Source organism: Argiope bruennichi, chromosome 2 (genome assembly GCF_947563725.1).
Source record: "Argiope bruennichi chromosome 2, qqArgBrue1.1, whole genome shotgun sequence".
Classification (NCBI taxonomy): domain Eukaryota; kingdom Metazoa; phylum Arthropoda; class Arachnida; order Araneae; family Araneidae; genus Argiope; species Argiope bruennichi.
In genome coordinates this window covers 5,263,652-5,507,444 of record NC_079152.1, presented here as the reverse complement: position 1 = coordinate 5,507,444, position 243,793 = coordinate 5,263,652, and the positions used below count along the sequence as shown (strand labels likewise).

The window sequence follows — 243,793 nt, the reverse complement described above, 5'->3', positions numbered from 1 at the left end:
CTTTAATACTGATATACAAAGAATTGTTCCTTAAACTCCGGGGGGGGGGAATTACTCAGCGAAATATATTTCGCAAATATATTCCATCAGTTTTCAGCCTGAACACTTCACTCGAGTTCAACATAAATATTACATTTTAGTATAAGCCGTCATGCTAAATTTTTCAAGCTGAATTTCTGATTTTAAAATGTTGTTTTAAGTTTTCTATAATATTATCAAGACAAGATCTTATTAAAATGAAATGTTGAAAGAAAGTCACATGTAAAGTTTTCACAAATTTACGCATGGGTGAATTACGCGTAAATTTTTAGTAAATCATTTTTCGATCGTTGAAATAAAAGTTGGGAGAAATATCTACACAAAAAATATCCTTATATTTCAACTTATTTTTATTAAACTTTTAAAATGTTATTAAAAAATCATTACTCAAGAGTAGATAATATGCCATATATTACTGCTTAATTTTTTTGTACATTAGTATAATTCAGAAAATAGACGAGATGATTTTAAAACTTCATTTTACAATGAAATAAGAAAAATAAATGAAATTTGAAAAAATGTTTCAAACGATCATCTAAAACATCTTTTTTTTTTTTTTTTTTTACCAATCATTATCTTGGCTGGGCAGATAACAGACGCTTTCATCCATAGGGTAAAATTGTTTTAATTTCTTCACCAGTGGATTGAAGTTTACTTTTACTCATAATGAAGAAATAATAAAAGTTTAAATAAAAAATATTATCCTGATAATACAAAATCCGATTCACAGTACTTAAAATAAAGAATGCCGGAGTCCTGGCACAGAGGTAGCGCGTCTTCCCAGTGATGTGGGTGTCTTGGGTTCGAGACCCAGTTTGGGTATGTTTGTTCTTCATCTGTTCTATCTGTGAGATGTGTGAATGTACCCCCCCCCCCTGTAAAAAGGGGCTGTGCAATCTAATGTGATGCTTGAGTAGCTAAGACATGCTCTTGGTCCTAGTTGGCGCCACTAAAAAACAAGAGACGCACTCTCGGCTTAAAATCGTTGACTTCGTCAGCGAGCTTGTTCATAGCAAGTGCCATTAGAAACAACAAAATAAAGAGTAGAAATTCACAATGAAAGAGAAATTTTCAGAATAGCATTCGTACAAAGAACTCGGTATTCATATAACTTATCTCACTCTCTAAAGGGGAAAAAAAAAGAAAACTCCCAAAATTTTGGGGGTCTCTTAGTGCTATTTGAAAGCCTTATTTTGTACACGACATCAAAAATTCCGATGGTCCTTTGATGATAGAATAAGATGCTGGGGATATAAAACCACTTCCCTTCACAGTAACAAGAGTTGCTACCCATTTTCTGAGAAAATTGCAATGTGAATAGGCCGCAGTATCAGTGCAATAGTTTATCTTTATATCATTACAATGGTCTTAATACTGAAAAGAGCCTCTCATGCTTATCCGAAAAATAAACAGCATGTCGGTAGCCTTATATATCATTTATCGTTAACAGAAAACTTCAGTGGAAAATATCTTTTATAAATAATTATAAAATCTTTCCAGTTTTGCGAACAACAAGTGGTAATAAAAACTACAAATCAAAACACTAGAAATAGAAATAGAAACTACAAAACAAAATCAAAACACAAAATATGTGCAAAAAACCTATTTAGTGAATCCCTCCCCAACTCTACCACCTTAGGCACAGAGGAATCTTCTGTGAAAAAGCTGCGATCGTCAGAGACAACACGGACTTCCTGTAGTGCTTAAAACAGTAGTCGATTTTAATACCCACCTCCCATGTAACAGAATCAGACGCCCGAAACCGACCCACTTCCCGAAGTGCCCCAAACCGCCCCGCTGGAAGTGCTAGGATTAAAACTTGAATTGGATTGTCGGTTTATAAATCTTAGAATCCTCAGTCGCTGCCGGGATACGTGGCTTCACGGCTAGATTGGCAGGGTGTTTTTGGAGGTCGTTCGGTTCGGGACTCAAAACCGGCATATGGTTATAAATATACAGTATTATTCCCAATATTTATCCTGAAGTTACTATGAATTATTCTAAATCATTAATTAAAAAATAAAATTTTTCGTCAAAATATTTCAATATTTAATTGAAATTTTAGATGTCGAAATCATGCACATGGGCAAAATTCATTCCTATTCTTATCATTGTGCTTTTAGACTAGACTCCCCCCGTGTTTAAAACTTGAATTGGATAGTCGCATCATGAATCTTTGAACCCTCAGCCGCTGTCGGGTTAAAAAGCTTCATTGCTAGATCGGCTGGTTCTTTCACTGATTTTTGGAGGTCTTCAAAACTCGAAACCGACTTATGGTTTTATATATTTTACTTATTTAAAATTTATTTTGAGTATTATTCCCAATATTGATCCTAAAGTTACTATTAATTGTTTTAAATCATTAATTAAAAAATAAAATTTTACGCCATAATATCGCCTTAATTGAGAATGAAATTATATAATTTCTTTTCTGGAAACGATTAATTTTGTTCAACATGTGTTATACCTCAAGCCTATAAAAGGCATTAATATTGTTTTTATCTGGATGAATTTATAATTGGCAACCGAAGTCAGGACATGACGTTTTTGTTTGGCAACAATTTCCGGGTGGTGCGTGTTTCGCGATCTAAGATGGAAGTGTTTATGTTAACTTTACAATATTAGTATCTTTTATTTAATTTAATTTGATACCAATTTCGTTAAATGCTAAAGTATTATTAGAATCTGAACCTGTTGAAAGTTACTTACTGTATAATTTAGTTACACATACCATCTATTCTTTTGATTTGATTGTCCACACTATGTAAAAGACTTCTCGCAATTATCATTTACCAGTCATGGAGGAAGTTTGGTATGTTTACTTATGATAATTTATGCTTTAAAATGAATTTTATTTCAGTTTTGAAGGGAATTTTCATATTAAGAAATAATCGGTCTGACTTAAATTGTGGGATTCATTAGGGTTAGAGAACGTGTTTGGCAGCACGTTTTCTGTAAATATAGGTTGCATTCTTTGTAGTGTCTCTATGCTTATTTTTAAATACAGAAAGTTTAATAAAGTAGAATTTCTATAGTATGTGACCTCATATTTCTGCATAATAAACTACTTATGAATATTTAGATCAGATGGCAGGATAGCATTTCTCTATTCATTTCCCATATAGTTCGTTTCATAAGCAGAGTAATATTTTTTATCTATTGGTATTCCTAAATATGTGAATCGTGGGAATTTCTAGTATTTCAAACTGCAATTTATATAAAAATTATCAATTTGAGTTATTAGAAATTCATTGTTATTATTATTTTGGTCTTGGTTAATTAACTTCCACATTAAACATTTGCATTCCCCTTTCCTAAATTTTATACTCATAAGTTTCATTATGATAAACTGAGATACTGTTTTAACTAGGATACTATTTTTAAATCTGTTGTTTTAACTGTGATTGGGTAATAATATGCAATTAATATTAAATACATGTCTCATTTTATGCTTGTGCTGTATGCTTATGTTTATGCTTCTAAAAGAAAATATTAATATAGGCGTTATTCTGGGCGATTTTCTATTGTGGAATAAACTATCAGCGCCAGAACATATCTATATAGGTCTTAAAGGCTTTATGAGATACACCATAGGGATATGCATGGCACAAGATATTGATCCTTATTCTGATGCAAAAATGAATCGTAATTCATTGTAGAGTACATTTTCTGTGCCAGAAAATTTGCTTAAATTTTTATCAATATAGTGTAATTTTATATAGGATTATAACATAATTATAGGGTTTATAATGTATTCTAAATTTATGATTTCTTATTATTAATAATGTGTTATTATTTATTATCCTCCTTTTGTTTTTTTAATTTTAGTGAAAAATCTAGAGAAATATTTTACTCCCCCTCCCCCCTTAAATTGCTATTATTGTTCTTCCACTTGAGATTTAACACTCCCACTGATCAGTCATTTTAAACTTTTGCTTTAAAATGCTTTAAAGTTTTAAAACATAAAAACATTTTATCCATAAAATGTTTAGAAAGTATTCTAGAGACATTTTTGAGTTATTTATGGAAAGCAGGAAAAGCCATTATTACTGCTTAAAGAGTTAAAATGAATGTGTAGCTTCTTGTCATAAAATTTTATTTTACATGCCATATGTTATCAAATTTGTTACTTCAGTGTATGTACAGATGCAAATTACTATGATGCCTAGAAGAGTATGAAAATGGAGTATACATACTCCATACTAAAGATGCAGTTTCTTATTTTTCATTGTAAAATTTTGCACATTTTATTTTTTGAAATTCAATCATTACTTTTTTTTTTCATTTTGATGTTTATTTTAAATTAATACCAATATTGTTAAATTAAATTAATACCATATTATACTGCCCATATGTTGAGATGCTGTGTTAAATAAGATTTCATTTCAAGTAAGGGATTAGTTATTATTTCATTTGACAGAAATCTCATGAAAGAATTGATAAATGACATGACACAATTGGATTAAAAAAAGTATAAATATTTTTTGACAAAGTTATCAAATTTGTAATGTTTTATGAGCATAATGTATCTTTACAATTATCATTTTCAGTCATGATGGTAATAAAAAAGTAAATATAAGGCATGTTTCTAACTTGAATCTGAATTACACTTGAAATGAATAGAAATAATGTGTGGCATATTAAAATTGATTACAATGAAGCAGGCTCATTTGTCATATTCACTAATAAAGGACTCGACTATAAATGTCTGTTGATGTTCTATAGTATAGTCTATAAAATACCCTATAATAAAGTTAAACAAAATTTTGACATATTTCAGAATAATTGCTGAAATTATAATATCACAAAACTAAATTTAACACTATTTTAAAATTAAAAAAAATATATTTTAAAAATAGATTTTATTGTTCCAATGACATTCAGAATGTTTTACATTGTTTAATCATGTATTTTCTTTCTGAATTGAAAGTTTAGAAAGAAGCATTTAATTTATTATCCATACAGATTATTTGAGGATTTAAGAAAGTGAAATCAGCTGGAGTATTACAAAAGACAAATATTTATATGCTATAAAATAGATTACTTGAAAAGTTAAATTTTTAATGGCACTATGATGTCATGGAATTTGACTCCATTATTATAGTTTATTGTACATAATAAGCAATGGCTATTAAGATAAAATGCTTCTGTTTTCAATCGCAATTTTGTACTTAACGAAGTTTTGCTGAAGGAATAATAAATATCACATTAAGTGATTTGATTGAAATGAATTCCAACAGCATTTACAGTGAATCAGCTGGTCATCTAAGGAGGAGAATCGATATTAAATTTTAATATATACATTTTATGTTTACTATAATATATAAATAGTACATATATATTTTGTTGTTATATAAAATATACAAATATTTAAAATTTTATTATTAAAACATACAAATATTTATGACGTAATTTAAAAAAAAACGTAATTAAACGTAATTTAAAAAGTTTATTCTTTGATTGTAAACACTTGATCTAGAATGTATTCTTTCTTAATTGTTAAATTGAAAAACCCCTCACTTTATTTTTTCATATTTACTTTCTTTTAATTATGAAATTTATTTGCCTAATTTGGTCAGTTAGTTTGTGATAAATCTATTAAGATAAAATACTTTTCAAATAATCATAGAATTAATTTTGTGCTAAATTGGTTCCTCTGTATAAATTTTTACTTGTTCAAGTAAGCATTTTGTTTACCTTTGTTTTCAAATGGTTATATTTTATGCCTAAGTGACTATTGGAAATCTTAAAATAAGATGTCACCTTCAGATGGTCTTTTTTAAAATCATGAAAATAAAAAGGCAATTTTTTTTGTGCATTTGTTTTTATTTTAATGTTACAAAATGTTATAATTAAATAAAAATTTGTAAACCATAGGCCCAGTCAGAAACATCGCCCAGATTATTAGTTTCAAACACATTCTGCATAAATGGGTAATTAAAAGAAAAGAAGATATTTTTCGGTGTTGGGTGAGAAAGCTGTTATTTTCATATAACATACTGTATGTAACAATATATATACATTATCCTAATTATATTAATATCCTTGTTTGAAATTTCATTAAGGTTGTTACATTCTCCTTAATCTTGGAAGATTTTGCTCCTATATTCTCTCCCCCACACAGACAGAGATAATCTATTTCAGATAATTGAATAATTTATTTATTTATATATATATATATATATATGAAAGTCCCTGAATGCCTTCTGTTTTTAGATTTCACAAGTATAAAATATGTTTACATAGCAAGAAAAGAATCATGGCAAAAAGAAAAAATAAAAAAAAAAAAAATGCTGTACTGAATTTTTAAAAAATGATTCGATAATTATAAATCTTATTATGTGAATGATTTAAAGTATAAAATATTTAACACATTAGAATTTTAACAACATTAAGATAGTGTTTAAAATTTAATTAACACGAGTTTCAACTTAATCAACTGTAACCTTTATTTAGCATTATAATAAATTAATATCAAAATAAATGTTTTCAGTATATCTTTTAGATTATTATTCTAACAATGCATGAATTCATTTAATCTCTTTGATGATATTGTTCATTGTAATTTTAATTTATGTAAAATTCCATGCTGATACCCTTTTTAGATGTGAAGGTGAAAAATGGCTCATGAGATTTCTGAATCCTAGGTTTTGTATATATTGTAATGGAATGTGAAAAACTTTTATTGTATCTGGAGATGCACAAATGAAAATAAGATATATGTCACACCCCACTTTAGAGTCTACTGATAACCATACAAGAATACAAATTAAGTAGCAGTTTTTAATATAAAATTGTTTGATGATTTAAAAGTAATTTTTTGAGTATTTTATTTTTCTAAATTAAAGGAAAAAAAGTGTAATATTATATTTTATTATTTTCTACTTTTTAATTTTTTTATTCATTCTGATAAAAATAAAGGAAACTTGCAAACATTTTTTTTTGTCAATTATCAAGTAGCACCACTTATATGGAATGAAAATTTAATAAAAATATCAGTTAATGGTATTTAGTTCTAAAAATATTGAAATGTAGAAATGCTATTTAAAGTGCATGAGTGCAGAATTTCAAAAACCCAAGAAATTTAGGAAGAGAATGAAAAATTGTTCACAAAATTCCTTCTATATAGATTTTTAAAAAAAGAAATAATCAAGTTTTAATTAAATATTTTTGAAAAATAGTCTGTTCACTGAAAACACGTGTGTACAAAATTAACATTAGAAAGTGAAGGGGAATTAATTACAGAATTTTTTCTTTATGAGCTTGTATCAAATCAAGTTAAATAAAAGCATGTAAAAAAATGCCAGCTAAATTTTGCATATTTATTTAAATTTCAGAGTATATTTTCTATTGCAGTAAGGTTTTGAAAACATTTTAGTGAATATAATTTGAAATTAAGTGTTTCAAGAGATTCTTTAAGTAATACTTTGAAAAATACATCAGAATTAAAGTTAAAATGCAAAGGAAAATATGGGATGTTCTTATTTTACTAAAAAAGCATTCTTGTTTAAATAAACCATTGCTGTTATATCAAAATGTTATATATGAAAAATTACACATTATAAAATATATGTTTTGTTATAATGGCTGGAACCACAAACAATATACAACATTCTGTGGCAGCAATCACAATAATTTGGGAGTAGATGTTGCTAACTTATGTGTTAACAGTAATAAAATATGTTGACAACTTTGATATAATTGTTACTATACAACTTCTTGTGGATGTCAGCTGTATGTTAAATAAAAGAGGAAAAAATTATTACTTATTTCTATTTTCTTATATCTGAACTGTTGACAAAAAAGTTTGTTAAGATTTGATCTCCAAATTTCAAATCGAACTGAATCCTAAAAATACCTTTTTGTAATTAAGCTGATCTATCTGCGGATAGGACATGGATACACATTAAACTAGAAAGATGAAATCTGATGTGTGAATGCAGTACAATGAAATTGTAGATTTCTGTTTAATAATGCAAAAGATCCATTGCTGTGAAATTTACTTGTTTGATTAACTTTAAATGGTATTATGATAAATCAAAAGTACAAGCTAGAAAAATGAAATTTGATCTATGGCCTTGCTATCAAATTTGAATATTTGTGTCAAATTTTATATGTAGTGAGTCAACAGGAGCAAGTTCAAAATGCATAAATTCTATTTATTATGTTATTGAATTCAGAGTAGATGACTTCACACTGTGCAAGTATATGAAGGTATTAAGAATTAACCACCCTTCATTCAAAAGTTTTATATATCTATACTTATATATAAAGCTCAATGTGTGTGTGTGTTGGCGCTCTACAGAAAAGACCATTTGACCTACAGCTACCAAATTTGGTACGTGTATACCTTGGAGGTCGGGAATGTGCACCTGGGGTCCCTTTTTTTGAAATTTTAATTACTAATTAAAAACTGACTTTCCCGCCAAAAAAAATCTTTTCATTTTCCCCACCGCCAAATGAGTAATGCTTCAGTTTTTTTTTTTTTTTTTTTTTTCCCCAACAGCAATGAGACTAGGGCTAACATTTTTTGGCCGATTATTTCAAACGATTCTGTTTATTTTCTTAATGTTTTATGCATTTAAAATTAAACATTGTTAATTAATCGATCTTTCAGATTAATTTTGAAGTACTTTTGAATTAAAAAAAACAGAATAAAGAAATTAAAAATTTCTAATCTGCATAGCGTTACCCCAACTGGCGTAGAAAAATTCACGCATGCGCATTGTATTCTGATTGTTTACATTTCAACGGAAGCGGACTCGATTTAAATTATTTTTAGGTTAGTTGTATGCTTTTATAATTAGATTGTATTTATGTTAGTTTAAGTTCATTGTTTTTTAAGTAATTTTTTAACCTGTTTTCGACCGATTATTTTAAACGATTCTCCTTATTTTCTTAGTGTTTGATGCATTTAAAATTAAGCATTGTTAATTAATATACCTGCTGAAGATGAATCTGAAAAAATTTTGTTGACAAATTCTTGAGATATTACATAAATTAAGAAAGATAATCTTTAGTGCCCATAAGGTTTAAATGCTCAGTGACTCTGTTTTCAGTAATCATATTACAAAAAAAAAAAAAAAAAAAAAAAATGCTTTGTTTCAGTAAAAAATATTATTATATTAATTGTAGATTCATTCTTTCCACTTTAATTTAAAGCATAAATTTTACGGGAGCTAACAGAAAATTGGAGCGATACAGATTACGTTATGACTGAAGGCCTTTATAATATTCTGAGTGAATTGAAATTTGAAGTTTTAAAATATTTTAATAAAGAAGCTATTAAAGTAGGAATTACATAAAATAGTTAATTATTAAAATTTTAACAAGCATTAAGATTGGCGAATCGGCTGGTCGCCAAAGGCGGCTAGTATATATATAAATGGTATCTTGTGAAGATAACTAGAGTAATTTTATTTGGCTTGGAATATGTTGCAAGAAATAAAATCTCGGACGAGTTCGTAAATGGCCCATCTGGCTTAAAGGGGGTGGAAATAGTGGCGGGGTTAAAATTTTCATTTCGCTATAACTTTCTTAATATTTAAGATAGAAAAATAAACTCAATTAGCCAAATTAGCATCTCATTAAGACGAAGAAGAACTTTTGTATTTAAAGTTTTTCGATAACTGCAATATCGTAGGAGCTGAAAAATGATTTTCTCGCGCTCATTTTGCCCGTTTCGAACTTTAACATTTTATGTGACTCAGATGTAAAGAAATCTCTGTCTTCCAGCCAGCCGTGAGTTTTTTTTTTTTTTTTTTTCCATTTGTAGTAGTTGATGATATTATTATGTTGCTGAAAATGAACCTCTGCTAATATATTTTATGTTTTGCCCATTCTTTTTCTGCAGTTTGAGCAAATTAAAAAATAATAATAAAATAGATCAGATAGAATAGAAAAAATAAAATAGATCCGGTTGACCGAAAATAAATCAGTCAAATATGGCATATTTGACTGATTTATTTTGGGATATTCTGCTGAGGTTCTTATTTTATACTTCATTTAAAGCATTCATTGCACAAATTAAAATTTATTGGATAAAGAATTCGTTTTAACCCTCCATAACACACTCCTATTTTTACAGCATTAACTAACTTTTCGGATTATTTTGACCCCAATTCTAGACAGTTACCCCTAATTTTATAGATTCTTCAAACAAAAAGAAGTTGCATTTTTTGTATGAATATTTTTAATTTCATATAAATTGTATTTCGGATACAAATTTGATTTTATAAATTTATTAAATCAATTAATCTATTCGCGACCTTTGCAAATCAGTCTGTGGATTCACCTGCAAAAACACCCCTCAATCTTTGCTCCTCGCATTTGTGCTTTGTCGCAGTCTAAACCACCCCCAAGGATTTGGAGCACATCAGACCCCAATATCTTCCTAAAATATGATCTCAACAGAAATGAATTATTTGACTTTTTAAACATACCGGATTTATTTCCGTACAATTTTCTCTTCTAATTTTAATAAATTTTCAATTTAATTTTATATAAAATCCCTAAGTATGTTTTTATTGTTGTGATGAAACTCATATTTATTTCATTGCTCCATCAAAACATCCAGTCGCTTGCTTTTGCAAATTTAATTTTAAAAATACATCTCTGTTATATATATGAATTAACTCTTCGAAGTAGGATTTTCACTTCCGGTTTTTACTGTTTTAAATTCGCACGCACAATAATTTGTGTTTGAATGATTCTTTTAAACTCATATTTTTCAATCTTATCAAATAACAAGGTGAAATTTAAAAAAAAAAAAATGGATTTCGAATAGTGTTTTTGATTTTTATAGTTTATTATGATTGTAATAGTTCATCTAGCAGGAAAGACAGTATTTCTGGTGGGAGATTTATATTTCTATAACCTTCATTGTAATTTCGTTATCTTATCAATTTTTTTTTCAAGTGAACACTGGAACATTTCGAATTTAAAACAAGAGTATTTGAAATACAGGGTGGTCAAAAAAAACTTCCCCTATATATGAAACCCTAGCGGCCTATCCGCTCAACCAATCGAACCAAAATTTCAGACATGGTTGTTTGAAGGTATGCGCTGGAGATTGTGATGATTACAAACAACGTAGAGCTCACTGTTACGGTTACAGTGAGAGAATTTCGAAATTTTCGAATGGCAACACCCACTTTTTCCGTGCGCAAATTGATCAGCGTATTGAAAAACCACAAATGGCGTTGGAACGATTAGCGTGTGACAAAAATTTCTGCCATAAAGCATTTGCAAAGAAGAGCATTATAAAGGCACAGAGAGGAAAGAGAAAAAAAAGCTTTTATTGGAATGGAAAGTTATAATTACAGGTTTTCAACGTGTTCACTTTCGCAGGCGACAACGCATTCGGGAGATCGTGGATAACAATGCCGAACGTAACATGAAAGGAGGAATCTGCATAACTTCACGTGTTATGGCATCTTGCAATTCTGTCACATCTCGTGGACAAGGCGTGTACACCTTAGATTTCAGATAACCCCAGAACCAGAAATCCATAGGAGTGAGTCGGGAGATCTCGATGGTCACGAAACTGCAAAGTTACTAGAGATGACTCTTTTCACAAAGTGTTGTTGCAGCACTGGTCGAACACATTGGACGACGTGTGGAGGAGCCCTATCTTGCATCCATACAATGTCCCTAATGACATTTCGTTGCTGCAATTCAGGAATAACGGAATTCTGCAACTATGTCAGAATTGCAAGATGCCATAACACGCGAAGTTATGCAGATTCCTCGTTTCATGTTATGTTCGGCAATGTTGTCCATAATCTCCTGAATGCAATGAGCCTGTAATTGAAAACCTGTAATTATAACTTTCCATTCCAATAAAAGCTTTTTTTCGCTTTCCTCTCTGTGTTGTCATTGGTCCTTTATAATGCTCTTCTTTGCAAATGCTTTATGGCGGCAATTTTCGTCACACTCTAATCGTTCCAACGCCATTTGTGGTTTGTCAATACGCTGATCAATTTGCGCAAGAAAAAAGTGAGTGTTGCCATTCGAAAATTTCAAATTTCTCTCACTGTAACCGTAACCCTGAGATCTGCGTTGTCTATAATCGTCACAATCTCTAGCGCATACCTTTAAACAACCATGTCTGAAATTTTGGTTCGATTGGTTGAGCGGATAGGCCGCTAGGGTTTCATATATAGGGGAAGTTTTTTTTTTTTTTTTTTGACCACCTTCTATTTTCCATAGATTTTTATTATCATGTGAGAGCATGATGTTGTTTCGTTTGAGGTTTTTGAAGCCTCAAAATACGTAGGCAACAAATTGGCGATTTATCGCTTTTGAGGCATCTATTTTTCGCTTTTAGGATTATTAGAAAATAATGTAGAAGGTTGTCACAATTGGCGATTTATCGCGAACTGATTTCCAAATTATTCATTCTCTGAATTCTTACGAATTGCATTAATTAATTTAAGTCATTAACCAGTTTAACCCGGTTTGAAACAATCACAAGACTATCAGATTACGCATCCGTCAATATTTAGAAAAATGATGTTTATTTTTCCATTTTTCCCATCTCAAAATCGGCCGAGCTCCAAAACTTTGTTTGCCTGCTAGAAAAATTTAAAATGAAAGTTAAAAATTTTATATATATATATATATATATATATATATATATGTCCAAAATTAAGGTCACAAAAATGTTTTTCAAAGTAATTCTAAATAGCTACCAGTAAAATTTAAACAAATTATATTTTGTATATTGTGAAGGACCGGTAACACGATATTAACCTTTGTTGTGGGAAAAAATGTTGTTTAGCGTTATTTTTTGAGGAACTATTGAAATTAGACCGTTTAAGCATCTGGGAGTTTTGCCTGCAATTTTGTGAATATTGCATTAAAACAAAAAATGTAACCTGTTTCCAGTGAGAATGAGTTCTCATAATCGTTTAGACGATTTCTTGAGATGGAGAGCCGTTGGCTGGCTTGAAGCAGGGCAGTCTCAGGTGGAGTTGGCTAGATGGTTACAAGTGGCACCCAAAGTGGTATTCATGTTGTGGAATCAATTCCAAAGAAGTGGTACTGTAACTAGGAAAGCCGGCCAAAGCTGTCACAGAGCAACGACGCCTGCACAGGATCGCTATCTGGCACTAAGCGCACGGCGGCATAGGCTGACAACGGCTCCTCAACTTGCTCGTGACCTTGCTGCTGCGTCTGGAATAAGAATTTCCAGACAAACAGTATACAGACGTCTAGCAGAGAGGGCCCTTTATGCCCGGCGACCCGTTGCGTCCCTTTGACTGCATCCAACAGAAAGGCCCGGTTCTTCTGGTGCAGAACACATCAGTCTTGGGCACAGCAAGAATGGGGGCGTGTTCTTTTCAGTGAAGAGTCGAGATTTACCACACAGAGTGACACTCGTCGAATCTTCATCTGGAGAGAGCGAGGAGCTCGCTATCATCCCTCCTACGTAAAAGAAATCGACAGATTTGATGGCAGAGGAATCCTTGTCTAGAGTGGCATAATGTTGGGCAGTCGTACACAACTGCACGTCTTCGATGCGGGTACTGTCAATGCACAACTCTATAGAGATGAGATCCTTGAAGCCTCTGTGAGGTTGTTCCGGGGTGTTTTTGGCCCAGACTTCATGTTTATGGACTATAACGCGCGTCCTCACAAAGCCCAGATCGTTGATGATTTTCTTGAGGAAGAGGATATTCGACGTATGGACTGGCAATCGAGGTCACTGGATCCCAATCCTATTGAACATGTTTGGGATGGTCTCGGAAGAGCCATTGCACAGCATAACCCCCCTCTCAATACCCTCCAAGAGTTAAAAGCCGCGCTTTTGGAAGAATGAGCTTGTTGCCCCAAGTATTTATTGACACCCTCATAAACAGTATGAAAGCTCCTTGTGAAACCTGTATAGCAGTGCACGGTGGTCATACTCCATATGAGGCAGGCTTTCCCCGAGATAAATGCTTTATCTATGATTCATAATGTAACACTTTTTGATATAACCTGCTTTTTAATCCCCAATTAAAATATTTTCCATGTTGTTATGTGTCTATGTTCTTTCTTCCATTGTAGTGTATCTCTGTGCCAAATTTCGTGGAAACAGAGTGAATAGTTTTTCATTTTTCGCAGATTTTATGTTTGTGACCTTAATTTTGGACATCAGTGTATATATAATCTAAAGTTAGCAATATTTTGAAAATGAAACTAAACAGTTTCGGAATCGCAACTAAAAATTATTTCTGATTCAAACAAAAACCGAAAAAAGAATATGAAAAGCACCATAGTATTTAGAGAGCGCAAACGCAGCTATTTCTAAAACACAGATGAATTGAGACAAAGGTAAAAAAAAAAAAAAAAAAACCAAGTTCATAGGGAAAAGTCAAAATTAAACCAAATAAAAAAAGAATCCGGCTTGAAGACTTTTTCAAGGGGCACCCTTAGGCAGTGATTCTAAAAAAGGGATTTTTTTCTGTGAAGGAATGCAGACTAAACAGTCTAATAATGATTCCTCCTGACCCGAAAATCCCCTAAAATGAGGCCTGAGAGATATACCATTTTAACAGAAGGAAAATACAAAACAATAAATTAGAAGAATGCATCCACTCATAAGCAATAATACAACAACAAAAATAAGACAAAACCATATAAAAACACTCAACTAGTAATGAAACAGAAAGGAAAGAACATACAGGTAAGGAAATTTTAAGCTAACGTTTGTGTTCCCGCTCTTAACACCTCCAAGCTAACGCATTCAAGGTAAAAAACAATTGGAAGATCTCAGCGCCTTTATATATATATAGGGATAGAGACCGATAGAGAAGTCTCGCCATTGTTTGGTTAATGACTTAAATTAATGCAGACAGATAATAACTTAAAAAATAATAACGTTCTCACATGATAACTTAAATGTGCGATCGTAGATTTCACTTTTATTTTTAATTGTTAAAAGGGTGAAATCAAATATTTTCTGATATGCGATGCATGTTCATTCTTTCTGAATTATTATTGTGTTATGGTGGCACTTGTCTTTCGATCTGGAATGGGCGAGTTGCCAAATGGCAATGAATGTTCTAAGCATCTTGGTAATTATTTTTAGTCATTTAAATTCTATTGACACCGCTTTTGATAAGCTTTTTACTTTCTCGCATTCGAGGAGAAATTCGAACGAGAGAGTGTGTCTCATTTCAGACCCCCCCGAGTCAGAAAAACACACGTGTCCGTCTCCCCGTGAACGCAGTCATTCAAAAATGCTTTGAGGATAAAAGTGGGTCTTTGCAACACATTTGTAGATTTCTATCCTATTTTGAACGAAATGTATTCCGAGGAAGTGTGTGTGTTCGAATATAAATGAAACTGCGAGAGTCAGATAGATGAAGCAACATTGAATGCACCGAGTTCGCATTTGAAGTGTAGATCCTTATTCCATTTCGAAGCAAATCCGACCAGGGCTTGTATTAAGAAGTATGTAAAACGCGATAGCTGAAAAGAGCAATGACATAAATGTGTAAGATTTAGAATATCATTTTGTGATAGATTTTAGTTTTAATGAGGTGAAAAAAATATCGTTCTAAGTCATTCATTTGGTTTTCTTTGTACCCCAACGATTCATCACCAGAAAAAATCTCCATAGATCTCATTCTTAATAGACTCTATCATAACTCTTATCCGCCGTTTGCATACGGTTTATAATACACAAGTACTTTTATTATAGAATATCTAAGAAAATTTCTGGAAAACCACGTCGCTGGTTGATTTTATTTTCTTCCTCCCATTTTGGAAAATAGGGTTTTGTTTTCAGATATTCATTCTGATTTTTACCAACTTCAGATACGCGCACTATGTTGTCGGTATAAAAAAGAAATACGCCCGTTCCATACTTTTGGTTTCACTTTATTTTATGTTATCCTGGTTTTGCTTTTGGTATTATTGAAGTAGAACCTGTTTCGATGTATGTTCAGCTTTCGATAAAGAGGAATGGTCATAAAATAAAATTAAAAATAACATACAGGAATGCAACTGCTTGCCATTCTTTCATAGATTATTTTAAACCTCTGAACGTCATATTTTCACATATCCATTTCTAGTTCCATAAATGATTGCCTCCTTTTGATTTCCAAGTATTTAAATTTTTTTACAGGCATTTTAAAGCTCGAATATGACCTCTCAAATGCTTACCTTCCTTAACCTTCAGACGTTTAGTTTTTGCAGATGACCTCTGGGCAGCTTCGGAGGTTCATTGCAAATTTTTATCACATTTAAGTCATTTAGTTTTTATCCATCATTTAAATCCTCGAGGACGGATTACAATGCAGCCAGAAAATTCAGCTGTTTTAACAGTAGCGGAAGAACAGAGTAAGAAAACTCTTGGGTCGTTTTCGCTCGAAAGATGCTCTTGCGTCGAAAGGTATGCGATTTGTGTAGGTATGGTGGAAGTGTCTTGACGTAAGCGGCCGTTGCCATGGTGACTGTATTTAGACTTCGTTCGCGGAAATCCTGCGGGCACGTGCAATGTGCAAAACTTTTCGGAGACGTCGTACGCGGCGTCTTCAGTTGTTGTTCCTAATTAAATCCGGAGTGATATGAATGCGCGACTCGTCGGTGCGACCTGTACGAAGCGCAGTAACAGTCGGGGAGTTCTTCCTCGAAGAAACTTCGCACTCACCTTTTGAACACCGAATACCAGGAATGTAACAAGCTAGGTGGGAGAAATTTGGCTCGTGCATTTTGCACTGCAATCGTAGAATTTCTATCAAATTTTGGACGCCTGCTTGAACTGCATGCTTATCAGCTGCTTACATTTGAAGGTGGAACGCAGGTGGATAGATAAATTAAGGTATATATTTTTACTCTCTCCCATTTGAAGTATAGAGAAAGTATCGTAATTGACAAAAAATTCGAATTCAAGACTTTGATGTAACTCAATATTTTTCTGATCACCCTGAGTTCGAAAAACACATTTTTTGGAAAAAGTCCGTCTGTGACGAAGATCACTCAAAAATACACTTTGAGCCAAACGGATGAATTTTGGTACATTGCATTTACACCAAATTTGTAGATTTCTTTAAAATTTTGAACAATATCTATTGTCAAATCTAGATGGATACAGGTTTAGCATTTACATCGCAGAGCACGTAATCAGATGTTGAACGAAATCCAACCAGGAATCAAACGTGTGACGATCTTTTTCTTCCAAAAGTATGAAAACGCGATAACTCAAATGTGGTACGTGATCTTGTGGTTGCAATTGTAATTCTGTATCAAATTTCATTTCCAATTGGCTAGGAAAAAACGTGTCTAAAAAACAAATTCATCTTTATTTGAGAGTAGGCGAGAAAATTTTGGAAGACCACTCCTGCGAGTTATTTCCAGAAATGGAGATATGCTTTAAATTTTGGTCAATATGTGTGCCATTTTTGATCGTCTGTTTATATGTATGTTAACACGATGACTCGAAAACCAAGCAAACGAGGTCGGTGAAATTTGTTAACAGGACCTGATATGAAAGCTTTGGAGCTATTTCGACCGAGATGGTGCAGATTTATGATCTGAATTTCTACTGGGTGCTCTTCAACATGCTACGAAACTTAACATGACATGCGATAAAGTCGAGGGGTGATGAATCACTGGAATAGGGTTACTAGTAACAGAAAATTAAATTCGTTTATTTAAACGTGTTTCTCTCTACCGATTGAAATCAAAATTTGACGTAGAATTACAATTGCAATGGCAAAATCATATGCCGAATTTCGCATATTTGAACTATTTCCTGAGCTATCTCGTTTACATGCTTCTGAAGATGCAGACGGCTCAACCCTTTGCTGGATTTGGCTCAATTTTATAGGTGTCCACTGTAGAGATGTATTGAATTTTATCTCTTTTTGTTTTATAATTATCGTGTTAACTTATTATATTCGTAGCCATCAGAGATTTGGTCAGGGGAGGAAGAAATAATAAGTGAAATAGAGCTGCACTTTCTAGTGAATGAAGGGAAATGCTGAAGCGGTTAAGAACTATCTCCTGATAAAGCAGTTCTGTTCATTCATTTAGCGAGAATCTCATTTAAAAGCACAGCCAAAGATATATGTGTTTAGACTACTTTCTTGTTAAAACACACACATTATTACATCGCTTTAAATTTTGTGTTCATTTTTTTCGAACGCATTGTCCCATTTTATATGGATTTTTACGTGTCACACGGATTTCTGCCGAAGAGCATTGTTTCGCGGTACGAGTAAAACAAGCTGTACTCACTGAGCGGGCTTCCACCGCTTTTAAAGCCGATGCACAATCGTAAAGAATTATTTATTCTCTCCCCACTGAAATTCATTTCTGGGATCGGTGCCTCTCGACGACTTGCTGAGTATCGCTTGTTTTTTATTTATTGACAACCACATCGATATGTTATCTGCTGCTTTCCCCTCTCACTTTTACTTCAGCCAGAGCATTCTGTATCTGTTTATTTAAACAGTATCACCAGATAAATTATTTTTAAAGGCTGCTTCTTTGTTGCGTTGCGCATTATCTTTTTCCAGTTCGGGGGAAAATGAATTGTAATTTATTATACTCTTTTGTTTAACTGAGTTTTCGAGTTTGTCAAAATCTAATTTTATAATTGCTTTTCTTGGATGTGCTGCAGAAGGTTTTCCAAACCGATACTCGAGTCAAGATCTCGGAAGTATTTGGATATTTCCACAGTTAGCAAAACTGCGCTAATGGTAGAAAAAAAAGTGATATATATTATATGTGTGTGTGTTTGAAATGTTTATCAATTAAATATAATTTTAAAAAATAATGTTGGATAATAAATGTTTTTTCTTCATTTTTGATCCCTAAAACCTTTTTCGGATTGCTGGATGAAAAGGTTGCAATGATTGGAAATCCCCGTTTTGTGATGACCTGTTATTTTATTTTTTTTTTAACGGATTGGAACTGAAATTTGACGCATAACTACCATTTTAGTAACAAAATCAATACTAGATTTCATTTATTTGCTTTTTCGAGTTACCGCGTGTACGTTTGTGCAGACGGACAGAAATCAACAGATTTAAATAATAATAATAAAAAAAAATTATAATTTTTTTTCTTGAAGCTAAAACTGCATAATAGTCTGCGTTTATATGCATATGCCGGTGTAGACTGATAGGCGGTTTTGGTTCAAATTTGATAGGGTTCAATATTTTAGATATTAAATCTGTTATCTAAAAATTCTGTGTATCTAACTCTTTACATTTTGCTGCTATCATATTCACCGGATAAACGCGCAGTCTTCGTGGGAATGGATGTCCTTCAAAGTTTGTTAGAAATATACAAATTTGATGCAGACCTCCTACCAAATTTCATCCGTCTTGCTCAAAGCGCTTTCGAGTTATTGTGTTCATAAACTGACAAGGCGAAGACGTGTCTTTCGCACGCGGCGAGGTTTGAAACTTGAAAATCATTAAAAATCTCGAATTGTTTTTTTTTTTTTTTTTTTTTTTTTTTCGATTATAATATTTTCTATATACTTACAAGAAAGTATCTTTTTAAAAATATATTCAGAATTTAGTTATCAATTAATTTAATTTAGTTCCGATTCCTTACCAGTTGGTGGTGATTCATAGAAAAATTCATTCAGTTGATTCTTGTATTCATAGTAACGAATTAAAAATTAAAATGAAGTCGTTTATAATAATTTAAAAACCATTTTGCTTTTTAAAATTATTTTTTTATTTAAACCTTTTTCATGAAATTGCGTGTCGAAAATAAGCTGTGGTATTGTACTTTTCGAAGTGTATAGGCATTTGCCTATCTGTAATGAAATTTCATGTCAATTAGCTGTTCTGGGTGAATATTAAGGGACAAACTTTCTCCATTAAGAAAATGTCAAAAAATTCGATCCCGAGATTTAGTGTTGTTGATCTCCCCGTTTGAAACTTCCCGAATTCAGTTGGTATGCAAATACGATAACTGAGGAGGGCGAAATATTTGCGCAGATTCCAACTTATTGAAATCGAATTTTATTATTTATGCGATCAGTTAATTTATTATGTGATAATTTGGCAATATTTTTAATATCACAAGCATTTTTTTGTTTAAATTTATTCATTTTGTTCTACAATTAATCATATTTTACTTCTGATGGCACATTTCATTATTTTATCGTTCTAAGAAGGTGTCATGTCTATATAATAGATGATCTTTTCAAAAATATGCAGCATTCGATTTGATTTTTGAACGAAATCCTGGTGTAGGAAGTCTGTGAGTCCATCCGTCGATAGAATTTAATAAATTGCTAAATAGCCAGATGCTTAAGATGACCCTATTCATTCATCATTAAAATGTGTTATGTTTATCAAAGTTTTAATCAGTCCGTCAGAGGGTTAACCGTCTTTCGGTGTGTCAGTTTCTTAGTACGTGAAAACAATAATTTACTAACTCTGTGTGGTCTTCCAAAACATTCTCGCATACTTTCTAATTGGGTTGTAATGCCAGAGACTATTTGTATGGCTTACAATAGTTACGAAGTATTAGACTTGGATGTGAATTTGGCATTTTCGCTAATCCGTCGTGTGATCCTTGGCGAGTGTTTTTGTTATGAATCCCATTCTTGCGGTTAATGATATCCGAAAATAAAATGTGTGGTAAACACTTTTTTTTCTTCAATTGAATGAAATCAGAATTTGATATAAAACTGCACATGTCTTTACAAAATCCCGTATTAAATTTGATATATTTAAGTCATTGCGTCTTTAAATTATAACATTTACATGTTTCTTAAAGTACATATTGTACTCCTTGTTGGATTTGATAAGCGTCTACACTTCAAATTTGTTTTTAACCGTCTCTCTTTGTTTTGTAATTATCGTGTTAACTTACATTTGAACAGATAGCTTCTGAATAGATTTTGCTCGCAATTAAAAAAAATCTGCATATTTAGTGTAACGATCATATATCGTATATCTTTTCAGTCTAACAAAGCGTTTCCAACTGTCTTTGCCACAGATAGACATTTTCCGAAAAATGCGCTTTTCGGACCTATTGACGCGGAGATTCGTCCATTCGAATTTTTTGATGATTACAATATTTTCTCTGTATTTCGTATAGGAGAGAGTAGACGCCACGGCTTGGATAAACAAAATATGATATGTGGTCTGATCGCCAACATTTAATCATTGTTTCTTATGTTGGATGAATTGCATTCAGTATATCCAATCCCCCCCCCATATTATTATATTATTATATGAGAACATCGAGGGGATAACACTTTCTCTTGTTTCGTATGCAAATTTAAAATGGATTAAATTTACAATTGCTGAGACTTACTGAGCTGATTGTTGCCGCATCTACTCCTACTTGTCATTTCTCGGATCTCTGTACAAAAGTTTTTTCAGCTGCTATAATATGCAATAATGCCCGAAGTCTTGCCACAACCGCAGACTGCAAAAGCCGTAACCATAGGCCATTATCGAGGCTGAGGATCTCGTTTTTTTAAATTCCTTTTTGTAATTAGTTTAAATATACAGAAGTATCCTCTGAGGCTTCTTAAAGTAGGATGAACGCTTGATGCCACCACCTTGCATAAAATTGGTTATTTTTTCTAATTCCTTATCTTGAAATTATCTCCAAGATTCGTAATGCGCTTTCAAGTAAGTCGAGACCTGTTGAATCTTGTGAATGTCATTTGATGGTTTCGGCTGTTGGCGTACCAATTTATTTATCCATCTTTGTAAGTTCACCGACTCTTAGCTCTTTGTTTTACAAGTCCGACAACTCATTAGCATCAAAGCTCAAATGCATTTTATTACGGGGTAAGAATCGCACTTCGCTCCATTCGAGAGGCGACTTAAGCCTGTTTCTAACGTAGCTTCATCTTAAAATTTGAAAAAAGAAAGGCATCTATGTAATGGTATCTCTTAATCTAATTTAAATCTTAATTAATTTCCTTTTTTTTAAATCTTAAATTTGAGCATATTAAAAAAAAAAAAAAAAAAAAATCTGATCCAAATTCCATTTTTTTATTTAATTATTTCTAATACGCGCTCTAAACAGTGGCTGGCGTTTTAGTTATCATTTTACAAGCGAAGGCATAAAAGTCCTTAACAGTTACGCATTCCTTTCAATGATAAACACGTGTCAAAAAAAAAAAAAAAATCCCTAAAAGCACTTTGGGAGAAACTTCACTTATCTTCTGATTGCGTCACGATGTGAAAGAAGTTTTTCACTGGTCATCCCATTGTACGAATCATACCTTCACATGGAAAAAAAATAAATTCAAATTTTTGCAAGTGCTGTTTCTTTCTATGCGCCTGATTGCTCTAAAATGAATTATATAATATGAAATAATTAAAGAAAACCCAAGAACCAATCTCCCAGTCTATCAAATGGTTCGATTTCAACAATTTTTATTTCATGTGAAAGTTCATGAACCCTAAATATGTCATTACTGGTCGCCTACACCTCCTGCATTTTCGAGAGAAATCATATCCACTAAGTATATTGTGTCCAGTGGTATGCTAAGACACAGTTCAGAAGATACTAGATTTCTCAAGGGTCAGTCAAGGGAAAGTCAGTGTTTCTTAGCTACCACCGTTGTGCCAATTTCGTCAATGTTTAATTCATATAAAAATAAGTTCTTATAAATATAAGATACTTCATCAATAGCCTTTTGGTCTCAACCACATTCTGATTTTAGGAGAAGTTTCCAAAACACTATTTTATTATACAATCTATGAGAAAAATCATTGATTGGAGTCCCCCAGCCAAAATCACAGTATCAACCCCTCCTGTTTATATTCTGTAAACAAGTTCCTGGTCCCTAGATGTATCATCAGTGACTGCTTTTCCACCATCATTTATCAGTTTTATTATATCTATATTAAATTTCGGCGGAGCTCCCAATCTCAAAAAATGGAGCAATTTCGCCTTTCTGCGTGCATAGCTCACCAATCAGAATACTCTATATTTACTGTGCAAGTATCATTTAAAACTAACAGGATTTACCAGAATTTTCTCGCGTATTCTCTACTAAGAATGTCATCCTAGAGAACGCTTTGTATGGCGCGTACAATAGTTACCAAATTTTAACCTTTGGCTTGAATTTGGCATTTCTACTGAATCTCTCATGTGATCTTTGACGAGATTTTTGGTGATTCATCCCTAGCGTGCGATTCATAGCATCTGAAAATCGCATTTGTATTTTAGACGCGATTTCTCAATCAACTGAAATAAAATTTTGGCATGAAACTACACTTGTAGTCACAAAATCAGTATCAAATTTGATATATTTAAATCATTACGTTTTCGAGCTCTCGTTCTGAAAGTGCAGACCGGTAGAGGGTCCATCTCTTATTGGTTTTAGGCATGAAATTTGATGCCTACACATAGATATTAATTTTGTCTACCGAATCAGTATCTTGTTCTCTTCGTTTTGTAGTTGTTGTGTTAACAGCTGGGCAGGCAGTTAACACAGTAAAATTTGAATTTCCTCTTTGTATAAAATGTGGTGTTGAGATCATACACCAAATTTCACCCGTCTATCTCGGACTGTTTTTGAGCAACCTTTATTACATGCAGATATTTTCCAGTCATAAGTTTTTCTAACTCAGGGAGGTCTCGAGTTGGAATACGAGAAAGTAATAATGATTACTTTTGGCGTGACGGGATCAGAGTTGGTTGTCGTGATTCAATTGTTCGCATCAACAGACGGCGACTGAATGCATAGTTTGGCGATTTTTTTTTTATCTCCCAGTTTTGCAATTTGGAAAATATTTGTAGTTTAGACTGAATATAAGCTACTGTGTTCATTTGGAAATCACGTAAATGGGAGCAGCATCAATGCGGAGTTATTATTTTGCTGAACACTCCGCAGTTTCCGATCTTTGAAGTGTTCCAAAATCAGCGAAGTAAAAGTTCCTCGATTTAATCCCATAACCTAGGCAGCACTACATATTTAGGAAATTGTACAATATTGATCATATTATACGATTATTTGGATATTGCCCACTACCATACAATATCATTGTTCTACTGGGATGATATGTCTTTTTTTTATTATTTATTTATTTTCCGAAGATTGCATACCAATTTTTGATCGAATCTTCACAGATTTTGTGGAATGTTCTAGATGAAAGATAATAAACTTCTAAATAAGAAATAAAAAAAAGTTTTTATTTAACACTTAAACAAAAAATGGTGTCCAGTACGAAAAAAAAAAAAAAAAAAAAGGTGTTATAAAAGTTGGTGCTTTTTTTTTTTTTTTTTTTCTAGAAGAGTACATGATTTCCACCAATTGTTGATCGAACCCTTAAGTCCTATGGACTGTTTCGATTTGAAATAAAGAACATGCTCAATTTAACATAATTTTTTGATTAAGAAAAAGGATGCCCATTATCAAAAATATTTGTTAATATCTTCGTATCTCTTGAGCTAAGGATGTTTTTTTTTTTTTTTTTTTTGCATAATGCATATGAATTTCGCCAATTTTCAATCGAATCTCTCATGTTCTGGCAAATGTTCACTTTCGAAATAAAAAAACAAATCCGTTTTACATGAATAAGGCTGTTCATAACCAAAAAAATAGCTTACAGTATCTGTAATATTAGACGTGTCTTTTTTTTCCCTCCCCCACCGATGAATACAAGTCTCCCGCCAATTGTTGATCGAACCCCCACAGGTCCTGCGGAATGTTCGATTCGAAATAAAAGAACGTTTCCTACTTAACATTAAAAAAAAGAAAAAGGATGAGGCTGTTTAATCTTCCCAAAATAGCGGGCCGTAATTTGTGTGTGGGGGGAGGGCAATCATTGCGAAAAAGCGCCATCTCGACCTTTGTTGGACTTTCGGAGCCAGCATTGAGCTCACCTCCGTTGCCATGGAGATATGACGCATCTCGGGCCCTCATCTGTGGAGAGAGTAGTTGTCGTCGATGAAGAAAATCGCATCCAGAAGTGAAGCCACGTGAAACACGCTACTCCCTGGAATTTCCGCCTCACGTGAGTACCCTACCATTTGAACACCTCATTCATTTTTCTAATACATTCTTCATCATTTCGAATGGAGTCGTAGAAGAAAGTAGAGCGAGAAAAAAAATGTCTTTGCCCGAACGATTTGTGCATGAGTTTCCATTATTTACGAAATCATCTGCGGTTTTTTCTGTCAAGTTTCAAGGAAGATGTGTTTCTCTTAGGGACAAAAAAATGTGGTCCGAGTATCTTTTTTACTCATGCAGGTATCTATAAGTGCGTGTACTTGTTTGCTTTAGTGAATTATTTGGTGCTTTTATCGGATCTCCGATCGCGCAGAGGCTGCTCTCGTTGCCATGGTGACGAGTGGGATGTGCATCTCGAAAAGGGTTGGTGATTTGGCCCATTGATTAAAACCGTTACTTATGCATTCACCCTTATAGTTAAGCAAGCCTGATTTTTTTAAGTGTTACTGTACCTGATTTTCTCGCACCCGCTTTTTTGTTGTTGTTGTATTGTCCGTCGTTTTTTTAATAGGGAATTATTACTTTTCTTTGACTTCTTATAAATAATAACTTTCGCAACTCTGGTTTTTTTTAAAAAGAATGAAAGCTTGAATATATATAAAGAAATTGAGCACAAGCCTTCATTTATTTTTTAAAAAAAATATTAGATGGTTATATCCAGCATTGTAGTCTTCTACAGTTGAATATTTGCAATTTTGTTCGGTCTTAATTATTTTGTTAATAAATAAGTGAATGAGTATTCTATGCAATTTGAATGAAAGCATTCAAACAATAATGTTTAAATGAAAGAAGAAAAAAATTCTCTCATTCGGACTTTCTTGTAGATGCTCTTCTGTGTGCAATAGAGAAGGGATTTCATGTGCCAGATTTCGAGTATCGAAACTCGCAAATATTTGTAACATTCAGGATGAAATTTATTCATTTTTCGCTGAATTCCATCTTAACAACGCGTGGATTTCGATTATGTACCATTTGCACATGAATAGATACTCAGGAAGAATCACGATGATAGGACTGTGTGGACAAAACTGCCCTTGTAAAAATTTTATATCTTTCCTGAATTGGGAGGTGTGGGGGGGGGCACGTTAGCGTTATGCGACTAATCGGCCCTCTTGGTAGATGCTGCGGTTTCTTTTATAGTAATTATGTATAATTAGGAGTTTTAAAAACTAAGCTGCAAAATTTTTACCATCTTTTATATTTGCTGATTCGCAAATTCAAGATTCGAATTTATTTTATTTTGTTCTATAATAATAAAAGTTAATATTGGCGCTCTTCTTGTAGGCCATTTCACCTAGAGCTACCAAATTTAGTATTTGGTTGCTGCCATTTTTTACTTATATACCAATCATAGAAAAAATATTGTAATTATATATATATATATATATATATATATATATATATATATATATATATATATATATATACAAAAGTATTAGAATCAAGTTAATAGGAAAAACAAAAACCAAATAAAAATTAAACCAAAAAAATTATTAAAAATTATTAAAAAAGAATCCGGCCTGAAGACTTTTTCAAGGGTCACCCTCAGGCAGGGATTCAAATAAAGGGATTTTTTCTGTGAGGACATACAGACATTAAGTCTAATAATGATTCCTCGTGACCCGAAAATCCCCCGAAATTATGCTCAAGAGATATACCATTTTAACAGAAAGGAAATACAAAATAACAAATTAGAAAAAAACCACAAAGTAAAAATACAATAAAAACAATAACAATAAAAACAAAAACAGCATTAAAATTAAAATTAAAATTAAAAACGAAAAGGCCAAGACATACCATCCAACAGTGAACGAAACTTTAAACAATCGATTGTGATTTCCTGTTTTTGAAAGTTAACGGTAAATTATGTAAACAGAGGTAGGCACCCAGCGCCATCTATTGAGTGATCCAATATGCAAGTAAATTTCTATTTTTATTTAAGCCAAAAGATTAATCCCAAACCATACCTTGTTTAATTAAAAAATTGACATTACAGTAATTTCTAGGAAAATCATTTTTAATTAAATTTTTAAGGAGGATATTTGATGCTTCAATATAAGAATTTTTATTATTGCAAACCCTTTTGATCCTGTTAACTTGTGAGAAAATAAGATTTTTGAAAATTTTAGAGTTTAGATTGGAATGGTAGTTACATAGTTTTGTTATTTTAAAGTTGAAATCATCCCTTTTATCGTATATACCAACTATTGTTTTATCATTAGCAATTTCGATTTTTAAATCTAGAAAGGTAGCCTCAAGTTGATTTATATTTGTATCTTTTAGAATTAAATCTTTTGGATAGCAATTAGTAATAATATTAGTATTGTCGAAGTTAATCAAAAGTAGGTCATCAATATATCTCCACCCGTTTATTAAATTATATTTAATTATTTTTTTCTCATAGTAATGCAGGAAAATATTAGCTAAAGCACTTGAGAAAGCTGTCCCCATTGGAATGCCCTTGACTTGTTTATAAAAATTAATACCATTAAACACGTAATTTTCAGTAATATTAAAATTACATAACTCAAGCCAGTTATTTTTAGGAATGATATTTTCATTTAAATATTCGTCATAAATAAAAGTGCAGACCTTTATTAATTTTTCATGAGGTAGATTAGTGTATAAATTTTCGAAATCAAAAGTATTAAGTTTATTAATGTTGTTATCTTTAAGAAAATCCAATACTTCTTTGTTACTAGAAATAATAAAGTTGTCTTCATTTTTTAGTAACAAAGAAGTATTGGATTTTCTTAAAGATAACAACATTAATAAACTTAATACTTTTGATTTCGAAAATTTATACACTAATCTACCTCATGAAAAATTAATAAAGGTCTGCACTTTTATTTATGACGAATATTTAAATGAAAATATCATTCCTAAAAATAACTGGCTTGAGTTATGTAATTTTAATATTACTGAAAATTACGTGTTTAATGGTATTAATTTTTATAAACAAGTCAAGGGCATTCCAATGGGGACAGCTTTCTCAAGTGCTTTAGCTAATATTTTCCTGCATTACTATGAGAAAAAAATAATTAAATATAATTTAATAAACGGGTGGAGATATATTGATGACCTACTTTTGATTAACTTCGACAATACTAATATTATTACTAATTGCTATCCAAAAGATTTAATTCTAAAAGATACAAATATAAATCAACTTGAGGCTACCTTTCTAGATTTAAAAATCGAAATTGCTAATGATAAAACAATAGTTGGTATATACGATAAAAGGGATGATTTCAACTTTAAAATAACAAAACTATGTAACTACCATTCCAATCTAAACTCTAAAATTTTCAAAAATCTTATTTTCTCACAAGTTAACAGGATCAAAAGGGTTTGCAATAATAAAAATTCTTATATTGAAGCATCAAATATCCTCCTTAAAAATTTAATTAAAAATGATTTTCCTAGAAATTACTGTAATGTCAATTTTTTAATTAAACAAGGTATGGTTTGGGATTAATCTTTTGGCTTAAATAAAAATAGAAATTTACTTGCATATTGGATCACTCAATAGATGGCGCTGGGTGCCTACCTCTGTTTACATAATTTACCGTTAACTTTCAAAAACAGGAAATCACAATCGATTGTTTAAAGTTTCGTTCACTGTTGGATGGTATGTCTTGGCCTTTTCGTTTTTAATTTTAATTTTAATTTTAATGCTGTTTTTGTTTTTATTGTTATTGTTTTTATTGTATTTTTACTTTGTGGTTTTTTTCTAATTTGTTATTTTGTATTTCCTTTCTGTTAAAATGGTATATCTCTTGAGCATAATTTCGGGGGATTTTCGGGTCACGAGGAATCATTATTAGACTTAATGTCTGTATGTCCTCACAGAAAAAATCCCTTTATTTGAATCCCTGCCTGAGGGTGACCCTTGAAAAAGTCTTCAGGCCGGATTCTTTTTTAATAATTTTTAATAATTTTTTTGGTTTAATTTTTATTTGGTTTTTGTTTTTCCTATTAACTTGATTCTAATACTTTTGTATCAATTCATCTGTGTTTTAGAAGTAGCTGCAATTGCGCTCTCTAAATACTATGAAGTTCCTTTTTGGTTTTAGTTTAAATAGGTAATAAATTTTAGTTGCGATTTCGAAACTGTTTTGTTTCGTTTGCATTTTAGTTTCGTTTTCAAACTTTTTCTTACTTTAGATTGGTTATATATATATATATATATATATATATATATATATATATATATATATATATATATATAATATAAAGGATTGAAACTCGGAAATTTGAAGATTCCTCACGTTTTAGACCTTCCAGAGTTCAGGAAACACAATTTTTTCATTATGTCCATCTGTCTGCGACAAAGATAAAATAAAAACGCTTTTAGCTTGTTGCATCAAATTTGTAGATTTTATGAAATTTTGAGCAAAATCCAATCAGAGAAATTCTGTCTGTCAGACTATTCGAATATAAGTTAACACTATAACTACAAAACTCAGAAAGCTAGATAGGTGAAATTTGTTACTGAGATTTAACGTCTAAAGTGCCGACAACTGTCAAATTTCAAGGGAAATCCAACAGTCGGATGACAGTCTGTCGGTCTGTACTTTCAGAAGCGTGTAAATGCGAGAACTCAAAAATGAGTGACTTATTACAATTTAATTCTGTATGAAATTTTGGTATCAGTCGGTTTGGAAAAACGCATCTAAACACGAAATTGATTTTCGGATAATTCACAAAAAAAAAAAAAAAAAAACCTTTCTATAGATAATATGATAGATAAAGTAAAAATTGCCAAATTCAAGCCAAAAGTTAGTATTTCGTCACTATTGTACGCCAGTGCTCTGCAAGGCATTCTCCGGGATTAAAGAGAAAGTTTTGGAGAGACCCTCTCCGCTGGTTTAAATTATACGAACATTCGTTTTGGCATTTTCCCTTGATCACCTTGGGAAAATATTATTATACAGTAATGGTTTTTATTTTGTTTTAATTTCTTATACATGGCAATTTTCATATTCCTCAGAAATTCAAATTGTTTTCATTCTTTCATGAAATATTTAATTGTGTAACTCTCTTACATTCTTGAATGCAAAGGGAAAAGATACTTCCTTTAATATCCACGTAATTTACGTAAGAAATAGGAAAGTATTATGAAAGATGGACGGCATATGAACCTGATGATCACGCAAGGCACTATGCAGTAGAGTGACACCTCCATGGCGTCACGAAATGCATTACAAAATTCATTTACACAAAAGCAGCGTAAGGTTGTTAAAATGACACGATTTTAATGTCCATCTCTATTCAGTTTTTGCGAATATTTTGCTGAGGGCCACCATTAAACTGACATTAAACACAGCCAGAATTCCGGAGGAACCAGTTGATCGCTGAAAGCGATTTGTATCTGTATTAATAATAAAAATGAATGTGCGCTACGTATTGTCGCCCTACAGCACAGACCGTTTCACCTATATCTACTATATTTGGAACATATATGCCTTGAAGGATAGGAATGTGCACACCGGAGCGATTTTTTTTTTTGCAATTATAATCATAATTTTAATTAATTAAAAATTAAGTTGAATGTTGGCTTTTTTTGCGATAATTTCCGAAAATATAATCGCACAATAATGAATTTTGCATCGTTTCAAAATTTAAAAATTTGTTTTTAATGATACCCATTTGATAGCTGTGCGAATTTCTTGCTGCATTTTGGGAATTTTTTAAAAATATTTTTTCCCCGATTTTCAGTAGTAGATTACATTGTTGTCTTGAAATTTTAAACCGTTTTCATTGTTGCACCCATTACTAAATTGCTTATTTTCTTCCATTGTTGACATTTAAAGGATTCTGTTTAGTATCTGTTATATATTTACAAGACAAATAAAGTGAACCTGCAATGCCGTGAAATTTAAAGGATAAATGAATCACACATTCGCGTATTTCATAACGCTTTGATGCCATGGGTCTGATCTCCATTAGACAGGTTCATGTGCACAATGAATTGAACCTATGTAAGAAGTTAAAGTAATATGTTCATGTGCCAATGACAACTAGTTAATAATTTTTCTTTCAAATAACTTACAGTAAAGCGTGTCTCTTTATTATTGTTTTCATGCAGCACAGCACTGTGCAAAAGATTATCCAGAGAATTTGCGTTCTTGCATGAAATGTAGAAGGCAGATGAATCGGACATTCACGTTTTGAAGAACGCCGTGATGTTGCGGGTCTATCTCCATTGAAAAGGCCCGTGTACGCGAAAAGCAAAACTTAACTAAAAGAATTAAAATAACACGGCTTCAATGTCTGTCAGTTTGTCGGAGTGATGAAGTAATGAAAAACGATTTATCTGAAATCGGATGTTACCAGTATATATTTACAAGCCAGCTGATTGTCTCAGGCGAATCAGCTGGTCGCCTGAGGCGACTAGTGTCATCGAATCTGAGCACCGTGTCAAGCTCACTGACATCGATATGTGAAGACTCCATTTTGAATCATTCGCTCTTTTGAAAATGCAGGACTATTAAAGTTATTATCAAAAAGTTACTATCAAATTATGTATGTTCAGTAACTGCTTTGTGTGTATTCATCTGTATTCTCAAGACCACATATCAAATTTTATTTCAATAGCTTTTTTTTAGGGGGGGGGTATCAGATTCGTATTTTGATGCATGCGACCCAGCAGATAGTGAATCCGATAATTGATACTCCAGATTGTGATACATTTTTACAAGTCTTGGAATGAAATAATGTACTTAAATTCGCCCATCTCATTCTTTGCGGTTTTGAGCAATCATATCCGCATGGAAATGTCTTATTAGTTGGACATTTCCCGATGACGTACTCCCCCCCCCACTTTATTTTTTATTTTTGATCACATGCAGATGTAACGCTAAAATTGGTTTTTAGGAGGCCTTATCAAATACTTTATTGCAGATTCATTAGTATTAATGAATCTGTATAGTATATAAAATTAATCTATTTTCTGCCTGAAAAGCATCTTATTTAGTTGTTTAGCTATTTCCTGAATGAGAAATGATTCAATGATGGTTTCCGACCCATTTCTTCTCACATTTTTTTATAACCTTTTGTTGAAAAATAAATCGAGTCTATAATTAATTAGCCGCCTACAGCGACCCAATGGTTCGTCGGGAATATTTGCTGTGCTTCATTTCAAATGATCGTTTATGCATCATTTGATGTTCATAAGTCCTCCAGAAAGCTATATTGAAGCCTTTAAAGGTGGCTCATGTTAAAGATGTGTCATTTTAATAACCTTGCACCTTGCAATAACCTTATTGTGAATAGAAACCTTCCTCATGGAGTCAAATCACATGACGCCACAGCGTCATTACTATTTCTATTATCTATTTCATATTGAACGGTTTCTCTTCTTTCATATTGCAATGCAAATTTATATTCTGATTCATCTTGCGAACTGTGCTATTTACTTTAAAGTTCTTTCATTGGAAGAAAATCGAGATATGAAATATTTGATGATAACTTCATTCGACTGGGATTTCATTTCAGCATTGAAAAGCATAACTGAATATGCTGCATAAAGGAAAGGAAAGAAAAAAAAAAATTACTGAAATACCAAAAAAATGTACTTGACATTTGATCTAATTAAAAGGACAAATATTAAAACGACCTTTCGATAATTACTTCTGAAAACGCTAACATTTCACCTCATTTTTAATTAGTTTTTTAATTTAAGTTTAAAAAAAAAAGTCGCTCAAAGCATCACCACATTTTTATTGGCCAAAGTATATCTTTGTCGAATTTGGTAGATCTGCTTCAGACAGTTCTTACATGCGGAGCGCAACACATTCACAATATTTATTATTCGTAGGGATAAAAATTAGAGTTACGATGATTAAAAGTACATTAAGCTATAAATGTCACTTTAATGAACGTCTCATCGTAGCATACAATAGATACACAAAAGGACCACATCTTCGCAATCCCCAATAGACTTATCCGGTCCTGCCAATAACTTTCGCATCGCTTTCGATATATGTGGTTTTTACTTCTTCATGTACAAAGACAAGATTAAAATCAGCGTAAGAAACACTCTCATACCGAGTGACTCGTTTAACGAACAAACAAAATCTAAAGTGACTCACTTAACGAACGATGTTTCGCAAAATGAGTGGCGAGGAGACACATAACATCACATGCTGAATTGGCCTGTACCAGTCTGTGTTGAGCGCTTGTTTACTGAAAACCCTTGTTCGATAGATGGAAGAAGTTTTCACCGGATCAAACGCGACTCCAAAGGCTTAAGCAAGTCTTGTGGAACCCTAATCTGTCCACAATTGTGGAGCTAGAAAAGAAGCAGCAGCGATATCAATGAGCTTTCGCATTGTCCTGCTTTACATAGTTCCTATGTGCGTATTGGCGGCGGGGGGGGGGACTGTTTCTGTACAAACTGAGTGTTTAGCATGACGAATAAGATTCAGGAACGAATGAAGCGAGATTCCATTGCATTACAATCGATATGAAATTGGGTTCCATTTATAAAATGTCTCTGTAAACTCGGTAATACGAAAAGTACTCCATAAGAAGAATGACATTCGATGCGCAGTCTGAGTGCTAGAGTCAATGGAATGATTCGGTTATTATTGACTCCTGAACTGCCTGCATTTTCCATTGTATAATGAGAGGACATTTCGGAAATGTGCTATTCATTAAGAATACATCAGATAGTGCCGAATGACTGATTTAATTTAAGTTTATAACTTTGGAAACGATACCTATATAGTGCACAGATATGCCATGTGAAGGTTTAATAACAATCGGTAATAATGGATCAGTACGATAAATCGTTTCTACCGACTGTTTTTAATCATTGATGAATCACATTCATTGTATATTTCTATCAAACTTTCAATGTATTCTGCTTTAGCTTGCCTTCCGATTGCATGCTGTCGGTATTCATGCGAATGGGCTACCTCGAAATGGTATATGGATTGACATATCATTTTATCATCAGAATTATAAATAGGTATCAAATTTTGGACCCAAGTCGTGAATGGGTTAATCATTGATTAGTCTGTGTATTCGTTTTATGTGAATCCGATGATGGAATGACTTTAACATCTAGAAGAATGAAATTTGGTATGTGGTCTTGTTATCCATATTGTTGATCTGTTACGAATGCAGTTAAGAGAAGGATATCCATCCATATGTCATGACGCATGCTCCTTTTTATTCATTGCTCTACGAATCACAATTGTGTCATATCGTGTTAACATATGAGAAATCTGAGGATCCTTGCCCGCTCATTAAGGAAGCGTGCTTAAATAAATTGCCTGTTTAAGGTATAACGTCGGGGGTATGAAATGAATCCTTTATATTCTGTGAAGAGAAGAACTTTATTTGTAAAACATTTAAAAGAACGTATTAATATTGCTAAAGCCTTTCATTCTACTTGTTTGCTCATTAAAAGTTTTTATTAAATTGCTAGCTACAAGATTGAACGGCAGAATTCACAAAATTTGAGTTTTCTCCAGGCTAAAACTCTGATTAAACTCAGTTAATATGGCTACGATCATATTAATGAGAGAAAGGCGAACTTAGCGATAGGACATAATAATGTGTGCTTAAGTCTGTTTTGTAATTCTTTTTATTTCATTTTATTTTATTGGTTTTAAGTTATGTTTCATTATGACCCATTTTAATTGTAATTATTTTTCTTACAGGTCTCAAAAAGCCCCTGAATAATTAGATTTTATTAAATGATGCTTTTTGTAAAACTTAAGTAATTGGTAAGTTAATCATTTATTTTCTGTTTTTTAAATATAAACTTGCAGCCTGTGGCGGCAGACTGTTCGTTCGACCACTATATTATTAATATTAGTTTCATTATGTCGACCAGCCTTTATTTAACTTCATTTTATCACTGCAAAAGAAAATTTTATCTTATATTATACTTCCATAATAAAGATAGAGTACTCTGATTGGTTTGCAGAAGCCGTGCCGTTTTTGTTGTTGAGGGTAGTTGCTGTATTAGAATTTTATTTTGATATATCTCTCGAAACTGAAGAGGGCGGGAATTTCTAGGGATCATAAATTTTCAGATGAAATAAAAATTGACTTAATCGGTACTTTATCGGTGGTTTATGGATTCAGTACCGCCTCCCCACCCCCCATACGAGATGTAAAATTGGTAAGTAGAATTTTCGAAAAACGATGAAGATGGCAAGAGGCAGGTGATCATTGAAAACAAACAGTCACTCAAAAAAGTATTGGGACACTTGGCTTGCAAAACTACAAAGCTGTTTATAAAATATTTATCAAATTAAAATAAGAACAAAAAGAACCAAGAAATATTTTAACATTTGGTGTACAGTTTGTGAGGAAAATGTTATTGCTATTTCAGAATTATAATTTAATCTAGCTTTTTAAATGCAATTCAAAGGCAAACAAGAGTCAAAATGTATTGGAACACTTTTGAAATGAGAAAATCATCAAATAGATAGCTCATCAATGGAATGGAATTTACCACCACATTTTTAAACAATCATTTTAAACATAAATTTTTCAATAATATGATTAGTTATAGAAAAAATGGCGAGAAACAAAAATACATTGGTTGATGTGCGAAATCTTGTAATAAGTCATAGGAACAATGGAAAATCAGTTCGCTGTATAGGACATATCTCGGAATTGATTAAATCTACTGTTTTTAACATTATTAGCAGGTCCAAGAAAACAAATGATGTTCAAACCAAGCAAAGATCAGGCCGTCCAAGGACATTGAATGAATGTGAAAAAAGGTGGATTGTGAAATAAGTTAATTTTAATCCAAAAAACTAGAGGAGTAAATTGACTCTGCAGTGTAAAAGTAAGTTCGGAAAATCTGTAAATCCTGAAACTGTTAAAAATGTTTTAAGAAAATATAAATGTCATGGCAGACTACCTCAAAGAAAGCCCTACATCAGCAAAGCAAATGGACAAGCTAGGCTGGCGTTTGCTAAAATGTCTGAAAAGCAGCCAAAAGAATTTTAGGAAAATGTAATTTTTGTTGAAAAAGCATATATAACATTTTCGGGTCGGATGGCAAGCAAAACTTTGATGGAAACCAAATACAGCTATGCATGTCAAAAATTTACGGCCTACTGTCAAATATGGAGGTGGCAATCAAATAGTATTGATTGTACCGGTGTCGGGAACTTTCATTTTATTGGTTGTACGATGAATAAACATGCCTGTCTTTATTTTTTCAAGCGAAATTTAAAAAGCAAAGTGCGAGCAAGCTGGGAATCTCAAGACATTTTAAATTGTACCAAGATAAATACCCGAAACATAGAGGATCCTTTACTGATATTTGCAAGTAATCATCCTCTACCACTGTTTTAGAGTTATTAAGACTCTTGTATAAACCCATTGAGCATATGTGAGAATGTGGTGAAGCCTTTATAAGTCAGATAACAGCTCCTGGACAGGAGTGATCACTTTTATCTAGTGGTCATGTTACTCGGCTACGAACCATAAGGTGGATTGTGAAATAAGTTAATTTTAATCCAAAAAACTAGAGGAGTAAATTGACTCTGCAGTGTAAAAGTAAGTTCGGAAAATCTGTAAATCCTGAAACTGTTCGATCCTCGCTATAACCAAGTAGCAACACTGGTGACCCGGACGCATTAAAAAGTATATAAACATCAAATTTCTAACAAGTAGGATTTAAGAAAACGTTTGGTCGAAGTGAGGGACGAAAGCGTTGAATAATTTTACAAAAAATTGGTCCGAATAGAGTTTTGGCTTTCCTTCCTTTTGTACATTTAAATGAAATATTATGTTAAAAGTCTATAAACTTGTGATGTGTATAATACAATATAATATAATTTTTTGACAGACTGTATTCTCGAAGTCACGAATTTTCATATAAAACAAAAATTGGTGAAATCGAGTAACTGGTTATTAGGTTTTAATAATTATTTTAACACTGTGCACTCTTGCGCGATTTTCCACGTTTTTGTACGTATGTTAAAATATAATTTCAACTAATTGAAAATCTAGAGTAAAATATAGATAGAGCAGCTTGATGACATGTTTTCACTAAAATCAATTTAGAGAAGTGGATTTAAGATTTATATTTTTGTGTAGCCTCATCAAATTTCAGGCGACAGTATTTTTTTTAATTAAAAATATTTTTATCTTCCTTATTCATTTAGATAACTTATAGCAACCAGCGGGACGGCCTCCCAAATTGTGGCATTGGCGTACTATAGTTTTGGCGATTAATCTAATCCCTGGCTTGCGATTAATAATACCTGAAAATCGGATTTGTGCTTTAGACGCGTTTTTCCTCCGCTGATTTGACACAGAACTACAGTGGCAGTCACAAAATCACATACCAAATTTGGTATACTTAAGTCATTGCGTTTTTGAGTTATCGCTATTACACGCTTCTGTAATTACAGACCGATAGATGGCCAACCTCTTGTTGGATTTAGCTGGAAATTTATTGAGTGGCTGCACAATAGATGTTAAATCTGTGTACCAAATTTCATATATCCATCTCTCTTCGTTTTGTAGTTTTTGTGTTAATTTATATTCGAACAGCTAGACAGACAGACTTTGCTCAAAATTTGATAGAAATCTACAAATTTCATATAAAGATATGCCACATTTCATCCGACTAGCTCAAAGCGTTTTTGAGTTATTTTTGTCGCAGACAGACATTTTCCCAAAGTGTGTTGTTTTTCGAAGTCAGGGAGGTACAAAATGCGGAGATTCGTCAAAATCTCGTGTTCGAATTTTTGGCGATTGCTGTACTTTCTCTGCATTTTGTAAGCAAGAAAGTGAAATGACATGATTAAACAGGCTCAAAGTTATTGTGACAGCTTGACGTCTCGAGACTCAAACAGGGCGAAGAACATATTTTATTACACAATGAAGACATTCCAATGGAGAATGCTTATTTGGCCTTCCCATATTTCGAAACAAATGCACTGAACGAGTGCGCTTTTTCGTTTATCGTCATCGATACAAAAATGTAAATTGTATGTTTCATTTCGCCTCCTCTTCTGAAGCAATTTTTTGGAGCTTGAGAATCATTACCCCTTGAGCAAAATTTTCATCTTGGGAAAAATTCGTTAGAGGAGCAGCCATGGAAATACGCTGGGAATTTCGCAATGTGACACTTGGACAAATAATTTGTCAACTGCAGGACCTATGAGTTGGCGCATTAGTGTGCTTGAGCACCTACAGTTTGGTCTTCGTGACTCTGGGAGCTTCTGAATGCCCACGAATACACACAAGCGCTGTACGTATTTGAACAAGATTAAATTTTTTTCCGATTAGGCTGCAACATTCGCTAATTCTGCAGGATATTTCATAATTCATTTGCATCGAGAAAATACTCAAATGTTTTTGAATGAGATTGCGGATTAGAAATGATCCACACTCTCATTCCTTGATGTTCTTGTATATTTACTTGATGTGGTTTGTTTTAAGCTTTGAAGTACCTTGAAGAAAACTACGGTTCTTGAATGCCCCTCCACCGATTGTGTCCACCCTTTTCCAGATATGTAGATCGAAAAACAATTATTGTTATATGATTGGGTCCGGAACTAGATATAGATCTACAGTTTTATTGAAACAAAAATTATTTAGAAATTGTTGTGATGAGACAGTTGTCAAAGACACTCTAAGGATATAATGTATGTTTCCTTTCTTGTTTTTTTTTTTTTTTTTTTTTGCATTTATGCTTTAACTGATTACCTGTGTCTATACATTCTTGTCAAGAATATTTCTGTATTATTATTATATATCACAAGTATTAATACCTTGTATATCATTAGATATTGGACTATTTGCCTTTCTTGATGTAACATTTTTGTTTTTGTTGAATTGCTTACTAACCATTCAATTGTTTTTGGATTCAACAAATTTGGTGAATTACTTGTTGAAAAAGAATTCATGTTTGTGGGCAGTACCGTTTTCTGGAGAGTGCCCAACTTTGTAACCGCTCACTGATCCTTTCTTAAATTTTTCATTTTCAGAGAACAAAGTTTTTTGTGTACTTTCATGGCTGTTGAAGAACATTCTGATGAAGAAAAAGCCATTTTTGCCATGACCACAAACTTCAAACATGGCCAGAATGGATCCCTTGCTGTAAGGACAACTTCATCATCACCAACAGTGTTTTTCACCGCCAATCCTGAAAAAGAGTCCACTGGTGTGGATGATGACGAACTCACCAGCCTCGCCTGGCTACAAGACACCAATTTGCTCAAGAACTTCCAAATGGGCTCCTACGGAATCGAAGGTGAGGAAGTGCTTAGTGACAGTCCGTCAAGCGACTACTTGGATGAAACAGCAGAACATGTCACAGTGGCCGGGGACGAAGGGGAGCAGAACGTGGAACCTCTGCCTGCCCATTCTCCCTACAACCCGACTTTGCACGCCAATTCGAAACCCCCCTTTTCTTTCAGCTGTCTCATCTTCATGGCAATCGAGGACTCTATCAACAAAGCATTGCCCGTGAAAGATATTTATAATTGGATTTTAACTCATTTCCCGTATTTCCAAAATGCGCCGACTGGATGGAAAAACTCTGTTCGGCACAATTTGTCTCTCAGCAAGTGCTTTCGTAAAGTGGAAAAGGAAAAAGGGCAGGTAATGAATAGTTAAATATTCTTGAAATATTGTGTGTAATATTTTATTTACTTTATTCTTTTATTATTATTATTATTCTCCACTCACCTCAGCTTAAGAGAGGATTGATCCTCGGTTTTCTTCTTCTTCTTTTTTTTTTTTTAATTTCTCGTATTTTCTTGTTTTTATAACATTAAAAAAACTGCAATTTTCATACGATTGGAATTTTCTTCCATGCAGAAAAAGTAGATATTCTTCTTTTCTTGCTGCATGTCATTTCACACCCTATCTAGCAAAGCTATTAAATTGCTGAGAAATAGGGTTTGAGGGTTTTTCAAGCATGGTTTTTAAAAAGAAAACGGTTTTTAAAGTAAATTTGTCACATATGAAAACCGGTATTTTTAAATTGAGAAAACTGGTTTTCCGAAATACCAAGATATTCTTCAAAAAAAAAAAAAAAAAAAAAAGAGAGAGAGAGAGAGACAGAATGTTTCCAATTTTATCTGTTGGAATTGATTCGTCTAACAGCTGAAGGCTTAGGGAGATGAGATGCCAATTTATTAACAAGTGAAGGTATATTTGAATTTCTGTTAAATGAACTAAAAAATTTAAACACTGAAATAAGTTCAAATTTATTATATACTTTAGCAGAACGAATTCAAGAAAGAATACAAGTAGTATTACCTAACTCTTTTGCTGTATTTGCAAAATCCACAAAATATTTCTAGTTCAGTGAAGAAATATAGTGTACTTTCTAGTGTCTAGAATATTTCCAAATTCTTATGTAGAAACCAATTCTGATGAAGAGCAAATTGACGAAACTACTCATCAAAGTAATGCTTTTTTAAAAGAAGCCATGGAAAAATCAATTCATAAGTTTCTTGAAGACCCTGAAGTAAAACTTACAAATCCAAACATGTTGAAATTTCATTATATCACACATTTTTCACACATCTGAATTTTCATTATTTGAAGCAATGAATAAAAGAACAAAAAATATTTGTTATTTGATGCTAGAAAACCAAGCTCAGAAGCTAGTGAACGAGTATTTTTAATTTTAGGCAATATTTTGTCCAAAATAAGAACAAGACTTAGCCACTGTTCAACGGATATTTTAGGATTTCTTAGGAGAAATTAAAATTATTGAAAATAATATAAATATTATTTGAAATTTTTGTGTGAGTTTTATCATTTTGTGCAAGTAATATGTGTATGTAATCTTTATTTTTTTTTTATATTTTGTCTTTGACATTGATTTTGTTTTATTTTATATAGATTAAATATCTTTCCCTGTTCTATTTTTTTTTTCAAAGAAATTCACAAACCAGTTTTTTGGAAACATTGAATTCAAAAATCTGTTTTTCAGAAAGTTAGGCTTTGTATAAACCTACTGAAAAATATTAAGCAAAAAAGATGAAGTCTCAGGTGATAAACATTTATTTCGCATCCGAATCTTGTACACAAAATGAAGCAGCTTTTCATACCAGTGTGACTGGCACTCTAAAGTGATCTTCTAAACGCCAATTGAAAAACTTGTAAGAACAAACAAAAATGATATATCTCAACTATGCTGCAGAGGTCCATTGACCATTAAAGAAATTTTTACAAAAACATGCTTGCGTGATATATTACTATCTTTCCCCTTACATTTATTTTCCTATATATATATACATTTAAATTTGTCCTGACAATATACTTCTTAAAATGTCTTTGAGAAAATCATAAGCTCTTGATTTCATATTTTTATAAATATTTTTTAAATCCATATAAAAGCCTATTGGGCTTTTGTTTTGATAATGTTTCGTGTAATTATTTAATTGATCCCCTTCTTCTTCTTTGTGCATTGTTGTGCGCCCTATTTTTTGTTTCCTCTTTTTTGCCTTTTGGTCAATCAAATTCTTGTGTAATGCTTGAGTGAGATGCTCATGTAACATAGGAATCAGCGAGTAAACTCAGCTGTTAAATCTGTGGTAAATATTTGTTCACATAAAATACAGGGATGTTATTTATAGTTTACTTGTATGGATTCGTCACATTCAGGGATATGAATGCATATAAAGTCTCAGATCTTAGTGTCTGCTGGATGAACGTCTTGTCAAAACCAGGGACAGTTAGTCACAACATTAGCTAGAAAGAATCTGAAAACATCTTAGAATTCTCTCCCAAATTTCTTTATTGATTGTAAGAGTCCAGTTTCATATCTGGTAGAGATTTGTAAACTCTTGAGAAAATAATCAACTTCTTTTTCCTATCTGAGAGAAACTGAATTGAAATACTGATATGAATTGGTGGACAAAAATTCAGATGACGTGTACTACACTCAGTTTGTGCAGAAATAAAAATAAAAAATAAAATAAAATGTATAAATTTAATACATTTTAATTTTATATTAGTAATATTTATAACAACAAACTTAAATATATATTAAATAACTAAGCATATCTGATAAATAAATAAACAAAATTTTTAAATCTTTTGTTCCTCATATAACTGAGATGAGGTACTGGAGGTACATACAAAAATAGAAGGGGTGGGGGGAAAAAGGGCTTTAATGCATTATAGAAAATAAATAGGGGGAGACAAGAATATCAATAAAGTAGTTTAGAAAAGAGGAGAAAAAAAAATTAGTTGTGCTATCATTGGTAACAGTATTCTTTGGTGATATCAAGAAGTACTCATTAGTGGATTTCAGCCAAGTGGATTCTTTAATATATGATCTTCTGTGCTTTCAATGACAAGTACACAACACTCATTATTGGCTAAATAGCAGTTGCATTTTAAATGCCGAGATTAAACAAATTATAATAATTTTCTGAAAATAGTATTTTTCATTATCAGTTGCAGCAACATTTTTTTAAAATCAAGTAATCATAAGATTGCACCAAAGGATTTTTAAAAATTGCTAATACATCATTTTCTCCATAAGTTAACAATTTTTAAAGAATAAAATTTAATTAAACATTGAGAGTAGCAATTCAGAGCCAAATGAATAAAATGACTCTTATTATTTCTAAATCTTCATTTAAAAGGAATGACAACTTTAGGTAAAATAATCTTTTCAATTTGTGAAAACGTATTTAAAAAAAAATGAAAAACAACTACATAATTCATTGAATTATTGGAGATTTGTATAGTATGTAAATTATTTATGCATGTCTCTCATTTATTTGTACAGTGTATTTACATTTCAGCCGGTTTGCAAATCAACTTTTTTTTATAAGTATTTTTAATACTTTTCATCTTTTTTCTTTTTTTTCCTGTTAAGCATATTTCCAATGCATACATTTAAAATGTAATAATACAGCAAAATTATCTAAGCTGATGATTAGTGATACAGCACACAGTTCATTGTTTACTTCAATCATATGTAATTTAGAATCCTAAAATACATTCATTATATTTATTTTAGAAATCTTTGTTATACTCCGAAATATCTATAAGAAGTTATTAAATGCTCTTTGAATTGATTAGATTTTTATAATATAAAAACTGTTGTATGAATATCTCTTTTATTCACAAGATAGTGTTCCTTTGAAGTAATGTCTGAAATTTAAAATTCATCTGCTTGATAACAGTGTACTTTATAATATGCTTGAATAATGGTTGTTTTCTCCCTTCCAGAATGTGGGGAAAGGATCATTGTGGTGTATTGATCCAGAGTTCCGTCCCAATCTTTTACAAGCCTTACAGAAAGCTCCAAGTATGGCAAACTTAGAGTTCAGTCACTTTTCTTATTTGTCTCCAGCCTACTGCCAAAATGGGAGGACAGAAAGGTTTGTGTATTCACGGTTTTCTCATAGCTACTTTATCATTCTAGACGATAAGTTCTAAATTTACAACTTTGAATTAAACTTAAAAATGCCATTAAATTAACAAATTTGATTTTTTTTCAAGACCATTTCCATTGAAATCTTATAGCATTTGCATCGAATAAATGCTAATTTTAATAAATGAAAAATGACAGCTTATTGTTGGACATTTTCATATTATTGGAAGTGATACCAAATATTTTTATTTTATTCTCTGCCTTGTTATTCCATTGAAAGTGACATCTAGTGAGTTTCACTAGATGTCACTTTCAATGGAGTTCAAGAGTAGTGAATAATTTAAAACGTTCAAATAATGTAGCAAATAATTTAAATGTAAACAACCATGGTACTAGACTTTATTCACCATTTCTTATTTTTGTACAGTGATTTTTAACCAACATTGATATGTTTATTTTTCTACAAATATATAGTCTTTAAAAATTAAAAACTGGCATGAAACACTTAGAATGCACATTATTGCTGAGAAATATCCGAATTATCATTGGCCACCTTATTAAACGGTGATGGGGTTTCTACCTACCTTATATGAAATAGTTCATAAACATCTATATGAGGGAGCCATGTGACCATATTAGGCTCAAGAATATTCATTTCAACTATATGAAAATAAGCTTTCGAATCTATGTGACTTGCCATGTTTTATACTTGTTTTTTTTTTTTGTTGTTGTTGTTGTTGCTCGCAACTATACTACACTTATTGGATTTTTGTGTAGTCAGTTGCTTTATTCAATTATTTATAATGCCTATTTTTAAAGACTAATCATATCATTTATTAAATAATGAAGCAAAATAGTAAGTTAGATGTACATATCATAATTTAAGCTATATGGTATATTTTTTCATTTCTAAAACATTTAGCTGTTGGCATTCTCCAATAATAATAAATAAATCACAATAATGCTTTTATCAACCACAGATAAAATATGGTTATATGCTGTTATGTTTCTCTGAAGATTCTCATATTGAAAATCTTTTGTGTTTTACTCATTCTGTGTAAGTACATTTTCTTCCCTCTAAACCTAGCAGATGACCTTATTTCCCTATTCTATTCATTCACCTCATGCAAGACACTATGACCTATGAGCTGAAACTGAAATAATTTTTGATTCTTTGTCGATTGTTTCCTATTTTTTTATTGAAAAGAATGAAATGGATATTTCCAAAGTCTACAGAGGAATTTTTTAATGGATTAATTTAATTGCATAATCTAGTCAAAAATTGTCTGGTACAGATTGAAGTATTGTTTTTTTAATGCTTAAAAATAAATCAGTTAAAGCATTTTAGAGGATAAGGCTCTTTTCAAATTCACTTGAAAGTTGATTTGTGGAAGTGTTCCTGTCTTCTGCAATTTGTTTTTATATCAGTCATCTCCCTTGTTTTAAAGAGGATCTTTGCTTCAAATTTTTCTTTGAAATCATCTTGACAAAAACTTCAAATTTTCTTATAAGTTTTTTGTGCAATTGCTTGAGAAGGCTTAGGTAGAATTTTAAATGTTTCCAGTTCCATAAAATTGTGTTGCATTTTCACCACATATACAGTTCAATTTTTAATTCTACAGACACAATCTCTGGTTAGATATGATAGTTCAGGAGACATTCTGAGCTTACTGAATTATTCTCTGCATTTTTTTTTAGTCCCATTGATGAATTTTGTTAAAATCTACTGTTTATTGTCAAGGCCATATGTCAAACTTAATCCATTTAGATTTGTGTAATTATGCTACATACAAATAAACATAATTGTAAAAAATTTTCTCCGATTTTGAAAGGTCCAAAACATAGAGACTGATACAAATATAATTACAATACTTTTTCTTTGTCTACTTAATATATAAGAAAGTAAACAGAGGGAAATTGATGTTAAAGGTTTATTTCTTTTTATTTTATTTATTATTATTATTTATGGTTTTGCCTTTTTTTCATTGAAGGCAATCATTATGAGACTCTATAATGCTATTTCATTTTAAAATTGTGGGTATTCCTATTCTAAGATCTGACACACTGTAAACACAAGTGGATTTTATTTTTTGCTACTTTCCTTACAGTGAAGTGAAGCCCTGTCTTTTAGTGTCTTCTCAAGAAGCAATACAGATTCCTTCTCCTGGTAAATATCGCATTTTACGTCCTTGATTTTGTTTTTGTATTTTTATATGCCTTCTTTTTTTTAAATAGCAAATTTAATTTAGTTCCATTTGTTTCTTGTTTGTAAATATGTAATTTCGTGATCGATTTTCCACTTGCTTTGTTCTTTGCTAACTCTCAATAATAGTATATTTTATTTATAGTTTTAAAACTTTTATTATTATTTAATGAATTAAATATAATTGAAATTTGATTCTGTTGAGTGTCACTACCTTATAGTGAATTAAAAAAGTTATCAAGAAAACGCATTCTTTACAATGATTAATAAATTAATAATTAAAAAGCAAAAATTATTATAAATTAAAACTTTTTTAAAAACTACAATTTTGCTCTTTAATTAAAGTATGACTTCATAAAATTAATAGCTTTTCTTAATTTTTTTTTTTTTTTGTCCGTAACTCATGTTCTTTAACTTGCTTCCCTTCCCATCTCATATTTTGCTAGTATGAAAAAGAAAATCTAAATCTTTATCATAAACTAAAACAGCTGATATATAAGAAAATTCATATAGAAACAAAGGATACGAAAAATAATATGGTATTTTACAGTGTGCAACACATACACATTTAACCTTTCATTGTGTTGACTAAAAGTATTTTTAATTTGAGGGAGGCATTTCTTTTCAGATTGTTTGGAGACAAATGGCCTTTATTTAATTTTTGATTAGTGGCTTATTTACATAGAAAAATCTCAGCTTTAGAATAGCATGGGATATATCTCCTGATAAGCATGATGTTCTTTTCATGGCTTTTTTTTAAAATCTCATTTTCATGTGTTTTTTATTATATATTATGCTATTTATTATACATTTCCTAATCAAATTAACTATTTTTGTATTGATACAATGAATATTACAAATATTATTCCAAGGGGGGGGGGATACTTTCATTTTTCAGAAATTAGTTTCACCCTCTAAAGTCTTATGTTAGAACAATTCTTTTTGTGTAAAAATCCTTACATTATGTCAGATTTTTCTCCTCTGACTAAATATTTTGCTTAAATTCCGCTGCTATTAATAAGTTTGTTTTCTTACCTGTATGAATTTTAACAACCATATTCTGAAGTCACTTATTGTTTAGTAACTTGAATACTAACAATTTTTATTATTTATTTTGATTAATGTGTTTCATATAACATGTTTTGTATTTCATTTTTAATTGAATGCTGAAGTTACTTACACAATTTTATCATTTTTTAAATTTATCGTTCTAATAACAATTGTCTGTTATAATAAATGTTTTTCCCCCATCCTATTACTCATTTTTGGTTTGTGTGTTGTGTTTTTAGAGCTTTTTCCATTTCTGTCCCGTCGTCTTGCAAGCAGTATGAAAGGTACATCCTCTTTATTATTCTTTTATTGATTATCATGATTTTCTTGATTTATTATGGCTTTATTTATTTTAACTTCTTGGTTATTTTCTTATCTCGTAAAAGTATAGTTTATCTTAAATGTTGTCAAAAGCTCAGAGGAATTGTGCTGAATGAATTAGAATGATTGTTCTGATTTAAGATGGTTTATGGTCAACACTTGCTGTATTTATTTGTAATATGCATAATTTAAGATGAAATGTGAAATGCAAGAAACGCTGATGTTCAAAATTCTCTTGCATGGTTACATGACTATCATCAAAGTATCATTTGTTCAAAACCTTTGTAACATCTCTCTTTCAGTGCAGGCATGATGTCCATGTTTTCATATTAGTAATGGCCACAAAATGTGAAGACACATATGTAAGATCTTTTAGATGTAGTAGTTTTATACTTCTATCATCTCTTATACTAATTGATCTGTGTACACTGGCATTCATAAATTAAGGGCTACAACATTTTGCATGAAAAATTATAGCAAATATATAATATGAAAAATAATAGATTTGTAAAAATATACAGGGGATACATATATAAATAAATCCATACTTATTTATGGTTTTGAAGATAGATGAGCAAGATGATACATAAATATTTTGATTATAGTTTCTTTTATGAAAGTTAAGTATTTGTCCATCTGTCATATATAGTATTAATTGTTTTGACAAATTACCTTGCAGAGATTAGAAGAAACAGGAGGTAAATTCTACCATGAAAAGGTCTTTTTTCAAACATGACAAATTGTGTTTTGCTATATATTTTCTAAGTGTTCTTACACAAGTTCTAAGAAATTAAGTCCAAGTTGGTATACAAGCCACCCCAAAGTCATGCAATGACAGTAGACATTATCATCCATGAGAAAGAACAATTTCCAGTAACTGAACAAAAATATACATACTTGATGCTTCATGTTATTGTGGCAATGATTATTTACATCCTTAGTGCTCTTTTCCGAAACATAAATGTTATACATGCCTATTCAGTATTATTTGATATTATGATTAATAGTTTTACTATATTCAGTAGGATCATAACACGATTGCCTTAGTAATGATCAATTTCTATAATGTTGATGGGTGAATATGCATTTCCAAATTCACACCAAATGCACTGGCATCTTGAATCAGATATTAAATCTTTCATCTCTGAATGGTACATTTCTACTATATTAATCAGGCTCATTAACATGTTTATGACTGCACTTATCTACACCTCCTTTTTGTAAAAATATTCAATATAACAAATCTATTGAATTCAAGAGCTAACAGATCAATATAGTTTAATCTTCTGATCACTTTCTAACATGATATTTAAATGATTGGGCTTCTTTGCATCTCTTGTACCAATTTGACAACAGCTTTTTTTTTAATATAATCTTTTTATAATCATTTTCGTTTACAGATTTTTTCTTTAATTGATCACAACTGCAGCATCTAGTAACTGCTAACTGAACTTTGTGAAATATTTTCTATAGTGCTTTCAGTGTTTTGTAACATTTTTCAGCAATTCCCAACTCAAAAGCAACAAACCAGATTTTTTTTTTTTTTCTTCCTAATTTAACTTCAATTTCTCCCCAGGAAAAATAATTTATGTATATTATTTGATTATAATCAGTTTCTAGAGATAAAAGTAGGAATCATGTGCAGAATGCATAAACCCTTCCTTTTCTCATATTGCCAGAATTGTATATTATCTTCTTGTGTGACTTAAATGCCTGTCATGTTGCTGAGATTCAGTGCATTTACATAATCTTCGACCAGTTATGAATGTGCCAATTTTTGAAAAGGCAATAATACATCAGCTGTTAAATTTTGGTTTTTGTTGTATCACAAATGTTTTGTTACAATTATATTAGTTCAATCTAAAAGGGTGCAATAAGTATAGCAAAAGCTGTGGAAAATATAGATTAACATATTAAAATATAATATAATTAAGCAATAGGTTAATGATTTGAAATGAAAATAATGAATACTAATATATTCATGAGAAGATGTTGTTTTTTTAAATTTTAAATGATTGTAAATATCTGGAAACCCTTATTATAATTTGTTTAAAATATACTAGTGAATATGTGTTATATATGGATAATGATAGTATTTCTGATGTGCATAAAAATTATCAATAAACTCAATATTATATCATTTATATTAGATGGTAATTGCTGATTCTCAACCTTTCATGTTTTTTTTTGTCTTTATTTTTTCATTTTTGAATTCAATCTTCATAATTTCAACATTAACTATTATTATTATTTTTTAATGTTTTTGAACTATTCTCACTTCTCTCTTTTGTTTTTATTGATTACAAAAATATATTTACTATTACAGAAAGATTTGTATAAAAATTTTCTTGAATTGCTGTCTTTTTACTATATATGCCTAATCAAAGGGGGGAAAGGGCCAATGTTGAAATGCTACAAATATTCTTTACTTAAAATATTTCTTAATATTTTTCTTTTTCTGATCTAATATAAGCTATGAAATTATATAAATATCTCCTTGCAATCAGCTTTCAGTTTTGCATGAAACAGATGAGATGAATCTTTTTTTAAATATAATTCTAGAATAAAATAGAAAAATTATAATAAAATAGCTTAATTCCTTTCATTTTAGATCCTGAGGTAGATGCTGCTGCCACCATGCTCACTTTAAAAAATGGCCCTAACCTTTCACTACACAGTAAGTTCTCTGAAAAAAAATTTCAATATAAACTACAATAAAAGTATTATCAAATGAATATAAATTATAAATATCCAGTATCAACTATTCAGAGCATATTTTCTTTATTCTGTATTTGTCATATTTTACTATACCGACACATATTTAATGAATTAATTTATTAAGACCCATCTTGGGTTTCAGTAAAATTCTTTTAAATTATATTAAAACCACCAAGGATAATATAATGGGACACTGAATTTTTTAAAAAAGAAAATGCAGTAGGAAATAATTATTTTTTGTAAATAGAAGTAGTAGATTATAAAAGTAGAAGGTTATTTTTGAATTTCTTACTTAACTTTGTAAACAAATTGCGGGGTAAAGACAAATAATGTCAAAATGTTGATTCTTTGATTTCGGAATCTGACTGTTGGGTGGTTATATACCTGGGGAAACCTTTTCAGGGGTTTCAAAATATATAGTAACTTGTTAAGCAGTTTACAAGAGTGGAAGTTGCTATGTATTTAGTTTAGTAATGAATATAAAATGTAAGTGTTCTGTGAATAGAAGAAACAAGTGAAATGAGAAAAAAAAGAAAAGAAAAATCCCCAATTTCTGTTTCGATTTCTAAACCCTTAGCATATATATATATATATAAACAAATGAGTAAGAATATTAAGCTAATATAAGCATATAATGGCTTATATTAACTTAATATTCTTACTAATTTGGTTAAGTTCATCTGTGTTTTAGTAGTAGCAGCATTAGTGCTCTCTAAATACAACTATATCTTTTTTAGTTTGATTCAGAATTAATTTTTAGTTTATTTTGTTCTTCAAAAATAAATTTTAATTGGTATGTCATAATGTCTGTATTTTTGATTTTATATATATATATATATATATATATATATATATATATATATATATATATATATATATATATATATATATATATATATAATATAAAAGAAAATCAAAAATATATGCATTGTGAAATTTCAATTAAAATTAAAAGCTTTTTCTGAAAAAAAAAATTAAAAATTATTTTTTTATCAAACTAAAAAAGATATAGTTGTATTTAGAGAGCACTAATGCTGCTACTACTAAAACACAGATGAATTAACCAAGTTAGTAAAAAGGTCAAATTAATATTAGAAAAAAGAATAAATATAGAATCAAAAAAGGAAGAAATTAAGGATGCGGCCTGATGACTTTCTCAAGGCTCACCCTCAGACAGGTATTCAAACAGGGATTTTTTCTGTGAGGGGTTTGACTTTTGTCCAACAATATTGACCCCTCTTGACCCCAAAATCCTCTGAAATTAAGACCTTAAACCATTTTTTACAGAAATAAAACAATGAATTACAATCTCCAATTTAAGCAAAAATTATAACATAATATAAAGTATAACAGAACACTCATAACCAATTAGAGAAACAAAAAGGAAAGAAAATACCAGTAGCATGTAAAATCTCTTCAAAAAAGGCTTTTATCACATTTCTGGTGTCCCTACTGCATAGAAACGCCTCGTCATTCAAAGCAGTAAGCAATTGGAGGATCTCTACGCCATCTATTGAGTTAGTTGACATGTAACCGAAAATCTATTTTTAGCCATGCCCAAAGATTAGCAAGATGTAAATGCTTCTCTTATTTGAACTTCAATATTGCAATAGTTTCTGGGAAATTCATTAGTAGTTAAGTTTTTAATGAGATATAAGAATTGCTTCAATATAAAAAATTTTGTTATTACAAAATAATTTAATGCTATTAAATTATAAGAGAATTAAATTTTTGAAAATTTTAGAATTTAGATTAGAATGGTAATTACCAAGCTTAATAATTTTAAAGTTGAATTCATCCCTTTTATCGTAGATACCAACTAATGTTTTACCATTAGAAATTTTGATTTTTAAATCCAGATAGGTAGCTTCAAGTTGATTTTTGTTTATTTCAGTTAGCACTATATTTTTTGGATAACAATTTGTAACAATATTAGTATTATCTAAGTTCAATAATAGCAAGCCATCAATATATGTCCAACTGTTTATGAAATTGCGTTTAATTATTTTTGTCTTATAGTAATGTTGGAAAATATTGGCTAATGTACTTGAGAAAGCTGTTCCCATTGGAATGCCCTTTACTTGTTTATAAAAATTAATTCCATTGAAAATGTAATTTTTGGTAATATTAAATATACATAATTCTAGCCAGTTATTTTTTGTAATAATATCTTCATTTAAATATTCGTCATATATAAAAATACAGACATTTATTATTTTTTTTAATTTAATTTATGAGGCAGATTAGTGTATAAATTTTCAATATCATAAGCATTATGTTTATTAATGTTGTTATCTTTTAGAAAATTCCTAACTTCTTTGTTACTATTAATTATAAAGTTATCTTCATCTTTAATTTTATTCAGGATAATTTTCAAGTATTTAAAGAAATGTTTTCCTGTATAGTAATTATAACTGCCAATGCTGCAAGTCACGAATCTAAATTTTATGAAATTTTCTTGTTGGGAACAAATAAGGATAGTTTAACAAGCAAGTCTTAATTTTAGTTTTTTTTTTTTTTTTTTTTTGCAAAATCTAGCATTCTTTTATCTAATTCCTATTTTCCCGTTATTAGTTGCATTAGAGTTATATTCATTAATTAATAGTTCTTTATTAATAATATTTACACATTAAACAGAAATTATTTGCTGATTTATCTATTACTCTAATAACAAATTTCTCTTTTAAATTTAAATTTTTTTTTTTTTTTTAATATTTTGCTAAAGTAAATCCCTTGCTCTTTAGCTCTGCCTATATCTACATTCATTTTTGTCTTAATTTCCTCTAAAATTCTCACTTTCCATTCTTCAAAACCTTCCGGAGGCCAATAGTATTTTCTAGAAATTTTAGAAATAAAAATATCCAAATCTTGTCCGATAGAAATTAAGATTTTTTTATTGTTTATTTTTCTCTTGATCTAAATTTGGTTCCCTTTATTTTATCTAAGGGGAATATCCTTTATTCTATCCCTTTATTTTATAAATTTTTGCTATAGTAGTAATAAATACAAATTGTTTTCCTTAAAGTTGATGTATAATTAAACACTATTGAAACAATTGCTTTATCCTTTAAAGGAAAAAAATACTTTACTGTTATGCACAATTTTTGGTAATTTTAGGTTTTCAAAATTAATATCCAGAAATCTTACCACATAAATTTCTAAATTATTTTTATTATTAAATAATAAATAGGGTTTTTTTTCCAATATTAAGCTTAAATTAATTAGATCAAGAATTATGAATTTAGTGAAAGAATTTTTAAGCTTTAGATCTCCAAATCTATTATTCATTAAACATTTAATTTTATTTTTTCTAAGACTAAAGAAATATTTCCTAATTTTGGGAATGTTTTCACTATTATGATCCAGAATGCAATAATTCTGAAATTCCTCAAATTTAGTATGATAATTGCCGCCTGTACCTTTACCTCTTTTAAATCTTCTACTGTAGTTTTCCTTTTTTAGAAAATCTTTAAAAATGTTACATTTGTTATAAATGCAGACATTATTTAAATCCCTGTAACCCTCCCCATTTAACTTACTATTAAGTCCATAAGGAAACAAAGTTCTTAAGTTACAAATATAAATATTTTTTATGTCTAATCTTTTGTTTAAGTCAATAATATTATCTTCCAGATCTCACTTTTATGTCAGTTTTTAATTGCTGATCTATGGTTATTAATTCTTAAATTAAGTTCGGTGCTCGTTTTACCTATATAATTTAAATTACATTCTATACAATTTATGTGATAAATAAGACTTTTTTTTACAGAATATTTGTGAGCTTGAAATTTTATTATTAGTTTGTTTTTTACCAGCTAATGGACAGGTCTTACACTTTTTGTTTCTGCATACTGGATATTTTTTAGAATTTTTAAGATTTTCCGAACAGAACAACTGTGGCAGTAACTTTTTATCCGTGGATGCTCCTGGCACAAAACTATCCACAGTGCCCCTTGGTAAAGTGCATGGTGGGCCGTGTGTTGTGATACATTCTTTATTAGACCCTTGCATAATTAATTTTATTTATTACAATAAAGAAATATCTCCTTAACCTCAAAAACCCAGAATCTCTGGCTCAAATAAAAAAAGAAAATTCAAAAAGTTAATTCCAAAAATATTTTTTAAAGTTTGCAAATAGTGGAAAGCGCAAATGCAGCTTAATCCCAGCCAAAATCAGGAATAAGAAAATCAAAAATATATGTATTATGAAATTTTAATTAAAATTAAAAACTATTTCTGAAAACAAGCTAAAAAAAAATTATTTCTGAATCAAACTAAAGAAGATACAATTATATTTAGAGAGTGCAAATGCTGCTACTAGTATGTATGTATATATATATATATATAGTGGTGGCCAAAATTGTGGACACTTTTGGAAATCGTTATGTTTCCCAATTTTGTATGCTTATAGAAAATGTTAAGTTTCACAAAATGCAAATTCTTACATATCATTTTAAAGAGAATTTAATGCTGATTTCAATACAAAAAGCAAAATTCAAATATTTGTAATACAAAAAAGTTATTATTACTTTAATCTGAATAACAAAGACAGTGATGAAGTGGATTGTAATTTCTAACTTTCTTGACCAATCATTGTTCTTATTCTGGGTACCAATAAAATGTTAATAACTACCAGAAGAAGATGACATCGTGTTTAAAGTTTTAACAGGTCATTATTATGCTTTTTTCTCTAGAAGGAAGACTTTTTTTTTTATGTAATCAAATCACAAGTAAGAAATTTTGTTAAGCTTTTTAATATTTAGTAGGAATTGTTGCGAATATTTCTAATATTTAGTCATAAAGAAATGCAATCAAATAAAAGAATAGATTGGACACTTAGAAAGAGAACTAAGATTATTGTGTTACATAAATGGTCTTTCCAATGCTGAAATTGCAAAACAGGTAGATGGTTCAGTAACTACATATGGCGTCCGAAAGTTTTGTTTACGATACTAGGAGACAAATTTTTAAAAAAACAAAGCAGGAAATGGCTGAAAAAGGTACACCACATTTGTCCATGACAGAAGAATAAAAAGGCTATGTCTCCATGATTGTAGAATGTCATCAGCAGCCACCAGAAGTGAATTGAATGATGCCAGCATTTATGTCAGATCAAGAACAATCAGGAGAAGATTATTAGATGTTAGACCTAGAGGTAGAATTCAACGAAAAAATTTACAGCAGTGTATAAAAAGATTACAGTGGATAAAAGAACGCATTAATTGGCCAGGTGATCAGTGGTTACAAGTTATAATGAGTGATGAACAAAGATATTGTTATTTGGTAGCAATGGCGAAAATATGTAAGACATAGAATAGGCGTAGAGCTACATTCTGACTGCATTCAGGTAGATATGAAGAACTCAGTTTGTGTAATGATTTGGTCATGTATGTCAGCAGACGGTATTGGTCTCTTTCATGTTATCGATGGGACATTAAATGTAAGAAACTACATTGACACTATTCTAGAGCCAAAACTTACACCTATATACACCTAAACTTACACCAAAAAACTGACACCTTACACCAAAACTTACACCTTAATATTCTATTTTTATTTGTATAATTTATCATTATAAACATTAAAGAAAATTGTATTGGGTAAAGCAGTAAAAAAATAATAAAATAGTATGTAAAAGTATGTAATAATTTTACCTTGTAAATAATGGTGCTATAAAAATGATAATTATATTAGGGATAAAATAAATGTGTGAATTCTAAAATTGGAGTAAATGAGAAAAGACCTTCACTTTTTCTTTTGAAAAAAAGAAGAAATAAAAACTTAAATAGTTGTAGAGAATAAGTGCAAGTGCTTAAAAGACATTATCTAAAGAACGAATTAGCTTAAAGGGGAGCAAATAGGAAATATCTATAAAAAATATAAATATGGTATCTATAAAAAGAATATTTATTAAAAAAGGAAAAACCAATTACAAAAAAATTATAAGTGAAATCATGATCACAATTTAGCTATCAAACATTGAGCAGTTTCATATTCAGGAACTGTTCTTGTTATAAAAGCCCCTCCCCCTTTCAAAAAATTTCTTTTTAATTTTCTAACACCAATTTTCTGCTAAAATTCTCTGCTTAGATCAAAGATTTAAAAGATTCCGAATAGAGATAGGGAGTCAAACAGGCTTTTTTTTAGTAATGTTGGATATAACTAGGAGTCATATTGACGGAACATTCTTTACTAATAAAGAATCCAATAACCTGTGGAATTGGAGGCATCAGAATAATTGAGGTACAGCACTTGACCATCAACTGTCTCAAGGTCTGTAGGTAGTTAAAGAAAAAGAATTAATTCTTAATGGAAGTCTTAGTTTGAGTATGTGAAGAAATGAAAACTACCCTACATTGTTCTTCCAGGGTTATTGCTGGAAGAACAATCACCAAATTGTGGAATAAATCATATTACAATCATTATGATTTATTCAACTATTTGGTGATTCAGTCTACTGCAAAGGATTGTAATATTTTTTAAAAAGACAGCAGAGAATTATCACTTTACAAATATATTTAGACAATAGTTGCTCATATGTTTTAATTATGTTATACTAATTTAAAACTTTTATCATTTTTAGAATGGCAGGAAATGTGCAATATGTAATTCCGAACTAACTGTAGTTGTTTCAAATCTGTCTTGATTAGTATGTTTTTGAAACAAGTATGTATAAGAGCTTCGGATTGTCATTATATTAAAGGATTATCTCTCTCAACATGCCAGTTATTTTGATTTGTTGCCTTTGAGTGATAAAAAAGAACATTTTTAAAGTAGGCGTATTGGACATTTTTATATACAGAGTAGTTTAAAAGTATCTTGATGCTTAAAAGAATTGAGAAAGAATCATACAATGATATGCAATTATCGTTTCTATTTTGGTTAAGATTATAACAAAGATGCCCCTCCCCCCTTCCAAAATTCTCACAAAGCACCAATGTGCTTGCAGTTAGTTCAAAACCTTGAAACTTGCAAGGGAAGCTAGGTTTCAGTTTTGTTAAAACTCTACCACTGATCATAGATATGCTTCACAACTTTGTTGTTGAAGATTTTGATTGATTTCAGCTCCAAATTTTGTGCTGTGCCTATCTTGCAAATTTAATTACATAAAATTGATTGCAATATTTCCTGAAGAGCCATATTGAAACAAGGATGACTATATCAATGAGTTAGTGGCATTCAGTGTCCATATGATTGAAGAAAAATATATTTTACTTATTAAATTAATAAATTATAATTGTATGCCCTAGCAAGATTTTTTATAAATTTTAAAAACATAAATATAATTCTTGAACATCCTGTACAATCAAATAATAATTTGGGGACTATTGCTTTGAAATAGAGCAGATGTTGAGTCAATATTTATAAAAGTAAAATTTTATTTTGATTCAGAATATTTTGCAAAAGTGTAAATACAGTTACCGCTATTATGACTGGAGGTGCAGCACTTTGCATATAATACTTTCTCATACTACTGGTGAGATGGGTGGTTATTTATCATGAGATCCTTTAATAGATAAGCAGTTATTAGATAGATACTTATATTTAGACATATGACTATTACTGAGTTGGGTAGTTAAAGACCACCACTTTAGATATCAGTTTAATGAGCATTATAATCTATGTATTTTCTGTAGGCGGTTCAAGGTCATATTTTCTACCTCGTTATTGGTTGTCTGATACCAGTACCACGGTAGAAAATGTGACCTTGAACCACCACATACTATAGTATAAGCCTAATTTTTATTAGTATAAACCAGTTGAGAGAAACCTGCTTGACATTAAGGTACTTTTTGTAATAATTTTTTTGCTTCATTTTAAATGGGGCCTTGTGTGCATCAGTCAAAATGAAAAGGAGGGAAGGAAGAGACAAATTACCTCTTGGAAAATTAGAAAAGAGCAAAAATACAAATAACTAAAGTTCCCCCATTAAAAATTTTTTTAAAAAAAGCTGTGATATGTGTTATTGATGTTTGAGATTCTTATTGATGTTTGAGATGTATTGAACTTGCAGAATGCATAGGAAATATTTAATACTAGTTGTTTTGTGGTGACCAGCTGGTTCACTGGAGATATTGTTTATATTTAACTCCAGTTAATTCTTTTCACATATAATTTCATGTTTGGGATTCTGTTAAATTTTCAGATATTAAAACCTTGTTTTTTTTTTTTTTGTTTTTTTTTTTCTAATTCTCTTGCACATGTTCTGTTCATCATGTAACCTTCAAATGGGGGGGGGGGGATCCCATAACATCAAATTCAATTAAAAATAGAAATTCCCAATTCAGCAGTCTTATAAATAGCATGGGATTATAACTTCACCTTTTTATTAATTTTGCAAGCTGTGTGGATATTAGAGTCCTTTTGCTATAGTTTCCAATAAATGAAGAAAATCATATTATCAGATTTTTGTTGGAACAGTGGAAACTGTTTGAATTTTAGGGCAACAATTAGCAATAAAATATTTTTTTAACATTAGGAAATTCATTTTTGTATGATAATATTTTCAAAAGTTATCATGGAAAAATGCCAAGATTTTGCTTAATTTGTAATTAATCAAAATTCTAATTCAAATTTTAAAAAAATTGCTATAACATGCATATTTTTGTCTTTCAGCGTATATATGTGTCTTTTTTGGCAACTATAAGTCAAATGATCTGGCATGTAGAATGCCAACAGACATATATGCATTCATTTTTATTATAGAGTAATAGAGATGTACTTTAATTAAATTTGTTATATTCAACAAAATGCACTTTATATGTGACCACTGCTTTTGACTTTGAATGCTTGCACATTTTCTAAATTGCTAAATATTAATATACAGATTCTGAATATTGTATTAATTTTAATTTATAATGTTTTCAGATATGAGTGATGAATCTGAAAATGATTCCATTCAATGCTCTCAATGGTTCCCAAGAAAAAGATTGCGCCTGAAGTAAATTCTTGTTTTTGATAATTATTCAATTTTTATAAATTATTATTATTATATGATTTAAAATATCCTTACTCAATTGTTGTTATTCAATAAATATAATAAATGTTATTGAAAAAGAATATAATTGAAATGGTTATAATTAAAATCTTACAAGATTCTTTTTATGATATAATGAGTGAAAGATGATTATCATTATTTAATTTTATTTATCTTTATACATTGTTTTATCCATTTTTCAATTCATATTAATAATATATATTTTCTTTTTGCTATATTAATTATTTACAATTGTAGTGTCTTTTCAACCCAATGGCAGAACATTGAATAATCAATAATTACTTAATATTGAATTGAAATAAATTTATGGAATCTAATGATTTATGTAAAGTGAAGGATATGAAGGAAGGGAAGGTCAGTAAAATTCAATGAATAATTTAGAGATGCATCCAGATATAGATGTCTGTCTGTCTGTGAACACAATAATTCAAAAATACATTGAGTTAGATTGAAGAAATTTGATAAGTGGTCTTTAAAACAAATTTGTTGATTTTTATCAAATTTTGCAAAATGCTTATTCAATCAATTCATTCTACTGTGAATCATAAAACACATAATATTGTATCAGTATGCATGAATACTGTTTATGAAATTAATGACACAAATCCAGGAATCAATAACCATATTATGATAGAAACAGACGTTTTTAAGGGCTAAAAGGAATTCTTAAATTAGAATTTTTGTACTAAATGACAAAAATCAATATATATTAAGATTCTGATTCGACCGCTTATTTTGTATGACTGTGAATATTAGACACTGACAAAGCAAAAGCCAGCAAATATCTATATATATCCTGCTATTATGTGAAAGGAAAATTTTAAGAAAAATATATGTTTCCTTAATTTCAAACATTGTGTGGTGAATACTTTACAGCCATAAATTATACAAAAATTTCAAAAAGCTCAACATCATTAAAGCTTTTTGTATTGGATGATTTGAACACTTCCAAAAATTTGTAGGAGTCCAACCCAGCAAAAATGCTGACATTTAGCAAGCCCGCATGGAAAGGAAAATGAGCCCCATGAGTCAGGAAAAGAGGTCGACCATTCTTTATGTCTTTTGAAAATATTTAAAAAAAAAAAAAAAAAAAAAAATCCACCTGCTGAGTGTCAGAAACTGGACATGTGTGATGCTTAATAGGCAGCAATAACATAAACTGACTAGGATGGTCATGCCTATTCAAGGTTGTAGTGCCAAAGAATAAGGTGCATAAACATTCTCTCATATGTATCCTTCTTCCTTACCCCTGTCTCCAATTTGGAGAACAGTATAAGTCTTAGTACTTGCAACCTTGCCTGAGATCCTCAGTTTTTGTGTAAGTGCATGAGACATTTCAGTTTGATAAATACCACTTCCACTTGTTTGAATTAAGTTTTGATGCAAGTTACATTACGCAAGTTTAAGTTTTTACAGCAACCAAATCTTCTAATCGTAAGTCTAGTTTACAATTGAGAACTCTGCCATCTGAAAGTATGTTACCATGTATAATATAATAAAATATACTAAATAGACTAATGTGCAATGAAAAGAGGGATTTAAACACTTGAAAAGCAAATTTTCTGTTTCTTTTTAAATGAAAATATCAGTCAGTTCAGTCTCTATTTAATGAATTTTGTTCTATTCTTTAAAAACTACATTATAAAAAAAATCATATTATAGAAATTTGTAATTTAAACTAAGAAGGGAAAAAATAGACTTTAACTTACTTATCTACATTTTTTAATTTAACACATATTTTAAATTGGAAAAATCAGTAATCTTGCATTGTGTGGTTTCAGTACAATGAATGCAATTTTCATTAAAATTTTATAAGGATGAAATATATTTTCTTTAAATTATAGTAAACATTTTTTTCATATAAACAGTTTTTAATAATCTTTTCATTGTCATCTTCATCATACATTATACTATCTTTATTACTTTTAAAATTAGATTTCAAATGAACGAAAATAAATTTGAATTGTTTATGATGTTTTCACATGTAAGTAGAAAATTAAAAAGATTTGAAAAATGAAATACAAGTGTATTTGAAAGTAAAAGTTTAAAGAATTTCATTATATTTAAAATGTAATAATGATGGATTGTGTGTGTGTGGGGGGGGGGGGGGGCTTTTTTAGATTCAGACAGACAAAATTAATCCAAATGATTTTTAATGTAGTGCAAAAAGTGAATTATACATTTTGGATGCCTCCTTTTAACCAATTTGAACCAAAATTTTATATAGATGTGTAATTTTAGTGACAAGACAGTATCACATTTCATTTCAGATTTTCAGATATTGTATTTTTAAATTATTCTAATTACATGTATGTGAATATATAGTTTTAATGGTTAGTTTAGATTTGGACAAATGTTTATACCAACCCACAATTCCTATGTTGAATGATTCACTAATTTCAACCATATTCTAAAATCCATGGACAGAACACTAGAATTCTAATGCTAAAACAGTTTCATCCATCAAGCTTCATGCGTTTTTCAATTATTCGATGGTTTAGATTCATTTTATATGGATATGAACAGATTAATTTTTGCCCTTAAATTTGGTAGAAAACATCTTCATATAGTTTGTTGAACTCAAGAATTATTACATCTGGAGACTAGCAAATCTTTTTTCTTCTTTGACTCAGAAAAGTTTAAGAGAAAATTCTTTGATGATTCTTTTTGTATATGATAAAAGAAAGAAATTTAAAAAAAAAAAAAAAAAAAGCAAAATCTGTATTGATCTGTATTGATCACTGTTATTGTTTGAACAGGCCAACATCTCATGGGGCAAAAAAGCCTAAGGTAAAGCCCATTATCATAACCAGCCCTAGCGAAGACCACACCTACAGTGCCTCTTTGGATCTGCCTGTCTCCAGCCCAAAAGCGTGCAATACAGTGAACAAGGATGAAGTGCATTGGTCAAACGAGAAGAGCACTCATGAGGGGAACATCTCAGCTAATGGAAATCATGCTCCAAAATCAATCTCTGTTCTGAGGAAGAATGCCGAGGAGGAAGGGGCACATGCCCTCATGAATTTGGCTGAAATTGCCTCCAAAAGGCTGTTGAAGAAAACAAATAGCAAAACCTCCTGAATAAGAATTATGTTGCTTGAACATATATAACACAATGCTACAATCATACATAAGATATTTTTACTCCTTACTTTTGAATTCTGATTGAAGAATTGTGTTTCTTTTGCTTATATTTTTCAGTTTAATGTTTAGTGCTTGTGTTTTCTTTTGAATCAATTACTCTCAGCTCTAGTTGACCACTGCACTGGGTGATCTGAAATGTCAGATATTAATGTTGTATGAGAAATGGTTGTCAAAATTGATGGCATTTTTTAGGCCAACCATTCACAACTTTCCATGCTGTCAAATGACACAGTTCTGGTATGTTTTACGCCATTTTATAGCTTAGTTATTAACAAGGATACTAATGACCATACCATTCTTTCTGAACCTCTTACAAAAAGTCTACAGCCCCCTTTCCCCACATACCTATTTGCCATGAGATTTTCGCATTTATGGAAAACCTGACAACATCTACTACAAATGAAGGACACTGGTAAAATATTTGGCAAACCATCCCATATATTGCCAGTCATATCTGGTTTCCAGTACTGTGGCATTTGCATGGCATAGAGTGATCATTAATGGCTGGCTTTTTTCCACATTGGTGTAATTTTTTTGTGGAGACTTTATGGCTGACCCATTTTTCTGTTGATGTGAAAGAAAAGAAAAGTGAAATTGTAAACTTTCAGTTTGTGCAAATTCATTTCTTAGCTTTTTGTTTGCTATGTAACATTGTTTGTTAATGAACAGTATATAAACTTATTTGCTAAATTAACAATTTACAATCGAGACTATTCTGATTTTATAATTTTATTCATTTTCAGCAACTGAATAAGCATAACTTTTATGAATGTCATCAATTTTGGCAATGATGGTTGTTTTCTTAACCATGTTAAAAAGTATTTTATGTGCATAAACATTATGCTTTTGCAATCAGAGTGCTTTGCTCATTTTTTAAGAAAAAGGCTCAAACCATAAAGAGGAATTGAAAAGAGTTTGGTCTGACAGATTCCATTGTACTTAGTTTGAGTTGTGACAGTACATCATGTGTATACATTTGACTATACATCAAATAGTGCCTGTTTTCTCCTATAAACTTCATGTAATATACTGTTGGATACTGATGTTGACTTTGTGAGATGGTTATTTCATTTAGCCTATTGAGAATTGATATGACTTTTTCATCCTTTATTTCTTTAGAAAGTATTGTAGATTTATGTCTAGTGTTTATATCTTATTTTAATGTGTACAAAAAATCATTTATTTCCTTGTGTCTTGTTTAAGATTTGATTGATAGTTATAGAAAATATTTAATGGCAAGTCTCTTTTTTTTTTCTATTAATTATATGTTTTATAATATAGCATTTAAAAATACAAAACTGGTTATAATGCCTTAAATGAGAAGTTTATTATTTGCTGGTTGAAAATCAGTTTGTTATTTGTTAAAGAAATGCCCAGTTGGGAAAGTGTGATGCAAATTGTATGTGTGAAAGTAACAGAATATATGTATGTGGAAAAAAATCATCAAACTTGTGCCAAATTTCTGAGAGGTTTATGAAGTATATGCAATAGTTATCACTTATTATTTTGAATGAAAAAATTTTCTGCAGTAGAAATTTAGTTGTTTAAGATCTTACATTATAACAGCATCTTCTTTGCAAGTGCTGGAACAGAAAATTTTGTCCTATAAAATTGACGCCTTATTCTTTTTTAAAAATCTGTTTTGTAAAGTTATTAGTTATTGTCATAATATGTTTATCTGTTTCTTGATTGTTAGCATGGTCATATTTATTTACTCTGCACCAAATTAAATTAATGAAATGAATTTTGCTTCATTGATAGTCATTACTTGGCTTTCTATATGGGCATTCTTAATTATGTTATATGAAATTATCTCTGTAAATGAATTTTGTTGTATTGACAGTCATTTACTTTATATTAAAATTAGCTCTTTAATGATATGAAAACAATCAAAAAATGTTTTGATAATCATTTTTTGAATGTCATCTTCAGCATTGTTAATTTATTGTATATTAAAATTAACTCTAAAAATGAATTTTACATTGATAACCATTGTTTATCTGTCAGTATAGATATTGTTTATTTATTCTATGTTTGACTTCTCTGTGCATGAATTTTCTTGTTGCTTATGATGATTAATTCTTTGTCGGGATAACAAAACTATCAAAAGATAAATAGTTTAATTTTGAAATTTCATCATTCTTAAGAAAAATACAATTCAGAAATCAGCATGAAAGAAAATAAGTCTAACAGTACTTTCATCATTCTCATCAATACCTTTAAAAGAACTTACTACAGCTCTAAAGCTTATTTCTCATTAAAAATTGTTCAGGATTCTTCATGCTTATCTATAATGTTCTTCATGCTTATCTATAGTTTGTAATTAAAATCATTGACTTGGAAGGAGTAAAAAAATAGTCATATGTATATAGAATTATTATAATTACAGAATAAATAATTCTTAGATAATTGCTCATTCATTTTATTCTTCCCCAAGTAATACAAAATTATCCAACAATGGTGTACATTTTATGATACTTGAGTTTTAACTATGATAGTTGAGTTTAAAAGGATACTGAATTTCACTGCAGAAAATCTTTCTTGAATGAATGCACTTGTACAGCACATTTCAAACAACTATTTTTTAATGGACTATTCCTTTAGAATTAAAAGTGCCCTTGCCCTGTGTAAAGTATTACTTATTTCATAATAGGTATATTACAGTTTTAGACAGAAATGAGTTTCAAATATCCAGTTTTGTATTTTTTTTTTTTTAAATGTGCACTGATTATTTAATACACTTATCATTTTTCATTCCTTATATAATGTTAATGTTGTACATTGAAAAATTGTATAGTAAATGTAATTCAATTACTGCTCAAAATTTATAGGATTGAAATCTATTAGAATCTCACCTTTTCTCAATCAGATTTTTAACAGTCAAGTATTTTTATTTATTTTTCGTTAAGTTTTTCATATTTCTGCTGTCTTCCATGAGAAATTGTGCTTTCCTATTATTATAGAATATATTTACTATAAATTGTATAAATGTTGTGTTAAGAATATTTCCATATAGTTTTATTTTACTCATATCCTTTGTATTTTGTCTTTTTTTTTTTTTTAACTGGCAGAAAATTTAGTGCTTTGATGAATTCACTACTATTTACAACTGATACATTGAACTATTTTTAATTCTAGTAAAAATAAATTTTGACTGTTTGTTTTTTTCCAACAAATTTATGTAACTACTTATTAAATTTTTCAAAAGGGCAGCTTTTTACTAAAAAAAATATATTTCATAGTTTGTTTTTATTGCTAAAGAATAATTTTCATTCTGCTCTATTTTTATATTTGATATTTTCTGCAATGAATGCTTATGTGAAATTTTATTTTCATCTTTTACACAAAAAAAAAAAATGTAATCTTCTATGACTTATTTTACATTTATAACATGATTTCAGATAAAATATGTTATCAATACTTTTAAATTCATTTGCATTTTGCTTGTGAAAGTACAAAGTAGTTAATAATTAGCACTGAATAGTGCTAAGTACTGAAATCGCTTTTTAATTTATTTACTGGGAAAAAAATTATTCAAAATATGTTACAAGACTTTTTTTTTATTTTTCTTTTTCTTTTGGAATTGTAAGGCGTTTTATACCAGTTTCATTTTAAAGGAATCTAATTGTATTTCTCAAGCAAAACAAATAGATTGGAAAAGAATTTACATGTTGCTTTAGAAAATTATATATTTGAGGAATATATTTTTAATGTAATTTATGAGTTATTAAAAAATTATAATATTCATAAACTTTAAATGTTAACTTTTCTTGATTACAGTACTAGTACAGTAAAATATTTGGGCTTTAAGTTTCTGTATAAACTATAACTTTGTTTTGTTCTTTCCTTAAATTTTATAAGCTACTGCAAAACAAAAATTTTTTTTAATTTACTGTGATTCTTTCTAGTTTAGCATTCTTCAATTAAACTAGAATGTAAATTATCAAGAAGCTTTAATTTTCTGATGAACTGAAATGTTGTAAAAAATATATTGATAGAACTTTTTTCTAGAATTCATAAGCTGAAGTGTTCTTAACATGGAAAAATAATTTTTAATTATTAGAATATTTTGCAGAAAGTAAGGCGTTTTTATTTTAAAATCATGTATAAAAAAAATAAAATTCTTATCAGTTCTTTAACCTCCTTTTATGTAGCCTTAACATCGTGCTTTGTAAGAAATTACATGACTTGCATTTTTAATTCTTATGTTAGTGAATATGCCATGATTCAGATTTGTGATTTGGAAATTTTATGGACAATTTTGCTTCAAAATTAGAACAAAACTATTCATGAACTTTTATATTCAACAAGAAAGAAAGAAAATCTGTAGTAAACCAAGGAATTTTGTTTCTGAAACAATAGAAAAACTTTTTAAGCAATCAAATTCCATTCAAGAATTTAGTTGAACAGTAGAATTGTTCTTCAAAATGTTCAACGATCTTGCCAAAATAATAATAATTTTGAATCTTGATATGTACTGTTTATCAACACTATTGCAAATTCAGAAATTCCATAGAGTTTTAGATATTCTTATTTGAATTTATTTATTCATTATTATGTTGCATTACTTTGAATTAACAATTATTTTGCAAATAAAAATTGTGAAGTATTCTCTTGTGAAAGCTGAGAAAATTTCATTTAATTTACTAGGAGTCTCATTTAATAGGAAATTTTCTTTGTTCAGGAAATGTTGTTTATGAATTTATGTCTCTAGATGGTACCATTCATATTTATAGTTTAATTTGCCAACTTTGATAGAATTTATTAATTTATGGAATGTTATATAAATATTAGTATTTTTCACGGGAAGCTGTCAAAATGCTCTCTAAATTTTTCCAAATGCAATATTTAATAAGCTTCATTTGACACATGAGGGCATTTTTTTGAAATATAGAGCAACTGCCTTTCGTGTGTTTTAGTTCAGTAGTAGAAGAGAAGGTGTTGTGATTTGAAATATCAGAGTTGTATCTGTGATATTCTTTAATGAGGTACTCAGTACTGAAAACTATGCAATGAACCCATTTCTTTGTCTTTGAAAGAAAATTACCTTATAATTTTATTTTGCAGATTTAAGTTAAATTTTATTGCTAAAGAATAGAAACCTTCTTTAAAGTTTTAGGTTAATTCGTTAGTCATAATTTGATGAAATTTGTATTTTGATATGAAATGGTAAAATATTCTTTTTCCTTAAAATTATAGCATATATTTTTGAAGAATTTTTTATGGTTTAGGACAAATTGCATTGTTTCTTTATTTTTTTAAATAATTAATTTTCTTTATCTGGGACCTGAGAATTTAAGTAATATTTTCAATGAATCATCTTTGGTCACAGTAATTTTCTATATGTGTGCATTATCATCTATTCCCTTTCTCTGTTTACAAAGCAATTTATTGACTAGTGCTGGATTGTGATTTATTTTAATGTATTATTATCCAATAGGAAATTTCGCTGGAAAATAGAATTTTTGTTATTTATATATATGCTTAAGTAAAATTGCATGCATTAACATTTTAAGGATGCACATGTATATGTTTTTTCTCCCAAATTAAAGTTATTTTCAGTTTTTAAAAGAATCAAAATCTGCTATATAAAAGTTTAGAAGAATAAATTCAATTTATTTTGTTGTACTGAATTGTTGCTTATATAAAATAAGGTAATAATTTTTTTAATCATTTTATCATGTAAAAAAAAGTAAAATGAATGCCTCCAAAGAGTTTAAAAAATAAAATAACTAGAAAAAAAAGCGAAAATTTTACTTTTCTTTGCCTTAGTGTGGTAATTGTGATTAGAGTGAATTTAATATGAATGGAATTAATAAAAATTGACATGACACATATAAACTTTGTTTGTACTCCATTGCTTCATTAATACCAAAATGTCGGGTTAATATTTTTATTATGTTAACCTATCTTTATCTAATATAATTCTAAACTTAACATTTATTTTAAAGGGTTCTGTAATGGCTAAATATTTATAATTTTGATAAAATCATAGTTTATGGATTACAATCATCTCTTAGTTTTTCATTCAGCACTAGTTTAATGTCATGTTATTTTAGCCATAAGTTTTGGATAATTTCATTGTTGCAGTTATCGATCCAAATATTTTTTCAGTAATAATTAAGATGCAGAATGTTCTGCATTAGTAGTCAAATTTAAATAATTTATGTTTAAAATGTGTTTATGTTTAATGATATTTTATTCTTATGTAATTAATTTTTTGCTTTATTGTTTGCAATTTTAAATCAGCTTGGCAATGTCATAAAATGATACTTGTTATTCCTTTTGTGACCCCCCCCCCTCCTGTTTTCTTTTAAACTGGCATATATGTGTACCATGACTGTATTTTTATAACTTTTTAAAGTGTTACCTGGAAGAGAATGTGACATATTTATACTATCAATCTCATTTTTTAGAATATCAAAATAAGAATTGTTTTCGGTATCTTAATGATTTTTATAACTAAAATAATTAAATGCAAGTGACAGTAAAAAAAACTATTTATACAATTTCGGATTTTTCTGCATGTTTGGAAATTCAGTTGAAATTAGAAATAACTCATTTATATTTTCTATAGCTGTATTAAAGAAAAGCATAAATGTTTGATTGTGTATATATATTGTATAATAAATGAAAGGCACAAAACTGTACATAGGATGAAGAATCAAGAGATAAGAACACAGTTTTCTCTTCTTTTAGTGACTCATTGTTGTTGTTAAAGTTGTTTGTTTAATGATAAGAAGAAGAAAAAAAATTCCTCCTGGAAACTATGCTACTGGAGTTTAATGCTGAGCAATACATAATTACAGGAATTTAGTTTTTAGAGAAAGGTTTTCTTTAATACAATTTGGAAAAGTAATTTCTTTGTCTTATATGTTTGTTTTCTATTAATATGCAACTCACCTTTATATTTAGAAACCAAGTTAATCAAGAACATAATGTATCCTACGCACAACTTAGTATAATTATAGATTACCGTTCAAAAAAAAATTTTTTTTTAGAATGTTAACAGATACCCTTTACTATCTGCGAGCTTCAATCCTATAAAGACAATTGGACTGGTTTCTAAAGATCAGATTCTTATCATTTTATGGTGAGAATATCCGTTTCGTTCTGAAATTTAAAAAAAAAAAAAAATTCTACTCTAATGGATAAAAATGGATGTGTTTTATAAACTCGCTTTCTGTTCATGGTTGAGCACAATATGATCTTGACCGTAACTTTTAATTGCAATGCATATTGAAAATTGTGAATTTTATCATCAGGAAATTTATATAATTTTTTGTATTGGCTTTTCTTGTTATATGTCATTTGGTGTAAAGCTTTAAACATTATAGCCTGGCTCAGACGAGTTGGTCAGTGTGCCGAGAGGATTATGTGATATCAGACGAGTCGTGTTTTGATAAGTTAGATGACGAACATGAATTAAGTCTTGTCAAATCTGGCTGTATTTCCCTCCTTCGGCTGAAGGTTATCAATAATAAGAAGTAGGCGCGATGGTTATATGTATTATAACTTTACTGCGTCCCCTCATCATTTCATACTTTTCTCTCTCCCAGAAAATATACTCGTTTGTCAGATCAAAGGTCGGTCGCCAACTCGTCGGGGCCACGTTATCTTATAATCCCGTGGCATTTGAATAACAACGAACATGTGATGACTCAAGCAATAATTTTATTGAGATTATATGCAAGAATTGTTGTGAAGTTTGGGGTAAGAAAATTGTATTGTCGTATTCACTTAAGCTATGTATATTGTATCATTATAATGCAGTTTTTTTGCATTGAATGTTATGTGTTCAGATATGAATTTATTATTATTCGTAGTACAATGTAACATTTGTTTATGGCATGACAGAAATTCGAATCGGAGGTTCTGGTCTATAGAGAGAAATTGTTGGGCCTCGGTGCTGTTTGTATTTACTTCAGTTCAGTTCTGAACCTAACAATGGTGAATGTTGAATGGAGTTTCGTTCAGTTCATCAAAATATGTTTAGTTTTTAATGTATTTCTTAGTTAGAAGAGCACTGTTGCTTAATTGTGAATTTAGAACAATCAAACATTAAATTTTTTTAAAGAAACGGGACAATCAAAACATTATATTTGTTTTTATTCCATATTTGTTAGATTGCATACTGGCAACAGATTATTAAACATATGAGCATTTGCTTTTACTAACGAGCTTGGATTCTGGAATTTTCAAAAGAATAGAGCGTTTCAAAATTTCAGAGTAACTCAAAATTAGTAAATGAAGATAGAGCAGTGGTTGCATTTAAAGAATCAAAACTGAAAACAATTTTTTTTAAAAATCCAAACAAAATTTTAAAGTAAATTCCTGTCGCTATCATGTTAGCTTTATTAACCAGACGGTGTTTTTGCTATATATATATATATATATATATATATATATATATATATATATATATATATATAGGGCCTACACTCTAATCATGACCCTAATATCTAAACATTTAGAGATATTTCAAGTTTTATAATAATATTAATTATAATTTATATTGGAATTCAATTTGGCCTTTCCCCAGTTCCATTAATTATATTTAGTGAAATATTTTTGGCACATTATCATTATAAAAAAGAAGAAAATTATGTGTCTATTCTATAAACACATAAAAGGCGGCCCTTTGAAAAGTGGATACTTCTCGAAGTGACCATATTATATATTATTATCGGTTTTCATAAATGTAATGATAATCGCATCATTGCTATATATATTATCACTTAGAAAAAAAAGACTGCTTTTTGTCTGTGCGTGGGAAACTTCAATCTATTCCTTCAAATATGTGTTGTTACAACTTCAGTTTCAGTATTCATAGACTGAATTTTTAAATTGTTATTATTGCCAACAATTTTTGAAAGAACTGCATGGTTTTTCTGAAATAATTTTAGTGAAATTTAATTTTGTGTTTTCATTTCTCGTGTACTCAGATTTATCCAAATTAATTTTTTTGAACGTTTAAACACACTATTTTTAATTTTTTTTTCATATCGCTAGATCGTCTATTCAACAATCCTGACAACCTTTGTATTAAGGGAAGTAGACTTTGTTTTAAAAAGTTCTTTTTATTATTATTTGTTTCTTCTGGAAATTATTTCCATTTAAAGAATTCCTTAGCATCCTTTTTTTTTTTTTTTTTTCATTGAAAAAGTTATTTTGAAAGCAATTTTCAATTAAATATTTTAGTTTAGTTTTTCATTGATAAATTGAAAGCAATATAACTTTGGAAGTTGTGAAGGGGGAAAAGGGCCCCTCGAAAACCTGCATTGCCTTAACGTTTTTCAGTTGTAAGCAAACGCTTCCTCTCTAAAAATCCTTTCTTCGTAATGCCGTAGTTTTATTTCAAGTGATCACTATGTTGTCTGCCTGCTATAATCTGTCCATATTTTGACTAGCATTGCTACAAAAATCATTTTGATGAACTAAACTGAAACTTCAACGTTATCTTTTTTGCATTGTTGAGAACATCATAGGGTCAGAGTTACCATTCACATGGTATTAATTTTTTAGCAATGATGTTAATTATTCCTAACTGTGTGCCAAGACACTGGTTCATACTACACGCCATTTTATTATGCAACAGATGTGGCCATTTGGAAGCTATTATGTTTCCTAATATTGCAGTTGCTGCAAGATGGCATTGAAAGCGATATATAAATGCTTTGTATCATTTTCTGTTATTAAGGGTGGTTTAAATTTACTCACCTCTTCAAGTCGCCAAAATTAAAATGGTTGACTAAATAAGCAATACTGTGCATAGGTTTCTGGTGGGTTAACCAAATTGGCGACGAACTCAAGAGGTGCATTAAAGTAGATTTCAACCACATAATGATTTAAAACAATTGGTCGTTTGCTATCTCATCCTGTTTGTTTTCACAAATGGCCACATTCCCAAAGAGATCCTGTCTTCCACACTGAACAACAACAAAAAAAAAAACGAAATCCTGTGCCAAATTATTGAAGAAAATTGGTCAACTTCCCTTCTCTGTCAAAGTGATTGATCTCTCTACATACAGATTGCTTCCACTTGTGTATTTCTGGCCTTGTAATGTTTAACAGATTGCACCCAGATATTTTTTCATGTACATATCAATGAGATATTAATAAAAGTTTTGGTGTTATATATCAAGTGGTGTATTCATTCTACTAAAAAGACATAATAAAACTATTAGCATCTTAAACATTTAAGAATTAACAAAATGCTCCTTATCTGTATGTGGTGTCCTGACAAATTTGATGTACTGAATCGTGAAAATTGGTTCATAAATAGTCGTAATGTTATACAAAACAAAATTCTCAGTTTTTAAATAATTTTTTCACGTATTTACTGCTATTGTATGGGGGGGGGGGGATTCTGTGCATCAGCGAAGAGTTTGTTTTGTTCTTGTAATGTTATTTATTGAATTTCAAACAAATTATTAAGAATTAGAAATGTTGTTAGGGTAAATGTTATTTTTAACTCTTTCCAAATATTTTAGGTGATTATTCGAGCACTTCTTTCCCAATACTTTATTTAGCGATAACAATACTTTTATTTATTGATGTTTTTTCTGCTGAGTTTATATTTTCTATGTTGATTCACAACTGAAGTTTTACTTCCTGAGATTTGGTAATCAGTCATTGGCACTGTTTAAAAGACAGCTAATTTGTGAATTGAAATATAATTTAAATTATGTTAAAATTTCATGATAACATTATCAAATCATAGCATTCTGATTTCCATGTCTTTCATTTTAGAGCATCTTCATTTAGTCTATAATTCATTTAATATGAAAAAAAAATAAGTATAAGTTCTCTATTTTCTAGCTTTATTTTGATTTCACTGAAATTTTTCATGTTGTAAGCAATAAATTATCTTTCCTCTTTAGTAAAACGCTTAAAAGAATTTATGAATAAAATCAAGATTAAAAATTCAAGACGCAAATAGAATGAGGTAAATAAATTGGAAATGTAATCACGTTCATAAAGTGTTTTTGTATAATATTTAGGAACTGTTTGTTTCATATGATACTAGTTTGGCTGTATTTGAGCTAAAAATGTTCATTTTTAATACCAATAAAAGAATTTTTTTATTTCATTTTTTATATATTAGGGAATAAAAATTAATATCTGTCAGTTTAGCTTTTAGGTGGCCCCCACATCTATAAAAATCTCTAAAATTATTAAAATTTTGTATAGTTTTCAGGAATTAATAAATATATAAAACATCAGTATTAGTATATCTTAAAGTGATTTGAAAATCAATTTCAAAATCCCATCATTAGATGTTAAATAAAAGTTTTTAAAGATAGTTTCAATAATGTCCAAAAAGTAGAATTTCTTTATTTAAGATATTTTCTACTATTAAATGTTGGAACTAAATTTTACAGAAAATTGATATTAATACCTCTTCCTGACACCATTAATCCAACGATTCACTGTTTAGAAAGTAAAACATTAGGTATAGCAAAAACTTGATATAAAAATTTCATCTTCGCAAACATGAAATATATCAAATTAAATGTAAAATATTCAGTTCAGAATATTTGCTAAAATAAAATCTTCAATAGCAGAAATAATTTTTATGGTATAAGCAAGAATGGGAGATTCCAAACAGTATTTTATTTTGTCATAGAAAAAGTACAATTAAAGTGTAAGAAATGTTCGTATACACTTAATATATTGCAATCAACATAGTGCACTATAAATAAATAATAAAATTTCAAATAGAAATTTTAATACATTAAATGCATGTTCAAATTTTTCAGAAGTAATTTCACAACATACATGTACACTTGGATACACATTGTTTGGGTTTAGGCCTTTTAATATTTTAAATGTAAAAAAGAAAAATTATCTACTATAGTTTTAAATTTCAGAAAGTAATCATTTTAGATTATAAAGAGAAAAAAAATAGAGCATTCTAATACTGAATTTAAATATCACATCAACAGCTTAGTTTTAACTAATTGCTGAAATGGCAGCCACATTCAAGTATAACTCAACACTGCAAGTTTATAAAAAAATAATTATGCACTGTTTTATAAATCAATACTTATGTCCATTCTAATCAGGAAATGTACAAAATTCTTCTCTATTTTAATCAAAGCAAATAAGATACAAATCTTTCACATGAAATTGAAAAAGAAGTAATTTTTTTAATGAAATCATGTTTTCTAAAATTAATGCAAGCAAAATAACCTTAATACTTGTGTTGCACTGTCTTAAAAATATCATAACAATTTGGTTCAGCAACTAAAGAAGAAAGTTTCCTTTAAAAACTATATTTATGTTGGACTTCAAAAAAATTCATTTTTATTGTTGATATGAAAAATATATCTATTTTGAGATTTTACTAGCTAATCAATGAATATAATAAACAATATTTTGGAAAAATATGAAAGTATATCATACCATCAGAAGTTTGGCTATTTGACATTTTTAATGATCAAATTACCAAATTGAAAATCTGTGATGTAAGAATCCCTTTTTTGTTGTTGTTGTTGTCATCTGTCAAATATACTCGTATATAAGTAATTCAACTTTTAAGTACTACTTGATAATAAACCTCTAAATAATAAAAGTAACTATTTGTTATTTTTTTATTTTTAAGTTTAAATATTAACTTAAATTTATAATGCAAAAAGCATTCAAATTTTGATTGAAAGGATAAAAATTAATAGAAAAGGAATGTTTAAGAAGCAGTGGTTGACCCAGAAGATAAAATCAAAAACAGGTCTATTCTATTAACAAAACTTCATACTTCAGAGAAAACTCGTCCAATTTGAGCAATGAATGTTGTCACCAATGGAATAATATCAAAATCCAAGTTAAACATGTCTGACATCCATTAATGGAATCAAATACAAAAGTGCATATACCAAGGCCTTTTTTTTTTTTCCCCTTCTTTTTGTTCTAAGTTTTATTTGCATCCACACATTATAATGACATTTGATAAAGAATTTTTTAAAAAATGTCAAATTAAGCTAGTTACCATTTATTACACAACTGTATTCCATAAATAAACTTATTTTTCAACAAGCATTTACTGAAACAGGTGCTTTTTGTTCCTTGGTTCATTTTGTCATCAAATATCTAAATCAGAGTAACATTTTAGCACAATTTAAGTAGAATAAAGAAATCAGTAGGGGAAAGATAATAAAATAATTTATTTGCTAAATTTTAAGTTTTGTTTATGGGTTCTAAAGTTGAATTATGATAATAATCAGACATTCAGCAATGATAGTCACATTAAAAATTGAAAGAAAAAAAAAATTAAATGCCAAAATTGACCACACACGATGGAAGGTCTTTTTTTGTTGTTGTTGCATATTATGAAGCTAACAAAATTTCAGAATAAATATTTTCTAATTTTGAATAACTTACAAAGCTGCTTTAGAATCAAGCAGTTACATACATATATATTCATGTGTAAGTATGAATATATATATAAACACATTTCGAAATATTGTCAGTTTTTCTGAGAAGATAAAGCTTCCGTCTGGATGCAGAAGACTCTGGGCACTTCTGATGCACATGAACAAATGAATATGTGTTGAGTTTTGTGCTTAATTAATCTCGATGAATGAGTACGAACAAGCCAAGGCAACCCAGAACTGCATACTAGAAAAAAGATTAAGGCATTTGAATGGAAATCATATTTAAATCAAAATAATCTGCTTAAGAAAATAATTTATTTCAATTAAATTAATAAAATTCCTCCAATGGAAATGTGAAATTTATTTTACTTGTTAACATAATTTTATACACATTTGAATGCAAATATCAGTTCCAATATTCCTTCTGCTAGCACAAAATGGCCATCAAAGATTTCAAAATGCAGAAAGGAATTTCTAGATAAGTAGATTTGTTGTCAGACTGAATTCATCAAGAAATTCTTTATCGTCAGTGCTACTCAGTAAAATGTTTGTACATTTTAAATGTATGCAATTATTCATACATCATATTTATATAATTTAGAAGAAATTTTATTATCTTATTGTGTTCATTTTATGACCATATAAGACAGAAAATTAAATCCTAATGAAAATTTGTAAAACTTTGACATAAATTACACAATACCTATAAATTTGGAAATAATTTTTTCTATCACCCAACTATCTTGTTAGTAATTTCAACACACACTTTCCTAATTGTATGACATTGCTTACATGCACCAATAATTTTACAATTAATATCCACAAAAATTGTGAAAACTTACAAAAATCAGTAATTAAAATTTACATTTTTGTACAACAAATGGTGAAATTGAAGGAGAATTTTGTTATTTTTTATACTTATTGCTTTCTGCCATTTACAGTTAAATTAATTAATGAAAAAGTGATTGATAGACCTATTCCAAAATTCTAATTGGATCATTTAGAATTTTTGAATATCTAAACATAAAGATGAAAATGGAATATCCAAATGTCAGATTTTAAAAACTATTCAGTTTTATTTAATGGAACAAGAGATAAAATAAAAGGGGAAAACTTTTATCAAGGATTTAAAACAGTTTGATACCAGTTAAATTTGACTAGTATTAATAATGGAAAAGCAACATATGTAGATTTTTTTTGCAAGTGTTCAATGGTACACAAATTCTTCCTATACATTGATCTGCATTTCTGGAATTATTAATCAAACATGCACATGACAAATTCTCTCATACCTTCAATATTTCCTTCAGATAATTCTAAACATTCTCCTATACAAAGATATTCAGTGCTCTCAAACTGATGATATATCTACAGATGTCATAATCACTAAAGACAGATCACAATCAAATAATACAGAATATATATTCAACTGCTAAATAACAAGAGAAAGTTCACTATTCAAAAGTCACAATTACTGCTATTAGAAATTTCAAACAGAAAAGAGTTTGAACATGTATACAACTAAAAAGGGTTTTGATTTTTTTTAGTCCAGCAATGAATCATTACAGAATATCTTCTTTGAGAAGTTGAATAAAAATTTAAAAACCTTGATATTCAAATTCAAACATTCATTAGAATGAAAATGAATAGGGAAAAGACTGATGAACTGATTCGAATTAAGAAAATAAAGATATAATTGCTAAATTTTTCTATGTATACAGTATTGATTATATGCAAGTTTCATAGAAATAACTCAAAATGACCTACCTTAAATTTTGGATAATCATTCATGAGTATAGTGACAATCCCAACATATGGCACAAATCTGCACAAATAAAAAAAAAATCACTTAAAAGAAGCAAAGTATGGTTTTAAAAATTTCTGATAACAGATAGGCTAAAAAGAGAGAATAGTAGAATATTGATATGTAAAAGTTTCAGTTTTATCTTCTTTTAATTTAAAAATTAATGCTCCTATATTTTTGTCCATACAGCTATCTTCTGTTCTAAAGGAAGGCATGCAGCTATTCATTCATTTAATTTTTTTTTTATTTAAATTAATTTCATTTTTTAGTCATTAATATATAATTCATAATTATAATAAGTTAATGAATCAAATTCAATACCAGATGGAGTTACATGTGTTGAATTGAAATTAAATCCATTATTTAACAGACAAATGAATTCTAAAAATACTGAACAGTCTAATGTCATAAAAAATATAAAGGTAAGTGTAGAAAATTTAAGAATTCTAGAACACAAAATGAATGGAAATTAAAAATAAAATTATATCTTTGCAAGCATGAAATAAACTAACAGATAGTAAAAAAGCATAAAAAATTACCCTCGAGCCCTCCCAACTATATCTTTCTTTTCCAACCACAGCTGGCCTGGTGCATAAAGTCCTCGGTCATCCACAGAATTGTTATCACCCTTGGTAAGAATTTTCACTGTACCATTATCCCTGAAATAAATATATACAATTAAACTTCTTCCAAACAGTATTGATTATAAAATGAGCAAATACAAATATTAAAATACAAATCGATAAAAAATGAAGACTTATAATTAAAACAACTTTTGAACTGAACATTCTAATTTTGTCATTTTTTTTAAAGCTATAATTGGTATATTTCTTATTGATTTCCAACAACAGCAGATAAATTAACCAATTTTATAAGTTATTTTTTGGATGAGTTCAAAGATTTTAGCTTATTTGCAGTTAAAAAATGAGGATCAGCAAGAAGAGAATAATTTTTTGCCTTGCAAAGGAGCTTAATAAGAATCAATATTCTGAGAATTATGAATTTTTTAAACAATATAAATTTTAGCAGCATCATATCCAGCAAACTTTTTTATTATGTTGCCTCTTTTTTTAGCATGAATTTATTCCCATTTATTTATTTTGATTTTTATTATCTATAATTCACCAGACAATATCATTGTCACAAAGAAAAATAACTATGAAAAATTAACCCTTATTGTGGCAATATTGCTTTTTTGAAAAAAAGCAAAAAAAAAAAAAAAAAATGTATATAGGTAACTTTTTTACGCAATAAAAAAATTTTTTTTTAATATAATGTCTATAAATAAACGTCTAGAAATGTGTTTAATAAAACTAAGTTAAAAATTATTTTATAGTGGTAGTATATTTTTATAAAGTTGTACGCATGGTATACTATACAAAATGAACATAAGGGTTAATATATATACCGGGTGTCCCATAAATTTGTAAATACTTTAAAAATTCATAAAAATTGAAGGAATGAGTATATTTTAATGCGGTTTGCGCAACTGTTATTCTCATGAAAGGGGATTTTCTTTCATACAAAAAAAAAAAAAAAAAAAAATAGTTGAAACATTTGTCGATAGAGGGCGCTAAACACAAGCAAAACATACAATTCTGCGGGAAAAATACTTTTATTTGCATGCAAGCAATTGTTTACATGCGTATTACACCAGTTCTACAGAACTTGTTCTATGTGTCCGCCATCACCACAAATAACAGTTTGGAAGCGGGAGACAACATTGGTAACTGCATCATACAGTGTATCCGGATGAATGCATGAGATTTCGTGGCGAATGGCTTCCTTTAGCTGCACTAACGAAGTTGGCCTATGGTGGTACACCTGAGACTTAAGGTAACCCCATAGCCAAAAATCAAGGGGTGTTAAATCTGGTGAGCGTGGGGGCCATTCATGTGTAAAGTGACGGCTGATTATCCGTTCTTCAGTAAAAGTTCTTCTCTAAAATGCCTTAACTTCAGTGTCGATGTGAGGAGGTGCACCGTCTTGCATGAATGTCACTGTGTCAAGGACATCTTGTTCCAATAAGGACGTATCACTTCCTTCTGTAACATTTCCAAGTAACTTGCTCCATTAACTGAACATGTCTTCCATCCTGCTTTTTTACAGGGCTTTTCAAAGAAAAAAGAGCCTATATTAATGGATGCAGTGAAACCACACCAAACAGTAACCCGTGGTGAATGCAGGGGCTTCTCAGTGTAAGCATGTGGATTCTCATGAGCCCATATTCTACAGTCATGGGTATTAACTGCTCCATGCAAAGCAAAATGAGCCTCATCTGTCCACAATATTTTCAGCAGCCATCGCGGAACATCTTCAATTTTCGACAAAGCCCAATTTGAGAATTATAATCTCTTAGCTGTATCATTTGGTAAGAGCTGATGTAGCGATTGCAATTTGTATGGGTAAAATTGCAATACACCATGAAGGATACGGTACACTGTTCCCTTAGCGTGTCCATTTGCGAAGAGACATCGGGGGTACAGACTGTTGTTAAACGAGGTGCACCACTGCGTGGCTGATGACACAAACTTCCAGTTTCTTCGAAACGACGTACTAGGGAAACAAGTCCAGCAGGAGTGATCGGACCTGAACCTTTCTTCAATCTTTTCTGGGTCCTAAACTTTCATAAGGCTTCAGCCGCCCATTCGTTGCTGACATTAAACAACTTGACCAATAGTGCTTTATCCACCAGTGTCAACATCTTAATACAAACCTTTAGAAATGATGTGTCAATCACTCACTCTGCCTTTCATAAGACTTTAATTTGCATATTCCCACCGATTTGCTTGTGTACAGCACCCTCTATTGACAAATTTTTGAATTATTATTATTATTTTTATTTATTTTTTTGTATCAAAAAATAAATCCCCCTTCATGAGAATAATGGTTTCGCAAACCGCACTCAAATATACCCAGTCCTTCAATTTTTATGAATTTTTAAAGTATTTACAAATTTATGGGACACCCGGTATATATATATATATTTTAGCTTTTATTTTCACAACTTTAATTTGAATTATTTTAATTTTGATTTCAAAGATACTTAACATGTCATGGACAATGCCATGTGAGTACTGCTAGCTACTTAATTAAATCTCATTCACAGTAAAAAGTAAATAATCAAAATATATTGTAAAGAAATGGATCAGAATATGAAAAAAAAAATGCAACATTCAATATTTATTTTGAATGATTATTATAAAAATGCTATAAGAAAAAATGATAAAATTTGATAAATTTTAATAATATTTCATATCAAAACAAAGATAATGTAGAGTTCACACATCTGGACTAAACATTTAATATACAACAGTTACTTAAAATACTGGACCCCTGCAATCTCGCAACAGAAGTTCCCAAAACTTGCAGGCAAGTGGCAAATCAAACCATGTGCAGATGTCAAAAAGAGTAAGATCACTTAAATTCAACACTCCTTTCTGATATTAAGGCCAATTTCAAAGCATCGGAAAAATAAATAATTAAACAAAAACTACATTAAAAAAATCAATGCATATCAAACAGTGAAGAAAAAACTTCAAAAATGTATTTAGACATCAAAAACATTTTTGACAAACACATATATTAATAGTCAATTAGTTTAACTTTTAAATTAAATTCTTGACCAGTTCAAGTCCATCACACAAATTCACAAACAGAGAAGTCCATTCTGGGCAAGTTTTATGGCAGTTTGGTTGTCAACAAAATAGAGTGGGAGTGCCATCCTATTAGATCAAATCCTTAAAGAGACCACCAAACAATCGAATCTTGGTGCAATCAAGACCACCAAGTTATTGATGCATCTGAGTTAATTGAAGCCTTACCAGATGTTGAGCACCTGGTCTTTTCATCACCCCTATGATCAGTATGACTGAAAATGAAAAATCCCATCAATCCATGCGACTTGCATAGAAGACCAATGTTGCTAGTGGCATGTAAATACCAATTTTTATATGTTTCCAGTCATCTTTTGAAGTTTTGTGCATAGCTCTTGATGCTGTGGCTATACTGTAAACAATCTACAGTCTCTCTGCAGGGAACATCAACCAAGGTTGGATCTCTTTCATGAAATTTAGCCACATTAAATGGTGTAGAAAGAGCCCTAATTTTTTAACTTGAATTTTTTCAATATCTTTTCAGAATATAAAGATTGGAATATAAAAGTGTCACAATTTTCCTTTTAGTTAATTTGTACTCCTAAAAATGAACTAAGGGGACCATCAGTAATTTTAAACTCTTCTTTTAGATTACAAATTAGTTTTTCTATTTCCAAAACACTTGACCCAGATGCAAGGTCATCATCTACATACAAGGCCACAATGAGTAAAGATTAATCCTTTCCCCATGTAAATAAGCACAGATCTGCATTTGATAGTTGAAATTTCAATTTTTGAATTGCTTGAACAAAATGTCGATTCCACCATTGTGGAGATTCTTCAAAAGAAAAATGGAGTGAAATAATTTACATATATGACTGGAAGCATCATCAAAGCTCTTTAGCTATTTCATGTAGATCTCCTTGTAAGAAAAACTGCCTTGACATTAATTGATATAGGTATAGTTTTTGAGAGGAAGCAACACTGAGTATAGAGCACAAGGAGTCAAATCTGGCTACTGGTGCAAACAAATATTCATAGTCATAACCAGCTTTTTTAGAAAAACCTCTTGCTACAAACCAAGCTTTGCTTCTAATAAGCAGAAGCAGCAGTATTTGTTTTTATTCTATGCAGCCATTTATTATCAAATATATGCTGATTTTCTGGAAGTTCTGAAAGTTCCATTTTCTTCATAAGACTGTAATTCTTCTATCCTGGCTACTTGGATTCAGGTGACCTCATTGCTTCATTGTAACAAGCAGGATCTCAATGCAGTAATTACTCACAAAAAGTACATAATTTTCTGATAGAAACTGTGGCTTCTTATGCTTTTGTTCAGGGTAGTGCATTGCAGGAACAGGTTCTTCTTTGCAGGTAATTCCTTTAGGAGAACCATAGCTCTAGCAGCTTCAACAATGGTGTGGTTCTCCCTTTCAGTGGTTCCATTCTGTTCCAGTGTTTCAACCATTGCTAGAATTTGTTCAGGATTCGACCACACAGTATGGCCAGCAGTCTTTACCTCATTAAGGAAAGTTTTTATGCAATTTGGTATTCCACTTTTTGCTTTAAAAAAATACAAAACAAAATTCTGTATAATCATCTTTGAGAGCTAATATGAAACATGAACCATGTGCAGATGTCAAAAAGAGCAAGATTGCCAAACACAACCAGAATTGATAAAATATTACTTAAACTCAACAGAATTGAACACAAAAGTTTTTGAACAGATCAGAAAAGAGAAATTCCATTTTTTCATATCTTAAATACTTTTAAAAATAAAAATTCCACAATCAAGTTTTCGGAGTTACATAAGATTTTCTACAATGCAAATTATATATTATAAATTATAAGTTCTGTAAATCTTAAAATTCAATCTAAACAATATATAATTCATTATAAGACAAGTAATTTATTAATTGACAAACATATAATCATAAAATAAAAAAAACAAAATTATTAATAATCTGCTTATTATCCTTACTTTTCATGTATCTTGAGAACCCTGTGAACAATAGGTATATCACGTCCTTCAACTTTAAAAACAACAATGTCACCCACACGAACAGGATCTTCTTTGTGGTTCGTTAAAAACAGCAGATCCCCTCTGTGAAAAGCAGGCTCCATGCTACCACTAGAAAGGGGGGGGGGATTATATTGTTTAATATTTCCTTACAAAAAGAACTAATAAGGAGCTGTTAAATTTTCAATTTTCACCACATAAGATAAGAAACTCAAAATAAATCATATTACATTAGAATAAAACTTGATTTAATGAAACACTTTTAAATTCAACTTATTAGTAACTTTATTCCTCACTAATCTATATTCTTTGATTTTTAGTTTGATTTATTCTTCTTTCTGCTAGTTATAATTTCTTATTAATGATAAAATATTGTCTATAATATTAACCTATTTGCTTCATCTAAAATCAAAATTAAACACTGTGAATCTTTATAAAAAAGTTAAATACATCTGGACTATGTTTTCTCAGAGATCATAAGTATATAATTTTTAAGGCCCTAAATTCTCTTGAAAATTGTTTTAAAACAGATACAAGGAAATCACTGTAAATCTCGGCTATAATAACAAACATAATCAAATGTATGCTCGTACTTCTATTAATCAAAGAGTTCTGATTGGAAACTCGTAGTTAAAAATCATATATCACTTTTATAGCTGTGATAATATTTGCAATAAAATTAAACTTAAAAACAGCAAGTGTTCAATTAACAACACTATTGCTATAGTTGACCCTTCCTTATATCTTCATATTAAATTCACGGGTAAAAATGAATTTTGCTAGATTGCTCAAAGTTATTGTTAAAAATTGCTATTAGTATTGCAGACTGTTTTTTTAAATAATCCAGAATGATACAGATACAAAAATATTGAAACCTGTAAAATAGTAAAATTAAATTTCTTAACATCCTCCCACCTGATTTAAATAATAAACGAAATGTAAATAGCGTTTTAAACTTAATAAAGAATTTCTACAATAAGTAAACAAGATTACAAATGAGAAAAAATTTAAAAATACTTTAAAAAATTAGTTTACAAGCTAAATCTTTTTAGAATTTTAATTTTACTCTTCTTTCTATAAATCTTCTGTTCTTAGTCTCAATACTATTTTCACCACTCTCATTTAATCCACTGGGCTTCATCATAAGTCACAGAAACTTCTTCTCTCTCTCCTTTAAAGCAAATCAAGTTCTTGGTGCGAGATTCACACTATAAGGTTTTACAGTAGGCTTCATCTGAATCAACTGGGCAATGCAATCTAAAGGCAGGTTTATTTTTTTGCTGTTATTCATTCCTAGAAGAACCCCAACAGTAATAATTCAGGTAAGATATTTTTAGTCCTTTCAGACTAGTTGTTTCTTCATAATCCAGACATGCTTGTATTAAAACTTCAGATCTTTCAAATTTCTGATATCTCTCCTAGAAACTTCTTGATTAAGCAGTAGTTAAGGGGAAAGATTTCATTCCATTGAGTTTTAATTCAATTCAGTTCTATTTAGTTATTTCAGAAGTTGATGTTAAAAAATGAAAATTAATTATTTTTACCTTTTGAAATTTACGGCAGCATAATGGATGAATAGCAGCAAAAATAGTGCTTAACATGTAGCCAATCAAAGTTTTTAAAAGTTATCTCACTCCAATAAAAGAAAATAAATCTTGTATACTGATAAATGATCAAATTTACTGTTTATTCAATTTTTTATAGCATATTTCAATTCAGTTGACATTCTCCAATAATTCACAAAATCTATACAACAACAATTGCATTTGGGAAAAAAAATGCATATTTTAAATAAGCAGTCATAAATTGAAATTACAGTATTGTGTAAAGCAATACACGATTAGATGTTACATAACACAAGTTTTTTCATGAAATTTATTTGATTCAATCACATTAAGAAGATTCATGCAGAAAATAATCAGTGTAGGGCTATTAAGATACTTTTTTTTATTATCTTAGCTCAAGTTAAAAGTAATTTTACTGAGAGAAGCATTATGAACAATCAAAATTAAAGACATCTATTAATTCTGAAGAACAAATTGGTTGTCAAAAATTAAATAAAAAAAAATATTAATATAATAAATTATATGCAAGTGCTAATGCAATATATCAGCAATAATGAAGATTTTTTAAAGAATTTAATATATTTTGACTACATAAACCAATTAACAATTTTAAAAATTTATGTCTGAAAAACATGCAAATATAAAAATAAATCTACATCATAGCATTTTATTATAAACTAGAAGGGGGAAAAAAAGGCAGAATAATAGGTACCTTAAAACTACAACAATTGGACTCTCACTTCCTGTGACTACCATTAATCCTTTCCATATCATTAAAGCTGATGAAACTATCATACCAAAATTTAGAAACTGGTACAAAAGCTATAAAAAAATCAATGTATTAAATTGCTTTATTTTCTTTTAATAATACCAGATGTGTGGCACTTCATATGTATATAGACACACACATTTTAAACATATGAATAGCAGTCACTTAACAACATTATCTTACTTTAAAGCATTGTATTAGGTAAATGTCTTTTAAATTATGATAAAAACACCAAGATAATGTCAAAATCAAATTAAATATCAAAAGCTTTTTTTTTTTTTTTTTTTTGTAGATATATATATTACAAAATTTTTGAAATACAGCACAACACCAAAAGATCTTCTTTTCCATTACCTAAAAAAGACGACAAAGGAAGGTGGGAAACAACCCTTTGATTTAAAATCTGGCAAACAGGTGATTGTTATAAAAAATTTTGAGAAATTAAATTAACTGGTAAAAAAAAAAGTTATTGCTGAAGAATTTTATGACAAGTCAATATTGGCTAAGCTGTTCAGAGAACTGTAAAAATACATACCAATTTTTAAAAAAAGAAAACAATGGATTATGCCCAACTATAGTACACAGAAGAAAAACTGTTAAACTGTCTTCTAAATAAAATGCTGGATGTTAACGAGTTATACCGTCATGTAAAACAAATTTAAGTTTGCAAACTTGTTTAAAGAAATCGCTTTTCATATTATTTCAAAAAGCTTCAAGTGAAAGAAATTATTTTCTCAATTATTTTGAATTTAATTTTATTGTAGATAATGAGAATTTATTGTAATCATCAGAAATTCAATTTCAAGATCAATATAAAAAGCATATTTCATATCTTGCTGAATCTGAAAAAATAATTTTGAGAATTATCACTATCTGTAAATTTTATAAATTAGGATAGCAAAGTGAATTAATTTGCACATGGTCCGCATAATTTATACACAATTCACACAACTGTAGATTTTATTTTCGATTGAAATACATCAATGAAAAGACTTAAAGGAGTTAACTCAAAAGCACAAAGATCTATAAGAATGAAATTAAGCATATGTTTTTATCATTAGAATACACATACACACAAAAAAAAAGGAAATAACGTAATTTCTAAATATAAGTTTTATTTGTAATGCTATATAGCACCAAAGTAGTTTATAATCTTTTCATGCATAAAATTTCTGGTACTAATGTATATTAACCATATGCCACTAACCAACATAAAAAGATGTTAGTTATGAAAGAACACATTAAACAGCAATCTATAGCATTTTTTTTTTTTTTTGCTGTTAACTACTGGCAAGAGATTAATATATAAGAATTAAATTTATATTATTTAACACTTTATCATCTTTACAATGATTTAAAATACAATGGCTCCAAAACAAATCAGCAGTATTCTATTGTACAGTTTTGAATTATTGAATGTCAGCGAGTCATCATTAAACTTTTTTTTATTTTAAACACACACACAAAGATGACACTTGGAAGTATGAACGTGAAAATACTGACACATAAAATACAACAAGAAAGGACCTGCTACATCCCTCCAAGTTCACTGTCCTTTCTCTCTCCTCCCCTTCTCACCAGAAGGTGCAGTTTGTTATACTGTATATGTATAAATAAGTTATTTATAAATGAGCATTTCAATAATAATGAACTAAATTTCACAATGGTTTAAGCAAGTGCTTAATCATAACTCAATATGAAATAAAGAGATTAACTGAAACCCATTCTAATGGCAAATGAGCAAAATAGTTAAAAATTGCCCAAAATCCATGGTAAACTTATTCCTGCATGCTTAGTTAGGCAATTTATATATCTGTACAAATTTTTTTTGTCGAAAACAATCCTTCATAACTAAGTGTATTTTAATCAAGAATATCTCATAAACATGCAATATAATTTGTAGTGCAGAGATTCATAGTATGATAAAATAAATCAAGTAAACAAATTGTACTTTTTTCCTTTGACTGATAAATTCAGGATTTAAGTTTTCAATTTCAGTATCAAGGCCACATACAAAATTTCATTTATCTAGCTGGCTGTATAAGTAAACTATAATATTCATAGACAAACGATGTTAAAACAATCAACATAATACTAAATTTCATTGTTCAACTCATGATTTTCGAATAATATTCATGAGCAGACAAATATAATTCTAAAACTTTTTCACATTTCAAAAAAAGCATGGAGATTCATGTGGTTGAATGTTTTCGACAATTACAATCCTTTCCGCAACAGAATTAAATAATAATAGACAGTAAAATGAGTATGATATAAACAATATGAAGCATTTCGTTAAAATCTGCTTCAAACTGCTTTTTTTATAACTATCTACAGTAGAGGATCAAATTTTCAAATAAATAAAATAAAATCAGGATCAAATAAATTAAACTTTCTTATTCCCAGAATAATTATGTGAAAGTTTCCAATAAATTATTCATTGTAAAAATATTGACATCATGGTAATAAAATTTGTTTATGCATTTTAACTGGTAAAAAAGATATATTAAACATAAACATTTAAATATCTATTTTTTTAATTGATTGGTGATTTTAAATATTTTTCTAGTATGAACTGATTTATAAAAAAATGAAGGCGAATTGAAATTTTAATATTACTGAGATTAAAGCATATATTTTCAAAATTACATTTGATCCATATGTAGCTTTCCATACTATCTTTTTATAATTTTACACGATACTGTCGTTAACATCGAGTTGAATATATTTATAAGACTAATTTATGTTTTACCTGGCGCTTATTCATGCGCTTTAAATCTTCAACACAATCCAACATTTTAAAAATTGATTAGTAAACCACACTCCAAAAAATATCCAAAACCTTCAACACATAATTCGCCGCAAAACTCAAGCACACGTCAACTGGATGAAGTTGAGCTGAAATGTCCTGTTTATTGTATTCAATATTTTATTTCACAAATAATATTGCCTCGATTATGCACTAAAAAATTGGAAAAATATTCAATCAAAACATATCAAAAATTGTGCAACTATTTATTTATCTAAAATGTAAAATCATTGCTGATATTGTTAAATGAGATGCTAAGAGGAACAATGAATGAACACAAATTGTTGGCTTCCAAAATGCATAACTTTCACGTGGCTTCCTGGTCATTCAAATATCGCTGAAACAACAGATATATAACAAAGTTGCAAAAGATACTCCACTCGCTGAATGGGTCTCTTGAGAAGACAATATCTCGAAATTCACTGTCCATACAGTACACTGCACTCCAAAGTGTCCCCCGCCATTATACAGGCGAGTAAAGGATGCTTTCTCTTTCTTTGGAGATCTAAAAACCAACAAAGTACGTTCAAAGACAAGGAGTGTACAATGTTCGCTATTAAATGTGCTTAATTACGACTTGAAAATTTCCTTCTTGAGAGATGGGGGATATCTTTCAGATAGTTCGAAAGGGTAGGTTCAGGTCGTAGAAAGCAGTCTCATTTACATTTTGAGGGACCATTTTACAGGATAAGAAGATGATTTAACCAAAATGTTCTCAAGAAATGTCTTTTTCCTACGGAAAATGAAAATTTCCTCAGTAGTTATTTCAATTTTTTATCTACGTTTTTCAAAATAATAATAGAAAAACTTTAATTTCTTTATTAACGCGTGCGTTTGTCTTACTTAAAAAATATTTTCTTGGTAAATATAACTATTTATATATGTGATAATCTTATTTTAAGGAAAAAAAAATGGCTTTCCTGATAGTAAATTTTTTTAAACATAAAAATTAATTTCAAGCTATACAGATGCGAGTATAAAATGACAGTATTAAAAATCCATTTATAGGATTCAAAATAAGCGTTGAACTCAAATATCCCTTTACAGTTTCAGAATATATCGGGGGGTGAAAACAAAAAAATATCATGTATTTTATATCTATATGAAAAGTTAATATGAATAGTTTTATATATTTTTCTTCTATTTTTACTTTTTATGAATATTATTCTCCATATGCAGTTAATATGAAACTATTTAACGTAAAATTTTATTTTTTGAATAATAAGATTTGGGATAATTAGGAGTAACTGTAGAATTAATACCTATAATAAAATTAAAAATAAATAAAAAGGAGAAGTAAATATATAAAAATATTACCCGTTTTCAAGACTCGAACTGTAGATCTACACAAATCCATGAAATACTTCGTCGCTCTGTCCGCAAAGCCACATATCCCTTGAATGGCAGTGAGGTCTAAGTTCACGTTCTAATTTCAATAAGAATCTGGTCTAACAGCACAATGCTCAGAATAGGAATTAATTCTGGCCATGGGCATGATTTTAACACTTAAAATTGCATCTTTTTACGCATCTAATTAGATCTGCATCTTTTAAGGCCTCCATCAGATAAGCATCTAATTAGATCTGAATTTAATTGGATCTGCATCTTTTTAAGCCTGCATCAGAAAAGCCTCTTATTAGATCTGCATCTAATATGACATGCATCGTTTTAGGCCTGCATCAGATTTGCTTCTAATTAGAATTGCGTCTTTTTTGGCCTGGTGTCAGATTTACATCTAATCAAATCTGCATCTTTTTAGGCCATCAGATAAGCATCTAATTAGATCATCATCTAATTGGATCTGCATCTTTTTATGCCTGCATCAGATTTGCATCTAATTGGAATTGTATCTTTTTACGCCTGCGTCTAATTGGAACTGCATCTTTTTAGGCCTCCGTCAGATTTGCATCTAACTGGAGCTGCATGTTTTTAGGCCTGCGTCAGATAAGCATATAATTGGATCAGCATCTTTTTTGGCCTGCATTAGATTTGCATCTAATTGATTCTGCATCTAATAAGATCTAAATCGGATCTGCATTGAAATTAGAATTATTTGGAGCTGTATCGGATCTGAGTCTAATAAGATCTTCATCTAATTAGATGTGCATTTAATTTGATCTGCACCTAGTTAGATCTGCATCAAATCAGCGTCTAATTAGATTTGCATCCTATTAAGCCTGCTTCAGATATGCATGTAATTAGATCTTTATCTAATAAGATCCGTATTTATTTAGATCTGCGTCTAATTATTCTGCATCAGACTTGCATCTAATTATAGCTACATCTAATCAGATGTTCATCTCATAATAGCTGCATCTAATCAGATCTGCCTTTAATTATACCTGCATTTAATCAGATTTGTATGAAATATGCATCTAATTAGATTAGCATGTATTTAGAACTGCATCAAATCTTCGTCTATTTTAATTTGCAATAAATCTGCATTTATAGGATTTGTATCTATTAAGTTCCGCATAAAATGTGCGTAGTATTAGACATCTGAAGTTTATCTAATCTGATCTGTATCGAAAGGGCATCTAATTAGATTTGAATTTGTTTCGCATCTAATTTATCTGCATCTGTACTGCATCTAATAAGATCTGCATCAGATATATATCGAATGAGTTCTGCATATAATTAGGCATGCATCAGATCGGCATCTAATCTGATCTGCAGATGAATATAATTTAAGGTGTGTAGCTTTTAAATGTAGGCTAATGTATTTCGTTACTATTATTCTGTCGATCGTAATTATGTATTTCCTTGTGATAAAACTTATTTAATGGAATAAATTGAAACTGGTGGTTTTCTTCTAACATCTTCTTTCACGTGATGATTGGTCAGATTAACTCTATTATTTGACCTACTCTTCGAGAAAGTGCAAACTCTTGCCGACTTACTTCCTTTCCTTCTTACTTCCTTTCAGAGACACAAATTTCAGATAAATTCGAGGTAAAAAGGTCGTTATATTAGATGAAAAATGGAGAGTTTTTAAATGAAGATAAATACACTCAAGCTGAAACATTTTTTCACGCAGGCTATGAAATTAGTGCTTTTGAACTGATTTTGGCAATCTGTTTTACATTCATTACGTTATATAATTTGAAATATCATGTTATATATTAGAAGAAAAAATATATATATTGTTGAAAATTCAAATAATATGGTGAATGTCCAGGAGACGGAGAAATATTACTTATAATAGCTCCATAAAAATGAAATATAAATAAATTCATGCGCAGTATATTATAATTTGTTACATAATTTAAAAGAGTATGGTACATTTATAGCATTGAAAAATATTTTTTACAAAATTATGAATTTTGTCAAAATATTCATGAAATGTAGAGATTTTAATTGTAAATATTCAAAAAAATTATTATATGATCCGATTCAGTTGCACAAAATTATAATTTGTTTTTACAGTTGAAAGTTTGCGAATTCGGTGCAATTCCATATCGCTTACTGGGTTTGTGAAAAATCTAACCATGTTTTCATTGATTTAGACAGATGAGTTTCTTTATTCGCCGAAATAGATGACACAACGTCATTAGGACATTTATTAAAATATAACTCCACAAAAAAAATTAGTGACTATTTGAAAACCATAGCTAAAAAGTTTTATAATTTAAATCAAATGCTATACTGGAGGGGTGTTAAAATTAAAATTAAATTTATTGATATTTTGATGTCAAATTTTATTTCTGGAAGTATGAAATTTGGTGGAATTCGTAGTAACCACATAATTAGTATTTAGAATAATAATAAAAATATATGAAAAAATATTCATCGGTTTCCAAATTCGAATTCAGAACCAGAAAAAGCAGCGTAAAGCACCAAGTCGTTCTATCCACCAGGCGACACATCCCTTTATTATCGAAAGGATATATGATTCTTAATACGATTAACCATATCACGTTTCAAATGCGATGGAAATCTCATCTGGAAGCAGAATGTTAAGAATACAGACGGTGTCTGCGTTTGTTCAAGATTTCGGCACTTAAAATTGCAATTAAATTTATAGATATTTTGAAGTCAAATTTTATTTTAAGAGGTATGAAATTTCGTCGAATTCGCAGTAACTGTAGAATTATTATTTAGAATGCCTTGATACGATTAACAAATTAAAATTTCAAATGCGACGGAAATCTCATCTGGAAGCAAAGCGCCAAACCTACGGATGATCTCTGAGCATGGGCAGGATCACAAAACTTAAAATTGCAATTAAATGTATAGATATTTTGGAGTCAAATTTTATTTTAGGAGATATGAAATTTTGTCGAATTCGCAGTAACTGTAGAATTATTATTTAGAATACCTTGAGTAATGCAGTGTCTATGATTCTTAATACGATTAAAAAATTAAAATTTCAAATGCGATGGAAATCCCATCTGAAAGCATAATGATAAGAATACGGATGATCACTGCGCATGTCCAAGATCTCGACTTTTAAAATTTTAATTAAATTTATAGATGTTTCAACGTCAAATTTTCTTTTATGAAGTAAGAATATTGTTCGAATTCGTAGTAACTGTGAAATTAGTATTTAAATAATAGTGACAAAAATAAAAGAAACAAAAATATATAAAAATTATTCATCATCTTCCAGTCTAGAACTGGCCAGCAACAAAAGGCTGCATACAGCACCATGTCCTTCTATCTACCAGGCCACACATACATACTGCAGCACTACGGTCTCAGATTCCTAACACGATTAACCACTTCAAGTTTGAAATGCGATGGAAATCTCGTCTGAAAGCACAATGCTATGAAATGGATGATCTCTGCTGTGCAAGATCTCGACGTTTACAATTTCAATTAAATGTATAGATAGTTTGACGTCAAATTTTATTTTATGAATTATGAAATTCGGTCTAATTCTTATTAACTGTAGAATTAATATATGGAATAATAATAAAAATTATTCTTCCTTTTCCAGATTCTAACTCAATACCAGCAAAAAGCAGGGGAAAGCCCCACGTTGTTCTATCCACCAGGCCAAACATCCCTTATGAAAATCAGTGTCTACGATTCTTAAAATATAAATTTGATCTTTGGATACTATTAAAGAATGTGAGGGATTCATCGCCAAATAATTCATTAAAATTTACAGATTACTATTATAGGTCAATGTCATGTAAAGCGGTCTCTGGTAGGACAAGTTTATTAAATATTATACGAGAAAGTTTTGGGGGGACTACTCCCGCTGGTTTGTAATATATTTGTAATGGAATCTGTTTGTTTGTCTTATCGAAAATACGTTGTCATGCTCTCTCTAGATTTTGAAATCAAAGGAGCAAGTTCGGATACTCTCTTTCGCCAAGAATGAGCCAAATGTGTGCTGAAATGTTCGTTGCAGTCAATATATATTATTGTTACAATCATTCGTTAAGTTTTTTATTCATTAGGAATATTTTCTTTGAAAAGCTTGGGAATTTTTGAAGAATGAAAAACAATTCGTTGCCAAGTGAAAAACATAAATATCGTTATAAACACAATTTATTCCGCATTAAACTCAAAGTACCACTTTCATAAAACTGCTAAACATATCTCATCAATAAATGACATATATCAAAAATACAAAAAAAAAAAAAAAAAAAAAAGAAGTTGCACTTTTGGGATGACAATGAATGCTAACAGCGCAAGTCTGATGACCTTTACTGCCTTAGCAACAGAATTTAGGAGAATAGTGTAGAAACCTTCTCTAAATCTACCTTCGCCTTCACTCATTCTGGAGTTTCGTGTTCCGAGAACTGCAAAGTTTGGCTTTAGTTTCATTGCAAATATTTCTTTCCGAATCGGGAGGATAAATGTGGACATTTATGAAATTGTAAATCGTAACTAACTGAACTTCTTGCAGGATTTTAAGAGTAGAATAGGGTTATTAACGTTAAAAGAGTTTCATCTGCTTAAAGATGGATTTCACAATTTTTTTTTACCTTTGCCGTTACAGAATTGATGAGGATTTTAGCGAATGAGATACAGTTTTAAATCTTCTTGCATTTTTTAAAAGAATATCCATATTGATGAGAATTATTTTACGAAATGCTCAAGCTGGATTTGATGAATATCAAAAGAAATGTATTGTTAATGTTGCCAGTCACAATAAAAATATTTTATTTTATACTTTTCATTTTATCAGATTTTTTTGGAAGAGATTATTTTACTATTTGCTTTCTTTTTTTATGGATATTTTTAATTTGCTATTGAAGCTTCAAAAAGTGGCCAATGCATAAAACTCGCCATTATCGGCATGGAATAAATTTTGTAAGCGCTTGTATTTCAGACGGAGTGAACGGCAATATCTTGAAGCAAAAATAACATTTATAATACAGCATTCTCTGACTTATCTTACCAAGTCTACGCATGTTCCATTCAGCTATTTTTAGAAGATTCGGTAGTGCTTAGAGGATCCAGTAGAAGTGCTGAATGAACTGCAGCACTTATGAAACCCGATAGCTGTATGGAATCATAACACTCTGAAACAATGAGTATTCGTTGAATACTCATCTGCCATCCGGAATCCAATTCAACCATACAACTGTCCAATTGAAGTTTTAAACGCGGCGGGAATCTGGTCGAAAAGCACAATGCTGAGAATAGGAACGAATTCTGAGCGTGATCTTTTCACTCTAAAGTTCAATGAAATATAGAAATATTTTGAAGTAAAATTCTATTTTTGACGTATATGATTTGGATGAATTCACAGGATTAGCATGCAGAATGATATTCAAGATAAAAAGAAAAATATATATGTATATATATATGAAACCATTTCGCGGTTTCGAGACTCGAACCTGCAAAGATCAGTGAAACACCCTGCCGATCAAGCCACCCAACCACGTGTCCCGGCAACGAAAAAAGAATGTAAGATGCTTGATACGACTATCCAATTCAGGTGTTAAACATGGTGGAAATCTGATCTAAAATCAAAATGCTAAAAATAGGAATGAACTCTGCGAATGTACAGGATATTGGCATTCTAAATTTCAATTAAATACAGAAATATTTCAACGTAAAATTCCATTTTTGTTGTATATGATTTGGAATAATTCGTAGTAACTATAGAATTAGTATGCAGAATAAAATTCAACGTAAATAAAAAAAAAAGGAAAAACTTAACTATCAAAAAATAAAACTATTTGTCGATTTCTAGACTCGATCTAAAGACCTGCAAAAGCAAATAAGCCACGTCTCCTGACCATGGTTGAAGGGGTCTAAGATTCATAATACGACTATCCAATTGGAGTTACAAACACGGTGGGAATCTGGTCTCAAAGCACTACGCTAAGAATAGAAATGAATTCTGCGCATGTGCTTTATTTTGTCACTCTAAATCTCAGTTAAATATAAAAATATTTTGACGCAACATTTGATTTTTGTAGAATATGATTCGGAATAATTCATATAATTAATTCGTAGAACTATAGAATGAGTACGCAGAATAACATTCAGCAGAAATAAAAAAAAACTATGTAAACTTTTTGCGGGTTTTGAGACTCGAACTGCAGACCTACAAAAATCTGTGAAAACCCCACCACCAGGCCACGCATCCCGACTGCAGTGGAGAGGTCTAAGATTCATAACACAACTATCCAATTGAAGTTTTAAACACGGTGTCAATTTGAAGCACAATTATAAGAATGGAAATGAATGGCGCACATGTGCAAGATCTCGACGCTTGAAATTTCAATTAAATATAAAAATATTTTGATATAAAATTTTTTTGAAGTGTATGATTTTAAATAATTGACAGTAATTACAGGATTAGTATGCAGAATAATTTTCAATATATATATATATATATATATATATATATAACCATTTTTTGGTTTCGAGACTCGAACTGAAGACCTGCAAAAAGAAATAAAATACCCTGCCTCCCGATTTAGCCAACACGCCACGTACCTCGACAGCGACTGAGGCGTCTGAGATTCATGGTACGACTATCCAATTCAAGTTTTTAACACGGAGTAAATCTGATTTAAAAGCACAATGCTAAGAATAGGAATGAATTCTGAGCTTGTGCATAATCTTGATATTCTAAATTTGAATTAAATATAAAAATGTTTTGACGTAAAAATTTCCTTTTGAAGTATATTATTTGGAATAATTCATAGTAACTATAAAATTAATATTGGGAATAATATTCAAATTAAATTTTAAAAACGAAGAAAAATATATAAAACCATGGGTCGGTTTCGAGACTCGAACTGAAGACCAGCAAAAATCAGTGAAACAGCCCGTCGATGTGACCACCACACCCTATGTGCTTCGAGCGCCTCTGAGAGCTCTGTGAATTTTTACTTCATTCAAATGCATGACTTCCGTTATCAGAGAATATGACCGAATATGGAATTTTAACTGCCGGGCATTTTACATTGGATCGACCCAACAGTGTCATACTTGAGTCCGAAATTTTAGATATCATTTAGAGGCAATATACAACCCAATTTTTATCAACCATTTGAAATATTTGGAAAAATGACTGTGTTGATCGTCTGTAACAAAGGACACAAGCGGCAATTAAAAAAATATATATATACAGTACACTGTCTGATGCTATTAAAGAAGATGTCTTGCTTTCCTGCAAATGGGCAAAGGCAATCGTTTTAGAAGTACTATGCGGGAATGATTGTAAGGTCGGAGTAATAATTATAATAATTATTCATATTTCTTCTGAGAACTATTTGTATAAATGAAGTAAGGTATTTAGAGACTCTGAATATTCGAAAATTGAATCATTTTCTTCGGACATTTTTACATATTTAAAAAAATAGTCTTAAAAATGTAAAGAGTTGGTCATTCATTTACATGAACATTTCGTAATAGAAAGATTTTTAGAACTATATATTCAAGAACAGAATGTTTTAAAGCTCGCTCATTAGACGGAAAATATTTTTAAGGAAAAAAATGTTTCTTATAACTATTCATTCGCCTGAGTCATTTTAAATGTATTTCTTCCTTCATTTCCTTTTTGTAAAGAGATATATTTCAATCTTCATAGTACACTCGAAAAGAATCGAAGTTGGAAAGAAATATTATTTTTCTCTTACTTACACTGTAACATTCATAGCTTTCTTTCAATCAATGCCATTTCAAATAAATAAAATAATTGGCATCATTCTGCGAATACTTCATTTTGTGCTTATTTCTTAATTCAACAGGTATCTCTTTAAAAATTGTCATATAATATTCAGAACATATACATATGAAGATTGGATAATGAAAAAACAAAACAGAGAGTACTTCATTCAGTCACATGTTGATGGCAGCACCATACATTTGGGAAATGTTTGAATTGATTTATTGTAGATGGCGACACTAACAAAGACAGGATGTTAATATGAAAAAATAAGAGTTTTAAAGAATCCGTTTTTAAAATGTCAAATCCTTTTTTTTTTTGAAATCGCATTGTTATATTGTTTGGTGCTTTTGTCGAAGTTTACTTCGCATACTTGAAAGTAGACAGATAAAGTATTAAAATCACCGGAACATTCATCCTCGAAATGTTCCCACGTTTCAGATCTTCGTGAGTCCAAGAAACACAATTTTGCGATTTTATCTGTTTCTCTGTGAGCCCATTCATTCAAAAACGACTGGAACTGGAAGGCTATAATACGATATTATCTCTTAACCAACTCTGTGGGTATACATCAAATTTCGGGAGAAACCAAATCACAGAATGTCTTTTTTAATGGCATGTCAATCGGATAATAGAATGAGTACGATAAATAATATTAGGTTCTCCATTTTACCACTGAAACGCTCGATTGCAATCGGCAGTTTCAAATAAATCTATTAAAGGGATGACTTACTGTACATTCGTACGCAAATAAAGGCTGTCATTCAAAAATGCAGTGACTTAGATGAAAGGAATTGGATGTGTGATTCCTTTTACTGAAATGGCAGTTCTGCGTCGGTTTCAATCGGTTGTCGCCCAACACGCATTGTCACAATCTCGTGGAAGGCGCTCCATTTTTATGCGAAGGATGTCATTTTTATTAGGAAAGATGTGAGAAAGTTTTGGAGTCACCACGCCCACTGGGTACTTAACATTTTTGTGATATTTACATAAATAGGATCCATAACCAAATTTTTATTTCAGTCTGGAATGATCGTTTTTGAATCTATTGGCCGTTCTGAAATGGAGCTATTCGGAAAGAAAGTATATTTATTGTTCTTATTCTGATTCAAAAACCTAGTAGAATACACTTCTCCCAAACGTTCTAGCATATTTTCTAATAAAGTTTATCAGTATTGCATTATTATTATGTATGCTTCTTTGAAAACAGATGCCTTTTTAAAAGGTTGACCTGCTTTTACCAGTATTACTTTATTATTGTGCATGCTTCTTTGACGCCAGATGCGTTTTTTAAAGGTTGACGTAGAACTATGACATCATAGTTGTTATTTTCATGGAAAGTAATTTATTTTCGATGGAAATTAAATAATTTAATTTTTATAATATATTCAAAAAACTTCACTCGCGTTTAATAACAGTTTTGATGAAAGTGTTTTCTCTTTTCCCCAATGGAGAAATATCACTTCATCCATTCTTAAGTGGAAAACATTGAAGGATTTGACTCATGTAAAAAGATGAATCCGTTATGAAACTGTTTTATGATCTCAGAAATTAGAAAATAGCAGTCTGTGTTTACAAAAATATTATTTACATAAAAAATCCATATAAATTAATATGTTTAAAAATTTATTGGTAAATAGTTTATCATTTGGAAATCGCACCGCTCGTTATTCAGCTTCCAAACGTGGCATTCCTTTATGTGAGAACATGATGTTGGTTTGGTTAGGGGGTTTTGAAACTCGAAATCCTCTAAGCAATGAATAAAGCATAAATGGCAATTTTCATGCACAGTTTTTTCTTGGCTGGCAAAAACGTTTTGGAGTTCTCGTAAACCGGTATAAACTGGTTAATGACTTAAATTAATTAAGACAAATAATGACTTAAAAAATAATAATGTTCTCACATGATAACTTGAAATTTGCGATAGTAGATTTCATTATTTTTTTTATTTATTTATTTTGCTTAAATAGTAGGTTAAGCTAGAAAGGATAACGCAGCTTGATTATTTCAAATGTGAAATTATATTTTCTCGAAATTTGTCAGTTACTTTTAAATGCAAAGTGATTATAACAGAACTATCCCCATATATAGTAATGATACAAGTTGCAGAAACTGGGCAGAATTTTGTTTAAGGTTTTTGAAACGTGCACTCAAGAACAACTCAAAAATCCAAGTTAATCCTAACAGTTACAGCTATACAGTTCAAAAATTTCGAATAGCAATACTTTTTAAATACTTTTTTTTTCATTGGTATGTGATCTCCAGAATGAAAGGCTATAACAGAGTTGTGAGGCGGTGCTTGCAGCACGAAATTATCCTGTGCTACAGAAACTAAAAGAAAGATGAAAACAGACAATAAGACTGGGAAGCAACAGAAATGAATTGTTTCTTTGTGTTTTACAAATTTTTTGTATCACTTCCTTGACGCACAATGACATTTCGCATGCTGCAAATGATGGATAGCACTGCATGGCGTGCCATGACAAGAGGAATCGGTTGGACCTGCCATTTGATGACATCTTTCTAATTAGATGCAGTTTCCAGATTAAATTAATATATTTTGAATTTTAGCACCATCGGGAGAATTCTTTGGGAATGCTTTGAAGCAAAATGTCATTCCATTTCTCTTAACGGTATCATAACTAGGGGCTAATATATTCAGTTTGAAAAACCCTCACGAGTCCTTAAGTGTCCTTGGATCCAGGTTTTAAAGTAACATCGTCATCATGCAACATATATTATTGTAATGTTCCGTCCATGCTTCATGAGGTAGTTGCTTTGTTGAAAGAGGATTAGCATTAGATATCATGAAATGAGTGCATGCAAAGTTTTGAAATGGAAGTCATTAAGTGGTCTGCAAATGGAAATTCGGAAATTAAGAATTGATGAAGCTGTTGAAGTCATCTAATGATCACATGACATACGTCTGGGGAGTAGCTCAGATTCAATATTGGTGTCCCCAGAGCCACCGACTGAATGATAAAGGAGGTCACGTCCATATGATATTGTGCATTTTTATAGAATACATAGGTATATTCATCTTGCCATTACGAAATCAAGTGAATTTTTCTCTTTTATTTTATCTCTTATACGAAATCAGGGAATGTAAAGTAAGCAGCAAAAAATTCGAACTCCAATCTCTAAAATTTAGACCTTAGCGAAATCGAAAACACAATCAGAAAATGTCTGTTGCTTACATCAAAATTAACTAAAGAATTAAAAAAAAAAAAAGACGGATGAAGTATGACGTATGGCCTTTACACAAAATTTGTGGTTTTCTATCCAATTTTGTGAAAAAATGGTTCAAAGGAAATCTGTCCATCCGACTGTTCGAATATAAATGAACAGCATTACTAAAAATCTTAAAGCGTTCATTGGATAAAATGCAGTTCACAGATTTAGCATCTGTAGTGTAGAGACCTGTCAAATTTTGATCGAAGGAGTTGGACATCTATCCCTCTCTCACGTGTATTATCCCTCCCTTAGAGGTCGAAAACATAGACCACACATTTTATGACTTGGATATATCAAATTTGGTATGAGATTTTGTGATTGCAAGTATAATTTTGTGGGAAACTTTTGGTTCACTCTGTTGGAAAAAACGTATAAAATACAAATTCGTTTCTCGGATGCTATTAACCACATGCCAGGAATTAATCTCCAGAACAAGTGTCGCGATAGATTAGTAACAATGCTAAATTCACGCAAAGGCCATGCTAGCCGTTCTCTGGGACGAAATGTTTATTAGAGAATACGCCAGAAAGTTTTGAGAAGACTCTTCCCGCTGGATTTAAACACAGATTAACTAAAAAAACTTTTCTGCTCGAAAACATCTGCAGCTAAACCTAATGACTGATATAAAACCAATTTCAATATTCCAGCGACAGAAGAATCCAATCGATGGAACTCTTACAAAAGGCACGATCAATCTTTTGGAAATAATGCGCCTCAACCTTATTATTGATTAGTAAGAAACTACTTTATGTGAGTTTCATACTGCACGTCATTCATTATTGTAAGAGAATTTTTATTCCTCGGACACAATCACGCTCCCTGGTAGGAACCTCAGATATGGGAATTAGCAGCTTCTGAAACAGTGATTGGTTCTCTCCGCCCTGGTGGTAACAGAAATGATGTGGGATAGCTAACCCTACCGATGACGGAACCTGCCTTCTACCGGAGGGGTTGTACCGTAACCGGTGGTGACCTTTTGGACTGAAATCTTAGTTCCCACCAATACTGTCGCGGCTTTGTACAAAGGGAAAATAAGCGTATTTAAAATAATGCATTTGTACCTTAATATTGATAAAGAAATTATTACTTTCTCCGTGTTTCATATTCTATGTCATTAACTTTTGTAAGTGCATTTTATATATCTTGGACAGAGTCCATCCGGTATGCTCCTCAAATATAAGGATAAGTTATTTGTAAAATAGTGCTTGGTTCTGGTGTGTCCCCCGTCGATGACTGAACATGCCTCTCATGGAAGGCGTTGTAGCGTGGCTGGTGATAAGAGGAATCAACCTCAGTTGCCGCAAATACTTTCACGGTAGTTCGATCATTCAGATTTCCTCGTGTGCCTTCGGGATGGTCTGAAAAAATCGAAATTTTGATCATGTCATTTCATTTATGGTTCCTCGGACGTAAATGAAATTTTGCATCATATATTTTCCATGCATTCATTGCAATTATAGGCTTGTTTCCGCTCCGATTATACGAAAACTACAGTCTTTGTTAACTCGTATTATTTCCTTTTTTTTAAGTATTTATTTTACTAGGCTTTTCCACAGTCAGGTTCCATTTTATATTTTAGGTACCATCTTTTTAACTGAATTCAAAAGCACTGGGTGCGGTAAGCGTCAATTAAAGGATTTCACAAATTTCCAGCTTTAAGTAAAAATCATAAAATTTTTATCTTTAAAATTCACGAGACCGATTTTAAGACGGCGCTCAACATATTAAAGGATTTTGGATGTGAGAATGGTTGAGTTTTGTGGCATAATTGAGAGACCCGACAGTTAGTATACAGAACGAAATCGAAGGGGCGAACCTTATACGTATGAAGCCGATATAATAATGTTATGAAGACAGACGAAATTTTCCGGATTTTTAACTTTTAAAACTTTTTTAATCATATCAGCACAGATTTCAGCTGCAGATCCGATTCAAGTGTGTCAAATGAATGGGAATGACTCATGATTCCTATTTCACGCGTGCTCAGAATCATAATTCCCCTCCAGATCCTTCCAACTGCGTGAGAAATCGGGAAATGAAACTGAAATCCCGGGCTAAATGACATTCAAATGCAAATTTTATTTGCTTAGTTGTTTACTGACAGGAATACGGGATTATTTAACAGTTTCTTGCTGTCTTAATATTTTTTAGTTATTAATAGAAAATTAAATTGATATTTTAATCTTAGTAGGGAAACGAGTCTATAAAGATTTTTCTTCTAAGCATTAAAAATTTCATGTAAAAAGAATCATAAAAAATATCATTTCCTTCAAACCATGCAAATCAATACAAGAAATACGATTTATCTGCAATCTTTTGCAAAATGAGTATCGCAAAATGAGTATCAGACATACCACACAATGTCAAATAATCTCATTTTGGAATTTATTAATTTCAGCTTTTTTTTCAAATATATATATCAATTTTTGGAATTTGGAATTAAAAGCACTTTCTGTGTATTATGGTTTTTGTATTGTACAATTTTGCAGTCGGTCCGACTTTAGCGAAAGCTCTGTATTATTAAAAATATTTTCAAAAACTTAACAAGGCTAAAACAATCGAATTGTTTGGCTCGATTTTCAATAATAGAGCAAATAAAATATTTTATTACAATATTAATGAAGTTAGCCTTTAGGGTTGTTTGTTTGCTATATTAAGAGTACATTCTAACCCCAAATATAACTGTTTAAATATAAACAGTTTGTAACAGGCTTTACTTCTAAAGGTAGGAATAAAAAATTGAAATAATTTTTGTAAATACTTTATTATTGTACAATTCAACAAATATTCATATTACATATGTTCAATATTTCTTAAAAACAGTTCGTAGTAATTTGATTCTGCAATTCAAATAATATCTAGAAAAATTATTGACAAGTATTTCACAAACTGAACTAAATCTGGAGAAGTTCAGAACGACAACGTCACTTAATAACGTCAAATGCACTTGGCAATCTCAGCATAGTGAAGCAAATGACAAACACTGACTAAAATATTCAAATATTCTCATACATTCTCATAGAGGTAATTTCTAATTTTTTTTTTATTTTATTAAAACACAGCTGAAAAAAATAAAGATAACAGATTCTGTCACACGAATATCTCGTGATCGGAATCAGAGTGAGATCCTTGCAGATGGATACCAGAATCATATGATTCCATGTCTTCATGCAAATAATATAAACTAGTTATTGAACTTGATCTTCGATAGGGCGGCGCCATTTTGCGACATCGGAAACAAATCTCTGATTTATCGATGAAAATCAGAGGTCTGGAATCGTCTTTAAAGTTATTCGTTATTCTCTGGCGCTGTTTGACGTCATCCTTCCGATAACGATTACGATGATTGCTGCAGGGATTATGGTACTTCCGAGGTTTGAAGTCGGAACTTTTTGCAGAGAGACTAGAACGCGAGGATAGTGTGGATTCTGGAGATGTTTCTGGAAGCTCACCCGGGTCTGACAGGGACTCCAGACTAGGAGAGTTGTGACTATTGCGATGTCCGGGGCATTCCGTGATATCGATGTCGTCTTCCTCTTCGTCATCGTCATCGTCCAAACAAGCGCTGTGTCGTTGGCGTTCTCTCAATTCCGCTATGGAATCGTGGAGAGACAGCAGTTGACGGAAGAGATCGTTGTCTTGAGCAATCAGAGAACTCTGGAACACGAAAAAGAACACGAACTCAGTAAGTACATTCGATACAAAATAGAAAGAAATCAAAACAGCAGAGTAATTAACTGCTAATATCTGAATTTAAACCAATGATATATGATTTAATATGCTCCATTTATTATTACATTATACTCCAAAATATTAAAAAAAAACTTAATAAAAGGAAATTTGTCATAAATAAAGATATAATATTTAATGTACTAAAGGATTTGAAAAAATCATTGATGACTTTATTCGAAAGTTTAAAAAATTCGTTTTCTACCAAACAGAGAAATGCAGTAACTGAATCAACGATTCTAATCTTCAGAAGTAGATTTTTGTAGTTGCTTTGAAGAAACATAAAAATATGTATAATGAAATCTATTGCTTATAACCTAAAATTTACTACTGATTTCCTAGACAGATTACGTTAATAAAACAAGAAAGAATTTTTGATCCAACTGATTTTATTATACTTTCAATGGATGCAGTTTTCAACAATTACAATTACCACATGACAAAAATGAACAGACTTAAAATGCCAAAACATCTTCCATTATGCCTATTAAACGCAAATTTATGTCAATATTACTTCGAAATGAAATTTATATGGTCAGAATTTATTATTTAACATGTTAAATATTAAAATATTTCTTTAGAATTGCTATTTAATAAAATTATTAAACAAATTAAGTAAATTGCTTATTTAATTTAATTAATTATGGTGCATTTATAAACTATATATCTTGTTGAAGAGAGAGAAAAATTATTCTACGTCAGTTAAAAATTAAAATGAATTAACGTCACGAACCCTTTCCTTCGTTTGTCATATAACAATTTTTATCCTAAAATGGCGCTTATTTTCAATAAAAATTTATTCAATGTATTTCCGAGGATTCAAAATCTTTATTACAATCCTTTATTCTATTTTTCTTTTTTCAAAGAAACAATCCCTACTTTCTTCGTCTTTTGCATCAAACCGATAAAGGTCAAGAAAATCTCTCCGTTGATCTCCACCCGAAATGATCAAGAGAGAGCTGGGCCACTCCCTGCGGCAACAGGAGGGCACGAACCCGGCCTGCCCCAAGGACCCTGAAATGGGATTGCGAAAGCACCACCGTATTATCTCTCTTTTTTTGGCAGCTGGACTTCAAACAGGCAGAGTGGAAGCAGAGAAGCGCCCGCCTGCAGCCCACACCTGTACCTTTCCTCTTCAGCCACTTGCAGGGTAAGTGAGGCGAAAAGCATGGGCCACCATCACTTCCGGGTAGGAAGGGCGACTTTTCACCTGTTTGGGTACGAAAGAGGCAGTCGATTTTTTTCCTTTCCTCTTGTTTTCGAGAGGACCGACTCTGGGGGAGGACATCCGTTCACGAGGTCATGGTCAACGAGTGGTGGGCCCCACTCACTGAGTCACCAGGGGATGCGAACGACACGCGCCATTGAAGATCGAAAATCTTAAAAAGGCGGATGTTTCGGAGTTAAGAAATGGACGATTTTAACTCAAGGTCAGATAAAAGAGTAGAGACATGCAAATTTCAATAATAAGTTTTTATTTCAAATCAGTAAATTTACTTTTTTCAGTAGTTTATCAGCTTTCTCCCGATAGCTCAACAGGACATTCATTTCATTTTAATCTCTTCACAATTTTGTTTCGTGAGCAATCTGATTAAGAGACATCTTCCACTTTGCAGTGATGCCATTCATTCGGTTCAGTTCGAAAAACCTTCCAGATGTTTATGAATTCTACTAGTTTTCTGAATTGCAGCACACACAAATGATTTGAATAAAAATGATGTGTTGAAAAATACGTGGATTCGATGGCCATACAACATATGGTCAAAGCAGGTTAAGTGGTCAGACTTTTGATTGTATTGATTCATCGTTTCTACCTCTTTTTTCTAACTATGCATTAACCATCCTGGGCAGATAAGATGGCAGTAGAAGTTTCAAGCTTGATTCAGAACTTCATAGAAATGTTTATGTTTATAAAAATTGTTTCATGTTCATAAAACTAAACCAGGAGTTTTCGAAGGGAATCATTCTTGCAGTATCAAGTCAGGCTAAAGAGTACAGCAAAATCAATGAATAGTGGGAAAAGAAAAATAACAAGCAGAAAAAGAGAATAGTAAGAAAAAGGGCAAAATAAATGAACAGATTCAAAAACTTTAAATCTAAACCAATATTCTAACCAGGATGTATGAAAAGTCAATGTAGTCGGCATCTTTAAAATGTTTATCTTAACAGCGATCAAATTTCTTTTAATTGCTTTTTTCTACAACTTATAACACTCAAATACTACCGGTAAAAAGAACTGCAATACATGATGACAACATTAACAATTCATACTCGAAGAAATAAGGGAAAAGCGTTTAGAATAGAATATAAACAATCCATAATTACAATTAGACCCCTTCAATAATACTTGATACTTCAATAATACTTGAATTTTTCTATATATCTTTTCTTACCTTAAACTTTGCAAACAAAATTGATCAAAAATAAATAATTGTGCAAGACTACGCATGCAAAACAGGAAATGAAAATTACTCCCATTTTTTCAAGTTAATAATTTGCAACATTTTTTTTCCAAACCACAAGGATGACAAAAATAACTCACTTCCTTCTAATTATTTGTTTTTTATTCCTCGCATTTCTAAGAAAATAATCTAATTTGAAATCAACTCCACGGTCTAAAAATCATTACAAGCCATAAAAACTAAGTCTCGTGGTTGCTTTTTGCTGTTAACCGCAACCGCCGGAGAAGGGCCAAGGTCGTCAATGAGACACGCGATATTAACGATGCGACCTTGCCGAACACGGAGATGGAGCACCCGAAGTGTGTCATTCCGGCCGAGCAGTAAAACAGCAAACATTTGAAATTCCTTTCAGTATACATTAGAATACATACCCTGACATACCCTGTTCAGTATACATACCCTGACTTAGAACAAATAATAAACCCTTTTGCAAACAACTGTATAGTAAGACTCTTTAGTACTGTTCTGTACACTCTTGACACTAAGGAATTTTGAAATAAGCAAAAATGAATGAAAAAATTTACTTTTCAATATTTTAGCGACAAATATATCTTTATATTGAGTTTAAACAGCATTTATGAAATCATTCGATAAAATAAAGAATCTACAGCAAAAAGAAAAAAAAAAGTACATTTGAATGACTTTTCTCACAATGATGTTCTAATTAAATTTAAATGTTTTTGAAATATATGGATGTCTTGATTTTTGAAGAAATTAAATAAAATTGTTAATGAAGATTTCAGTTCATCATGCATGATTTCATTTCAAATAAATTTATATAAAAATATAAGCAGAAAATAATAGAAAACATTTAAAATGAAATAGTTATAATATTTTGATATCTAAAAAAAATAAAAAATATATATTTTATAAAATAATAGATAATAATAGAATAATAGAAAAATAAAAGATATATATTTTTAAAAATATATTTCATTTTGAAGAGTCTTTTTAAAGATATTTGATGTATTTATATTAAGGTACATCAAATTTCATAACCCTAAGAGAATAATTCACAAAAGGGACTCATAGAGTCCACCGTCCCTTTAATATTGTTATAATAAAAAAAAAAAACTTATATAACGATGACATAACATTATTTTTGAATAAGATGGATAATATGGCTAGATATTCTTTATTGACTCAAAGTAGTAGTGCTGAATGTTTTCAAAATCAGATTCCTCATTATAAATACAGGCCATATAATAATTTTCCCCGCTTAGAAACAATTGCCGTTAAAGGTAATCAGTCGCGAGATTCGGTTATTTTGAGGCTTCTGACAGTGCCCATTCTGATAAAATAATCAATTTAATTTCAAATTTCATGTTTAAAAAAAGTAGCAGTAATTCAGAATGAAGCTGGAAATTGCGAATTTTTAAAAACGTTATCTTTACTGGGGCTTTGATTTAAATTTATTTGTTATACATTATTGTATTTAAACACTAAAGGTGTTAAATACAAAGCCGGATTCAGTCCTCTAGAGGTCCTTAGCGATGGAAGTCTCAGGACCTTCTTTTTCCACTTCCCAACATCTGAAGCCAGAGATATTTTTATAGGTTGTAAGTTCATCTTTATATAATATATTATATTATATATTTAATATATTATATATATATATTTAATATTATATATATATATATATATTTAATATATTATATATATATATTTAATATTTTATATATTATATATTTAAATAGCAAATTTTGACAAAAAAAAATAGAAAATTGTTTTTAAAAAATTTAAAATATTAAAATATTCCAAGCGATTTAATTTTTAATGTTTTCTATTATTTTCTGCTTAATATCTTATATAAATTTATTTGGAATAAAATTATGCCTCATTTTTTTATTCCAATTAAAAGGTTTTTAAAAAAATATTTTTAAGCTCATGCAATTAATTTTCATAAGAAGTTTATAATTAAAATTGAGATTACTTCTATTTAACATTTATATGCATGCCACAGAAATCCATTTTATTACTTATAATGGATACATGATTCAGATTCTTTAATTAGTCTGCGTTGTTTAAATTCAACAATTTCCTAATTGAATAAAATTATTATAACATAAATGCTGGCCGCCGTGTCATTACTTCTTTGATTATATAAATTTCATTTCTGCATACAGTTTTTTTCTTTACTTTTAATAAATTCTTTAATTTACAACGATACGGTGTTTTTAGTTTTATGAAATTTAAACTCAACTATCAAAATATTTAATCGCGTGCTTTTTCCATAGTTAAGATTAAAAAAAGTGTGCTTGCAGATATTAATTCCGAAATAGAATTTTCGCTTCTGCTTTTATTTCACAGTTTTTACACTTCTAAATTGTTGCAGATTCATTCAATTAAATTACATATTTCAAATCATATTAAATAAATTGAAATTTTTTTTAAAAAAAATGCTTTCCATATGAATCGTTTAAAAGATTTGATTTCAGTACATTGCATAGAAAAACACATAAGTAAAATTTAAAAATATCTTAAACAAAATAACAAGCAAAATGCAAAACCCTTAAATTCTATTTAATTTCATGATTGGACATTTTTTTTTTTAATTATAGACAACATATACTTTTTAGAATAACGAAGCAATATAATATAAAATTTGTCAACGGTAATTAATTACGAATGTTTTTTAAAATTCCAAAATTTAAGCAATTCCTGATTTTAATTTGAATAGGCTGGAGTGTACGGCCTTCGTATATTCAATTAAAACCAAAATATTCTGAAATATGGTAAAACGTTTCGAGGCTTTAGGCTCTCTAATGTTTTGGTATCCTTAGGCAGTTCTCTACTTTATCTATTTAATAATTGTGTTCTGTATAAATATATAATTGTGTTTCTAACACACACAGTGTTGGTGATTTTATTTCGAGATATCCTTTAAAATAAAACAACTCCAAATTTAGTTCCGATATTCATAAGGAAGAAAATTTCAATAATGAAAAATTCGTCACACATTCGAATAAGAACTAACTAGCATCAGCTTTTCTTATCTGAACAAAGCCTAACATGGTTAATACGCAGGCTGCTAAACTAACAAAGAAATACAATGCATTCTGGATAAATAACTGCTGTTCAACTCCTAGAGTTGATTTAATTTAACTCAACCCAGGCAGGACTTGTTTCTTCATCAAACAGACCGGCGATCCGCACGCTCTGAATGTGAACATCTCAACCCGGAAGAAAATCGCCCGCTGTTATTATTTGCTCTAAACAATCACGCATTCAAATCTCCGAGATATGTTAAGACAAAAAAAAAAAAAAAAAAATGAAAAAAAAATGGGAAAAAATAACGCAAATAGGATAGAGAAAAACGATAGCTAAAGAAGCGGTTTAAGGGATCGGCTATAAAATAAAAAGTTCAAATGATCCGATTAATTGCTGTTCGGGAAAGTTCGTGAGAAATTTCGGAAATAATGCGTGCAATCGAGAGTATTAATTATGTATACAGAAAAAAAGTAAGGTCCTTATCTTTATTTGTTTGTCTCCGTAAGGTCAGGTTTTTTTCTAAAGAATCAGACAATAGCATCTTTCGCAACATTGGAATTTGTTTCTGGGATTGAGATATAAAAGTGCTCGTAGCAAGATTATTAACGCAATGAGAGCTTCCGTGTCATGACTTATAATTAAAACAATTGGCGGAGGAAGCTTTTTGCAAATGGGAAGTTTTTATTCAATGCTTTTTAATGATATATAACGAACGTTGTGAAATTTGGCGGTAGGACGAAATTTATTCAAGCCAAACTATCGCCAATAAAACTATAAGGGTTTCTAAACGCGATATTCTATTCACTAATTAAAAACGCTACTTGATAGCCACTCTTATTCAGAAAAAGGAAACAAAAGGTTAAATTAAGGAGAATTTCAAGTATATGTATATATATAAACATATTTTAGCAGTTGCGTGGTCGAGGAGAAGAAACCTTTGAAATTTTAAAACTTCAATTTATTTCATTCGGGCGGCATTAAGTACAAGAATCGATGATGAATCCGTTTACATCTGGATTCAAGAGCGAAAAAGGGCAAAAGAGCTCAACATCTTCTCTTCAATGATTTTGGCAATGGGATTCCGATGGGGATTTCTTTGACGCGTGTAGATTAAAGACAGGGGTGTTTAGGTATCTTTGAAAGAATCTGCTAAGTATTAATCCCTCTCTCGCCTCTTATTTTTATCCCCTCTCTCGGAACGCGTGAAAAGGCTGATTTCAGCAGTTTCACAGAACGCAGTGTAGCATTAATTAAATAAAAAAAAAGTAGGAACTGGATCAGGAAATAAAAGAACATTTTAGCATGAAGTTAATATGAATTGAATTAAGATAAAAAAAAATGGGAAATTAATTAGGATTTAAATTAGATTTTAAAATATCATTACATTATATAAATATTCTTATTTGGGATTATTTTTAACACGAAGTAAATAAAAAAATTCGAGAGAAATGAATTTTTAATACATTGCTTTAGAGATTTAATATTAAAAAATATATTAAGTTAAAATAAAGGTAAAATGGAGCAAAATTAATTTTTTTTTACAAATGTGAAATCTTTTTATAAAGTAAACTTTTAAAAATTTTTTTCATCAGTTTCATTATATGAATAAATGAATAAAAAAATGAACGATAAAACGAATATTAAAAATAAATTTTTAAATTTTAATTTAAAAAATAAAATAATTAAATAAATGTAAAGAGTGCTAAAAAATCTAGCGGTGTCATCTTTTATTGTATTATATCATTTATTTTCTCTGTTTTATTGTAAAAAAAATTAAAGTTTTTCATACAGATTCATATCATAATAATATAATCAGACTTTCAAAAAAAATTACCAGATTTAATTTACATTATGCTTTGAAATGAGCATTCATGGACTTGGTTCTATTATGAATGCAATTAGCGTTATTTTGAAGAAAAATAGGCGCAATATATTTCTGACTAACAGTGGAAACATCTTTCTTTAGGAAAAAGTTTGCAGTTGCAGATAAATATTATTTTTAAAAAGTAATTTTCTGTTTTTATTTAATAATCAAAATGCTGATTAAAGTTCCTATATTCAAAGTATTGTATAAAATAAACCAAAATAATAATAATAACAATAACGTACATAAAATAAATAAATAAAAGGAAACTTTGGAATGAAAATATCTGATTGAAATGATAAACTTTTACCTGGAATTTTTATTTCAAATGCGTTGATTAAATTATCGCTTGACTGAGCATGGGCATTTTTATTATTTATTGCACTCCGCGTCATATCGAGACAATGACGGACTTGCACAGTATAAGAGGCAGTTTGCCTACTGTTTACTTTCAGAAAATGTAGAGGAGGATTCTCTAAGAACTTAAATGCTTCGATGCTGGAGAAACAGCGCTTTGAACTAGGATACTCAACTGTAACTACAAAGCATTTCCAGAAATTTTAGTTTTTTTTTTCTTCTTAAATTGCTTTGAAGTTAGATATTACATGAAATGATATTTTAACGGGAGACTTGCAAGGTGTCAGATTTCTTTTCAATTTTTGTCAAGAACTATACAACAGATTCCTATCCATCTAAGGAATGATATGGACGTTTAAAAAATAACAACATGACAAGCCATAACTCTCGCTTCCATTTGTGCCGGAATATTACAAAGAATATCATCAAAAATAATTAGAAACCTTTTTCAACGAAACAAAATTTATTGAGCGTAAAAATGGTTTTTTACTAGCCTCGAAAATTATCTACATACGTTCGGTAAAAACGTTTTACGCATTATCCGTGAAGTTCCGGGATGGAAAAAATGCACGATTTTTGCATTGTCTTAATATGCGGAGACGTTCCGGAATGATGGGGGAGGGGGGGAAGGAGCAGACGAACAACCATTTCCGTATAACACACGCCTCTTTCGGTCAATCGATTAAGATGGCCTGTATCGCAATCACTTTACTGATTCCATTGTTTTAGACGGAAATAACGAATTCATATCAACCGATGATATACAGAAATGAATTAGAAAAGTTTTGATTTTTATAATTTTGCAAAGTAATTTGTATAATTTAAGATTATTTATTATATGCATTCGCAGAAAAATATTTATATATATATTTTTTACTGAATCAAATAGCAGTAAAAGAATTGTCTGCTTACTACGTGACTAAAGGAACATCAATAGCGTTGAAAGCAAGCCAATTTGCTGTAAGCTTCTTTGCTCATTGCGTCGAACCTTTTGACCTGCCCGTCTTTGATGACCCGTCTGATCGCTAAGTTCCGTACGATGGTGGAGATGGGATCGTTCGAATGCTCTTCTTTTATTTCGTCATTTCAAAACGAAAGCAAGCAAAGCAAAATCTGCGGGGGACACGAAGGAGTTCAACGCTCTAACGTAAACTCATAATGTTCTCTCCCCCCCCCCAACAGATGATTCGAAGAAAGAGTAGGAGCTATAAAAAATACATTGATTTTTTTTTTTCCAAAAAGACAGACTACTAAATAAGTTTTACGAAAAATTAGAAAAAAAAAAAAAAAAAAAAAAAACGAAATGTCAAATCACACTGCTAGAAATAGTCATTCGATACCTTCGTCCATATAACTTAGATTTCTCTTTTGTATTACCTCTAAAAGATTTCATATAAAAAGCAATTAACAGGTAAGAATGGAATAGGAAATGTGTAAAATATTAATCCTTTCAAATGTCAAGGCATTTTACAGAAAGCCGCATTTTGCCGGTAATATATATATATATATATATATATATATATATATATATATATATATATATATATATATATATATATATATATATACTAATTTATAAGTGTTTTTTCTTTGAAAAACTCATTATTATTAATGATTTCATAAAATAATAATAAAAAAATTTCATAATGGTAAGTAAAATCAGCACTACGAAATTATTTCGCAAAAGTTTGCAATTAAACTTTGTGTTACACCTTTTTCCAAAAATTTCAGCCGAGTAAAACATTTTTAAATATTAGGGCTTATTTGAGTGCATATCCCGTCGAGCAGGCTTGGATTTCAAGCAAATAGTAAGAAAAGCAAACACCATGTGGTGAGTTAATATAAATAGATATTACAGAGATACTAAAAGCAGAGGGGAAGCAAAGAAAAATCCTGTCTTTTCAATCAGTATTCGAATTGGCTTAAGAATTAAATAGAATTTTAAACAAATCGATCAAAATTTGTGAAAGAAAATTTTAATAAATATTTAATTATTTCTCAGAATTTTTGCTCCAGAAATAGAAGAAATGTTACTGAACTAAATAAATACTGTCATTGCATAGCATGTCAGTGTTATTTTTCTGTCACTTGCATCTGTCATGGATTTGCAAACTGAATTTTAAGCGGTAGAATGAATATAAAAATGAAACCACTTTAGTAACAGCACAAAACTTAAACTATGTGGTACTTAACAGAGAGGGTTTCATTGAAATAAAAGCATTTCTCGTTGTGCGATAATATTTAAATTTCAAAAACGGTTTGCAGTGACAACTAACGGGAATGTTTTTTAATCTTTCATTTTCTAACTTTTCTGAGCACTGATTTGAAAAGCTTCGCGCAATCAGTTGTTTGAGAATCATTAACCATCCATTGATTGTTAACAAAAATAGTTAGCGCCGCATTTTCGAATTTCCGTTTTGTCACCATTTTATCATCAGTCCGAATTCCTTCATATCTCAAAACAGAGAACGGCACAGTTTGGCTTTTCTTCTAACTTCGTTTCCAATTCGTTTGTATTTGTTCGTTGTTGCAGAGCGAGCCCGTTTCACAACGGCGGCTGTTTTACGTGGTGAGGACAACTGGAGCAAGGAAGAATGCTATCAATAGGTCCGATTTCAAAATATTTACGTCATGATCCTCATTTAGTGTTTTAATCTCTCAGCACGCCACACAGCGGTGATCGGCTAATTAAAAATGCGTTATCTTCATTGCCCAACTGGTTCTATTCGCTACAGATAAGGCTTCTTTCTTCCGATTAAGAAAAATGCTTAGCCTCTTAATAGGTTACAGTTAAGTCTCTAATTGGCAGACGAAAGAACTCGCTGAATACCAATGTTTATCGGTATTTGACCCGAACCATATTTCAGTAAGCCATAGCCAAATGTCAAAGTTTCTGGTAGAAATTCTGGAGCAATTTTTTTCTAATTTATTTCTTTGCAAGCCACCTTAAGCGAACACCTGGAATTTTGATTTTTCTGGCTTTTAGACAAATAATATGAAAGGCATTTATTTAAACTTATTTTTTCCTTGTATTTTCATAAATCGTATGTGAATATTTTTTAGTCTTTAATCCATTCCACGTCTTCATTTCTTTGCCACAAATCTAATGAAATAGGCAATAAGAAATTCTTCTTTCTTTCTTTTTTTTAAATGCCGACGATATTATCTGTGAAATGTGTTGCTCCTTTTGAAGTCCATTGTACATATGTTAAATTCAAAATGATATACAATACACATTACTGAAATCACCCATTTATTTATTGAAATTATTTTTTAAATGTTAAGCATTTTTACCTATAGTTATTATAATTTTATTTATTAAAATTGTTATAGTTTATTTATTGCCTATTCTTTATTTTAATTACTTTATATAAGAAATAAATACTTGCCGCCACTTTCAGCTAAAAAAAAAAAAAATGGCATCTTCTCTGGATATTTAGCTGCAGTTGTTTTTATTAACGCGAATCTTCCGATAAATCGAAATTTTTAATTCAATATGGACAAGCTTGCGTTGAACCATTTTCGTTGTATACTGATAAAACTTAAACTTCTGACATAGCGTAGAGACGTTTCAGGCTTCACTGAGTTTCAAAATGTGGTATAGATTTCATGTTATGTCAGACAAGCCATTTTTTGGCATTAGGTCCATCTGTGAACACGATCACTCAAAAACACTATGAGCTAGACGGATGAAATCTGCCACATTCCGATACATTTGTAGATTTCTGTCCAATTCTGAATGAAATCGATTCTGATCAAATCCATAGCTATCCAAATACAAGTTAACTACAAAGCTAAAAAAGTAAGGTGGACTAAAATGGAGTTATTTATCCAATTTGGAACCGAAACCTTCAAGGGATTGACAGTTTGTAGGTTTGTACTTTCACAAGCGTACAAACGTAATAAATCTAAAATGAAATGGCCTAACTATATGAAATTCGATATGTGATTTGGTGGCTGCCAGCTCTGTCTCAAACTGCCATTTCAATTGGTTAGAAAAAACGCGTCTACATTAAAAAAATCGGCTTTCGGATATGATTCACAACTTGCTAGGAATAAACAGACAATAATAATAATAATTCTCCAAAGTTAACCCGCGAAATTCATGCCAAAGATCTATATTTCGCAGCTGCTGTTCGCCACTGCCTTACCTGTAGGGCACCATTTTATGTAAGAGCGTGGAAGATTTTTCTATTAGAAGATGACGAAAAAGTTTTGGGAAAATTACTTCCGATATTTATGTCAATTGCCTCTTAACAACGTTCAATTAATTAATACTAATAATAATCATTGTTAAATGTTTTTAACACTTCCAGAATTCAGTGAACTTTTTCATAAAGAAATGAGGCTTTGAAATTTTTTTTCCATTTGCAAAGGGTTTTTGTTGGGCAAAAATTTAATAGGCCTCGTTCTGTTGTATTTAAATGGGTACTAATAAATGAATTCAACTCATCCGAAAGATTTGAATAATTTATTTCATTTCGGTATAAATTGTAAGAAAAAAATTATTTTTAATAAAAATTGTAAATCAGAATTTAATTAACTATTGGCAGTGGTCTCCCAAATACTTTCTCGTATACACTGTAATGAAAGTGTTATCCCCTGTAAAAAATTGTGGACCATTCGGTAAGGCAGAGAACGTTTTGAAAGATATTGGTGTACAATACTTACAAAATATCAAATTCTGGCATGAATGTAGCATTTTTATTGAATCTATCATGCCAAAAATCGCCAGATTTTTGGCGATTAATCCCTGGTATGTGGTTAACAGTATCCTAAAATCGAATTTCTGTTTTAAGCGCGGTTTTTCACTCCCAAAGGAAACCGAAATTTGATACAGACCTATATATATGTAGTCACAAAATAGCATACCAAATTTGATATATTTCAGTTCATTGCGTTTTTGAGTCATCGCGTTTGCATGTTTCTGAAAATTCAGGCCGACAGATGTTCAAACCAGTCGCATTTGGATTTGGCTCAGAATTTTATAATCTATAGTATAGATGTTAAATCGCTACACCGAATTTCATATATCTAGCTCTTTTCGTTTTGTAATTATCGTATCAATTTATTTTCGAACAGCCAGTCGGGCAGACTTCCTACGTATTACGCAAAGGGAAATATCTAATAAAAATTTCAAATCGATGTTTTCATCATATTTCAAAAAATTCAATTTTTTAGAAAAAAAAAAAATCTGCGTCGAATTTTTTGACTTGAAAAAACAGGTTTGACTTCAAACAAGACGAATTCGCAGGCCGGAAAGAAACAACTGCAATCCCAAAAGCATTGTTCTATGATTTCAGATGGTTTGATAATGATCGAGTTCTTGAAAAAATGTGGCTAAAATTAAATTTGAGGTTAACATTTTTTGTCAATTATTATGCTTGGATGCATTTTCTGATGGTGTGCACCACTATTTCCCGGAACCAGTCACCTATGAAAAAGACCCCCCCCCCCTTTTCAAATGAATTGTCGCTGTTTTTTCTGAAATCCATCCTTCAAAATGAAATCATAAAATAATACTTTTGTGATTGGACTTTTCCGGTCCGAGAATTCGGAAAGAAATTCAGATAAAAAAGTACATAGAAGAAATTTTAGACTAAGTTGAATTCTTCTATAAATATTTATAGAATTTAAAAACAGAATGGCATAATGTACCGGGTGTCCCATAAATTTGTAAATACTTTAAAAATTCATAAAAATTGAAGGAATGAGTATATTTTAATGCGGTTTGCGAAACTGTTATTCTCATAAAGGGGGATCTTTTTTCATACAAAAAAAAAAGAGAGAAATAGTTCAAAAATTTGTCGATAGAGGGCGCTAAACACAAGCAAAACATACAATTCTACGGGAAAAATACTTTTATTTGCATGCAAGCAATTGTTTAAATGCGTATCACACCAGTACTACAGTACTTGTTCTATGTGTCCGCAATCACCACAAATAACAGTTTGGAAGCAGGAGACAACACTGGTAACTGCATCATACAGCATATCCGGATGAATGCATGAGATTTCTTGGCGAATGGCTTCCTTTAGCTGCACTAACGAAGTTGGCCTATGGCGGTACACCCGAGACTTAAGGTAACCCCATAGCCAAAAATCAAGGGGTGTTAAATCTGGTGAGCGTGGGGGCCATTCATGTGTAAAGTGACGGCTGATTATCCGTTCTTCAGTAAAAGTTCTTCTCAAAAATGCCTTTACTTCGGTGTCGATGTGAGGAGATGCCCCGTCTTGCAGGAATGTCACTATGTCAAGGACATCGTGTTCCAATAAGGACGGTATCATTTCTTTCTGTAACATTTCCAAGTAACTTGTTCCATTAACTGAATTCCATTAACTTGTTCCATCCTGCTTTTTTCCAGGGCTTTTCAAAGAAAAAAGGGCCTACAATAATGGATGCAGTGAAACCACACCAAACAGTAACCTGTGGTGAATGCAGGGGCTTCTCAGTGTAAGCATGTGGATTCTCATGTGCCCCTATTCTACAGTTATGGGTATTAACTGCTCCATGCAACGCAAAATGAGCCTCATCTGTCCACAATATTTTCAGCAGCCATCGCGGATCATCTTCAATTTTCGCCAAAGCCCAATTTGAGAATTCCAATCTCTTAGCTGTATCATTTGGTAAGAGCTGATGTAGCGATTGCAATTTGTATGGGTACAATTGCAATACACCATGAAGGATATGGTACACCGAAGTCTTTGGTATACCAGTTATTCGTGCCACTTCTCGTGCGCTACTGACTGCACTTGTAGACTGTTCCCTTAGCGTGTCCATTTGCGAAGAGACATCGGGGGTACGGACTGTTGTTAAACGAGGTGCACCACTGCGTGGCCGATGACACAAACTTCCAGTTTCTTCGAAACGGTGTAGTGGGAAACAAGTCCAGCTAGAGTGATCGGACCTGAACCTTTCTTCAATCTTTTCTGGGTCCTAAACTTTCGTAAGGCTTCAGCCGCCGATTCGAAGCTGACATAAAACAACTTTACCAATAGTGCTTTATCCACCAGTGTCAACATCTTAATACAAAACTTATGCAAATCTTTAGAAATGATGTGTCAATCGCTCACTCTACCTTTCATAAGACTTTAATTTGCCTATTTCCGCTGATTTGCTTGTGTGCAGCGCCCTCTATTGACAAATTTTTGAATTATTTTTTTTCTGTATCAAAAAAAAAATCCCCCTTCATGAGAATAATAGTTTCGCAAATCGCATTCAAATATACCCAGTCCTTCAATTTTTATGAATTTTTAAAGTATTTACAAATTTATGGGACACCCGGTATATATGTACTGTTTCGTTGTAATATTGTGAAATTTTAATTGCAATTTAAATCAAAATAAGTTTCGAAAAATATAATAGTACAGAAATAATTTTTACATCATCTTTAAATTCAAAAATTTATCTTTTCAATTATATTACTTTATTTTTGCCATATATTTTTCTATTTTTTTCTTAATGATTTATGCATATTTTATTACACTCCTTTTCATTTTTGAAATGAAATTGAAATAATTGTTAGAATTGGTGCTCATTTTTTTATCTCAGCTTTAAGGTTTCATTTCAGAATCAATCAATAACTAAAAATTGTTAAAGTACATCTATTTATAAGCACTGCGGCTCTTTTCTGAGATATAATTGGAGGCACTGTCTGAAAATTTGGGAAATGCATAGAGCAATGAACAAAACGGTCTATTCGGATTTTGATATTTTATGTGTGCGATTCCAAATACGTGGTACAATTTTGGAAGGCAGGTAGAGAGCAAAGATTGGAATACTATTCACATAGGAAACCCAGATGTCGATACATTCCTTTAGTTATATACATAAAAGTGTCTCTATTCAATGGAAACAAGATGTTTTGTTTCTAGTTTCTACACGCAATTACCCAAGTGTCATTTTTCAAGGAGCGACGGATTGGGCTTGCTAGACCCGTCTTCGTCTCCCGCTTTACTGAGCGTCGATTTTATTTTCCTGGCGGCATTTGAAGAGTCTTGTCTATGAGACTCAAGTTGAGTCGGCCGAAGATCTCGTTGTTCGAGTGTCAGTGGCTGCTGCACGCGCGGGGGAAATATCTGGCATCTTTGGCAATGTACGCCAATCGCTCCCCCGACGCTGCCAAGCGTGTACCGCTGTTGGTGGATGCCATTTCGAACAGTAAACGCTCTGTCTTTCTTTTCTTCTCTTATTTGCATCCCTTGCGCCCATGCATCCCTGTACAATAAATGATTGTTTTTAATGAATGCACCACAGCTGAAATGTTCATTAAAATATCTTTACACATGAAAAGTAAAACAAATTTTCCTGCTTCATTCAGATACCCTGTATTTGTGACTAACGAAATAAATTGCCTGGTTTTCTTACGTCGATGTTATTCTGGTCCTTGTTCTCTACCTCCTCTCCGAGTCTGTCGCATGCATTTGGAATCAGCCGGTATATCTATTGAATCTTGACAAATATTCTCCCTAAGAAGCTATTAAGACCAAATGACACAAAATATTTAATTGAAACTTTTAGCAATCACTCATTTCGGCGAACCAACCGACTGCGAGGGGCAGCTAGAATAAAACACGGATAATAATTTTCTCCAATCAGCCAAGTGCTTCAACCCGTCTTAAAGGAATCTATTAGGCAAGGACTGGTATGGATTACAGAAGGGTTTTGCAGTTTACTTCTTATGCCGAGAAGAAAGTAAACACGTTTTTGTAGTTCAGAACAATAGCCTGATCCGAGTGTAAACACATTTAAAGTAACGACGCTTTTAGTTCAGAGGAAATTATAAACAGAGCAAAAGAGGAAAAGTATTGGTTAAGTGCTTCATAAAACAAACAGGGAAGTTGTCATTCGAAATTTTCACCTGAGGGCTTAAAAGTGGATTATCAAATATTGGATTTTTGTTCCGCTTTGGTGATTGCAGATTCACTTGCCACTTTCTCTTTGCTCGCAATGAAAGAAGCGCGATATATTAAAATTCAAATAAAAGAAATGTTAGAAAATAATGAAAACAAATGTTGGTTCCAGTGGATTGTTTTACAATCATCTTTAAATATCATTTTATATTTGAGATACAGAGCACTGACCTGCAAAAAAGTTGACTCATTTCATAAAAGAGAGTCGTAATATCTGCTTTCTCAGAACCCAATGCCAATTCGGTTGTAAGATGCATAGCTTTGAGGAATTAAAAATGCGCCGATTGGAGAAAGTGTGAAGCAGAAGCAACTGGGATATAGGTTTGGGGGATCAGCCAGTTATCTTAAATTTATAATGGGTGGGCGAACAGCTGGTCACTGAAAGCAACTAGTTTTTTAAAAAAATTATGCAGTAGGAATTAAACTTGAAAAAAAATATTAAAAGCAATGAAGAATACGCTTAAAAACAGGATTCAACAAGAATGTTATTCATCCAGAAATGAAACAACTTCATTTCAGTCAAAAATATAAACAAAAGTATTTCTAATGTTCCTGGTAAAAAATGGCAATATGCGATGAAGTCATCTTTCATTGTCCGTAGTTCCGGTATTTAAACGCCATAAAAGCAATACTTCAACAACAACACACACACACAAAATAAATAAATAAACAGAACTGTTCTAAACCAAGATGACCGAATATCAAATCAAACTCCCTTCGAGTGTCGATCACTCTGAGTCGAATCAAAATGAGACCGTTGATTCGTGGATCACGCCCAAATCATTAAGGTCCATTTTTTGAGAAGAAATTTTCCGAGAAACGAGGTTTCGGAGTCGAGAAAAACCCACACATTTTGATTTTTGCAAATCGCATAAAAAGATAATGGAACGTTCTCTTCGAATGTTGCTCTATTAAGAGAAATCGGATTGTTAAAATGGCATTAACTTTTGAATAACATGATAACTTATAAAAAATGATGAATGCAATTGAAATAATGATAAATTTTAGCCATTTATTGACAAAAACGAAGTAATGATGGATGCATAAATTTTATTTTTGAAACCCAAATCTGTAAAACAAATCAAGCACATCTCATATAGTTCAGATCGTAGTACAGCTGAAAAGAAATAGTCACAATATAACACTTATGTTTAAATGGTTGTTTCATTTATTGAAACAAAATATACTTAGCAAAACAAAATAAATTGTATATTTTATTTTGGGAATTTTTTTTTTCTCGTTAAACCTATTTTTAACACATTCATTTCTAATTTTAAGTTAATTTAAATTTTAAAATATAAAATGTGTGAAAATGAATAGTTTAAAAAAGTACTAATTCAGCTAATAATGGCAGAATTCTAAACTGAAGTTCCTTCCATTTTAAACTTTAAAAAAATGAAATTCTTTGTAACATTGCTATAATCCCCCCATCCCCATTTTTTATGTCTTAGTAATCTTTTTAAGAATAAAAATGACAAAATAAGGTCAGAAAGGGAAAAGAAAACTAATCTGAAAACTGAAAAAACATAGTTTACAAGAGCACATTAAAACAGTGGAAATGGTCTGTACAGTACTTTCTTTCATATTCTCTAATAAATGCGCTATCCTCCCCCCACCTTTAAAAGAGTGTGGATATACAGAAATGAAACTTTTATTAAAAAGGTCCCGAGTGCTCAGATTTTTAATTTCAGAGTCCCATCCAGGAAAATGTAGTGCTTCAATGTATAATAAAAAAGGCGATCATACATGTTGGACAACTGTTTTTCGACGAATGAAATTAAAATTTTACACAGCACCAGATGGCAATGCCGCAGACCAGATTTCATTTATTTGCATCGTTGCGTTCTGGAATGATCGTTTTTAGATATTTGTGAACTTGATTCAAAATATGACAAAAATCTACAGATGTTAAAAGCTGTGCGCCGAATTTCTTTGTATTACTACATTTACATGCAAGTGAATTTGCAGGCTGACAGGTGGTCGACTCGATAACCGATTCGCTTCCAATTTTAATACGCATTAGATATTAAAATTATTTATTCATTTTATCCATCTGTTCTTCCCGATTTTTTCATTTGAATTCGGGAAAATTGAATACAAACTACCTAAGAAGGGATTTTGTTTAAATTTGACAAGACTCGACAAATCTGATCCACATACCAAATGTCATTCATCTAGCTGAAAATATTTTTAAGTCGTATTTTACACATTCAGACATAGGACCATAATAATATGATTCTAAAAATGTGTTTTTCGGACTCAGGGAGGTTTAATACGCAAAGATTTGGCAACATTTCAAGTGTCATTTCCCCCCCCCCCTTAAACGATTACAAGGCTTTCTGTTTGCACACGCGAAAGTAAAGATGCTATGTCTCTGTTCATTTTACGTAATTATGTCAGGAAAGATAAAATAAATGAGTTGCCTTTGGCGACCAGCTTGATCTTTCAGCAGTAAGACGATAAATAATGGGATACATTTTTAAAATAACTTCCACATGCTATTTCATAACGACTGAAATACACGAATTGAATCAGTCAATTACAAATGTTCAGGGTGCAAACTGAAAAATGCATATGATACGAAATAAAAGTAGAAGCGAACATTGACTTCAGTGGCAATACCTAAAGAAAATCATTATTTAAATACTAATGGCAAAAATTGATTGAGTGATTGAGTGTTTGGATGGAAGAGTTTGAATTTCACTATAACATTGTTTATTTGTTTAAATCAAATTAAATTTTAAAAAAAACCATTGAAAACAAACAGAAAAAAACGTAAGGAAACGAAATCTATATCATTAAAACGGCTTTCTTTTTTAAGAATTTTCAGATTGTGCAAAAACTACTTTTGCAAGATAATAGTTCTGGAAGATACGGATAGTTTCCGTGGGCAAGCCGTAACAATCATCAATCTGGCGACAGTTAAACTTATTTTCACACTCGATAAAACTTAGATACGCATTTCTAACATCGTGATATTCTTTTACATATTCTATCCTTTGACTGAATGGAGTTTTCAGCCTGCACCCGAGAATTTCCAATAACATTTTGCAACTCCAGTAATTAGCAACACAAAGTGTTGAATGAAGTGCGGCTGTAAAAACGTTCTATGAGCAGTCTGATTTGCTTATCCGACGCTTTGTTTACATTTGACTGTTGCCATCCGACAATAAGCAATAAGTGCGATTTCTATATGCAGATTTTATTGGCCATCCAGTTTTTTTTTTTTTTTTTTAAGTCTGCTAAGATGACTGAACATGTGAAAAGCAATGATAACAATCAACAGGAACAAACACATGTCACGAATTTCTGCACCCGAAGCCACAATGAAAACAAAAAGGAATGGATCACCAGAAACAACACAAATGATCACATTTTAACAAAGATTATTATGTTTAGTGATTTGGCAATGAAAAATGCACATAACATAAAGCCCCGGGTACCACTACCATCTAGTTATACAAGATTTTTTTTTATCGCCACATCACAAAACCTATCATTTTGTTCTGGTAACCTTGAGAAAGACATTGGGCGTTCTTTTTCAAGATTAATCCCCTGAGGGGTGAAGATAAGATTGGCCCAAGAAGGGTCGGATGTAATTGGGTTCTCGGTTTCCTTTTCCTTCAACGTGGTCAGCCAATACCCGTTCCTTCCATTTTGCATCGATTAGCCGAGAGACGGAAATTTAGGTCAATGTCGAAGTAAGCACCAGATCTAACGGGATGGACAGGTGAATGGGAGTAGAAGGTACCATCCATCACCTGTTGCTGCTGCAGTGAGTGGGTTACGGTTAGGATCCATACCAACAGTCATTTAATGGAAAAAAAATAATAACTCTTATCATGAGAAGCGAAATGAAGTGTTTTTTCCATTTTCATTTACCAGGCAGCGAAGCAGATTACTTCGCCTGCAGAACGGCGGATTAAGATTTGCGGGTAAAAAATGACGCATGCAAGCTGGAAGGCAAAGGTCAGTAGGTAATGAATCTCTAAAGATACGTGAAAAATTATTTTATTTGTAATTTAGGTGGAATTCTTTCATTTGATAAAGCAGCATAAATCATGTAGATAATTGTCATTACAGGGTCGCTCTTTCAGAAATGTTTCTGCTATTGAGTGTATTCAAATGCGAAGTGCAGCCGAACAAAAGCGGTCAAGAACGCGAAAATGATTCCTTTTCCATTTTATATTTCATTGATTAAATCGACAGAGTGATTCATCGATGAAATATAAAATGGAATAATAGAAAGAATGGAAGGTACGTTAGAATTTGTTTGCCCTTAAAGTGTACAGTGTTAGTGTTTGTTTGCACTTAATTGTGTACAGAAGAAAGTGAACGCGATTGCTCAAAAACGCAAACACATACAATTGCAAATTGGTGCGGGCCATTGTCATTCTGTGTCAAATTTTGGTTTCAATTCGTTGGGGAAAAACGCATCTAAAACACACATTCACCTTCATTAGACAATATGCGGGGACGTTTTGGGGAGATGAAGCTGGAATGCTGATAAAATAAGAAAAAGGGGACGACAGTCATGTAAGCAGCTCAATGGTTTAAGGCGAAAAGCAGCTATAGTACCCATCTTTATTCTTAAAGACGGAATCGCGGAAGTAAATGAATATGTATACATATATTTATTACATAAAAATAAAAAATAAAAGATTCTGGTTTTCAATCAGTTACACAGCCGTAACGTTAGCAAAATGTTTTTCACAAGGAGACGAACGATCCTCATTCTACCAAGCAATGCATTTTCTGAATTCACTTTGCACTGAAACAAGGAACCAACTGAGAAACATCGATGACTCAATAAGCGTCATAAGACACACCGAACCACGATGTACTTTTGGTTCCTTTCAGAATACCGAAGAAGAATTTTTCTATGACCATGACTAATGTTACCCGAAATGAATAACCACAGCTTTTACGAAATCCGGCGGGATTTCACAAGAGCAATGCCGGGTTATCATTCCGATCCCTTTCCCACTGCAGGCCCTCCGACGGCAATTAGAAGGGGTCGTTCATCATGTATTTTTTCTTTAATGTGGATTATCTTTAAAGCTTTCATAACTGCATGCAGTGACAATTTAAAATGTATTAAGAAACTCAATAGCCCTCATTATAATCACAAAGTATGTCAAATTTGCATAAATAAACTAAAATAAGTTTTAAAAATTAAAAAAAAAAAAAACATTTTTTTCGTTGTATCATTCAACATTTTAAATAAAATACATTTCATTTTGTGAAAAATGTTCAGATAATTCTGAAACGCGCGAGATTATATTTCTTAAAACTGCGGTGGTCCATCACATCTGCGTCATGCCACCTTCAGTTGTCAGCAGTTATAATACTTTTCCATATTTTAGCCCTATTTTAACTCTATTTAATAAATTTGTATCATTGTCTCCTGAAAATGAACACCTTTTTTTTTTTTACTTTCGAGTCAACGAAGTGTACAAAAAACTTATTCAAGCTTCTCCGTCTGTGAACTCGGCAATAAAAAGAACACTTTGAGCTAGACGGATCCCATTTGGTATGTGTTCTTTCTATCACATCTTTTGATTTCTAACAAAATGACATCCGTTAAAGAATGCTAAAATGACAGAAATGATAAAAACAATGACATTTCAAACTTCTTCACTGTGGCTCGCTCCTTTCAGAGGGATATTAAACAGGAGTCGGTTGAAAGTAGGCGCCACATCTACAGTAAAAAATAAGTAAAAAACATCCTTCCCTTTCATTGATAAGTGATAAATATTAAGAAAAAAGTTTTCAAGGGGAAAAAAAATAAACTGGATATTTTTTTGCAATCTTTTTTTAATACTTTTTTGTAAATGACATTTTGTATTATTTCGCTCATTCCTCTTTGAAGCAGAGGCCTCCGAATAGGACATAGCCACGCTGTGATATCATTTGTTTACTCTCCCATTCATTCGTCTCATTTTATTAGAATAGAATCCGCGTCCGGTCGAATGAAGTCCAACGAAGTTCAAAGCGAGATCCAAAGCCGAAAGGAGCTTCTTGTTACAAATGATTTGTATTTGCACGTATGCGGCTGATGAAACATCAGTGAGAGAGAGTACAGGGGAAATTAGCGATCATGCGGTAAGACCGGTCCATGGCGGACAGAGTTATTTGATATTCCGAAAAAAAAAAAAAAAAAAGAAAAAGGGCCGCATCACTATAAGGACAGCAAACACTTGTCATGCGCTGATGTCATGAGCGAAAATCCACTACGGGACGAAGCCGAAATCATGGCGCAATGCCAGAGAAGAGAATCCGAACAGTACGGAATGATGCTAATCGCTTTACCACTGCAACAAAATGGAAAAAGAGAGCGCCCAAAAAGTGCTGTCTCGTTCCGAGTCATGCGAATGAAGCTCTCGTCTTGCCGCCCCCATTCAGAAAATCAACGGAAATATTGCCATGAATATGAGAGACAGCCATCCATTCGCTCAGCATATCGTCGCTTTCGTGATCCGCATCATCTCGCGAAAAAGGGCTTTATTTACTATTCAAAGTAGAGGAGTACTCTGTTGGGTCAGCGACGTTTGCAAAGAGGAGAAAATGTATGACGATTAAAATCGATGACATCGCGTGGGTGAGTGAGGCTGGGGAACTAGTTTATTTTGCAATATCTCTCAAAACTGGGAATAGCTAAAGCAACTTCAGGAATTATGAACATTCATGATAAATAAAAAATGTCGAAATCGTATCCGAGTCTTTCAGGTGTCTGTCGAAATCGGAACGACAGCCTGCAAAGACAAGATTGGAGGAAGTCCATGTGTACTTAGAAACAATTGAGTTAAGACATTTTAATGGAACTTATTAAAAAGGATGCAAGATTTGACATTTTCCGCAATAGATCAAAGAATATTATTGTATAAAAAAGACTTTTCACCCTTTTTAAATTAAAATATCTTTTCAATATAACGTTCGCATCCTTTTCCACAGTCATATTCCATCACTACGATGAGATTCAAATCATTTTTATTGATTCGTCAAACATTCAAGTCGCGTCGGTTTTTTTCACTGCTGAAAGCACGGGAAGACTTATTGTCAAAGTGGTTTACATGAGAAATGGAAATGTTATCATCGAAAGAATCAACGAGGAATTTGAAACAAGTTATCCAAATACTAAAATTTTTAATGCCGTTAGGATATCACGACACTCGAATCCCTTAGGAAGAAGGTTCGTGTCCACAATGAACCAAATAGGTGTAGGATTGTTTAAATGATACGGTTCAAACGTGTATCATAATGGAACGCTTAAAAAAACAGCCGAGACATTGCTAAGAGAATTATACATTAAATGATGCACATAAAGGATAAATCGAAATGAAGAACAATCGGTATTCCCCGAGAATCCATTAGCCACTCGAGATGGCTAAAGATTAATAAAAAAAAGAAGAGAGATTTCAAAAATAGATGTTAGAATCCCACTGAAAATAATAATAAAAAAAATGAAGTGATTCATTGATTTAATCGAGATATTCGTGTGTAAACGGACAAAATATAAATGTACTAAAGGCCATTCAGCAGTGTCATTAGCAAATTCATTTTCTGAGTTTTTTATTTTTCAAAGGAGAATGCATATATCAATTAATATAAAGAAAAATGTACGCTCGATCATCAGGGTTGGGCTCTAAATACCAAAACGTTTGATACTGAAACATCAAATTTGATACAGATATGGATAGATGAATAGGCGTGAGCAACTTGAAGCGACTTTAAATAGAAAAATTCGAAGCTTTGACGGATCTCTACATTTCAAACATACCCGAGTTCGAAAAACACATTTTTGGCTCATTGGCTGTCATTCGGCGTCAAAACCCTTTGAAGTGAAATTTGGATGAATGAAATTTGGTGTGCAGTCTTTACACAAAATTCGATTACTTCTATCAAATTTTGAGCAAACTCTATTCGGTGGAAATCTGTCTATACGGCTGTTCGAATAAAAGTTAACATGATACAAAAGGAAGAGAGCTAAATGGATGAAATTTTGTACGCCTATTTAATATCCATAGTAAAGACGCCTATTAAATTCTAATCCAGCAAGGAGTTGGCCGTCTATCGGTCTGTACTTCGAAGCATGTAAACGCGATCACTCAAACTGAAATCTTTCAAATTCGGTATGAGACTTTGAGACTACAAGTGCATTTTTGTGTCCAATTTTGGTTTCAATTGCTTGTGAAAAATACGTCTAAATCACAAATTCGATTTTAGGATATTATTAATCGAGCGTCGGGGATTCATCGCGAAAAAACTCGTCAAGAATCACACGATAGATTCGGTCCATTCCCACCAAAGGTTGATATTTTGTTACTATAATCCGCCAGTGCCGCCATGCAAGGCGTACTCTACATATTAAGTAGGAGAACGCGAGAAAGTTTTTGTGAGACCAGTCCCGCTCGTTTCTCTCATTATTATGATGCGTGTTTATGAATGATTTGAGGTCAAACATGGTGCTTGCGGGTTGGGCACAGTAACATGGAACAGCTCTTTGACATTGCATCTGCCTGCGGTATTTATCCATTAATATGGTACTACCTTGCCTCGAGGGCGAAGGAGTCTCTTCTAGTCTTAATTAGATGATGATTAGTTTAAGGGCTCGGAGATGTATGCCTGAAGACGGTTTCGAAGTCACTGCACACTTTTCTTGCCCCATCAACGACGTCGCCTGAATTTTGAATGGACGGTCGGTTGATTAGGATTAAATTATGTTAAATGGGTGTTATTGGTTTCTTCTCGTTGACTTGGCTGGAGGAAAAGTCATTGAACACCGAAAAGTCAGAGGAACGTGTCAATGGGGAAACCTCTGTGGCTTTCTGTTGTCAATAATCCGACACTCCACTCAACCAGAGTTCGCTTGTTGAATGGGCAGATCATTCCGGTCGAGTCAGATTTCGAGAGGGACTAACGAAAGGCAAATGTATCGGTGCCGACGCGGGAAATTGTTTTTCATGCATATATGATTCCAATATAAATTTGTTTGCATCTCGAAGTCTAGTTTTGATGCAAAGGCTAGGCAGCAGTTTGTATCACACAGGGAAAATACAAAGTAATTCCTTGACCACAACATTTATGGGGATTATGGGGATCATAGTTTGATAAATATTTTTACCCGATCTTACGTTTTCTGAATTAAGAAGTAGGAACATTTCTCTTCGGAAAAATCAAAATCCTACCTTGTAATCTACAGCTTGTTTACAAGCGACATTTTGAAAGAACAAGTTTGCAAATGATATTTTTCATTTCAAATAATAAGCTGCTGCCAGAAATAAATTTACAATCTGAAAAATATATGCTTCTTTAAATTCTTTATAGAAATTTTCTAAAAATGTGTAAATACCCTCGTATTACTAAATAATCAATTATTCGTTAGCTCTGGGCCTCAATACTTTCAACTATAGTTTCAAAAGATTCAAATCACCCGTTAATCAATTTGTACGCCATTTCATATCTAACACTTTTCGCTTAAGAAGGCTCATGAAAAGGAAGTGTGACAATACAAAAAGAAAATGCAGTTAGTCTTTACAATCCAATGATCAGTCTATAAATGCATCATCTATTAAATATCGTCTTAAAGAGACTACCAGCAAATCCTAATAGATTGGAAAATCTTATCTCAACTTTGAAATGCCTCAATATTCGCTGAACCATGTTCGATCTTGCAATATGTTTACCTTTAACTGGCTTATGAAATAGAACTGTGACAATGAAAAACGAAAGTACTGTTGTTCTTTTGTTTGGCATAACTATGATTACACTTGTGTGGGAGTGAGAATTATTGTCCAGTGAAAAGGGGAGAGGGAGAGCCTCAAAGCGCAAACAAAGAACATCAAAACTGTATTGTTTTCTCACCTCGCAGCACGATTGGTATTCGACCTCTTTACAATCAGGGAGAAAAACATAAAAATCTGGAATATTTGAGATTGTTTGGCGCTTCTGTTATTCCCCCCCTCCTCCAAAATGTAACATTTGATCCTCTTTCCAATAAAACAGATTGTTTATAGAAGATAGCATCTTTCCACGCGATAAATCAACCATTTCTTTTCATTTCAAGGATAGATTTCATTAGAAAGGAGCAATACTTGATTCTGCAGATGAATTCAAACCGATGAAACAAATTCGTTAGTGGGTGGAACTTCAAGGTATCAGACATTGGACTGTTATTTTTTCCCCTGTGATCAATATTATTTCCTTTAAATAAATAAAAAAAATGCGTTCATCCTCTGTTCTTTACTTTTCATTCGCCGATTGATATACGTAACAAATTAATGAGAGATCAAAAACTTAACAAGATCTATTTATCTACCTCAAACAAAAACAAAAATAAATTATAGGCATTTTATACTCAAATCAAGAAATTCTCAATAACATACTGTTGATCTAAAGAGCGGAATATTAAAATTTAAGTTTCTACACAGTTTATAAAATCTTACAAGCCTCATGTTTGTAAAAACCGAACTTTGCAATCGTTTTTCCTTTCACTTCTACGAGTTTTTGAAGTTTTGTACAATTGCATACATTATTTCAATGTTTTCAAAATAACCAGGCAATGTTCCTATCAGGATTTAATGTGCATATCTGGATAATTATTTTGAATTTCAATTATTTGATAATTAAATTATTTAATTAAATTTAACACTTAAATTAAACACTTAATTAACACCTAAACGTGGCACCAACTCAGTAGAGAATTCAAAGAAAAAAAAATGATTTCAGTATCCAAAAATGTATAACTGCTTTTGGTGAATTCGCCGGGAATCTAGGTTGAGTTTGATTTCAATGAAATGCTTTCTGCCTTGATTGATCGATTGATGTCGATGCTCATGATTTAAATCAAACACAAGCTCTACTCTCTTAATGAAACAATTTTAAATATCAAACTGTGACAAACCCTAAATCTAATCAATTGAATGGCCTTATATCTGCTCTATTCATTTTGTACATCCACCATCTTAATGAAATCAAGTCTCAAAACAATACAGAACTATTTAAAATCCGATTCATGTGCATCATTTTCCCGTTACTGTCACTCCCCTTTCCCTGCCTCATCTAAATAACGCAAATTTTAAACAGTGTCTTTCTTGCTTTGTGAGATTTGAGAAACGGAAGAAAATTATGTGTTTAAATATTAATAGGACAAAGAAAACTGTTTAAACATCACCGCAAAAATGAAAATTACGCTACAAAATTGTCAAAATTGAGGAAAAAATTGTACGATATAATTAGGAAATATTCTAGCAATGAATTTTCGGAAATCTATTTTAATTTTTAGTTAAAGTTAAAAAAAACAAACCCGATGCCGATGTGTACAATTCCAACTTTCAAAATATATTTTATCAAACATTGACTCAACAATCTTTCCTGCAATAATAATGTTTGAATGACAAACAAAAAATATTTATGTAAAAGAGAATTGTAACATAGAGGAGCGCATTACATACTTTGATCGACTGTACCTTTGACCACTTCCGTCTGTGCTGGCAATGTCTGACACAAATTGTAAATTTTTTGTGTTTCATTCAAAGATGAGCCACTCATTACCTCATTTAACTTATTGTTATTCCAAAGAAATGCATCCTTCGGTGAATATAAATAGGGTATAAAGCTTCATAGTTTCTTTTGATAGAATTAAGAAATGAGATGAGTGTAAGCATACTATAGAAAGACTCATCATCTTATTTTATAAAAATTCTGATTTTTCAATTTCAAACCAAAAATGAGTCAAAGAGGTTTAAATATGAACATTTACCTTTGACTACCATGATGTATTGTCTATTTGATCCTATCAGAGGTAGAATATTTCTTATTTAGAGGAAGCTAAGGATTCTTTTCATTTCCTCAGATTAAGAAGAAGAGGGTCATTTGCGTATGCCATTTATGTTTCATTCTTTGTCTATCGCAAGACATTTTTACTCCCATCTGGAAAATCGTTGTAATGGTAAGTATGTCAATATCTTTCTACAGCTCAAAGAACATTCTTCTTTTCATTTCTCTTCCGATTAAAATTTTATTCCTGAATGAAGCATTCATTTAAATATTTCTGACTTTTAAACTAACATGACCCACCAGGGGGCACCTCAGATATGAGGACGAGAATATTCATGCGTGGTAGTTGATTCTTGCCCCCTGAGTGTATACAGAAATGGTGTGGGGTCGACTACCCCTACCGATAACAAGACGTGCTTCTCACGGGAAGGGTTATACCATGACCAAGGATGGCTCTTCGGAGTCAAGCATAGTTTCCGTCAATGCCGTCGCGGTGGTCCGGTCCTTCAGAATTTCTATATGTGTCCCAGGGAGGGTCAATGCGCGATTTGAAGCATACATCCATTTATAATTTCGTATACAACATTGCGTAATATCTTAATTCTATGGAATGGTTCAATGTGTAGATTGTTTTTTTGACCACGATTCTTTTCTTATGAAATGACTTTTCGATCTTTCATTCATTTCACAACACTCCTTTCCTTCTATTATTTAAGCACTTTATGGATGATATCTTACCAAGGTCCTAAAAATGTGCTCTTTGGGAATCACGAAACTCAAAGGATAACGAGATAAAAAAAATGATACGATATTTCATGCTCACAAGAAGCATCCGTTACACAGATGTATTTGATCCATTCAAGAAGAATGACCATAATGGACAAATGGAACGTCAACACCAGATAACAGACATAAATAAGCACGCCACTGTGTGATCAGGTTGAAAAATCAGACTCCCAAATAACATCATGGGTCACTCTAAATAAACCTTGACCTCCTCAGTGATGCAAATGTGAGGCCCGACGAAGAACAGAAAAGAACAATTAAAAATTGAAAGTTAAATCAAAGAATATAACTGACTGTCCTGGAAAGCTAGCCTTACAAGCACTGCAATCAAATGACGAACCCAAACATAACCGATGAGCACCATCTGTCGGCGAAGAAAGTTTTGAATCGATTACAAAATGGTACTGAGCAGAAAACCAAAGAGACAAACAAGAAAGCTAATGAATATTGTATTGTCATCCAGGTCAGAGTTATATTTAAATTTTCAAGTCTTAGGCTCATCGGGAAGTGAGTTTCAAGTCCTTTGCTCTGAACTGACAGACAGAAATGATAGTTAATAAAACGCGTTAAAATAGTTGAAATGTAATAAAAGCCTGATACAATCGCTAGTTCAATAGAGTCGCCACAAATATGAAATTTCCTTATATCCCCTTGGTACAAAAACCAGTCATACAGAGCTCTTATAAACATTTGCATTGGATCTTCAGAATGCATGAAGGAATTCTAGTTGGGAAGTGCTATATTCAAAAGACAAAAATCAAATGCGCAGTACATTTGTGTAATGTAACTAATGATGCACTGAAAAGAAGCAAGGGAATAATTTCAGAGAACTAGATTATTGACGACAAAACATTGATTAAAACCATCCAAATCAGCCAGTGCAGAGCTAACATGAATGTCTACATCTGATTTTCTGCATACATGAAACATATTTTGAATCAAAAGTGTTATATTTAACAAACAAAAATAAAACACAATTAAGTTTCGGCAATATAACAGAGAGTGTGCTGCACAAGACATAAAAATTCAATGGAAGGAACCAGATTGTTTGTGACACAGACTGCAGTCACGCTCTGATGGCAGAGCCGCGATGCCAGACGAGATAAACGCCACACCTCGATCCCGTGACTGCAGCGTCATTTCTCGACGCTGGTGAATAAAGTCAGGTTATCCAGCATGATGAATGGATGATGCTAGATTGAATTGTTGAGGATCGGTTGCCGAAAAAAAAAACAAAATTGAAAAACCTCATATTGTTAGTGCCAGACTGACCTGCAAACACAGAACAAGAGATTTGAGTCTTGCTTAGGGTTGGTCCCTCATTATTATATTTTCATTAAAGGGCAAAACAATTATGCATAACAAGAAAACGAAAAGATAAGAATGAATGAATGCGTTTTCGTTTTCTTAGTCATTTGCAGTGGTAAGAAATTCACAGGTGCGCGTGCCAAAATAGTGCATTGCAACTAGCAGAGAAGACACAGAAAATATCCGACGACACCCTATAGACACAGGAAAAAAAAAGATTTATATAGTTTCCTACATAAGACTGCGATCCTGTAAACTGTGTTCCGACAAACCATCTCAGTCGTCGGGTCGCCAGCATCCTTTTTACTTCTGTGATAATTGCCTGAATGGATGTGTTGGTGATTCTGTGATGAAAGTATCTCGAGGTGCCTTTCATGTTTTTTCACTGCAAGTGATTAATGTACAGAGTGGTCATAAAATAACTTTCCCAGTTTAGAGGCCTGCACTATGAAAATTATTCAACAGACGAAACTTAACTTCGTATACAGGTTATGAAAACTTTGGACAGATGAATTCTGCTAAAATAATACTAAATTCCCGAGAAGAAAGATTTTGGTGACTTTTTAAAATTTTTTAATCTGAATAAAATAAATCAAAAATCTATCTACTTTTTTCATGTTTTATTTATTTAGCATATAAACGTTCCAGTATCAATTTTTGACTATCATGCATTTCTGCATAACATTCTCAATGACTGCAAGTAAAATATTTTAAATGTTTATAACAAACTTATTATATCGTATATACTACTTTTCGTCTTCTACCCTCTCTAACTTTCAGCGACTTTTTGAATCATACTTCTCTATACCGGAGCAGACATTGGACCTTTAAGTAAGTCCTAGAACCTTCGATATTCTCTAACACCTGCTGTTGCAGGCGTTTACTATTAAAGCAAGCTCAAGAAGCGCATCTTAAGCACAAATCAATCATAGATCTGCTGTCCGAAGATTAGCCCTTCGATTACTGAAATAGCAGATTTAATTTCTTTGCTCATTCTAAAAAGCCGTTAGAAGCACTGGTGACCATTACGTATAGGAAATAAGCATATGTACAATAATTATGCAAGTCAGTGCATGACAGCAGCGCTAAACGTATCATTTTCGCACTAAAATGTTTTTGCGGAATTCATCTCTTCGCGTTTTACAGTCTGCACATGAAATTTCGTTTCATTCTGTTCATTAGCTTTTTTCCGCAGAGATCTCCAAATATTGTGTGTATGATATTCGCGGATGCTACGCAGGTCGACTAAGTCTAGATTTTGAGAATCTTATTGAGAAGGTGGGGGGGGGGATAACAAACAGGTTCAAGCTTAAATGCATCCAATACAGTTGTGTTATGTTTGTTGATTATAGTCCACTACATGTAGATGCCTAAGTCTAGATGAACCAAGCGGAAACCAGCAGGACTAGTTTCCCCGAAATTTCCACTCATTCACTCAAATTCAAATACATTTTTTTAAATGTAGTGGATGACACTTGATGTTAACACATTTTTTTCAAATATAATTAATTAAATTTGTCCAGTAATTTCTATTGGGTCCCCAAAGTCACCAAATCCGTCACTATGTCGCCTAGTTTCTCACCCATTTTGTAATTATTTCATAAAAAGTAACTGAAATAAAAAAAAAAAATATTGACCTAAGTAGGAATTGACTTAAAAATTTTGTTTAATACATTAATTATTTATATAGAAAAACTCCTCTTAAAAAGCAAAATGATGACCATTTAAGAAGTTTTTTTTTAATTGCATACTTTTAGCACGAGAGTATTTTATTACCTGGAAAAATAGAATAGCATGCCTGCACTAGAATTCGAGCTCTTTCCGCGGTGACGAAATTTCTTTCTGGTTACCTCGAAACGGGCATTCCAGCCAGAAAACGAACATGTTCTCACGGACGAAAGTGGTCAGAAAGTGGACTTTTTGTATGCAGATCAGAAAAGGAAGAGAAAAGAACAGAAATTAACAGTCGGGACGCCATTCTGCGGCAAGAGTATTGTGCAAAGGGAGTAAGGGGTGGAAGGAAAAGGGGTTACACCGCGACCCCAATTCCGCTGCCTCCGACACAAGCTGTTTAAGAAAAAGGTGCGCTGTTTCTTGTGGTGGTAGTGACCTACATGCATAACAGGCCGCAACCCTTTGTTTTCACTATCGAACAAGTTACGGCTCGGATTTTGGACGATAAAAGAACGAATTTCGTTGTTCCAGCGCGAACTTTGACATTGGTGGCGAGTCCTTCAATGACCAATGACACGCGTGGGCCCGGAGATTGCACAAAAGACTGATATCAAACAAATGGGGTGATTCTGAAATTTCATGATAGAGATATGGGACACTATTATTGTACAAATAAATACTTGAGATTTGTTTTTATCCGCAATTGTTACAAATTTAAAAAAAAGGATCCCATTTTAAAACAACACTAGACATATTGATCTCGTAATTTTGAGTTGCTGTAGATAACGAGGATGATGCCTGAGTTTGCATCCGGTATCCCCCCTCCCTTTTTCGAAACCATACCAATAAGAGGACAACTGGCATGTATGGATTTAGCTAACAACAGACAAATTTACAAGCAGTTTTTCGGTAAAATCAGGTTTCGAACCTGGAGTTTTCAAATCCTTAGCTTAACATTTTACCACAGACAGGCTTCAAGCATCGAATGCAAAAATCGAAGTTAATAATTTAATAACTTGAAGTTTAAATGCGAAAAATCAAGTTTAATTGAATGCAAAAATAAATTTACTCATCGCAAGGTAGGTTACAGCTATGATTTTCCGGCGAAAATTGCTGTTCTCATCTTTCAAAACAACTATCTTACAGAAATGGTCTTCTTTTTATCTTAAGAATCAAAAAATGACTCTTTGGATGATACCGATTCCATCTTCGTAAAATTTTTCCTTCAATTCTAATAATGTCTTTTAATTCAATTTGTAACTCAATCGAAACTATGTCTTTAAAAATGACGATGAAATTCAATTTCATCGAACAAAACATCCAGTCGCGTGCTTTTGTTTATGCAACAGAATTTTTCACTTCCATTTTTATTTCGCAATACATACACACTTTATAATTTGCAGTCAAATGATTTATTTGAATCCATGTTTTTCATTCATCTCACATAACAAAAATTCTTTTAAAAAATATGTTATTCCCTATGAATCATTTAACAGTCTAAAAAGTCATTCATTTGGGCAAACAAGTTAGTTGCCAGAGACGGCCGTTTCTTTTAAATTTACTGGAGGCCTGATTTCAATTTGAGTATCGTATGAAGCAAAATGAAAACATAAAATTAAATATCCTGAAAATACTGTAGAGAAAACCTCCGGTTTCCGGGAAGCCCAAAAGCTGCAAGGGCAGTTGCCAACTTTGTCTGTTTCGCAATCCGGCAATTGCGAATCAAGAAGCCACTTGCAATTACAAAATGGTTGGACAAATGATTAAAAAAAAACACTTAGCCACTCTAATGATGCCCGAAAGAATATTTTATTTAAAAAAAGCTTCTTTTTTTCAGCATTTAAAATTTAAAGTGCAAGTCATCAAGTCTGACAAATGACAAAGCAGAAAAGGAATCATTGTCAACCGAAATCGAGCGAGCGAGGATGCCCGCAGTTGATTTCCCACGTACGACCGATTCAGCGAATTAAGAAGTCACTGACTTCTCGCTCTTACGGAGAGAAAACAAATAAAAAGAAGGCAGAGTTCCGCCCCAAACTGCATCCATAATCCGAACACTCAGCGGTTCGGAAAAGATTACTTCTGAAAATCCTTCCGAACCAGCGAAAAGGCTTTCATTGTGAAAGCCTCCAGCCGACATCGGCCACGAGTATTAGACGATGTGCAGCAACTCAAGTTCTTTTATGCTCCGAGTTAAAGCTTTCGACAGTAAAAGTTACGAGAGAAAAAAATTCTTTAAAAATACAGAAAGGGGAACAAAGAAAGAGAGAGAAAAAACAACAAGCCTTCAACGTAAATGAGCGAAGATTTTTATACAGATTGGAGAATCGTGACCTCTTTGATGTCGCCAATTTTACGAACTTCAAAAGGCAGTTTTCTTTCGGCGTATGGGTATGGATGTTTTAGCATGCCTAAACATGTCAAAGCCACAGCATGAATTTTGTAAATTCAATAACAGTATTTAAAGGATGAACTTTTTTTTCTTGGAATCGAAGATAATCCTAAAATTGGCTTTAAAGGAACAAGGATGTTTCCGACATAAATTCGAAATTAAAGTTGAGAAATGAAGAAAACTTTTTTTTCCAAGCAAATATAACAGTATGTTCAATGTTATATATGTGCATATATAACATTTCAAGTTAACCAAGTTCAAGCATTGTTCAAGTTCATTTCAAGCATGTATAACATTTAGTAAATATAAATTTATCAATTCATATAATTTATCAATAATCTATAACAAAAATGTTCAGCGCTATCTGTGCCGTTGGCGGAGTTAATAATTCCTGCCAAATCTGAGTCATTATCAGATACGCAAATCCCAATTCTGTTTTCGCGTCAAGCAACTCAGATAGGTTTTTTTTTAAATGTTTGAATTGATTGATCGTTGTGAGAATAAACGCATGCATGAATAAAAACTAATTATGGGATCGTTTTTATAAACTTTAAAAAAAATTATGGTGGATGGTAGCAAAAGTCAATGAGCTGAGTCTGTCATCTTTATTTTGTTTTTATATATGTTGATTCATGATGTTCATACTTTCATTCGGCATTTTTATTTTGTATTTGGTATTGCATTTTTTTTTCTGCAAATCATTTGTTTCAATCCGATTTCAGTAGTTCATTCAGCTGTTTTGATTTGAAAGCTTGTAAACATCATAGATAGAGTATAATATATTCATAATGAAAGGAAACACCACTTTTAACGTTACAGTATATATTAACAACTAAACTACAAACTATACTACAGATAATAATTTTTTAATATCTTATGCACTTTGTTAATCGCGAGAAATATTCAATTATAACTTTCGTGAATTAATCTGCGACGATAAGTTCTTTCAATATTGCTAATTAAACAGTTCGACGAGGCGGGCAATTTTCTAGTAGAAAAAAAATTATTTAGCCAAGTGACTTATGCGCCTTAGTCGATAGGTCAAAAAGTCCGTTTTTGACGTATCGAACGTTTTTTGAATTTAATATTCTTTTTCTTAACATTCTTTATAAAATCATTTGGATTTTGCATTTACATTTAGTTTTTGGGAAATAGCATTCCTTTTTATATTTTCATTTAATGTACGATTTTAAAAGTTATTTTCAAACTCAAATGTAATTTTCACAAATCTTCAAGTAAAATCATCTTATGAAATTTAATGTACATTTTTATGCAAATTTGGTGTCATAATTTCTCAACACGTTCTGTAGTTTCTGAATTACAGATTAAGAAATCTGTTCATCTAAAGAGATTTAGAATTGTTTAAAAGTTTCATAATGTGAAAAAAATGGGAAATTTCCTGTTATTTATCTGTCGAACTGTAGTACAAAATGAGTAGATAGAAATACGGCTTATTACTTAGTTCAAGAATCAGGTAATATATTTCTTAGATTTTCTGCGAATGATTTGATAAAATTTTGAATAAGATTTTTGCTTTATACCTCTTTTTAGTAAAAATAAAATAGATCTTCGAATTTTAATATGCTTTCACTTTTAATCGATACAGTTTCTTTTGTGGGTGCTTTTTTAATTTATTTTATGCAAAAATTTAAAAATATAAGTATTTTTTAACACTTATAGATATGCGATTCGTTTCGGACGCAATCCGAGATCTGCAGCAAACATAGAAAGCACGAGTTATTTTCATTTTGAAACGGGATAAACATATTTGCTTCCTAAAATACTTGTTCTCCAAGAGTAATTCTGAACTGCGACGCCGATTCCCGATTGCAACTGGCACGCACAGGAAAAAGGATTCAGAATAAAATAACTTCAAAAGTAGTATTAAAAAAAAAGAGTGTAGTTTCAATAGTGGTGGTAAATTTATTTTCGGTTTTATATACTTAAAATAAAATTTTTTTAAAAAAGTATTGCATGTTGTGTAAAAATGCACGGTATTTTTCATCGCAAAGAGCTCCTTAAGGAATGCGCAGTTATAAATAAAAACGAGTTTCACAGATGCGCATCGTATGAGATTCGGTGCGACTGCAATAAAAATAATTCGAAATATGAATAAGCACACACACATTTTGAAGGGTGGGGAACAACATCGTAGCGCCTCGTGTAAATTACATTTTTAGAAGTTAATATATGAGCTTTCGGCTTTTCAAATCCATAACACTTTATACATTTCTGTAATGGAATGTCACATTTTTCGAGACTAAAATTGATTTTATACGTAAAAATTGTCCTAGTCTTAAGCAAACTAATTGATAGACACTGCAAATTAATGTTAATATTTAAGTAAAAAGAAACCAATTCATTCAACCGAATAATGAAATATTTGAAGATCCATCTTAGTGGAATATCAATGAAAATATGGCTAGGTGATAGGTATTCATTTAAAAAACGATCTTAGGGTACAAAATCGCATGCTAAATGAGTCAAAATGAATCAATTATTAATTTAATTCGATCAATTTTAATTTCAATAGGATTAAATAGCTATCTCGCACCCGGCAGATTCCAATGGAGCCAAATGACTCAAGGGTATAGAAAACAGCCTCACCCACAAGAACGCATAGAATTAATCTCATTTAACCGCGAAATGATAAATTCGGTGTGGAAAACGTTTAAACCAGGAGATCCATTATCGCAACGATTGAGGGAAGGTAATGGAAAAGAAAAATAATGATGCAAGGAAACGGATCATTTAGAAGTGGCGCCAACCCTTTTCCTCCGAGGATTAAGCAAGAGAGAAAGCCCCTTCTAGAAACGATGCAAACTAGGGCGGAAGAAAGGACAGAATTCTTTTCTCACACATGAAATTATCCCTTTGCCTTTGTGTGGGAAAGTTTGGTAATACTCTCGCATCTTGCGAAGAGATTTGTTTGTCCCCGAGCTTTTAATCCGACGCGGAAGGATCAGACTCGAGTCCCACCATCAATAAAACGGGGTATCTATCCGATGCACATTTTTTTTTTTTTTTTTTTTTTTTTTTTTTTGCAATACTTTAAGGCACTGCTTTCGCAAAATAACACAGCTCTGTTTTTTCGCCTGTTAGAAAGACATTTTATGGGCGAAAATGAGTTAGAATGGCACTGATTATGAGTCGGAAGGGTAAGCTTTTTCAAAGAAAAAAGGAATACATGATTAACACGCAACAGAATGTTTTGAGATAACTTATTTTTGATGAATTAATAGCTGGCTATCTATCCTTTACAATAAAATCAGACTCCAAACTATCCGCTTAAATATGAAGGAAAAACATATCGGATGATAAACACAGCCAAATAGGCGGGAATTCCATATTCCACGACATTTGCAAGCGATCTATTTCTTCAAGACAAGGGAAAGGCGCAAAAGTTATTAACTAAAAACATATTAACTAAAACATATTAACTAAAAAAAAAAAGATTTTTTTACTGCCTTGAAACTAAAATAAACATTTTTAATGATGCCAATGAATAAATTTTTAAAATTCAAATGGGCACTCAATCCGTAACAATGTTTTTATTGTTATTATCAAATAACTCCTTTTGTTCCACCATTCAACCTCTTTCTTCTGCCAGTGTTAAAATGTGGATTAAAAAAAAACCTTTCACTATTCATTAATTATGAAGTAAGATTTTTTTCCTTCTGCTTTTAGTCTGGAGTGAACGCCCTTTTTTAAATTGCAAATGCAGTAATTTCTAATAAATTAGTTCCATTAAATTTGTATTTTTCATTCTTATCATACCATAAGTCGTAACTTCAAATAAATACATTCCATATAAATTATTTAACAGTCAGAAAATTCAATAATCTGGGTGAACTAGCGGTCTATAAAAGTAGTGTGTACATTATAAATGTTTTCTACGTATATCTCTTATTTTATCTGCACGTATTTAAAATTTATAGCATAAAAAGAAAATAGATGTGGCATTATAGAAAAAAAAACTGAATGCATTTAAGGTATATCTAATAACTCAACTGCTAAAAAATAAAACCCTGCAAATTATTCGGTGAAAATTAGATCACTTTTAAATTAAGCATATATTTATGTAAGACATCGGTTTAGTATTTTTTTTAATGGGCAACTGAATTTATCATACTATTCATTGATTAATAATTCATCTATATTTGTCAAAACTGTCAGTTTTCGTTCCGAAATGGTTCATGGCGGCGAAGTTCATTATCTTTTATCTTGTGAAAGAGAAGAAGGAGGAATCAACAAGTCATCAAAATATGCAATAAAATGCTGCATTGTATAAAATATTGAACATGTGTGAGATATTTGACACGACGCTGTGTTAGCATTTTCTGAGGACCTTTGCGAGTAGAATCATGTGTTGATATTCTGCTTTTGGCTGTTTTAATGCAAACGAAAGAAACATTATGGCGAGAAAATATTTTTTTCATCTAACAAAATCACATTCTTGAGTCACCAAAAATATAGACAAAAAATTCCTAAGGGTCGTTTATGCATTTACATCAAATTATATATGAATGTCATTTAATAAATAATTTGAATGAAATTAATATTATATTTTGTAAGTTCAAAAATAATAACACAATTTAGGTTATAATTTATGTAATAGCACTAGCAAACATGATTGAGGCACTTATATCACTTAATTTGAAACGTCGGAAGAGAAAACTAGAAAAACTTCAACTTTCACAAAAAAATTAAACACTTTTAATTTTTTGGAAAAAAAAATCGGTCCATAACTTTTGTGTTACTGCTAATGCAGAACTGAATAAATCAAAATCTATTCTGCACTTGCTTCTGTGAATCATTTTTTTTTCAATTTTGGTATTTAGTCCTAAAAATATAGTTAAAATATGTTGAAAACGGGTGGATAATCAAAATGATACCAAAAACTAGTTCTCAAATGAATCATCAAAATTATTTCCTATTTTCATGTTCCCTTTTTTTCTACGTGTGTGTTTGTATGATAATCTCATGGAAAAGCATTCTTTAGTCTAAAAATTCTGTAATGAATAGATGGTCAAGGATTCAAGCTAGATATCTTGTCCATCAAATACCGAATTAAAGCGTGTGAAACTAAAAGACATCTACAAAATTATTTACATACTTTCATTTTCCATTGATTTTCTTTTTAGTAAATGAGTGTGTATCATTATCTAAAAGGCAAACATTCTTTAGTCAAAAGAATCTGTGAGTAATGATTGCCCAAGGACTCGGCTAAATATCTTGCCCATTAAAATACCGAATTAAAACATGCAAAAATCCTCAAAATTATTTACATATTTTCACTTTACACTGGCTTTTTCTTTTTTGTATGTGTATAATTGTGTGAGAATCTCGTCAGCAAACATTCCTTCATCTGCTATTGATGAATATTCAAGGACTCGAGCAAGATGTCTTGCCCATCCAATACCGAATGAACGCGTTATGTATCGGACAGTGGAAGTGCAATTCTCTCAAAGGCCGCCAAAACGAGCAGCCTTCACCCAGCCTCGAGGTCAAGATAGCCTTGTATGACAACAATTCCTGCCTTCACACCAGCAGCAGGAACAAAGCCCTGGCCGGCCGTCATACAAAACCATAACACGGCGGAGATTAGAACACAAAAGAGACACAAGGAATTCTGCAAAGAAACAAACGGTAAGACCGTCTCAATGGTTTCGCGTTCAGGGCGCAATTAATAACCACTTTCTTATCAGCGGTTAAACAGTTGCAAATCCACGCCTGACTGCGATGCAGCTCTCAGATACAGTTTTCCGTTCGAAGCGTGCATCTGATGAACTTTCGGAAGAATGGATGCTGCGATATGAATGGATGAATATGTCTGGAATTTCAATCGGATGCTATTGTATTGTTAAGAACAGAAAGGGATCAGTGAAAGCTGGAAAGGGTGGCAATCGGTTGATTTTCGAGTGCGTACATATTATTCTGTCTATCACATTGATTGAACATGAGTGGTGGCAGTCACATTTTGTTAACGATAAGATCTCATCTAAATGCGAGAACAATCGAGGTTGCTTTCGAAGTTTCTGATGCCGGAGATGAGCGCTTCAAAAGTCCGACCCGACCTGCACCTGAACTGAAAACGCTTCAAAACTTATGCATTCAGCCTGCACAATACGAGATGTTTTATTTTCATCATTTTTATGGTTTTTAAAGAAAATAGTAGATGATTTTAGAAGTCGTTGATGGGAATAAAAAGAAATGATCCATTTTTCGAATGGGTTGAATTGAAAACGCTATCGTACGTAGCAATGAAATCGCGCCTATTACTTATTGTCGAATGACGACAGTCCAATATCAACAATCATACGCATTTCGGATTGCTCTGTTTGAACGTTTTTAGAACTGCACCGAATTCAACGCTTCGCACTTCTAGTTATTGAAATATTATTAGCCAAGTTCTGGAAAGGGTCCGCCGTGTTTCCAAAAAGTACACTCAGTCAGAGAAAAGAAGATATAAAAGAAATCAAGAAATGGACTTCAAAGAGGCATTTTAATCGAGTGCAAAAATAAACTGAACCATCACCAGATCGCTTGCCAACGAAAACTGAGGTTCTTATTTTCTAAAACAGTTGTCCTATTAAAAAAGTCTTTGTATTAAGACTAAAAACAAGCAACATTATTTTGGGATATATGGCAAATACAAATTTTGCAACGGCGTGACTATTACAGCTGCAGAGCTGTACCACACCCTAAAATTTTTTCATGGATTTTTTTTTCTAGTTTTTAATTCGATTACTTTTCCATTATGTCCATTGGGAGTAAGTCATGCCAGGATCATGAAGTCGAGATAATAACAGCAAAGAAAGAAGACAGAACGCTAGAGATGTCGTTCGTTCTCGGATTCTGAAATCTTCTGTGCTTTCAAAAATAAAGTAATAAATGTCCCATTGCGCGTCGGGAGGTATTTATGAGTCAAAAAAATGACAGGAGGGGAGATGAATGGAGGAGATTTTTACATTTGACAATAGGGTGAACACAGATTATTTGCGAAATTAGGAGACGTAACAGCCGCTCCTCTTTCTGCGGAGCATCCCTTAGAGAGACGCAAGCGTCGAAAAGTGCTGGTCTCGCGATACTAAAACAGGTTGGAGAGGAGCCTCAGAGGGCACCAAAATTTCCTCACTATGCTAAAGCGAGAGTAAAAAAAAAAAAAAAAAAAAAAAAAAACGAAAGATTTCTTACATTAAGTGTGGGGCGGCTAGGTTGTTCTGATGAATGGCCCCGAGCCAAACCTGGTCTAATGTGCTAATTGTATTCCTGGTCTAATTGTATTCCTTTTTTCTCCCAACAAAACTTGGCTTGTTTTGTTAGCTCACTTGATTCGTTAGTTTGTGTCTTCGTTTTCCATCTCTAGCTATTATTTTGTTCTGGGGGTGTGGTTTGGCTTCCACATTATATCCCAACATAAACTTTTCTGGCTACATTCGCTTTCCTTTATTAGAAATCTCACATTAAAAAGATACCTCGATCATTTTACTCTTCAGACAACTGCAATGCTGCGACTTTCGGACTATTGAGAGGTAAAGTTTTTACTTCCTCCTAGAAGAAGTATCATCAACGTTAAAAAATGGGTACTACTACAAATATCCACGTTTTAGATATTCCAATATCTAGAAAACAAATTTTCAAAATTTAGTCTATCTGCCTATATTCTCTCATGCCTGTCTGTCTGTGTCCCCGATAACTCGAAAACATTTTGGGTCACAAGAAGAAATTTGGAATGTCTCCGGATTTCTGTCCAATTCCGAGTGAAATCCATTCACAGAAAGTCAGTCTGGATGGCTGTCCGAGTCAAAGGGAATAGGATTACTAAAAAATGTATAGCATTAGATAAAAATATTTACGCACGCAGATTTCGCATCCAAAGCGTAGATTTTTTTTTCGTATCAAATTTTGAACCCAATCCATCCATGTACGCCTTCCTGTACATTCACGAGCATGTAAGCACGATCATTCAGAAACGCAACGATTTAAAGGAATGGCATTTTATGCGTCATCTTGTAGTTATAATTCTAGCTTTACATACAATCTTAATTTCAAGCAATCCAAATGGGTCCAAAATGAAAAAAAGTTACTAAGCTACGAAGCACAAACTCTCATGTGCAGGGCACTGGCAATAAAAATCCGAGCACTCATGGATCTCACTGCCTTATCCCAAGGTAACATCTTAACATATTATATATACATATGAAAAAGACTACTCCCGCTGTTTAAGAATTCTATTTTAGATTATTTAATACATTTTTATTGTTTTTAATTTATTTTATCATTTCAATTTATTTCAATATATTTTCTGCACTTCTGCTCGATTTTTTTGAACCGACGCAACACCGCAGTTCGTAACCGATACAAAAACAGCCAACGGGAGCGCTCGCCCCAAAGCTTTCTGGAATAAAAGTGTTTTTCTCGACCATCCTTCTTCCCCTATTAAGAAATTGTGCTGAGGCAGAGAACCCGACCTAAGGTCCTCACCGGTGTACAATATTTAGGAGATATTAATCTTTAGCACGAATGTAGCCTTTTTAATAAATTTGGCGTGTAAACATTGGCTTGTTTTTTTTTGGTGATTAAATTGTGGTATTTGATTAATAGAATTCGAAAATCGAGTTTCTGTTGGAGGCGCGTTTTTCCCGATCATCTGAAACAAAAATTTGGCACAGAACTACAATTGCACACAAACTTTAGTACCAAATTTAGTATATTTAAGTTACTGCATTTTTGAGCCATCACATAGATATGTTCCCGCGAGTACAGACCGCCAGATGTTCAAGCACTTGAAGGATTTGGCGCAAAGTTTAACGGTCTGTGTCAGAGATGCTGAATTTGCGTGTTGAATTTTACCCACCTGATTCTCTTCGTTTCGCAGCTATCGTGTTAGCTTATATTCGTTCCTCTGAAGTAATTAGCACAACATTTGAAAAAAAAAATCCTACAAATTCGGTGTAAAGACCATATACCAAATTTCATTCATCTAGCTCTAAGTGACTTTGAATTATATCTGTCACACACAACGGATAGGAACACAAATATAATGTCAACGCAGGAAGGTCAAAGGCGTGGAGATTCGTCAAAATCTCGAATTTGAATTTCCTGATGACTACAATACTTTCTCTGTGTTACATATAAGAGAACGTAAATAAACAAATAAAAGGTTCATTTGACTGTACTGGAAAGAAAGCCAATCTGTTTAAAAATGTATGAACTCGGTCTCTTCGATAAGAAGAAAAACAAGAGCCTGACAATAAAGGTTAAGATAGTTAAAAACTAGTAGGTCCACTAGACACTCCATCTCGGAAGGGTTATACCACATGCAATAACCGATTTTGACAGCTTGACCCAATGAATAAAACGAGTCATCGCGTGAAACAACCTTTCTTCTTCTGTTGGTGGATAGGAAAGTTCGTTTCCGAATCGCGTTTCTGTGACCGATTCGTCTCAAAAGCGTCGCATTTCAAACTTTATTATATTGGTTTCAGGAGTCTTTTTCAACCAGTGACCGATATCTTTTTGTAGGAGGTTTCTCTGAATCATGTCCTCTGGATTTTGAATACATTCTTGGAAATAACTGACACGGAGTCAAATAACTTGGTTCTAACTCAATTTTTGGAACTCGTTTCAAAATGCCTATTTTGAGATTCATTTTATAAAGCGTTACCGAAAAATTATAATGCTGTATTTTTTCAAAAACTTATTATTTTCTAAAAGTCAAGTAAGTATAAAATGATTAAATATGATTTGTAGATAAAAAATCCTGAAGTGAATCGAATTCAGCTTCCTTCATTATTGTTTTCAACGCCATTTTTGGAAACAACACATTTCGTTTCTTTCTGCAAAGGAGTTTTGGGAACACTGTAAAATATTCCGAATGAGGCAGCGTTCTTAAAATGTCCTTTTCATAAACACGAAACATTTCACAAGTGCTTTTCATTCTCAGGTGGGGACGCACCGAATGGAAAGCCTCGCAGCATTGAAACGGTTCAAGGAAAAGAATAAAAATGTCTGTGTGTGTGTTAGAAAACGTTATAAGAAGGATGAAAGGATGGATGCTCCTTCTCTTTTATTTACGACTTAAAAACAATCTCATGTTTCAATGAAACGTCATTTCCGGTTGTATTTTTACCTACACTATTTAGAATAGAGTGCCTAATATTATCATTTTAGAATTGTGAATAATAATTATTTAATATCCTTCACGTATAGTTTTTCATAATGTTTTTGAAACAAAATAGAGCCGAAAAATATAAATCTAGCTGACGACCCCTCTACTAGTCAGTCTGAACATATCTCGGTCGTAAGTGCTTTGAGGTCACTGAAGTTTTCCAGTGAATGCAAATATTTGAAGATAAGATGTGGGTATGATTCTGGCGCACGATCCTTTTATGCAAATACTCTAAAATCAAAGAAACCACCACTATCACACATTTTTTATCATATTTTGCATAACAAGCAAATAGCGGTCTTTCTTCCCTTCATATCCTAGATTTAGTATATACTTGAACCGAAAGAAATCCCGCCACGGGGTTCCACGCTGCGACAACTCAGGGAGGCGAGATTCAGAGGAGTCGAAGAGCAATGATTCGTCTTTTGAGTAATGCCATGGACCTGATATGTCCAAGTTCCAATGTTCGATTCTTGATCGAAGTCGTGGATTCTTCAAATGCTACGATTCAACTATTCCCTCCAGCTCCAGAATCCGATCCAATACTATAAAATATCAAGGTAATGCTATCTTTAACATTTTTATGAATGAATTTTTGCATGACAAATTTTTCGCTTTAGATCAGTCCCTAAACACGCATAAATGCTATTTTACTCTACTTAATAAATGCAAAATGACAGTAACAGATCAATTATTTGAAATATATATAATGAAATGTAGAGAGATAATATTTTATCTATATTTGTAAAACAATTTATTTAATAAATATAAAAATGTTCATTTGAATTTTCAGTTAACGAAAAGTATATTTTCAAGTGAAATTTTTTTATATATTTAGATAATATAATATATAAATGAATATAACAATAATTTTACAGTTCTTTATTTGACTGATATAAATATTTTTGTCTAAATACTTTACAACACTTATTTTTAGGGAATTCTTCAATAATTTTGACTTGATAAATATTTTCAAAAGTATCATCGGATAATACACAAACACACTAAAATAAAAAACATATACTAAAATCATTCAGCTAGATTTTTTTAATGATTATTTCTTCTGTAAATGATTTATCCTTTTTAAAGTGGAAATTTTTATCACAGTCCATTTAGCTCTAATCAGATTTTTATTTTTAAAATATTTAAATTTTTATTAAATAATTTTAATACAAAATTAAAATAAATCAATATAATATATTTTAAGGATCCATTCCACCATTTAGATTAGAGATGCTCCTGGTTGCAGTTCAATCCACCCACTGGATAAGATGGGTCCGTGTCACCGGCGATTGTCGTAATTAAATTTTGTGAAATACTCAGTACAGAAAAAACAAGCTCGGTTTCTAAACAATAACATACTTCCTGTAAGCTCTGTTTCGTAGGGACATCAGGTATATGAAACCTGTTCCCTATGTTCCCTCCTTGCTTTTAGTAATGAAGAAAACTGCATGGAAATATCAATGATAAATCAAGAGAAATTTGATTGCTAAAAGTAAACGAAAAAAATGGAATGAAAATAAAAATAATAAAGTCATAGAAAATCAAACAAAGCCTCCAACAGGCGACGAGTAACGCCATAAACAACTATCATTTTCCGCAATATAATCAAGCATCAGCAAGTGAAACCAAAAGAGCAAGTGTAGAAAACTGGAATTGGCAAGTTTCGAAGGATACCGTTACACGAAGAGAAATAACAAAATTAAATTAAAACCACGTTTTGGCCTAGATTTCTAAATTCAAATATGTAGAATGGCAGCATGTCTGGCAAGATGGCAGCCCGTTTACCTTGGTTCCACTTCCATTCTTTAGAATCTTTTCTTCTTTGTCTTTCACGAACTGGTTCGCAAAGAATAGTGATTCTCTACTTTGGTAGGAAATGTGCACGTGGGCCCATTCCCATAAATGAAGAAAAGGGAGTACAATTTTTCCCATTAAACATTATTTACACGTACGCAAACCAACTTGAATGTAATAAGAATGGATCATTTTTAAAATTAACGTTTTTTTTTTTTTTTTTTAATCGTTTGATTCTACTATGAATGGCCAATCACGTATTTAGACAGCTAGTACGAAATCTATAAAAGTCATGAGATATATATCGCATACACAGCAGCAATTAAATTTGTAATCTATTGCGGCTTTTTTTTCTGCAAGAGAATGAAGGATGTCATGTCACATCTGAAAATAAAACAGTGCGTTGTCATGTATCGCGATTCCAAAGGAATTTCTTCATTTTTAATGCAGCCAAAATGTCTCAGATTTAATAGAAAATGAAATGCCTTTTTATTCTATCGAATAAAAAGAAGAATAAAGATTCTTAAATGATTACAACTAATATTTTAAAACGATTCATTCTTAATCGTGGATGAACGAACCAAAAAGCGACCTGAAAAAAAGAAAAATCAAATTCTTTATTTCAACAAAGGTTCCGTTCAGTTTTTATCTTCAAGGGCTATGCAGATGGAAATGAGTGCGAGGCAAATTATTGAATCCATTTGGTCTCATCAGCCTTCTGCGTTTCTCTAAGAAGCCGACAATTTCTTTTTTTCTTTTATTTTTGCGGAATGATCATGAAAACGAATCAAACTTTTGCTCGCATCATTCGTTTATTCTCACGTTTTGAATACTAAACAGTGCATGGGTTTACTTTTCCCCCCACTCTTAATGGTTTCTTAATTTTAGGCTTCGTGAACAATTTGTAGCAGGTGAAAATCTTTACAAGTGCTCTTAAAAATAATTTTTTATATTTTTTACTTTAAAATAATGTTGAAGCTATCGTTTTACCATATCCAGAAAACAACTTTTACACTTCGTACGAAAATTGACTGTTTTGATTTCTGCTTCACGAATTTAGACATCAAATCAAGATGCTTAAAAATGAAATCAAATGCCTACCATTTTGCTTTATAAACTGAGTTTTAAAGCACTGTGTTGGATTGGAATTATAATTTAATTAATATAACATTAAAATAATCTCTTAAGCAATCAATTAACTATAATCTGATCTGATGAAGTTTGATTATTTAATTTAATCATAAATTCTTTGGTTCATTATAACGGGAATAATTATAATTCATTAAACAATTAATGAATCCTTTACTAGTTTGATTACTTAAAATATATCGATTTTAACGAATCTTATTAATTAATTATTATTATAATTCAATTATAAATGGTTTAACGAGTTACGTAATTATAATTGAATCTGGTTATGTAATTACTTAATTAAACAATCTTAGCTAGTGTATTATTAAGTCAGTTCAAACTAGTCTCATTAAATAATAAACAAATTATAATTAAATCATAAATATTATGATGAATTAGATAAATAATTAAATCCTATAGTTGAATAATAATTCATTATCAATTTATCTCCTAAAGTTTGATTGCTTAGTCGTTCAATCTTACGAAATTTCAAAAGAGTATTTCTTTGCAATTCAATGTTAATGATTAGTTAATATTTTTTTAAATTAATGTACTTGTATAAAGTCATTGTTTTTAAATTAATTTTCAAAATGAAATTATCTCACTTGCTATTAAATCACTAAACGAAAATATGTTTCGATTATTTTAATGGCGGAATAAGAGTTTGCAATACGTTTTACTTTTTTGAATGATTCTGTCATTTTACAATTAAATGCATTTGTTTTCAGTTCATCTGATATTCAATATCTGAACTGTGCACGAGTGGTAAAGGAATTTTACGAACCATAAAGTTAACTTAATGGCATCATCACAATTCGAAATGCATTGTATTAAGAATATAAATCACAAATAGAATGTCGGGGAATGACAGCTGAAAAACATTCTGTGCATGTAACAGATACTGAAACAAAATTATTTGGCAAATTTTCGGCGAAGCGAGCATTGTTTTTCAAGGAATACAGTCAGTCATAGAATGGAAATGTTCGAAAGAAATGGCATGAGCGCAATGTGTTGTTATAAGTTTTGAAAGGGGGCAGGTAAAATCAAACTTTTATATAAAAGGGCGTGGATAAGTGCAAATTATTTAAAATTAAGTTACATATGAAGAAAACGCAATATTTAACAAAAAGTGAGTCGAAAATGAATTAAGTATTATATAAATAATTGTTACAAAAATGAGATATAATTCTATATATTACGATGAATTTTTGTTTTCGCTTTCGTTTGCACAAATCTAATTTTTATTCAGCCTTTGATGAAATTTGGTTGGCGTGTTCTAAAGACAAGAGCAAGATCAATATCACCTTTATTACAAGGCTTAAGTTAGTTAAAATATACATAATTAAACAGTAAGGAAATTGATAATACTTTTCGACTACATTTTACGAAAAAAATAGTTTCTACACTTACAGTTAATGTCTTCAATAATTATCTTTTTGAAGACATTCATTCCATTTTGTTCATTTTTTTCTTTATATGTTATTAATATTTTAATTTGATACAAAATCTGTAGTAATATTTTTACCGTTCTGATGAAATTCATATTAATTTGAACCACCACGCATACGATCGCATTTTTCTGTTCATTTTAAAATAAAGTAAGGCGATATTTTGTCAATATTAAGCCTCTAAAATATCGAAACATTATTTTTTAACAATTTTTTCCTTGCAATTTTGCTTTAATGTGCCATGTCGTTTCGTAAATTTTTAAATTTTACTTAAAAATTTAACTTTAAAAAATTGTGATAGTTAATACAGTTTTCTATTGCTAAAATTGAAATTTTTATACAATAATAATCATAAAATGTAATTTCAGCATTATTTTAATCATATTTCTCGAAACAGTCTTCGAACATATGGAAATGTTTCAATAGGAATAGAAAACATGTAGAATAATAAGAACAGAACTGTATAAATTTATTCTATAAAAGGCAAAATCCCCTGCCACTGTTTATGTCACAGAGAGCAGCCGTTCAGTGATCCATTACTTTACAACGGCATAACAGATGCAAAAACGAGGCGAACATTCAGACAATTCCATCGGCACCAGCGTCTTTCATGCATCCAACTTATCTGCAAACGTAGCCTGAATGCAGTCGGCCGGAAACACTTCAACTCTCCTCCAACGACGCCATAACGGGATAGCCAACAAGCGAAGGTGGACAGTTGTGCGCAAAGGAAAGAAAAAATGCCGAACAATAGATTAGCCGACCTCTACTTCTCCGGAAAGCGGGCGATTAGTAGAAATATTTAATCTTAAAGATCGGAGCAAAGTTTAGTGGAACACAATTTGTATTCTTTTCTGAAATCACAAAACGGAAACAAAATGGGGCGGAAAGGGCGAGGTTAAATGTGGGTTTGAAGAAGAATATTCTAGAACAAAATGATAGATATTTTATCACGAGGGGGAAAGTGCTGGTCCACAAAAAGTAGAATAAAATGAAATATCTTGCAAAAGTTTATATTTTTATTGAAATTTAAAGTGATTAATGCTTTCTTATGAATAATAGATATGCTGCATCTGAAAAATATTTTCAACCAAGTATAGAAATCTTCCTGACCATAAGTCTGTGAGTAGCTCCTACCTCTCTTAAATATAATTAATCATCTTGGATTATCTCGTGTGTCAATGCGATATTTAAATCATACTCGCTGAACATTTATTTATGATGCAAAACCGACTCTCGTGTAAGCTATTACAACACACCAATCGATAGGAGCATTTGTAAAAAATGAAACCACATCAATCGGATGACCGCCGACAATTCTTTTCACCCATATCAGTAAAGCGAATCAATCGTTATTGTTGTTAAATTTATTTTAATTGTCTGCGTTTAAACGATTCTTCTAGTCTTCTCCCAGAATTCTGCTTATGTGTTCTGGTTCTTCAACAATAAAAAAAATATTGTAGCTTATAGTGTGCAAATTGTCTTTTGAAATCAATAAAAAACATTGGCTAAAATATTAAAAAAATTAAGATACTTTCAAGCCTCGCCGTTGTCTAGCAATTATCTATAAATTTCCTGATTTCAAAATCGTCTGCATCTATTTAATCATTTATTAAGTTTAGAAAAATTCATAAAAATTGAAAAAAATGACATGGGAATGAAATAGTTATCATTTAAAAGGTATTTTTATTTTAACATGGTAAAAAAAATTCTTTTTATTCTTTCTTATTGCGGAATAATTTTGTTGGAAATTACGGTGGATAATTATAAAATTTAATAAGTTTACTCTTTCACTCTGAAAAATTCGCAGCATAAATGTTGTTTCCAATTGTTTAGAAGATGATGTGGAATTTGCATACATACATAGTCAAGTTAAATCTATTTAAGACATTGGGGAGAACATTCAAATTGCTGTAAAGACAGCTGAACGAATGGTTCCTCAACTTCATTTAGAACAGATATCTTTAGATGGTTTCTGCTTAATAAAGTTTTTTAAGTCATTAAAGTATTTGTTGTCATTAAATATAATGAAAATTGCAAGTGTTAAAACAAGTTTGACAAAAAAAAAAAAAAAATGCATTTTGAAATTATGCCTAATGACAAATTGCTAATATCCAATATATAAGAACAATTCTAAATAATGCCCATTGATTAGAACAGTTAAAAAATATATAAAATATCAGTTTTGAAATGACAAATGAACTAATTTAAATGAGACACCGCTTTATACTTTAATCTTAATAATTATACGAAAATGTGCATACCCACGTAAATTAGTCAAAAAAATTTAACTATAAATATTTTCTCAAAAAATTTTTAAAAATATTTTTCAGAATTGATATATTTCTTTTTGAAAGCTGAATGAAGGCTTCAATATACGCTTTCTTTCAATTGGTTACTGTCTACAAAAATAATCTACTTATCATAGGTAATCGTTGCCAATTTTTAAAACAACTGAAAATATTTTCTTCGAAAATTGATAGTTTTTCTCGTACGTCCATTAATTTTAAAGTCTTACTTTTTAATATGAAATTTATATTACAGTAAAGTCAAAGCAGTTTAGAAAATAAAACATCTAGAACAATAGATCAACCGCTCTATACAACGCAAGAAATTCGGCGATTACGATTAAATGTAATCGAAAATAAGAGCAAAGTTTAGTAGCACATATATTGTACTATTTCACTCAAATAAATAAGACGGAGATCAAACGGGGGCGTCAGAGGGCGAGGTTAACTATTGGTCTGGTGAAGAATATTGTAGAAGAAGGCTTCTTTATTAATAGGGAAGGAGAAAGTAAAATGGAAAAGAAGAACGATTTCATAAATATCTAGAGTTTGAAATAAAAGTAATATCCCAGAAGCTAGTTTCGGTTTTGTCCAGAAACCAGTACTTCTTTCACCGTTATTTGGAAACTGAAAGAGTGTTTTGTTTTATTCCGTTGAAATTTCAGAATTGCCTTTACAAAATTGTAGTTTTTTTATTCGCGTGGAATTCTTTTAGATGAGGAAAACGGAGGTTGATTGCCGCTTTCAGCTGAATTTTATCACCGCATAAACAATGAAAACTTAATGCAGAATCAGACACAGAAGACATTTATTTTTCAGAAAGGAGGGCCTACATTTTTTTTTTTTGAGATATAAAAGAATATTGTGTTCTAATTTAAATGAATCGATTTTGAATAGAAGTAAGTTGAATTTTGAATAAGAATTACAAAATAAATAAAAAAGAGTATTTCAAAGATAAAATTTAAAACTTTGATCTACATTTAAAATTCGAGAGTATCAAATAAAATAATCAAACCACTATTAGCGAAACATCTAGGCAAATAATTAAAATAATTAGGAAATTAAAGATCAATGCACCAAATACCAATCATTGATCCCTTTGCCTCGATTTTTATCTCAGTTGTATCTATTTAAAATGGTAAGGAAAATCAAGAATCAGTACACCAAATCTTAACCACTGGTACGATTTCATCAATTTTTATTTCAAGTGAAAGTCAGGACTCCAAGATATGTTAGTCATCCATCAAGTCAAGTCAAGTTTGTCAAGTGATCATCCATCTTTCAACTCATCTCGTATTTTCGACAGAAACTACTTCGCTGTATATTCCTTATGGGGGGAAAATGACAAAATTCTGTTACCGCAATGAAGGAGCTGATTTCGCTTTTTATTTCGTATGAGTGCTCATGACTCCTAGATAAATCATCAACGGTTACCTACCCTTAACCAAATAGCAAATTTTTCAAAGAAATCTCAGAAACACTACGCCTCTGAACATTCCTTATGGGAGAAGATCACGACAAAGAACCCCACCAACAACTATCGGACTTATTTCATCCATTGTTATTTTATATAGGATCACAATGATTGCCTGTTCGTTACTTCAACCCTAATTTTCTAGAGAAATCTCAAAATCAAGAACTCATTGTATATTGGGTGAAGGGGAAAGATCATGACAGAATAACCTAACCCCAATCATTTGCTAATTTCATCAATTTTTATTTCATATGAAAGCTTCTGGTCTCTAGACGCGACTTCAATAAGCGCCTGCCCACCTCCTCTCATTTCCATTTTTGTGAGATATCTCGAAATGAGACTTTGACAGAGCCCCTCAGCCATAAAAATCGGAGCGAATTTGCTTATTAATTTAACCACTTCGCAAGCATACCAAATCAATCACCCTGCTCAATTTTCTAATCAATGAGAGTCGTCCTACTACAATTTAAGATGACTAGGTACACCACAAATAGCTATAAAATGGCATGTTCATCTAAATCATTTACTTCAGTAAGTTAGTTAATAAAATTTTGATTAAAGTTTTTCCCACGGGAGGTTACAACATCAGCGGGAGTGGTCTCCCCTCTCCGACTCTCCAATGATGGTGTGGTTCCCGTCGCCTCTCTGTATAAAATTGTGAGCGCATCGCCACGAGAGACAACGTGAGAGATCTGTGCTCCGTAGTACAATAACGGAAAATGAATATGTTTTTCGACCGACTCTCTTTCGAACTGAAACCGAAAATGCTACAAAACTGCACTTGTAATCACAGGATTACATACTAAAGTTCACTTATTTAAGGGGTTGCGTTTCTGAATTATCGGGCTTACAAGCATGCGGGTGTACAGACAGACAGGCAATCAACCCCTTCACAGATATGGAAGATTAGAATCTATAATTAAATTTAAAAAACACCCTCAGCAGTTAGTACGTTGTAGTTACCGCCATCATTAATACAGGACAGATTTCGCTCAAAATATAATAGAAGTCAATGAACAGGTGTACTTTACGATCCATTTCAAATTTCATCCGCCTGCTTCAAAACGTAATTGAGTTATCTGGTTTATAGACAAGCAATCATAATTCCAAATATATATCTTTTGTGTGAGGAAGATTTAAAAGCTGAAGATTCGTCAAAATCTCGACTTCAAAATTTTGATGATTATTTTCTTTTAATATATTTCGCACAGAAAAAGTATCGAAAATTACCAATTTCATATAAACTTATCGAGCGAAAATTCAAAGATAATGACTTTTAAATAAGCTCAACACTTTTTTTTATTATTATTTTCAAATATTTCTTAAAAGAATGTGTTTGTATGTTATCAGGTGACTTTACATGTAGAAATGGAAAAAGAACAGTGAATGGTTGAAAAGAATTTTTTTCCAAGTTTTTATAGCACAAGAATGCATAAACAAGCTTTAACAAACAAACAAGAAAGCACAGCATCGCCCCGTCGGTTACCTTGACAAGGTCTGAAAATGCATGATTTCCTCGCAAATTGTCCATCGTTTTCCTCCAGAAAAACCAGCCACTGTGAAAGTCTAGAACTGCTGGAGCGCGTTCGTGTTTTTGTTCGATTTTTTCAAGTGCCAAGAACGACTAACGTCCTTGCAGAACGGGCGTCCTTCTCCTGGAGCATAGTTTAAAATTTTCTTTTATGAAAAACCAGCTTCTTTTGTATCCTTTTTTTCACATTTTTTTTTTTTTTTTTTTTTTTTTTTTAGTTTTCGAATACGTCGACACGAAGAAGTCGTTCGCTCGCATTTTACACCCCAGTAAACTCGCGACACGCTTAATTCCAGTCTGGACAAAATCCTTGAACAGTGTAAGAGGAAGAGAACTTTTTTGACAGGAAAAAAGTTCGTGATTTTGAATTGGCAGTTTTGAATTTTACTACATGCCTGTTGTGGTTTTCCAGACAGAGGAATTTGTTTCGGGTCCTCCTTTTTCGCTAGAAAATGTCACGGTCTTCCAACTTCGCGTACGGTACAACAAACTGTTCGTGTATATTTTCCGTTAGTTGCGGGATGAAAAAAGAATGGAATAATGTATAGTTGTAGGTTAGCTCCATAACATGTTTTGCTGTACAGATACAAGCTGATACTCGATTGCACTTGACATTTTTGTATTTGATACAACTGGTAACCGATTCATTCATTTCCCGTCGGAATGAAACCAGTTACTCGGTAAAAGTCAGTTTTCGCCCTTGCATCGAGACTGATACTGATACGAAAATGGTTCCAAATGAGGATTTCACTTCTTCAAAAGAGATATTGATGATTGGACAGTGGTGACAGGTTTTGACAATGATTGACGGATGGGTGAGAAGAGGGAAGGATTTGCTGATATAATTAGATAAGGGAAGGTGGAGATTCTTCAGTGATATGTGCACTTTTACTTAAGGTAAAAAGCTGTATTGGCTGGGAATGAAATATATAAAATTAAAAATACATAAACACTTATAGCGTTGACAAGGCAGGACCAATCGCCATTAATCGAATCTAAAAACTAATACCGAGCATCTGATATTCTTAATATGCGTCTCTTTTGTGCACCTGATATAAAATAACAGGTTGATACAATATCACCCAATCATAATGGTAGCTGCTTTCAGTCCTTTTGCGGTCTTCATGAAGTGGTGCTTTTTTTTTTTTTTTTTTTTTGGTGCTGAGATTACAGTTTATCGGAGCTTAATGATTTTCGGCAGCAAAACTTTCCGAATATCCAGCAAGTATGAAAGCACATGCTGAATAACAGTTGTATTTTGAAAACAAGTGAAAGAAGTAATCATCATTGATAACCAATAAAACTTGAATTTTAAAGATGTTCTGTACATTATTTTTCATTCAGTTAAATGTATAAAGCACGATCTAATATTTAAATTCACATTAAATTTGTAATTATATCTTCGCTTATTAGATTACATTAACATTTTAACTTAAAAATTGTAATTTTTATAACTGTTTTCTGAATTACAAAGTTATAAACGGGTTCCTTTTTAATAAAATTTTAAGATAAAAATTTCTCGTGTTTTGTATTATTTTCAAACAAAGAATGAGTCGCTAATTTTCTAATAGGCTGATGAGCATTTTTATGAGCGTTATTACTAGGGATTGAAATACCGGACCAAAATTTCAATACCGGTATTCGGTATATTTTAGATCTTAATACCGGGATACCAGTTTTAATACCGGTAGTAGAAATTTTAGAAAAAGAAAGAAAACACAGGTGTTTATTTTTTTTTTTATTTGCCAGTTTTATTAGAAAGGGTTAATATCACAAAAAATAATTTGTAACTTATAAATTATAACAGTATATAAAGAATCACAAAAAAAAACGTAAAGGAACAACTTATTTATTTAAATCACAAAAAATTGTAAATATCACTATTCAGTCTGTGGTACTAGTACAAATTTTTGAAATGTGATCTTAAAAAACATAATGCATCAATTGTACTGTCATTAAGCCTGAAAAGTAATTTTGTGCAAAAATCACCAGCTGTCGAAAACGCTCTTTCGGCATCTACGATAGTTGGTGGTAGTGTTAGCAATGCGCGATATACTTTCCCAAGTATTTACCTCTAAATCCCTCATCTTCAAATAAATCGATTTCTTATCGGATGGTTTTGGATACAGCTGATTTCTGTATTGTATTTTGGTTCGTTGAAATTTTCTTATTTATCGCTAATTCTAATTTTTGTTCAAGACACAATTCCTTTTCACTATCGACATGAGTATCATCATAATCTTCCATAACTGAACCGAATTCTTTAGAATGTGGATAGGTTTGTGGGTAAAAAAATTTTTAAGAAAATTTACTATAAACTGATTTGAATTGGTTATTTTCTCTTCTTCTCTTTCATTTTCATTGTTAAAATCATTATAATTATGTAAATACCATAAGACATTTTCTATTTCGGTATGCCTTTCTTCTGTGCGATTTTTCAATGTAATATATAATTCTTCAGATAGTGATGTGTGCTGTTCTAGTGTGATGTGTGTTATTAGGAGTAAACGGTTCCAACGTGTTTTAAAATCTAATATTAACATATATTCTATTTTATTCTCAGTTAGTATGTATTTTAGTAATATGTCATTTTTTTATAGGGGAACGTTTAAATATCTTAACAATTTTTCGAACTTTATAAATTATAGGAAGCAATTTTTGATGGGTTAATATTTCATCCTCATTAGCAATATTTTCTTCAACACTTACATTGTCATTATCTTCATTGTCAATATCACTCTCACTTTTACTCTCTTCAAAGTTGGAATCCGAAGTTTCTATATCCACAGTATTTGGATTCTTCTGTTCTTTCTTTATTTTTTTTTTTTTGGTATAATACATCTATTACTCCTAATTGAATTCCATGTACATAGCACAACTGCTGATTTGTACCAATCAACTTTCCGACTTTTTTTATAATTGTTGCTCCATCAGTCGTTATGGATACAATATTTTCTTTCAGGGATAATCCATGTTTTGTTAACTTAGATTTAAGCAATTCATTAAGCCAATAATTATCTAATTAATTTCGCCCGTTAGGGAGACATAAAAACAAAAACGTATACTACTTTGCTACTTTGGTGATCCGTGAACATATAGTGGAGGCAATTTTAAAAGTTTCTAGTGAATATCGAAAAACCGGTATTTAAACTTGTGAATACCGGTATTACAAAATTGTACAAATGGCTTAAAATACCGGTATTCGGTATCCCGGTATACCGGTGTTGCAATCCCTAGTTATTACTTATTATGATTATTGAATGCTGCACGCTGTCAGTGGGCCAAATCTTAGCAACAAAAATAAAGTTTACAATGTGGCAACTATTCCAACGCTTGAGCGCACTTAATATTAGTTAATAAATGAGTGCAAATTGGACTGAACGAACTATCCCAACAGAACGCATATTCGAATAAAACAAAAGAATGGTTAGGTTGCTCATTTCTGAAATTGTGAAACGGTAAAGTACAAAAGAATATTTTTGTAAAGTTTGCTCCCGGTTATAGTGACCTGCCAATAACCTGACACTTCGCTAATCCGGCCTCTGCAGTCATCCGGCATTTACAGAAGGCGTGGAAATCATTTAAGAGAAAAAACGAAATTGCAAATCACTGTTGATGATCTCCGAGTGCCATGCGTGTTAGGTTCCTGCTTATGCACATACTTTTCACAATAGTCATACGTTTATTAAAATGCCTTTTATTTAAGCTTTTTTTAAACTTCTACTGATCTGGCAAGCATCCGATTTGTAATCTGTCGGATTACCAAGAATGTATTGCATTCTAATATAACTCAATATACAATTTCCTTCAAAATGGTAGAAAAGTAATCGAGGACGTATGCGGCTGTTTTTGACATCGATGTTACTTTCCATTGAAAACTCCTATCTAATAAAAGTATTGTAATGTTTATAACAAGATATTTTTATATTTTACCATAACATATGTTTTCTATAAATGAAACTTGAAATAGTATTTATTTGCTGCGATCCGGATACAATAACTTTTTACGTTTGTTGGAGTGAAGATATTTTTCCTTTTGAAATTAATTCTTACACAAAGTCGAATTTTATAATTATTTGCATATGTAATATTTATTATTTGAACTGCAATCAGTATTTACTAAAAGAAAGGAAATAGAAGGTTTGATATAAATGACAGCTTCGACGGTTGTTCGCAGGAAATCAGCTTGGTTTGCTTTTAGGTAGGTAATGTTTTGTTCACATGCTAATTCCGAAAAATGAATGATTGCAGATGCATCAATCTTTCAATGGTATTCAAATAAGAAGAAAAAAAATAAATATAAGCAAGGCATGTCTATTCCATTATAGCCAGATTCTGCAGGATTTGTCGGGTCAATTTCGGAGTTGCCTTTTTCTTTCAAACATCCAACACTAGAGATTGCGGATTCAGTTTAATATAAAATCGGCATAAGCAATTTCCAATACACGAGTGTCATGGAATATTGAAATAAAGTTATTTCACTACGGATCTCACTTAAGAATACCAGTTTCATTATCTCGCGGACAAAGAAACTTTAAACTTTAAAAGTAATTTTTAAAAAATGACTGCATTATTTTAAAAAATGTTATTTAAATGGAAATTTTATCAATCACAAAAAAGTTGCACTAGATTCATCAACAAGCAACTATTGATAAAAATAGTAAGAATAATATTCAAACATTTAAATGAGATTCTAATTTGAATGCATTTGAATGTGTGACATTCGCAACTAAAATGAAAATTAGATACCCAGAAATCATCACTACGCAGGCAAACTCTCTCTCTCTCTCTCTCTATATATATATATATATATATATATATATATATATATATGCACAGGGTGTCTCAAAAACCTTGATCGCGACTTTTACCCCTTAAATATTGATCATATACTTTAAATTACAAAGTAAAAAAAGGTGCAAGATGTTATGAAATCGATTAAAATTTTCAGTGGTTTAAACTTTCAAACTTTAAAAAATGCAAAATTTAAATTTTTATACGGACCCCGCACAAAAAAAATTCCCAATGAGTAAAATGTGCTCCTTCCTCTAATAATGTCATGTACAAAATTTCAGAATTTTATCATGAAAATTCTCAACTTTATCATGAAAATTCTTAAAACAAAGTTGGTGGAGGGTCAATCACAAATTAAAATGCAAATGTTTACAGCTTCAGTGCAGATGACGCGACGCAGGAATGCATCATAAGAAAATGAAATATGCTTCATATCTTTAATTTCAAATACAAATTTTAAAATCTATGCTTCCTGAAAAATACTTTAAAATTTTATATCATGAATGACAGAATGAAACTTAAAAATAGCACAGTCAATGAACTTGTAAAAAATCTTACATAATCTTTCCTTAGGTAATCTTTCCTTTATGTAATCTTTCTTTTAAGTTATTATTTCTACACATTTTTAATACGATTGAACAAATAAATAGCAAAATTATTATTTATTCCATCATTGCTTTCTTTGTTAATTTGTGTACGACCCCTAAAACACGAACATCCGAAATGAATTTCTCTCTTTGCGAACTCGTACCCAGGCATCGAAAAGTCAGCATTTATGTAGTTTCATATATTTCAGACTTTTTGTGATAAATTGCTGACATTTTGTACATGACCTTATTAAATGATGGGGCACATTTTATTCACTGGGAATTTTTTTGTATTGGGTCCGTATAAAAATTTAAATTTTGTATTTTTTAAAGTTTAATCCCCTGAAAACTTTGATTTCATAGCAATTCGCACCTTTTTATGCGCAACTTTGTAATTGACAGTTTATGTCTACGATCAATATTTCAAGAATAAAAACAGCGGTCAAGATTTTCAGACATACTGTCTATATATATATATATATATATATATATACACACACAGAGAGAGAGAGAGAGAGGAAAGCTTACGTAAGGGGCACAAAAATTATTATTGAATGACAATAGTCAAATATGAACAAATTGATATACGAATGTTTCAGATTGCTTTATTCAGCGTTTTTACGCCTGCACTCATTCAAACCTTCGCTAACTGATGCATCTAAAGGATGCTCGCCGTGTCAAACACTTCACTCAGTCAGTCAGAAGAATGAATATATAAAAGAAATTTAAAAGTAAGCGTCAAACAGAACGCTCGGCTTAGTTAGTTAGAAAAGTGATGCTTCAGCGTCACGAGATAGATAATCGCCCCGATTTACCTATGGAAATAGACGAGCATATCTGCCGAAAATATTCATCTCAAAAAACGTTTGCCTCGCCGTAAAACTCAAAAAATTACTTTTTTTCATTATACTGCAGCGATTCTCAACCTGTGGGGCGCGCCCCCCTAGGGGGCGCAAGCACACAAGAGGGCACACCTTTGGGGTGCGAGATATCCAAAAGAAAATATTATTTTAAAAAAATTGATTAACTGACTGAAAGGAAAGCACACATGCACATAGAAAACAAAATACATTTCGACTAAACTTACTTAATAAAAACATACTAAATTAAAAACTAATTTAATAATTATTAGTCACTTCCTTGGAGCTATCATGCAGAGCAAAGTTTTTCGAAGGAATGCTTAATATTAGAAATAGCTACTCTCAATTCTGTTTCTATATTTTGTCTTCAAAGGAGCCACAGCAGAAAATCCAGTTTCACAAAGGTAGGATGTTGAATGGAAATAGAATGTGAAATGCCCTTGTTTTCAGTGCAGAAAAATCATCCTTACTCCTGCCCATAATTCAAATAGTGATTTATTACTAAACTGTCTTTTAGTTTCGCCACTTGTCGTGAAGTCTATGAATTTTTCTTCCTCATCCATTGAGAGTCCTTCGGGAGTCATGAAATGGATCCCTAACCCATTCGTAACTTGCTATCAGTTTGTCGTCAGCATGAAAATATTTTTTTTAATTCTTTACCAGCATGGCTAAATGATTTCCAATGGTTACAAAAACAACTTTTATATGTTCTTCTTTAGCCTTGTAAGTTTCAGTACAATCATCCACATTTGCAAACATTGTTAGGTTTTTTGCTTTAAATTTCTACTCCACAATTCCAATTTTCTACAAAAAACATTAACTTTATCATTCGTATCCAACCTATGTTATTTAAGTTATTTAATTTCTCGAATATGTCGACCAGCACCTCAATTTCATCACAAATGAACCATCGAGAAAATACTCGGGCTCCGGTGTATTTTCTTCTTCGAGGAAAATGGCAATTTCTTCTCTTAATTCATAAACACGTTGCCAAAATTTCCCACGTGATGACTATCTTGCCTCGCAATAAAATAATAACGCTGAATTATTGAACCCATGTCGTTACAAAGTGTGGAAAAGATTCTCAATTTCAGGGAGCACATTTTTATATAATTTATTACGGTTACAACCGTAGTTAACACAATATTCAGACCACGACTCATTTCTTTCGAAGCCAAAGCTTCTCTGTGGATCATGCAATGAGTGCACTGAGGTGATTATTGTTTTACATGTGTTTGTATACCTTGGAATCTTCCGGACATTGAACGAGCACCATCGTTGCGTATTTCGACGCAATTTTTCCATTCTATGTTTGCCTCGTTCATAAAATCATTTAAAATAGCAAATAATGCGAGCGCTGTTGTTTTGAGTTCTATTGAATTGCAGAAAAGTAGTTCTTCTACTACTGACATATTATCACAAATTCGAACATAGGCAATTAAATTAGCATCTTTATTACTATCTGTTACTTCGTCAAGTTGTATTGAAAACAATTTGTCACGCAACTTCGAGAAAAGCTTAACACTGTACATCTTCAGCTACATCGCCAATTCAACGGGCAACAGTATCATTTGAAATGAGGTATGGACTGTTGTTTGACTGATTGTTTTGAAAAATTATCTCCAAACATAGTTTCTACAATCTCACTTGCTGCTGGCAAAATAAGCTCTTCACCAATGATGTGAGGTTTTTTACATTTGGCTCTTTTATATGAACTTTGTAAGATACAATTAAAGCTTTTTTTATTCACAGACAAAGTTTCTTTAAAAAATGATTTTTGCTTTTTATACGATTTTAATTTTAATTTGAAGAATTCTCTGAGTTTGTTGACGTACTCACTATGAAGCGCTTCCAAATGTCGTTTAAGTTTATTAGGTTTCATGCTGTCTGCAGCCAACATTTTTGAGCAAATGATACACAGGGGCCTTTCTTCTTCATTTACTTTCTTGAATTTTTTTCTTCATTTTATTTTCCTCCTCTGTGTACTTGTTGATGCTTGATTATCTCTAATGCTTGCTTACTTCCGCTTAAAATTTATCCATGAGTCTGTATAAATCTGCTGCCGTGAATATTTAATATGGTGAATTGCAATTAACACGAAAACATTTATAACATACACTTTCATGATAGATTCAATAGCGATAAAAGGATCGACTCGAATGAGACTGGCTGGATTTGAAACTTGCGTTATCGAATATTTTCCTTCTTCCTATGAGAAAACATTTCTCTGCGTATGCTCGAGTCGGCATCGGTCGTGTGGATTCCCTTCCACAAACATTGTTTATTTTTTCTCTTTTGTTTAATCATGCTTCTGTTTTATTTCTTTTATTATTCGAAAAAATGTGTTCCCAGTTTCTAAATTTAGCTCACCCCGTCTAGGTTAACTTTCATTAACGAATTTTTCTACTTTTATACTCTTTTAACGTTATCTCCCTGTTTGGCTTTCATTTCAAATATAATATTTATATTTTCCCCGCTTTCATTCGCTTCATCTGTTCACCGCCCGCTTGTCCAAAATGCAAGATGTGGTTTCTCGCCAACGTTGGCACGCATTTACTCTGGTTTTGGCAGTTAGTTAAAAATAATTTAAAAACAGAATCCAAAATACTCAATTTACATTATTGTTGTATACATTTTATTGTAAGCGGGGGACGCGATGAAAATTATGATTGAAAACTGGGCCACGAATACTGAAAGGTTGAGAAACGCTGTTATACTGATTTCATTTCTGTTCATTTAATATTTTTTTTCAGATTAATTATGCTACAGTGCTCTTAATGTGATAATGAATTTCAAATTCATCCATCTGAACATTCAATCGCATGCGTTTGCCAATGTTAAAATGAAGACTCATAAAAAAAATTGCTTTCATTGGACATTCACTCCGAAGTAGGATTTCCGCTTTTATTCCATCGTATCTACATATTTTTAATTCGTACCCACCATTATTTGTTGCAAACTGATTCCATTCAATTCATATTTTTATGCCGTATCCAATAGACTAGAATTTAGAAAAAAATGTATTAGGTAATAATTATTTAACAGCTAATCTTCAGCTCTCATCTTAAACCACAACAGAATTGAACCACTGTCCCTATTTCAAGTCATACCCTATGTCATTTCACTTATTCATTCATCAATTTCTAATAAAGCAAACAGGAATTTCGGAATGCATGTCGCAGTCTGGGTATTTTGCTCCATTTAGAGAAATTCGAAAATACGAATGACGCTGAAAAACAAAAGGACTGGCATGAGGAAACCATTATCAAATGGCCCTTTTTCAAAAGGACTAGGCAGTCAGCATTCGTTCTGGAAAAACGAAAACTGATATCATAATACACGAAATAAAAAAAAATCGTAGTTAAGGGGGAAAAAACATTCCGCATTCCACTCATTTGCATTTCAAAGCTACGATCTCTAATCATTTCTATTTTTCAGGGCCCAAAATATCGCCGACCCAACCTTCAGGACAGGAAGAATTTCGCACTAAATATAGCGACCGTAAACCTATTTTATGAATCGATCGATTCCGATTTTCTCGGGTGCTTCGGACATCGATTCAAGATAAAACACGTCATTTACGATGAAAAAGGAAAGCGGCCGACGCTTTCGGTGACCCAGATCTGGCATCAGGCCCTCTGGGTGTAAGAAATGCCTCACCTGGGTAGAAAAGCGACGCCACTTGTGGAAGATTTAAATGAATAGGAGGAAAGTTCTTTTTTTTATCCGCCTTTCTTGATTTCTGATTTCTGAGTACGATTTTAGGTGTGTTTACTTTGGCTTTCAAAGATCTGAAATGATGGAATGAATAATCGCACATTCTGCTGCTAGAAGCTCCGTTGAATTGTTTGCAAGCAACAAAAATCACAATTGAATTTGCAAGATTTGAATTTGTAAGATATGCATCTCGTTCAGAATCTATTGGATCATGTATACAGATATATATTTTATAATGCGTTCTGCTTTGAAATAATCCCCGAAACTTTCTGACATACTATTTATAAAAAGCATTATCCCTCGCATAGGAATGGTGCATCTGAAGGCAAGTGACAACATCCTGAAGGAGTTTTTTGAAAAAAAACTCTCCAAAGTTGGAATACTTTTACTTTTAACATAAAAAAAGATCGAAAAAACATATATGAAACCAAAATTTATATTAAATGGGAAAAGTATTTTTTTTATTCGAAAAAAGGATTTTTTGAGGGGTAGGGGCTAAAAAATCAGGTATAAAGCAAACATTCTTTAGTTTATCAAATGCCCTGCGTAAAATTTAGCAGATAGCTTAATAAATACATTTTCTAGTTCCTCAACTGAAAAATAAGCTGTATTTCTACCCATTCTATAATTCTGGGATTCAACTAATAAGAGATTTGAAAATTGAAAATTTGTTTCGCATTGTGAAGCATTAAAACGATTATAGAATATTTCTAAATGAATAGATTATTTCTTCTCTTATTAAAAGTTTTTAAATATGTAAAAAAACAGCATTAAAACATATAAAAATGAAAATATAAAAATTCGAGTCACTTCCCCCGAAATGGACTTAGGAACAAAATTCAAAAGGTTTTATAAAGAAACATTAAGAATATCAAATAAGAAAAAATCATTTTTCCACATAAAAAAATTGACTTTTCTACAAAATGAACCAATTACCTTAAGGAAACTCGTAAGAGCCACGCGTCCTCAAATTTTTAATTTCAAAGTTCCACACATAAGTACTTTGTACTTCTTAGTATAGTAAAGAAAACCGGGTATGCATTTTGGTGCCTGTCTTTCGATAACCAAAAGTAATTTGACACAAAAATAGAATTCAAGTAGTAAGATCACATACAAAATTTAATTCATCTTGTTTTGCCTTTTTGAGTCATCATGTGTACATTTACCTGAATTTATAAGCTGACAGATGTGATAGGATCCACATTTAAGAGGTTAAAAACAATGCACGAAATTTTATCTATCTGACTCTTTGCATTTTGTATTCGAGCTCACTGCATTCGGACAGATAGACTAATTTGCTCTTAAAGGATTTAGTCCAAAATTTTATAGAAATCTATGAATCTTGTTTACATGCCACATTTCATCCGCCTAGCTCAGTTATCTTCCTCGTAGACAGTTGCGCAGAACTTCAAAAATGGGTTTTTCGGACACGGAGAGATCTAAAAGAGGAAACTCGTAAAAGTTTCAAAAATTGATTTTCTTTTCTTTTCTTTTGGTACTTGCATTTACAATACTTTGCATATTTCATATGCGACAAAGTAAAAATGGATATTGAAAAATTATTGAAATGCTGCAATAAGAAGAATATCAGAAAAGGCGCATTGTAAGAGGATTCATTCTATATTTCCATCGTACTTACAATGATCATATTAGAGTGTTCTGCCATATGAGAATTGTTGAAACTTTTACAACACGGTGCATGGGAATTGCATTTTCACAATGACATGATGTATGAAGGCTGAACGAACACTTTCATCCATAATAAGGTTGATTATAATTTCTATAAAGCACAAAGAACTCTTTCATTTTTTCACTTAAAAATCAGCATTCAGCAGTTGACTGAATTGACAATAAAAAAATTCGTTATTGTCTGAATGTTTAACTTGAATGAATTATTTTTAAATTTTTTAATTTACCCCTTTCCTTTAGCGCTTGAAGCTATCTTTTGTAGTTCATCTGTATCAGCAACATTAAAAAAAATGTCGGTGAATGGTTGCATTTTCAGAATGGCATGCGCATCTTAGGGAGAAAAAAGAATACGAGTACCTACTGATGAAAAACAAATTGAGATTATGTGACATGCGCAATAACACTTGTTCAGTGAGTGTGATGTTGCCTTTTGGCTACGTAAGGGTAAACGATCCTCCATTCCTCAACCTAAAATACATTTTGCTTTATATGAACGGTCGAAAAGTTAATCTGACTATTCAAATTCAATTTCATTTCGCATTTTGATTTCTTCATATAACAAAAATTAGCAGCATATTATGATGTTAATGAGGCGGCACAGAAATCGCTCTTATTACTTGATGTCGAATGGCAACAGTCAAATACAAATAGACGTGTTTTCACAGTTGCATTTATTGAACACTCCGAAGATCAATGGAGCTGCAAAATATTATTAGAAATGCTCTGGAGTTCTATGTTATCAAAAATTCCATTCAGGCAGCAGAAAGATGCAAAGAAATCAAGAAATGGTCGTAAGCCAAGTTTAATCGAGAGTGAAAAGAGGCTTAAACAGACAGATAATTGCTACGACTTACCCAAGGAAGCTGCTGAGCAAATCTTTCAAAACAATTATTTCACGAAACTGAACCGTTACGTTATCTTAAAACTCAAAAAAATTATTTCTTAAATGATGTCGGTTCCCTTTCTGTATATTTCTCTTTATTTTTAGGAAAAAGTTTCAGTGCAGTACAGAATCTGCCACTAATAATAAATTGACATGTTGAAGTTAAATTTTCTGTCTTATGTTCTGTCTTTGCAAAGTAATTCTGTACTTGATAGGGAATCCAATATTCAGTTATACGTCCATAATTATGCCATTTGAACAGAACACTAAACAGGGCGATTGAGATCACTGTAGATCCGAAATTCAAATGAATCCATCAAAACATTTAATCGCGTGCTTTTACCAGTGTTAAAATTGAGATTTTAAAAATTACTTTCTATGGACATTAACTACGAAATAGGATTTTCACATTTGCTTTCCATTTCGTAGTATATACGATTTCTTTCATTTGAATCCATAATAATTAACACTAATTTAATTAAATTCATTTTTTCCATCACATCAAATAACAAGGCGAGACTTTTAAAAAATAAATGCATTCCATGTTCATGGTTTAACAACCTAAAAAATCAATAATATGGACGGACAAAGGTGGCTAGTTGTTTAAAATACACAAATTTGACACATTTTGTAATTTATGGAAATTGCTAAAAATGAGAATAATTTTAAAATAGTTATTTTTTAATTTCAACTAAATTAAGTTATGTGTTAAGATTTAAAAGCTGCAAAGAAAAATGCGATTTGAAAGCGACTATCTTAACAAGCGCCCCTTTTTCTCTTTATATGTGATTTCCTGATGCGACGGTCTATACGAAAGCATAAAATGTTCATTAACTTTTGACCTAAAAGGTAATGGCCATTCTCTAAACGATTCAAAATATAGAATTCTGTTTTGCCATTCCGCGTTTCTGACTCCGGCCGACGATCCACTTTTTTTGTTTGTTTATAATCGGAACAAGAATAATATAATTGCCAACTGAGATATGGAGTATGACTTTCCAACCAGAATACGCCTTTATATTCACTTTCTTTTTTCCCTTCCACAAAACAAAACCGAATTAACCTGTAAAGCTCTTTCTTTTAAAAGGAACCTTCCTCGTTTAATAATTTGTCCCTTCCTCCATCTACTCATTTATTATACGCGCTCCTTTTTACAGTTTTCTTAACTAATTACAGCATCACTCTAAGCTGAAAGTTATTTCGGGATTTAACCGATAATCGTGCTCGAATTCATCAGCTGTGGAACAACAAACCGACCGCTTTTTAGCAAGTTCATGAAATAATGCCCAATCACAGCCGTGAGTGTTCTATAAATAAATACATGCTTTTTTTTTTAATTTTACCCTAAACAATTTACGAGATTCTTTATGCGAAAGACCATTGCAATGCGCGGAGCCTTTGGGCCATGTTTTCGACGAGCGTGCACCAAGTCCTTAAAACACACAACTTTCGCTTTGTTGATTTGAACTCAATAGCTCAATTTGCATCTAATATGAAGTCGTTGTTTCTTTTCCTCTGTTATCGGAGGTGAAGTCTGGTTTTTCCAGGAGGAAAAAAAAAGACAAAGAGAGAAAGATTGTATTCTGCAGATGGCATCTGCTTGAAAATCGTTTGCAGTTCACACGCATACTAATTTCATTTTAGTAAAGCTTAATTTTATTGTATAGATTAGCATATTTCTATCAATAGCTTAGGTGAAAAGTTTATATTTCAGTAGGAGAATGAGGAAAGGATTACTGCATCATTGCTTAAAAATGGAAGTTTTATGTATTGAATTTAATTAATTTCTTTGAACGGTTTGGTTAAAATAAAGCAAAGAAATAATTGTTTTCCGTTTCTGATTGTTACTTACTAATCCGTATCTTATCAGCGGTAGTTTAGATGCATTGGAGCCTTAGGTAGTGCACATTATATCATATAATCCATTTATTTTCCCATTTCAGCAAATTTTTAACTTAATCAGCATGTTAATTATTTGTTTTAGGTTATTTTCTTAGTAAATTTGTGAAAATATATGTTTTTCTCTGTTTACTTTTTATTATGTATATCAACGAATAAGTAACTAAAGTTAAACATTTTTGAAAAATTAATCTAAAATATTTTCTTATTTACGAATAAAAGCATTTAATTGTTTTTATAAGTTCAAGCAAACTTCTTCATATACACTTCAAGCAAATACTTTAATTTATTTAATAAAGATTTTATAAATTCACTGTAAACACACAGCGTAGTCCAAATATTTTATATTTTTATAGAATCAGCATTTTCAAAAAAAAAAAAAAAAAAAAAATCTCGTAATCAGAATAACACTTTTTTTTTCTTTTGATCTCCCCGCCATCCCTCCCAACAGAGCGAGCCCAAGCAAACGTTCTGGCGGGAATCTCGAAACGAATTGTCACGTGGAAGCATTCTCATGCTCAAAACAGCAAACGTAAAAAATTGTTCAATGCAGTGTTCAGTTTACTATAGATTTGTTTTCTTAGTCAAATTATTGCGGCAGCACACAAAAAAAGAAAACTATTTTAATGCATATTTCTCGTTGATAATTTCATAACTGATAACAAACTTATTCAATAATAAATTCTAAATTTTTTTTTTCGCAAGAATACACGCAAACGGGTTTTCTACATAAAATACAAATGCATTCACTTTTGCATGAAATTGAAATCGCTTAGATTATCCTGTCAGCATCAAAAGTGGCAATGTGATGGAATGATAAGACATTCTTCATTATGGGGTCCTTCTGGCGACGAAAGTGTTATTCCTCTCGCTCCACAAAACATTATGGAACTGAAACAAAGCCGAAAGCGCAACGAGTGCTCAGGTTTTTATTTTCAAAGTTCTGCACATGAGCATGATGCGTTTCCTGTCATGGGAAAGTAAACTGAATATGCATTTGGACATCTTCCTCTTCCACCCACATTTCATCCATTAAACCTTCCAACGAGCTGAGCCCCTGCACACGTGACGTGAGAGATCGCGCGTATTTCCGAGACACGCTTCCGTAAAATATAAATTTTTAAGAGGTTAATCATTAAAATTAGCTTGTCATTTGATTGACCTGATGTCATTGTTTTTTTTAAATCTGATGACACTTTCTTCATTTTTTCAAAATTTAGTTCTCTTTTTCTTTTCAACACTTTTAGTTTTAACTCGCTTTGCTCCCCTCGTTCAACGCATATTCTTTCATAAGAAGAGTCTGCACGCCTTCGTAGATATTTCTTCCGAAGTCACTTTTCATTATTGTTTATCAAATGAATAATACAGCTGTTGATTGCAGCTACATTATTTTTAAATAATAAGAAAAGGCACAGCCAAGAATGGCCGCGCTTGTCTCCGAAATACAACGGGTGGAGTTCCATGAACGTCTCGAATTTCAAACCGTTGATTTTGTCAGAAGAAGAACTTACGAATTTTTTTTAATGAAACTAAACATTAGACGCTACATCTGTGCACTGATCTTATCTATCTCTTTACACAATAGTTTGTTAGTTAGTATCCATCAGTTTGTAATTTATTTGCATCGGGCAGCCAACCAGACGGATTTCCTGCTCATGGATTACCCTCAGTATGCGATAGGAATCTATGAATTCGGTGTAAACCATTTCACCTCTCTAACTCAAGGCGTTTTTGACTTATCGTGTTCACAGACAAGCATCATTCTAAAGTTGTGTATGGCGGTTTCAGGAACGGCAACATCCATTCAAATCATGAGACCGACATTTTTGTGGATTATATTTTTCTTTTTATAGGCTGAGACGAGGAAGTAAAAAAAGTTCTTGTTTTGTTGTTTCTTACACCGATTCAAACTTTTTTTTTATTTTGAAATGTGTTTAGCAACAAAGGGAAACACCCTCGTATACGAATTCCATTTGATAATATCCCCCCCCCGAAACAACAATATTCTAGAAAACATTTCCAATCTTTTGTTTGTTTTTTTCATCTATCTAGACAACCACTGGTCAATGCGTGTGTGGAATGCGAACCCAAACAATGTCCGAAGCATCAGAACCGAGTGAGCGATGAGTTAGGTCTCCAACAAGCGCTGTCCTGCATACCACTAGGCCGGGGCCGACATTCCTACAGGTCACTGATAACGCCGTTTGACTGTTCAGCTGCCGGCACGCGGGAGGATGAGCACACAATCAAACGTCCTTCACAACTTTCTCTCTTCTTATTTTTTTTTAAACACTTCCTTCATCGGAGAAATGCGTGTTTTGACAAGAGAAGAGGAATGTCAAGAAGGATCGAAATGAAACAACGAGCGGGAGGGGTCACCCCGAAACTTTCTCGCAAACTCTGAAGCTGTTATACAGAGGACGCCTCGCATGGCACTGGGGTACAAAAGAAGTATTAACCTTTGGCATGAATTTAGCATTTTCGCTGAACCCATCGCATGACTCTCGCCCATTCATCCCTGCCATGCGGTGAATAGCATCCGAAAATCAAATTTATGTCTTAGACGAGTATTTTTTTTTTTTTTCAACCGAGCGAAACCAATTTTGACACAGAATGAAAAATGTAGTCAAAAATCGCATTTAAATCTTTGCCCTTTTGAACTATCGCATTTAAAAATACGGAGCGATAACCGATCCCCTCCTTATTGGATTTCATCTAAAATCGGACAGGTGGGGCGTCTCTTTTCGTTTTGCAGTTATCGAGTTCACTTATATTCGAACAGTCAGACAGACATTTTTGCTTAAAATGAGTTCGAAATCTAAGAATTCGGTGTAGAGATCATATACTAAATTTCATCCGTCAAGCTCAAAGGGTTTTCTGTAAAGGAGGTTTAAAACGAGGAGATTCTTAAAAGCTTCGCGTTCATATTTTGGACGCACGCACTACTCTCTACAATGTATTCGTGTACGGGAAAGTAAAGATCCTTCCAATGGTGAGAAAAGGAAAGTCAAAAAAATGATTAAAATTTGAGATTTTTATGTACACGAAACAATGATAAAATAAAACAAAAACCCCGAAAAGAATAACGTACTGGGAGTGCACAATAGGACCTCGCTTAATGTGCGTTCCCGAAGCTTACACGCAGTGCGAAACACTCGTTCAGTGAAACGGGTTTTTTTCCACAGGAGTCCATGTGACATAGGACAATGTGTTTCATTCCGAAAAAAAAAATATTCACACAAATTTATAAGAATGCAATCTATTATTTGTAATGCCTGCTTTTTTTTTTTCAAGAAAATTGTCTAAATGCATTTGTCTTTGGCCATGCATCGAGATGTGGCGAAAGCGAGACGCAGCATTAACATTAAATAAAACTGAAGAGCATACATAGCCTTATCAGGGCGATGCTTTTCAACATACCATGCATTGTTTTCCCATGCTTTGAGCATCTCCTTTATTTCATAAGGCTGTTGGTCTGTTGCTTCTATTGCCTCTTATTATTCTGACCAAATAAGTAATCTTTTGCTATGACACAGAATGCAGTTCCTTGAGTTCTTCGATAGTTCTGGCTATGTGCTTCCAAGAGCTCATAAATGCTGTTGCTATTCATCCATACTCTTTGTCAGTGACAAATCAATGAAGGCTCCATAGGCACTTTTCTAAACCCTCATAGTCGCGTTTGACAACGCTATCTGTCCAAAAAAAAATTCCATGTAGATATAAAGGTTCCTTTCAAACAAGCATTCGATACAAGCCAAACTAACATGCAACATCAAGGATCTCCTCGCCACTCGTTCACTAAGAAAGTCGCTCTCTTGCATTTTATTCTGCTCTTCACACGAATCACTCGTTATGCGAGGTGCTCGTTGAACTGTTTGTACTTCTCATCGTGTAGCTGTCTGTTGAAAATCCTCTTTATCGTACACAAAGTTGACAAAGTTTTCTAATCCACAAAACATTCGATCCCGATTTTTTTATGAATATCCGTGTTTGACTCCCCGAACCAATCCAAGAAACACTTTTTGAATTGTCAATGAACAATATCAACTCAAAAATGTACTGAGCTAAAGGAATGACATTTCGACCACTAAATTCGTAGATTCGTATCAAAATTTGGACAAAATGTACCGAAGTACAAATGTATTATACAATCCTTGTAAATACGAATACCAGAACTCAAAAATGTAAACAAGACGAATGAAATTTGCTATATCTTTCTATCATTGGAAATGTAGATAGGTATTAAAATTAAAACGTGAGAAGCGGAGACAGCACTTTTATTAGAGTGCATTTGAGAAAGTTTCGGGGAGACCATTTACGTCGGTTATTATAAATATTAAGGGAAGATATTTTCTTTTTTGTTCGTTCAAAAATTTAAATATCTGCATCTAAATATAATTCAAACGCAAGAATCGAAGGAAGAAAACTGATGCATAAAACATGTTCCAAGCAGCTACTTTATGTGTCTGATGCATAGATAGGTTCAATTTGTCTGTGTATTTAAGTCTCAAGGTTATATATTAAAGCTTCTATTCCAGAGAATGAAAAATTTTTACCTCAAGGTTAGGTTCTTTCTGAATAACAATGTTATCATTTTCATAACAAACTCATTTACTGAATAATTATTTATTTATCCGGATACTTTTTATCTGCATATCACCATTATTCTAAATCAAAAAATGCAATTTATTAAAAAGATTATCTTCAAAGATAAATCTAATTTTATCAAGAATGATAATAGAAATATGCAATTTTCATAGAAATTTAACACGTGAAATGAAAACTGTATCTAAATAATCATTAAGCATCAATGGGACAAAGTTGGTTTTCAAATCCCAAAGCATAGCGTTGTGATTATTTGATAACAAACTAGTTTTCTGTTGGAATTATTGAATAGCTTCATTACTTGCTTTCTAAGCATTCCATGCCGACGTCCTGGCATAAGGGTAGGCGTCTTTTCCGTGATCTGGCTATCCTAAGTTCGAATCCCGGTGTGGGCATGGTTGTTCTATCTGTGAGAAGTGTGAATGTGCCCTCCTGTAAAAAGGGGCTGTGCAAGCGAATGAGTGAGCAGCAAAGTCGTACTCTTGGCTCTAGTTGGCGCTATTAAATAAACAAGAGACGCTCTCCCACCGGCTTAAATCGCAGTCTTCGTAACAGCGGGCTTGTCCATGGCAAGTGCCATAAGAAACAACTACAGCAGCATTCCATACGATTTCGGTAACACATTTCCAAAGCATTCCATTGTATGTCAATAGATAAGCAATCAAAATAAAAAATAATAATTTCTTGTTCATTTCGAATATCACTTCATTTCATATCTTAATTGAATGGCCTTTGTCATTTAATAGAATGGACAGGTTTCACATACAATGCTTAGAAAAAGTACAGGATGTACTCAAATAATCCTCTTACTTTTTATATTTTGTTTAAAAATACATTTCCAAAGCTATCCAATGTGGTGCCAAATGGCAAAAAAGGCAAAGTTTGAAATCTCAGGTACGCTTCCAATGTCAATTAGTTACTTATCTTTCCCGAATAGCATTTGACAATTTGTAAAATGAATAGGTTATCACACCTAATAAATATCTATGCATTCTGCAGAATGTCAAATATCTTTCATAAAATATTGGGGGGGGGGATCTAAAACTTAGGAAAGCAAATAACATATTCAAATAATTTTCATGTATCATATTTCAACTAAAAATGCCAAGGCATTCTATAGAATGCAATCGGTGCCTATTTTGGTGGTAATACATATACTAAAAGGAACTGAACCTTTTTCTATACAACTTTAACGACAGTTTCTACATCCATCTTATAAAAACCATAAATTAATTAAATAATTAAGCATCTTATGTTTATTAGAAACGCTGAAATACTATTAAATGAATGCTTTATGCTACGCAACCCTAAAAGCGTCGTAGACAGCATCAGCAAAAAAGGGCAAGAACAACCGTTTTGGCGATTCATCCATCCTATTTGAGAAACGACGTATGCAACGAAGCACTCGTTAGGAAGGAATGCGCGCAGGGCAAGGAGCAAAGAAGCTTCGTCCTCTGATTGGAGTGGTCCACTCAGCTGCAGGGAAAGTGGATCCATTTCCAAGAAGTGCATCCTGCGAAGAGAAAACAGCTGTTGTCCTACGTGAAAAATATGTCCGACGGTTATTGGACGAGGCGAATGACACGGAGTGGAAAACGATACTGCTTTGTTGCTCAGCTGGAGGGGTGGAACAATAATAACACATTTTTACTTTCTCGTATACGAAGTACAGAAAAAATAGTGGAATCGTCCTAAAATTCGAAAGCGAGATTTTGATGAATCTTCAAGTTTTAGACTATCCTAAGATTGAAAAGCACGTTTTTGAAAAATGTCTCTCTGTCCATCTATTTGTGACAAAGATAATTCAAAAGTATCTTGAAGTAGATAGATGACATTTGGAATGCGGCCTTTACATCCGATTTGTAGATTTCTATCAAATTTTGAATGAGGAACGATTTTGCCCGTCAAGTTGTTCGAATATAAGTTAACACAATAGCAAAGAAAGATGGATACCCTTCTGTGCACAGATTTAACGTCTGTAGTGCAGACACCTGTCAAATTTGCAGCCAAATCATTCAACAAGACATCTGCCAGTCTACACTTCCAGAAGCATATAAATGCGATAACTCTAAATCGCAACGTCTTAAATGGTGTGTGGTTTTGAGAATGCAATTGCAGTTCTGTGTCAGATTTTGGTTGCAACTGGTTGGGGAAAAAATGTATTTAAAACACAAATTCACTTTTATTGCAGAGTATTCGGGAAAGTTCATTTTGCTCCTATCATGCCACAATAGTGAATTTTGTTATCTAAGAACGAAATTTTGATATCAAGGTATTATAGGGATTCAAGGCATTTCAGAAATGGGTACAAAAACAATGCCGATTATTTACGTTATTTTTCTCTACAAATAATAAAGGACAGCGTGTGTCATTTGTTATTTACATAAAGTACATGTTCCCAAAATATCCTGGATCACCTTGACAAGAAAAAAAAATTCAAAGCCCCTCCCATTCATAATAATTAATTATACCAAATATTAAAATATTGCTGCATATTATCGGTAACTGTTTTATCTATCAATCTATTAAGCATCAAAAGGGCGGAATAAAAACGATCATCAAACGTTGTAAAAAATTGCTTATTAAAAATATAAAAATGAACTCCAATTTAATCAGAAATCCATAAATGAAGGAGTTGGTCAAGCCGATGGCATTTATAAAAATTTTTAATGTTGGTTTCCAATATCGCAAATATCTGTCGCAAATTGCCAGTTCAATGGTGTGTAGTCCGTTCCTTTTCTTAAACAGCCAATAAGTTTTTCAACCGACCCTCTGGTCAGCGAAATGCGTTGAAGTAATAGCAACTTAAATTTTTTACACTTTTGTCCACGTTGCACGACAGAGAGGGATTTTGATTTTAGAAGCCAGAATGATCGACGTCCATTTCTGAATTTTACTTTTAGTTCGTCGTTGGCTAGGAATTCCGGTTCTAACGGATTCTACAGCATCTGTATTTGTGAAGGAATCTAATCTCGGTATGTCCATGTCATTAGCTTTAGAATTGAACCACATTTGCGTTTGGACCCAATCATCGAAGGATCCTTTCCCCGTTGGGAAACCATGACTTAGGGCTACAAAATTTAGCTCATATATAGTTTGGAAAACAGTAATGTTCATCTTAAAGCGATTTTTTTTTAGAAATTGTTATTTTTCCGCAATAACTCCCGGAAATGTTATAGCGCAAAACGAATTTTTACACCATTTCAAAATTTTTACTATCGTATATAATTTTCCTAAATTTTGGCAATGTTTTTTTTTTGTTGAAAATTTTAATTTTGATTTATTTCACCATGGGGGCATATTTTTCAATCAAAGAATAAGCGATAAAAGATGCGTATGTCTACATCGCGAAGCAAGAGCAAAAGAGACTGACATTTTTCGCCCAATCCATTGATTTGGAAAGGTTGCGTTTAGATAATTTCGCACCTCTGGCGCATAATGAGCTGGTGCTCCATCCTGCTGGAACCACATTACTCGCCAGATACGAGGGGAAACATCTGTCATCATTTCTGGCAGCAACTGTTGCAGAAAGGTACGATATTTTTTTCCATTAAGGCGTTCTGGCAGAAGATAAGGTCCAAGTAGATGGTCAACAATTATTCCTACCCAAACATTTATGGAAAATCGTCGCTGATATGTATGTGTAGAAGATGCATGTGGATTTACATCTGCCCATTGGTGGGAATTGTGGGTGTTAAATGTACCCTCACGTGTAAATGTACATTCATCTGTAAAAAGCACAGTTGCACCAAAATCGGGATTTAGGGTGTTCTTCTGCACATACCAGCGAACAAAATCCATTCGACGAGGAAAATCCTTTTGAGTCAGTTCCTGGACTCGTTGGACATGAAAAGGATGCATACTTTCATCCTTTAGCATTCGCCATGTCGTGGAGGGTGGTATTTCAATTTGACTAGCCACTGCTCGCGTGCTTGCCACCATATCCAGAATTTTTTCTTCCACAGCAACCGTTCTGTTAGACTTCGCACATCCTGCATTTGAACGTGCACCAAAAAAGGATCCTGTCTCACACAACTGTCTGTGCAAGAGCACAAATGTTTTATCATTGGGCAACCGCCTGTTGGGAAACTTTTCTCCTCACAATCGTTGCGCCTCTGCACTATTCCCATTTGCAGTTCCGTAGATGAAGTGCATATCAGCCTTTTCTTGATTAGTGAAGGGCAACATCTTTCGTTACGTTTCTACTGTGATTTACACTTGCACACTCGGGTCAGTGGATTTTATCTTAATAACAATTTGCATATGCGTTCTTCTTCTTCCCCATGTCACAATTTCATGTTCTTCTTCCAGAAACTTGCAGCTATAACGCTTGCATGGATAAAATTTGAAGATGTTCTAACACGTTTGCGTTTGAATTCAAATCATGCATTTTCTAATGAAAGTTGATTGTTTTGGTGTTTTACTAATCACCTATTAAAGTTTGCTTCATCATTTATTATATTGCTCATTAGATACAAGCGTTTAAAATTTAACCCCCTGAACGCGGTTAAATTTGCGCCACTTAACCGCTAACGATGGTTTCAATTCTGCGCTCAAAATTTAAGTTCAAGTCTAAGCTTTAGTAAACATTTAACAAAATAAAAAAATACTGGTAAAAAGTAGTTGTTCGGTACTCCAAAGTCTAGAACACCCTCTATCGGCATTTTTTAAACTTTGTCTTCAAAATTTTTTTAAAAGGAAATACTAATTTAAAGAATGATTTTAGCGAAAACCGCAAGTGAATCGATCCATTTTTCCGTTTTTTATCATCATTTGAAATTTAGGAACCTAAACTTTGAGGGCGCCTATCTCCTTCGGAAGACGTTTGGAACACTTGGTTTCCTGTTTACTATTACTCGTCTTGATGTGTACTATCACCCCTTAAAGTTACTCCCATCATTTATGAAACACCCTGTATATTATATATATATATATACCAAAACTCCCTGTTATTAATACGTATTTTCTCACTTCTTATTGAGTAACCAAGCCCTCCATTTATCTCAACGTGAAGGACCGGTGAATCATGGGAGCAGTTGCCTGTAACGTGTCGAATTAAAAAAAGAAGACTCTGCACTAGTGGTTTATATATGTTTACATACTGCATTGCACGTTTCAAGAATTTATTAGAGAAAAAGTATGCTAAAGGATATAAACTGTCCATATATGAACATGCCCAGTTTAAATGCAAGAAAAATAAACGAAGCATTAACGCAAATCCGTACGCCTAATTCTTAAGAAAATGGGCTCAAACTGATTTCATTTTTCACTGCTAAAGGATTATACAGATATTAAAAAGTAACCCTAAGATAAAAGTCAGAACTTTCAGTTCTTAGGTTTTGAAAAAGTCTTTGATAGATGACGCAACAGATGCCTTGCCTTTCTCACTTTCCTTGCTCTTTCAATGACGATGCAAGAAAACTAGGCCGGATACTCGGGAGTGTACTGTATTGCATAATTTTCAGTGGTACATTTCATCGTTGAACTGAAATTCAAGCCATTTTCATTTTCTGTCAAATATTTAATCACGCGATTCTCTTCCACTTTTCGAAATTAAAGGGGGAGGGGGAAACGTTACCTTTTAAAACTTTCTAAAGAAGTGGCGTACTGCGCAAGGTAGAAATGAGAGTACCTGAACTGCTGTGCTTTTGATAGCATCGTGATTCGTGTGATCTGACTTCGAATGAAACAACTCATAATAAACAGAACAGGCTCAAAGCCATTAAAATGATACAACATCATCAGAATAGAATGCCTTAAAACACTTTGTTAGGAAAGTCATGAACAGGTCACGCATAAAATATTTAATTACACTAAACATTACCACCGTCCCAGGCAAACTTACCGATCGCCAAAGATAGCAGTAAAGAACAGAATGCGAAGAAAGGCGATGACACAATAAAACGGAACTGAGAATGACTGTTCGATTACATGGAGTCAAAATGAATTCCAAACTCATTAAATCGACAGAAGCTTTAACACGCTTTCGAATATTGTTTTAAAGCGTGTCATAATAAAAACAGTGAACAATGAATGAAAACGGAAATGACCTGAATGTTTTGTTAGCATTTAAAATACGGATTATACCTTAAAATAATGAGTTCAGTTTCATAACAGGATATTTGGACATTAGAAATATTTCTATTTTTGCATGTGAATCTTTCATTTTCACTAGCAGTTGAACTCATCTCCCGCATACGTAAAAAGTATATTGAAACAATGGCCCAAAAAATAAATAATTTCCTAGCATATCTTTAATAATGGGATTCTTATGTAATACTTCACATTGAAGTTCCCCATTTAAAACAATGATTGGAAAAGGGGAAAAAAACTTTTCCATCTCCGGTTTAACTGCAACCACAGGAAACGAAACGTTACGCAGTCGATGCGTAGCATTCAGTGAAGATAAATTAAAAAAAGAAAAAGGGAGATAACTACTTTGGTCATTGCTCATACCCATTACTCTTATAGGAAAGTATTCCAGATATTAAAAAAAAACAGATTAAAAAAAATAGATCTTCCAATATTCCAATGTGCTTTTTTTTTGTAAGATGTTGGGGTCGTTCACCTTTTCCAGTGATCCTTAAATGCACTTTTTTTCCGTCATTATCTTCGGAAATCATTAAAATTTTGTGAAAAGCTGCTGTGATTCTCGTAATGAATCCATCGAATTGAAATGCTCTATAATGAGTGTATTGTATTGAACACGGGGGGGGGAACTACCTCATTTAGACATACTAATGCTTCATTGTATGTCCCCCCCCCCCGGTTTCGTTCGCAATCAATGACGCTTTCGCTTACTTTCTTTTCTAATAATTGACGATAGAAATATTTTGCAGCATTCAAACATTCCACTGTGGTTTATTAAAAATGTGAATACAGAAATTCTTAGACTTGAACCTGAATGAAGTAACATTGGAGTACGTTCATTCAATGCCTAAATGAAATTTCATATTTCATTAAAGAAAAATATAAATGCAGAAGTCACTTTTCTTGATGAGTTCGGGATATTGGCCTTCGAAGCTGTTAAAACATTCATGTAAAATATATTCATGTAAAGATCATATACCAAATGTCACACGGCTAGTTCAAAATGTTAGAAAGGTCTGAAGTGTGGAGATTCGTCAACATCTGGAGGAATCTAATTTTTTAACATTTACAGTACTTTCTCTATACTATGCACACGAAAAAGTGAAAAAATTATCAAGTAGGCATAATAAGCAGGAAATCGAAATGATCCAGGAATATGTGGGAGTTTCTAATCGCTTCACTATTTACATTAAAGATAATACGATTTGACTCGCAGAACTGAATGGAAGATTAAAAGGAATTAGGATATGAAATAATATTCATCACTGAAATAGGATGACTATACCTTATAGTTTGTGAAAAGTTTCGGAGCACAATCATTCAAAAACTGATTTTTTAAAAATGAAGTAAATTTAATATCTGTCTCTTATTTTCTCATATAAGAAGTGGAAAAGCACCCATTGAAGATCTCCACGAATCTCTATGTTTCTGTCTGTGAAAGAAGTTGACATTCAATCTACCGGTCCACACGTTGGGACAGTCATTAGAAAAGGGTCTTTTGGCAACTCGCGGTAGATTGAGTGTCAAAAACACTTTGACATAGACGCATGGAATTTGGCACATGTTTTTTATACAAACATTGTGAATTCTATCCCATTTTGAGCAAACCCCAATGATAAGACATCTCTTGCTTAAGCGCGAGAGAAGTGAATGCAACGACAGGCAAGTGTCAAGAGCTAGATGAGCGAAATTTGGTATATATTTTAAGCATTTATAGACACTTACTAGATTTTGTAACATATCTATCACTCCATCTATCAGTTTGTACATTCGCATTGTAAAAGCAATCATTCAAAAATTCAACCATTCAGAAAAATGAAATTCGGTATGTGATATAATTACAATGGCACTCCTAGGTCGAATTCGGGATTCAATGAATTGACAAAAAACTGCCAAAATTGAATACTTTTTTTTTTTTTTTTTTTTTTTACTGTACGATTTAGTACAAAACGCTCATGTGTCGGATTCTAAGAGCTCGGAGAATTCCAACGCTTGTCTAAGGTCCCTCATTTTGATGCAGGGAGGAGGAGTGATATGAGGGGGAGTGGAATAAAGCTTCGAGCAGATCACTCCTGCGAGTTAAAAAAAAAGAAGAAATTAAATAAGGTTTATGAGCTCCTCGTGTAAGAAGTATAGAAAGAAAACGCAATGCAATCATCATAAAAGAAATGAAGATGTTGACGAATCCCCCTACTTTAGACCTTTTTGATTAATTTTTTTTTAAAATTATGTCTGTCTCTCTGTCTGTGAACACGATAACTCAAAAAATGCTTTGAGCAAGACAAATGAAATCTGATATGCAGTCTTTGCACTTCATTTGTAGAATTCTCTCAAAGTTTGAACAAAATCCATTCATAGGAAGTTTTGACAGTTTGAGAACGATAAATGTGAAACGCACAGAGCGGGATGAATAAAATTTAGTGCACGTCTGCCTTTTAAATGAGAATCGCGTAACATTTTGAACCAAATAGATTGAGCGATTGTAACTGTGCATTTTGGAATGCTTGTAAGCTCGGTAACTCAACGACATAATAAATGAAATTTGTTACACGTATTTAGTATTTAAAGACTAGATGTGTTTAACATTTTGAATCAAACATATAACAGGGTTAACTGTCTATCGGTTATATATGTAAATACAATTTACCCTAAGATGCAATGACTTAGATAAATGAAATTTGGAATGCTATTGGTTATTAGCATTGTACGTTTATGTCCAATGGTGTCTTCATTCTGTCAAAAGGAAGGCGCCCCAAATGCATACTCGGTTATTCTCACAATGCTATGAAAGACAAAACCCTTTTGTGTAACGCTCTGAGAATAAAAATCTCAGCATTCGTAGGACTCGTCATTCTGTCCGAGATTTAAATGTTTGTGAAGGAAGGATTCATTTATCTTCCCCTTTGAGAGGGAAGGCAAAACGCTTTCAGATTCGCTCGTTTTTTAAATGTAAGGAACAGTAATATTAGGTATTTTTAATCCGAAATTGTATCGAATCCAAGGCGGAAATCGTTGCCGGCGTCCTGGCATAGAGGTAGTACGTCTTCCCCGTGATCTGGGCGTACCGGGTTCGAGTCCCAGTTCGGGCATGGTTGTTTTTCTCCTGTATTCTATTTGTGAGGTGTGTGAATGTGCCCCCGCCCGGTAAAAAAGGGTTGTGCAAGCGAATGTGACGCATGAAGTTGCTAAGTCGTACTCTTAGCCCTAGTTGGCGCTACTGAAAAAAAAAGAGTGAGAGAGACTCTCACTCGGTTTGAATCGCTGATAGTTAACTGTTAGTGGGCTTTTAAAGTGCCATAAGTAATGACAACACACAATGGAAATTCTTAAGACCGGACTCCTTCGAAATGACTTCAACATTCTGATCTGAACAGTGTAATAGCGATACACCACACTACTTAAATAATAGACGTGTTTTTATCGACATCGAACTGAGCCGTCCCTAACACCGAAGCACCTTGAAGAAGGCCACCAGAGACACCGATAAATGTCAGTGACGACTGTTGCAGCTTCTTTCTTGTCTCTGGTCCGTGTCCGTCAAGGCTGAATGCAAGGTGTCCTCTCTTCAAAACGAGAACTTCATCAAAATGCAGGGCACACCATCCCGCCGTGAACAAATGGCACTTTTTCAACAACGGGTAAAGGACGGAGTTATGTCACCTCTGACTAAAAATTTTCCTCGTCGAACGAATGAATGTGCCGATACTTTCGGTTCGTGGTTCAGTTATTGTTCTTGGACACTGTTTAGCATTCACATGAAGGTCGATCCTCGCGCTTTTTTCGGATGCCGAAGTCATAACTTGACGCATTGCCAGATTTATTGATGCGGTGCTTGGTTTCAGGCGCAGATAGGAACGCGCGTCTGCGGCCACCATTGTGATGTAACTGTTGTGCGAGTGTTTGAGGTTCAAACACAATTGAATGCGAATGCGTAAAAAAGAAAGGAATAATCGCGCTTTCGAATGGAGTGTTCACAATGGAGCATTACTCGTTTTGAATTTTTCATGCATACCTATTCAATGAAGCAAATACTTTTATTGGCGGAAAACCAAGCGTTGTTCCATTTTCCTGTGCACCGAAAGCCATTTCTGTTGCCAATACTCAGAAAATATAAAATATGCACAAGGGTGCGTATATCAGGATTGATTAGAAATATCTTCTAATCGATCCTGATACGTTTTGGACTTCCCAACGAATAATGAGAATAAATGTATGTGTATAGGAGATGCATATGTCGACTCCAAACAACCAAATTTGGCGCATAAGCTGCTGAGTGGTCGATAAGAAGACAATTCTATTCATTTTTCTACGGAAGGGCACGATTTATGCGTGGGAACCAAAGACAGAATACTTCTGCAAGTACGAAAATCTGAAATTTTTTTCCTTCGTGTTTTTACTGAGACATTCTTATGGGGACATGTCGATTCGAGAAACATAACCTTAGGTATCTCTCGAAGTCTCACAGGCGTTAGGGATTTAAATTCCTTCGCTTGCAGCCTCAGAATTAAATCGTCATTTTTTAGAACGCTTGTTAAAAATAATAAAATAAAAAAGTGGAATTTGAATCTGAACATTAGAGAACATTTAAATAAGAAAAGTTCTAGAATAAAGTAATTTAGGCTAATTTAAAATAAAAAATAGGATGTTAATTAGGAATGAAATAAGATGAAGTGATATTTTTATATATGCACTTTGTAGGAACTGTATGATTGTGCAGGTACCGTATGTGAGCACTTTCTGCTTCGTAGCATAGAGAAGAAAAACCAAATATGCTTTTTGTTTACCCATTTAAATTAAAATTTGAGAGAGAGCTTCAACCTTAATAACAAGAAGACGCACGAAATGACTTTTATTCAGGTCAGAATGAACACATTTGCACGAAAGCAAAGCTCCATCGGTCGACGCATTTGGATCAAAATTTGATGAGGATCAGAAGATACAACTGTACACAATATTTTATCTTCGCATTTTTTAAATGATCGCGTTCATTTCCGATAAACGAATGAATTTCACTCAAAATAGGATTGAAATCCGTATATTTCATATAAAAGCTGCAAACAAAATTTGATTTTTCTATATCAGAGCGTTTTTGACAGATTGGTATCACTCCAATAATGTGTTTCTCATGCTCACAGAAGGATGGACATAACTTCGATAATGTGTTTTTTAAACTGAGAAAAGTGCAAATGTTTAGATTCATCAAAATCCCAAGTTCGAATTTTTTGATAGTTGAAACATTTTATCTCGATACATTTTAGCACAGAAAAAAGTAAAATCAATAAATAACTTCTTTAATGCTTCAAATCAACAAAATGCCATTTTTTTCACTAACTTGAACTGAAAATCAATAACAACGCGCGCTGTTTAAATGTTGCAGTCATTTTCGGAGATTTTAAAAATTCACAGAAAACTTCAAATGCGCTAGAATTCTTTTAATGAATTTTTAGGCGTCTATTACTAACTATTTTCTTTCAATAGTTCGAAATTCTTCAATAAATTCCTTCGTTCATAAATATTTATTTTCTTTCGCTCATAAAAGCATTTGCAAAGTTAACAGATATTAAAAAAATCAAATCTTCAAGGCAGTAACAAAGATAATAAAATGTTCGTGAGTTTTTCCTCTGAAATTCATTAACAAGGTGACGGTCGTAATGTTCATTTTTTTTTCTCCAACTGAAGCTGACGAAACTTCCTTTTAATGAATCATTTCTTATTTTAATCCACGATTCCCACTCCCTGACCTACTTCTTCGGTTTTAAGTCTAAGCCACCAACCGTCAGGATTCTTTGGGATGACGTAAAACGTATTTCATCAGAGGAAATATTATTTTGACTTTTAATGGAAATACAGATTAAAAATGACATCCCTGAAAGAAGTCTGAATAATATTTAAATGTAGAAATTCTTATCTTTTACTTTCTGTAATTCGAAGAGAAAATCTCGTCATTCTTAAAAAAAAATCGGCCTCGAGATTTTGACAAATCTCTTGGCTTTCTTGAATCTTCAGCACATGTTTGGATCTGTCTGTCTTTTGTAAATACGAGAATTTTAATGGGGCGTCTGGTCTTGACACCAAATTTAAATGTGTAGATTCTTTTCAACATCTGGACGTACGTATCCAATTTAAAAATCAAAATATAAAACACATCAACAAAATTGTAGATCTGTGATCTTGATGAATAGCTGCTTTTTTTTTTGAATATTTACACGTATGTGAACACGATGAAGTTTCATTTCATTAAGTTGTTTCATTTCATTTCATCGAGTTATTCGTGCAAATGTACAATTCAAAAAGAATGTATCTTTAGATGCTAAAACTGTACACTACATTTCACCCACTTGTTCCTTAATCCTTCTTTGCACGACGATGGAAATTCCCGTCAAAACATGTAGTGAACAAAAAATGGTACGCAAAACAGGTGTACTGTAAATGGGTTGTTGCCGGCAACTTTTTTCATGATTATGGCGTAATAAGGAACTTGGCTATCAAAAAAAAAATCAAATATCAAAATCATCATAACGAGTTTGAACGAGTCGTTCTACTGTTTGTTGTGGTTGGGAGAAATGTGTGATTTCTTGAATATTTTTTACAATTGGTCTGAGATTTTTTTTTTCTTTTTTGGTAATAAAAGCGATAACGAGTGGAGAAATTTAGAAGAAAGGGACATCCTGGTTTATTTCACACACAAAAAAAAATGATGCAAAAATGATGCAATTCATTTTGCAGTTATCACCGCGTTCAGTTACAATCAAACAAACTTCCTTTCTTTGGTTTTTCATTCAGCATTTGATAAAAATCAACAGATTTTTGTTAAGACAACGTACCCAATTCTATCTGTCTAGCTCAATGGATTTTTTTAGTTATATTCAGAGAAAAACATGCATCCTTCCTGAAATATATTTGCTCGGGCTCAGAGCAATCTGAAACGTGGAGATTCGACAAAACGTTTCGAAACTTTTTAACCATTTTAATACTTTGTTTTTGTACGTTTCGTACACGAGAAAGTAAAAGCAGAAATGTGCGAACACTGAAATAAGTTTCAGTTTTTGCCTTTCCATCATGAAGAAAAGAACGCGTTCCATCGCTCTGAAACTGATGAGATAATTTCAAGAATCGAAGCAGATTTCCGGGAACAACTCTCCGCATTTTGCATCTGCATTCGTCAGTAACTTGTGCCATCCGATGAAGTTTTCGGATCTGCAGCTCATAAAACGCACGCATGATTGCGCGTCGCAACCAGGAAGTCTATTCTCCTGCCGAGGAGGGTGCAGTCGCCACAACAAAGAAATTCAATCGGGAGTCATCATACTGACTCCTATCAAGAATCCATCTCAACCAAGAATCAAGAAAGGGTGGCTCTGGCTAACGAATCTCATATTCAGAACAGCAGATACAGTTTCGCTCCAAAGAAGCGCGTCATTTGAGAAAAATGGCGAGTCTTCTTCTGGGAAAGAATTTTCAAGAGTGCTTTCTCCTTCCAAAATCATGATAAAGTGGTTTTCATTCATACTTATTTCACTGTAACTGTGTCCATTTTCGATTGATCTGCTTTCACTGAGAATAAAAGCGACTCGTGCGGGGAAAGAAACGAATGCGAAAGCAGTTCACTCATTCAATGAACTATTGCTTAAGAAAAATTATTTTTTGAAGAATAACAACAGAGGAAAAAAACCATAGATCGCACTACCAAGATTTCTTTACTTAAAACCCATTCATAGCACCTTCATAAAATGCCGCACATGCTGTCATCCCAATTTAAAACATGTCGGTTTATGACAGGGGATGCCATGTCCGTTCTTGGAAATTGAATAGAGTCATTTTCCAAAATATTGAACATGGATCCTAAATTTGTAACGTATAAAAAAATGGGTCTATAATGAATGAAAAATTCTGTTTGTGCGTGCCAGTTCAAAATCACAAATAAAAAGGGACCTAAAATATTTATAGAGTTTTTTACTAAGAAATGTTTTATAAGCTGGAGGGCACTATCCCTTTTTGGATTTGGCTGAGAACTGGATGGCTACATATACTACAGATGTTAAATCTATTTACCAAATTGTTATCCAACTGGCTCTCTTCGGTATGTAGTTCAATTATATTCAAACAACCTGACGGACAGACATCCTCTGAATCGATCTCGTTCAAAATTTGATAGAAATCTATAAATTGGATGTAAAGACCCTTCATTCCGTCTAGCTCAAAGCGTCAGAAACAAACAGAGAGATAGACATAATGACATATTTTTTTTCAATTCAGGCAGGTCTAAATCGGGGATATTCGTCAAAATTTCGCGTTCGCATTTTTTTAACGATGCGAGTGCTTTCTTTGTGCTTTATAGGCGAGAAAGTGAAAAAACGAGATTTCCGAATTCAGAGAGGTTTTAAATGTAAAGTTTCATTAAAATGGAGAGTAGAAATTTTCTTTGATAGCAGCAATATACTCTCCCTGTATATTTCATATACGTAAAGAAAGTAACAGTAATAAATAAGAAATTATATTTCAAATGAATAAAATCAACATTTTAGAAATTTTGCAGCACATTTTTCTTTGATGCCATTGTTTTTCTAAGCAGTCACGTGAATGCAATGTGTATGAAGTAGTCACGCAATGAGGGATACATATTTTTTCCAAAAGGCAACGTAGAAGCTAATATCCCACTTTTAATGTCTTGACGTAGGCAGAGAAACACGCAGATTATGCGGGTGGAATTAAAAGAAAGAAAGTCACCCACCCATTCTCAGTGGTCGCACGTCATCGTGACGTCATTCAACTGCACGAATACTTTTTGACGTGCTATGATGATATAAGTTAATGATAGTCAAAAACACAAGCCCCGAACTCGATCTGAAAGTAACAATGAATACACGTGCTTGAATTCTGATTTTCTTTTCTATCGGATGAAAGAAAGAAAGCGGAATGAGAAGAATTGAAATAAATCCTGATGTACCTTCGATTCATTAGTAAAAATTGCCACTTACTTTGTATTTTTTGGATCTTTCTGCCAAAGTTACTTTTTAAACTAACTGCCTTTGGTGATCATGATATGCATTGATTATGAAGTAAGACTGAAATTTTGCAGTTCTACTATCAATAAGCTTTCTCATTATGCAATACAAGAAAAGTAGCAGCCTTTATCAAATGCAAGTGTTTAGAATATTTTGATGATTGAGTTGGAATTTCATAACATTAAAACCATCGTAATATGACACATTAAACTTAAAGAATTTATTAAAAGTAAAGGAAAAAAAACTGTGCCGAAATGAAATCGCTATCATTGATAGGAGTCAATTTTTTGAATTTTATGATAATCCAAAAACCGTTTTGTGAAATTCATAATTTTAGAAGATATGATCATTTATTTTCATTGGTAACTCACAGCGATTATCCATATTGTAACAGGTTAGGCCTATTTTCGCCCTCCATTAAATGTTTGACGCTTATTTCTTGATTTCTTTTACATCTTCTGACTGCGTGAAACGGCGATCAGCATTTATAATATATAATAAATTTATTTAATTAGTGAAGAGTTGAATGAAGTGAAGAGTTGAACGCTTAATAAAGCAGTCTGAGACGTTCATATTTCGATATATTTACATTTGACTGTTACCAATCCAGAATAAGTAATGAAAACGATTTCTGTGCTTGTACTTTTGCAATATATATATTTCAAAAGTAAAACAAGTCAGCCTGTTCCATTTTCATTATGCATCGTTAACACATTACAGGTAAACCCATTTTTGAATTCATAATTTCGCAAAAATATCTGGAATTTTGAGAAACTAAATTACTAATTACTAGTCTGATTATTTGGAAGTCCATCATTGGTTAAAAGATACAAATGAACGTAGCACTTCAACAGAATAAAATATATATATTTCGAAATTCCGGACATACCCTCATCTAATTGAGAAAATTTTTCCACCCAGAACAAATTGCACGCAAGGAATCCCCTCAAAAAATAATAATAAAGAAAAAAAACTTAAGCACAACCCTGAAATCCGTGAAAGTTTTACGAAACATCTGAGGAACAGAGTTCCTCTGTCATTAACGGTTCGGATGTCTTTCCGCAAGAAAGCGTTGCCACTACCTTCCCAGTTTATGGCTTCGCTCTCTGCATCCCCCCTTCCTCTACCCATTCATTCCCTTTTGGAACATAATTAAGCAGTCCGTGCATTCCTTGGAAGGATAAGGATTGTCTTAACAGCTTGTTATTTTCAGCTCTGAAACATTCCTTTCCCAGAATGGAAAGGGACAGAGGCAAACTGAGACGTTTCGTCGTTTACTCAGTATTTAATGGTTTGATAAGCTCTATTGCCCTAAAACACCGTGAAATTTAAGGTTTCATAAGTAATGTGATCTTTATTCATGTATAGATCAATGCATAGATAAATGTTTCATGAATCATTATGCTTATTACAATATTTTATACTAGCCACCTTTTGGCGACAAGCTTGATTGCCCAAATGATTGATTTTTTAGGCAGTAAAAAGGATTAATATGAAACATTTTTTTTTTTTTAATTTCAACACATTATTTAATAAGACTGTTAGACATTTAATTGATTCAGTCTACTACAAAATGTTGAGGTACAAACTGAAAAATGCACGTACTATAAAATAAAAGCGAAAACCCTACTTCGGAGGCGAGGTGCAAAGGGGGCAATTGTTTTAATATTAACACTGGCGAAAGCAGGTGACTGAATATTTCAATGGAGTAGCTTGAATGTCATCGTAACACTTTTCAGACTGAAATTAAAGTAAATTAAAAAATCTTGAAATTTAAAAAAAAAATGTATGGAAATGCAATCGATATTATTAAAATGTAACTTTTGGAATTTGAAGAGCACGTACAAACTATTTTAGTGAGATACTGATTTCGAAAAATATGAGCTTCAATTGCCAAACGCCATGACGAGTATCCATCTGACTATGGTTAAACCTATTCTTTGATGCTTGTTTCTAACACTTTCTTTTCTTTCACATATTCTACCCTCTAAATCCGTCAATTAATTACGCGAAGTATTAAATGAAGTGCATCTTACTGTTGCCAACCGACAATAAGTAATAGGGGCGATTTCTGTGTCACGTATATAAGCGTTTTATAGAGAGAGATAACATGATTTTTTATAATAAAAATATTATCTCTCTGTATAAAAAGACGAGCGTACGTCTTCTATGCGTATCGAGAGATTTTGTCCAATCTCTATGAAACTGGGCACACATGCTATTCAAGATGAAAAACTGGATGTGAACTTTTTAAAGACCAAAAGTTAATTAAAGTATGAAGTAGATTAGGCGAATCTATGGGGCTTATCAACTATATCTTACAAAGATAACATCTCACACACACACACACACACACACACACGCTATCTTAAAATTTAAAAAAATACTTTCTTCATTATTCCGAATTATAACTTCCAAGCATTTTTTCCCCCAAAATTTAATCATTTTGACACGCGCCTTATCGATATTCCACCCAACCATTCAGTGGCACGCTTTTGCAAAAATATCAAAATGAAGATCATTTCTTTTAAATTAAAAAGCTTTGTTTGAACAGCAATCAATAATAGAAAAAATAGATTTTTCACTTCCTATTTTATTTCGTAGAATCGCGCATGTTTAATTTGTGCGCATAATAACTGGTATTAGATTGATTCCGACACATTCAAGTTTTTCATTTTTCTCAAAGAACAAGGTAAAATTTTAAATAAATATCTTCTATATTAATAATTTAGCCAGCAAGAAGGCCAATCTGCCTATGCATGAGTCTGGGGGTCAAATGTCCTGCTGGGCAAGGATCTGTAACAAAACAACTCTCGTGCTCCTTCGAAACGCGTCTTAAAAATAATAAAACTTAATTGAACTAGAACTGCTGAACAGAACAATGATAATACAAAACGACCAGATTTTAAATTTTCGGAGCGTTTGATACGTTCTTGACAATGAAAAATGAAGAAATTTTAGTTGTATACAGGGAATTTTTTTTCCGTCAATAAAATTTAAAATTTGATAGGAGATTCAAAACATAGAGAATGAATGATTTATTTTAATTGTGAAAAGTACAGAAATATTTATTTCTTTATTTGTTTTTTAATGGCAAATCGAATGTGTGTCGTGGTGCGATAGTTTTCAAGTCCGTAACCACAAATAAGTATGCTCAAAAATTATTCTGAGTAATATCACTCCAAAATTAGTGTAATGAGCATAGATTTATAAATGCAGTAAACTTGTTTTCAGTTAAATATTCTAATAGTAAAAATTTCAAAAAAAAAAAAAAAAAAAATGACGAATGTCGTGTCATTTGAACATTTAAACTATATATGATCTTTTGCATGATAAATATTCCCTTAAGATTAAAACGACTGCGCAGGAAAAAAGAATACATTTACTGGATGTACAATGTTTGTAAATATTGTTGCACTAAATTTCGTCATGAATGGAATGCGTTTTGAGAAAACAGAAAAATGTGTTTCGAGAAAAAAGCAAAAATCTCCATTTTTCTACCATTGAACTCCGATTCATTTAATTGATTCACTTTCGACTTTTTAAACCTACATAAACTATGCGTTTGTGTAACTAGTGAAATGCCCTTCGTTTTATTAGATAAAAAGAATGAATTTTTTGAAGGTACAGATGTTTGCAGTTAATTAAAGTGTAGCAATTTTCTGTAAAATTCATCAACGTAAAGTAACGGATGATTAAAAATTCAAGAAAGTTCTTTAAAGGGGGAGGGGAGGGGAACAGACCTAAGGGCTTCGAAAGAGAGACCAGTTCTGTAACGAATTCTCTCACTCTCATTGCATTGCACACTAATGAATGTTTTGAACTTCGAGCGCATTTCTATCAAACGTTCGTTCATCTCGCACGGAGATAAAAATTAAATGCTGCCACTTAAGGATTATTTTCCCATGCAGATCAGCGCGGTTTACAGTTTCATAAAAACCGCTGCCGGGTGTTTAGTACAAAGCGGTATTTTTTGCTGCGTCCATCAGTTTTTTTTTTTTTCTTTCTTCTTTTCTTTTCTTTTCTCACTTGCTTTGAACGAAATAAAAAAAAAAAAAAGGGTTGACTGTGTAATGACCTTGGGAAGGTTGCATTCGACTTCCATGCTGGAATGAACGAAGCATTCACGCAATGCAATAAAATAGATGGACGTCACTTTTGTTAATGCACACTGCGGTAAAATAGCATAAAAAAATTAAAAAGTGGTCATATTACATCCTTTGCGGTCATGTCTTTTTTATCATGCAGATTAAAAAGAAAAGATGTAAAATGAGCTGTAAATGAATGAAAGACGGAACTTCTGAAGAAAGAAAAAAAAAAAAAAAAAAAAAAACGAACAAAAAGAGGTGAATCAGTTTACCAAAACGATCTCTTGCTAGCTCATTATTTGGAAACATTTCAACGCGCATTCTTTAAATATCTCTCGGGCGTTTTTCATCCGACAAAGTGAATAGGAAAAATCATTTTTTTTCCCCATTTCAAAAGGATTCAGTATTATTCATCTCTTATATACACATTAATCGATATTTATTCATATGATTTATGAAAAGAATTATTAGAAATTTATTTTCTACCATTTTAAACAAGAATTGTAACATTTTAAACAAGAAAAAAAATTGCATGCATTGATTTTAATTGTATATAATCTTTTACTGTATACAATCTTTATTTTTGAAACACACGCACATATGTATATAACATGAACCGCCTTTGTCAACATACCCGTTCACTCAAAATGTAGGCTTTTCTGGCAATTAAACATTAAATAGCATGCATTCATTCAAAATATTACCTCATTATTAGACACGGCTTAAAAATATAAATTGAATGGAGTCAGTTTGATACAAATGACTGAGTTGAGCACCTCAAAATGCGGATCTTCCACGAAATAAACGCGGAAGTGAAAATTCTACTTTGGAATGAAGGTACAAAGCGGAACATTTTTTTCAATCTTAACTTTAACATAGGCAAAAGCATTTCGTTGAACAATGAAATGAAGCTGAATTTCATAAAAACAATAAAAACGTTATTATACCTTGAGTAAAAATTTATAATTTAATAAAAGAAAAAAATGTATGGAAATGAAATGGGAATCTTTAAAAAGGTAATTTCTTATGTCTTAAAGCAGTATAAAAAAAATTTTACGAGATATATTAGGTGGCTAAAAATACTCATTAAATTTGCTTGATTTTTAATGAACTAATATTAGTAAAAAACATTTTTTGTTTTGAAAATGTATCAGTGATCTTCTCTTATACTTTTTATAAAATACAATTATAAACAAACATTCACCTTTATATGTATTGATTCTGAAGTAAGACTCTCATATAAAATTCTATCCATTATAAAATAATGGATACCATTAAAGAAAAGTTGCCTCAATGTGAAATATAAAGAAAACTAGCTGCCTTTGGTGACCGGTTTGTTCGCCTGCATTATTAACTTATTAGACTGTTAAATGACTAATACGAAATGCATTTTTTTTAAAAATCTTTCATATTATTTTGATAGAACTGAAAAACGTGAGGAATCGAATCTTCTACTACAAATTAAAACGTGTATACATTACGAAATAAAAATCGAAGTGAAAATCCTACTATGGAGTTGATCGGCAAAAATATACGATTGGATATTTAGATGTATGTGCTGGAATTCCAACCAAGCAGTCATAAACATTGTTAAAGGGAGTGTAGTAAATTTAATTATTACAAATAATTAAATTATTACTATAAGTAAAATTACAAATATAATTAAAATGAGAAGAAGAAAGTTGTACGGAAATGAAACTGATTCATTAAAAGGTAATTTTTGAGTCTTAAGATAATACAATTTTTGTAAGGTAATTACTTTCGAAGATAAGGAATCAATTTCCGTCGGCAAGTCACAGCGATTACCCACCCGGCGACGATTAAGCTTGTTTTTGCACTCGATTCAATTTTATGTTTTACGCATAGTTTTTTTTTTCTTTTGCATTTTCTTTAGTGTGATTGAATGCACTTTCTGATTACTGGGTCAACCATCTCCAGAACATTTCTACCAATACTTTGCAGCTCCGTTAATTAAGTGAAAGAAGTATTGAATTCAATGCAGCTGCAAAACTATTCAGTGAAGAAGTCTATAATTCGTACGACGATTTGCTTATATTTGAAAGATGCCTTTCCACAATAAGTAATAAAAGCGACTTTTGTAGCACTAACATTAGCATATTATATATAAAAAATTGATAATCAGTATAACATGTGACATATAGTGAAACTGGCAGGTGTTAAAGTGCTCACAAATTCAAAATATTTTAATATCATCCGACTTAGGAAACTCGTGTCCTGTTTTGCAGGTCTGTTCTAAAAGTAGCCAATTTATTTTAAAACTTTAAATTAAATTTTTTTCTTTTTTTTTTCTTCGGCATTTTTAAAAACAGATTAACCTCTGTAAGGACAGTGCTGTCTTTTCATTCATTTTAAATATAATTAAAATTTAAAAAATTTAAAATTTGGAAAAAAATAGTTTATTTTATTATTTTTTTTCTCATTGTATCGTTATCTATATAAAATTGAATGTAACATAACCAAAAAATATTTAATAATTTTTTTATTAAAATCATTTCTTCTTAAAGAGATAAAAACCTATAAAGAAATTCCTTTTCTAAAGGATCTGTAAAAAATATCCTTAATAAAAACAAGATTAATTAATTATATTAGATCCAAGATAAAATGCTTGCGGCTTAAGAAAATATATGCCCCTGATAAGATGTCGAGAGTTTTTACTTTTACGGCTTCAGTAACTTTAATTCTGTTGTAATAATGAAGCAAAAGCAAACCTGCATTCTCTACACAAATTGCAAACTGTTCCGTTCCAAGACCTCTGATCCAAATAAACGACTTATTTTGATATAGAGCTGAAAATGAGTCGGTTAATACTTCAAAAAAATGTCCCACCATTTTCTTAAGTCACGCACTACACTCTTCGAAAATTGATTTATAATCGCTATTTGATCAATCACAGATTGGCAACACAACTAGAAGAAACATGACTGTCAGATATTAAGCAAAGCAACAATACGATCAATTACGTCAGTGCAATGGTAGTAAAACTCTCCTGGACCAGAAAATTACCTGTAAACAAGGTGTGGTTGCTATGGTGACGAGAAATGATACGCATGCGCGAAATGGAGCCATTTCAAGGTTGTTCGGTGACCTCCACTCGGAATAGCAGAATAAGCACTATTATTTACCATTTATTATTTATTGTTGTTTAATGTCGGAACAAAATACTTTGGATAGCTATGTGTCACATCCGTTTGGCTGAATGTAAGGTTGGTTGTGTGAAGCCGTTTAATCCCGCATACGAGTGGAAAGAAAGACTGCCTGTCGTTCATTCGGAAGTGGCGGCAATAAACAGATTGGAATGAATAATTTGCATTGTATGGATGAACAAGCTCACGGGGAACGGATGTGGTTAAATTTAAATTCGAATTGGTGACGGGCAGTTGTGCGTTAAAATTATCTGCATGTTTTTGCACAACAATTAATGGCACTGAAATTCATAAAATTAAAGAACAAACGATTTCTTTTTTTTTTTTTTTTTTTCATTCTCTGTCTCTTTTGGCATGCTTAAAACTATTTAATTTCTAATATTAATCATTTTTATATAATAATTAGTAACAAATAAATTCGATTTCGTAAAGTAAAATGAATAAACTTTTTTTTGTAAGTTTAAAATGACAAAAAATTCTGGTAAACTATTTGAAAGCAAACATTCCTAGAATAAGATTACGGTACATAAGAAGAAAAAAACCTTCACATAATTATTAATCTTCGATAGGTTTCAAGCGCATTTTTTCGAAAACAATTCTAGTAAAAAAAAAAAAAAAAAAAAAAAAAAAATCAGCGATGATGGTCTCCCCTAAACTTTCTCGCATACTCTTTAATAAAGTCATTATGATCGTCTCCCACTACGTAAAAATCGTGGACTTTCGGCAAGGCGCGAGAGCTTAAATATATACTTTCAACGGAGTTTCATGTTTTGTAGCGTAATAAAGTGCGCAGAACGAGCATTTCGAGTGTCACTCGATGGAAGCGACAATTTGATACAAATTTGATGTCACATGCAGAAATTCCATGTACCTAATTTGTTCCGCTTTTGAGTTGTCGTGTTCACATGCACGTGAAAGTGCAGACGGACGGACGTTCAGCTCCTTAACGGATTTGATACAGAATTTAGACTTTGGATTTTAAATCTGCGTACCTAATCAATAAATAAGCGCGTCGAGTCATTCTTTATGTTCCATAATTGTTCCGATCACTTGTCTGTTTATTCTGATATGAACGGACAAACTTCTTGTGAATAGATTTCGTTCAAAAATGTGACACAAATCTACAGTTTTGGGGTATAGATGCCACATGTTTCAAGTGTTTTGGATGATCGGGTTCGCAGATGAATCGACATCATTTCAAACATGTGTCTTTTGGACTCAAGGAAGTCTGAAAGACGAAGATGACTCAAAATCTCAAGTGCGCACCTTCTGGCGATTATAAAATATTCTTTTTATACCGGAGAAGTAAAAATTCAATAAAATAAAAATTCTCCATCATTAGTGAGAGCTGATTTATTAAAATAGTTCAATGAAATTGTGGAATTCTTTTTTCCTCGAAAAGTTTATTGCGAATTAAAGTTATATAAAAGCGATTAAATAAACTGTGGAAATTGAGGGCTGCAGAGTCATATACAGTTATATGACAGCAAATGGATGTAAAACTGGATAGATGAAGACAATTTTTCAATAAACATATTGCATTTCTTGTCAACCAGTGTTTCCGCAATAAGAATTTCTACGCATAAGGAGGGAAAGAGAGACTTGAAACAGTTCAGAATAATTTCATCAGAATTCAACTCAAGTCATCAGAAAGTAATCTCTATTTGAATAAATTTGTGAACAAAAAAAAAAAAAAAAAAAACATGAGCGTGGAATAGCAGAGATGGGAACTCATTCACGGAAGTCTTAGTAATAAACACGTCTAAAACTGATTCAATAAGTCTTCAAACATACAGGCAGAATTTTAAATCATTCATTTGGAATCGACTTCATCCAGATGTTCGAACTTCCTTATAAACGAAAACATAAATAGCATGTCTTAAATAAAAAAATTGAAAGAACGAAATATACTTATAATGTATTGGTTCAATTGGTTCAATGTTATTTAAATTTTGTGTGTCCGATTATCCGGATTAATTAAATAGAGGACCCATTTAGATAATCGGATATCCTTATAAATGATGAGGAAGGAATGGTACTTTTAGGGTAGAAACAAAATTTGTATATTAAATATTATCTTCATGTATACAAAATCCATTAAAACTATACTTTATGCATACGTTAAAGTAGCATCATTTCTTGAGGTATTCAGCTGTGAGCCATTGAGCATTTATACATTCTATAATGGATCTAATGCGTTACTTTGTGATCATGTCATCTGTTTTGTTTCCAAAAATGGAGCAATGATGAAATGTATGGCCTTTATTAGCAATGACACAATCATTATTATTATACCATTAAACAGCAGCGGTTTTCCGCTTAGGCGAATAAGGCAACTGCCTGAGGTCGCAAGCAGGTAAATAAATGAACAAGATATTCAGCCACATAAGTAAATCTACATACCATACAAATACTCTGTGCCTACTTCATTCAGTTATAAACATTTGTTAAAATAAATGAGTGCATAAACGTCGATGCTGCGTCATCATGATGAATGAATAAATGAAAACATATGCATTTTTATAAAGTTACTAAAATAAAAATAATTTATCGCTCCACCCTATATATAAAATAGTCAGTGCAGAAAAGGCTCTTATTACTATATTATTATATCGTTGAATGGCAAATGTCAAATGTAAATAAACCATCATGTGAATTTGGATGATTTTACAGCTGTATTAAATTCAACGCTTCGTTTAGTTAATTAATGAAAGTGCAAAATATTATTCGAAATGTTCTGAGTATTTGCAGCGTCACCCAAAAGTTCACTCAGTCGAAAGGAAGAAGATATAAAAGAAATAAGTTCCCAACAGAAAACTTAATCGAGTGCAAAATGAGGTTGAATCATCACCAAACAGGTCATCTCGAGGATTGAATGAAGGAAATGAATGCTTATATCTTCCAAAAGCATTAACTTACAAAAAATGGTTTTGGTATTACCTAAAAACTGAATTTTTTTTAATCATATCAAATTCCTTTCCGCAAAATGTTTTCCTCAATTTTAATAATACTTTTTAATTCAATTCGATACCCAATGTTTTTAAATGTTATGATGGAATTCAAACTCATCAGTTGCGTGCTTTTGCTAATCGGTAACTCCGTAGTAGGATTTCTCCTCCCGTTTTTATTTCTTAATTATTCATTTTCAATTTGCAGTAAGCCAATTTAATTAAATTCATTTTTTTAATCGTATCAAATAATAAGGCGAATTAAAAATAAATATATATATATGCATGCTATATGAAATTTAACAGCCTATAAAGTCAACAATCTGCGCGAAAAAGCTGATCGCCAAAAGCGGACAGTTTAAATTAAATTATTAGCATGATGTTAAAAATATATCGAAATGTGAAATTAAAGTGACCGATTCACTAGAAAAAGAGATCCCTTAATGTACATTCCCGCAAAAACTACTACCATCAAACCATACACACGGGATTTCTGTCAAAAGTTGACACCAAGATTCATTTCATGAGCTATTCATTTGCGAGAAATCGAACACATTCTGTCATTATCTGGGACGCAGCCCATTTCTCGGCACCCCCGTTACCAAAGGCCAACTCTGCAGTGAGTGTTTCGAGAGCCAATGTAGGATTGCAATCTACGTCACTCTCGTAATCATTGGTAATCGCGTTGCAATTTATCACTTTTGTGTTCGAACGCCATTCCCCAACACGGTTTGTTTAGCATGCAGTGCAGACCGCATCCATAAACCTCGAGGATGGAAAACAAAACAAATTTTCAAGAAGATGCTGCCGGCAGTGTGTCTTCTGGCATGCCACCTGCAGTCATGGACAGGAGAGTGAGTGTGTCTGGCTGTTCCATTTCTGAGTGCCAGAAGGCAGGACTGTCCTTCTTCGGAAGAACACCTTTCTCTGGTTACATTTTTTCTTCGAAATGTACACAAAAAATATGGTAATTGATGGTCCAGATGGATCATATAAGGTGTAAAAGGAAAACTAATTCACGCCGCCACGAGACCTCGTTTGGTGATTTGGCGCAGATCTTCTTGTCAGTAATAGATATGATAAATGGAATTTGGCCTCTTTGGAGGTAATTTGGCCTCGTGAGCTCAGAAAACAAAATTAATGGACATTTGCGCACTTTAACTCAACCCCAAAAACCACGTCAACCAATTTTTCAAGCATCTGTTTGTGAACAAATTGCTTTATGCAAATTACGCCAAGATGTTTAGGGAAGAAACGTTACGGCATCGGAGAAGTTTTTCTTTCTTTTTCTTTTTGGATCTCAGATTTAACGATATTTGATACAAGAATGCTTTGAATAGCATTTTCCCCCCTTATCCCAATGAGCACAAGCGCAATTATAATTGCTTTTAAAAAAGGTTTAAGGTAATGTATGGAAGGAGAATGCAGGATCTAATAACTTGAATGGGATATTTTAATTTCAGGTGGCGTCTAATTTCTCTAGGTGACTTATTCAGAATCACGTGACTCACTCGTTTCCTTAAAATATCTCTCTTTCTTCATTCCTTTAAATGAAAGAAACATCGTTTTTATACAAGATTTTATCTTGCAAAATTAAGTGCTCAATCGGATAAACATCAATGCTTATGTGAATCAGGATCTTAATTTTTTATATTTTTCATTATCAAAAGTAAATATACATTACAGTATGTTATTGTGCAAAAATAGTTTCGAAACAAAACTGCATTTCATTATAAAGACAGTTTTCAAGTTGACTGTTTTCTTTGTGTATTACAAAATCCGCAAAATTAATTCAATACAGTTAAAAGATAAATTATTAATTACTTTGTAGACAGTCAATTACTAATTAAACAAGGAATTGTTTGAAACACTTTTTAAAGAACATTTCAAATATTATAAAAATACTTCTAGATATATATATTTTTAAAAATCTAACTTGTTTCAATTTTTCGCTCATTTTTTAAAGACAAAAATGAACATAGATGCATTTTTTAATCCTCTGGCATTACTGAATATCAATTATTATTTTATTCAAAATTGATTACAATAAATTACTGTACATTTTTTAGAGAGCAATTTTAGTAAGAACATCAGAGTTACGTACATCTGAAATTATTAAAAGTTTGCAGCTTCAGCCTTTCATATATCCAGATTAATCTGTATCTATCCCTCCATTATTATTTCTACATTACACATTAATGTTATTTTTATCCATAATATTGCTCACATCGCTCTCATATCTTATACTTTATTATATTACATTCGTCATTTATCTTTATTGTGTTACTTATATTGATTTGGGATGCAAAATTTACGAATTTTCATTTCCTCGTACACAAAGAACATAAATATTGTAAGTTTTGAAAAATCGAGATCTTCATATTTTGAGCCACCCTAAGTCCTAGAAACACATTTTTAGTATTATGTTCGTCTATCTGTCTATCAGTTTGTCTGTAAATATGATAAGTCAAAACGCTTTAAGCTACACCAGGGGTGGGTATTAAATCGATCGCGATAGACCGGTGGACCACCCAAGACCTAAAACGCGCATAATAAAAGAAAGCAATTCAATTGTTACCCATTTGGCCCTGTTGATGTGTAAGAAATTACTGAAAATATAAATAATATATTCTCCTTATCTCTTGAGGAAAACGAAGTTTGTCTCTTTCAAAATGACATCATTTTAAAAGCACGTGGTTCAGAACCTAAGAGTAACTTTTGGAATCCTATGATGGAGTAAAGTATCTTAATTTTAAAAAAGGGGCGCGTCATTTAACATCGTTCTCTGGCTCTACCTACCTGTGGGAATCAGCATTTTCAATGATTGATATAATTCTGACAGCATATCGTTATTGTCTCACAGACGACCCCTTAGAATCCAGTGCAAGATGAGCAGTTAGTAATCATATGCCGAGATAGTCAAGATTTGCAGACAATTCGCTGAGAACTCACTTCAGATGAAAAGGATTTATTTTCTAATGCATTTTGGATTGTTTGATATGAAATACATCATTCAATATTATTACTTTTGTGGCTATTATTATTGTGTTTGCAATTATGTAGGTAAGTACATATTCCGCATTTATTATTAAGTTCAAATCAATACTGTAGACCTTTTTTTAGCCCATCACACTTACGCCGCTGGGTGGACCGCAACACCTGGAAAAAAATTAGAAGTAGCCCGCACCCTGGAAAGTTTGTCCATCCCTGAGGTAGACGGATGGAATTTGATGTATGGCATTCCGACTCAATTCGTGGATTTCTGTCAAATTTCGAACGAAAGGCATTTGTTCGATTGCAAGTGAACTCGATCATTGCAAACGCAGAGGGAGTGAAATTGGATGCGCATATTTAGCATTATCAAATTTTGAATGTCTATACTTTCTATATATCTATAGAAAGTCTATACTTTCGCGTATATTTAAATAAATATTTCGCATAAATGGATTGCCTTAGATAAATGAAATTCGGTGTTCTGTCTTGCAACTAGAATTGAAGTGCCATGTTAAATTTTGGAAAATAGGGCGCTCAAAACACGTATTCTTACGATAGATTCAGTAACATTCATGTGAATGTAACTTTTGTAAAAACTATAACATAACTATACTTCGTAACTATGGTTCGCATTTGCTGTCCTCACCAAGATCTATTATTTTAAGCGGAGTAAGACTTTAATTGGAGAATATACGAAAAAGTTTCGGGGCGACTATTGCTACTGGTTAACGGTTAACCTTAAAATTTAGTAAGAACTTCAGAATTATGAAATTATTAATAGTTGCTGCTGCACTTTTCAGAAATTCTACCTAATCATCAGAAATCCCTAACAGTTTCCAGACCATTAGAGGTATTAAAAAAAAGAAGGAAAAGAAACAAAGAAAGAAAAAAGGAAGAAAGGAAAGGAAAGAAAGAAAACCGTAAATATTGCCTCATTAGCGCAAACAGGTGGAAGTAGCCAATACTATTCCTGACCGATTACCAAAAACCACAATTACCGATTTTAGAAATCATCATTACATAGTAGTTGCTCATTTGCTTATGCAATCACGTGGTTCCTAAATCCGTTCAGAGCAGACTTCGCCAATCACTGTGATTCTCAGACACGACTTGTAACCCCATAATCAACGGAGATGTCGCCATTTTTTACCCCATTCTCTGGAAGACCGGTGACGCGCGAAAATGGTGTGATGCGCTTGAGCGAAGTGTTATTTTAAGCAAATACCTTTTATAGAACCTTGAATAAAGTAAATGGAAGATACAGATTTAGTAATTGACACCTGACGCATCAAAGTTCCTGTTCTCAGTCCGGTTTTTTTACCCTCCCTCCTAAGGTTTTATATATATATATATATATTTGATATTGCTTATTGCAGTTATTTCTTTAATATATATATGTATAAAACTGCTTGCTTGGTCTTATCCTTTTTATATAAATGTACGTTTTTAGCCCGATTTGGATGCAATTAAAAAATCCGATTCTCTCTAAGGTTTGAAGAATGCCACTGTCAACTTTTTAAGACCAATAATTAGGTAGCAAAGATGAAGATCCCTTTGATCCTGAATTCTGTGAGACGAAAGTGGCTAAATTGTGTCGTACATATAAACTAGTGGAACATCGTGATGGAAAACAAATGATCCAAGATCAAAACCAGAAATCTAGAACAATTCTTCCGGGATAATGAAAATATCCTTCCCTCAGTTCTAGGCCCACAATAATTTCTTTACTCCCATCAAGAACCAAGCTGAGGATGAGAAGCTCTCTATATTTTGGTTGGTTCTCGCCACCCTGATGGGTACAGAAAAAGGTGTGGTTAGGTCTGGCTCCTCCCATCGATGGTGGGATGTACTTCCCTAGGGAAGATTTGTACCGTGGCCGGCGATGGTCCCTAGGACTCAATCACCCACCAATGTTGCTGTTGAAGCGGTCCGATCATTCAGATCTTTCCGTGTGCCGAAGTAACTGGTTTAAGGTTTACTACCATAGAACTGATACATAAATGGAGGGAGTTAGACACTTGTTTCTTGTCGAAACAAGCGTACCCAACATGAGTCACGTGACTTGTGGTGAATCTTAGATTTAGAAAAACTTTTTTGCACTTTATCGCAAATCTTGGCATACTCAAAAACTGTCGCGCAACCTTTTGCTTTTTGGCACTTTGTCCGGTCGGCATATCATTTACTGATAAGTTTTTTTTTTTTTTTTTTTTTTTTTTTAGATTATCATTCCTTAAATATTAAGCACACTGGTTTTGAAAAAAAGATTTTCCCTTTCATAACACCAGTAGTTGAGTTTGTTGATTTAAATCATATTTATTTTTTTACTTTGTATTTTGTTGTATTAATTAAAAGTGATTTTTTTTCTTTAAGGAAACATTTTAATTCTTTTGCCTAAAAATGTCTTTAAATTTTATATTATTTGTTCAAATACTTTCTATCATTATCTCAAATAAATTATAAAAGTGCCCTAAGTCCTTTTTTAAAAAAACGACTTTAATGTAAGTTTTTCTTTTGAAGGAGTAAGATTTTCTTTAAAGACAGTTGTCCTATATGGTAAACATATTGTACACAAATTGCCTTGCAAAATTTAAAGTGTGATTGTAACGCAAAAAGATAATTGTAAAGTAAAATAAGGTAAACTGTAATAATATTTTGACAATTCTTTAGCACAGCAACTCCAACTGATGTTTAGACACATTTTTAAAGTTTCTATGGCGTAGTATAAAAAAATATCATTTCTGATTTATGATTTTGCCAGTCACTTTGCTTCTAACTGCCGCAGAAACAAAAAATAAATCATTTTTGGAATCTTAAATGTGTTGACTTCAATAAAAAAATAATATAGAAATTCGAAATTATAATTAAAACTGGGATTTTAGAGTATGTACATACCGTAATTTATTAATAAATGTTGACATTCAGATAAAATTTTTATATGTAAAAATAGTATTTATTTCTTAATATTTTATCTTTACAATATCAACCATTTTCATTTTAGATCTAAATTAAAATTTATAAGAACATACAATTATTACTTGAATATTTATGAAATTTTACTATATAGCATTTTCAATAAAACATAGTTTCAGTTTCACTATTTCATTCACAATGATGATTTAATATCGCTCACGGTATAATACAATTCGAATATTTATGGTAAAAAAGACCCTACCTATTGGAAATAATAAGGGATTTTATTTCCATTAAAATAATTACCCAATTATTAATATTATTGTATTGGTGAGAAAAAAATCACGCCACGCTTGCAGCCAAACACGCGCAACACATTCGAGATTAAAATAAAGCAAGTAACAAAATATAAGGCTGTTGTATCCATTTAAATGAAGCTAAATAATTAATTAATTAAATTAAATTCAATAACTAAACTATGAAATATCATTCAGTTATAACATCAAAATGATTGAGTGGTCCAAGTTATAAAATTTTAAATTAATTTAAAATGGATATATTTGTACATGTAAGGGAAATGATAAAGGACTATCCTTAAGATTTTTCTATGGATCCGATTGCACAGCAAAAGTGAACCATGGCTTAAACAAGCTTTAAAATTTAATAGTTAAAAGCAACAAATAATCTGTCATTGAAATATAATTTAGAATGCTGTTAGAGCGAATGCAAATTCCATTCCCAAGTCGCGTGCTTTTATCTTGTCCTACACCAAGTAGGGTTGCAATCCCACTTCTCGCTTATTTGTGTTTATTCCCATCACAATACAGTTCCACTACATTGAAGATTGCATCGATATTCTCCTCCTCCGAATTTAAATCCAATTCAATGAATTCCCTCTTTTTCGCCCAACCTATTCTGAATTCGATGATTAATCCGGGGTGAATTTTCCATTGCAACCATGCATTATTATTTTTCTTTTATCAATACATTTTTTGGATATACTCCTCCAACAACTGAGTGCCATGACAAAGAAATGTTTTGGAAAATCAGAAATGGAGGATCCTTTTTCACTTTCTCGTATAGAGAAAGTATTGTAATCGTCTTTCTCAATTCCGTTTCGCATATGAATTAAAACAATGGGAGAACATTGCTATCATCAAAGAAAATTTAATTCAAGATTTGACGAATCCTTACATTAAAATTCCAACTGAAGAATCTCCCGGTTTTACACCCTTCCTCGGTAGGGTAAATACGTTTCTGTCTGCTACAAAGCTAATCTGTCGCAGACGGACGGACGGATCTGTACAAAGATACATCCGTCTAACCGCAAAAACGCTTTGAGCTAGACGGATAAAATTTGATATATGGTTTTTTTTTTTTTTACATAAAATTTGTAAATTTGTGTCAAGTTTTGAACAAAATTCGTTTCGATAAATTCCGTCTGTCCGGCTATTCGAATCTGAGTTAACATAATAAATACAAAACTAAGAGGACTGGATGAATAAAATCCTGTGCACAGATTTGACATCTATTGAATTTCGTGCCAAATCCAATAAAGGACCGTCGGTCTGTGAACGCAATAACTCAAAAATGGAATGATTTAAAAATATTAACTTTTATGACTACGCATTTTTAGTTTCAATCGGTTGTTAGAAACGTGTCTAAAAGGAAATTTGATTTTCGGATGCTATGAATCGCATGCCAGGGGTCAGACGGCAAATTCGGTAACAATGCCACATTTACGCCTAAAGTTAATATTTTGTAATGATTGCCTGCCAATTACCCAAGGTTCACAATATGTTGCAGAGACAAGAAAGTTTTGAGGGGACCCCTCCCAATTTGGCTTACGGGATTTCTCTTCTCATTTCGACTCAGATATTTTAGTTCTATGATTTACAATATCGTAAGCTGTCCTTTTAATGTATTTTAAAGATTCCATGACAGGAATAAAAAATAATTAAGAAACCAGCGTCTGAAAAACGAGTTTAAACCACTTTAACTCCAAACACAGGCTTTGAATTTTGATACTTGAACGACAGTCCCTGTCTCGAAAGCAGCAATCGTGCAACTCTTTACCCGCAAAAAGCAGGGGGAGAAATAATAGAATTATGTATGTAATATATCCCTCCTCGTGAAATTCACCGTCATTAACAGCAATAAAACGCGCTCAGGAAATCACTTTCCGAGTTCCTAATGCACCGGGGCCATAGACCCCTGGATGTTTACGGATATAAAAGAAGGGAGCGACATTCGCTGAGTGCGAGCGAAAATGATCACAGTAATAAGCCTGCTTGTATGGGGGGAGTCGCACTCGGCCCACCATCCTTCGCAAGATGTTGTGTATAGGGACGATTGAAAAGTGAATGAAAATTTTTCACTTTATAATTTTGCGAGATCGTGAGTTTACACTGGAACGAACGTATTATAACCTGGTAGGTTCCTCAGTCTTTGTTGTCGGTTAGGATGTTGCTATTGTGTTTCGGTATGGAGGGGGTTCACTTGCAGAAATCCAAGACTTTTGAACTTTGGAGGGGTGGCTTGTTTGCGAAGAAAACCATTTTGCTTTTCTCAGAAACATCTGGACATAGAAGGATCGCTTTTCATAAAAATAAAACATCGGAATTCAGATAGAAACAAACTCATATAAGTTTGCAGGAAGCACACGTAGGGCTGCTTTGTTCAAGAGGCAAAGGAAGCAATTCCCGAGGAGACCCTTGTCCTCTAGTTTTTTTTTTTCTTCTTTTTTTTTGTGGTACTATAAAATTTATTAAATTTTGTGATTTTATTAGTTTATAATGGTGTAATCGCACGTATTCAAATTAAAAAAAAATATATTAAATTAATTTTGAAACATCATTCAAATAACATTCCAAATAGATATTTGCAGGTTTTATAATATAATTCAAAAAAAGTATTACTTTATAATTTTTCAATAATTGTTCAAACCTATTATAAAATATCATCTATATTAGAAACACAAATGTTTTCTCATTTATTGTTTTTTCTTCTATTTTATTTAAAGCAACTTGTAACTTTCAATTTTGAATTTTTTTATACGCGATATGCTGTAACCAGCTTCCCTGAACGCGATAAGAAATGATGCGTATTGCTGTTTCGGTTCATTAAACTTTTCCACTTACAAATATTTTTATAAAAATTTAATTCAAATGGATAAAAAATATTTATTTTTGAAAGTGTGAAGAGTATAAACGGGGCCTTCGAGATCTGCATTGCTTAAAGGCTCCTAGAAGACTTCATCCGATCCTTATCATATATTTTATATGCATCTACATCTTATTTTTTTCGAAACCTGTACTAAATTGTAACTTTAAACCATGACACACTGCTTACATTTAAAACTTTCATATCCATAAATCAAATAGATTCATTAATAATTTTATATGTAATCAAGTTTTAAAACAAATGAGGAAGAAAATACGTAAGCTGTTGATTATATATTTTATGGCATTTTGTCTCTACTCCAAAAGTTTGTCAAATGGATGCAACATTTTAGAATTATTATTTGATGAGCTCATTTCAACATTGTAGAGCAAGGACTTAAAAAATGTATGGAAAAGGATCGTCTTCGAAATATAACAAATTCGGCTGCATATCGTATCACATTCTTTATTCCTCTCTAAATAATTCAAATAATTTGAAATTCCGAAATGATGAAAGACGATTGTTGCCATCTTCGCGTCGTGCCTTTTATTGATTTTTGTAATAAAAGAAAGTTCGTTTATGTCTTAAGTTTGCTATATAATCAAATACGGCTTAAAAATAAATAAATAAAAGTGTAAATTAAGAATTTTTACGAGTTAAATGAACATTCAAGAACAAAAAATATATATTTTTAAAAAATTTAATTTTATATTGGATATTTTTTATGCAATCTCTTGAATCTTTCAGTCAATGTCTTTTTAAATTATTATCCTCTATTTAAATTTCTAAATATTTAAGATCAAATGGATGAGACTGGATTGAAGTTGCTGTGAAATTTTACTTCTATAATATTTCAAAGGTAAAGAGGGAAAAACATTTTTGAATCGATGAATAGTTTAGATAAATAAAAGTTTACGATAAATAATCATTTGATTGGAAGTTTTCGCCCACATTTACAAAAACACAAAAATCGAATTTTATTTTAAACAATCCATTTTAAATTGAAATAAAATCTTCAAAACAATGCATTTACTGAATGAAAGTAATCTATGCAGACAAAATGTGATCATATTTATTTTTTCCATCATTCATGAAATGATGATAATATAGAAAGTTCAAATCTTCTGACCATCCATTTAAAAAGCAACATTACAATTATATTAAATGCTGATCCTGAGAGAAAAATGAGTCTAAAATTCAACATCCATATAATAATATGGAATTATTATAACCTCAGAATGACAAAACATTTAACAGAAATTAAAAAGAAAAAACTAAAAAAGTTATTTGAATGAACTAATGACAAGAATTTTGTTACACTTATAAGAAAGGGAAAGAAATTGATATTTTCGTCTATTTTGAATGAAATTTGTTTTGTCTGAGACTGCTTTTTTTAACATACGCCTTTCATCTAATTTGGTCATAAAATGAACAAATGGAAAAAGGTTTTAAATCTAAAATAAATTTCCGTTATGATTATTTTTATTAAATACTGTTAAAGATATCTTTGTTGAAAACAGTTTGAATTTTACCATAAAAGTTGGTCATATTTTAACAAAAATTGTATCACTTTGACAAAAATAATAATAAAAAAATTAAACTTAACAAAAATTTCTGTTTTCCAAGAAAATTTCAAGAACAGGATTTCTGGCTGAAATAAAACTTATCCGAATCAAACATTTGACCAAGAAAATGTTTTATAGATTTAATCTCTTTTTTTGATATTTGTTAAAAAAACTATTAATTCGATTTAATCTTCCGTCTCTTTCCTATTTAATTTTCTATTATTCCTTTTCAAACAAATTATAATCTGGTTTTCTAATGCAAATAAAAAAATTAAACAAATGCTGATCATATTTTTTAAAGTAATGAGGAAAAAGAAGAAACAGATCGCATTTTTAACATGCAAACTCGGGTAAGTTAAAGGAGGGAAAAAAAACCCGGAACAATTAGAAACGTTAAAATACTTTCTCCTTCTTGAATGATAATCTGCCGGAAAGCGAAACAGCGTACAGATAGTAATCACTTTTCAAACAGTAAATTCGAGACTTTAATTTAGAACACTTTGACACTCCTTGAAATTTGTGACTAGGAAACAGAGTGAAACGTTCATTAAATAACACCTTACTGATACGTTAAATAGCCTTGATTTCCAATTGTGATTCCGGAAGACAGCTTCCAAACAAGAGTACGTAATGACTCGTTTTAGCACTTGCATTATAAGCATTAAAAAATATTAATATATTTTTGTTATATAAGTAATTATTGAACATACCTTTTCATATTTTTACTGTAATATATTTAGAATTCTAATCAAATACATTTTTTTCAAAGTTAAAATACAATTATCAGAGTCAATTTTAGCCACTCTCAGATCAAAGACGCAATGGACTTCAGTCCAAATAATTTATTGATATTAGATTATTATGCTTCATTAAGTTCAGTCTATGCTTAATCGGTTATTATGCTTAGAATTTAATCAGTCGCTATGCTTAATGAAGATCAGTTTAATCTTCATTGGAATCTGAAATCATTATTACTATCCAAATGATGTAAGTGAAGCTTTATAAGAAAAGCTTGAAATTTCTTTTCGTGCAATGTGAAAAGCAATTCTTCAAAGTCGTGCCGCTTTATTGCTTATATGGACCGTATCTATTTAATCAATAAAAACATTCAAAAGTTAGTTTTTGTGCATAGTAAATAAAGTGAAATATTTACTCATTGTTTGATATGGTAGCAGGATTTATAATTTCTTATATTTTAATATTTTTTTTATTTAATATGTACCGAGCAAAATCGCCACCCATGCGATTTTCGCGGCTAGTTGTATCATTTCAAAGTAAGCAAATTGTAGAATATTTCCAATGTTTTGGCCCGAGATTCATGAAACACGAGTTATCAGGAAAGCTTTACAAGAATGATATGTGCAACTTAAATTCTTTAAATGATGTATGTTTAGATTAATCAAATCTCATATGATTACAGTTCCAAGTAGGCAAAACCAGAAAATGTTTATAGTCTAAAATTCTATCGGCATTCGCTTTGCAATAAGTTTCATAAGCAGCATATAAAAAAGATAATAATCATTCACGCATTACTTTTCATTAAATTGTAAAAAAATTATAATATCCTATAAAAATTATAATAATAAAAAATTATAATTGTAATTATCTTCATATACCATTAGTTGATTATTTGAAACTTGAAAAACGTAGGATATTGGGATTTATAGCTACAATGGCTGTTATCCCCTGTTTCCAGATGAAATTTCAGTCAGTTAACAGTTACAAAGCAGTTGCGATGATGCGATTTAGTTCATATCTAGTTGATTATTTATTTGCATCTACCGAGCACGCGATTTCATTCAAACAATTCAACTCGACGATTTCTGTAAGAATGCATACGATCATTTAAGGAAATGTATACGTAAAATGAGTTTCATTCAGACTCTTTTCGCTCAAATGCGAGCGTTATTTTGTCACACAAGTCAATTTGTCTAGTTCCATATCTGCGTTTTACGGATGAAGAATCTGATATTCCAGGATTTTGGAAAATTAGAGATACTAACTTTTTAGTATTATTTTTGTCGATACTAAATGCTGATGCAACAGTGTTGTCATTTTTCATTCCATTTTATAATTTATAACCGCATACAACCCTTTCTCTTGCACAAATTATCAATGGGAAACTTTAAAAAGGTTTGCTGGAAACGATTTAAAATATACCATGTACTTTTAGAAGTTAATAGTTTTATTTCCATTTCTGATGTTTCTTCCGCCGAACTATTTAAAAAGTTGAAAAAACTATTTATCATTCATTTTTTCCTGAAAAAAAAATATTTCTCCCATTCTACTGCAAAAAGAAAATTAGAAAAAAAAGAGAGAGAGAGAGAGAGAAAGTTATTCGTGAATTATACAGATAGATGCACCTGCTCCAAATGTCAAATTTTCTATGCAGTCCCCTGTCAACATTTCCGTTTTCTGATAACAATAAGAACAACGCAGACACACACGCACGAACAAAACAAAAAGGGACAGAACTAATAATCTTGGTAACTTACTATTTCCTTCCGCAGGCTATCCATTGCTAAATCGAAACTAGATCGGCACTTTCTCAAAGGGTATCCCTCGAAACTGTCGCAAGTCTTTGCACCATCATTCATTTCACCACCATTCACCACAACAGGTTGTTGATCACTAGTAGGTGTACTGCACAGTTCATCTTCTGAACACTTTTGTTCCAGGGGCGTGCCGAATTCTTGCATGCCTTCTTGCGGGACCGAGCAGATACTCCATCGTTTTTGCATGCTGGCAGTCCTTTCCAAACGTTTCAGGTAGAACTCCCTACATTTCCTGGCCACGGTGCCCCTTGCGGGACTACACCGGGCAAAAATGGGGGATGGCAACGGAGAAGGTCCACTCACTTCACTGTCACTGCTCATGACGACTCAAGAAAAAAACTGCAGACGACGATTAGGATTCAGAGATCCCCCAAAAGTCGCAACTGCTTTTGTCACTCAAAAGCTTTAATCCGTTTGATTCCAAAATAATGAGTCACAGCACCACATTTTTTAAAAAAGAACAGACATCCACATAAAACACTAAAGTGTCTGTCTAAACTTGACCAAAAATCCACCTGTTCACAATTCTGAACGAGCCGTGCTGCTATTTGTTTACGTTGGCGTCCGCCGAAGCCATTCAGTTCTCAGCTCGCAGCTTCACCATGCAGCGGTCAAAGCGATTGACTGGCAACTGAACTATTATTTCCTTGATGCGAAAGGCTGGCAAACCGCGACCTGTCAGAACGAGAAAGGGTTGCAGCGCCAGGTGAAGTCGCCAACATGCGCAAAAAGACGCCAACTGAGTTTTCACGAAACCAGTGGAAATCGCGTTGGAGGTTTTGTTCAGGGATTTCCAGCCAGATGGCGGAGATATATCAGGATCAATTAAAAGCTGTCAAAAAAGACCTTGTATATCTAAACATCGGGTAGATTTAATTGTTAAACTGAAAGAAGAAAGAAAGAATGTTTTTGTTTATCTTGACGCTATTGTTACTTCAATAAGAAATGAAAGCAACGAAACTCTATCTCATCTTGAAGCTTCCTTATGAGAATTTAATCTTGAAGTACTATATAAATGTATTCCTTGTTTCGGACTCGTCTTCTACATGAACATTTTATGGCGGGTTCATTACTATAGTGATTTTCATTTCCAAAAATAACTGAAAATATGTTCGTTTTTGATTGGATTTCATTATTATTATATGTTTATTATTTAAGAGCGAATGAATATTTTCAAATCAATTGCTGCAGATCAACTTCTTCATAAAAATTGAAGAGCACATATGATAAAGATATGTGAATGCAGCATTAGAAAAAGATTTATACAAAATTGCTTTCATTTTCTTTTCTGTCACAATAAAAATAAAAATTAAAATTAAAAAAAAAAACACTTTCTTAATTGTCGTACATCGAATCGGTCCAATAGTTCATTTTTGAAATACAAGTGGTATATTTACTTCCAAATGAAAAAAAAAATGCTTTAAGTAAGGAGTAATATTTCAGAATGTTGGAGTCAGTAAATATAATATTCAAAAATGTTTATTTAAATAGGCAGCAGAGATTCACTAAAAAATGTTTTACAAACATTTTTTTTATTTTTTTTTTTAATTTAGATTTTGATTTCACTAAAATGAATCGCAATGCTAACCTTTTTCCTGGATAACTACGGAGTATATTATTGTACAAAAATAATATATATATATCGCCAAAATTAAAATAATTAACTTTTAACTACGGAGTGTCCTATTATACAAAAATAATATATATAACGCCAAAATTAAAATAATTAACTTTTTAATTATACTAATTATATTCCCAGGCAATGATTTCTTTATTACTAAATTTTTAAAAACTTTTAACACTAGTTATAACAATGGTTTTTATTTATGCCATTACTTTGCCCAAAAACTATTCATACAGCACCAAAAAAATAGCTTTTCAAAAATGTCAATTTTATTTTTATTCTTAAATATTCATAATTTTTTCCAAATTGGTAACACAAGCTGTAGCAATGACTTTTATCGCTGCAGTGCTATTCGAATTTATATTTTAATTATCTTCTGGACTTTGAAATGTTGAAATTGGCCTTCCTATATTTGAAGAACTAAATTTCTTCAAGAACTGATAAAGACTGTAGATTTGTGTCAGAGAAGTACAGACAAACACGTATTTTAGAAGAGGAAGTATTTCCCTGCTTATATGGCTCTCAGCGCTCTACAGTATAAATCATTAAACCTAATGCTGTCATTTCAGTAGAATTCAGCGCACATTTAATTTTTATGCCATTTTAATTTGAACCTTTTCAATTGGCGGACAATTTTTTTCTGAATTTAAGCAATTTTTTGAAATAATAATATAAAATAAAATGTTTGAGTATGTAAGACGCGCACGCATGTGCATCGACTGGCATTCTACAGAGAAGATTATTAGACCTCACCCATCAAACGCTGTAAAGGTGCTCTTGAAGTTTTTATTTTAAATTTTGGATTTTTAATAGGATACATTGAATTTTGTAAAAATTTTAATGAGAATCTTAATCATTTAAAAATTGTCACACATTGGATGTAGCACCCTCACCGCTTTTTAATTTTCGACTGAATGTTCGAAATAAGGAAGACTCATAGAAATTGTTTTTATAAGATATTTGGTAGCAAGTAGACTCATTCCATTTCTAGAGCGTTTCATTTTCAGTTATTTGCTTTTATTTTATCATTTGTTTCAACCTGGTCATATCGTTGTCACGAAAAAGTAAATAGATAAATAAACTTGCAAAATCAATACTGTTTCTTTTTTTTCCCCTTCCGTTTCGCACTATATTTTATACAATCTTGAATTTAATTTCATCGACGACCCTTATGTTAGGTAACACAATGCAGGCTCTACAGTTTATACGAGAACGAACGCGTGCAAACTACTGAAAGACGCATTTTTGGAAATATGTCCGTCCGCTTATGCATGAATAAGGTAATACAAAAAAGCGCTTTGAGTTGGAAGTGAAATTCCGCATAAAGGCATATATTTGGTCTCTCTCTCTCTCTCTCTCTCTCTGTGTGTGTGTGTGTGTGAAAGCAGAAGGCAGTTTCGAAGACAGTGAAGATACTTTGCATTTTTAATCCATCCCGGGAGGGCATATTTATTTACGAGAGGCGCGAACAAAGCAAGTCCGCTCACATCGCGACACAAGAGCGAAAAAAGCAAGAAGAGAGTGAAATAAATGATCCCTGATTTTATATACCATATTTTGATAGGGAAAATATTTTTCACAGTGCTTATATACTATTAAGATTCTGATATGGATTTCTCACACGCTGATTTAGACAAGGAAAACACTGGGATCTTTTAGAAGAATTTGTTTAGATCAGCCATTTCTCGTTCCTTCACTCTGAACGTGGGAACCGCTGACGAAAGCATTTTTACAAAGCTTCTCTTGAGCTAATTAAATAGAAAAAGTGGAATCGGATCAGGAAATAAGAGAATGTTTTAGAATGAAGTTAATATGGGCTAATTTATTTAAGACAAAAATTTGGAAATTAATTAAATTGAAATTAGATTCTAAAATACACACACACGCACACACACACACACACATGTATATATATATATATATATATATATATATATATATATACTGACAGAGAAAGAGAATTTATCAACCGAATCATCATTGACAGTTTAAAAACTATTAATTTTTATAGAAAAGAATTAAAATTAGAAAATTAAGTTTTAGAAAAATCGCTAGATTCATTTAATTCTTCGAAATACGATGCGAAACTGTATAATTAGTTTTATCCAATCATTATTTAAAAGCAGCACCAGAATCATTTTGGCGACTCACGATGAGATCCGTCCACCAATCAAGGTCAATTTTTGCTACGACTGCAGCGCGCGCTCTCTCTCTGTACATCTCACCCATGAGAAAGTAAAAATCACGATTTTTAAATGTTTTCATTTTTTTCCTGTTTGCGATAAAAATTGTGATTATAGCGCAAACAGAAGATTTATTTGCAAAAATACTGAACAATGATTCATCATTATTCTGCATTTTTCATTCATAACCTGTACACGGCACTGCACGTGATGTGGAGTACTTCGCCGGAATTTAAAAAAAAAATCCTTGTGATATAGATTAAAGTAAAATGATCTTTAAAAGCAAAATGAAAAAAAAAAAAAAAAAAAAAAACAGAAAGAAGCCCCCCCCCCCCCGAAATTTTTCAATGCTCTCCACAGTAGAGCTCCTTCCACCCGCCTACGATTAAAAATAGCGGGTCTTGAGTGGGAGCATGAAATCCACGAGAGCACAGAGTTTCTCTTTCAGTTTCCATGCATGATCATTTTGTGCTTCGTTATACAGTGAAGAAAGCCAAAGACGCCTTTTTTTTCAACAGATTGAAACCGACCTTTGATAAAAACTCCGATTTCAGTGACGTCACATACCGCATTTCATTTATATAATTCAGTGCGTTTTTGAATGACCAAGCTGACTTGCGTCTGAATGTGCCAGCCGACAGACAGTCGACCTGCTCACAGTGAGATGCGAGTTGATGCTTTTTAATGCTAAAACCTATTTGTCTGCCTCTTTGCAGTTCGAACTTCATCGTGCTCTCTCGTACTCGGACAGATAAACTTCTTATAAATGGATAAACGGATTTCATTCAAATTGTGAGAGAAATCTACAAATGTGATGCAGAGATCATGCACCAAATTTGACATCTTCTCAAAGTGCTTTTATGTTACCGCGTTCACAGTCAGACAGACGGCTATAACTATATATATATATATATATATATATATATATATATATATATATATATATTTTATATATATTTATATATATTTTATATATATTTATATATATTTTATATATATTTTATATATATTTATATATATTTTATATATATATATATATATATATATATATATATATATATATATATATATATATATATATATATATATATATATATATATATATATATATATATATATATATATATATATATATATATATATATATTTAGTCATGTCGTACTGCGGACTGCAAACGACAGAAATCCAATCGATGCTATTAGGGTTTAAATTATATCTTTATTAACTATTTTTTTATTCTTTGGAACTTAACTTTTCATTCAAATAATTTTAAGCAACATCAAATAACTTCCATTATCTTTGAAGCATTGATAGTATTCAGCGGGGAATTCCCAACCAGGTGGTTGTCTGGGAAAGGCGAGGCCATAGGCAAATCCATTTCAAAAATTATAAGCGAAATAAAAAAAAATTATAAGAAATATGAAATTTATTAATTATCAAATATTTACGATTGTGTTTACACGGAATTATTAAAATCATTTTTAGACAAATTTCAATGTTTAATTACTTATTTATTATTTAATGAAAATCTAAACAGATCAGCGAAATATACAGTTTAAAATGTCTTAAAAAATGAAGGAAGAAATGAATCTGGTCTGAAGACTTCATCAATGGTCCGCTTTAACCAGAGATTAAAACCACGCATTTTTTTTTCTTGTGCATGAGGGGTTTTCTGACTATCGTCAAGTATTGATCCGAACATCCCAAGCAATTGACATTTTTGAAGAATCAATGTACACAAAGCAAAGCTTCGTTTTATAGAATGGTTTCATATGCTTTGGTGTTTTGTTTGTAGTTTCTCATTGAAATTCTAATTATTTATTTAATTGGACATGCTCTATATTAGATAAATCTCATAATCTTATAATTTTTAAGATAATATTTATTTGAATTTTATTATTTTTTATAATTAAAAATTATTAAATGCTTTAAATTCAATAAAAAAGTCAATACACATAAATTATGTTTAATTTTTTAATAATTTTATTACATTAGTTCTTTTTTCCCTGATTATATATATATATATATATATATATATATATATATATATATATATATATATATATATATATATATATATAAACATAAATGAATATTAATAATATAAAAATTAAAAAAAAATCATTAACATATTGATGAAATGAAAAATGTATTGAAATATGAAAGTGAATAGACTATTATTATAAGAGGGCCTCTTAATGAGCTCTAGAGGTACGGAAAAACTCCTTTAGTTTACTACTGATCTGATAATGATTATATTCTGTATCTCTCTCATATTGAAGCTCTATTTTCACGAAAAAAAAATTCTCTATACTTAAAATTTAGGAAAAGAGAAGGGGATGGAAGAGGGTGGTGCCTCATTAGGTACATGTTAGGCGCTTTTGCAACAAAAAGGAAAGAGCGATTCCTCGCCAAATATGCACCGCAACAAGGAGAATATTTCTCTCTCCGCACGCGAAGCAGAGAGACGTGCATCTCTGCACCCAAGGGAGGCGCTTTCCAAGTTGATTTCCGTAACCAAGACATGTTTGACCTTCCACTCAGCGTAACGGAACTTTTGTAGTCCTTCTTCCTCGGACCTCCCTTCTTTTTTCGAATTTTATAAGGGCAGGGAGTCGGTTTTTTTTTTTTTTTTTTTTTTTTCACTCTTCCGAAAATTTTCTGCCACACCTAAGTACGTGGACCGAGCCCAGGTCTCCTTCTTCTACATATAATAGAGTTATTTTATATTTGCTTTGCAAAAGAAAATCCTTGAACCATGCGGGCGCGGGTTTTTTGGTCTTTCTATTCAAGCAATTATAATAATTATTCGAAGAAAGTTATCTCGAGAAAGTTTCAAGTGAATAGCCGCAGAAAATCAATGTTACTTAGTGTTTTATAACTGAAGCTTCTGTATCAGTCCTTCTTTAGTTATTGTAATGAATTCAGCTATTTATATGAATTTTAAGGGAAAAGGGAGCATTCTGGAAAATGAGAATCTTTGAAATTTCATGTGTCATTAAAAATACTTTTTTTCCTTTTCATAATTTATAGTTTTGTTTGCTGTTTCATCTATAGGCTGTTCAGAAAAAATAAATAAATACTTCTTAAAATATGAGTCTTCTAATAGCAAATCGAAAATGTGTTCTAATTAATAATTGCTAAATTCATTACTAAAAATCTATGCTCCTATTAGAAAGAATTTTGAATAAAATTACACCAAAACTGGCATAATGTGTAAGTAAGTATAAGCTCAATAATTACAGTGAACACATTTTCTCATTTTAAAATCATTAAAGTAAAAGTTCTAAAAAATAACAGCAAATGCTGTGTAGTGAGAAAATCCGCCCCCCCCACGATATTTTCTGTCATGAGTGGCCTCTTAAAAATATCCTTCTGCGCAGAAATACGTTTTAGATGTTCGTTCATTCTAAATATTATAATGGCATAAAATTGTGTTCGACGACGATATAATAAATTTTTAATATCATGTTTTGATAAAAAGGCAAAAAAAATCTCTCTCTTTCCTTTTCCAAGGGCTCCTTTATCCACATTTAACAAAGTTAAGTTAGAGTTTCCGACTTTCTGTCATCCGTGAAATGTATCCTATTTTATCAGATAAAAACTGATAAATCTTTTGAAGGTATAAATGTAACCAGCTCACTGAACTCATTTTTACAACTGAAGGGAAAAACAGTTATGGGATAGCAATATGCAAATATACAGATGTAGCGGTAGTGCGTACAAAATGCAAAAATGGGCAGTACCTTGGAAAAGCTTCCATTTGTATTCAAATGACTCATGTGAAAAAGTTTCTGACGTGATCATGGCAGCTTGATAGGAATGAGCAAACATTGAACATGATTATTGGAGCCAGACGCATAGGACATTCCATTTCTAAAATAAGCAAGGTATTCAACATTTAGAAATCCATAGTGTTAAGAGTATGCCGAGGATACTTCATTTCAGGCTTAACCTTCCACCATGGACAATGCAATGGCCGAGACCAAAAACATGTTAAGGGAATTGTCAATGTGAACAGACAAGAAACTCTGCATGAAATAACTGCAGCAAGCAATGTTAGGTTTACGGAGGACGAAATATGTCTTTAATGGGCTATGGCAACAGCAGACCGACTCGAGTGCCTTTATTAGCAGCACGAATGGTCTCTCCTGGCCTCGTAACCATATCTTTAGATCCTAAATGACCGGAAAACCATAGCTTGATCAGATGAATCTGGATTTCAGTTGGGAAGACTTAATGGTAGGGTTCGAATGGGGTCTCGACCCCGCGAAGACGTGGATCCAAGTTGACATCAAGGCATTATGCAGCTGGTGGCGGCTCCATAATCATGTGGGCTGTTTTTATATGAGATGGACTGGATCCTCTGATATCCAACTGAACTAATCATTTACTGGAAATGGGTATGTTTGGCTATTATGTTCAGCCATTCATGGACTTCATGTACCCAAACAAAGATGGAATTTTTATGGATGACAATGCGCCATACCGCCCCCCCCCCCACCAGGCCACAATTTTTCGCAATTGGTTTTATGAACAGTTCCAGTGAATGACCGAGATAATTTGACGTGAATTCCATTGAGCGCTTATAGGGCATAATCGAAAGGTCAGTTCGTGAACAGCCAGCAACATTTTCGAAATTTTAGACGTCTATGAAACCAGCATGGTTCATTTCTACTAGACAACATTTATTAATGATGTGTTAAAATTCAAACTCATCCGTCAAAATACAGGGTTAGAAAGAAATAAGTTTCCCACTTCAGAGGACTCTAAAATGCATTCTATTGATCTAAATAAGATAAATTTGAACTACAGATTATTCAAATGATGTGCTTTACATTTATTAATTTAAAAAAAACTTAGTACAAAAATTCTTCAATAGATGGCGCTGTGACACAAATGGCATTTATTTGCATATATTGAAAATGTGAAACATAATTTGACTTACAGTACATATCTATTACCATTTTTCTTTGCATAAAAAGAAGGCGGATTCTGCACGAGCATTATTTTCTTCTCTGTTCGTCATGCCTACGTTGCAAGAAAAAGCTCTACTAGTGAAATTGTTCTACCAGAACCAACAAAACTCCGTTGCATCTCTAAAGGAATTTCGTCGTATGAAGCAGATATGAAGGGGGCAAATGTCTCCAGGTGCCCTACGCAAGATGATGCAGAAATTTGAAAAAATTGGGCAACTTGGCATTCTTCCAGGCACCGGACGAAAAAAAATCCGGTCTTCCAGCCTAGAAAATGTTGCGACTGCTCTCGTTGAAGTCAGCAGTCAGTCGCCGCATAATAGCATGAGTTTGACAGTTATTTCCCGTGTTCTGGATATGCCGTATTCAACTGTATGAAAAATCGTACGGCAGATTTGGCATTTTTATCCATACAAAATCAAGTCTGTGCACCTGTTGTAAGACAGGGACTTAAAGGTCCGTAACATTTTTGCACTTCAGTTCCTAGCTTGAATGGTAGTTGACACAACTTGGCAATTCTGTGGAGTGATGAGGCCCACTTTTACCTCAATGGGCAAGTTAACACCCACAATTGTCGTATTTGGGCAGAAGAAAACCCCCACATTATCCTGACCCTTGCATCCTGAAAAAGTGACAGTATGGTGTGGTTTTACAGCTGCCTTTATCATTGGATCATATTTCTTTGAAGACAAAATTTCAAATGGAATCCAAATCTGTTCCGTCACAGGACAACGGTACCATGATATGCTGAGGGATTTTGTAATCTCAACTCTTCTACAGCGTAGATGCCTTCAAGACATCATTTTCATGCAGGATGGTGCACCACCTCATATTGATCGTTGTGTAAACCGATTGTTAATACAGCATTTCACAGAAGCAGAGTTATCCGCTGTAATTTCCCAATAGCATGGCCTCCTCGCTTGCCGGACAGCACCCCTTGCGACTTTTGGTTGTGGGGTTATTTGAAAGATAATATCTGCCCTCAAAGGCTATAATCTCTACCAGATCTGAAGGACAACATTCGGCGCCATATTCTTAATATTTCAGCAGACTCACTCTGATCATCTATAGAAAATATTTTTTTCCGATTAGAGCATATTGTTGAAAATGAAGGAGAACATATTGAGCAATATTAGTTTCACTTTATTTAACAATTATAAATCATATTAAATGGTTTTATGTGTATTACAACTCCACCTAACGGGGAATTTTTGTACTAATTTTTTTTTAAATTTAATAATAGTAAAGTGCATCATCTCAATAATCTGTAGTTCAAATTTATATCATTTTAATGAATAAAACACATTTTAGAGCCTTCTGAAGTGGGTAACTTATTTCTTGCTCACCTTGTATTTAAACACGTTTTTACCTAACATAAATTTAATAACAGGATTTTCACTTCCGCTTTTCTTTTTCGCATAATACGCTTTCTAATTTGGAAAAAATTAATTCAATCGAATTCATGTTTTGCAGTCGTATCAAATAGCAAGTTGAAAGGGTGTTTTTTTTTCAAGTGGAATACATGTTCATCATTTAACAGCCTAAAAAGTCATAAATCTGAGCAAGCAAACTGGTCGCCAAGGGGACTAATATTGTAATAATTCATTTAATATCTTTTAATGAAGAAAATATATTATAATTTCAATCTACAGAGTGATTCAATAAAGAAAAGACACCTAAGTAAAAAATCTGAACTAATTTTTTTATTGCACGATTCATTTCTTTATGCTGTAAATATTACGACAGTAGTTTGGTTTCTAGTGTCTCAAACAGTAATATTGTACCTGCAACGAACCCTAATATAGAAAAAAACATGAGCATAAGAAGAAAAATAATCAGAGCTTATTCATTTGAAATTAGCTTTTATGAAATGTGGGCTGTAGTGTTCAACATACTGTGGTACACTAAATGTCCTTTCTATAAACTTTATTCAATAGGTTCAACTTTTAGGTGGGAATAAAAAAAAAGAAAGGAAAAAAAAAAGTAACAAGGAAGTCATTACATGGAAAGCACCCGCATGAAAATAGAGATGAACGAAACACTTTTAATTGATTTTCTCACATAATAGTGAAAACATCGCTCTTACAAAACATCCGGATATGACGTCATAATGAAGCGATGAAAAGGGCATAATGTCATTAAGTGCGTCAAAGAATATCGGAAGAACGGTTTCACATTGGCGTTATTTTTATTATTTTCCTGTGGGTTGATTACTATTCATTTACAAGTCCATTATACTAAGGACAGAACTTCAGTTTCCTTATTTTGCACATTTCATTATTTTTTTATACTTTTATCAATTCGGATTGTAAAATGAAATAAGAAATTCATATGCACCGTTAATAGTGACTTTTAACTAGAGCTTTGGGTATTCTAGAATTCCTCTATGTCTTTATTTCCTATTCCGCAATGCTTTCAAAACTCTTATGTGCCTTTGCGTCCTTGCTACATTCTTTTTTTTAGAACGCTTGTTACTGTCACATGTTCTTTTTCTTTTAAGCAGTTTGGAGAAAGTATTGCAATCATAAAAAAATTTGAATTCCAGCTTTTGATGAGTATCCGCGGTTGAAACCTACCCGAATTCGAGAAATTCATTTTTAAAAAATGATTGTTTGTTACAAAGATAATTCAAAAACGGTTTGATCTAGACCGCTGAAATTTGGTGTATGGTGTTTACACCAGATTTGTATATTTTTATCAAATTTTAAGCCAAATCTATTTATATGAAGTCTTTCTGTCTGGTTGTTCGAATATAAGTTAACACAGTAATTACAAAATAAAGAGAAATAAATGAATAAAATTCGCAATTTCAATATTCCGAAAATGGATGCGCTGAAAGATTATTTTAAAGTCGAATTTTCTAAAAATCAATTTGTAGAAATGAATTCCTTGTAGATTCAATAAAAACACTACTATTTTCCCGCTAAAAATCGATATTTTGTAACTATTATTTGCAAATACCAAATAAGATATTCTTTGCTAGATCCAAGGTCCACAGTTTTATCCGCTGAGAGAAAAATGGGATTTTTTTTTTGAGAGAGAGAGAGAGAGTCGCGAGAAAGCTTCTGAGAGATCACTCCAACTGGTGCATTTGCAGCATTCCGACAGTGAATAGCCACATATCTAAGTTTATAGTCTCTTTCGCAATCGCTATTTTTCGAAGACATGCCCTTAATAATACGCCGATACAATTATTAGAACATATGCGAGAAAGTCTCAGCAGGGCATTCTCGCACCGATTTTAGTGGATTAAAATCTAATTTTTTTTAAAATTAGATTTCTAAAAAAATTTGGCAATATTTTTTGTTTTTGAAGAACACGAATGATCACAAAGGATTGTGGCCAGAAAGCCTTCATAAAATTCTGGAATAACACAAAAAAATGTTTGAAAGCCAATGATTAATAATTTATAACAGAAACACCTTTTCATTTGCTTTTGATATGGAGAAAATGAACAATAATGGGTTTTTAAAAATCGTTTGGATTCATTGATATTATCATTTGCATTGAAATGGACGTTTTTGCATTGAAATATGAGACATGAAAATATCTTAATGATATATCGCAGGGTATACAGCTAATATTAAATGTAATCTGCTTTTTCTGAAAACTGCCTGTGTATTTGCATCCTTTGAAATAAATTCCTTATATAACTTTTAATACATTTCTATTCATAATCATTTTTTCATAAAATTGTCAAAAACACACGCTGCCAGGAACCATAAAGGATATGCACGTGCTCAGGAGCGTGAGTGTGCTGAGGCTTTTTTTAATGCAGCCCGTGTTTTCCTGTCAGGCAGGTGAGGTCGAAGATGCCCACCGTGTGCTTCATCAGCTGCAGACCTTTTGTGTAGTAAATAAAGCGCGTCATCAATTTACAAAGTTTTCGCCTGCTACTGTGAATCGAGCTATGCGGTATCCTGTTTTAGATACAGTATTGACTCAACTTCTCTATCCATTATTTGCCACATTCTGGAGCAGAGGAGGAGTGAAATGCGGAACTATATATATATATATATATAGTTCCGCATTTCACTCCTCCTCTTCTCCAGAATGTGGCAAATAATATATATATATATACCTCTGTACACTGACTGCAATCCGTCTGTAAATGAAGAAAGCAAAGACAACAAATTTCCAACAAAAATTTGGACTATTATGTATATTCTATATTTTCACCCAGAATCCCTTGAAGTGTGCGGCGAAAAATAATTGGTTGACGTCGGGCTAAACAAATAAACTTTTAAAAGTTGATTGAATTAAAAAAATATTCCCAGAGTCTCACAAATTATTTTTTTAAATATTTATTTAACCACAAATGAAATAAATTATGCGTGTGTGTGTTTTGACTTTCATAATTATTATGTCTCCCGGCAAAAATTTCAGGATATTCAATCATAAAAAAATCATTTTCAGGCCATTAAAAAAATTTTTAAAATTTTTATGTAGTGTTGAAGTGAATGACCGGCGTCCTTTTTCTCACATTTACAAATTTTTAATAATTTATTTTTAAATATAGACAGGATAAATGACACTGAAATAATATTATTTTCATGCCATTGGATGGCAATGAAATAAAGACACGAAATACATATATAATGTTTTCGCGAAACTGGGTGGCAACGCAATGAATAAAAGCAATAACTAAAAATGCATGTAATATTTTCTTGGGCAATGCGAGTTCGCAAATTGTACAGACTAAGTCTATGGCAAAGGATACCGACGTGCTCTGATTGATTTAAGCCTTGGCATCTTTTTGGCAATGTTTTGCACTCATAATAGTGTAGTTTTCGCTTATTTGGCACAAACCTTGTACCTTTCATTAGTTTTATGGAAGATACGAGTGAATATCAACAAGATCTGATTTTTATTAATATAATTGTTTTCTCTAAATATTACTAGTAATACTGCTAATAGTAATTAATAATAATAATAATAATAAATATTATTCATAATACTAGTAATACAAGTAACTAATGTTGTTTATGCACAGAAGTATAAAAACTAAATGAAAGTAATTACTCAACATATGATGCAGCTATTAAATAATTCTTATTTTTCTATGATTTTCGTACCTTTATTCGATAATTAATGCAGTCATTGAAACTTGTTGCTGAACGTTTGTTACTTTCCCATCAACTACATATGGGGAGATGATTACTTAATGCCCAAAACATATAAATATGTAAGCTTTAACGGAATATGTGATTTCGTAGCTAATTTTTTTAGTTATATCAAAATAATATTAAGAAGAAACACATACAAAAATTATTTTTAATAAATTGTAATTTTTATATTTTCTGAATTTAGGTTTCAGGATTTGATCTTTTCCGCTGTATATGTGTTCCAGATTAATATTACATGTAAACCGTAAAAAATAGGAGGGGGGATAAATCCACAAATTTTATTTATTTTTGTAAAAATATATTTCGATATGGCATATTGCCAAAAGGATGCCAAGGCTTAAACCAATCAGAGCACGTTGGTATCCTTTGCCATAGACTTAGTCTGTACAATTTGCGAACTCGCTTGGGAAACACGCAAACTAAACTCATAATTGGTAAAGAAATTATTTTATCCAGCCAGGGACGAAATTCGTGAGCCGTTTTAGAAAATAAATTCTTCCTTTTGCGACATTGAATCAAAATTGGATATAGTTTTATTATCGTGAATATAAAGACCACACGCTAAAGGCCAACCATCTAGTTCAGAACTTTAAATAATTTTGCCATTTCTTGTTAAATATTATTTAATGAATTATTATTTTTTTTAATGCACTCATAATATTCAGCACAAACAGAATTTGTGCTCGTCACGATTGATTAGGTGAATTCCTCATTAACAAATTAAATTTCATTCATCTAACTCAGAACTGTAATAAAATGTTTTAAATTGTGTCATTAATTATTAAACATTATTGAGTGGATTATTATTTTATTTTTTTAATACACTCATGTCCTTTCGCATAAATAGCGTTTGTGCTCGTCGCAATGAATACACGGGGATTCCAAATTATTGCCAAAAGTCTACGAAATATTTTCTCACTAACAGACGCTTTTTTTTTTTTTTTTTTTTTTTTGCATCTAGAAAAAGTTAACTTTTACTTTTCCCCCCACTGATTTGAAACCTTTTCTTTTTGCGCAAAACCTCATAATAAAAAAAAAATCTTTATAATTTCAACCAAATTTCTCTTTACATGAAACCGCCTCTCTTATAAAATGTTTTTCGTTTTTTTCTTAAGTGAAAAAAAAACTACATTTTATTTAATATTCTGATGCGGCTTTACAGAACTCTCACTTCATCAGCGGTGCACTAAAACTTCCCAAATAGCGTAAACTTAATCCAAATTACGCCGATGACTTTTGAGTTCATACTGCATTCAGCCAGTTCTACCCAACCTACATTTCAGATTAGTTTTTATTTACAGGAGTTAGTCAATAAACAGGTACAGCAGCTTATCGGAAAAACCTTCAGATATAAAAAAAAAACAAAAAAACTTTTGATTATTAAGAAAGATTATACATGAATAGGAACTTTAAAAAACCCATTAGTTTTGTATTTTAGGTTATAACAACAACGAGTAACTACTCCCTCCCTGCCTTAACATTTGGTGTAAACCTAAAGACATTGCCCCAAAGAAATTGCTGTCACGCATTATGGCACAATCCAAGCGTCCATCTCCATACGACTTGTACGCGGAGTAAAAGTATAGCACTAAAAATGTTTTGAATCCATTAGGAAAGTGATAATCAACCATCATACCGGAGTATATAACTTCCTTGCGCGACTTCATATTTGAACGGGCGCCCGCCATGCTTGGGTTAATCAGGCACACGGAAATGGATTCCGATTAATAACCTGAGAAGTAGCATTTCAGAATCGAACCAAATAGGACGCATACTGAGCACACAAGAACCCTATTTGATCGATACGGCGGTCAACGATTCACTAAAAATCCTTAAGTGAATCGAAGAAATACCAAGGTTTTCTTTTAAAATACATTTAAACTAATAACATAAAAAAATGTGTTTCATTTATCACAGACAAGCAAATTTAAAATTTAGTTCACAAAAGAAATCTTATTGTTATTTTCTCTCTTATTCTCATAATTCCGTAACGACTTTTTGCTTGAACTCGCAATCATCGCCACAAATGATGCAATCCAGAAGAAATCAAAATAATAATTTTGGGGCTGAGTTGTATTCGCTCCAATTCCCACAAGAATCATTTTCTATATAATTGTTCCTTCTTATTTTTACCTGATTTAACACCAAAACGAAATGGAGGCTATTAGACTCGCATAATTAATTCCAACTGGAAGGGCAGGAAGTGCGTGGCACCGAACGAACTCGTCCCCCTCACTTTTACTCAGAAAATCCTTTTTGGTGGCACTAATGGAAAATCCATTTTGCTATGGATGCCAGTTGCTGATCTAGTTTCCGAACTTTCCTTGAGATCTTTAGCTTGCCCTTCAATGGATCGACGAGTGCCGAGAATCTTCATAGGATGAAGATTCTCGAAGAAGATCTGTGTCTCGATTTCTATGTAGATGTAATGCTAACGTAGGTGGCACAGATATTGCTCCTGTTACTTATTATCGAATGACATGTAAACAAAGCGTTAAGCAAACCTTAGGACTGCTTCTTTTTTGACAGCTGGACTTTATTCAATATTTTACTTAACTAATTAATAAAGCTGCAAAATATTATTAGAAATGCTCAGATTTGGGCATGCTGTTTCCCTAAAACCTTCATTCGGTCAAAGAAGAGAACATGTAAAAAAAAGTCAAGATGTTGAAAGAAGCGTCGAACATTGCTTAATTCAGCGCAAAAATGGGCTTAACCGTCGCTAAATGGACAATCGCTGTGACTTCCTATGCAAGCTGATGTTCATATCTTTCAAAACTAGTATTACCTAAAAACAGTTTTTGCATTATCATAAAATACAAAAAAAAGGCTTTTTTAATGATATCGGTTTCATTTCTGTATAATATTATAATGCAATTCAATCCATCAAAAAAAAAAAAAAAATGGTGCGCTTTTGCAAAGACGTGGGATGTAGGATTTTTCACTTCCGCTTTTATTTCATACTATGTACAATTTTTAGTTTATCCCTCAGTAATTTTCAGTAGACTGATTCAATTAACATTTAGACTGATCAATTCAAACAACATGTTGACATTGAAAAAAAAAATGCATTCTGGACTAATTGTTTTAGTGAAAAAATCCCCAGTCGATAATCTGCGCGATCTAGCTAATCGCCGAAGGCCGGTCAGTATCTACATAAATGGTACTGAATCGAAAACTTAGATTTATCGGAATTTCATCCAATCCCGAAGCCAGATAAGTCATTTCGATTCATAGAACTCAGCGGGGTCAGATCGTATGAGTTATGTGAAGAACATAAACTGCACTTGTCATTTGAAGATTGCCTGGCTATTGCTCTCTGTATCATTTGCTCTCATCATCAATGGATCAAATTTGCACTCATCATCAATGGATCAAATTTGCACTCATCATCAATGGATCCTATTTGCGCTCACTTTATAGTTTTATCTGGGCTTAGTTATCTTTGGCATGAGAATTCGTGGGTACATCTAGATTAGCTACCGAGAATGCATGTTTCTCGTTCTGTTAAGAAAATAATTGGTTAGTGTGTGTAATAGTTCTTTTTTATGGGATAATCCTCCTTTTTTCTCATAATAAAAAATTGTTATGAATATGAAATTTTTATGCTTGAGCTTGCTTTTCTGAAAATGCATTTCGCATTCTTGAATTGATTAAAATCTATAAAGTAACTTTAGATTTTCGTTTGAAGTAAATACTTTTTTACATATATTTTTTATAAAAAATTATTTTTATTAAAAGTACTAAAAAGTTTTGATATAATTTTTTGATGACGAAAATAGACATTCTACTTCAAACTATTCAGTCTGTCTGGATATACAGCCAAGTTAAAACTATTTCAAAATAACAAAACTTTATAATCATTTTTACGTTTACGCATATAAAAATGTTAATCATAATAGAATCTTTTACATAATTTTAGCAGAAGTAAAACTATTTAAATTAAATTAAATTCATTATTCAAAAGAATTGAATATAAAAAAACTGAATAAAAGAAAAGGAAAGATTAGCAAAAAAAAAAAAAACCCTCAAATTTTGCTAAAAAATAATTGACGAATTTCTTTCTTTATGTTATGAAGAATGAGGTTGATGTTCTGCACATTTGTAACCACTAAATAATAGATTTCTAGCATTCTTCTGCTCTTTTAATGCAATGAATTGTTCGGCGGACAGACAGACAGGTAGAAAGGAAAAAATGCCGTTTATTACAGTCCTGATGAATACTTTCCGAGCAAAATTTAAATCTTAAAAATTTCACAAAAATTATTATCGCTTTTGAACCAAGACGAGTCTTCTGGAACATTATTATATATTTTTAAAAATATTCGCAATGAGCTAAGATAAGAAATGTTTATTACTTATGAAGTTTCACGAATGCACGCTAGATAGAAAACGGAAACTTTGTGTTCTGATTAGGCGTATGCATTGGCTTTAAATCTTAGTTTTAGTGATAGAGATGTTTAATTTTCTTTGTTTTTATTAAATTAAGAAACATTTTTAGCGTATTTTAGAGCAATATAAGCCCTTGTTTATTCGTAATGGATTCTGTTTTACTTCTCATCGTTGTTGATCAAGAAATGAACTTATCTTTATAATATGTTTCAATACGAGACGTGATTTCAATAAAAAAATTTTATGCTTGCAATTAAGTGATGGCTCTAGAATCAAGCAATATCGAAATAAAATTTTAAAAGAGCTCATTTTTAAATACTACTGCTCTCTTTATTGTGATATAATTTATTTAGATAGAAAATGGCTGAAATGCATAGTACAATGAATAGAATTAAATAAGGATTCTAAGATATTGTGAATGATTGGAATTTAAAATTTAAATAAAAGAGATAGAAATTTCCCGAGGAAGCCATTAAAGCATACTTACGCAAACTATTTAATCGAAATTTTTAACAACCATTCCCCCGGTGAACCAACAAATTTCCAAAATTGGCTAATTTTAGAGAAATATGAAAGTCAAAATAGTTTCAACTACAAATCCAATTTCACTGGTTCTTATTTCACATGAAAGGTCGCGATCTTTCTACTGCTACTCTCCGCTCACTTTTTAAAATTCTATTCTCTTCGAAAAAGAAACCACTATAAATTCTCTGAATTTAAATCATTAAATTGGTTTCACCAATTTTCTTTTATTGGGAAGATATAGCTGAATATGTCATCAATGATCGCTAGTCCTCTACTACCTCAAATTTTTGAAAGAAATCTTCTCTTTAACTTCTTTACGGGAACAAACCTCGATAAAATCCTCCAGTCTCTATTAATGTATATGAAAACTCAAGATCCCTAGATTCGTCATCAATGGTCGATTCCTGAGAGAAATGTGAACTACATGTACTTTACTGCACATTCTCTGAGGGCAAAACTACAAACTAAGACACTGCATATTATTTGCGGTAAAAGAACCACAATGGATCAAATCACTGTACCGCATTTCATCGAATTTTTACTTCATTTGATAGCTCATGGAGTTTTGATTCATCACGTAAAGTCTCTTGTCCCTCCGTTTTCGAAAGATATGGCAATATAAAACTTTGATTAAGCCCTCCTAGCTTCATTCTCCAATTGATTTGACTATTTTATGACCAATTTTAAAGAGTATGTTTATTTGCTTTAATAACATGAAGTTTATCAAAGTTGATTGAAATTTTTAAATTGTGCTCGTCGAAGGCCGCTGGTGTTATTTAATTTTTTAAAGCATTTCCGTTTTTTCTCAACTGTTTTTGATATTCGGACTCATTTGCTCGATAAAACTAATGAAATCAAATTCCAATTGAATAACTGAGAATTTCTTGTTTTTATTTACTTTATTTTGTTTATTTATTCATTGACCACCTTATCTCAGAAAGCCTGGGATGCCTTTCTACATGACATAGAATCTGGTGGACTGCACCTTCATTGAGTTACAAATAAACAGCAATTCGCTTACTTGTAGCACTGTTTAGAATTCCTTCTCGAGTCCCACATGCAAACAGTAATACAAATTCTCCTCATTTTATTCTGAAATTGTGAGATTGTGATTTAAAACTTTCAGCGAATTGAAAGCTCTAGAACTCATCTCCTGTTTTATTTTCGAATTTTTTAAAATTCATTTTAACAAAATCTTAAGATTTTCAGATTTATCCCAACAATCAAAAGATGTTACAAAACCTTGAATCTACCGAGTCTTCACTTTCTATTAAGGTTCTTCATACACATCAAAATACATCTTTCTACTGAGATTCAGATACAATAAAAATAGGAGAAAGAGTCATTGGAAGAGAAGAAAGAGGGGGGGGGGTACGAAAGAAATCAACTCGTATTTTGACCTCTAAAAAAATAATGAGGTCATTGTAATCTCGCTTCAAACAATACACATGTTTTGATTTAAGTCTTCTACTACAATCATGTCCATCTATGTTTATTTTGTATTTTATAGATTTCAAATAAGATGAAACAATAGCTTAAATTTAGCCGGAATCATCTGCGATGTGTTGTTAAACGCATCACATGACAATGGTGCTATTTAAATGAATTCGGAAAGAGATTGATTTTTAACAACCGCACTACATCAGCTTTTCAGATAATATATTCACAAGTCGTCTTCGAAAACCAGCTGCTTGTCCTCCGTAGCAGAAGAGATCATTCATAATGAATGCTCGAAGAGAAAATATTCAATCGTATATTATTTTTTAAAAATACTTGGTTGTGCCTGTATTTATTTTCCATATATGTCATTTAAAAAAATATATATATACATAATTATACATTGTACAATTTTCGAATTCTTATATTTAATCGCGTAAAATATTTTAAAATCCATACATTTAATGAGTCATGAATGAATATTAAATATCTGGGATAAACGACGCTCGTGTCTCGCCATTTGTCCCAAAGTTTATATAGATCTAATATCGCAAGAGGAAAATAATAAGGTTTGCTTCCATTCATTTTGAAAAAATCGATACAAAATGGAATAAAACAATGACGCAAATGAAGCCCAACAGAAATGAAATGGATGTCACTGTCAAGTTCATTCTTTGCATCTTAAGATAGTGTAAAAAATAATCTTTGTGCAGTTATATGTTCTGGCGATGAGACATCAAATCATTCGACTCAGAAAGATAAAGAGGTGCACGATTTTTTTTTCTTTTTTATGGCGCATTTCATCCTTTAAAATGGCAAGGAACAGAGGAGCAAAATTTCGTTGGATTCCATCAAGTGACACATGGCAGTTCAATTTTTATCTGTAGAGATAATAAAAGTTTGAGATGAGAATTATTTCTATAAGATAATCAACCAGAGAGAGGGGTCTCCCTAAAACGTTCTCGCATATTCTCTAATAGAGGTCCCATTCCAGTGAACGCCTTGCTTGGCATTGGCTTACAACAGCTATGAAATATTATACTTTGCTGCGAATGTAGCATTTTTATTGAACCCATCCCTGCCGTGCAGTGAACATCATGCAAAAATAGAATTAGAGTTTTAGACGCGTTTTTCCCAGCCGATTGAAATAAAAATGTGGCACATAGCTAACATTTTAGTCACAAAATCATTTACTCGTCATTTTTTAAGTGATCGCGTTTGCAAGTTTCTCAAAGAACAAGACCAACAGACGATCCACTTCGAGTTGAATTTCGATCAAAAATCTATAAGTGTCTATAGTATAGGCGGCAAGTGTTTGTTCCGAACTTAAATCCATCTATCTGCCTTCTTTTTGTAATGACGGTGTTTATGTCAACTTGAATGACAGACTTTCCCTGAATGCATGTTGATCAAAATTGAATAGAAACCTAAGCATTTTTTGTAAAAACTGTATACCAAATTTTATCCGTCTAGCTCAAAGTATTTTTGAGTTACCTTTGACACATACAGGCAGAGCCACACATGTATTTTTCGAACTCAGGAATTCGTCACTTTGAATTTTTTGATGATTGCAACACCGCACGGGAGAGGGTGAAAATGGCCGATTGAAGGAAAGTGAAAATGGATATTATAAGATGTCTAGCCACCATACTCATTATTAATACTGTTCATTTAGTCTTGCGAGCCCAAGTCAACTTTTATAAAGGACATCGTATCGTGAAAAAGGAAAGATCTATTCGAAATGATGGTTGCGCAGTGACCACAGAGCATTTTGGCAAAGTTCATCACCCTGCTTCTTGTAAAGTGACGAAATCGATACAGTTTTTGAAACTTGGCAGGGGGGGGGAGATCAATGTTTCATATCTCTTAAAAACGGAAGGCTATGTAGAGTAGATGACCATTGATGACTAGGAAGCATGAGCTTTCATTGGAAATAAAATGAATGGAATCGATGTAATATTCGGGGCTAGAACTCTTTCCCATTTTTTCCGTTTAGAAAATAACTGCGAAATTATGTTTTAGAACTTCTCCCAAAAATAAAGGCGAAAAATTTTTATACGAAATAAAAATTGTCTTAGTCGGACCAGGAGTTAGATATGGGATCAGTTATTTGGTTTTTAAAATTATTTTAAACAAATAAATTTTCTCCGAAATGAAATGTATAAAATCTTTATCTTGGTGGCAAAATTGTTCTAATCGTAAAGCTAAAACCAAAATAGGATAGTTTTTGGTGTCAACTTTAATTTAGTTAGTCACCATGTCTATAATGCGGCTTAATTTATTTTATTATTTTAAAGAAGAATCATGGCCTCAATGATCGGATTGAGAACATTAAAATAAACTAGCGGGAGGGGTCTCCAGGCAACTTTTTCGCCGACTCACTACGAAAGGTATTATCGCCCTACCACCGCATAAAATGGTGAAACTTGTTCGAGACCATGGCGAACTCGCGCACTCATATTTTCATTTCCAATCATGATAGTTGTGTGCAACTGAATACAGCTTTTTGAAAAGAAAAACGGTATTTATGCATTGACTTCATACCATTGGCAACAATAGCATTGAAGGATCAATCTTTAACGGAAATTTAGATTTTTTTTTTTTTTTTTTTTGTAAATTCAAGTGCTTTTTTTCCAACAGATTCAAATCAAAATATGATATAGAACTACAGTTAAAGCCGCAAGAGAAAGTACAAAATTTCATTTATTTACTTAAATCGTTGCCTTTTTGAGTTCTCGCATTCACATGCCCACAAAAGTACAGACGAAATGCTATTCAAGTCCTTGACAGATTTGATTTCAAAGTTGCATATTTTGGATGGTAAAACTTTGTACTAAATGTATCTAACTAGCTTTTTATGCTTGGTATTGATCGTGTTTACTTGCACTCAAACAGATAGATAGAAATTCTCTAAATAGATTTCGTCCAAAATTTTATAGAAATCTACAAATTTAATGCAAACACCACATATCCATCTAGATCAAAGTGTTTATCATGGGTAGGCAGATATAATTCCAAATAATGGGCTACATCCTTTACCGCTATTAATAGTTCACCAAAGTTCGGCGTTTCTACGAAGTGATGTTACCTTCCGTTACAATAATTATCTAAGTCACTAATTTGTCACTTCATTTCTTACTTTTAATCCATTAACACCTTCAGATAGCACTATTAATTGAGTGATCGGTTTTCTACTTTTAATTGATGAATATTGTCCCTCAAAGAGTCGCGAGAACATGACTTGGTCTTTCCGAATATTTTTAGGCTTTAATTATCGCACTCTTGTATACGCAACGTATGTTTATTCTTTTAACGTCTTTTTTGTGTACACTATAACCACACTTCCACGATTTTGAGCGCATTCTCACAAATTGCGTTTCTCAAAGAATCTGTAAATGTGTTTTGGATATCAGAATATAATTTTAAAATCAAGATGTTTCACATTCATTGGATTTTACAACAGCTTCCAGAATATTCCAGTAATAGTTAGCTTACTACATGCTTACGATTCACTTTTTACTTCTTATTTGTTACTTTCAACTGCCGCAACTTTCAACTTCGGCAGTCAGCGATGTATTTTCAACTTTTTATGTTTTGCGATGTTCTGAAGACTGCAAAAAATGCACCTGAATACATCTGCGGACGAAAGAGCTTTTCGTTTACTCAAAAATGAATATCAAAAGATAAATAAACGAAAAGAACGAACTTAAGTTATATGATCAACCCTTTAAAGAAACACAATGGTATTTTGTGACGAACAGCTGTCAGATGTCAAGGTTGACATCTCAGCTGGCACCCCCTTGTCACATTTCCACACCATATCGGTAGGAAGGCATCTAACCCAGAACGTCAGATTTGTCGTGTGCCAGGTCCTCACACACTATGATTCTTCAGAAAAAACGAGTTCCGACTTTGGTAATCCCCGCTTCAAAACCGAGACCTCATCACTAGGCTACAGCTGAGCTAATGTAGCAAAACAATTCATTAACGAGAAGCTAATAAATAAGTAAAAAAGATGGATAAAAATTGTTGCAAAACTGTAACGGATGTCTAGCTGGTTCGATTTTATTGGAGCAAGAGTCATGTTTTGGCTAAGCTGCAGCAGGCAGATGGTCAAAAATAAATTCTAAGTCTTTTTTTAAGAATGAGACGCCGAATAAAAAGTCTAATTATTCCCAATGTTTTATAAAAGTGAAAGCGTTATCAAATAAATAAATAAATAACAGAAATATACAAAGACTAAAAATGGGAGTCAATAAAGATTTGAAAAGGTTATAAAATCTAAATAGACATGAAATCAATGATTTTCAGGTGGGGACCACTAAGACTTGTATCATTAAAAATGGTGATGGAAACAAATGATTGCGATGATGACTGAAAGTGGGACATCGAAAATGCGTGAAACAGTGAGACCCACACGACATCTGCCAATAACAAACGTTTCTGAGTAGAGCGGATATACTCTACGAGAAGACGAGCCAAAAACATTGGAACGGAATATTTCAGGTTGGAATTATTTTAGATTCTTCCAAATTCAGAAATGTGATCGATGCAAACATCGTGGTGAATCCTTCCGTTTCCCAAACATTTTTGAACACCCACGTTTAGCATTTTCTGACTTAGAGAAAATTTCACAGCTGATACAATGTTAGGGATATGCAACAGGAAAGGCAAATTTGCTCGAGGTTGAAAATTATTTAAAAGAAATATTCTATTTCTGAAACAACGATTTCATCGGGGAAAGCAATTTGTCTTCATTCATCATTTCTAAACAAGCAGAATAATTGCGCATGTGATTCTCGAAGCTCCTCAAATCCAGAGCATCACACGCAGAAGTGGCGGGATTATCTGGGAAAGGTTAATATCGCCCAGAGGCAGAGAGAGTTCACGCTCCGGATGATTACACTCTCCGTCGCCCTCTCTCTGCTCGGATCCCTCCCATCCATTTAAAGGACTTCGCACGAATTTCTTATTTCGGTTGCAAATGTGAATTCGAAATTATTTGAAGGGCGTGATGCACACTACTCCCCGCTGTGTTCCTGCTTCAGAAATAATGATGGAAATTAATTTGCTTTTCTGCTGTGAAGAAGAGCAAATTAAAGTGTGGATGGACGTTATACATTTTTCAATGGAAAAGCTGTGTTTCGCTGAAGTCTCTGGTCGAGGATTTTGAATTGAAGGTCAATGAGGTATCTGATGGAAACGTAAGCTTCTTAGCTATCAGCCTTTTGATGTGTATGCATCCTAAACCAACATTTTCCCACAGTCGCCATTTTTCTATCATGTGAGAACATGATGTTGTTTTGGTTTGGGGCTTTTGAGGCTTCAAAATGCACGGGCAAAAAATCGGCGATTTATCACTTTTGAGGCATCCATTTTTCGCTTTTAGTGTATTAGAAAATAATAAAGTAATAATTTACATTTGGCTACTTATTGCCAAAAAAAGTTACAATTTTCGCCCAAATATCAGTCATATATGCGATTCTCCTGTGTGGCTAATAAAGGGCAGGGCCACAAGAAATTATCGTCTGAAGAAGCCAGGAAAAGAAAATGAGAATGAACGCGAAACAGATTCCCACTATATATATATATATTAATTTTCAATTTTTCTAGCTGGCAAAAAAAGCGATTTTGAGACGGAAAAAAAATAAAACCATTGCTTTTCTAAAAGTTGACGTCTGCACAATACAATAGTCACGTGAGCATTTCAAAACCATTTAAACCGGATTTTTGAAAAGAAAAAAAAATCTGGCCTCAAGGTAAAGTTTTGGAGATCGAACGGTTCGGAGATGGGAAATAAAAACCCATCGTTCAGACCCATTAAATTAATATTTTTCAGCCGTATTAAAAAAATGAGGAAATTTTTTAATATAAATTCATTCTCTTAACACCTTAAACCAGTGGAAGTGTGGTCTCCAGGAACTTTCCCACATATACTCCAATAAATTTTTATCCCGCTTTCCGCATAAAGTCACGAATGCCTCAGAAGGTATTGGGTGAACGATGATTAAGAAATATATATCTTTGGCATGAATATTGAATTTTTACAGAATCTGTCATGAAGGTTTGTATTTCGAAAACTTTTTTGCCGAACGATTGATACAAAACATTGACATAGAGCCATGATTAAAGTTATAAAATAACATACTGAATTTCATTCATTTAAGTCATTCCATTTACGGATGCATGCATGGTTTTACATGCACGGGAACCACAGACAATCAACCATTTGGCGGATTTGGTTCAGAATTTGACGAGAATTTACATTTACATTTGTTCACAACACAGACACAGGCAAATGTAATGGCAAAAATGCGCGTTTCGGACTCAGGGAACTCTGAAACGAGAAAATCCGTCAAATTTCTCGAAGTTGATTTTTTTTTTTTTTTGGTTGTAACACTTTCTATAAACTTCGTTGCAAGAAAGTAAAAAGTCAATAATCCTGGAGAACAAGATGGTTTCCAATAGTTGTCAGTATTTTTCAATTCTCTTTTTGCGTTAGATTTTTTGGATGCTAGGAGAAACATGATGCGGAAAAGGGAGAGGTGTTAATTCATTGTTTGTTAAGCCAGCATAAGGAAATAAAATGGTTAAAAAAACAAAGTTTGATGAACCAGAGCCTTTAATGAACCTACTGGAATTCATTTTTACCATTATTTTTTATTCTTACTAAATTATTTAAAATTGATATTAAATTCAAATGAAATTTGGACGCAAAGAATTGTAGCATTAAGGACACTTGTTAAGATATTTCATAACTATTTGAAATACATACTTTCAAACCTCGTTTGACGGGAAAATAAAATGTGAGAAAAAGGTTCACTTTACGAACGACGAGCAGATATCGTGACGTCACATAATGGATTGGTTTGTATCAATTTGTGTTAAGCGCTTCTTTGAAGAGACCCGTATGTTTACATGAAAGTTTTCGTTGAACAGTGTTGTCTCTAGAGGTTTGGGCAACGGCCAGTGGGCTTTAATCGACGAGGCATTTGTCTCTAGCTAAGGTTATGCGGCTAGTAACGACACACATAGCAACGGCATTGATGTGCTGATGTCAAAATACCGAAGAGGTAATGGAACTCCATTCTATGTCACAACACACAACTACGGTGGAGATTGGATCAGGAGAGGAAGAAATAATAGTGGAACAACTAGTTTCTAGTGAAATAAGGAGGAGTTTGAAAGCGTGGGAAGTGATTGCATCGTGCATTGAGAAGCAACTTCTTAATAAGGTTTTAACGGAAAAATATAAATGAACGAGAATGCTGTATCTCATTTTTACTAAATTTAGAAGCGAAGCCAAAGAAAAATTTCTTTAAACAATTGCCTTGTAAAAAAGTATAAATCTTTATTAAATTATATTATTCTAAATTTGTTTGAGTGTACACATTTTTTTCGGAAAGGAATGCATAATCCTATTTTATATGGATTCCTTTGGAAAAAATTGCTTCATATTACGAGTTAGATTCGGAACGAAGTATGTTTGTTAAAGAAGGTTCCACTGTAATTACTTTAAGTATTAAATAATAATACACTATTAAAATTTTAAACTTTTGGAAAAAATGATTTCTGAAAAAAAATAATAGCATTTTCTAAAATCTATCAGTCTTTTAGAGTTTTTCAAAAAAATTTGTATTTATTTATTTATGTTTAAGAAACCATCAAAATCCCCTATTTTAATTTCAAATAAAATTAGGATAAAAAACATTGTAATATTTAAGGAAAATGATTTAGGATATTTCGTAATTATTTGAAATAACTAATTGTCCTTTAATATTTTCGAAATTTTTACCTATTTGAAAAAGGTTTTTCTGGAATGCTAAATAATATTTTTTTTTGTCAACGGAAGCATAGGATTTTTCCACGAAACATCTGCGCCTGTTAAATAATTGGGCATTA

At 31.9% G+C, this 243,793-nt stretch overlaps 3 protein-coding genes across 4 annotated transcripts; 1 reads left to right on the top strand and 2 right to left on the bottom strand.

The window, feature by feature from the left end:
• The first annotated feature begins 2,600 nt into the window (after window positions 1-2,600).
• On the top strand, window positions 2,601-64,694 carry LOC129961877 (forkhead box protein N3-like). Of its 2 annotated transcripts, none has more exons than XM_056075493.1 (9): window positions 2,601-2,851; window positions 34,660-34,725; window positions 38,968-39,583; window positions 43,184-43,335; window positions 45,437-45,495; window positions 46,821-46,865; window positions 49,514-49,579; window positions 58,489-58,561; window positions 61,378-64,694. In XM_056075493.1, exons 3-9 carry the CDS (start codon window positions 38,993-38,995, stop codon window positions 61,697-61,699), a joined length of 1,308 nt encoding a protein of 435 aa, XP_055931468.1. In that variant the 5' UTR covers window positions 2,601-2,851; window positions 34,660-34,725; window positions 38,968-38,992; the 3' UTR covers window positions 61,700-64,694. The 2 variants fall into 2 exon arrangements, with proteins under 2 accessions (XP_055931468.1, XP_055931469.1); XM_056075494.1 differs by lacking the exon at window positions 2,601-2,851 and adding an exon at window positions 5,987-6,008.
• An 8,652-nt stretch (window positions 64,695-73,346) lies between these two features.
• LOC129960363 (signal peptidase complex catalytic subunit SEC11A-like) lies at window positions 73,347-87,801 on the bottom strand. The gene is made up of 6 exons (XM_056073771.1): window positions 87,642-87,801; window positions 84,833-84,942; window positions 82,517-82,666; window positions 77,479-77,598; window positions 76,903-76,960; window positions 73,347-75,379 (listed from the first exon to the last, which is right to left on the bottom strand). Exons 1-6 carry the CDS (start codon window positions 87,684-87,686, stop codon window positions 75,329-75,331), a joined length of 534 nt encoding a protein of 177 aa, XP_055929746.1. The 5' UTR covers window positions 87,687-87,801; the 3' UTR covers window positions 73,347-75,328.
• A 15,029-nt stretch (window positions 87,802-102,830) lies between these two features.
• On the bottom strand, window positions 102,831-216,278 carry LOC129959840 (uncharacterized). Its single transcript, XM_056072737.1, has 2 exons — window positions 215,569-216,278; window positions 102,831-103,674 (listed from the first exon to the last, which is right to left on the bottom strand). The coding sequence occupies exons 1-2, from the start codon at window positions 215,947-215,949 to the stop codon at window positions 103,108-103,110; spliced, it is 948 nt and encodes a 315-aa protein (XP_055928712.1). The 5' UTR covers window positions 215,950-216,278; the 3' UTR covers window positions 102,831-103,107.
• Window positions 216,279-243,793: the final 27,515 nt, after the last annotated feature.

Excerpts from the sequence above, each read along its gene's own strand:
- LOC129961877 (XM_056075493.1), top strand. The coding sequence starts at position 38,993 with ATGGCTGTTGAAGAACATTCTGATGAAGAAAAAGCCATTTTTGCCATG. Across the intron at positions 43,336-45,436 it reads CAAAATGGGAGGACAGAAAG|TGAAGTGAAGCCCTGTCTTT; the intron begins GTTTGTGTATTC and ends CTTTCCTTACAG. Across the intron at positions 49,580-58,488 it reads CCCTAACCTTTCACTACACA|ATATGAGTGATGAATCTGAA; the intron begins GTAAGTTCTCTG and ends TAATGTTTTCAG.
- LOC129960363 (XM_056073771.1), bottom strand. The coding sequence starts at position 87,686 with ATGTTGGATTGTGTTGAAGATTTAAAGCGCATGAATAAGCGCCAG. Across the intron at positions 84,943-87,641 it reads AGCGCATGAATAAGCGCCAG|CTTTTGTACCAGTTTCTAAA; the intron begins GTAAAACATAAA and ends ATTTTTTTATAG. Across the intron at positions 76,961-77,478 it reads ATAGTTGGGAGGGCTCGAGG|ATTTGTGCCATATGTTGGGA; the intron begins GTAATTTTTTAT and ends TTATTTGTGCAG.
- LOC129959840 (XM_056072737.1), bottom strand. The coding sequence starts at position 215,949 with ATGAGCAGTGACAGTGAAGTGAGTGGACCTTCTCCGTTGCCATCCCCC. Across the intron at positions 103,675-215,568 it reads ATAGCCTGCGGAAGGAAATA|AGTTCTCTGATTGCTCAAGA; the intron begins GTAAGTTACCAA and ends TTCGTGTTCCAG.